Source organism: Pseudophryne corroboree, chromosome 3 (genome assembly GCF_028390025.1).
Source record: "Pseudophryne corroboree isolate aPseCor3 chromosome 3, aPseCor3.hap2, whole genome shotgun sequence".
Taxonomy (NCBI): Eukaryota; Metazoa; Chordata; class Amphibia; order Anura; family Myobatrachidae; genus Pseudophryne; species Pseudophryne corroboree.
In genome coordinates this window covers 411,368,904-411,576,912 of record NC_086446.1, presented here as the reverse complement: position 1 = coordinate 411,576,912, position 208,009 = coordinate 411,368,904, and the positions used below count along the sequence as shown (strand labels likewise).

The 208,009-nt window shown below is 45.0% G+C and overlaps 2 protein-coding genes across 2 annotated transcripts; one reads left to right on the top strand and one right to left on the bottom strand.

Moving 5' to 3' along the window:
* The first annotated feature begins 9,022 nt into the window (after positions 1-9,022).
* Positions 9,023-117,007, top strand: SNTA1 (syntrophin alpha 1). Its single transcript, XM_063960203.1, has 8 exons — positions 9,023-9,347; positions 40,554-40,739; positions 75,883-76,081; positions 98,405-98,591; positions 98,693-98,823; positions 101,260-101,456; positions 115,129-115,316; positions 115,424-117,007. Exons 1-8 carry the CDS (start codon positions 9,092-9,094, stop codon positions 115,514-115,516), a joined length of 1,437 nt encoding a protein of 478 aa, XP_063816273.1. The 5' UTR covers positions 9,023-9,091; the 3' UTR covers positions 115,517-117,007.
* Positions 117,008-151,162: 34,155 nt separating this feature from the next.
* Positions 151,163-157,759, bottom strand: LOC135055769 (tigger transposable element-derived protein 6-like). The gene is made up of 2 exons (XM_063960201.1): positions 157,569-157,759; positions 151,163-154,211 (listed from the first exon to the last, which is right to left on the bottom strand). The coding sequence occupies exons 1-2, from the start codon at positions 157,585-157,587 to the stop codon at positions 152,413-152,415; spliced, it is 1,818 nt and encodes a 605-aa protein (XP_063816271.1). The 5' UTR covers positions 157,588-157,759; the 3' UTR covers positions 151,163-152,412.
* Positions 157,760-208,009: the final 50,250 nt, after the last annotated feature.

The window sequence follows — 208,009 nt, the reverse complement described above, 5'->3', positions numbered from 1 at the left end:
TGAAGTGACAACATGAGTATTTTTATTATGTAAAGTACTGTAATAAAAATGGGGTTCGGTATACATTCATATTGTCAACATGGTGATAATGTTGATAGACAATATGTTGACATATTCAGCATGGCAGTACTGATGAAATGTCAACATGGTCACAATGTCTGCAAATTCATTTTTAATTTAACCGTAACGCTAATGTTGACATTTTCACTATGTCAGCATTTTCCAGATGTTGACATTTTAACCAAGTTGACATTTTTACCATGATATATAGAATGGAAGCTGCTCAGTCAATCTTGTAATACCCTCAGGTGCTGAAAGGGAGGGGTTATTCCAGAGAAAAAACAAGCAGATGGGTTTTCCCCAGAATGTTATCAGTAACAAGACAGTAACTCTATAGATGGTAATAGAAAATTCAGAGATCTTAGGGCCTAATTGAGCATGGATCGCTATTCAGAGACTTCGCAAATTGAGCGATTATTGAACGACTGCACATGCATAGAGTTTGCATTGCGCATGCGAGGGGGAATAGCAACAGAAATTGCGTACAGATCATAATTGCAATGTAGCCGCTGTTTGACAGGAAGCCAGTATTTCTGGGCGGAAACCTGCCGTCTTCTGGGTGTGTCAGAAAAATGCAGGCGTGCCGAGGCGTTTTTCGGGAGGGTCTCTGACGTCAGCGCAGACCACTTTCAGGCCCCCTCAGTCGCAGATTAAGGGCAGCCTCAGACCGACTTACATTTGCTCAGACAGCAAAAAAATCTTTGACGTTACGGAAATTGTGTATGCATCTGTCAGTGGATGGCGATCTTCGATGCATTCACAAACTTGCACGGGACGTTTTTTTTCTTCTTCCTATCGGGGTGGTGCCTTTCTACTCGCAGACAACTGCAATTTCTCAGAATAACGATCCATGCTGAATTAGGCCCTTAGTTACATGTTTTTGCAAAGATATTGGCCAACTTCACTGTGTCTCTGTTTCTGGAGGTTCCTACACTAAGTTTAGTTGAAATGTGTAGAGCAGCACAGAGTACGTCGGCATATTTGTGTGCTGAGCTTCATATGAGGCAATGAACTTTCAGTTATGTGACTTGGCTACGTAACAGCACAGAAATGGATACTGCAGCACATTCTCCAGCATCTGTTCCACTGTCACATACTGCTACAGATCCACGGGCTGGGAGGAGGGAGCGGATGGCGGGGGAGCCCTGGGGCTTTCTCTTCCTTGTCATGACTGTGGTTTTGTGAACCCGGTGTTAGTGAAGTCTGTGCGGGCAACTGGAGGACTATGTGAATATTAGGCTGGTCTGTAGAAATCAGTGAGAAGAAGGAGCAATCCCTGACCGGGGATCGAACCCGGGCCTCGGCAGAGGAAGCCGTATCCTGACCACTGGATCACCAGGGACTTTGATAGCAGGATGAATGTATAGGTGAGACTGTACTGCATATAGTGTCACAGGAGTAGATGCTTATGTACTCAAAGTTACTGGTAAGATAGTAAGACGGACTGGTTACTGGTGACACTGGGATGCAACTGTAATGCGTGCTGGTACCGGATATAACTGGAAACACAACTGAAAGTAGAACGATGACTGTGGCTATAACTCTAGTACGAGGCTGAAGAACCCTGCGGCTGTGACGGTAGAATACTGCAGCTGTGGTTTTCAGTTGAGACTGTGGAACACTGCACCGTGCCTTTAAGTGGAGACTGTGGAACACTGTACTGTGCCTTTAAGATGAAACACTGCAACTGTGCCTTTAAGTGGAGATGGTGGAATACTGTACTGTGCCTTTAAGATGAAACACTGCAACTGTGCCTTTAAGTGGAGATGGTGGAATACTGTACTGTGCCTTTAAGTTGAGACTTGTGGAAATACTGGATATCAATGGCAACACAAAAGTAATCCAAACTGGGTAACAAAGAAACAGAGTTTTTACAGGCACTAAAGTACAAGGGTTACCTTTAGGGAGCTCAGCTTCAAAGCTCATACAGAGCTGTGTGTGACACGAGGAACTGGCAGCGTTTCCAACTCCAGACTTCAGACTTATACTTGCTGGTCCTTGGTGATTGGTGAGCAGTGTCAGGTGATTCAAAGAGTCTCAGGCTGGCACAGGATTGGACAGCTCTGGGTCAGGTGAAACAGTCACTGTCATGTGAGTACTCTAGACTAGGCTGTGAATTGGAGCGAGGCCTAGCAGGCCGAGAGAACACTGAAGCCTGAACTTCTGCAAACACAGGATGCTGGCCTTTTAGGCCTAAACTTCAGATTGCTGAATTCAGACTCACACAGAAGATCACCACAGGTGGAGCTCGTTAACTATTACCTTCCAGGCAGAGAACTCAGGAAACTCATGGTGCTGACAAGCTGTTTATCTCAGTGAGCAAAAACGGCACAGGATCCAGGACAGATGGCAGGGGTAAGTCACCAAATACGAGAACTACAGTCAGGATCGTGACATTCCTAAGACATGAGCAGGTCAGTGGGGCCAAACCGGCCCCTGACAATATAATCTATGTGGGACTGGGGCAGCATCTCCGCCAGCACCGGTCTCTGCACTGGCCTCCTCTGTGCACTTCCCGGGTACCGTCGACACTGACACAGCTTGTTCATGTTATTATCACAGCTCTGTGGGCAGGGTCAGCTGGATACGGTGCTTGGAGGGGCGGCCTGGCGGGCAGTGAAGTGGGAGGTCCTAGGAGGCACCTGGATGGGGATTGGCTGAGCAGCGAGCGTGCCCTGCAGGACCCTCTCATTTTTAAAAAGTGAGTCCTTCACTGCCCATAGTGTGCTTTGGCGCGTATTTTGCGGTCACTGCTAACAACGATGTCCAGGCAAATTTATCTTTGGAGAATAAGCAATAATTATTTGCTTTATTCTAAGCATACTTACCTACATTTTATTTTATTTTTTTGTCTCATCTCTGAGAGAAGCCCAGAGGAGAGACGCTGCACAGCACTTTGTGGGTAGGGCTGAACTGTCACACCATTAAGCCCCACCCTCAACACTGGAAAAATGCCCACGATTTGCTGGTTTCCAGAGAGTGGTGCGACTAAATGATGGGATTTATGTGATTTAACCCTCCTCCCTCCACATCAGTGCTGCAATTCCTCTTATTATCTTTCTATCCTGCCCTCTTCACTAGGAAGCAGGACGGATGCGGGAGAGACATCTACTCTTCCGGAGCTGCGGGGAACGACCTGAAAAATCACAACTTCTTAAAGGGTTGGTAACGTAAGATATAGCTAAGGCATGCAGGTTTTTGTGAGCTTTTAATTTCAGCACTTTTCAGGAGGAATAAAGCTATAAGGGTACCAACAAATTCGTCCACATCTGTAAGCATTATAGAAGCAGACACAGAGTATGGAGGTCTCTATAGGTAACTGTACTCCAAAAATCCAGTACTTGAAGGATTATTTTACAAAAAGATCTAATTCTTAAAATGCACGGGATGTAGTTACCTCACAATCCCTATAGTCGGCATGCCGACTATAGGGACTATTCCCACGACACCCATAGAGTGGGAATAGATTTGTGTCTTGTTCAAGCTTACAGAATTCTCCGGTGATGCTTTTCAGCTTAGTTGTGGATGAAGCGTTTGACACAGTGTCCTTGGGCCTTTTTATTTTTTTGATTCTTATGTAATTCTCCAGCTACTACTGTAATAATTAATGGAGCCTTTTGTTCCCCGGTCACCATGACAAGAATCACTTGGCAGGGGTACTCCTTGTCACCTTTGTCATTTAATATTGTTACGAATTATGAAGTCTTCATTTAATGGGAACTCTGTGGGTTCCCGGGAACTTAAAGTTCAAGCGTTTGCTGATTTGTTACTGTATATTTCAGATCCTGAATACACTTTGCCCAGGATCTTAGATAAAGTTACAGATTACGCAAAAATTTCTGGATTTAAAATGTATCTGGATAAATCAGAGGCGTTTCATCTAGGACCGACAGTGAAACCTCCTTGGGATGATTCCTATTCTATTATAAGGGCCAATAAATTTCTCAAGTACGTGGGGATTGAACTACCACATCATATTGCTGATCTCTATGATCTTAATATGCAACAGTTGATTGGAGAGGTGGTTGGGGAATTGTCCCAATGGCCACAATTATTGTTATCTTTGTGGGATACATTTATTGAAGATCTTCTATTTTCCTAAACTTTTATACCCATTGCAATGTTACCCATTTTGTTAATAGTAGTGGATGAATGCTTTTTATATACAGTAAAACTTTGAGATTTTACATGGAAATCTAAACGTCCCCGGATCAGTTTACTGAAACTTCAACAGGCTAATGGGTAATGGGGGGGGGGGGGGGGTCAATTTGCCTAATCTGAAATTGCATAGTCATGCTGGAATTCTGCAACACATACGGGATTAGTTACATAAAATGGATCCTTATACGGATTCTCTATTAGATCAGTCATTTCTAGCTGTACAGCATCTCTTGGTGTTTCTCCACTATCATAAAGAGAAATTGTCTGACTATGTGGTTCGGAATCCCCAGTTAATGGCTGCGTGGCATCTCTGGCATTATATGCAGAGACAAAATTGTTAACTGTCATCATTCTCTTTGTTCCACTACTTTTTAATTCAGAATTTCAAAATGGATGTGCTTCTGTGCCCTTCATGGCCCTGCATCGGCGGTCACGTGACCCGGCAACCCGGAAGTGCATGACACAGCTCAGTCATAGGAGAAGGAACGCTGGATATGGACATTGGTAAGGAGACAGCAAACGATGACAGGAGAATTGTTGGGTGAGTCTCTGTGAGTGGAGGGGGTGTCCGGCGGACTGTTCCCAGGAGCCTAAGCCAACAAACATCCCTTCCCCAGACTGCGGTTGGCTCTCTGCATTACCTGAAATCCAAATAGTTCAATTTGTATCGGAATTCCATCTTTTTCCGGCAGTGTTTTGCTACTGTCGGCAGTGATTGAGAATACAAATCCTTAGTAAATTCCTGTGTTCTATGAAGTGTATGTGAAAATCCAACCATGTTTGGCCAATGGTCTGTTGATTCGTATTTGTGTGGACGGCTGTGTATCTCAATGCGAATTGTTAAAACTGCTGTGATTGCTGTTTAGTAAATTACTGATTTGCATTTTCGTATGACAATGCAAACTCGAATTAAATCAAGAGCTTAGTAAATTTACCCCTAAGTGCGAAACTTATAAAGCTCCTAGAGAGAATGAGAGCTCTGGGTCCAGGGTTTCTTCAGGTTTCTCTTTTATGCAGATTTCTCAATTTCTCCTGGGGAACTTCCTCAGAAGATTTCTCTAGGTTGGACAAAATCCACCTGACCTCTCCTGTTAGCAAAGAAACGGAGACATGGACGACTTTATGGACCCTCCAATAGACATCATAATCTCCTTGGATTCTTCCCTCAAGAGCTGGGGAGCCTTCAAACAAGACAGAGCAAGCAGAGGTAAATGGTCCACCCAGTAATCCAGCTGCCACAAAATCCTCCTGGAGTTGAGGATTACCAATCTGGCCCTGCAATCTCTAATATCCTCTCCATCTCAGAGGATTTTCTGTACACATTTGCCTGGACAACAAGACGGGTGTTTCATATCTAAACAGAATGGAAGGCACTGGGCCTCTCTTTGCTTAGAAGCAATTTGGAATTGGGCTGTCCAGATGAACAGCCATTTAATACCAGGAGAGCTAAACAAGCTAGCAGTCTCCTGTCCCAGAAGCGCCTCACTCTACACAATGTGAGACTCAACTCTGAAGTTTTCCTGACCATAGTAAGAACATTTGGCCTTGCAGGGTTGGACCTTTTTTTTTTTTTTTAACCCCGTCCAGTGCCCAGATGCCAACTTTAATTTCCAGAGTTTGGTCCAATGTACCTTCCGCATGGATGCCATATCATTCCCATGGACAGATCTTCCCCTCCCTTATGTATTTCCCCCTCCAGGTATACTGTTGAGGTTCCTTCACAAGTTGAAGGCTAAACAATGTTTCTTGCCTCATTTCAGTTTACCCATTTTAACCCTTGATTGGTAACCCTTGATAAACCAGCTACAAAAGAGGCCCAGGCTCCCCTAGGCTTGTCCAATGACTGTTTTCCGTTGACGCCAGACCTTATTCAGGCTCTCCCACAGTCCATGTGGATGGTGATATTACTTGTTAGTTAACAGACTCGACCCTGTCACCTACTTCAATTACACTGATGTCTCTCTGAGAACAAAATCCTGATACTGTGTCATCATTAATGAATCTAAGGCCTGTTTCTTCTGCGATTTGTGTGAAAATATACTAATGCAACAGCCATCAGAACTTTTATTGAGACGCCCACTGGAGCCATTGCAACTGCATATACATCTAATGCAGATCGTGCAAACATCAACTCCCTGTGTCTATGGTTATTTAGAATGACTGACACTAAGACGCCATAAATTTCTATAGCCTTTATGGGTCCATGCCTTACTGAGAATAAACTTTACCTCTGCCTACTTAAAGGTGTTTTCTTGTCCAAACTCTAGTCTACCATATGGGGCATCAAACACTTCTTGGGTTTTTTGGCTACTATAAATTCCACGTCTGATGTTTTCTGGGTGTCAAAAAAGTTAATGTCCCTATTAGCCTTTGCTGCAAGGGGTGCCAAACTTGGCTTTATTAGCTCTTTGAATGACCCAGACTCTCATGAGATTCCATGTTATTCTCAAAGGTCACGCAAACACCAGTTCTCTTAACAACTCAATCATTGAATTTGACTTGGTTATGGATCAGTCAGATACTGTTCTTTGCTTAGTTGCATGCCTGTTTGCTTACCTGGTTCTCACAGCTTCCATGCAGGATGACATCTCCCAGCTATTCATCACCTGCCCTGCTAGACCTTCTACTGTCAGAGGATGGATGGATAGTTACTGCCATGAAGCACTCAGGAATAGATACCTCCATTTTTAAGGGTCAATCCATTCATGGCACTGCCTTCACCACTGCTGCAAAAAAGGGGTTGCCCCTACAATCTATAATAGCTGCCCATTGGTCTTTTAGCTGTACCTTTGTCGGGTATTACTGGAGACACTCCGATCCTCACAGGATTGATTTTATTAGAGCAAGTACCAGGTACTGTATGTAGTAGTCTGTCCACCAGATGTTGCTAGATGTCAAGCCTACTTGCGAACAAACAGCAGTTCGCAGGGATCTAAAACCTGCAAACTTTCTTTGTTTCAAGGGCAGGATTGCTTAACATGCGGCTCTTCTGCTGTTGTGGAACTACATATCCCAGCATGCCCTGCCACCGTTTTGCTATTCGAATTTCTATATTATGGAAGGTTTTTATTTAAAAAAAACCTAATGGTGAATGTGTTTTTTTGCTATTCCAATGTTTAAAGACATTAAGCTGGTTGTGTGTATAAATGATTATGCTTTACATATTCCTGGGGCATATTCTGCTTGTGGAGAGCTGGACACCCAACTTCTACATAGAAATATATTATCCTCATATATTCTCATGGATAATAAGAACATAGATCTCTGTGGTACATCTGTGTCTTCATACATCTTTGCTGCAGTCACGCCAAACAGTCCCTCTCGGCATGCCAGGTTGAGTGTGAATCTTCTAGCATTGGTCGTATGCACTGCTTTTTTTTTTTTTTTTGCCGAAAATGCATTTGATTTGCAACGCGACTAAGACGCACGAGGAGACTGTGCTGATTACTTTAACATGACACTTGTATATCTGTGTGCGACTGAGTCTCTGAATCTGTACTTACATGCTACAATGTAGCAGCTGTATAATTTTTCCAATGCCAGTTCTGTGCTGCACCGTATACAAACTCAGTCACACACTATTTACTGTACAAGTGTCATACTGTATATCAAATTAATCAGCACAGTCTCTTCGTGCGTTCTAGCCGCAATGCATTGCGAATAAGATGAATTTTCAGCGATTTAAGAGGCACCCAACGTTATCAGAGTTGCACAGGGCCTGGCGGTTTACTCACGCCAGGCATCTATCGGTGCATGGTGTATTGAGGATGGATGTATGCGGACACATCTGTAGTTGTGTGTTTAAAAATATATTTATCACAACAGTTTAGTGTTAAAGACATTTATATAAGTAGTACAATATAATAAAATAATATACAAATATTTTGACACTATGCTACACTATACAGGTTGAGTATCCGTTATCCAAAATACTTGGGACCAGAAGTATTTTGGATATCGGATTTTTCCGTATTTTGGAATAATTGCATACCATAATGAGATATCATGGCGATGGGACCTAAGTCTAAGCACAGAATGCATTTATGTTACATATACAGCCGGAAGGTAATTTTAGGCAATATTTTTAATAACTTTGTGTATTAAACAAAGTTTGTGTACATTGAGCCATCAGGAAACAAAGGTTTCGCTATCTCACTCTCGCTCAAAAAATTCTGTATTTCGGAATATTTGGATATGGGATACTCAACCTGTAATGGCTTTAACATTAAACTATTATGATAACGGTTTATATTTTTCCACTATATTATTAATAATATGCATTACATTAACCAATGACAGTCAGTAGTACTAAATTCTGCTTGTTTTTATATTCACTTCATTACCACACTTCAAGAAAGGGTCTGAGTATTTATCACAGATTAAACTACAGCAGGTTTGCATGCTGTTATCTTATCCACAGTAAGGGCTGGCAAAGAGTAAGGGGAGGGAATGGGAGAGGACAGGGGAGGGGGGATGGAGTTGCAGAATGCATGCAGCAGTCTCTCTCTAGCTTACATGCAGACTGAAAGAACAAAGGAAATAACACAGGAACTTAGTTTTTGTTAGCTTTCATGTTAGATTTATTTATGTATGTACCTTGGCATTTGAGGACATATTTTGATAGAATTTGGAGATTTTGACCTGGATATTCCAGGAAAAGTTCAAAACCAGGAAATCTGGAATTTGAAAGTGGCAGCACTGCTCGCAGTGTAGGTAGCAATATTTGGGTATGGGAGGATAGCAGGGCGGTACTAACCATGTGTAGCCACAGCCCAGGGAGGGTTTCCTCCTATACCACTCCCTATCCAGCTCGGAGAGGTTTTCCTCCTGCTGCCCCCCTTGCATCAATCCCTCTGAGGGCACACTAGCCATGGCTTCTCCTGCCAGGGCTCAGAGGAGCGGATTACTGGAGCTGCGATGTCCAGGAGAACGCTGGATCCGGATACTTCTCCTTCTTGGGGAAGAGACTCTGAGCTTCACCCCAGAGCCAGAGCCTGGGGCTCCTGAAGAGAGAGCAGTGAATGGGGGGGAGATTACAGGGGGTGTCCCGGACTCAATTATCAACCTGCGGAGGACAGTCAGAGTGGTCAAGCAAGAGGCAGGGGGTCTGGGGGTCAGCATCAAGGGTAAGACACAAACTATTTGTAATGTACTGCCCTAACCTTTTTCATGTTAACATTCTATTTATAAACTACATACAGTAACAATGTAATTATTAATGTCAAGTAGATAGTAGAGTGGGAAGGTATGTGCAATAGCTGGAATAGGAACTATTGGAAAGTATTGCTATTTGCTTCAATATTTACATTTTTATTAAAAGTCAGAATAGTTTCGTACTGTGAATACCTCTGTTGTAGGTGATTATTTGCTATATTGCTGCCAATTGTGAGACCGAATACAGAGAAACCATGCAGACATGTGTATCTGTTAGCTGACAGAAGTTCTTAGGAAATCCAGATTTATAGAGGACTTAACTTTATAGCAGGCTTGTTTCATGTAAAGACGGTGGTATATGCAGAAAGCGGAACATTAAGGCAACATTTCTGCACTGTGCGAAATCGTCCAGTCACAATCACAAGGCTGCTGTTTATCAGGCATCCCATGGGGGAGGGTGGAGAAAGGGGAATGTATCTTGATAAATCTGATGCAGTTTTTGGAGTGGAGGGGGGCAATGCAAACTTTGGTAAACAGGCGCTATTAGAAGTTATTAACTGTAGTACACATTGAACAACTCTCTGGCTGACTATATGACAACTGAGGACATTCACTGTCCTCTGTGACAGTCATAATCAGTGTCACTGTTATGTGCACTATACATAAGGTGTATCAGGACAGACTGCAGTCACCCTGCAAGTTACAGTCAGTTAGGGGACATGAGAGGTCGCATTCAGCGTCTCTCCTTTCAGATCACCCTGTGCCTTGAAGTGTCTGTCTCTCTCTCCCTCTCTCTCTGTCACTGGCTAGGGGACGTCCCACACTGTGATATTGGGTATCCAGGGAGGTGTGGCACTTTTCTACTAAAAAAAACTGGTCTTTCAACATGTTGAACAGCACTCCCTCCCTTCTTTGCTCATCCTCCTCCACTTCTTGGCAGGCAGAGCCCTTGTGGGTAGTTCTTTTGTGGTACCATTGATCTATGATGCCACCATTATGTTCAGACACTTGCACTGTGTGCTGATTAGTAACTTACAGTAAACCTGTTTCCCTAAAAGACAGACCTGCAATTCACTCCAAAAGAAGGGCTGACATTTTATTTCGTTAACCTTTTATTTATTGAATCAGATTTTTAATATACTTTCACCAATACTTTTTTCCACATTCCCCCTTAGTTGTGATTATAAGGCTCTGTTTGGACCCATCTTGTAAAAATAAACACAAAACAAGCATTTTATTTACTTGCCTATTATGATTTGTGTTATTGCATGATGGTATTTTTGATGCTGGAAATCCGCTTTGAAACACAAAAGCTTCAATTCAGGTAGGTGCAAGTTGGGTCCTATAAGCCATTCTCATGTAAAATCGCAGTGGGAATTTCATTTGCAATTCAATTCCAAACTCACATTGCTTTTTCGGATGAAATGCAAAATTTTTTATGAGCACCCCACCCCCATGCGGGTGAAAAGGTAGGTAAAATCGGGTGTGAACCATAGGATTGACAGTCACTAGGTCAACCACTATTGGTAGACAGTGAGTACGTCGACACTTGAAATAGGTCGGCATGAGTTTTTTTAATGGGGTTTTTTGTGTAGTTTTCTTCGTAAAGTAACCGGGATCTCCAATGAATGCACCATGTCCCCAATTGTAGTCCACGTGGATTGTAAAGTATGAAAAAGTTTTTTTTTTTTAATGATTTTTTTTAAAAAAACTCACGTCAACCTTGTCCATGTCGACCTATAGTCAATGTCGACATATTGAGTGTCGACCTAAAGACCGGCTACCGGTAAAATCTTTATCTTAAGGTAAAACTGTCAGGACAGTGCAGAACCTTTGGTACACCCTTCTCAATGAATAATCACACATTTGGGGCCAAATGTAATAGAGTGAGAGTTTCAAAAAGTGGGAGATTTGGTAAGGTTTTGCAGTTTTTCTTAAAGTGCCAATCATTTACACAGCAAAATCAACCTGGTTTTGCAGTGTAAATGATTGCCACTTTAAAAAAACTGTAAAATCTTACCATGGTGTGAGTGGCATTTTAAATAATATAAAGGGGTGGAGAGGACATATTTTGGGGACCATTCCTTGCTTTTCAGAATGGAGCACTACCATTGCTTAGTCCACAAAAACACTTGAATCTTGCCTACACTCCTGGAACCTGCATGAAAATCATGATTTTCAGGGTAGTTCATCCCCCCCATTCACCCCTCCTGCATCCCACCCACTTCTCAGTGTAGTAGGAATAATGGGGAGATTACTGTCAATACCATGAAAGCAAAAACTGGGACTTATCATCAACCTGTACCTTTTCAAACTGCATTATCGATGAAAACCATAATATGTATTTGTTGAACTGACCCGGGGGGATGATGATTTTGCTAGAAACTGATATTATTGAGTCACTTTGCTCAAGAAAAAAAAAAAGTATTTTGGTGGATGATGAGACGGTATCTGGATGATAGATCTACACCAGGCATATCCAAACTGCGGCCCTCCAGCTGTTGAGAAACTACACATCCCAGCATGCCCTGACACAGCTTTAGCATTCTCTGACCGCAAAACTGTGTCAGGGCATGCTGGGATATGTAGTTTCACAACAGCTGGAGGGCCGCAGTTTGGACATGCCTGATCTACACTATCTAGGGAGACAATCGATAGGTCGACATGCATTGGGCTGATAGGTACAAAAGGTTTACTGGTTCAAAAGTTGACATGACTATGGTCAACGCGCAATTTGTCGACACATGTTTTTTGGGTTTTCACAAGTTTGTTTAATTTACTATCTACATGGACACCAATTGGGAATAGTAATGTGTGGTAAACTAAGCAGGGCAAGCCACCTTGCAAATCGAGCCTGTGAGGGTACACGTTTGTACTGATGGTGGTCACATAACATGATATATACAAGATTTGGCCTAAAAAAAACACAAAAATCTCAGGTCTGTTATTTTTGTATAGACCATTGTCATGTCGACCTTTTGTACCTGTCTGCTTACTGCATGTCGACCATATGCTGTCAACCTATTTACTGTCTACCTGGATAATGTATGTCTATTATACCACACCTGGTGGTGCAGACTCCAGTTTCCTATCTCCCCCATCTTAGCATCTGTTGATGGATGAGCACTTGTTTGAAAAAGGAGAATCTTCACTTTCAAACTAGGTGCCGCCATAAAAAGAAAAGACTCTGGCACTGCGCCAGGGCCTTGGCTCTCATGTGTGAATGTGCCATATTTCAGAATGTTAATGGGAAGATGGCACCACGTAGGAGGAACCCACTTGCTGGCTCATGGTAAGATGTGGGGCAACAAGGGGGTGGCAGTCGCTGCTCAGAGGAGTGGGTACACAGCTCACATGTTTCCTCCCATGGTCTTTAATATGCCCATGCGTGGGGTACCCACATTTCAAAGAGGGACTCTAATTTTAAAATGATGCAATCCCTTAGCAGCTATTTTTTGGTGATAATGTCCTGCACTATGGAAAAATTCCGTTTTCCATAGATGGGAAGGGCACTAATGAGGAAGCATTAAAAATATATATATTTTGGTTACATTTCAATTGTCTAATTTTTTTCCTGAAAACTCCAAGTCTTATGAAGAAACAAGGTAGGCTATTACTGGTGTGGGTACTGCATACAAAAAATTACCAATATTGATGTTGGAATGTGACAAGTAATTAAATAGGCTCAGCACAGGGCTGAGAAAACCCTCAGCAACGAAGGGGTTAAAACGTTAGGTTGAATTTTGCCACTTACATTTTTTATGTGATTTATTGTTCTGCTCCCTGGAAACCTACAGTATGCGCACTTACCTGCAGGGTTGTCTACTGTGAACAGAAAGCTTTCCTCACTCATTTACAGTATGCCATCAACTCCTCCCCACTGCCAACAACCGCTCCGAACCTTGGAGTGTAGCTGGAGCTGCTTCTGTGGGTACTATGATTGCATATGCAGGAATGTTTATCCAGCTTGTAGTCCGCGTACATTGCTGCAAACCACTTGTGGCACCTTTTATAAATGTAATAATAATAATGCTCTGCAATGTTTTGTACTGGAAGTCTCTTGAACTGCCTTGTTATTTTTCCTCTGTCCCTGTATATGTACTTTGTGAGGCTTTGAAACCCATGTGGCAACATATAAATAAAAGATAAGAATAGTGTACTTAGAAGTATATTTACAGCATGCAGTGAGGATACCTGCCTCCACTGTATGCATCAGGGTAAATACCTTCCAACCGCTCACAAATCTGGATAATTATGTCCATTGCAGGATAGTTCCCTCAAATTATGACTGTCCTGCAGGTTGGGAGATATGCACAAATACTATACATGCTAAATAGATGTACACTGCTAGTAGTCTCCATTCAAGTCAAAACGGGTATGGGTCGTTGGATAGACACAACTTAGGTCGACAGGGACAATAGGTCGACATGGTAATTAGGTTGACATGTACTAGGTCGACATGAGTTTTTTGACTGTTTTTGGTGTCATTTTCTCCGTAAAGTAACGGAGAACCCAAATTAGTGCACTGTGTCCTCTTGCATGGCGAGCGACGGGCATGGTGCCTCGCTTCGCTTGACACAGATTACCGTTCCAATCGTAGTCCACGTGGTTTAAGTATGAAAAATTCCCAAAAATTTTAAAAACTCATGTCAACCTTTTGACCTGACGACCTAGTACATTTCGACCTAATGCATTTCGACTTAATGGCATGATCGACCTAACGACCGTAACCCGTCAAAACAGATACATTGAAGGTTTGTAATTAGCTTCAGTACAGTAATAAAAATCATTGTGTTTTTTTGGTGTGTTTTTTTTCAAAAACATTATTGCACAGAACAAGTAAACTTTTTACAATCATCATAATACCTATCTATATACAAAGGTGTGACTGTGTTTGGTTTCATATTTGTAATATGATATAAAATGACAATGTTGCTGTCAGTCTAGCGGCCACTCTGTTCAGATCGTAAGAGAACTGCTGTGCCCAAAATAGCACAAGCTTGCATGTCGAATTTAGATGAAGCCTGTCGCTGTCCTTCTAAATAGTTCACTTCTATGACATGCTTTAAGAGGGAATGGTCCCTCCCAGGACACCACAGCCTGAGACATGTTTAATATATTATCTTATCAAGACTTTAGAGCACTGGCTTAGCCCAAGGGAGACACCAGTGAGATTGCTGTTAAAATATCCAAGACTGGTCTCATGTGTCATGAAGTAGGAATTAAAATACACACTGACCCATATCTACTCCAGCAGAAAATCAGCCTTGTTAGTGCTTCCAGTGGCGTAACTACTGTCCCCGCAGCCCTCGCGGTGGCTTGGGGGCGAGGGGCTGCGGGGGCGCCACTGATTTACAGCAGACTGACATGCGGACGAGCGTCCGCATGTCAGTCTGCGGTCTGCTTCCCTCCGCCGCTTTTTGGAGGGACACGGAGGGACAGCTCGCCTCTCCTGTGTCCCTCCTGCATCATCTCCGGCGGCCGCGGGTCTAATAGGGGGAAGTGCCGTCCGTGAGCTCTAATTGGCTCACGAACCGGCACTTCCCCCTATTAGACCCGCGGCCGCCGGAGATGATGCAGCAGGAGGGACACAGGAGAGGCGAGCTGTCCCTCCAAAAAGCGGCGCGGGGGGGGGGGGGGGGGGCGGAAGAAATATCTGGCACTGGGGGCATATATGGCACTGGGGGGAATATCTGGCACTGGGGCATATATGGCACTGGGGGAATATCTGGCACTGGGGCATATATGGCACTGGGGGGGAATATCTGGCACTGGGGGCATATATGGCACTGGGGGGGCATATATGGCACTGGGGGCATATATGGCACGGGGGGAATATCTGGCACTGGGGGCATATATGGCACTGGGGGGGAATATCTGGCACTGGGGGGGAATATCTGGCACAGGGGGCATATATGGCACGGGGGGAATATCTGTCACTGGGGGCATATATGATCTGTCACTGGGGGCATATATGGCACTGGGGGGGAATATCTGTCACTGGGGGCATATATGGCACTGGGGGGGAATATCTGGCACTGGGGGCATATATGGCACGGGGGGGGGGAATATCTGGCACTGGGGGCATATATGGCACGGGGGGGAATATCTGGCACTGGGGGCATATATGGCACTGGGGGGAATATCTGGCACTGGGGGCATATATGGCACTGAGGGGGAATATCTGGCACTGGGGGCATATATGGCACTGGGGGGGAATATCTGGCACTGGGGGCATATATGGCACGGGGGGAATATCTGGCACTGGGGGCATATATGGCACTGGGGGGGAATATCTGGCACGGGGGGAATATATGGCACTGGGGGCATATCTGGCACTGGGGGCATATGTGGCACTGGGGGGGGAATATCTGGCACTGGGGGCATATGTGGCACTGGGGGGGTATATGTGTACCTGGCACATGGGGGGGGGGCTATATTTGGCACTGGGGCATGTGAGTACCTGGCACCGTAGGGGAATATCTGGCACTGGGAGCACAGCCCTAGCAACGAGGACTAGCAACGAGCATGACACCCAGTGCATGAAACACCTGGCAACGAGCATGACACCCAGTGCATGAAACACCTGGCAACGAGCATGACACCCAGTGCATGAAACCCCTGGCAACGAGCATGACACCCTGAGCATGAAAACCCCTGGCACCGTGCATGGAACCAAGAGCATGAAACCCCTGGCAACGAGCATGACACCCAGTGCATGAAACCCCTGACAACGAGCAGGTAATTGAAAAGTAATTAGAAGCCTTACTGTAGGACTTAATGTGTAATGGGCATTACGGTGTGTGGCATAATGTATCACGGACATTGCGGTGTGTGTCATAATGTGTCACAGGCATTACGGTGTATGGTATACTATATCGCGGGCATTGTGATATGTGGTATAATGTCTCAGGGTCATTGCAGTGTGTGGCATAATGTATCACGGACATTGTGGTGTGTGTCATAATGTGTCAGGCATTACGGTGTGTGGTATACTATATCACGGGCATTGTGGTATAATGTCTCAGGGTCATTGCAGTGTGGCATAATACATAACGGGCATTGCGGTGTGTGGCATAGGGTATAACGGGCAGGGCATTGCGGTATGTGTCACAGGCATTACGGTGTATGGTATACTATATCACGGGCATTGTGGTATAATGTCTCAAGGTCATTGCAGTGTGTGGCATAATGTGTCACAGGCATTGTATGTGCTATAATGTATCGGGCATTGCAGTGTGTGGCATAATGTATCACGGACATTGCGGTGTGTGTCATAATGTGTCACAGACATTGTATGTGCTATAATGTATCAGGGGCATTGCAGTGTGTAGCATAATGTATAACGGGCATTGCGATTCCTGTCATAATGTGTCACAGGCATTACGGTGTGTGGCATAATGTGTCACAGGCATTACGGTGTGTGGCATAATGTGTCACAGGCATTACGGTGTGTGGCATAATGTGTCACAGGCATTACGGTGTGTGGCATAATGTGTCGGGGGCATTACAGTGTGTGCATATTGTGTCATGTGCATTATTGTGTGCGGCATAATGTCTAAGGGCCATTGCAGTATGTGGCATAATGTATACTGGGCATCACTATAAGGAGGAAAAATGACAAATAATGTAAGGGGCAAGAATCAGGATTATTTTTCTTTCCTGTGGTGGCCAACGTCTGGGCGTGCAGGTTGCAAAACTGGGGTATAAGGTAGTCTTTTCCTGCAATGCCACGCCCCTTTATGAGAAACCACGCCCATTCCAACGAACCACGCCCCTTTTTTTGCTGCGCGCGTCGAAGGCGCGCGCATATTTATCCCTTTCTTGCGCCCAATTATGGAGCATGAAGGGGGTGGGGGGGGCGCCGAAGAATTTTTCGGCTTGGGGGAGAAAAATTTCTAGTTACGCCTCTGAGTGCTTCTCTATATAATTTGAGGCTTTGGGCCTGATTCTGTATCGCACACAGCTCTGTATTTGTACGCATCTAGTGAATTGTAGCAAACTGCACACATGCTTTAAAACATTTTTTACACATCTTCCTCTGTTTCTGAGCTGGATGTATCGCACCCATTTCTCAGCGTTTCAGGGTGTCAGCTGGGCGTTCATATGGAAGAAAACTGTCCTGTGGGAGTGTCGTGTATGTAGCCAGAGTTGCATCCTATTCCGAGTCATGCAGAGGGGGCAACTATTTAAGTTTGACCTTTTGCACCCAACATAGGGTCCTGATATCAGTATTGATGACTTTATCATGGAATAGAAAACCGTGGGACAGCACTATGTGTTCTGCATGAAGACGTGCACATTAGTGTTCCATCACCAAAATATGTGCGGCAGCATATGTGACTGCTTGCAACTCGCGCTGGACATCTGCTTTTCTCTGACGTCCTAGTGGATGCTGGGAACTCCGTAAGGACCATGGGGAATAGCGGCTCCGCAGGAGACTGGGCACAAAAGTAAAAGCTTTAGGACTACCTGGTGTGCACTGGCTCCTCCCCCTATGACCCTCCTCCAAGCCTCAGTTAGATTTTTGTGCCCGGCCGAGAAGGGTGCACACTAGGGGCTCTCCTGAGCTTCTTAGTGAAAAGTTTAGTTTTAGGTTTTTTTATTTTCAGTGAGACCTGCTGGCAACAGGCTCACTGCATCGAGGGACTAAGGGGAGAAGAAGCGAACTCACCTGCGTGCAGAGTGGATTGGGCTTCTTAGGCTACTGGACACCATTAGCTCCAGAGGGACCGAACACAGGCCCAGTCTCGGAGCTCGGTCCCGGAGCCGCGCCGCCGGCCCCCTTACAGAGCCAGAAGCAAGAAAAGGTCCGGAAAAATCGGCGGCAGAAGACATCAGTCTTCAACAAGGTAGCGCACAGCACTGCAGCTGTGCGCCATTGTTACTCAGGCACACTTCACACTTCGGTCACTGAGGGTGCAGGGCGCTAGGGGGGGGCGCCCTGAGCAGCAATGTAAAACACCTTGGCTGGCATAAATACACCACATATAACCCCCAGGGCTATATGGGTGTATTTTAACCCCTGCCAGATTCCACAGAAAAACGGGAGAAAAGGCCGCCGAGAAGGGGGCGGAGCCTATCTCCTCAGCACACTGGCGCCATTTTCTCTCACAGCTCCGTTGGAGGGAAGCTCCCTGGCTCTCCCCTGCAGTTACTACACTACAGAAAGGGGTTAAAAAAGAGAGGGGGGCACTAATTAGGCGCAGTATAACAATACAGCAGCTATAAGGGGAAAAACACTTATATAAGGTTATCCCTGTATATATATATAGCGCTCTGGTGTGTGCTGGCATACTCTCCCTCTGTCTCCCCAAAGGGGCTAGTGGGGTCCTGTCCTCTATCAGAGCATTCCCTGTGTGTGTGCTGTGTGTCGGTACGTTGTGTCGACATGTATGAGGAGGAAATTGAGGTGGAGGCGGAGCAATTGCCTGTAACAGATGTCACCCCCTAGGGAGTCGACACCTGAGTGGATGAGCTTATGGAAGGAATTATGTGACAGTGTCAGCTCTTTACAAAAGATTGATGACATGAGACGGCCGGTGACTCAGTCTGTGCCTGTCCAGGTGTCTCAAAAGCCATCTGGGGCTCTAAAACGCCCGTTACCGCAGATGGCAGATACAGACGCCGACACGGATACTGACTCCAGTGTCGACGATTAAGAGACGAATGTGACTTCCAGTAGGGCCACACGTTACATGATTGAGGCTATGGAAAATGTTTTTACACATTTCTGATAATACCAGTACCACTAAAAAGGGTATTATGTTGGGTGAGAAAAAACTGCCTGTAGTTTTTCCTGCATCTGAGGAATTAAATGAAGTGTGTGATGATGCGTGGGTTTCCCCCGATAAAAAAGTTATTGGCATCATACCCCTTCCCGCCAGAGGATAGGGCACGTTGGGAAACACCCTTTAGGGTGAATAAAGCGCTCACACGCTTGTCTAAACAGGTGGCACTACCGTCCCCGGATACGGCCGCCCTTAAGGAACCTACTGACAGAAAGCAGTAAAATATCCTAAAATGTATATACACTCACACGGGTGTGATACTGCGACCAGCAATCGCCTCAGCCTGGATGTGCAGTGCTGGGGTGGCTTGGTCGGATTCCCTGACTGACAATATTGATACCCTAGATAGGGACAGTATATTACTAACTATAGAGCATTTAAAAGATGCATTTCTATATATGCGTGATGCACAGAGGGATATTTGCCGACTGGCATCAAGAGTAAGTGCGCTGTCCATTTCTGCCAGAAGAAGGTTATGGACAAGACAGTGGTCATGTGATGCTGATCCCAAAAGGCATATGGAAGTATCGCCTTATAAAAGGGAAGAGTTATTTGGGGTAGGTCTAACAGACCTGGTGGCCACGGCAACGGCTGGAAAATCCAAATTTTTACCCCAGGTAGCTTCTCAACCTAAGAAGACGCCGTATTATCAGGCGCAGTCCTTTCGGCCCCATAAAGCGGGCAAAAGGCGCCTCATTTCTGCCCCGTGGCAGAGGGAGAGGAAAAAGGCTGCAGCAAACAGCCAATTCCCACAAAAGCCCTCTCCCGCCTCCGCAAAGTCCTCAACATGACGCTGGGGCTTTACAAGCGGTCTCAGGCACGGTGGGGGCCCGTCTCAAGAAATTTGAGACGTCTTCCCCTCGCCGTTTCATAAAGTCTGCTTTACCGACGTCTCCCTCAGACAGGGAGACAGTATTGCAAGCCATTCACAGGCTGTATTCCCAGCAGGTGATAATCAAGGTACCCCTCCTGCAACAGGGAAAGGGGTACTATTCCACACTATTGGTGGTACCGAAGCCGGACGGCTCGGTGAGACCAATTTTAAATCTAAAATCCTTGAACACTTACATACAAAGGTTCAAATTCAAGATGGAGTCACTCAGAGCAGTGATTGCAAACCTGGAAGAAGGGGACTATATGGTCTCTCTGGACATCAAAGATGCTTACCTACATGTCCCAATTTACCCTTCTCCAAGGGTACCTCAGGTTTGTGGTACAGAACTGTCACTATCAGTTTCAGACGCTGCCGTTTGGATTGTCCACGGCACCACGGGTCTTTACCAAGGTAATGGCCGAAATGATGATACTCCTTCGAAAGAAGGGAGTTTTTAGTTATCCCTTACTTGGACGATCTCCTGATAAGGGCAAGATCCAGGGAACAGTTGGAAGTCGGGGTAGCACTATCTCAGATAGTGCTGCGGTAGCACGGTTGGATTCTCAATATTCCAAAATCGCAGCTGATCCTGACGACACGCCTTCTATTCCTAGGGATGATCCTGGACACAGTCCAGAAAAAGGTGTTTTCTCCCGGAGGAGAAAGCCAGGGAGTTATCCGAACTAGTCAGAAACCTCCTAAAACCAGGCCAAGTGTCAGTGCATCAGTGCACAAGGGTCCTGGGAAAAATGGTGGCATCGTACGAAGCAATTCCATTCGGCAGATTCCACGCAAGAACTTTCCAGTGGGACCTGCTGGACAAATGGTCCGGATCGCATCTTCAGATGCATCAGCGGATAACCCTGTCACCAAAGACAAGGGTGTCTCTCCTGTGGTGGTTGCAGAGTGCTCATCTTCTAGAGGGCCGCAGATTCGGCATTCAGGACTGGGTCCTGGTGACCACGGATGCCAGCCTGCGAGGCTGGAGAGCAGTCACACAGGGAAGAAATTTCCAGGGCTTGTGGTCAAGCCTGGAGACATCACTTCACATAAATATTTTGGAGCTAAGGGCCATTTACAATGCCCTAAGCCAAGCAAGACCTCTGCTTCAAGGTCAGCCGGTGCTGATCCAGTCGGACAACATCACGGCAGTCGCCCACGTAAACAGACAGGGCGGCACAAGAAGCAGGAGGGCAATGGCAGAAGCTGCAAGGATTTTTCGCTGGGCGGAAAATCATGTGATAGCACTGTCAGCAGTGTTCATTCCGGGAGTGGATAACTGGGAAGCAGACTTCCTCAGCAGGCACGACCTCCACCCGGGAGAGTGGGGACTTCACCCAGAAGTCTTCCACATGATTGTAAACCATTGGGAAAAACCAAAGGTGGACATGATGGCGTCCCGCCTAAACAAAAAAATTGGACAGGTATTGCGCCAGGTCAAGGGACCCTCAGGCAATAGCTGTGGACGCTCTGGTAACACCGTGGGTGTACCAGTCAGTGTATGTGTTCCCTCCTCTTCCTCTCATACCAAAAGTACTGAGAATTATAAGACGGAGGGGAGTAAGAACTATACTCGTGGCTCCGGATTGGCCAAGAAGGACTTGGTACCCGGAACTTCAAGAGATGCTCACGGAGGACCCGTGGCCTCTACTTCTAAGAAGGGACCTGCTCCAGCAAGGACCCTGTCTATTCCAAGACTTACCGCGGCTGCGTTTGACGGCAGGGCGGTTGAACGCCGGATCCTGAAGGAAAAAGGCATTCCGGATGAAGTCATCCCTACCCTGATCAAGCCAGGAAGGATGTAACCGCAAAGCATTATCACCGCATTTGGCGAAAATATGTTAAGGCCCCGATGGAGGAATTTCAACTAGGTCGATTCCTGCATTTCCTGTAAACAGGAGTGTCTATGGGCCTAAAATTGGGGTCCATTAAGGTTCAAATTTCGGCCCTGTCAATTTTCTTCCAGAAAGAACTAGCTTCAGTTCCTGAAGTTCAGACGTTTGTAAAAGGGGTACTGCATATACAGCCTCCTTTTGTGCCTCCAGTGGCACCTTGGGATCTCAATGTAGTTTGGGGTTCCTAAAGTCACATTGGTTTGAACCACTTGAATCTGTGGAGTTAAAATATCTCACATGGAAAGTGGTCATGTTGTTGGCCCTGGCCTCGGCCAGGCGCGTGTCAGAATTGGGGGGCTTTATCCTGTAAAAGCCCTTATCTGATCTTCCATTCAGACAGGGCGGAATTGAGGACTCTTCCTCAATTTCTCCCTAAGGTGGTTTCAGCGTTTCACTTGAACCAGCCTATTGTGGTACCTGCGGCTACTAGGGACTTGGAGGACTCCAAGTTGCTGGACGTAGTCAGGGCCCTGAAAATATATGTTTCCAGGACGGCTGGAGTCAGAAAATCTGACTCGCTGTTTATCCTGTATGCACCCAACAAGCTGGGTGCTCCTGCTTCTAAGCAGACTATTGCTCGTTGGATTTGTAGTACAATTCAGCTTGCACATTCTGTGGCAGGCCTGCCACAGCCAAAATCTGTAAAAGCCCATTCCACAAGGAAGGTGGGCTCATCTTGGGCGGCTGCCCGAGGGATCTCGTCTTTACAACTTTGCCGAGCAGCTACTTGGTCAGGGGCAAACGCGTTTGCTAAATTCTACAAATTTGATACCCTGGCTGAGGAGGACCTGGAGTTCTCTCATTCGGTGCTGCAGAGTCATCCGCACTCTCCCGCCCGTTTGGGAGCTTTGGTATAATCCCCATGGTCCTTACGGAGTCCCCAGCATCCACTTAGGACGTTAGAGAAAATAAGAATTTACTTACCGATAATTCTATTTCTCATAGTCCGTAGTGGATGCTGGGCGCCCATCCCAAGTGCGGATTGTCTGCATTACTTGTACATAGTTATTGTTACAAAAATCGGGTTATTATTGTTGTGAGCCATCTTTTCAGAGGCTCCTCTGTTATCATGCTGTTAACTGGGTTCAGATCACAGGTTATACGGTGTGATTGGTGTGGCTGGTATGAGTCTTACCCGGGATTCAAAATCCTTCCTTATTGTGTACGCTCGTCCGGGCACAGTATCCTAACTGAGGCTTGGAGGAGGGTCATAGGGGGAGGAGCCAGTGCACACCAGGTAGTCCTAAAGCTTTTACTTTTGTGCCCAGTCTCCTGCGGAGCCGCTATTCCCCATGGTCCTTACGGAGTTCCCAGCATCCACTACGGACTACGAGAAATAGAATTATCGGTAAGTAAATTCTTATTTATAATGGTTAAAAATGTATTTGCTCCTTGGATTATAGGACAGACTTAAATCGTGGCTCTGAGGGATACATAAAGTTGGTTTGTAATGCTGAAGGCAGAAGACGGATACATTTTTCATGCTACAGTATACAGAGTTTTGGGAAACGTGATACAGGTTGAGTATCCCATATCCAAATATTCCGAAATACGGATTTTTTTGAGTGAGAGTGAAATAGCGAAACCTTTGATTTCTGATGGCTCAATGTACACAAACTTTGTTTAATACACAAAGTTATTAAAAATATTGTATTAAATGACCTTCAGGCTGTGTGTATAAAGTGTGTATGAAACATAAATGAATTGTGTGAATATACACACACTTTGTTTAATGCACAAAGTTATTAAAATATTGGCTAAAATGACCTTCAGGCTGTGTGTATAAGATGTATATAACACATAAATGTATTCTGTGCTTAGACTTAGGTCCCATCACCATGATATCTCATTATGGTATGCAATTATTCCAAAATATGGAAAAATCCGATATCCAAAATACTTCCGGTCCCAAGCATTTTGGATATGGGATACTCAACCTGTACTGTGGTAAACCGTCACTACATTTTTCTAACGTACAGCAGAAATAGGTCAAATGTTTCCGAGAAAAAAATGCAGTTGGAATAGCTGTGACATAGACTTGACGCTTCTAAACGGACATGACATATTGTCCTTTTAAATAGCACATATAGCCAATTTATTTATTTAATTGTTGTAAAGAAACGTGTATAATTTAGAATAGTGGCCACCAAAATGTACCGGTTTGTAGTTACCATGTTGACATTCAGAATTATTATTATTATCCTTTATTTATATGGCACCACATGGGATCCACAGCGCCCAATTACAGAGTTAACAAATAAGCAAAACATGAAGACAGTGATGTACAGTTCAATACAATATAGGACAAGTACAGGGAATATAAACATAGCTGTGTCAGTAAACAGCACTGAAATAAGTATCAGGGTGGCAGAAAACCGAAGGATTTGGTGCCATCAAAGGGAGTATTGAAAAGAAGATAAGTAAGAGACGTAAAAGCACATGAGGGAAAAGGACCCTGCTCGTGAGAGCTTACATTCTAAAGGATGTCAGTATATCTGCTCTGAATGCCGACGTTCAACATATCATCATTGAAAAATATCAACATTATACATGTCTACATTATGAACATATGAGTGTTGGGGTCATGCTGGGTACACACTGGAGCAATGTGAGAACGGTTTACTGTGACAAATCAGCTACATCGCTCAGTGTGTACAGGTGATTTGCGTGCACCCATGGTCTGTTGGCTTTGCTGCACGGTCAACCAGACATCCGTCGCTAGCGACCTATGTTATGCAAATGAAGGACGGAACAGTTTGTAAGCAAAGCAAAAAAGTACACAACTGGACAAAACCATCTTGCAGTGCAGGTGGGGCAGTGTTCATTTTGACTTAAATTTGTAGTTGGTTTAAAGTCACATTTTAGTAATTTTCTTTTCCTTTGTTTTGGTCAAGATTTAGTTGTTGGATCTTCGTTTTCATTTTAGTCTAATTTTAGTCAATGTTTTAGTCAATAGCTTTTGCAAACAGTTTAATGATACTGTAATAGATTTTGCTGAAGAGCATTTCTCTAAAATTCCCTTGAGAAGTTTACATACTCTGTCTTTAACTATGTGTTTAGTAACCTAGGCTCAGTAGGCTGTGAATGTGTTACATACTGAGTCTGACTTACTGTAGTGCTCCCATATATCATTTACAAATGAATGCCTTAAGTTTGTTAGAACAAACAAGTGCAATGCTATTTTCCTTCACAGCAGGTCATATTTATTTTCTGCAAATATCTAGAACACATAATTGTTGATTACAAATTTTAAACCCAACTTCCAGCGTTCATTTTGACAAGGATTTTAAATTTAGTATTAGTCAATGGGGGATATCCTATTGCCAGAGATACATTACCGCAGGTAATGATTTCGGCCAGGGCTATCCTATTTGCCCCGATAAGCTGGCACTAGGGTTTTTGTGTCACTACATCGGGTGTCGGTTCCTGACAGCTCCAGGTGCAGACAGGGTAGCGCTGCACCTCTGGCTCCACGGTTACATGACCGCTCTCCCGTCAAGTGACCGGAGCAGGGGTAAGAGGAGGGATGCGGGTCATGGTGCTGCTTCAGCTTCCCCGCCTGGGGTCACAGCGCTGAGTGCCGGCTCCTGGGCGCCTTCACAGCAGTCCCAGCCAGCTGCGGTGGGCATGCAACACTGACTGGTCACCACGCCTTTCCTGGGATTTTGTTTCATCTGCCTCGGGCAGGCGAAAGCAGATCCCTAGAAACAGACCCGTTTTCACTGAACGTGTGTGTTTTCAGGAGGAAAGCTGTTTTTTTAACGGGTGATCTTAATCGGGGGGGAAAGGATACCGGCTTCAAACGCTTTTTTTTGCTTAGTTTTAGTTTAGATTTAGTTAGTAGATCTTTCATTTTAGTCTAATTTTAGTCCTGAAATAAACTGTAGTCAATTAATTCTTTTAGTCAAAATTAACACTGGGGTGGGGCAAATGTAACATGTGCAGAGAGATTTAGATTTGGGTGGCGTTTGTTCAAACTGATATCTAAATTGCAGTTTAAAAATAAAGCTGTATACCATTTGTAGTCTACATGCAAAAGCAGCCAGTGTTTACCCTGCACAGAAACAATATACAGTTGTGCTCATAAGTTTACATACCCTAGCAGAATTTGTGATTTTATGGCCATTTGTCAGAAAATATGAATGATAACTCACAAGCTTTTCTTTCACTCATGGTTAGTGGTTGGGTGAAGCCATTTCTTGTCAAACAACTGTGTTTACTCTGTTTAAATCATAATGACAACAGAAACTACCCAAATGACCCTGATCAAAAGTTTACATACCCCAGTTCTTAATACCGTGTATTGCCCCCTTTAACATCAATGACAGCTTGAATTCTTTTGTGGTAGTTGTGGATGAGGCTCTTTATTTTCTGAGATGGTAAAGCTGCCCATTCTTCTTGGCAAAAAGCCTCCAGTTCCTGTAAATTCTTGGGCTGTCTTGCATGAACTGCACGTTTGAGATCTCCCCAGAGTGGCTCAATGATATTGAGGTCAGGAGACAGATCGCCACTCCAGTACCTTCACTTTATTCTGCTGTAGCCAATGACAGGTCGACTTGGCCTTGTGTTTTGGATCATTGTCATGTTGGAACATCCAAGTACGTCCCATGCGCAGCTTCCGGGCTGATGAGTGCAAATTTTCCTCCAGTATTTTCTGATAACATGCTGCCTTCATCTTGCATCAATTTTGACCAAGTTTCCAGTGCCGTTGTAGCCCACACATCCCCAAAACATCAGCGATCCACCTCCGTGTTTCACAGTAGGAATGGTGTACCTTTCAACATAGGCCTTGTTGACTCCTCTCCAAATGTAACGTTTATGGTTGTGGCCAAAAAGTTCAATTTTGGTCTCATCACTCCAAATGACTTTGTTCCAGAAGCTTTGAGGCTTGTCTCTGTGCTGTTTGGAGTATTGTAAGCGGGATGCTTTGTGGCATTTGCGTAGTAATGGCTTTCTTCTGGCGACTCAACCATGCAGCCCATTTTTCTTCAAATGCCTCCTTATTGTGCATCTTGAAACAACCACACCACTTTTTTTCAGAGAGTCCTGTATTTCAGCTGAAGTTATCTGTGGATTTTTCTTTGCATCCCGAACAATTTTCCTGGCAGTTGTGGCTGAAATTTTTGTTGGTCTACCTGACCGTGATTTGGTTTCCACAGAATCCCTCATTTTCCACTTCTTAATTAGAGTTTGAACACTGCTGATTGGCATTCTCAATTGCTTGGATATCTTTTTATATCCCTTTCCTGTTTTATACAGTTCAGTTACCTTTTTTCGCAGATCCTTTGGCAATTCTTTTGCTTTCCCCATGACTCAGAATCCAGACACGTCAGTGCAGCACTGGATGAAAGATGCAAGGGTCTTTCAGGAGTCCAGAAACTCGCTGACCTTTTATACACACACACACTGAGTACAAGCAAACAGATCACAGGTGAGGATGGTTACCTTTAGTAGGCATTCAAACCCGTTTGTGTCAACTTGTGTGCATGTTATCAAGCCAAAATCTCCAGGGTATGTAAACTTTTGATCAGGGTCATTTGGGTAGTGTCTGTTGTCATTATGATTTAAAAAGAGTAAAAACAGTTGTTTGACATTAAATGGCTTCACCCAACCACTAACCATGAGTGAAAGAAAAGTTTGTGAGTTATCATTCATATTCTCTGACAAATGGCCAGAAAATCACAAATTCTGCTATGAGCACAACTGTAACCCACCCAAATCTAAATATTTCTGCACGTTACATCTGCCCCACCTTCTGTGCAACATAGTTTTGCCCAGTTGAGTGTTCTTTTTGCTTTGCTTACAAACCTGAATCAGGCCCAGTGATCTGTTATGTCCTTCAACAAATCTTTCCAGTATGTATGGGCAATTGGGCACAAGGGAACTCGTCCCTTACATTGGCCCAATTGCCCGTTGCTTCAGTGTTTCCCTGGCTTTAGATTAGGGTTAAGCTTAGGCTGCAGTTAGGGTAAAATAGTATCATCCACATGCATACTGTCACCATGTGGCACATGTTAACATTACAGTAGGTTGTTAATATTGTGAATATCAACTTGTCACATGTCAATATCGGGACCCTGTTGAACATATCGGCATTCAGACCACGTCTACTTATATATTACACACAAATTTACCGTTTGCTGATATTTCTATGGAATTGTAATGAAACCTGGAACGACTCTTAACGGGCTCTTTGGGTTTTGTTTTGCCTTCTTTTTTATCATCATTTAGAAAAGTTTTTTCATGGATTTGATATTTTATTTTTCAATCTCAATAGTATAACTATAATAAAAAAAGTATATCATCCTGGTGGGATAGCAATGGGTGGCTTATGAATGTTAATGACTAATTCCACCCAAAACTAAAAATATTTTTGGTGAAACAAATAAAAAATATATTAACAGAATATTTTACTTAGAGGCCTTCTAACAAAGTTAAATGCAAAGTGTAGCTGTTTTATAGGTATGCGGTTAACATACCGCCCGTTGGGATCCCGGCTGTCTCAATATAGACGCCGGGATCCTGACGGGCGGTGCTATACCGCCGCTGGAATACCGGTGAGGTAGGTGCTTCCCCCTCTATGGGTGTCCATGAGGAAGAATAGAACCTGTGGCGAGCAAAGCTCTCCACCGAGCCCGCAAGGGTCTTCGTTACCCTCTCCCCCCTACCGGCATTCTAGTTCCTGGGATGCCGATGTCAGTATACTGAGATTCGGCCTTCCGTGCGGTGGGATCACATACTGATCCCGTTTTATATTTCCGGCTTAAATATGGCAAGAAGAGTAAGTTAAATTTACCCCCCAGAGTTTCACCTGACACAAATTGGATAGGAAATGGAGGTACAATAAAGGTATGGCCAAAATTAAAACATTTTATGGAAAAATAATAATACATTGTACACTACTACAAGTAATTAAAGAAAGTAAAGAACTGAACACTGGGGTGCTAGAGCGGAGCGACCATATTATGTAAACAAATATTGGATCCTTTGAACTCACCAAAGACATTGTGAATGCTATTCCAGGTACTTCACGCATTAGAAACATGTTCATTTCAATGTCCTCTTCCCAAAATCTGGCCAAGGAACAGATTACCCACTCAGAGATATGTTTATGCTCATCTGATATTGCATTTCTGATCATCTGAACATGGGGAAAATTCGGTGAGTGGAGAATGTGAATGAAGCCAACATAGCAAGCAAGGTGAGTATGATATGGGGGATGAGGGGGCATATAAATGAAAATATTAGCTTTACTTAGTCTTGCAATTTTTGCTTCATATGACTGGGAGCTAGACTCTAATGGTGATGCCTGTCAAAGTAAATGGTGCTGTTCCTTATATACTTAAGAGTAAAGATGATCACATTAAAGTGGAAATGCGTTGCTCTGTAAATGTATGCTAGATAAACTAGCAGAGGAAGCAAAAAAAAAAAAAAAAAAGTTTGAACATTTTCTGCTGCAGCCTCCATTATTGCTAACAACTGCAATGTACTCATTGATTAAAATCAGTGACTTGGGATGTGGGATGGGCATTCACAGCAATGACAGTATGCAGCAAGTAAAATCTTGTTCATTTTCTGTTTAACCACAGTTGTTCTAACATTGAATGGAATTCACTTCTATAGCTTACCCTCCCCTTCAACATCATAGTAAAAATGTTTTTCGGGGGGGTAGTTTCACTGTAGGAGGTCAGACCATTGCAGAACGTAAGTGTGCTGGCCATACACACACTTCTAAGATGTCATCTTTTCCTAAATTGCAGTGATATGCTTAAGAGTCAGTCACTGTCCAGACTAGCATGTTATATTGAACGTGACTGAGAACCGCATTGTGTGAGGCTTGCCCATGTAAGAGCCAATGTGTACTGATAGCTGTGATATGTTTAACAAGTGACTGCTAAAATCAAGGCTATTTTAAATCTGGGTATAGAATCTTACTTTGCCCATTTTAAATATTCATTTAGAATAAAATGCTTTCATATCAAGTATCTAATTTACTATGCGCTGTTCAGAAAAATGTTTAGGCTCTTTTAACGGTCTCCACATATAGGGCTATATTTAGTGTGTTCCCACTGCTTCAGGTCTACAAATTTGCCTATATTTCTCTTAACGAAAATAGTTGTGAAATATGGTGATAAAATTCTGCCCAAATCTGATTCAGGTGTGACAGTGCCGTAACTAGACATTTAAGCGCTGTGTGCAAGAAACAGATTTGGCGCACCCCCCCCCCCCCCATCAAATATAGGGGCATGGCTTTATGGGGAAGGGGCGTGGCCACATGGCTTCCTTTTACACATTACGGCAGGCAGAGCTCCCTTTTACACGTTATGGCAGGCAGAGTGCCTTTTACACATTATGGCAGGCAAGAGCTCCCTTTTACACATTACAGCATGTTGAGTCCCCCTTTTTACACACTACAGCAGGCAGAGCTCCCCTTTACACATTAAGGCAGGTAGAGTCCCTCTTTTTACACATTACAACAGGCAGAGTCCCCTTTAAACATATTATGGAAGCAGAGGGGGGGGGGGGATGTCTGTGAGTGTCTATGTCTGTGTTTTCCCTCACCCCGAAGCGCAATACTTTACTTGACATAGTACACGCTGCAAGATCGGGAAGCCAAAAGGACCACACAGTGCGTCCTCCAAGCTGCATCACTGTCTGTCTGTAACAAGTAGCCGCCTGCAACACCCAACTACTGTGGCACGGAACTGCAGGTGTCACCGGCGGTTATGCGCCCACAGCGCATCTGCCACACACATAGTTACGGACTAAAATAAAGATATATAGGTAGTCACGATCAATAGGTTTTTATGTAAGGACTATGGTAATAGTACATGTCTATCAGCTGTAGGTTGTCAACCAACTTTTTGAATACGGCAATGGGGAGTTTTTTGTGTGAGTTACCTCCCTTTACATTAGTTGCTCCCAGAGCCGGCCCTGACTATTTTGATGCCCTAGGCAATATTCTGGCAGGTGCACCCCCCCCCCTTCCCTGGAGATAGTCGATGACAGGAAGAGGGTGACAGAGAGATAGTGGTTGACATGTTAAGAGAGTGAAAGGGAGATAGTGGGTGACATGGACAAAGTAGGTGACAGACAGGTAGTGGGTGACTGGGCAGGCAGGGGTAACAGAGAGGGACATAGTGAGGGTGACGGATATAGTGGGTGACAGTGAGACAATGTGTGACATAGTGAGGGTGACAGAGAGATAATGGGTGACTGGGCCGGCATGAGTTTCAGGGAGGGACATAGTGAGGGTGATGGAGACAGTGGGTGACGGAGACATTGGATGACAAGCAGACAATGACGGGGACACTGGGTGGCAGGGAGTGGGTGACTGGGAGATAGTGGATGACAGGGAGACATTGCGTGACATAGTGAGAGTGACAGGGAGATAGTGGGTGACTGGGCAGGCAGGGGTAACAGGGAGTGACATAGGGTGACATAGTGGGTGACAGGGAGACAATGACGGGGACATTGGGTGGCAGGGAGAAGGTGGGTGACAGGGAGATAGTATGTGATATGGTGAGAGTGACAGGGAGATAGTGGGTGATGGAGATAGTGGATGACAGAGAGACATTGGTTTACAGGGAGAGAATGACTGGGAGACATTGGGTGACGGAGATAGAGGGTGTCAGGGAACGGAACCTGTGGGGGAGATGGGGGGATTGGAGCTGTGAGGGAACAGAGAGGAGAGGGGAGTCTGCTGGGGAGGGGGTGCCACAGATGGGGGAGTTTGGAGCTGTGAGGGAACAGAGAGGAGAGGGGAGTCTTTGCGGGAAAGGGGGTGCCATGGATGGGGGAATTTGAAGCTGTGAGGGAGCATGGAGGACTGGGGAGGGGAGTCTGTGTGGGGGAGGGGGGACCTTTGATGAGGAAGTGGGGCTGCGGATGTGGGGTGGGTCGGAGCAGTGAGGGAGCACGCAGTGAAGGAACATGGAGAACTGGAGAGAGAAGCCTGTGAGGGGGGAAGGGGGGTAGTCAGGGGTGCCACAGATGGGGGGTTAGAGCAGTAAGGGACCATGAAGGACTGGAAACAGGAGCCTGTGGCGGGGGGGGGGGGGTGGCGGGGGTACCACGAAATGGGGGGGTGGGGGGGCTGGAGCAGTAAGGGAACATGGAGGACAGGAGAAAGGAGCCTGTGTGGTGAGGGTTCTTTTGGGGTGCACGGTTGGTGGCGTGGAGCAGTAGGGGAACATGGAGGACTGGAGACAGGAGCCTGTGTGGGGGAGGGGGGATTCGGGGGTGCCACGGATAGGGGGGGTGGGGCAGTAAGGGAACATGGAGGATTGCAGACAGGAGCCTGTGCGGGGGAGAGAGGGGGTGTCAGGGGTGACGCGGATGGGGGGGGTAAGGAGCCGTTCGGAAACACGGAGCACTGAAGAGAGGAGGGTACTCAAACCACTCACCACTGTCAGTGTCTATTAAAGCTGTCCGGGACCACTGCGTCTCTGCTGCACGGGCGGAGGGGGGGAGGTAATAGCAGTGAGGGAATGTAGCGGGCTGGAGCCTGTTCAGGGGGCACGCAGATGGAACCTGGAGGATTGCACACAGGAGCCTGTGAAGGGGAGGGGGTGAGTCAGGGGTGCCGCGGATGGGGGGGGGGGGGAATGGATAAGTTAGGGAACACTGAGCATTGAAGAGAGAAGTTTTTACGGAGGGAGAAGTTTGTACGGGGGGGGGGGCGCGTATGGAGGCTGAGTAAGAGCGGTGAGGGAACACAGAGAACTGATGAGAGGCACCTGTGCAAGCACTAACCCAGGGCCGGTGCAAGGTTTCTCAGCACCCTAGGCAAATAGTCAGCAAACCTCCCCCCCCCCCCCTCCTGCCAAAACACACACACACACACACACACACACACACACACAGTGGTCGAAGTGGAAATTTTGAAGTGGAGGTATGGAAAAGGGCGCTTCTTTGAAAAAGGGTGCGTGGCCACTCAATAGGGGGCAGGCCTTCAGTGCAGTTTACCACCCCTTATACACATTTTGCACCACAATAGTAGGACCCCTTATACTTTCTAGTACTGGTGCCCCTTTCACATTATACCACACACTTTGAGCCGAAAATCACATTATACCACACAGTATGAGCTGAAAATCACATTATAGCACACGGTATGAGCCGAAATTCACATTATAGCACACGGTATGAGGCAAAATTCACATTATAGCACATGGTATGAGGCGAAATTCACATTATAGCACATAGAATGAGCCGATATTCACACTATAGCGCATGGTATGAGCCGAAATTCACATTATACCACACAGCAATCAGCATGAGCTGAAAATCACATTATAGCACATGGTATGAGCCGAAATTCACATTAGAACACACGGTATGAGCCAAAATTCACATTAGAGCACACAGTATGAGCCGAAATTCACATTATGCCACATGGAATGAGCCGAAATTCACATTATGCCACACATAGTTGGAGTTGTTATCAAAGAAAGAGAAAGCCGGGCAGCAGAGCTGTCAGGGGGCAGAAGCCGGAGCCTTGGTGTAATCATGCTGCATGCAGGAGCCGAACCTTGCTGCCGCACTTGTCAGGGCTCAGGGACGGGTGCCGGGCACTGTACTATTTCAAATCTGCCGCGGACCGGCAGCCAATCAGGAGCTGCTGCTACTGATTGGCTGCCGGCCTGCGGCAGATTTGAAATAGTAGCGCTTGCTGCGGCGGGGGACAGTGCTCGAAGAAGTGCCGGTATACCATACCATAGTATACCGGCCCACTTCAGGCACTGTAATAAATATATATATATATATATAATTATATATATATAACAGAATTGATACTGCAGCACTCGGAGTCGTTTAAAATTAGCAAAGTGTAGTCATAAAAATGTACATCACATAGTCCAACGTTTTGGGGTGCCTAACCCCTTTGTCAAACCTTGACAAAGGGGTTAGGCACCCCGAAATGTTGGACTATGTGATGTACATTTTTTTGACTACACTTTGCTAGTTTTAAACGACTCCGAGTGCCGCGGTATCAATTCTATATACTATCCTCAGCACTGAGGGGCATCCCAGAGATTAAAATCCTGACATTTACTAATTAAGTAAACTAACCCTGATCCCTACCCCCCCCCCCAAACCCTAATACACCTTTCCCGCAGCCTGACCCTAATTGTCCCCACTCCCCCCCAGCTTACTCCTAACCCTAACCACCCCCTTCCTGCAACCTAAACCTCCCCAGCTGTGCCTAACCCTCCCCCCACAGCCTACACCTAAATGTCCCACACGGCGGTCACGGTGTAGGAGTATGGGTCCATCCCGGCTGCACGGAGGACACAGGTGCAGGCCATGGAGAGCAGACGCCGGACGCTGCCAGGGAGCAATGTATGGCGTGGCGATTGCCCGTCCCTCCCTGCACTGCTACTCACTTCTCGGCAGCATGACCATGAGTTGCGAGGTGAGGACAGGCGGAGGGTGGGGGACAGGCTGAGCTCCCGGTGAAGATAACCACGACTTTCCCCATACTGCAAATTAAAGAAAAGTGTCATAAATGGTATGGGGATCCAGCAGTGGTTGGGGAAGCCCTCTCTGCGTCGGGTGAATGTACCGCCGCACGCCCCCCCCCCCCCTCTCGGCTCGAGCAGCTTTGTTGCCTCCGGCGCAAGAGGGGGAGGTGGGAATAGCTTATCACACACCGGGGTAGCGGGCACCTGACATCCCAAATGGCGAGCGCAGGGCAGTCACTTCCTTTTTTTTTTTTATTGCTGCACTCAGCGCCGCCTTTCAAGTGCTGCCGCCCATAGGCAGCTGCCTAATGGTGGCGCCGGCCCTGTACTAACCACTATCAGTGTCTCTATTGAAGCAGTCTCCAACCTTTTGGGACCGCTGCGTCTTTGCTGCATATGTTTCTTCTGCCTGCGTACCGGGACACAGAGCCGCCGCTCCCGCTGTCTCCATAGAGTTTCTCCAGTCCCTCAACTATGCTGTGTATGTAAACGGCACACTGTCACTGCCGCGACAGAGCGGGTAACTTCTATGGGGCTTACGTCACCGCTGGCACACACCTAGTTACGGCCCTGAGGTGTGATGTAGACCATATTTCAGAGGTGCAAAGTTCAGATTATATAGGGGTATGTTTAGTTAAGTATGAGTAAACAACATTATTGGTGCTTTTTGCCATCTGATTATCAGAATACCTACAGGGACAGACCTCGCGTTAAAGCACAAACCGGATGAGGGGATAACTACTATTATAGTAATGCTTATCGCTTTTGTCTGTATGTTGTCACAGCCCATGCATAGGCTTGCATATGCACAGAGTATTTGTCAAGGAGGTCCTCAGTGCGTCGGTGGGAGGGAGAGAGAGGTTGGTGCAAGAGAAAGGTTGTTGGTAGGGAGAGGGTGGGAAAGATTGGAGTAGTAATGAGGAGTAACAAAGAGCAAATAATAGTAACCAGGATTTCTTAACAGTTATTATTGTGCTTCATTTACTTATGTACATGTGCTGAGTGTGGGGAGGAGCCGAGGGAGGGAGAAAGCAGGAAGTGAATTGCTACTTGCTTGTTATTCTCCATTTATCATTGCTAAATGGGCCCCTATGTTTTCAACAAAAGATGAGAGAAGCTCATAAATATTATTCCTGCAGAGCCCCCATTACTGGCTATGTGGGCTGCAGGATTGTGCATGGAGCAGTGTTGGAAAAAAAACCAGGTTTAAAACAAAAAAAACTAAAATAACCCACTTTTTTTATTTAAACCTTTTTTTTGTTTATACCAAATTTTTTTTGCATTAATGTTTTAATGGAGAAAAAAATGAATCATGTATTAAAAACCTCGATCAACCATGTTTTAATGCTTTCTAATATTAATAATGTTATTAGGCTTTCATTTGATTTATTTTACATATTTCAATAAAACCAATTTTTTTACAGCTTATTCCTATTGCATTTTGAATATATGTAGATAGACTAAACATATTAATACATACAAAGTACACTCATAGATTAAATTGAAAATAGGAACAACAAGTTAATGTTAAACATTAGTCTTACTTCTTAAAATTAAATAAATCTGAATAGTAATACAAAATGCAAAAGCACCTTTCAGAGAAACACACAAAAAGGAGACGTTAGGCCAGTGGTTCCCAAACTTTTTTGAATCACGGCGCCCTAAAGTATCAGAATGATTTTCACAGCACACCCTAGGCCAGCCGTGGCCAACCTGTGGCTCTTGAGCCGCATGCGGCTCTTTCTTTATTCAAATGTGGCTCCCGACACTCAGTCACCTGACCACAACAGATCCTGGAACTGGTGCACTCCAACCCGACACACAGCAGCACCACGGCGACTGAAAACTGGGGAGCCAGATACTGGGCTGTAGTGACATATGAGGGTGGGCTGGAGTGACACAGAAGGATCCTGGCAGGATAGACATAATGGGGGAGCTGGCTGGAGTGATACAGTAGGGTGCTGGCTAGAGTGTCACAGGAGGGTGCTGGCAGGAGAGACACAATGGGGAGCTGGCTGGAGTGACAAAGGAGAATCCTGGCAGGAGAGACACAGTGGGGAGCTGACTGGAGTGACACAGGAGGGTGCTGGCTGGAGTGACACAGGAGGGTGCTGGCTAGAGTGACACAGGAGGGTGCTGGCTGGAGTGATACAGTAGGGTGCTGGCTGGAGTGACACAGGAGGATGCTGGCAGGAGAGACACAATGGGGAGCTGGCTGGGGTGACAAAGGAGAATCCTGGCAGGAGAGAGACAGTGGGGAGCTGACTGGAATGACACAGGAGGGTGCTGGCTGGAGTGACACATTGACACATGGGGGAGCTGAAGTGTATTATGTGAATATGGCTTTTTCAGTATATTTTATGTGGATCTGGATTTTTTTATTATTTTATGTGGAAGTGTCTTTTTCAATGTACTTTATGTTGATTCTGGCTTTAAAATGTATTTTATGTGGATCTGGCATTTTCATTGTATTTTATACCATGGGGTGTGGCCTAGCAGGCACAAGGTCACACCCCATTTTTGCACACGCGCCTTCGGCTTGATGTCGGCTCTTTGACGTACCTAACAAGATTTTTTGGCTCTTTGTCTCTGACTGGTTGGCCACCCCTGCCCTAGGCCAAATGTTTCTTATTGAGAAATTTAGAAAGAAATATTAAATTAAGTAAATGGTAAATGTCATCTTTAGGGTCAGTTCTGTGGGGAGGGACAGGATTTGCTTCTGTTTGTCACATATTTTATGAATGGCATCCACCAGTTCTGGGTTTGTCTGTTACACTCACCCTAAATAATTTAAATTGGTCCTGGACCACCAATCCAAGACACCCCTGCAAAGTGTCCCACGGCACACAGTTTGAGAACCACTGCGTTAGGCATTAGCACCGGGCATGTCACTGGCATTAAACATTTTGAATAAAAACACCATTGTTTTTATAGTATAATGGGCTTATTTTAATAAGCATTAAAAAAACAACAACACTTTGGTTTAAAACAGCCAACCCTGGCATGCAGTAACAAAAATGCAGAGTGATCAGTGATTTCTCCGAACTTTTCAGAGTACAAAATATGCAGCTTTTTACATCTATACTGACGAAAAGTCAGTTTTGAGCTTTACTAAATACACCTCATAATCCTCAAGCTCCACCTTTTTTTTTAGACAAATTCCCTTTCTGCACTATAGGCCTGATTCAGTGTTACATGCAAGTTGTCCACCGGTGTCTGCTTAGAAGAACGATGGGTCTTTGCCTTTATTGAATGCGGGTATGCCTCCACCTAACATCACCTTTTGGAAGTAGCTGTCATCATTATCAGCCCTATTCCGGGAGCAAGAGGTCTGTCGAAATCTATCTCTGCATACGACTCTGAATAGCCCATAGTTACTCATAGTTGTGTGTGCTTATCATGGAAGCATGCTTAGTATAAAAATTGCAAGTTCCATTTGCAAAACAGACTTGTATGCTGCACTGATTTAGTCCTTTAGTCCCTTTATCTGTAATTATGCAGCATTTACATTCTATGAATAGAGGTTCAGTGATCAATTCTTTAAGTTGTTTGTGAACACTGACACAATTCTGGTAAAAACTGCAAAATTTTGTGCTAGAATGCATAATGGGGCCAATATTTGTCGGAACATTTTTGGCGGTTCCACTCATTTCTATAGAAGAAACTAACAGATCAATCCACAGAAAATGCAAATTAAACTACCAGGAGAAAAAGTAATTTCATGCTTGATAGTTCTAACACAGACCAGCCCTGTATTCAATACCATGCAATGTGCGTACATCATGTTTAGCCACGTACATTGCCGTACTGTACCCAACATACCAAATTTTCCTCTATGGGTTGCGAGAGCAAATTAGCAAGGTTAGTGGTGGCCATCACCAACAATTGAATTGCCCACTCAGGAGATGTATGAAGCAGTGAAAAGGTTGGAAAAGTAATCCAGTTGAGAAGTTGCCAGTGGCAACCAGTCAACTTTGAAGCATTCTGTAAAATTATATGTAGCAGCTGATTGGTTGCCATGGGCAACTTCTCCACTGGCTCACTTCTCCACTCATCACTGCTTCATACATCTATCCCTTTTTTATGATTATGCCATTTTTCATGACACATGGGGCACTGAAGGACGAGCTTTGTTCCAACCAAGACCCGCTCTCATTTGCCAAAACACAGCATTATTTCATAGATGCTATGTTGATCGTGGGATATTAGTCCAGAAATCTGGATTGACCCAATAAAATGGGGCTCTTGAGGTTAAACCTGGATACTTTAATTTTACCTTGATGAGCAGTAACACAATATCATTTTTAATTTCACCTAATACACAAAGGATTACCGTCGGCAACACTGCTATTGTTCATGATAAACCTGCCAATGGGATGCGGTCATAATACTGACAGCAGGATTCCGACGGACAGAATCCCGACACATCCCAGAGATAGGGCTTGGGGGTAAGGGCTAGGCACTAGAGGGAGGGTTAGACTGCAGATGTGAGGGAGGTTAGGGTTAGGTTGTGGGAGGGGAAGGTTAGGATTAGGCTGAGGAAGGGAGAGGGGTAGGCTGCGAGAGGGAAAGGATAGTGTTAGGCTGTGGGAGGGAATGGTTAGGCTGCAAGGAGGGGAAGGTTAGGATGCAGAAGGCGGCTAGGTTTAGGCTGCAATAGGGGGAGGTTAGGGTCAGGCTGCAGGAGGGGAGGGTTAGACTGGAAGGAGGGGAAGGTTAGGGTTAGGCTGCAGGATGGGGAGGATAGGGTTAGGCTGCAGAAGGGTGAGGTGAGGGTTAGGCTGCAATAGGGGGAGGTTAGGGTTAGGCTGAGGAAGGGATAGGGTTAGGCTGCAGTAGGGGGAGGTTAGGGTTAGGATGCAGAAGACAAAGGTTAGGGTTAGGCTGAGGAAGGGATAGGGTTTGGCTGCAGGAGGGGGAGGTTAGGGTTAGGATGCAGAAGGGGGAGATGAGGGTTAGGCTGCAGGAGGGGGAAGGTTAGGCTGCAATAGGAGAAGGTTAGGATTAGGCTGCAGGAGGTCTAGGGTAGGGTAATATACAGGGATGTGTCAGGATTCTGACCTTTGGGATCCTGTTGTCGGGTATTTTGTACCCAGCCCCTGCTAATATATAACTGACAAGATTTGTATGGAGAAGTCTATCTAATTATGCTGCATTCACACCGCAAATGCCGGGTCCTACCCGGTAAGACAAACGTGTACTTACCGGGTGGGATCCGGCATTTGCGCTCCGTTGCAGGCTTCCCGACCCGGCAATATACCGGGTCGGTTGCCATGACAACGGAGGCCGCAGCAGCAGCAGGGGCGGGGGTGGAGGCGGCGTCGGGAGATGAGCTCATCTCCAGCGCCGCCTCTCCCTATCTTGTGAATGGGAACCGTGTCGCATCGACACGGCTCCCATTCACACCGCACCTGACCCGGTAATCAACCCGGGTAAAGCCCTTCTTTTTTACCGGGTTGATTTACCGGGTCAGGCGACCCGCTAAATCGCCCAGTGTGCTTTCACATCGCACACTGACCCGGTTCGACGCGGCAATATGCCGTGTCGGTACCGGGTTATTTGTGCGATGTGAAAGGGGTATTTTACAAGCATTTTAGTGTTACCTGATCTGCTACCAGCATCTGAGGAATCATCCTAATCATTGAAGTTGGGACTCTTTATTATACTAACCTGAGTTTGCATTTTTTTAACAATTAACTTGTGAAATTTGCTGCATACAAAAATCACTGAGCCCAGGGCGGGATCAGACTTTGAGTGGGGCAAGATGAAGTGTTGTTGCTGGCATTCCATGCTGTTGCAATGGCAACTCGCCCCTGATGTTCAGTTCTTTGTGTTGTGTGGTATGGATAGGGTAGAGTTGGGAACACTTTTTGTGGTAAAATGAGTAACAAGGCCAAAATGTAGCAGAACAGTTTGTAAATTTGTAATAAATAATAAATAAATTCTGTTCATCTAAAAATAAATGAGCAATCGAGAAAAAAATAAAAATTAATGTGTCTTTAAATAAGTTTGTTTAAAAAATATTATGATTTGTTTGTTATAATGTATTAGCCTTATTATATTATTATTATTATTATTATTATTATTATTATTATATTTAACATCTAATATGTATTACGCATGTATTTATTTCTTGTTATATATTTTACAGGTGGCAGGGAAAACAAGATGCCTATCCTCATCTCCAAGATTTTCAAGGGTTTAGCTGCTGACTTGACAGGTGCTCTTTATGTGGGGGACGCCATCTTGTCTGTGAATGGGGCCGACTTGTCTGATGCCACGCACGATGATGCAGTGCAGGCTCTGAAGAAGACTGGTAAAGAGGTGGTGCTGGAAGGTAAGCCTATCTACTGTACTTACTACCTTTTCTAGAGAAGCCAAATACTGTACATTTGGAATAAGTCAAATTGACCTATGGAAGTTGTGCTATTGGGTAAGGAAGTGACAATGTGGATGTACATGGAAAAGTAGAAAGTATGGCAATTGATTACTATATGAAGCAGAATAAGAATTGGTGCTGCAGGAAATTTGTTTGTAGTTTAACTCTCCCACACTGTTACACTGTGGCCAGGAATTCCTCCTGACTGATGATTCTCTCACAGCTGTTAAGAGGAACTTGCACATTCCAGGGATGTTGGGAGGGGAATGTGGGAGCCAGCTTAGAACACAAACTCACTGCTTCATATTAAATAATTCATAGGGAAATCTACTGGTAATGTCTGAAACAGCCGAAGGTGTAGTCTATATGCAGACCAGAGATAAAACACTAAAAGTGTTGCTATATTGTATTGTTCTATGTAAAGTAACCTCTATTGTTGTTACACAATTCTATGTCTTGACGGGTGTGGTATGCAAAGTCGACCAACAGTAAGTAGGTCGACATGGTTTCTAGGTCGACAGGGACTTTATGTTGACATGTATTAGGTCGACATGAAGGAAGGTCGATATGAGTTTTTGCAGTGGGTGTCGTTTTCTCCGCACAATGACCGGAATCCCAATTAGTGCACTGTGTCCCCTCGCATGGCTTGCGAGCGTCGGGCAAGGTGCCTCGCTCTGCTACTGCTGCGCTCAGTACAGGTTACCATTCCCAATTGTAGTCCACGTGGATCGTAAAGTATGAAAAAGTTCAACAAATGGAAAAAAAATTGTGAAAAACTCATGTCGACCTTTTGTCATGTCGACCTAGAATATGTCGACCTAGAGTCCCTGTTGACCTAGAAACCATGTTGTGTGTAGTGTGGTCAACCTAGAGACCGGATACCGTCTTGACACCCTATAATAGGCTGAATGCTTTAAGATTAATTGCAAGTGTATGAGTCAGTGATTAGGTTACTTTGATTACAATACTTGCGATTAATTTCAGAATGGAAAATTATCTGTTCTGCAACTGACTTTTAAGATTTTGAGCTGTGAAGTCCTAATTTTCTGATATTGGTCGGCTAGTCAAACGTTTGAAACTGAACTCATGTTATAGCATGAGATATAAAGGCGGCCTCATGAGGCCAGCCACTAGAGGTAAAGCTCCAACTCTTTAAAACCAACCTGACTTAAAAAAAATTGCTGCTTTAAATCTCATGGCTGCCTGCAACATGCAGGCTACTACGTACAGTCTATTCCATTGAAACGTGTGATGGCAGCAGTACAAGTTACTGAATGGCATATTCCTGTATAGTAAAAGATCTAGTCATGGACTATGAGGTTGATGCACAACTGCGGAGAAAATTGACATAAATAACAGTAAAAATAATAAGTGCATGGAAAATTAGCTTGCTGCCACCCAAATGCCTCTGCATGGGATGTGGGTAGGATCCTGGCCCTCAGAATACAGACAGCGGAATCCAGACGGTAAATACGAGGGTTAGAGTTAGGCAAAAGGGGAGGGTTATGCTGCCTAGACTGTGGGGGGTGGCGGTTAAGCTTAGGCTGTGGGAGCGGATGGTTAGGGTTAGGCTGAGGGCGGGGTGGGTTTTTGGTGTAGGGTTAAAATACGTACCAGGGTCTGTCAGGATTTTGACCATCGGGGATGCCGCTCTCTGCATCCTGACCATTGCGATTGTGACTTCACAAGCAAATATATGTTGATGATGACATGTGCCCTTGTTCAGATGCAAAGATTTGCTGCCTGACAGATGTAACTACTGCAGGTCTGCCCAAGCCATATTTGTGTAGACACACCTTTTAAGACCCTTTCCTCCCCAATCCCACTTCTGCAGGCACAGGTGAGCGTCCCTAGCAAAATTGTGCAAATCTGCATAGGTTTCCTGAGCATACACAGAGCAGTTTAACACTGGTGTATGCAGAGTCGGAATGGCCCACAGGGGAACAGGGGAAACCACCGTTAGGCCCCACTGCCTGTGGGCCCTCCTCCTCCTCTAGGGATCAGGTTCCAGTCTCTATCCTAGTGCACATGAATTATGCATTATACATATGTTACATTATACTTGATAATTTACCAAGGGGCACAGAACATGTACTCTGTAATGGTTAGCCAAACCTCTGTGGTGGCTGGCTACACCCTTAAGCATGGGCACCTACAACAGCATTCCCCCTGTGGGCCCTTCATTCCCCAGTCCGACACTGGGTGTATATACCACACTGCATAAGGCCCAATGGTGGAGACTTACTAGGTTGGGAGTTTGACGTCAAACACTTTGATGGTGGGCAGCAATTGGCTGTTGGTTTGAGAGGCCAAACTTGACAATAACAACAAATCAAAAATCACAGAAAAACTGCGGTTTCACCAAACTACGTGCTGATAAATTCCCTCCAAATCAGGTATCCGGATGTAACGGGTTGACTTGGCATCCCTATAATAGAATGGGTGTGCTATGAAAAGTTAACATTCAAAATGTCGACATGTTCACAATGTTGACACCAGAATGCTGACATACATTTTTTTGTATATTTTAGCCAAACCCTAAAAGTTACACAAAAATGTAATGTCAACATTCTGGTGTTGACATTATGTACATGTCGACATTTTGTAAATGTTGATATTTTTTTTGTCCATCATATGTTCATGATGACATTCAGAACCTGTCGACATTCCACATTCTTACCCTGTAGCGTATCCATAATGGGTTCAAGGCGTGCGGAGCACATGGGTCCCTGGGCCCAGGGTGGCCCGCACGCTGCAGCCTCTGCACCCATATCATTTTACTTACCAATCCGTCGGCGCTGGCTGCAGAAATTGCCGGGGCCCCAATCACAGCCTGCACACGGGCCCTCTCCTCTCTTAAATCGCCCCTGCCGGATCCCCAGAAACGCAACTTGGCGGTGATGTCCTGTATGTGCGAACTTCAATCGGAGAAACACTGGATCAATTTTACTCGGCTTATTTGTCTGTTAAAACTTGGGTGAGGTAAAAATAAAAATCACACTAAAGGTCATATATATTTTATACATTGTAAGTTCTTATTCATGTTGGCCCGATTTAATTTACTGCCTATTGTCACAAGAGATTTCACTCAGTAATGGCTACAGTACATTAGCTGCATCTAGGAAGTGTGTACTTTTAAAGCTTGGAATAGAGACAATTATGATTGCCTTGATTACATACTGTATTAATGTCCCACCTACTCTGTGATTATTATTATTAACATTTATTTATTTACCGCCAGCTTATTCCATCGCACTTTATAATTGGATGCGATGAATACTTTTGGCTTGAACTTTTGAAATATTGGTACATAAGTATTATTATTATTGTAATTTTAATAGTTCACGTCCTGCTGAGTACATTTCATGCTGGGATGCCACCTGTTAGTTTCGTCACTGGAGATCTAGCAACTGGTCCTAGTACTCCGGACCTCAATCCAAAAATAGGGAGCTTGGCATTGTACATTTTATTCGTTAGCGAATGGAGGCACACTTGCCCACAGAGACATTGGTCAGTTTAGTTATTATCATAGATGTTTTATTATGATATTGCTTATTTACACTTGTGATAAAATCTATGTAATAATATTGCTACTGTACTGTATGTCTTCCTATGTATACTATTCAATACCAGCATTAATGTACAGACAGGCACTGTTTACTTGAAATGTTCATTACAGATGTCATCTATTTGGCTACTATTGTGTTAGCGTTTTAGGTATTGTTATATGTGTTTGTGGTCTCCAGGGCAAATAACTTGGTAGCCCATATTTTATTTTACATATGACCGCATATATTCTGTTTATAGCTAGTGATACAGCAACAACCTGGCTGAATGTGCAGGTGGCAGGTATATAATGTGGATATAAGTGCAGATTTGAGCAACATAAGGAAGGTGTAGGTGAAGTCTCTGATGTCAGATTAAGAATAACATGAACTCTATGGGACAGTTCATTTACCCATAAAGTGCTTAATTCAAACCTGATAGCAGCAGCAAATATGTTAGCTAATGGGCAAAACCATGTGCACTGCAGGGGGGGCAGATATAACGGGTGTGGCATGGAAGGTCAACAGTAACTAGGTTGACAATGTCTAGGTTGACCACTATTGGTCGACAGTAACTAGGTCGACATGGTGTCTAGGTCGACATGGTGTCTAGGTCGACAGGTTCTTTAGGTCGACATGTTCTAGGTCGACAGGTCAAAAGGTCGACATGAGTTTTTTATGTTATTTTGGTATCGTTTTCTTCGTAGAGTGACCGGGAACCCCAATTAGTGCACCTTGCTTTGGGCATGGTGCCTTCGCTCCGCTGCCGCTTCGCTCGGCACAGATTACCGTTCCAATCGTAGTCCACGTGGATCGTTAAGTATGAAAAGGTTAAAAAAAAGAAAAAAATTGTGAAAAACTCATGTCGACCTTTTGACCTGTCGACCTAGAACATGTCGACCTAGTTACTGTCGACCAATAGTGGTCGACCTAGGCATTGTCGACCTAGTTACTGTCGACTTAGAGACCGGATCCCGATATAACATGTGCAGAGAGAGTTAGATTTGGGTGGGCTGTGTTCAAACGGAAATCTAAATTACAGTGTAAAAATAAAGCAGCCAGTATTTACCCTGCACAGAAACAATATGACCCACCCAAATCTAACTCTGCAAATGTTACATCTGCCCCACCTGCAGTGCACATGGTTTTGCCCAATAGCTAACAAATTTGCTGCTGCGATCAGGTCTGAATTAGGCCCAATGTGCAGCCGTGAAGCGCAGCTGCACCCATCATGGATAATTACGTTAGAGCCATATCGCTTCTTTTACTGTGCGCCAATAAGGGGGTGCATGATACAATGAGTGATGAAGTCACTATGGACAAAATTCAGTTAGCTCTGTTAAAATAATAAGGGGGGGTAAAAAAGGGTAGGATCCACGAGCTTTACCGCCTGGGGCTATTCCAGTAGAGCTCCTTTTTTTTATCACCTGTTTAATGAATCTGTTTTCAGGCATTAACACACAGAGTCCAGGATAAGTACCCGGACCTATGTGTTAACACTGGCCCTCATTCCGAGTTGTTCGCTCGCAAGCTGCTTTTAGCAGCTTTGCACACGCTAAGCCGCCGCCTACTGGGAGTGAATCTTAGCATAGTAAAATTGCGAACGAAAGATTAGCAGAATTGCGAATAGACACTTCTTAGCAGTTTCTGAGTAGCTCCACACTTACTCGGCAACTGCGATCAGTTCAGTCAGTTTCGTTCCTGGTTTGACGTCACAAACACACCCAGCGTTCGCCCAGACACTCCTCCGTTTCTCCAGCCACTCCCGCGTTTTTCCCAGAAACGGTAACGTTTTTTCACACACTCCCATAAAACGGCCTGTTTCCGCCCAGAAACATCCACTTCCTGTCAATCACATTACGATCAACAGAACGAAGAAAAAAACTTGTAATGCCGTGAGTAAAATACCTAACTGCATAGCAAATTTACTTGGCGCAGTCGCACTGCGGACATTGCGCATTAGCGACTAATCGCTCCATTGCGAAAAAAAAATAACGAGCGATCAACTCGGAATGACCACCACTGTGCGGCGCCTGAAAACAGGCTATTCATCTGGGTTTCTTTTTTTGCAAATAGAAATCCCTGTTAAGTGCTGCCTGCGAGCTGACTTTGGTGACTAACTGAATAGCCTCAGGAGATCAGTTGCACCACAGTAGAGTACGCGCTAATTGAATTCCCCCTTATGTGCCATTGTTATGAGCATTCCCATGACGCTGCGGTATCATCACAACCAATCAGCTGTTACTTATAATTTTATAAAATGCACTTGATAAATGTTACCTCAATGCTAATTGGTTGCCGTGGGCAACTCTCCACTGGTTCACTTATCCACTACTTTCACTGCTTCATACATCTCCCCCTGTGTGACTACATGTGGATGCCTATCCCGCCCACTGTTCTTATGTCTGCAGGGGTTCAGTATGAATTACCGGAGGCCGGGATGCCGGCCATCAATATACCGACAACTGCATCCCAGTCGTCAGTATACCGACAGCGTAGGGTTACCACCTCATACCTTTATTTCTGGACACATATTAATTACACAGGTTCTGTGGCTGGCTGACTTCAAGACTCCATTTCACCTGGTTATATAATCAGCCACAGAACCTGTGTAATTACTATGTGACCAGAATTAAAGGTATGAGGTGGTAACCCTACGACAGCGGCATCCAGGCCACCAGTATGCCGGCAGCAGGGCTCGCCACGTGGACACCCACAGAGGGAGAATAGCCTGTGGCACCGGTTTCCGGCGGCAGGATTTCACCGCTAGTCGGGATTATGGCATCGGCTTGTGAGCGCCGTGATCTTGACTAGCGGTATTTAAACAGCTTCCCATCTGCAGCTGCACCTGTCATAATTACTATCTGGATTTACACCAGCCCACTGCTGGGTGTAAGTGATCCATTTGAAACAGACGTTCCAGCTCCATCCACACATTGCTAATGAGCACGGAAGTGGGCTGACAAGCCTATGACACTATCATGAGACTGATCCGTTCCGTGCAATCGAATGGCCGCTGCCCAGTAACTGACCAGATACAGCCATTTCACTGGTTTTGTGGCCCGCTGACAGATTGATCTGGCGCATACGTCGTCGCCAATCGTTGTCTTTGGTGCCTACTCAGTCACCGATTCATGCGCAGTAAGCTGAAGTCTGCGAGAATGTTCTGCACTTGGGTCCCTGTTAACCCCACTCATGAGCATCCTGACATAAGAGACCCACAGTTAGTAAACGCTTTTTAAAATGCTGAGGCAAGTGTGAGTATGAGTCTCTTTTGATATTTGCAGAACTGCAACCCCCACATTCCCCAGGCAGTAATTAAATCTTGGTTATGAATGATACCCAATCATGGTTATGATACACTTACAGTAGGGGCATATTTATCAAATTGTGTAGAGCCGTAATACTGGTGACAATTAACGTTTGTGCTGGCAATCAGGCTCTTTTATTACTTCACATAATACAAGGATGCTGAGATTCCTGTGCACTAGGAAGCCTATTAATATGAAATTACAGTGCGCAAGTTGATCATGCATGTATTACCAGTGTTTGCAAATAGCAACACCTGCTCACACATTATTGCCGAATTATATGGGCACAGACCAGGAGATTACTCAAACTATGAACAGCCCAGATACTTAACCAGTGGTGATGTTTTTTTGAATTATAACAGGTACAGCCGTACTCACTGTTGTATACACACTGGTTCTCATTGATCAAAGCTTCAGCATAGTGGTGTTGTATGCAGCTCATGAGCCGGTGAGTAATGGTGCAGGGTGCTGGAACAGCTTCATACAGGTGATCACTAGGGTATCTCCCAGTACTACAGAATGATCTACAGTTGGAGCCCTGCACATTTATGCCTTTAATAAGATTAAGTGAGCCAGGGTAGTCGGATTTAACCCCCTGCTGTAATTACTTAATCCCCTACTGTATTGTTATCTCTGTATTGTATTGCAGCTGAGAACAATAGATGAAATAATAATAAACCTTGGTGCACCTAGGCGCAGCAAAGAATCCTAGATGAGCGTGGCTCCAGCTGTACAAGATGGTTGCAGCACATGTGCAGTAGCCCATCAGATTGGAGGAGAGTCCTCCATATGTCCTAGTGCCCAGCATGTATGAACAGTGGGGTGCGCGCTGCTATCTAATAACCAGAGCAGCTGAGCTGACTAAAACAATCCTAATAATCAGGAAGACACAGTATTTAGAAATATGCCATGATCTTGTAAAGGATGGAAGCTTAAATTTGCCAGCTGCAAGCTTTTGTGTTATGTGTGCAAAATGAGAGTCGTCCTTTTTTTAACACAGCAAAATGTCTCCCGCGTGACATTCTGCCCTTGGCTGAGCATGTTCCTAGTCCACTACTTGTTGTTTTTGTAATTCAATCAGGAATTTGTTTGTACTTTGGATTGTGAAAGGTAGAATTATGTTACATGGAGAGATGTAGGCCCACATCCCAAAATGTGTATGCCCCATACAGCTAGGAGCAGATTGGGATATTAAAATGGCCCTGAAAAAAAGCTATAAGTAGCCTCGCATTTTTCGGACCATAAGACGCGCCTGACCATAAGACGCACCTAGTTTTTAGAGTAGGAAAACTGGAAAAAAAATATTCTGACCTCTAAGAGATATTTCTGTGATTTCTCAGACTCAAGAATACAGTGCAGCCTTCTGTCAGAGCCAGCATACACAGTCACAGACACACATCAGAGCCAGCATACACACACACACACACACACACACACACTGACAGTACCAGTGGTTCCCTGCGTCTCCTGAGGAGGGAGGAGGTGGGGGGGAGCGGGGGAGTCACATGACACCTGCTCTGCTGCTGAGATGTGGCCGCTCTGCGCTCTGCTGATGACGGCGCAGCAGCAGCAGCATCCAGGACCCGCCGCTACCCGCCGGCCGCCGCTACCCGACAGTACCAGTGGTTCCCAGCGTCTCCTGAGGAGGTGGGGGGGAGCGGGGGAGTTTACATGACGCCGGCTCTGCTGCTGAGATGTGGCCGCAGCAGCATCCAGGACCCGCCGCTACCCGCCGGCCGCCGCTACCCGCAAATGTCATATTCGCTCCATAAGACGCACATACTTTTCCCCCCACATTTTTGGGGAGAAAAAGTGCGTCTTATGGTCCGAAAAATACGGTATATAATCTATATCTATCTCACGATACAAACCATACTGCCAGTAATCGACATACAGTAGAGTGAGCATCCCAGTAGCCATTATACAGTAGAGACTGCATCACAGTGATCGATAAACAGTCCAGACAGCATCCAGTGATCACCTTACAGCACAGACAGCTTACCAGTGATCACCATACACTACAGAGAGAATCCTACTGACCACCATACAGTACATGGAGCACTCCAGTGACTGGAAAACAGTACTTTGAGCATTCTAGTGACAAAATGCAAATTGTCACATCCTATGATGGCAGTGCATTTGACTTGTCAGGGTCTCCCCAGCTGTAGTGGCACTACAGATCCCAGCACATATATCTGACATAATGTGTTGAATCTTGTAGTGTAGAGTTAAGGCCTTGGCTGATCCCAGCAACTTGAGCAGTAATGTGACTGCTCCCTGGGTAAGTGCTAGCCACCAGGGAGCTGATTTATGACAGGGCTGTCCACACCAGGTTCAGGACAAATATAAACAAATAAGCAGCACCCTGAGCCACCAGCCCACCAAGAAAACTCCCAACTCCCAGCCTATGGCCACTTGGCTTCTGTATACACACTAAAAGACTGCTTATGTGCCAGTGAGTATTGAGTGAGGCTTTCCTCTCTTCAGGTAGTTGGAGTCAAAGAGGTTTTAGATTAATTTCACTGGAACCTGGGGTTCACCTTTTCAGTGGATATGCACTAGGTTTTGTGATGTTATTTATTTGCTTTACTACATGGTGTGTTAAATAAAATGCTCCTTTGTTTGGCTAGGGAGAAAGCTTTTTATTAAGCATGCTGCCCTTTCTTCCGATCAGGCCTCTTCCAGTGTGCACAGCAGTAGAGCTGGCCTGGGTGAAATCACACCACAGGCTGAAAGCTGGAAAGTCCGGCAGTGCCTCACAGCTCTCCTGCTTTGTAGTCTGAAGAAAGCTTGCCACAGGAAGAGAACTGAGGATAAATAGAGCCTCTACCAAATAAATGGGGTTCTGGGGGCACACCATTCTATTCCGCAGAACAAGGCACTATGGGAACTACATACCGTAAGTCCTGCTAGCTACTTTTTTATACCTTAATATTGCAAAAATAATAAATTACTTTTCAGGGCAATATATGATGGTTCTTTTGCCGGTACACTGGCTTTGATAAGGGGCCCATCTATGTGTCCGGAACCAGTTTTCAGTACAGTAGAGTAATACAAAATTGTCAAAATCTTGCCTATAGGCTACAATGGCTAAAGCCATATAAAGATGATATTAGATAACAGCGCCAAGCAGGCTTGGACTGGCCCACAGGGGTACAGGGGAATCCATCGGTGGGCACCACTGCCTGGGGCCCCACCTCCTGCTCTAAGGATAAGGTTCCAGACTCTGCACTTGAATTTTGCATTATACATATGTTACCTTATACAGGACTATGGTGTATTTTCTACAGTGCATTGCTGTTATTAATTTGTTATTAATCTGACCCATTATCATGAATGCAGCATCTGAATTACTGTATATATTTATGAAGGGGCCCAGACATTGCACTCTCTAATGGTTAGCCAACCAATGAGGTGGCAGGCCACACCCTCTCTGCAGACTGGGCACACCCCTAACATGGGCCCCTACCACTGCATTCTCCCGGTGGGCCCTTTATGCCCCAGTCCGACACTAGCGCCAAGCTCAATAAATTGGTCCTTTTTGCAGTCCCCATAGAAAGCTATTTGGATTGCTTTTGCAAAAGGAAACAGATCGACAGCTGCAGATATCTATTATATCTGCTGCTGTACCCCTTGTTTTATAGCCAGCACAATAAAAGATTGCAGAAATCTTGCAAAAATGTCAGTTTTGGAAGGATGTATACCAAAAATATAAATACGCCCCTAGGTAGTCACACAGAGATATCAGCGGTCATCTTTAAGTTTATTATAAGCGATCGTGGACAGCAAGCTACACCCAAGCCTTAAAAAAAAGTGCATAAAAAGTTTGGTCACTACTAGCTTTGCACACTGTACTTCACATTGTAGGAAGTTTATTTTTATCTTTGTAATTTATATGCAATGCACATTATTTCTTAAAGGTTGTCTAATCCCATTGTCTGTTTTACGATGTACTTTTTGCAATGTTATGACAAAATTATAATAAGGTCGCTACTGACTGGTCTCCAATTTGCTTTTGTAACCGCTTAAGGGCCCTACACATTAAGCGATCCGCCGCCAAGATGCCCGACGGCGGATACGGCCGACCTGGCGGCCGGGGGGGGGGGGGGGGGCAGTGACGGGGGGAGTGAAGTTTCTCCATAGAAGTGCAGGCACATATGGACGAGATCGTCCATATTGGCCTGCATGCACAGGCGACAGGGCACCAGCGATGAACGAGCGCGGGGCCGCGCATCATTCATCGCTGGAGCCTCCACACTCAAAGATATGAACGGTATCTCGTTCATTAATGAACGAGATCGTTCATATCTTTCAGTCAGATCGCCCAGTGTGTAGGGCCTATTACTTCACCCACAGAGGAGACACAGGTGCCCTATATACAAACTTTGCAAAAGGCAATTTTGGTGGAGGGGCGGGGGGGGGGAAGGGTGGCCTAGCACTTTAGTAGCTATTGCTTAGCCTTAAAAAGGGACACAGAAGGGGGGTCAGGGTGCAACCATCTTTGTAGAATGGCCTTACACATCGCTGCACTCACTGCCAGCAACAGCCTCCTGTAGCCCATAGTTATATGAAGGCCTTGTGGGAAAATTCCAAAAAGTGCCCATTCCGGTATTTCCATATACACTGCAGAAGATAATGACCAGCACTTCTTAGTGTTTATGTGATGCAAGTCAGGCAGTCTAGAAAATACTAGACGGCAGCATAGTTGGCAGAAAATTGTTGTTGCAGCACATTTGCCCATTCTGGGGTTCTTGTTTTGAGCTGATTGATACCATGACAGTCAGTGTGAATCTGCAAGATATGCTGCTTCCAATTGGCAGTTGTTCATCAATCACTTCATAGAATCAATACCTTTCAAATCCATCACTACACAGCTGGTTAATGATTCAGGGTACCTGGGATCTGATGCCTGCCATAGATACACACTAGTTCTATAACTTCTTTCCCCAGGATAACAATATTCACCTTTGTCAGTAAATATACATCCCAGTATTGGAATATAGGTAATCCGGACAGTAACGCTGCTCCTGATGTGCATTGTCATGTCAAGATAGGGGTGTTCTTACGTCATGCAGAGGGGTATTCTCACATCTCACAGGGCAGTGCCTAACATTTATCACATTATACCCTGTACCTAACAACCATGCCCTGTCCTATACACTCTCCTGCATTGCCACAGTACCTGCCACGGTAAGCAGGACAGAGCTCCCAACTGTTCCATAAATCAGGGTGGCGACACAGTTGGGGGGTATAAACATGTATGATATACAGTACCATTAATGTATAGAAGTCCATTTGTTTGGAAGATTAAACACAAAATAACAATGTGACATGAAGTGTGTGTTTACCTCTTACTTCCTGTCAAGTGCTAAATGTAGAAGAAGTTATAATTCCACATAGTTCTATTTATCTAGGTGTGGGAGTAGCCTGGATGCTATGAAATACATCAGAGTTGATGGATCAAGCAGTGAACAGCGTGGGTCCGTTGGCTGTAATTCGCTTTGAGGTAGCATTTATTAAGTACATTCTATAAAATTATAGGTAGAAGCTGCAAAACAAACACACCCGAACTTAGGGGTTCCGAGTGGAGTCCTCAGATCTGTTGTCAGTTCGGAATTCTGATTTAAAAACTGAACTCGGGCTTTGTATTTAATGTACATCGGTCCAAATTACATGGACTGGTTTTTTAGCTGTGTTTTTTTTTTTTTTTTTAAATCTGTTTTATAAATAGGCCCCACTGTTTAATCAGAATTTAGAAGCTACTTTCTACTGATATGAAGTGACCAACAGATATCCAGTTATCTATGTGGCCAATTCACCACAACATTGCTAATTTTATCTTGCATCCTCATAGGATAATGAGTTGCTCTGCTGTTGTACGGCGTTGGGTATGGGATCCCGTCGGTCAGCATACTGACGCCGGGATCCCAGCAGCCAGAATACTGGCAGCAGTGCGAGCGCTAGCAAGCCCCTTGTGGATTTGCTGCACCCAGCACTGGTTATATTCCCATTCTATGGGTGTGGTGGATAGCCCCTGTCAGCCGGGATTCCGGCTGTCGGCATTGTCAGCAGTCGGGATTCCAGCAGTCGGTATCCTGACAGCCGGGATACCGACTGCCGGCAATGTAACTGTATCCCGTTGTACGGAGTGATGTGCACAGCTGCACATCGCAACCACATATCACTCCAAATAGAATGTGATGAGGAATGTGCGGTCTTAAGTTGCTTGGCAATTGGTAAGTCACTGCTGCTCTGGATAGCAACAAATAGGTACTATGTACACTCACCACTGTTGCGCACGGCAGTGTGAGGGTGATTGTTGGGGTTCGCGGGGGAATAAGGGACAGCACCCCCCTGTAACATAGCTACACCCACTCCGTAATGCAGACACGACCCTCTGTCCTGATCCTTGCATTTACAATTTTGGTATTCTTTACGGTTACACTAATAAATAAAATACACTTTTTAACAGTCCTCTTTCCCTCCTGGCATTTTAAAGAAACAGTTCTTATTAATGTGTAAGAGGTCCAAGTTCTTTTAATGATAGTAAATGTTGAAGGTGATAGGTTATCCACACTATACTATAACAGTGACCCATTTAAAGGTCAGTGCCCCGAGGGACCAAAGTGTGCTAAACATAGTACTATACTTTAAAGGTAATTTCTTCTAGATCCAAACACAAATCATTAAAGACTAGTGAGGTCTAAATTTATTTTCTTAAAACAAATTGAATGATGTGAATATTTCACAAAAAAAGTATTGAAATTGTAATTTATCTCTAATTGCTAATGCCTTATTGCGTAAATAATATGAAGAATGTGTTGGCTGGCAAATATTGTAATGTGTCCTTGAAGGGTCAAAATATCGCTCTTTCTTGTTTTGCTAAAACTTTTGGCAATTAAATGGTATAGCTGATTACAGTTATTTCAGCCTTACTTCATTTTAACCTTAAACCCAAAGCAGGTTGTGTGTGTGTGGGAGACTGGAAGTCTTGACACTCATGCCCAGTCAGCCGTGAACGCCTTTAATGATCTGACTGTATTTGGAAGAGCCTAGAGAATTCCATGACTGGCATAGACCAAGATTTAACTGTTCAACGGCTTATACTGTCTATTCTGCTCCTACTATGTCTTATATGGCCTTTCTAAAGTCCATTCTGTTACACTATGTCCCCTTAATGTAATACCTTTATTTCTCCATGTCCTATTATTATTATTATCCTTTATTTATATGGTGCCACAAGGGTTCCGCAGCGCCCAGTTACAGAGTACATAAACAAAATAATCAAAACGGGAAAATAGTGACTCACAGTTGAAGACATTATAGGACAAGTACAGGGTAAATAAACATAGCTACAGCAGCAAGTGACACTGACATAAGTATCAGGGTGGCAGAAAACCGCTGGATTTGGTGCCGATGAAGACAGTTTAAGTAAGCAAAGGATAAGCATATGAGGGTTGAGGACCCTGCTCGTGAGAGCTTACATTCTAACTGAGTATACACTCTCTGTATTGCTTCTTCTAATTTAAATATTTGCCCTTGCACGCAAACCTTCCAAACATGACCTAATTTAACCAGTTTCGATATATATATATTATACAGAGAGAGAAAGAGAGAGAGAGAGAGAAGAAGGAGGAGGACCGGCACTCTTGTCATCCACTGCAATACACGTGCCCAGGTGCCTTTCAGTGAAAATTCACAATGTAAGGGAGAGGAGGAATGGCACTCACGGGTCTTCAAGACACTGGTAAGTATAGTCAGCACGATTGTGAAGTAATCTGTCAATGTTTCATTTTATTCAAAATTTCATCATGTCCTAACAAAATTTTGTATTACATGAAACGTTGATAGATTACTTCACAGTCGTGCTGACTATACTTATTACTTACCAGTGTCTTGAAGACCCGTGAGTGCCATTCCTCCTCTCATATATATATATATATATATATATATATAATATACGGTGGTCGAAGTGGAAATTATGAAGTGGGGGTATGGAAAAGTCAAGGATGCAATTATGCGCGCGCTGCTCCAGAAAAGGGTGCGTGGTCACCCAAAAGGGGGCGTGTCCAGTGTAGTAGAACCCCTTATACTATCTAGTACTGTTGCCCCTTTCACCTTATAGCACACGGTACGAGCTGAAATTCACATTATAGCACACGGTACGAGCCGAAATTCACATTATAGCACAATGAATAAGCTGAAATTCACATTATAGCACACTGAATAAGACAATTTCACATTATAGCACACTGAATGAGCTGAAATTCACATTATAGCACACTGAATGAGCTGAAATTCACATTGTAGCACACTGAATGAGCTGAAATTCACATTATAGCACACTGAATGAGCTGAAATTCACATTATAGTACACTGAGCTGAAATTCACATTATAGCACATGGTATAATCCACAATTCAGGGACAGGGACAGACAGAGTGACAACAGGGACAGCAGAGTGACAGCAGGGACAGGGAGAGAGAGAGAGAGAGTGACAGCAGGGAGAGAAAGAGTGACGACAGTGACAGCAGGGAGAGAGAGAGAGACATTAGGGACAGTAACGACAGGGAGAGAGGGTGACAGCAGGGGAACATTACCTGACTGTGGTCGGCGGAGGCACCCATGGGAAGTGGCGGTGATAAGGAGGCCTTTGGTGCGGTGAGGTCCCCCTGACCGCCATTTGTTGCGGGTGCTGTGAGCGGGTGAGTGGCTGGTGGTGGTGAGCGGCTAGCGGCGGTGGGTGGCTAGCGGTGGTGAGCGGCTGGCAGCGGTGAGCGGCTGGGCGGCTGTGAGCTAGTCCAGCGCTCTACACAGCCGCCGAGCAGGGATGGGAGCACCATGTGCAGCAGGATGGCCACTTCCTTCGTCTCCTGCTGCACAATTTTTCATTTAATAAAATAAAACAAACAAACTTCCAGGTCAGTGGAAGAGGTGGCGGTATACCATACCGCCGTATACCGCCCCACTTCGACCACTGTGTGTGTGTGTGTGTATATATATATATATATATATATATATATATATATATATATAAACTGGAGGGTATAGGCGGCACTCAGAGTCTGACACACAGAGTTTAAAGACAAGCCATGTGTGTTTAATATCGACGTTTCGGGGGTCGAACCCCCTTCTTCAGGACACAGCAAACAAGTGAATAAAACAAATAAAACAACTTAAATACCTTACCAGCCTGGGCCCCGTCATCCCCCGCCTCGTCCGCGTTGTCCGGCACCTGGAGTTCGCGCTTCCGGTCACGTGTAGCGCCCGTCTGCCGGAAGTCGCGTCATCCCGCGACACGGACCCGCTTCTGACGTGGCTGTGGACAGCAGGGAGCAGGTTGCCATGGGAACGGCACCTAACCACGGCTGTACGCCGTGCTCCGTCACCTGGCAACAATAAACAAATGTATAATGACAAAAAACCTCTATTGCCCAGTGTTATAAAAGCACAAACATTTAAGACACACTAGAAATATAGTGTGATAAACTTCTAAGTGAATCTAAAAATCTAAAAATCATGTGTTAAAATTTCACATACAAGTTAAACATTACAACCTAGTGAACAGTGCAATCAATACAAAGCATACATCGACTCTCGCCTAATGTGTTAAAAGATCATTATTAATCAATGATATAAATCATTATTGTGATTTATTATACTTATATTGGGAGGGCCATATGTCAATGAAATTTTTTTTCTAAATATCCTATATTTATGGCTGATGCAGCCCTAATGCTGGGTCATAGAATTGAAATCTCAATGAATATGTATGCCCAGGTATTAGATATAGCTAGCTTTGGGGATCATACTTAGACCAATATTATCTACTTAGTGAGAGTGATGGGTACATGGACCTCTGTTCCTGTGTTAAATTTACAAAAAACATTGTAAGTTTAGCTGTTCATTTAGGCCTCTGGGATGGATAGTATCTAGTTTATAAATCCATCTAGCCTCTAATTGTAATAATCTGGATGCTCGATCTCCTCCTCTAGGTGTTTCCTGGATTTGATCGACTATTTTGTACCTAACCGATGCCAAACTGTGTTTTTTTTGCACGAAGTGTCGTGCAACTGGTTGGTCACTTTTACCAGTGTTCAGGGCAGCCCGGATTGCTGATCTATGCTGGGCCATCCTTTCCTTAAAATTACATTGGGTCTTACCTACATAATATAGGCTACATGGGCAGATTAACACATAGATGACAAAAGAAGAACTACAGGTAAGGGGCCATGCGATCTTGATTTTTTTACCTGTGTGTGGGTGCGTGATGAACTCTCCTGTAAGCATATAACTACAGGTGGTGCACCCTAAACATTTAAAGCATCCGGCTCTGCGACTCAAAAAATGGGTAGCCACCGGTCTGGTGTTAAAGCTAGTGACATCATTTTTGACGACAAGGTCCTTAATATTAGCGCTTCGTGTATAGCACGGCATAATGCTGCTAAGTTTAAGGGAAGGCAAATTAGGGTCAGTGGTGATGATAGGCCACATTTGTTTAATGCGTTTGCTGTTTTTTTCACTGGTGGTGTTAAATTCATTAACCCATGTGACCTTCTCTTTTGTGGGTTTAATCCTGTCGTTAAAGAGTAATTCAGTTCTGTCTAAGGCCATGACCTTATCACGGGCCTGTTGCAGAATATTCTTGGGATATCCCCTCTGGGAGAACTTTTCTGACATTTTATCTAACTGACCAATCAAGTCACTGGGGTCGCTGGTAATTCTCCGCACCCGAAGAAATTGAGAGAATGGGAGACCTCTAACCAGAGATTTAGGGTGAAAGCTGTCGTACCGCAACAGAGTGTTGCGGTCCGTGGGTTTGCTATATAGCGAGGTTTGTATCTCACCCTGTTGGAAATTAATCTTAATATCTAAGAAACAGATTTCATGAGGATGTACAGTGAGGGTGAGCTTAACAGGGCTGTCTGTGTGGTTGTGTTCTTCAATAAGGGTAATGAGAGCCTGGGGTTCATGGGTCCAGAACAACAATAGATCGTCTATATAACGATAATATAGCAGAATGTGTTCTGTAATGGATACTTTTGTAAAAAATAAATTCCGTTCAATCTCCCACATATAGGCATTAGCTAATGATGGAGCTACAGCCGACCCCATCGCACACCCTATTCTTTGGTTAAAAAACCGGCCATTAAACACGTTAACGCACAATTATTTTTTGTTTAATGGCCGTTTTTTTAACCAAAGAATAGGGTGTGCGATGGGGTCGGCTGTAGCTCCATCATTAGCTAATGCCTATATGTGGGAGATTGAACGGAATTTATTTTTTACAAAAGTATCCATTACAGAACACATTCTGCTATATTATCGTTATATAGACGATCTATTGTTGTTCTGGACCCATGAACCCCAGGCTCTCATTACCCTTATTGAAGAACACAACCACACAGACAGCCCTGTTAAGCTCACCCTCACTGTACATCCTCATGAAATCTGTTTCTTAGATATTAAGATTAATTTCCAACAGGGTGAGATACAAACCTCGCTATATAGCAAACCCACGGACCGCAACACTCTGTTGCGGTACGACAGCTTTCACCCTAAATCTCTGGTTAGAGGTCTCCCATTCTCTCAATTTCTTCGGGTGCGGAGAATTACCAGCGACCCCAGTGACTTGATTGGTCAGTTAGATAAAATGTCAGAAAAGTTCTCCCAGAGGGGATATCCCAAGAATATTCTGCAACAGGCCCGTGATAAGGTCATGGCCTTAGACAGAACTGAATTACTCTTTAACGACAGGATTAAACCCACAAAAGAGAAGGTCACATGGGTTAATGAATTTAACACCACCAGTGAAAAAAACAGCAAACGCATTAAACAAATGTGGCCTATCATCACCACTGACCCTAATTTGCCTTCCCTTAAACTTAGCAGCATTATGCCGTGCTATACACGAAGCGCTAATATTAAGGACCTTGTCGTCAAAAATGATGTCACTAGCTTTAACACCAGACCGGTGGCTACCCATTTTTTGAGTCGCAGAGCCAGATGCTTTAAATGTTTAGGGTGCACCACCTGTAGTTATATGCTTACAGGAGAGTTCATCACGCACCCACACACAGGTAAAAAAATCAAGATCGCATGGCCCCTTACCTGTAGTTCTTCTTTTGTCATCTATGTGTTAATCTGCCCATGTAGCCTATATTATGTAGGTAAGACCCAATGTCATTTTAAGGAAAGGATGGCCCAGCATAGATCAGCAATCCGAGCTGCCCTGAACACTGGTAAAAGTGACCAACCAGTTGCACGACACTTCGTGCAAAAAAAACACAGTTTGGAATCGGTTAGGTACAAAATAGTCGATCAAATCCAGGAAACACCTAGAGGAGGAGATCGAGCATCCAGATTATTACATTTAGAGGCTAGATGGATTTATAAACTAGATACTATCCATCCCAGAGGCCTAAATGAACAGCTAAACTTACAATGTTTTTTGTAAATTTAACACAGGAACAGAGGTCCATGTACCCATCACTCTCACTAAGTAGATAATATTGGTCTAAGTATGATCCCCAAAGCTAGCTATATCTAATACCTGGGCATACATATTCATTGAGATTTCAATTCTATGACCCAGCATTAGGGCTGCATCAGCCATAAATATAGGATATTTAGAAAAAAAATTTCATTGACATATGGCCCTCCCAATATAAGTATAATAAATCACAATAATGATTTATATCATTGATTAATAATGATCTTTTAACACATTAGGCGAGAGTCGATGTATGCTTTGTATTGATTGCACTGTTCACTAGGTTGTAATGTTTAACTTGTATGTGAAATTTTAACACATGATTTTTAGATTTTTAGATTCACTTAGAAGTTTATCACACTATATTTCTAGTGTGTCTTAAATATTTGTGCTTTTATAACACTGGGTAATAGAGGTTTTTTGTCATTATACATTTGTTTATTGTTGCCAGGTGACGGAGCACGGCGTACAGCCGTGGTTAGGTGCCGTTCCCATGGCAACCTGCTCCCTGCTGTCCACAGCCACGTCAGAAGCGGGTCCGTGTCGCGGGATGACGCGACTTCCGGCAGACGGGCGCTACACGTGACCGGAAGCGCGAACTCCAGGTGCCGGACAACGCGGACGAGGCGGGGGATGACGGGGCCCAGGCTGGTAAGGTATTTAAGTTGTTTTATTTGTTTTATTCACTTGTTTGCTGTGTCCTGAAGAAGGGGGTTCGACCCCCGAAACGTCGATATTAAACACACATGGCTTGTCTTTAAACTCTGTGTGTCAGACTCTGAGTGCCGCCTATACCCTCCAGTTTGTATTGGGGCTGCACACCCCGAGGAGGGCACCGGAGCGAATACCCCAACGGGGATAGCAGAGTGCCGGGTTGCATCCATGGAATATATATATATATATATATATATATATATATATATATAATATATGTGTGTGTGTATATATATATATATATATATATATATAATGGTATATTGAGACAGATTTCACAGACATGATTGGACACATTAGATCACATGGTTGTGCATTATTACTCAACAACTGCACACCTCAGGCCTAATCTACTGTACTTCCATTTTCCCAAAATGTCATATTGACCACATAAATCAACGACAATGACCATTTTAGAAGATAGATATACCTCTCTTGGATGTGCGGTCGCACTCTGATATACGCACACCTTGGGTGGTTGAACGCACTCTGCCTTCAGCCTCATGCATATATCAGAGCGCGACTGCACACGCAAGAGTGGTACTAAATATCTATTACACATATATACATACACACACATACAGTATATATACAGTGTATATACATTCTGTATGTGTGGATAGATAGATATATAATATGAAAATATATATAGTTAAATGCATGTAATCGGCACTCTCCTTTCCACATACATCGCGCCGGGTGCCTTCCAAATTAATGAATACAGCAACAAGGAGAGAGACGGCACTCACAGGCACAGCATATCATATAAATGAAAAACTCAGGAGACTTCCTTTATCTCAACGTCTCAATTTCTAATGTAACATTTTTCATCAGGAGTCCAACAGACATGAATAACAGGCTTACCTTTATAACCCTTCACCGGACACCACGAGTGCACAATCACCTCCCACCCGCACAGCATTTATTCACCGCAGAGCAGAGAGTGACAGGGATCCTCCCAACTGTCCCACCCCCACTATGGGACACTGCGGCCCCCGGGTGGGACAGCAGGACAGTCCCAAAAAAAGGTTCTGCACAGCGTGACCAGGTAATGAGTTAGAGTGTCAGCTCTTATCTGTAGGTAACTGGTATTCAGGTAGAAAATACTTTGTGCGGAAACACGGCAAGAGCTTTAGGAATAATTATGAATATTGCTCATAGCTCTTCAAGGGCTGTCACCCACAAAAATACATTAAGGTAGTGAATATGTTACACACGAACAGTCTCTCCCCTGCTATGAATTCAGATAAGGGGCGGCGTGTAATGATGCCCGAGTTTGGCAGCCGTGCTGCATGCCAACTAAACTTGGACCATGCCTTGTAATTGATTGCTCTTTTTAAAAAAGTCTAAGTTATTCCGGCATCCCGCACGGCTGCCGAACTCGGGCGGCATTAAATTCCACACATGGACTTAAAATCCTGAACCAATCCTAAATGGTGATTTCAGCAGGTTGGTCAATCTGGGAGAGTGGGTCATCATTTGCAGCATTTGTTCTCAAATCAGGTGAGAGTACAAAACAATTGTATTAAAGTTTTCCCGCTCCAATAACAGTGACATAATATATCTAGAATGGTATTTAAGTACAGATTAAGCATTCTATGATTCATCAATAACTGTATATGCCTGCACAGTTCAGTTCATTTTTCCCCAATGTGCCAACCCCTCCTACACAAATTGTAAGTTCTGTTTTGGCCTGTGAATGACATGTGTATACCTACTCTCACTTCATGTGCAAAGGGCAAATAATTGATGTCACATCCTATATAAACAATGCTGAAACCTAGCAAAATGTAACACGGACATATTTATACTAGTGATGGGATATTGTACATACAGAAGGTAATTAGTTTGGTTCAAGCACAGTTAAGCCTACTGAAATAGCCAGGAGAACGCTTGTCCTTTAAAATGAAATCTAGTATGCTACAGTATACCCTTGTTAAGTAGACAATCTGCCAGTTGTTGCAGCCTGAGTACAGAGACTGAGAAATGTATCTGTCTCTGTAAACTGTGAGGTCTATGTACTAAGCTTTATAAAGAGATAAAGTGGACGGAGTTAAAGTACCAGCCAACCAGTTCCTCACTGTCATTTTTCAAATACAGCCTGTAACCTGACAGTCAGGAGCTAATTGGCTGGCGCTTTACCTCTGCCCACTTTATCTCTCTCCAAAGCTTAGTACATAGACCCCTGTGTTTTTTTGTTTTTTAGGAGTATGTGCTGGCTATTATTTATTACTAGTATTTTGGACCAATCATTCCCCTAGTCGCCAGCTATTGTGGTGGACATTGCTGAGTTTCCCCCCCCCCACTCTTTTGTACCCCATCTTCTTTCTTTCATCTGTACTGTCTCTCTCTTTCTCCTTTCTGTTACAACTGGCACACGCAAACATAGACTAACCACCCCCTGGGACATTCATTACCCAGCCTACCCCTACGAGCACCACCACTACCCCAGGACATGGACTACCCTCCTGGGGCATAGATTACTCACCTAGGTAACTGCTTTGTTTTCTCTATTCCAACGTATTGTGAGACCAGGGGCATAGGGAGGACGGCTCCGGTGGAGCACGAGCTACGGGTGCCAAAAGGTTAGAGGGCGCTCCGCAGTGTACTGCTTGCTCTCGCCTGCCACCATGTTTTAATTACTGGTATCAGCACAGAGCTGGCTACTCCTGCTGGTTATCCTGTGTTTCCAAACCTCCCACTTTCCCATAATGCTGGTGGAGCCATGCTGGGTGCAGTCTGGGAGTGGTCACGAGGGGGAGGACAGATGGAGCAGCTGCAGCACATCAACATGCGCCTGGCCGGTCCCTGCAGCTGTAGAGCATCCATGAATCAGAGCTGCCCAGCTGGAGTGTGTGGAGTTCAAGGCAGAGCATCAAACAGAGTTATGGCTGCAAAGGGGGAAAGCAGGAGGTACTACATTTACAGTGAGGGAAGGGGTGGGTTTGGGGTGGTAGGTATGAGGTGGTTAGGCTGTACGTGGCATAATATGTATAATGGTCTGTACCTGGCGTAATATGTATAATGGGCACTACCTGGTGTAACTTGTATAAGCAGCTCAACATGGCGTAACGTGTATAAGGGGCTCTCCTGAGTGGCGTAATGTGTATAAGGGTACTTTTGTGTGGTGTAATGTGAATAACGGACACTACTGTGTGGTGTAATGTGAATAACGGACACTACTGTGTGGTGTAATGTGAATAACGGACACTACTGTGTGGTGTAATATGAATTGGTACTATTCTGTGGCTACGCCCCTTTGCCATGAAGCCACATGGCTATATTTTTGACGCATGCCTTCTGAGCGCACTGTCCCTATTTTCAGCATGGCAGGCGCCAAAGGAAACTGCCCTGAGCTCCACAAGGTCTAGAACCGGTCCTGTCACCAATTTAGGATTTTTTACTAAATGTTTGTCTTCAAATGTAACACACCCAAAATTTAGTACAGAGGGGAGCTAAAACATACCATTGCTCCTGGCACCATGGCACCTAGCTACTCCTCTGACCGAGACTGAGTAGCGAGCTCATGCTTCTCTATATATAACTCTACCTACAATCTAGAAGTGGCTGTCAAACGGCAAGATTTTATTTGTGCAAGGAAAATGTGAATACTTCTGAGACGTACAGTATCTATATGACTTGGAGGATATCTACTTGAAATTAAAAATAGTAAAGCCCGGGAAAACGGTAACTGCTGGGACCCAGCAATGACCTTGTTAGATCAAGCATCAAATAGAGTGCTGCAATAGACATGGAATCACGGGACCCAGTAATCGTTATGAAACTTCCATGTTCCAGCGTTGGTTCATGACTCATGACCCACCCTTGTAAATATTTGTAAGAGCTGGGTAAAAGTAAATGGGCCAGTGGAGTACAGATAAGTGATACTGTAAGGTCCATACTATTTTAGTAGTTTGTAAATACTAGAGTTGTGCTGAGAGGCACACTGACACAGGTGTGAGGGCCATATTGGGGAGGAAAAACCACACACATGCATTTTTTCAGATGTTCTTTTGGCCAGGTCATGGTGTATATATGGGGGTTCAGTATTATTGCAGCACGGCTGGCATACCAGGCACCCTCTGCTAATCCCTATTCAGGGCATCACTTATGCTACTATCTACAGTGGACGCGCCCCCATAAGAATACACAAGTGGTGATTGTGAGATAACCGTTTCATCATTAGTTGTGGCTGTGCAGTGTCAGAGGGCATAATTCATGTCTGTACACACTTGCCTACGCAACTGTGGTTTTCTTTTATAGGCTACAGAATTCCTAATCATCGCAAGTGAAGCAGCCGATGCAATAACGAGGAAAATCAACTCCTCGACTAAGTCTAGGGTCACGCAGACTGGCCACGGCATTAGTGATGCTGGCGTCATGTTTCTCTGTGTACATGATCGCAGCTGAAGGCAGATACATTCCCTGAAAATAGGCTTGACACGTCTGCGATTTTGCCGCCACTCCGTTTCCTACCTCAAATGGTCCCTTCCTGTCAATCACTGTACAAAATCTCGGCATTGCAGAGGTACCTTGGAGCGTGCGCATTGTGATCACATTGTATGCATAGTCTACTGATAATTGCTCAGTTGCGCAAACATCAGCATTGTGAACAAACATAAATTAGGCCCAGAGCATACCTGCCTTCTCTACCACAAGTTGCAGAAAACTCATGAATTTTCAGGTAGTCCCCCACACCCACGGAAGACCACGCTCAAGGCAATATATATACGGCAGCAGGCGCAGCACAACGCCCCACAATTGTTTGTGGGTGGATTTCCAGGGTGGTAGTCAAGTGGTCAGATAATGTTATTGATGGTTTGATCTCTCTGCCCCGGGATGAGGTCATTACTCTGCTGCATACAGGATGCTGCAAATTTTATGAGTGAGGCTATTAAAGAGTTGTGCAAGATAAATGGCCGCACTACTGCTATGGCTGTTTCAGCGCGCAGAGCTCTGTGGTTACGTCGGTGGTTAGCTGATGCCGATTCCAAAAAGGGTGTAGAAAATCTTCCCTTTACAGGTGATGCCTTGTTTGGAGACAAATTGTATAAATGGATCTCTCAAGCAGCGGCAGGTAAGTCTACTTATCTGCCATCGGCTGCGCCACCTGCTAGATGTTCTTACACCGTACCCTCCTTGCTGTCCTTTCATGTGGCATGGTTCAGAGGCAGGGGCCGAGGGGTCTCCACCACTCCCAGAGGATCTCGTGGTAAGTCCCGTAAACCTGCAGCTGCTGCCTCCCTGGACCAGACAACCGGATCCCCTGCCGCTAAGCCTTCCGCATGATGGTTGGCCCCAGCAGCAAGGCGAATTTCAGGTAGGTGCTCGCCTTCAACACTTCACCCACATGTGGGCGGCATCCTGCCGGGATCCTTGGGTGAGGGACCTAATTTCCCAAGGATACCAGCTGGAATTTCAAACACTTCCACCTCACAGATTTTTCAACTCAGGCTTACCAGGTTTATCCGCAGCAAAAGTTTCCTTGTAAGAGGCTATTCAAAGACTTTTACAGACAGGGGTGGTGGTTCCTGTACCTCCTTCGTGACGCAACAGGGGTTTTTACTCCAGTCCTTTTGTCATTCCCAAACCGGACAGTTCAGTGCGCCCCATCTTGAACCTAAAGTCTCTAAACCCTTATCTGCGGGTGTTCAAGTTTTAGTTGGAATCTCTGCGGGCGGTGTTGTCCGCTCTGGAGGATGGGGAGTTTCTGATGTCTCTGAATGTCAAGGATTCTTACCTACACATTCCCATGTGGTCTCCTCATTAGGCTTATCTAAGGTTCGCCATATTGGATGACCATTTCCAGTTTCAGGCCTTACCCTTTGAATTATCCACAGCTCCGAGGGTCTTCACAAGGTCATGGCTTTGATGATGCTGCAACTGCGCATGATGGGAGTCAACATAGTCCCCTACTTGGACAATCTCATAAAGACTGTGTCCAGGGAGCGTCTGCTGCACTGCATCGATCTGACAACTCGCCTACTTACGGATCATGAGTGGATCCTAAATTTTTAGAAATCTCACCTGGAACCGACCCAATGTCTTCAGTTCCTGGGAATGAAAATGGACACAGTGTCTCAAAAGGTGTTTCTTCCAAAGGACAAGGCCTTGGCTATCCAAGCTATGGTCCGCTCGGTCCTCAGTCCTCGCAAGGTGTCTATACATCTTTGCATCCGCACACTGGGCAAGATAATGGCTGCTTACGAGGCAATCCAATACGGCAGATTCCATGCCCGGCCATTTCAACTGGATCTACTGGACAAATGGTCGGTTCTCACCTTCACATGCATCGAGAAGTGACCTTATCTCCGAAAGCCCGGATTTCTCTATTATGGTAGCTACAAATGCCTCACCTGGTAGAGGGCAGGAGTTTCAATATCCACTCGTGGATTCTGCTGACAATGGATGCCAGCCTCCGGGGTTGGGGGCTGTGACCCAAGATGTCCAGTTCCAGGGGATATGGTCGAGACAGGAATCGGCCGATAAACATCCTGGTACTCAGGGCAATTTACAATGCCCTTCTGCAGGCTTCTCATCTCCTGAAGGATCAGGGGATCCAGGCTCAATCGGATAACGCCACGACAGTGGCGTACATAAACCGACGAATGGGAACAAGAAGCAGAGCAGCGACACAAGAGGTGTCAAGAATCTTCCTCTGGGCGGAGGCCAATGCAAGGGCCATTTCCGCCATATTAATTCCAGGCGTGGACAACTGGGAAGCGGACTTCCTCAGCAGACACGACCTCCATCCGGGGGAATGGGGCCTACATCCCCAGGTGTTTCAACAGTTAATTCACCGGTGGGGTTGTCCACAGATAGATCTGATGGCTTCTCATCTCAACAAGAAGCTATGCCGTTACTATTTCAGAACGAGGGATCCGCAGGCTGTAGCAGTGGACGCGCTGACACCGTGGATGTACCAGTTTGTGTACCTGTTCCCTCCTCTGCCGCTGATCACAAGGGTGCTAAAAAGGCTACGAAGGGAAAGCGTTTAGGCAATTCTAACTGCCCTGGATTGGCCTCGACGTGCGTGGTATTCGGACCTCCTGACCATGTCTCTGGAGGATCCCTGGCCTCTGCCGCTCTAAGACGATCTTCTTCAGCAAGACCCGTTCGTCTATCCAGACTTACAGTGGCTATGTTTGACGGCTTAGAAGTTGAGAGGGAGATTCTAGCAAGAAAGGGTCTTCCCTCCAGGGTTATTTTCTACCATGGTCCAGGCCAGGAAGATGGCGACGTCAAAGCATTATCATCGTATCTGGAAAAAGTATGTTTCCTGGTGTGAAAGTAGAAATGTTTCTCCCTTGGAATTTAGTATTGGTCGTTTTCTACTTTTCCTGCAAGTGGAGATGGATATGGGCGTACGTTTAAGCTCCATCAAAGTCAAGATTTCGGCGCTCTCTATTTTCTTCCAAAAACAACTTGCTCTGTTGCCAGAAGTACAGACTTTCCTGAAGGGAGTTCTTCATATACAACCTCCCTTTGTACCTCCCGCGGCTCTGTGGGACCTCAATGTGGTTCTGTCCTTTCTCCAATCGGACTGGTTTGAACCCTTACATAGGGTGGAGTTTAAATTTCTCACCTGGAAGACTGTGATATTATTGGCTTGGCGTCTGCCAGGTGTGTCTCGGAATTAGGGGCCTTATCCTTTAAGAGCCCTTATTTGATTTTTCATGAAGACAGGGCGGAACTGAGGACCCATCCTCAATTTTTGCCTAAAGTGGTGTCAGCTTTTCATGTGAATCAGCCTATTGTGGTTCCGGTGTTGTCTGATGCTTCCGTTGGCCCTGAGTCCTTGGATGTGGTCAGGGCTCTGAAGATTTATGTCAAAAGGATGGCCCGTCATCGGAAATCTGACTTGCTGTTTGTCCTTTATGATGCCTCCAAGATTGCTTAGAAGCAGGCCGACCAATCTATTGCTCGTTGGCTCAGGTGGACCATTCAACAGGCCTATACGTCGGCGGCTCTGCACTTGCCAACGTCTATTCAGGCCCACTCGATAAGGTCGGTGGGGTCCTCCTGGGCGGCTGCCCGCGGTGACTCGGCCCTACAATTGTGCCGAGCTGCTACTTGGTCTGGTTCGAACACTTGTGAAATTCTATAGGTTCGATACTTTGGCCAAGGATGACCTTCAGTTTGGACTTCCCCATGGTACAAGACCCCAGTATCCACTAGGACGTAAGAGAAAATAGGAATTTAATACCTACTGGTAATTCCTTTTCTCCTAGTCCTTAGTGGATACTGGGTGCCCGCCTCAGTGCTTCGTTCCTGCTTACCTATGTAAGTGTTTGATTGGACCGACGTTGCGGTCCCATTCTGTTGTTGGTATAGCTGCGCTATCCAGGTTAGGTTGGTGTTGCTGTCCTCTTTTCTGGTTACCACCCTCCTTTCGTTTATGGTTGTGTGTTTGCTTGTTGCCTCACCGCTGTTGTATTGTTCTTCTCTTGTGTTATGTCCATCTCCTTGGGCACATTTTTCCTAGACTGAGTCTGGTAGGAGGGGCATAGAGGGGAGGAGCCAGCACACACATACACACACTAAAAGTTTTAAAGTGCCAGGCTCCAGTGGACCCGATCTATACCTCATGGTTCTAAAGTACAAGAACCCAGTATCCACTACGGACTAGGAGAAAAGGAATTACCGGTAGGTATTAAATTCCTATTTTTACCAGCGGACGGGATGCCTGGCTGACAATATCCCGACACCGGCATCCCGCCCGCCAGAATGCTGCGGGCTCGGTGGCTCGTTATGCTCGCCACAGGATCTATTCCTACCCAGTATTGTGGACATCCACGAGTGAGAATAGCCCTGGTGCGCCGGGATCCCGTCTGTCGGCATTGTCGGCTGTTGGGATTTTGGTGTCTGTATCCTGAACGCCGGGATCCCAACAGCCGGCATTTTAACTGCAACCACTTCATACACTCGATAAGGAGACTCATTTACCACTGGGTCAAACTGCCTGCTGCCCTGCTTTTTCCACTTTGCCCCGTACAATGTTTGCACACTGAATATAAAACTGCTAGACTATGCATTTTGTAAATGTCTGCTACATTGCTAGGGAAAATATTTTGGGAAAAATATAAAGCGCAGTCATATTATACTTTGATCTTACCAGGGAGAGTAACTCAAAATAAAATAGTTTTGTGATGAGTAAGCACAGTTATTACATCCAGATTGTGTTTTCCATAGAGATTTAGCTCTCCGCTGTTTGGAATAAAAATCATGCTACGCCCTAAGCAGTCTTTACTTCCCAAAATTCCATTTTAGACCCTTACTTCAAGCATTTATAACAGCACACAAGATTTTCATTAGGGAATTTCCCCTTTCACAATTCCCTAGATCAAAAAAAAAAAGAACGGTCTTCGTGTGATGAATACAGAAGTAGGCTACAATGTACAGTATATTACAATTAAATAAGGTTTTTTTTCTTAACGTAAAGCAAAAGTAAAAAATCTGCACTAAAACCTTATGCATCCAGACATTTCTTTTGTTTCACCTTGCAGATCAGACATGCTTCACAATAGTTTAGATCAGAGGTTCTCAAACTCGGTCCTCGGGAGCCCACACAGTGCATGTTTTGCAGGTAACCCAGCAGGTGCACAGGTGTATTAATTACTCACTGACACATTTTAAAAGGTCCACAGGTGGAGCTAATTATTTCACTTGCGATTCTGTGAGGAGACCTGCAAAACATGCACTGTGTGGGCCCCCGAGGACCGAGTTTGAGAACCTCTGGTTAAGATACTGTATGTGAATCAACAAATGGGGTGTGGTTGATCAGGAAGTAGATGCAGCCTCTAAAAACTGTGTGGATCAGGATTGGATGGATTGGTGATGGAGCTTGTGGAGGGGGGCTTGAAGAAAAGGCTTAAGGTCGGTACACACTAGGGGATGGGGAATTGCCGGCGATGGACGACTATATCGTTGAACGATATAGCGTTCAGTGATATAGTGTGTACACGCTGAACGTTATCGTTCAGCGATAACATTCAGTGACGTCACCGCCGTCCCGACCAGGCAGCTCAGCCCAACATTGACGGGTTGAGCCGCATGCCAGCTCAATATTGGTGATCGCTGAATGGCATGCGGGAGCGCGCATCGTTGATTGGTCACCAATGTTGACCCCATACACACTGGACGATATAAACCTAAAAATAAACATTAACAACATTTATGTCATTATCGTTTATTTTTTAGGCTAAAATCGCCTAGTGTGTGTCCCTCGTAATACTATCAAGTTTTATATCTCTTAACTATTTGCAAGTATGAATAAAGCTGACAACATTGGGTGATTGCTGTGATCTTCAGGCTCTTTTGCACACCATCACTTTTACACAGTGATGAACCAGTACTCACTAGGAACAAAGGGCCTAATTCAGACCTGATCGCTAGCTGCGATCAGATAGTCGCCGCCTACAGGGGGAGGGTATATTAGCTGTGCAAGTGCGCGACTGCATGTGTAATAGAGCTGCACAAACTGATTTTGGGCAGTCTCTACGCAGCCCAGAACTTACTCAGACGCTGCAATCACTTCAGCCTGTTCGGGACCGGAACTGACGTCAGACACCCGCCCTGCAAACGATTGGACACGCCTGCGTTTTTCCAAACACTCCCAGAAAACGGTCAGTTGCCACCCACAAACGCCTTATTCCTGTCAATCTCCTTGCGATCGCCTGTGCGCACAAACCCATCGCTGAGCGGCAATCCGCTTTGTACCCATGCGACGCGCATGCACAGTTTAGACCTGATTGCCCGCTGTGCGAAAATGTAGCCTCTTGATCAGGTCTGAATTACCCCCAGAGTCTCTGTCACAAAGTTTTAGGATGCAGTAAAATTAAAGAAACTCATTTTATTTGGAATCAATAGTTCAATATAATGTATTGAAAGTGCATAAAACTCAAAAGCAAATGGTTATGGCACTTTTTTTGGAGGGATTATCAAATTTAGTTGCATTTACATTACATTTACAGTAGGCATCAAAATATCTTCAGGAGCAAAAAGAGGATTTGTAGGGGGAGGTTTCCAAATAAAAATCTCCTGGGTGTGAAAAACTGGAGCAATCGGGGAGAGCTATAGAAGAACCTATGTGCATGGAATACAGTATTAATAATTAACACTATATGGTATATAGATGCTATAAGCCAGTGTTTCCCAACCTCAGTCGCCCAAGGCACACTAGCACTGCAGTCCAGCATATTTAACTATTATAAACATAGTTGGTCAGGAAAAGGTTAAACTTACATAATTAATAAACAAACAAACAAACAAACAAACAAACAGACAAACATAATAGAACCAGTAGGAGACAGAACTGCACTTTATAAGCACACATTCTCCCACCTCATGGTAAGGCACCTGTCTCTTCCTGGCAGCTACTTTCTGGTCTCGTGCACTGATTGAGCATTCAGATCCACACATACAGCAAACATGGTAGAAGAAGCTGCTATACTGGACATGTGCAGCAGCTCCGCTCTATCCCTTAAACTGCATTTTGTGACGGCAGCTGTAGTATTCTTATTATATACTATTGCTATCGTGATCATAATTTGAGCCACTGTCTAAGAGGACGTTTTTGCTCCCAAATCACTTTTGTGCCCCTTTACTTCCAAATTGTTTAATTCTGGGTTACTCTGATGCATAATTCCCCCACATTTTCATGCGGGAAAGCTCATTGTTCAGAGGCAAGAATTGGCAATCAAATTAATATGAGGAGCTGGTATCTATATACCGGCGTCCGTCATCCCGACGGTCAGAATGCCGACCGCCGGAATGAAAGCAGCAGGCTGATCGCAAAAGAGCCCCTTGCGGGCATGGTGGCGCGCTACATGCATTACGCTATTTATTCTCCCTCCAGGGGTGTCATGGACACCCCAAAAGGGGGAATAGGTGTCGGTATCCCGGCGCCGATGTGCTGAGCAGCCGGGATATTGAATGCATTCCCTTCATGAGAACTGGGAATAACTAGGGCTAACCTTGGTTTGGCTTGTGGCCTAACTTTTCCAGTGGTAAATGTTGTAAGGTATGTCACGTATCAAGATTTGTTTGTCTTACTACCATTTTAAAACATATTAACCCTGTGCACTTGTATGTGTTTAAAATTTTTTTTTTTTTATTACATTGTATTTTCGGTAGTGGGTAATGGTTTGGAAGCATAATGACAAGGAAGCCTATAGTGGGTTATGATCCAGGAGCCTATAGAAGCCACAGCCATTTCAGTTCAGGCCATACCCTTTTCCCGCTGAATTTGGGACGGTCATTTGGAAATTGGGATTTTGGTCGGGTACGGTTTTATTTAATTCCCATTGACAGCACAGAGCAGTTTGTTATTGTAAATGCAGAACTTTATTAATGTACTGGCATTTGTGATGTAGAGCATGTTTGTGTCATCCTGTGACACGGTATGGCATGTGACTGGAGTATTTGGTTTAACTTTAGCCCAAGTAGCGGAATGATGTTACAAGTACATTCTTTTTGTGTAAGGGGAGGCTAGTAGTGGAAATTATCCTGATGGTTTACCAACCCTGTATTATATTATAGGCTGTTATTCGAAATCAGAGAATATTATGTATTGTATTTAAAATTCCAGTTTTACACGCTCCATTATTCCCTCTGCAAAGATCTATGGGCCTAATTCAGACCTGATTACAGCAGCAAACCTTTTCTCTAATGGGCAAAACCATGTGCACTGCAGGGGGGGGGGGCAGATATAACATGTGCAGAGAACACGTGGTGTGTGTGTTTTGGTCACTACTTTTCTGGGGTGTCTAACCGCTTTTTTAAGAACTACTATATTATTGAGAGATAATCACTACTATCCTTAAAGGTCTTACACTATTCCTGTAAGACTGCATGTACTGTGCTTTACAGATACTGTAAGAGCTAATACTCTTCTACGTCCTCTGAATGTCATTTGATGAACTCCATCCCCTGAGTCAATGTTCTGCTTGCTAACCAGCAGCTCTGATCCAAAGTAAGACATATAGTCCGCTACCGTTACCAGCAAAGAGGTGCTGCAGCATCTACACACAGAAAGCTGTATCTGGTGCTGAAGGAGGAGCCTGGTGGCTGCAGTAGCTATTCTACTACAACAGTGGGCACCATGGTTGCAATGTATTGTCACAACAGGGTGGCAGAGTGTACCCATTCAACCACCTATTTATTAATAATCCAGATAGTGGCACACAATTTAAGGATCTGTCCCACTGTGATTTGTGGTGGCCGACCTAAATCTATCACAGCAATTCATTATTGCTCCAGTACTGAGACCGTTGCTCTGAGGAGCAGCTGACGTGCAGTCCCTAACAGTCACACTTTCTCTGCTAATAGAGGCAGCGGCATACGTTTTACATTGCTGGGTTCCATTCATTCGTTACGGGAGAGATGAATTGGGACAAAACTTGAGCAGCTCAACCTGGACGGCTCACATAATCCTCATGGGTGTAAGGAGGACACTATTATCCGGATACCTGAGTTTAATTCTATGAACAATGAGCTCCTGAGGTCATATTTCCTTACCGTGTACCCATTACCATTGGAGGAGGACTTTGGTTGTCATCATTTTACCTTCATATATATTGAGCTAGATCTACTGTTTGTGATTATTATACTTACATGAGGATCACATCAATATGGACATGATTGATACAATTTTCCATTATAATATTTCCATATCGTCAAGGAAGTTATATATTTGTGTGTTGTAATAATTTTTTCCTGTATGTTTGTCATTTATTACATTTATTTATTTTTTCCTGTATGTTTGTCATTTATTACTGAAAATATCTTTATATGTGTCTTTGGAATTATTTACCATCACTGCTTCTGCACCAGTATTGTTAGCGCACCACACATAGCCTTTACTTTTCATTTTTCACTTCTTTAGGAAAAAATTCTTCCACTTTTCCAAGTGGGGTTGAGAAACTCAAATGATCCTGTATGTACAGTACATATTGATTGTCAGAGCCAGAACACTGATTGGAGGAAATTGGGGTCTAATTCAGCATGGGTTGTAGATGTGCGAAAAATCGTACACCTACAACCCTTTACTCTGACTTGCGGGGGACACTCAGCACAGGGCAAGTCCGCTTTGCTTGCCGGGTCCTGTAACTCCCCCTCCCCAATGAGGCAGAGGTATTCGCAGATGTGAGGTGCCATTGCATCTCACTGTGTGCACATGTGCAGTGCGGCTTTTTCACGTGCACACTCTAGAAAGATTCAGCATGCGAACGCATTCGTAGCTGCGTTCCATGCTGAATTAGGCCCTTAGTACTATAACCTGACCTGTATGTTACTTTGGTATGAACTAGTTAAGTGATGGCGTCACTGGTGATATACAGACTATGTGACATTAATGTGTGGTGAGGTAATTTGCTCAGGAGGCACTGGCTTGTACCAGAACCAGATTTACACACAATATATGAGCCAAAGAGTTCATGTGGGCATTATACACAGATGTGCAGTATATACTGCTGGAAGTTTGGTGAGTTTTGATCAGAGATGTGTGGTAAAAAAAAGGCAGAGGAGGCACTGTCTCACCTGTAATAGACTTTTTGCTCCAGAGGTTTGACTATAAAAATTATTAGAATAATACAAAGAAGATATTTCTAATATATTCTTTATATTTTTCATGTACTTTATATCAGAGATGGGGAACCCTTGGCCCTCCAGCTGTTGTTGAACTACACATACCAGCATGCCTTGCTACAGTTTTGCTATTTGACCATGCTAAAACTGTTGCAGTGCATGCTGGGATGTGTAATTTAACAACAGCTGGAGGGCTGAATTTTCCCCATCCCTGCTTTATATAGTCAAAACTCTGGCATAAACGTTAGTATGACAGGAAAGGCTCTGCCTCACCTCATGTCACTGCTATGTGACACTTATTAGATACTAGAACATTCCAAGAGACTTCATACTCCTCTGAATTAATCCATATCTACGTACCTGGACACTTCTGTATTGCTCAGAGTAGTTCTATTTTGAAGCGTCTTGTATGATCCATGTCCTACTCATTCACACATTGTTTTACTTCCACAGTAAAGTACATGAAGGAGATATCCCCCTTCTTCAAAGGTTCTAACAGCGGATCAGTGAACTGGGATTCCATTCCACCAGCCCTTCCACAAAAGAGGGGCTCCCCTGCTCTACCACCTCGGGACATAAAGGATGGTAAAAGCATACCACTGAAGATGTGCTACGTGTCCCGCACATTCTTACCTGCTGATCCAGAGCCCAGGTGAGGGGAATGGTGTAGAGCTCACAGGACTATTTATTACTTGATTAACATTTTAAACAACAGTAAAGTAAATGAAAGAGTTTGTCCAATCCCACCCTTTCTGACCTGTCCACCAGAAGCATGCAGCTAGTGTTTTTACTTGCATTTGGGAGGTCACTGTAGGTTTAACATGCAATAAACACTTTAGATCGAACAAGATGCATTTGTAAAACTTGAAAATGCTATAGACAATTTAATGGCAGTGGATACGAAGCCTAAAACTGGTGGCAATAATATGAGAATTAAAGTAAAGTATTTTGGAACGTAAAACATCCTTTCCACTACATTCGGCATCTGCGACTATATGCTATTGCTTAGGCCAGTCCTGTCCCTGGTGTACAAACATGGGTCTGAATGTGCAAGGACACATTCACATGTTCTAATACCACTTGGTACCCCACCATCAGTTAAACCATCAAAACTTGCATTAGCCCTCTGCTAGGTGCAGATTTTCTTTTTAAGTATGGCCTTCATTGTGAGCAATTATGTGTATGCAACGCCTTCAGTGACATGCCTGTAACACAGACCATCTTCATGCATATGAATAGCCACCTCCCAGTCACCGCCCAGCACATTTCCAGTACATTTCTGATACCATGCATCTTGATTGCAGCTGCTTCTCTGTGCATACACATTGTGGGATGTATGCATTATATGAAGTTTTTAGGGAGGGAGGGGGACCCAACTCCATGAACATCGGCATGTGAAAATCCCAATCCGACCCTAATATGATTCCTCCAATTGACTATATAGCTTAAACCCAGAGCTAGATTAACAATAGGACGGTGGAGCTGCAGATCCAGGCCGCCCCATGAAAATAGGCCCACACCACTAAGGAGGATCCACTGGAGACAGGAAAAAATATTTCCCTGTCACCACCAGCCATCCAAGTCTCCGCTCTGCCCATTCAAACCCCACCTCCACCAACAACGTGCATACTCCAGACATACGTTCAAATGGCGGCGCAGTGGCAGGCTTCACAAGCCCTCCCTGCGCCGCATAGTGTGCCTCAGACTCCCCCTTCTTTGCACTATGTGACGTCACATAGATGCCACCACGCAGGGCTTTGCGCAGGTACCTCCGATGACCATGGAGACTGAGGACAGGAGCCACTACTGTGGATCCTCCTGACTGCCGGATGCTGCATATTGCTCTACGCTGAGAGCACCTGACCTTCCTGTCAGTGCCGAGAAGACCTGTGGATGGTGTAAACCTGGAGGAGGACGGAGGAGCCGAGTCAGGGGAACAGAGAAGAGAGAAGGTAAGTAAAGTTCAGGATGGAGACCAAAACACTAAATGTACAAAGGGGGAGGGGAGGAACAGCATAATGGGCACAGTGGTGTGGCAGACCATAATAATGGCACAGAGGGGTGGGGGGCATAATAATGGATACAGGGTGGTGCATAATGGACACAGAAGGGGAACAAATAGCAATGGACACAGGAGGGCATGACATAATAATGGCACCGGGGGAAGCGGGACACACACATAATAAAGGCACCGGGGGGGGGGGGGGGGGCATAATAATGGACAGAGGAGGGACACATATTGGCCACAGGAAGGGATAACACAATAATGGACACAGGGGGGCATAATAATGGACAGAGGGGGACATATAGTAGTGGACACGGGGGGGGGGGGGGGGGGGGCGACATAATAATGGACATGGGGGGACACACTGCTAAATATTATTGCTACATAGCTGCTATTTATAAAAAATTGATAGGAGGCTTCTCTTTATACAAATAAAACAATATTTATTATCCTAAGCACATATAAAACCTATACAAAAACACAAATAGCAAAGCCCTTTTTAACTAAATTAGCTTATTCATATAGGGTGTAAATGATTTCATCCGTTGTAGGAAAAATATATTATAACAACAGTTCATACAAAAAATCCACTTATATATATATATATATATTGCAGATGACTAATATAGGATAAGTTACCAGACCAAGTTTAATTCATTAGTAGGAGACTCTTAGATGGAAATCGTCTCTTAAAGTTTGCATGTTTAGGTACCGGCCGGCCACACCAGCACCCGACACACTTTTGGATTGTTGCCTCGCCGAGCAAATATGGTACTGTAGGTTAATGAGCCGGAGAGGAAGGTATCACCACAGATACGTATCTGGAGATCTCTATATCTGCTTAATCTTTCCGAGCACTACCATACCTGCTTGAAGTGGTGCGCTACTACGGGCGGAGGTTTGTTCAAGACAACAATACATTGGGGATATCCTCATTCTGCACTATCCGGCACACTAACTGATTTCAACAATACACAAGTGTGTTGGGTGCCGCTGTGGCCGGCCGGAACCTGAACTTGCTAATTAAAGAGACAATTTACAGCTATGCGTCTCCTAATAATGAACTAAACGTGGTCTGGTAACTTATCCTATATTATTCATCTGCAATATATATAAGTGGATTTTTTATATGAACTGTTATTATAATATATTTTTCCTACAGCGGGTGAAACCATTTAAACCCTATATGATTAAGCTAATTTAGCTAAAAAGGGCTTTGATATTTGTGTTTTTATATACAGTATGTCTGCGTGATTTTTGTGTAGGTTTTATATGTGTTCAGGATAATAAATATTGTTTATTTGTATAAAAAGAAGATTCCTATCAATTTTATCGATAGTCAGATATATACCAACAATATTTTGCTTTGGGGTTTTTATTTTTTTGTCAGATCTTTGAAAGGGTATTTATTTATGTGTCTGCTATGTGGTCAGGGCATGATGGCGAGTGAGGGGTATTTGTGTGTCTGTTGTGTGGTCAGGGCATGATGACAAGTGAGCGGTATTTCTGTATCTGCTGGGTGGTCAGGGCATGATGGCGAATGAGGTGTGTATCATTGTGTCTATGCATAGTCAGGGTATGATGGCAAGTGAGGGGTATTTGTGTGTCTGTTGTGTGGTCAGGGCATGATGACGAGTGAGCGGTATTTCTGTATCTGTTGTGTGGTCATGGCATGATGGCGAATGAGGTGTGTATCGGTGTGTCTATGCATAGTCGGGGCATGATGGCAAGTGAGGGATATTTGTGTGTCTGTTGTGTGGTCAGGACATGATGACGAGTGAGGGGTATTTGTGTTTCTGTTGTGTGGTCAGGGCATGATGGCAAATTAGGGTTATATCAGTGTGTCTGTTGTGTGATCAGGGCATGATGGCAAGGGAGTGGTGGTGAGAGGAATTACAGATGCTTTTGGGTTAGGGAGTGTTGGTGAATGAGGGATATTTCAGCATTTGAGGGATGGTATCTATGAGCATTGATTGTTGTGCGACAGGTATTAAAATGGGTGGTGGGTAAGGTAGTGTAGCACAAGCAGCAATACTTACAACTGTGCCTGCACAAAGGTGGTGCAATATGTGCCTATTACCAAAGGTGACTACTATCAAGCTACCAAAATGTGTTTGTAGGGGCGGGGGGTATATATATATATATATATATAATGTGAAGAGGGGAGGGACATTGAGGTGGCCGAAGGTAGTCAGTACCAAGCCCATCATGGTGATAGACATACCTCCTTTACAGATCATTCCCCAAAGCACTGGTTATGCCCTCCACATCATTAGTCACATCCCCGTGGTGCTGGTCACACCCCTTTTGGTGGCACGCAATAGGCCCTTCATATATTTCAGCTCCAGGCCCATGTGGACCTTAATCTGGTACTACTTAAACCACATGCCTTTTGAGCTATCTTGCCTGTAACAACCACCTAATTTTTATCAGTGGAGTTTGCAGCATTTTTTAAACTTGCTACTTCGTAAATCTGGGGTTTCTAGACAGTACTCGTAATGGTAAAAACAATGAGGGTCATTGGATGATCTGTTATATTCTAAAGTGTGGTTTCCCAGTGGCTTTGCCTTGGGTTTGAGCTTAGTAAACAGCATCCTGCCAAGCATCCAGTACCTCTGTCATCCTCTCCCTGTCACCCTCTACCTCTCCCCTACATCAATCACTGCCTCCCCCTGGTGACACCTACTGCCTTCCTGTCACCCATTCCCTGGTGTCACCCCCTGCCTCTCCCTGGCATCACCCTTGCCTCTCCCTGTCTTCTTCAGAAAAGCAGTCTGGGATTGAGATGAGGAGCTGACCAGTGCTGTGTACGGGAAGAGGGGCCAGGAGGTGGTAGAGAGGACTGTCACTCGGAGGCCAGAGACTAGGAAGAGTAGCTCACTGTGACTGCTGAGGGGAGTGGGTGAGGACTGAGGGTAGAGGGTGAGGACTGAGGAGGCAAAGGTTGGCATGAGCTGGGGAGTGGGTGAGGAGGCTAGCATAAGAGTGAGGAAACGTGATGAATATGTAATTCCCTTTGAGGCCACGCCCTTTGCTGTGAGACCACACACACTTTTTCAGAAACACCAAAGAGAACCCCCCTTTCATTTTGTTATGGATCCGCCTCTGGTTAAGACGTACAGTATTAGATAATTCTTAAAAAATGCACACATATCTGTATTTTTGTATATTTTTTTAATGTGTTCATACAGCACACCAAATGTAGACATTTCCAAAAATATACATTTTTAATTAATGTACTACAATTTATAACAGGATTTGAAAATTAATGTTTGTTCTGGCTTTGGGTGGAACATAATCCAGTTTAAACTGTTCTGAACAGCCTGTGTGCTGTAGATTTCAGAGACTAAAGGTAGGTACACACTAGGCGACGTGCTCTGGAAGCGACATCGCCTAGTGTTTCCCCTCCCGGGCCGATTGGCGTCCGGGCATACACACTGAGCAATATGACGTTCATATCGCTCAGCGACGTCACGCAGCTGCCGGGCTGTGCAGGCAGCTCTTGGACGACAGTCCAAATTGAGCTGCCTGCACAGCCGAAAGCACCGCGAAGGCGTTCATCGCTGGTCGGTTGCTGCATACACACTTGCTGAGAAAGTGAGCAACGCTGCTCAGGAAGGGAGAAAATGAGCGACGCCGCTCATTTTCTCGGCAAGTCTGCATGCACCTTTACAAAGTGTGCTATGCAAAGCCACTGCGTCTTTAGTTGTTTAGTTGCTGGATTTAAAGGTTAAATACAAAACCTGTATTTATTATCAATGCTGTTTTGGATCCAGTGTGCGAAACCGCATTCGGAAATTTCGGGCAGGGAGTCTTTTTAACTAGAAAATACTGAAACCATAGCACCTACCTTCAATGTAAGCTCATCCCTCATAATTAACTATGACATATTTGCATATATTCACCAATCCTGATAGTGTGTTACCTTGTTACAGAAATTAACCTGTAGGGCGCATACTACACAAAGGCATTGTAACCAGGCATATATACGAAACATCAATAAAGCCTAGTGACTGTTCAGTTAGGGCTCCTATGCACATGTTTTGAGACCAAAGTGTACTTTGTATTGCATGAATCTTGAAGTTGTCTGTGCTCACACTCAGGGGCAGATGTATTAACCTGGAGAAGGCATAAGGAAGTGATAAACCAGTGATACGTGCAAGGTGATAAAGGCACCAGCCAATCAGATCCTAACTGTTAATTTACATATTGGAGCTGATTGGCTGGTGCCTTTATCACCTTGCACATATCACTGGTTTATCACTTCCTTATGCCTTCTCCAGGTTAATACATCTGCCCCTCAGTAACAAGTGGTAAAATAAGTTGCCGTTCTATCAACACCAATAAAGTACGCCATATACTATGCTGCAGTGCAGCTATGACATGTTCGTAAATGCTTCTCAAAGCCCCCCTGTAGAGAGGTCAAATTACCTACGCTCAACTGAGTGTTGTTTACCCAGGCCTGTGTGTACTTAGCTCCCATGCTGCAGAACGGCAGATGCTTCATGTGTTTTAGCCACAGTAAAGCATATAATAACAGTATTTGCAGAAATCAATTGGGGAATATAGATTAAAAAAAATACATAAATAAAAAACAGTCCACATCTATTCTAAGAGAATATAAATAGCACATCTGCATTTCTGCTTATGTTCTTCTCAGTCCAATATTAGGTGAACATAACAATGGTGTACCAGTTGTTCCAAATTTGGAACACCTGGCCACATCTCTACTGGGGTCCTGCTACCACCTGGAGCTGCAACACAGCAGGGATGCCCTGACGGAGCATCTTAGTCACCATCAAGCCAACTTGAGTCCTGCCACCACCTGTAGCCCCGCCCCTGACGTCAGTAAGGACCTCATTCTGCCACTGTTCTGCAAGGAATGCTGAGGGGTGGGGTGTGTGAAGTCATCGCCCCTCCCAGCAGGCAGAGAGAACACTGGGGGTGCTGCTGGACACAGCTGGAGACGGCAGGAAGCGGGGCTGCTGGGAAATGTGTTATGACCATCCCTCCCAGCATGCAGGGTCTAGGAATCACATCTGCGGTGTAAGGCAGTGATGAGCGGACAAGATAGGCAGGTGAGGCAGAGCCTCTCCTGTCATACTCCAGTATACTCCAGAGTTTTGACTATAAAAATGATCTGAAAATATAAAGACTATATAAATATCTTCTTTGTATTATTCTAATCATTTTGAAGTCAAAACTCTGGAGTATTACGGGTGAGGCCCTGCCTCTATTGTCCGCACATCACTGATCAAAACTCAACAAATCTCCAGCAGTAAATACTGCTGCACCTGTGGATAATGCCCACATGAACCATCGGGTTCATATATATGTGTGTAAATCTGGCTCTGATACTAGCCAGTACCTCCCCAGCCATTCACCTGGTGCAGAGGAGGCAGGTCCAGGGGAGCGGCCTGAGCGGCAGGCCCTATAGAGACCACACTGACTGCAACTACACCTTTGACTGTAATTATATATTTCTGAAAAGTCAAGCAAAGAGTTAACACTAGGCCTCCCCCTCAACCATCTCCCGCTTTAAATCTTTAAAGTCTTGACGAAGTAGTAACTAAACACTCCTTAATTAGTCACAGCAGTACAGTAGTGTTTCAGCAGTAACAAGGCAATGTTGAAACATCAGATTAGCAGTATTGCAACATAGAAGGAACATAGCAAGGTAGCATCAGCATAGTATTATCATAGTTTAGAAGTGTAACAGCATACCACATAGAGATTCACAGGTACAGATCCTACCTGCATCACAGAACAAACACACTTGAATTAACCAGGGGTAAGGGAGAGGTGGAGTCACCACCTGAATCCTAGGAGGTTAACCCCTTACTCACATGGGGCGGTGTGTCACTCTACCACAAGCCCAAATACAATACTGACATCTTTCAAATAAACACACAATGGGGTCATTCAGGTGAGGTTGCAACTGCGATATCATGCGCAAAGTACCAATGCTCGGTTCGTGAAAACAGAGGCATGTCGCCACCGTTTAGGGGGTGGGAAGAGGTCAGGGATCTGTTGTAGGGTGCCATAAGCCGCCCGATGGTGATTGAGAGATCCGATGCTGCGTCCTAGGATGCAGGTGAGATCACTACTGCAGCAGGAAGCATCTGCTTGTAATAGGTGCCTCCTGCTGCATCACCATACAGCACCATCACTGCTGCTTCCATGGAAGCAGTGATAGCTACTCCAACCACATCTGAATGACCCTTTAACGATGGAAATAAATGAATACCCCACATTAAATAGAGATCCCTCATTGCATTCATATGCGGTGCATACGCATGTGCAGTACAGACCCGATTGCTCGCTGTGCAAAAACGCACAGCAGCGATCGGGTCTGAATTAGTCCCATAGTTAATTACTCCAATCAGTCCACACCTTTTAATAAAGGGCCACCAGATAACATTGACACTACCCACCAGAAACTATATGTCATAAAAAGCCGCAACATAACATTAATAACCCCCACCAGTCCCCCTCTATAATAATCACCCCAAAACACTTGCACATTTTTATATGCTGTGATAGCTACATTGCTATGGGAGCCAAAGCTCCTCTGTGTGCCTCACTTGCAATATTTGCACCAGCCTTGTGTGCAGAAGGGTCAAGAGGGAATGAGGAGCAATATGAGGGAAGAGGAGTATACTAAGAGAAAGGGGATACCAGGTAAAAAGAAAGAGAGGAAATGGATCACTGACCTGTGGCAACACAACAGTCAGCGGCTCCTATTAGGATAGGTGCTAGCCACAAAAATGTAGTCAGTGGCGGGGAAGTCCTTGGTCCTCTACACGCAGTGACGTCAAGAGGGGTGTGCGGGGGATGAGGCCCGCACCCAGGTGTCACCCTTCAATGGGGTGATACCAAAATGAGCCGAACCCCTGCACCCCCAGTGGCGGAACGTCAGCTGGTGCATTGCACCGGGGCCCAGTGTTATTAAGGGACCCTCAGCCACCAGCTATTATAATGAGTCAATCAGACATATTATGCTGATGCACCGCTCTGTCAGCCGCCCGTGAGAGGAATGGTCCCTGGGTCAAGAGGACGGAGTCACGGAGGTCAGGAGGAGAGGCAATGGGGACTTCCCCTGTTTTCACTCGCTGTCTCCTCCTGTCTGCCTCCTGAGTGCCGGCCAGGGACTGGGACTGGGTGTGCGCTGAGGGGGAGGTGGCGTTACGATCACAGCTAAGTGAAGAACAGCCCTGCCTGCCTGCCAGGGCCGGTATAACAATGGGGCAGGTGCCATTGAAAACTAAGCAAAATGTCACCTCAGTCTTCCCTGCCATTCTGCCCTGTCCTGCATCAATGCTGCTCTGCCTCACCCCCACCACCCCTGATCTAATATCTTCTCAGCAATGCTATTATCAAAACGGTAAGATTTTTATATATAGCTAAATATATATATATATATATATATATATATATATATATTTCTATTACATCCTTGAGGATGTTGGGGACACCAAAAGAACCATGGGATATAGACGGATCCGCAGGAGACATGGGCACTTTAAGACTTTCAAAGGGGGCGTGACCTGGCTCCTCCCTCTATATCCTTCCCCAGACTCAGTTTAGAAAATGTGCCCTGCGAGATGGAGGCACTCGGGGGAGCTCTTAGAGTTTCTCTGAAAAGACTTAATGTTAGGTTTTTTATTTTGGGGAGATCTGCTGGCTACAGACTCTCTGCTTCGTGGGAAAGAGGGGAGAGCAGTCTAGACCCACTTCTAATGAGTTTCAGGGCTCTGCTGCTGCTGACAGGATGCCTTCAGCTCTTGAGGGGAGATGAATGCCGGGCTCTCCTGGATGCTCTCTCCCACAGCTTGCCGTCCCCCTCTTCAAGCCAGAAGTCAGAAGATCGGTGAGTATGTGAGGAAAAGACATCTTCTCTTCAACAAAGACGTCATATAGAGGTACCGCGCAGCATGATTTGCTCAGTGCGCGCCAGGCTCCCGGACTGTACACACCGTTGGGTGCAGAGCGCTGGGGGGGGGCCCTGGGGAGCTAAAAATACCTCATAAATAAGGCTGGCATATCTGTACAGTGCCCTGGCACTGCCCGCAAACCCCCGCCAGGATAAACATGTAAAGATAAGCGGGAAGAAGCGCGCCATGTTGGGGGCGGGGCTTCTTCCTCCAGGCTCACTTGGCGCCATTTCCTCCTCCAAGCAGCAGCGCTGGTCCTTCCTCACAGCAGACAAGTACCAGGGGCTATAAAAACGAGGGGGGGCAGATTATTTCTATACAAATATATAGCGCTGCAGCTCTGTGACACTTGAGGGTGTTTTCAGACCTGCACTTTGGCGCTGGTGTGTGAGCTGGCTCCTTTCCTTTTGTTCCCTCACAGGCTTTTCTTTGGGTGCTGTTAGGGAGACAACATGTCTGAGGCAGAATTTTCCTCTCAGGGGGATAATTTATTGGGGACACCAAATGTTTTGGGGGTCCTGTTGGCACCGCCGACGGCTGATTGGTTAACTGCTTTAAATGCTTTAAATGCTAATGTTACAATGTTAAATCAAAAGTTTACTGAATCTGACTCTTAACTGCAGATTTGGAAGAAATCAGTAGATGACACTGTATTACAAGGGTCACTGAAACGTGGTGTTGACCAATTAGATGACACAGATACCGACACGGACTCTGATACCGGTGCCGATTATGCTGATTCTAGATTAGATCCTAAATTGGCTAAGAGTATTCAATATATGATTGTGGCTGTCAAAGACATATTACGTATTGATGAGGACCCCTTTACACCAGAAACGAGGTTCCTTATTTACAAGGAAAAGAGACGCTCGGTTTCTTTTCCTCCTTGTTTTGAACTAAATGATCTTTTTGATGGCATTTGGAATACACCTGATAAGAAATTTCTCATCCCTAATAGGATCAAGGTGGCATACCCCTTTCCCGCAGCTGATAGGGATAAGTGGGAAACACCACCCACAGTAGACAAAGCCCTAGCACGCTTGTCAAAACAGGTAGCGCTCCCTGCAGCTCAGTCGACGACTCTTAAGGAGCCGGCTGATCGTAAGCAGGAGGCTACTTTAAAAGCTATATTTATTACCACGGGGACGCAGCTTAGACCGCTTATTGCGTCAGCGTGGGTTAGTAGCGCCATTGAAAAATGGGCTGAAAGTTTATCTGCTGATTTGGATACTCTGGATAGGGATAGCATCCTAGTGACGCTTGGTTATATCAGGAACGCGGCTGCGTACTTGAAAGAGGCTGCAAGAGATGCTGGCCTCCTGAGGGCTAAGGCTAATGCTATGTCTATTGCGGCTAGGCGTACGCTATGGACGCAACAATGGAATGCTGATGCGGATTCCAATAAAAACATGGAGTCCCTTCCCTTTAAGGGTGGGGAACTGTTTGGTGACGGCCTTACTGATTTAGTATCAGCGGCCACTGCGGGTAAGTCTACTTATTTACCTAATGCTCCTGCGCAACAGAAGAAACCGCACTATCAAATGCAGTCCTTTCGGCCCAACAAATATAGAAAAGGCCGAGGTAACTTCTTCCTCGCTACCAGAGGTAGAGGAAGGGGCAAGAGAACTCCCGCTTCCTCGAGTTCACAAGAGCAGAAGTCCTCCCCGGCTTCCGCCAAATCCACCGCATCACGCCGGGTCTCCCCTACAGGAGACCGCACCGGTGGGGGCACGTCTAAGGCTTTTCAGTCAGGTTTGGGTTCGCTCGGACCTGGACCCTTGGGTGTTACAAATTGTGACCCAAGTTTACAAACTGGAATTTCAAGACGTTCCCCCTCGCCGTTTTTTCAAATCACCCTTACCAGTTTCGCTTCCAGACAGAGCTCTAGTCTGTGGAGCAATACAAAAATTATTTCAAAATCAGGTTGTGATCCCAGTCCCCCGGGCGCAACAGGGGGAAGGGTTTTATTCAAGCCTATTTGTAGTGCCGAAGCCGGATGGCTCGGTACAACCAATCCTCAACCTAAAATCTCTAAATTTTTTCCTGAAGAAATTCAAATTCAAGATGGAGTCTCTCCGAGCGGTGATCTCCAGCCTGGAGGAGGGGGAATTCATGGTGTCTTTGGACATAAAGGATGCCTACCTTCATGTTCCCATTTATCCCCCTCATCAGAGTTATCTCCGGTTTGCAATCCAGGATACTTATTACCAAATTCAGACGTTGCCATTTGGCCTGGCCACGGCTCCGAGGATTTTCACAAAAGTCATGGTAGAAATGATGGTTCTCCTCAGAAAAAGAGGAGTTACAATTATCCCGTACTTGGATGATCGCCTGATAAAGGCGAGGTCCAAGGAAAAACTGGTACAGGACATTGCACTGTCTCTGTCGCTTCTACAACAGCACGGCTGGCTCTTGAACCTGCCGAAATCACACTTTATTCCAACAACCCGGTTGGCATTTTTGGGTATGATTCTGGACACGGTCCAGCTGAGAGTGTTCCTCCCTCCGGAGAAGGCACTGGAAATTCAGAGTTTGGTAAAACTCATTCTGAAACCACCAACTGTCTCCAATCATCAATGCATTCGATTGCTGGGGAAGATGGTGGCGGCATACGAGGCCCTCCAATTCGGGAGGTTCCATGCCAGAGTGTTTCAGTGGGACCTGTTGGACAAATGGTCCGGATCCCACCTTCATATGCACCGGAGGATAGTTCTATCCCCCAACACCAGAATTTCACTCCTGTGGTGGCTACACAGCTCTCACCTCTTAGAAGGACGCAGATTCGGGATCCAAGACTGGATCCTAGTGACCACGGATGCAAGTCTCCGGGGTTGGGGAGCCAGTCACACAAGGGGTGACCTTCCAAGGAAGATGGTCAAGTCAGGAAACTCTTCTTCATATAAACGTGCTGGAGTTGAGGGCCATTTACAACGGCCTTCTACAAGCGGAGCATCTTCTTCGAAACCGGCCTGTCCTGATCCAATCGTACAATGCGACAGCAGTAGCGTACATAAACCACCAAGGCGGCACAAAGAGCAGAACAGCAATGGCAGAAGCCACAAAGATTCTTCGCTGGGCAGAGACTCGGGTAAGCGCTCTGTCGGCAATTTTCCTTCCGGGAGTGGACAACTGGGTAGCAGACTTCCTCAGCAGACACGATCTACATCCAGGAGAGTGGAGCCTCCATCAGGAGGGCTTCTCCCTACTAATGAATCTATGGGGGGTTCCCCACATAGACATGATGGCGTCCCGCCACAACAAAAAACGATTAAAGTATTGTTCCCGGTCCAGGGACCCTCAGGCGGCGGCAGTGGATGCACTGACGTCACCTTGGGTGTATCCGTCGGTGTACGTTTTCCCTCCACTTCCTCTCATTCCAAAGGTTCTGAGAATCCTAAGAAAATCACAGATTCCAGCGCTCCTTGTAGTTCCAGACTGGCCAAGGAGAATTTGGTACCCGGATCTTCAGGAGTTGTTAGTCGAAGATCCATGGCCTCTTCCTCTTCGCAAGGATCTGCTGCGGCAGGGGCCGTTCGTCTATCAAGACTTACAGCGGCTACGGTTGACGGCATGGCGGTTGAACGCCAGATTTTAGGCCGTAAGGGTATTCCCGATGAAGTCATCCCCACTCTTATCCTTGCTAGTGTTTTACTATTCACTCCCGTAAAACACTGCCAAAAAATACGAATGACATCGACATCGGAAAACACGAAAATGCAGAATACGACAGCTTAGTAAATTAGTTGTAATAATTCAAAAAGTTGCACATTTACACTTGCGATGTCATTCGTGTTTGAACTTTAACCTCATTCTGAAAAATACGAATTTTAGTAAATATACCCCCTTGTTGGCAGAGTAGAAACATCATCTCTGCCATCACTTTGGTGAACACCCTTGGTGCCGTGGAGAGACCAAATGGCAGGGCCTGGAACTGGTAGTGACAGTCCTGGAGTGCAAACCGTAGATAAGCCTGGTTAGGTGGCCAGATCGGAATATGAAGGTACGCATCCTTGATATCCAGAGACACTTGGAATTCCCCCTCCTCCAGACCTGAGATCACGGCCCTCAGAGACTCCATCTTGAATTTGAACACTCGTAAGTACCCAGTCTGGGTACTGTGGCCGCTGTTCAGCGTCCGTGTCCATACACAGTCACTAGACGCAGTTCGTCCTGTTTAGAAGCCGTGCGTCTCCGTATAATCATGCCGCCATAATGTCCGGTGACCCGCTAGCTGGGACGCCGGCTGAGGACTCACCACTCTTCTTTCTTCTGGCTCTGTTAGGGGTGGCGGCGTGCCGTGGGAATGTACGCTCGCCGTGGTGGGGCTTGAGAATAGTTCCCTCAGGAGCTAACATCCTGTCAGCGGAGAACAGGACCATTAACCCTGAGAGAGGTTGGGCCATTCCACCCCCCCTTCCTCCTAAGTCCCACGAAGCAGGCAGGCTGGTGCCATCCGGTCCTGCCTGAAAATAACAAACTTAAAAAAATAAATGCAGAAAACTCTTCAGGAGCTTCCAGAAACGTGACAGGCTCCTCCAGGGCACATTTTCTAAACTGAGTCTGGTAGTCTGGGCATAGAGGTAGGAGCCAGCACACCTAATCAAACTTCTATAGTGCCCATGGCTCCTAGAGGACCTGTCTTTACCCCATGGTACTAAATGGATTCCCAGTATCCCCTAGGACGTAAGAGAAAATATAGAAGTTCTATGTTGTGTACTCTGCCTGTATGACAGGTGCTTCAAAAAAACATTATCAAGGGCTAGGTTGTCTGACTAGTTAGCCAGCCCTGAGCCAGGTGCATCTGTAAGGATGGCTATATACTCTGTACTTCTGTCAGAAAAATAGGACCTGTTTAGGCTAATTAGATACCAATTGCTGCCTGTATGAACCTAAACAGGCTGTCTATCCATATTAACATCTGATCTAATCTTTCAGATTTGATCAGGATCTGGATAGTATAACCCTATCTGACTGTGTGCTGTCATCATGAGAATGCAGTCACTGTGCCCTGCAGGATGAGCACGTAGGCTGCAAAGACAGAGCTTTGGGATCTGGCCATATCTATGCATGTATAGTTTAAGTGTCTGTATATGCCATTAGGTCTCAGATAAAGCACTACGCAGTGATGCTTGTGACACAAAAGTCGGAGACTTAAAAACATTAATGTTAGTGGCCCAAGAATTGTACTAAGTCTTACACATTTCAGTCTCATTATACCTCCCAACATGGGGGGTTATTCCGAGTTGATTGCCAGCTGCATTTGTTCGCTGTGCAGCAATAAGGCAAAAAAAGGCACTTCTGCGCATGTGGCACAATGTGCACGCTCGACGTACTATTACAGGAAGCTTTTCAGTCGCACTGCTGACCGCAGAGTGATTGACATGAAGTGGGCGTTTCTGGGTGTCAACTGACCGTTTTCCTGGAGTGTTCGAAAAAATGCAGGCGTGCCAGGAAAAATGCAGGCGTGGCTGGGCGAACGCAGGGCATGTTTGTGACGTCAAAACAGGAACTGAACAGTCTGAAGTAGGTATTGAGCTACTCTAAAATTGAACAAAAAAACTTTGCCGCCGCTCTGCGATCCTTTCGTTCGCACTTCTGCTAAGCTAAAATACACTCCCAGTGGGAGGCGGCATAGCGTTTGCACGGCTGCTAAAAACTGCTAGCGAGCGATCAACTCGGAATGACCACCATGATCCTCTCCAGGAGGGACACAGTGCTTCTGAACTTTTCTCTTAATGTATGATTACCAGGCCATGGGTTGAACAGGTTAATGGATTAGAAAGGTGTTTCACCACAGGTGAAGGCAATCATACATTAAGAGGGAAGTCCAGGAGCAGAGCATTCTGTCCCTCCTGGAGAGGGTCATGTTGGGAGGTATGGTCTTATCTCTATTCAGAAATCAATTGGAGATCCAGGCTTGATATACAATATAAATAAGTACACATTTGCTTTTTATTTGCTTGAAGACCAGCCTCCTAGTATGTATGTATGTATTTATGTATGTGTTTATATATATATATATATATATATATATATATATATACAAATAGCTGTCCTGGCAAGCGGCGGCACTCAGAGTCTGATCTCCGTAGATTAAGGTGCAATAGTGCTTTAATAAATCACGGTGTACAACGTTTCAGGGTCACAACACCCCTTCTTCAAGGTGATACAAACAATAACTGTAAAACAACATACCTTTAAACTATTAAACCATCAATTGTACAAACTCAAAAGACGGGAGACAGACTATCTAATGCACGGCATCTCACTTTCAGATTATTTTCTGGACAAAATGATCCCACAAGGTTTCAGAATCCGCAATGTCCCGACTATTGGCCGTTTTAATTCTGAGTTTTGCACTAAGTGGATGGGTATTTTAAATAAATGCAGCTTCGATTTGGTTTTATTGGTTATAGAGGAAGCAGGGAGGGAACTGAAGATTTCCAGGGACAGGATCCAAGAGATGGAAGCGGAATATAAGGATATACTACTGTTGGAAAACAATCAACATCTTGTTCTTAAGTTACAGAGCCAGTGTGAGAAGTATAAGAAAGAACTTATAAAGTTCAAACGTAACAAGCATCTAACGGTCAAAGATGACTACGAGAATAACAGAGTGTACCGGTGGGTTTTTGGAGGGGAGCCCGGAAACCACAGGCCATACAACCAAAGGTCTAAGCACAGTTGGCGCAATCGACGAGAGATGCGCCATAAAGATTCCACCACATCCAATAGCGACAATGAATTCGCAGTAGTAGAATCAGAAGGTCCGTCCGATAACACCAGTATCCCTTTAGGGACCTCTCTAGAAACCACAAGAACAAGAGGACGCCCACCCGCAGGGGCCGTCAAAGCGAAAGAAACCAAAAGAGCGACTTACAAAAGGAAGACTTACCGTAATCTACAATCTGTCTGACCGGCCTCTCCGTAGTCTGGAGATTAAGGTGTTAAATCACGGTTTATCTTTTACACCTACCAATAAATTTGATAGTTTCAAGTGGCAGATGGAACTACATACCTTTTCACGAAAAATGCATCTGCAGGAGTTTTTCCAAAACCGTGAAGGCAACATTAGCACAGACCTACATCAACACTTTATCCGACAGAGGCACAAGTCCACTTTTGACCCACAGTCAAGCAATGCATCAATTAAATCTGTGACGCATCTCTTGGACAATTCAATGACCAAATATTCAGCTGCATCTTCCAAAATCAACTATAACCTATCCAAATCTGAGATGAGAGCACTCAAACAGCTGGGGTCGTACCAGGACATAATAATCCGCCCCGCCGATAAGGAGGGCGGGATTGTGATCCAGAATTTATCAGATTAGAAGAGTGAGGTTTATAACCAGCTGGCGAATACAACAGTATACCAATCATTATCCACGGATCCAACAGCACAATACAAGGCTGAGATTGAATGCTTCTTGAATCAAGCACAGTTCTCCAGATGGATTTCGGAGAAACTATGCCAGGCATTAAAGCAGGAGCATCGAAGGGTACCGATTTTGTTCACGGTACCCAAAATTCATAAAAGCCTTACTAGGCCTCCAGGTAGGCCTATAATCTCGGCCCAGCAGTCGTTGTATCAACCGGTTTCCATCTTTCTGGATGACATCCTCCAGCCCTTAGTTGTTAAACAGCACAATTTCATGAAGGACACTACCTCCTTTCTGACATGGTTGAATTCACTGGGGAAGATTCCGGATGACATGTTGTTGTGTACGATCGACATCTGCAGTCTCTATACTGCCATTCCGCACTCGCAGGGCCTACTGGCAATGAGGTCCTTCCTGATCCAAGAAGGAGTGACTTCCATTGATGTGGACCTATTCTTACAATTGTTAGAATTGACGCTAATTAGAAATTCTTTTATGTTCGACGAAAAGTTTTTCTGCCAAATTAGCGGGTGTGCGATGGGGAGCAATGTCTCCCCATCGTTCGCCAACATTTTTATGTTTAAGGAGGAACAGGAAATGTTTTTCAATTTCACAGATGTCAGTCAATATATCTTACACTATTCTAGATATATTGACGACATCTTTATTCTTTGGACAGGGGGCCAGGAGAGGTTTGACGCACTGGTAACTAGTATTACTAGTCGACAATCTCCTATTAAGATTACGGCATCAAGTGACTTTAGGTGTGTCAACTATTTAGATGTTAAGGTGTGCCTGGGTAACAATAAGATCAGTACAGAGGTTTATTACAAACCCACTGAAAAAAACACCCTACTGCGTCATAACAGTCACCACCCTAGGGCCCTAAAAATGGGTCTTCCTCATTCCCAACTTATAAGGGCAGCTAGAATTACCAGTGACAGCGAGAAGTTAGACGGGGTCCTCACTATAGTGGTAGACCGGTTTGTAGCACGAGGGTATAAGTGTTCAGATTTACTACGATACAAACAAGAAGTCTTGTCTATGCCTAAAGCAGACATGCTGAAACCCAAGGAAAGGATCGACAAATTGTCCCGTTTGTCACCAACTATAACGTCTCCAGTCCAGTAGTCCCAAGAGCTTTGAGGGCCCTGTGGCCCATAGTATCATCCAATAAGAGCTTACCCACATTTAAAAACAAGCACCCGCTCACGTGTTTTACACGAGGTAAGAATATTAGGGACCATGTAGTACATGCGGATGTGACAGGAATGGGTTCAACTGTAACCACTAACTTCCTGTCCAAAGCCCCAGGCTGCTATCGGTGCCTGGGCTGTAAAACATGTACATATTTACAAACCGGGTCTTCATTTATTTCCAGTAATACAGGCAGAACACATATGATTCACCATGTTCTTTCGTGCACCACGTCTCATATCATTTATGTGATTACCTGCCCGTGCAAGCTGCAATATGTGGGTAAAACCATTCCCACGGCCAGGGAAAGACTCGCCTTACACAGATCTGCTGCCAAGAGTGCCTTGGGTGGCAAGGTGTCGGACCAACCTGTGGCCAGGCACTATGCAGAGCTAGGGCACTCTTTGCGCGATCTAAGATTTCAAATCATCGACCATGTCCCCAAGTCTTTAAGAGGAGGGGATAGGGGAGGCCAGCTTTTGAGGATGGAGGCAAGATGGATACATGTCTTGAACACCATTAAGCCAGCAGGGCTTAACGATAAGATCCAGTGGAATACCATTTAGGGGGTGCTCAGTTCATGTATACTTTGCCTCTATTATACATTTTAGAAGGAATTGTTTAGAATCTATCTTTATGATTAGGAGATAGATACTGGAATTGATTGCTTATAGATGATATACCATATGGCTATTATGGATCATGTAATTAGACATGTTGTTCTGATGGTTGCTGTTTTTAGATAGTGACTATTTGTATATAGTATTGATCTATATATGTACACCCTTATTATCACATTGTCAGTATTTGAGAAGTTACTATATGTCATACTATGTTTTATCCCAGCCCCTTGTATCATGCCAGCGTTAGGCTCCCGGCGTCTGGTTTGCACGGGTTGCCACGGCTGCCTTACTGTTCCCAGCGCCGGGTTTTCGGCGTCTGGGTTACATGGGTTGCCATGGCTACCTCACTGCTCCCAGGTCTCCAGGAAGTCGCGGTTGACAGGTCCGAGGGGCGGAAGTGTGTCACATCAGTGGTGAGCCGGCCAGCTCGTCCCGTTCGCGGGTCTTCTAATGGTTTAAAGGTATGTTGTTTTACAGTTATTGTTTGTATCACCTTGAAGAAGGGGCGTTGTGGCCCCGAAACGTCGTACACCATGATTTATTAAAGCACTATTGCACCTTAATCTACGGAGATCAGACTCTGAGTGCTGCCGCTTGCCAGGACAGCTATATGTATGTATTCTTTTTCGGAGGGCACCGGAGCAACTATTCACGACAGTGAGTGCCGATTCAGTACATTGTTTGTTTATATATCTATATATATATCTATATCTATATACAGATTGAGTATCCCTTATCCAAAATGCTTGGGACCAGAACTATTTTGGATATCGGATTTTTCCGTATTTTGGAATAATTGCATACCATAATGAGATATCATGGTGATGGGACCTAAATCTAAGCACAGAATGCATTTATGTTTCATATACACCTTATACACACAGCCTGAAGGTAATTTTAGCCAATATTTTTTTATAACTTTGTGCATTAAACAAAGCGTGTCTACAGTCACACAATTCATTTATGATTCATACACACCTTATACACACAGCCTGAAGGTCATTTAATACAATATTGTTAATAACTTTGTGTATTAAACAAAGTTTGTGTACATTGAACCATCAAAAAACAAAGGTTTCACTATTTCAGTCTCACTCAAAAAAGTCCGTATTTCGGAATATTCCGTATTTCGGAATATTTGGATATGGGATACTCAACCTGTGTATATATATCTATATATATCTATATATACTGTATATATGCTGTGTATATATATATATATATATATATATATATAGAGGCAAAAAAGGGGTTTGACTCACAGATTGACTCATCACAATATCTCTTAAGCCACAAGGCCTACAATCTTGAAACTTGGCAGGTAGCTTCTCTTTAGGTCCCAGGTGCTTGCTAAGAACTAGTTTTACAAATGTCACTGTCCATCAACTGTAATCGCCAAAAATGGATGTGTGTGTGTGTATGTATGTATTTATGTATGTATGTATGTATGTATGTATGTATGTATGTATGTGTATAAGTATTTTCCAGAATAACTCCGGAATGCCTGCAGCAATTTACACCAAGCTCGGTACACATATGACTTACAATATGGGAACAAACACTGTGGGGGTAAGACATTCCTAGCACCTCTAGGGGTGGGACAGCAGCACAGAGTATATCAGGAGACAGCATAACTCCGGAATGCTTGCACCAATTTACACCAAACTTGGTACACATATGACTTAGAATCTGGGAACAAACACTGTGGGGGTAAGACACCCCTAGCACTCCTAGGGGTGAGGTAGCAGCACAGAGTATTTCTTCAGACAGCGTAACTCTGCAATGCCTGGAGCAATTTACACCAAACTTGGTACACAGGTGACTTACAATCCTGGAACAAACACTGTGGGGGTAAGACCCCCCTAGCACTCCTAGGGGTGAGTTAGCAGCACAGAGTATTTCAGCAGACAGCGTAACTCTGCAATGCCTGGAGCAATTTACACCAAACTTGGTACACAGGTGACTTACAATCTGGGAACAAACACTGTGGGGGTAACACACCGCTAGCACCCCTGGGGGTGGGACAGCAGCACAGAGTATTTCAGGAGACAGCATAACTCCGGAATGGCTGGACAAATTTACACCAAACTTGGTACACATATGACTTACAATATGAGAACAAACACTGTGGGGGTTAGACACCCTAGCACCCCTAAGGGTGAGGCATCAGCACAGAGTATTTCAGCAGACAGCATAACTCTGGAATGCCTGGAGCAATTTACAACAAAATTGGTACACATATGACTTACAATCTGGGAACAAACACTGTGGGGGTAACACACCCCTAGCACCCCTAGGGGTGGCCCAGCTGCACAGACTATACCAGGACATGCATGATATGTCAGTGACAACAGGGCTGCATGTGACAGTGGTTGCAACATGATGTGAGGAGGGGAATGGAGGTAGCAGGAAGCCACACACTGACAGTTATATAGTGGGAGGTGCAGGGTCCCCAGCAGCATACAGTATATTAGGAGATGATTAATATGTCAGGCAGGACAGGGCTGCATGTGATGGGGAAGTGACATGATGTGAGGAGGGGAATGGAGGTAGCACGAACCCACACACTGAGAGTTATATAGTGGAAGTAGCAGGGTCCCCCAGCAGCACAGAGTATATCAGGAGATGCATAATGTATAATGCATATAATGCTTAATGTATAATGTGCTGTGCTATATAAGGAACTGTAAATAAATCGATAATTTCACAGGGGCACTGACATGATGTGGGGAGGTGAATGGAGGCAGAAACAAGCCACAGACTGAGAGTCCTATAGTGAGAACAGCAGGGTCCCTTGGGGGACCAAAAAGGGGTCCGGCCACTACACTCAGTGGGCCAAGGAAGCAAGATATTCCTATATACTAAATCTCCAACCAATGTAAATTAACAAACAACTATAATTCTAATTTACCATCTTCATCCCGTAGCGAAGCACGGGTATTCAGCTAATATATATATATATATATATATATATATATATATATACAGGTTGAGTATCCCTTATCCAAAATGCTTGGGACCAGAGGTATTTTGGATATCGGATTTTTCCGTATTTTGGAATAATTGCATCCCATAATGCGATATCATGGTGATGGGACCTAAGTCTAAGCACAGAATGCATTTATGTTTCATATACACATTATACACACAGCCTGAAGGTCATTTTAGCCAATATTTTTTATAATTTTGTGCATTAAACAAAGTGTGTCTACATTCACACAATTCATTTATGTTTCATATACACCTTATACACACAGCCTGAAGGTCATTTAATACAATATTTTTAATAACTTTGTGTATTAAACAAAGTTTGTGTACATTGAGCCATCAAAAAACAAAGGTTTCACTATCTCGCTCTCACTCAAAAAAGTCAGTATTTCGGAATATTCCGTATTTCGGAATATTTGGATATGGGATACTCAACCTGTATATGTGTGTGTATATATATATATATATATATATATATATATATATTTTTTTTTTTTTTTTTAAAAGGCTGCAGCACACCAAGTCTAATAATCAAATATGTGTATTGTACACATCAAAGTGGTCACATAAGTGTCCAACGTTTCGGGACTTAGCGTCCCTTTGTCAAGTTTGTTCACACCTTGACAAAGGGACGCTAAGTCCCGAAACGTTGGACATTTATGTGACCACTTTGTTGTGTACAATACACATATTTGATTATTAGACCTGGAGTGCTGCAGCATTTTTTCTTTGATTGCATTGCGTACATGCTGAAGGCACCTGGGCACATATCATAGAGGTAAGCGGAGTGCCAGACTAACAACCATTATACATATGTATATATTTATATTTATTCTTCTTTTGTAGGTACATAGAGCTATGTTCAGCAGATGGAAGAGATGTCCTTTTTCTCAGAGCAAAGGATGAGGGTACAGCCCAGTCCTGGTTCAAAGCCATTCATACCAATGTCATTGCTCTGACATCACGGCTCCAGGAGGAGGTCAAACAACTCCTGGGTAAGGAGGTCAAGCAGATGGGCTGGCTGACGGAACAGGTATTGTATAGTTTCTGGGAAAAAAGGCGGGTTAGTGATTATTGCAACAATTACTTTTGTCTCCATTCTGGAAGTATAAATGTATTGATTTTTTTTTCCAGCTTACACAGGATGGGAAGAGGCACTACCTGGCTGTTCTAACAGAGAAAGATCTTCTGCTTTACAACAGTCTCCCGCACACCAGGGACGGATTCAGTAAACCTGCATTCTGCCACCCACTCATTGCCACCAGGTAAGGGGCAAGCAATGAAATTAACAGATCTAAAAAATGGTTGTTTCACGAGCAGACCAATCGTCCCAGTCATAAAACACTGGAGTATGTTGGCTATATAAAGAAATTAATATAGTATACAAGTGAGTTTCAGGACTGTCTTGTCCTTGGACTTTTTAACTATTTAGAATAAGCAATTCTCTTCCAAATACATAAACTTGGGAGAACTAGTGAGTGGGTGTGAGCTAATTGCTTCACCTGTGACATCTTTAAACCAATTACTTGAGTTTGGGAAAGCAGCATTTTTACAGCTGAACTGCTTGAGTAACAGGGGAACTTTTGGCTGGAGAATGTAAACATTAATGCCGAGAGCATTAGCCTAAGAATCGGAACAGCTTACTAAATTATATGTCTGACATGCTTCCTGGTAGATTTGCGCTGAATGATTATACTACCATCTATTGGCAGAAAGTAATTACTGCAACCACTGATGTTCCATATGATAACAATGTTAAGCACATACACCTCTTCACATTCCTAGAACACTTTAAATTGCCAACCTACCCCAGACATTTGGGAGTAGCCTCCTAAAATTGAATGTACCTCATTGTGCAGAGGGTAGAAAACATTTAGAAGCACATGGTTTAAAAGCGTAAAGTTTACATGAAAGTCTGACCTCCTGCCACTTTACTTGCCATTTCATAGAAACATAGAATTTGACGGCAGATAAGAACCACTTGGCCCATCTAGTCTGTCCCTTTTTTTTTATCCTTTAGGCAATCTCAACCCTTTTTGAACCTTAATTCTTTGTAAGGATATTCATATGCCTATCCCAAGCATGTTTAAATTGCTCTACAGGTTTAGCTTACTCCCTTATCGAATTTAATTAATGTCACTACTGAAATTACATTTCTACATTACTCCATAATGAGACACACTGGTTCTCCATACTCTTGTACTTCGCCAGGAATGCTCTCCCTCTGGCCATATGATCCCCTCTCAGTGGCAAACGCAGGATTCTAGAGGTTTCCAAATGCAATCCACTATCTCCCACTCTGCAGACCATTGGAGCAAGTACAGGAGTCTGGGGAAGTGGTAGAAGAACCTAGTAATGACCCTAGACATAATGTAAACATTGTTGTTGTTTTTTTATTATACACTGGATGCTGTATGGAATACAGTATTAATTTTTAATACTATAGATGATCAATGGTATAGGTTGTATCAAACATATTTAAAAACTGTAATATAAATAAAATAAGTGGTCAGGAAAAGGTTAAACATACCATAATGAATGAATAAATACACAAACATAATAGAACCAGTACTGCGCTTTCTAAGCACACATTCTCCCACCTCGTAGTAAGGCTCCTGTCTCTTCTTCCTGGTAGCTTCTCTCTGGTCTAGTGCATTGATTTAGCACTCAAATCCACACACACAGCAAACGTGGTAGAAGACGCTGCTACAACTGGGCATGTGCAGCAGCTCTGCTCTATGTCTGAAACTGCATGATGTGGCGGCAGCTCTAGCAATCATACTATATACCACTACTGCTGTTGTCATAATTTGAGACACTTGCCAAGAGGATGGTGGTTTCTAGGCAACCGGAACCCCCCTCCCCCCTGCGTTTGCCTATGCCTGGAAACTACTTCTCTACAACTATAGCCATAAAGTTCTGTAAACCTTTGTACGCCATACCTCCCAACTATATGCTGTTTTTAGGGTACATATTACAAAGGTGATGAAGTAATGGCTTATTCCCGAGCTGTAGGCTTTTCGAGTGCATGTAGCAATAAAATGTTTAATTTCTTTTTGCAACTAGGATGCATATTTTTCATATTATTTCTGTCATATGGATTAAAAGCCGTAGAATGGAAAAATGCATTTAATCATGGTTCTTCCTTTTTTTTTTTCAGTTACCTGTAGTAAGTGCTCGTAATGTATGACTTTAGGTAGCAATGATAGATTCATATAATTTTGAAAATAATATTTCCCTTTATGATGTATTTAGGGGCAGGTGTTCTAAGGCTTGGAGACAGAGAAAGTGGACTGAGATACCAGCCAATCAGCTCCTAACTGTCATGTTACAGGTGGAGTTTGAAAAATGACAGGAGCTGATAGGTTTGTCATTAATCTCTTTCCACGTTATCACCCTGCCCCCCAGACTTTATGCACCACATTCCAAACTGCCATACTTGTTCAAGTATATCTTACTGCTTCCACTGCAGGTCTGTGCTGTAGAGCTATTTTTCCTGATTAAAACCTGGTGATACCATCACTTTGTGGGGCCAGTTTAAAAGTACAATGAAAAAACATTCATTGTATGGCACAAAGCCACCCCATTAGCTCATTTTCATTTACCCTTCTCACATTTATGGTCTATGGGAATTAGAAGGTGCTATCATGGCTAGCCTACCTGGTGCTAACATATATTTTGCTTTTTTTTCTCTCTCACAGACTTGTACACTCTGGACCCCCTAAAAGTTCCCCATTATATGACACAGAGTTGGCTTTCGCCCTCCGCTCTGGCACCCAAAAGGGGGTAGAGACACACTTGTTTAGTGTACAGACACACCAAGAGTTGGCAGATTGGACACGGGCATTGGTAGATGGGTGCCACAATGCAGCTGAACTCATACAAGAGGTGACCACAGGTAAGATATGGGCAGATGAGAAATGCCATAGAGAATGGCCGAACAAATCAAATGTTATAACATAACATTGTGGCTTTTTCATACGATTAAGGGGTATATAATTGTTTAATGACACGTTTAATGTATGGATATGGTAACTTAGTAAAGGTGACTGTGGGCCTAATTCATGTTTGTACGCCAAGCCGATATTTTCACATTGGAGCGATTATCAGCATTTTGCGCATGTGCTGTGATCGCATTGCACACGCTCCAATGTGCCAGTGAGATATTTACCACAGTGATTGACAGGAAGGGACCATTTGGGGGAGGTAACAAGGTGTGGCGGCAAAACCACAGTTGTGTCATGACCATTTTCAGGGGGCGTGTATCTGCCTTCAGTCGTGATCATGGAGGTGATTCCGAGTTGATCGTAGCCCTGGAAATTTTTGCAGGGCTACAATCATGACCATAGACATGCGGGGGGGACGCCCAGCTCAGAGCTATCCCGCCCCGCATGTCAGTGCCGCCCCCCCCTCCCCCGCAGAAGTGCAAAAGCATCGCACAGTGGCGATACTTTTGCACTTTAGAAGTAGCTCCCAGCCAGTGCAGCTTTAGCGTGCTGGCCGGGAGCTACTCGTCGGCCGCGTTGGCTGGACCGCGCCCACAAAACGGCAGCCAAATGCCGCCGGTCCGCCCCCGCCCAGCGACCGCCTCTGCCTGTCAGGCAGGGGCGATCGTAGCGCAGCGACGGCCTTTGGCCATCTGGCATGCGCCGGTGCATGCGCAGTTCCATGTACGTACAAAAATGAGGCACCAACATCACTACTGTCATGTCCAGTCTGCATAGCTATAGGGCTACCCTAGCAGTTGATGTTCCTTGTCATTGCGTAAAGGCTGCGTATGGGTTTACGATGGCTCCGGTGGACGTCTATCTTTCCTGGCCAGCAGCTTCTCTTGTGGTGATTAGCAATTTTGTAGCCTAAAAATGTGCAGCTGCGTAGGCGAGTGTGTACAAACGTGAGTTAGGCCCTATTTCTGTTCTAGCTGAGGTTCAGGAGTGCTGTCTTGTTTCTGTTCTAGCTGAGGTTCAGGAGTGCTGTCTTGTTTCTGTTCTAGCTGAGGTTCAGGAGTGCTGTCTTGTTTCTGTTCTAGCTGAGGTTCAGGAGTGCTGTCTTGTTTCTGTTCTAGCTGAGGTTCAGGAGTGCTGTCTTGTTTCTGTTCTAGCTGAGGTTCAGGAGTGCTGTCTTGTTTCTGTTCTAGCTGAGGTTCAGGAGTGCTGTCTTGTTTCTGTTTATGGTGTTGAGTCACGCCAAGAAAAATGAGCAAAGATTGTAGATTAACATGATGCGGAAATGTTCTATTCTAATGGAAGCTCCTGCCATCTTTATAGAATGTTAGAATATCAGTTAGGTACCCCAGTACTTAGGAGAATATCTACTTAAGGCCCATACACACTAGGAGATTTTGAGCTCAAAGCAGCTCACTATTGGCGTTTTGAGCAGCTTTGAGCTCAAAATCTACTGGTGTGTATGGGCGGGCGTTGAGCTCCCGCATCATCGACAGTGAGGTTGGCAATCGTGTGTTTTGCACACAGTGTTTTGCCCATCTCGCTGCTTGTTCATCCATCATCGCTCAGTGTGTACGGCGCCGAGCAATGATGGATGAAACTGTCCTCGGCTGTCCGGACCCGCCCCGTTCCCTCCCTGCTCCCTCCACAAGCCCCAACTCACCTAGTGTGCCCCCCCCCCCCCCGTGCAGTGACTCTCCCAGTAACTTCTACAGTTGCTACTCACTTTTGCTATTGGCGGTGTCCCACCACTGCGCATTACAGTGAAGAAGCACAAAATAAACTACAGTTCCCAGAAGCTCTTCCTGCCGGGAGCTCCCGCCGTTAGGGCTGCTGGGAGCTGTAGTTTATTTATTGCTTCTTCACTGCAATGCGCCGTGGTGGGACACCGCCAATAGCAAAAGTGAGTATCAACTGTACAAGTCTCTGGGAGAGTCACTGCCCGGGAGGGGGGCACACTAGGTAATGCCTCAGAGATACAGTGGGGCAAAAAAGTATTTGGACAGCCACCGATTGTGCAAGTTGACCCACTTAAAAAGATGAGAGAGGTCTGTAATTTCCATCATAGGTACACTTCAACTGTGAGAGACAGAATCTGAAAAAAAAAAACCCTAGGAAATCACATTGTATGATTTTTAAACAATTTATTTGTATATTCTTGAGGAAAATAAATGTTTGGACAGTCAAAAAGTTTAACTCAATACTTTGTAATATAACCTCGGTTGGCAATTACAGAGGTCAAACGTTTCCTGTAGTTCTTGACCAGATTTGCACACACTGTAGCAGGTATTTTGGCCCACTCTTCCATGCAGATCTTCTCTAGATCTGTCATGTTTTGGGGCTGTCGCCGGGCAACACGGTCTTTCAACTCCCCCTACAGATTTTCTATTGGGTTGAGGTCTGGAGACTGGCTAGGCCACTCCAGGACCTTGAAATGCTTCTTACGGAGCCACTCCTTAGTTGCCCGGGCGGTGTGTTTGGGATCATTGTCATGCTGAAGACCCAGCCACGTTCCATCTTCAATGGTCTTCCTGAGGGAAGGAGGTTTTTGTCCAAAATCTCACGATACATGGTCCCATTCATCCTCTCCTTAATATGGATCAGTCGTACTGTCTCCTTTGCAGAAAAGCAGCCCCAAAGCATGACGTTTCCACCCCCATGCTTCACAGTGGGTATAGTGTTCTTGGGATGCCATTCATCATTCTTCTCCCTCCAAACACGGCGAGTGGAGTTTAAACCAAAAAGTTCGATTTTGCTCTCATCTGACCACATTACATTCTTCCAATCCTCCTCTGGATCATCCAGATGGTCACTGGCAAACTTTAGACGGGCCTGGACATGTGCTGGCATAAGCAGGGGGACCTTTTGGGTTGCTGCAGGATTTCAATCCATGACGACATAGTGTGTTACTAATGGTAACCTTTATGACTGTGGTCCCAGCTCTCTTGAGGTCATTGACCAGATCCCCCCGTGTAGTTCTGGGCTGATTCCTCACCATTCTCAAGATCATTGATACCCCACGAGGTGAGATCTTGCATGGAGCCCCAGGTCGAGGGAAATTGTCAGTGATCTTGTATTTCTTCCATTTTTTAAGAATTGCGCCAACAGTTGATCTCTTCTCACCAAGCTGCTTGCCTGTTGTCGAGTAGCTCACCCCAGCCTTGTGCAGCTCTACAATTTTGTCCCTGGTGTCCTTAGACAGCTCACTGGTCTTGGCCATGGTAGAGAGGTAGCAGTCTGACTGCTAGAGGGTGTGGACATGTGTCTTTTATACAGATAACCAGTTCAAACAGGTGCCATTAATACAGGTAATGAGTGGAGGATAGAAGAGCTTCTTGAAGAAGAAGTAACAGGTCTGTGAGAGCGAGAAATCTTGCTGCTTGGTAGGTGTCCAAATATTTATTTTCCACAAGAATATACAAGTAGATTGTTTAAAAATCATACAATGTGATTGCCTGTTTTTTTTTTCCAGATTCTGTCTCTCACAGTTGAAGTGTACCTATGATGGAAATTACAGACCTCTCTCATCTCTTTAAGTGGGTCAACTTGCACAATCGGTGGCTGTCCAAATACTTTTTTGCCCCACTGTGTATATGTATGTATATATATATATATATATATATATATTTATTACTGCCACCAATGATTATTTATGCTGATAATATATACATTGCTGGCAGAGGCCAGCAATGTATATGTTCTGGTACCACTGACCACCAATGTTTATGTATAATATATACTTAATATATAAATTGCAGGCAGAGTCCTCATTTATGCACATTATGGCAGCAGTGTCCCCCCTTTTTACACATTACGTCAGCAGTCCCCTTTTTTACACATTACAGCTGCAGTGTCCCCCTTTTTACACATTATGTCAGCAGTCCCCCTTTTTACACATTACAGCAGCAGTGTCGCCCTTTTTACACATTACGGCAGCAGTGTCCCCCTTCTTACACATTACGGCAGCAGTGTCCCCTTTTTACACATTATGGCAGCAGTGTCCCCCTTTTTACACATTATGGCAGTAGTCCCCCTTTTTACACATTATGGCAGTAGTCCCCCTTTTTACACATTACGGCAGTAGTCCCCCTTTTTACACATTACGGCAGGAGAGTCATAAAATGACCTCTACTCCCACCCTTTAGCGATGATGGCTGAAAGATGAACTACTTTCAGCCCGGCGGACCCGCCCTGCCCCCTCCACAAGCCCCTCCGGCTACGGTACCACGGTCCCGCCCTGCTCCCACCCCAAGCCCGTCCGGCTACGGTGCCGCGGTCCCGACCTGCTCCCTCCCCAAGCCCCTCCGGCTACGGTGCCGCAGGCCCACCCTGCTCCCTCCCCAAGCCCCTCAAGCTACGGTGCTGCGGTCCCGCCCTGCTCCCTCCAGCGCACTTGGAGATGTGCGTTTGAGGAGCATCTTGCAGCGGCAGCAGCACATTGTGAAGTGAGTCGCTGCCAACAAGTGTTTGTCTCTGGGTTATATACATTGCTGGCCTGTGCCAGCAATGTATATATTGCTGGCTTAATGAAATGTCATTGGTGGGCACTGGTGCCAGTAATATATACATTGCTGACATGTGCCAGCAATGTATATATTACTGGCTTAAAGAAATGTCATTGGTGGGCAGTGGTGCCAGTAATATATACATTGCTGACATGTGCCAGTAATGTATATATTACTGGCTTAAATAAAAGTAAATTAAATAAACATTGGTGGCCAGCTTCATGCAGCGACTCACTTCACTGCTATAGGATCGGTGCCGCAGCCGCTGCGTCTCTGCATCTCTGAGCTGGAGGGAGCAAGCTGAGCAGGAGGGAGCTGGCGGAACTGTGGCGTCGGAGCAGGTGGGGCTTCAGGTGAGTGCAGGGCGGCTCCGCCGGGCAGATGATGGTTCCTCTTCCAGCCATCATTGCTCGCGGCCGTATACACTGAGCGATGATGGCTGGAAAATGAACCATCATCTGCAAACATGCTGGTAAATCCAGCTGACGGCACACCTTGCTGGCAATGATGCGGAGGTGCGCATCATCACCAGTCGTTCGTCGCTAGCCCATACACACTGGGAGACTTTGACCTCAAAATCGTTCAAAATGGCCAAAATGAACGATTTTGAGGTCAAAGTCTCCCAGTGTCTATGGGCCTTAGGTCTTGGAGAGAGATAAAGTACCAGCCAACCTGCTCCTGTAACTTTTCAAACACAGCCTGTAACATGGCAGTTAGGAGCTGTTGTATTTCTTTTCACTTTATCACCTTCTAAAGCTTAGTACATATGCTTCTTAGGACCGAATTCAGATAGCCGCAAAAATAAAAATGCTAATTTAACGCAAATTGCGGTAAATTCGCAAAAAGGCCTATTCAGTTGTCTGCGAAAACAGATTAATGGTAATTTTCCTGCAAATTTCAATTCACCAACCTTGAGCAGGTGATAAACTTGGTAAGAATCCCTATTTTGAGTAAAAAATGTTGGGACACCCCCCTGAATGACTAATTAGACACTTAGAAGTTTTTAATTATTTTTATTTGGCCAATAATGATTTCTCAATTTTGGGAGAAATGATGGAAATTGGGGTACAAGGTATGGGACAGGTATATTGAGGTGCTTTGTGAGTGGGACAAGTGTTTTTAGACTTGCAGGTGGGAGCAATCGGTCTGTTTCAACTTTCTTTTTTTCAAAAGTGCCCTAAAATGACCCAAATATATATTTATGTACTTTATGTACCCGGAATTAAATGTTATCTCTTATATTGCTGAAAAAAAATAGCTTTCTATAATTTATTTACATATAAAAAAAATGCATATAACAGTCATTTAACCCAATTTACTGTAAGTACCAGAAATACTTTTATTATAACCAGTAATAAACCCTTATATTGTTATCCGATGTTAGTTTAGCTATTTTGGGGGTACTGGTAGATTTAACCATTTTTCTGCAGCAGGTTACATTGGTTTCCACAAGGACACATGAGGGTGTAGAGTGGATCTTGATCCAGAGGCACCAACAGGCCAAAGCTGTAGGCTGTCCCAGGATGCATTGGGGCCTCCTCTATAAGCCCGCCTCCAGGCACTGTGAGCTCAGTTTCAGTTGGTGTCTGTAGTAGCAGGTCACTTAACATCTTTATCTGACAGAAAATGTTTTCAAAACTGGGCTGTCAGCGCTGTATGTCATGGTGACACTTCAGCGCTGCAGCTCCATCACCTCCCAAGCGGCGTTGCATACTCCCGCGGCCTGTTCCCGGGTATTTGCGGCGGAGACGCTTCGGCTTTAGGCACATGGTCGCAGTCACTCTCCTGGTTCGCGTGGCTGCTACGGGGAGGAGGTAAGAGGGTCCCCCAAGCGGGACCCACCATTAAATCGCATTCTGTCCGCGACCTAGGGAGATGGGTTGCGGCGCTGGCGTGGACACCGTCACCGAGCAGGGACCCCATTAAACCACCAGGGCGATAGAGCACAGGTCGGGTGTACTAACGCCCCATTTAACCACTTGTCTGGCATGGTCGCATCAGATGCGACCATGCCTACAAGTGCTTTATCTGACCTGGTCGCACAGGATACGACCAGTCAGATAAACTGTGTTACTAGCGGCAGAGAAGGGAAACTTCCCTCCGCTGTTGCTGTCAGAGGGACCAGAAGGTCCCTCTGCCTCCCTGCACCTCCCGCTGTGTCTGCTGTGCTGCCGATCATTGCTGATCGGTCAGCATGGCAGGATCCCACACCCTCAGCGGCTGCAGGCAATGGCAGACGCTGGGGAGTGTATATTGGCCCTCATTCCGAGTTGTTCGCTCGCTAGCTGCTTTTAGCAGCAGTGCACACGCAAGGCCGCCACCCTCTGGGAGTGTATCTTAGCTTAGCAAAAGTGCGAACGAAAGATTAGCAGAATTGCGCGTGAAAAATGTCATGCCGTTTCTGAGTAGCTCCAGACCTACTCCTATCTTGCGATGACTGCAGTCTGTTTAGTTCCTGGTTTGACGTCACAAACACACCCTGCGTTCGGCCAGCCACTCCCCCGTTTCTCCAGCCACTCGTTTTTGCCTGGCTTGCCTGCGTTTTTTAGCACACTCCCTGAAAATGCAGAGTTGCCACCCAGAAACACCCACTTCCTGTCAATCATACTACGATCACTCGAGCGACTGAAAAACGTAATTCGAGCTTGGGTACAACTATAAAGTTTTGTGTGAAAGTACTTAGCGCATGCGCGCTGTGTACCATGCGCATGCGCAGAATTGCAGTTTTTTCACTTGATCGCTGCGCTGCGAAAATCGGCAGCGAGCGATCAACTCGAAATGACCACCATTGTCTGTCTAAACGGGCCTTGGCTCGCTATCCTCTCCCTGCAGAGTTATGTAACGAGTGGAAAAATTCACCACCGGTGGATTCTCATAATATCCGCCTAGTGGTGTCGTCCACTCTGCCTGTCACCACTGTCTCCTCACCGTAGGAACCGACACATAAACGTGTGGAGGGATGCCTGAAATCTATTTACTCCCTTACAGGTGCTATACATAGACCCACTAACGCGGCCTCTTGGGCTGCAAATGGAATTGAAGCATGGGTTCAGGCATTAGGTGAAGAGCTGCCCGACTGTCAGATAATACCTGTCTCACAATACCAGCGCCGCCTATTACATTCAGGAGGCATCCTCTGAGACGGGTGTGTTGGCAGCCAAGGCATCGACTGCATCTGTCCTGGCTTGCCGTATTCTGTGGTTGAGGTCATGGAAGGTGGACCTAGACTCCAAAAATACCTTGGAGGTACTCCCCTTTAAGGGGGACATTTTGTTTCGGGTAGACCTAAATAAAATTGTGTCTGAATTGGTGGCTGCTAAGACTGCCTTTCTCCCAAATACTAATCCTTCTGCACAGAAGGCTAAAGGTACCACTTTTTGTTCATTTCGGCCTCAAGGGAAATCAAAATGTCAGGCATACCTCTGGCCCAGAGAGGCAGAGGTTACTACTCAACCCTGTTTCTAGTACCGAAAACCCAATAGGTCTTTCCGGCCTATACTCAACCTTAAATCACTAAATAAGTTTGTGAGAGTGTCCAAGTTCTGTATGGAAACAAGGCGCTTAATAATACTGGCTATGGAAACCGGAGAGTATATGGTATCCCTGGATATACAGGATGCATACCTGTATATATGTCGTATCAGCAGTATCTGCGGTTTGCTATTGTCATCCTCCACTGTCAGTTCCAGGCTCTGCCATTTGGACTGGCTACGGCTCCTCAGATCTTCACCAACGTCATGGCCGTAATGACGGCCCATCTCCGTCGCCAGGGAGTCAGGTTCCTGCTCTTTTTGAACGACATGCTGATTCTGGCAAACTCCCACGATGTCCTCCTCAGTCATCTACAACTGACGGTAAGTTTCCTACAAGCCCACGGGTGGCTCATCAATTGGAAGAAATCCTCGCTGGTCCCAGCTCAGAGCATGGTGCACCTGGGTGCACTCCTGGACACACACAGTCAACGACTGTTTCTGTCTCCAGAAAAAGTCCTGAGACTTCAAGACAGGATAAGATGCTTCCTTTGTCACCCCAGAGTGTTGATGCACTCGGCGATGGATGCAAGTACTTGGCCTGATGGTGTCGGCATTCAACATGGTAGAGTAGCTCAATTTCATTCTCGCCCTATGCAGAGGTTTATCCTTTCCAAGTGGGACGGCCTACCTCATCGGATCAGATCTCACATGATTATTTTGACTCTGGAGGTTCATCTGTCGCTGACCTGGTGGCTGGCTACAGGACCAGCAATTGAGCAGGGGCCGTCCCTTCTGGATCCCCGACTGGGTCCTGCTGACAACGAACGCCAGTCTGAGGTGATGGGGTGCGATGTTGGAGCAACACTCTTTTCAGGGTCACTGGACCAAGGAGGAGTCACTCCTCCCAATAAACATTCTGGAGTCGCGGGCGGTGTTCAGTGCATTGACTCTCGCCCTGCCTCTGGTACAGAACAGGCCGGTTCATGTACGGTCAGACAATGCCACTACAGTGACATACATAAACCATCAAGGTGGCACGCGACGCCGCATGGCTATGATGGAAGCGTCCTTTGTTGGGCGGAATGCCATCTGCCAGCAATATCGGCAGTGTTCATTCTGGGCATCCTAAACTGGAGCGGACTTCCTCAGTAGCCAGGACGTGCACGCCAGAGAGTGGAGTTTTCATCCAGAAGTCTTTCAACTCCTAGTGGACAAGTGGGGCCTACCAGACATAGACCTGATGGTGTCACGACACAATCACAAGGTTCCGGTCTTGGGATCAAGGACCAGGGATCCTCAAGCAGCGTTCGTGGATGCACTGGCTATTCCACAGAACTTTCGGCTGCCCTACGTGTTCCCTCCAGTGTCACTCTTGCCCAGGGTCCTGCGGAAGTTCAAACAAGAAAGAGGAATCTACTTCTAGTCACTCCAGCGTGGCCCAGACGGCATTGGTTCTCAGAACTGCAGCGTCTATCGACAGAGCGTCCTCTTCTACTTCCTCAGCGCCCAGACCTCCTCGTACAGGGCCCTTGTCTTTATCCGGACCTGGCCAGGCTGGCTTTGACGGCGTGGCTCTTGAGGCATCACTCCTGAGAGCCAAAGGATTCTCTGAGGTGGTCATCCAAACTATGTTAAAAGCCTGCAAACCGGCATCTGCTTGGATTTATTACAGGGTCTGGAATTCTTACTTCACCTGGTGTGTTGATAAGAATTATGATGTATACAGATTCAGAACTTCCAGAATTCTGGCTTTTCTGCAAAGAGGCCTGGACTTAGGCTTTCGTCTGGCCACCCTCAAGGTTCACATATCTGCCTTGTCGGTATGGTTTCAGAGAAAAATTGCGTCTATACCTGACGTTCATACATTCACTTAGGTTGTCTTACGGATTCAGCCTCCTTATGTCCCTCCTGTGGCTCCATGGGATCTGTCTGTTGTCCTGAATGCAAGAGTCTCCATTTGAACATCTTGAGACGGTGGACCTTAAATGGCTCATGGCCAAGGACTTGTTTTTACTGGCTATTGCCTCTGCAAGAAGGGTGTCGGACTTAGGCACATTGTCCTGTCATCCACCCTTTCAAATATTTCACCGTGACTGGGCAGTACTTAGAACTCGCCCAGGTTATTTACCTGAGGTGGTGTCATCTTTTCACCTTAACCAAGAGATTGTGGTTCCAGCCATTGGTGGTCATTCCGAGTTGATTGCTCGCTAGCAACTTTTTGCAGCGCTGCGATCAGGTTACATCTCGGCAAAACTGCACCGCAATGCGCAGGCGCGTCGTACGGGTACAAAGAGGATCAGTGCTGGGCGATGGATTTAACGTAGAATCCATTCGCACAGCCGATAGCAAGGTGATTGACAGAAAGAGTGCGTTTATGGGTGTCAACTGGCCGTTTTCTGGGAGTGTTTGGAAAAACGCAGGCATGTCCAAACGTTTGCAGGGTGGGTGACTGACGTCAATTCCGGGACCAAAAAGACTGAAGTGATCGCAGCGGCTGAGTTAGTCCAGAGCTACTCAGAAACTGCAAAAAACTTTTTTGTGTCGTCGGCTGCAAAAGCGTTCACACACTTGCAAAGTGAAAATACACTCCCCCATAGGCAGCGACTATCTGATCAAAAAGTTGCAAGCGAGCGATCAACTCTGAATGAGGGCCATTATCTCTTCTGATTTGTCCTCCGAAGAGCAGTCTTTGGATGTGGTAAGGGCTCTCCGTATATATGTGGAGAGGACTGCCTCTATCAGGAGGTCAGATTTCTTTTTTGTTTTGTTTGGTTTTTACAAACGTGGCTGGCCTGTGAATAAGCAAACCTTGGCCAGATGGATTAGAATGGTGATTGCACAAGCTTATGCGCAGGCTGGTCTCCCAGTTCCTGCTGCTTTTAATGCCCATTCTACTCGGTCTGTTGGACCTTCTTGGGCGGCCCGCCGTGGCACGTCCATAGAACAATTGTGCAAGGGGGCTACATGGTTCTCTGTGAACACGTTTATTAGGTTCTATACCTTTGATACTTCCGCCTCCCAGGATGCTTCCTTTGGACGCCGGGTTCTCATACCCGCTAAGGCGCATGTAACCTGCTGCAGAAAAGGAGCATTATGGTAGACTTACCATTGTTAACTCTCTTTCTGCAAGGTACATTGGGTTCCACAGGGCGCCCACCCTGACGCACCTAGCTTCTATGGGTTTGTATGACATTAGCCGCTGGTCCCTTCTCCTGTCGTGAGAACGTAGTTCTATGTGACTAACCTTCTCTCTTACCTGCTCCTGCATTGGACTGGTTAACGAAACTGAGCTCACAGTGCCTGGAGGGGTTATAGAGAAGGCCCCAATGCATCCTTGGACAGCCTAAAGCTTTGACCTGTTGGTGCCTCTGGATCAAGATCCACTCTACACCCTGATGTTTCCCTGTGGAACCCAATCTACCTCGCAGAAAGAGAGTTAACAATGGGAAGTCTACCATAACGCCCAGCAACAATTTTTGCGGTAATCCCATTTTCGTGAATTTGCAATTGAATAGGCGAATCGCGGATGCGCATATACCCGCGAAAATTACTATGATTTTACGGCTAATTGAATTCAGCTCATACGACCTGATTCAGGATCCAACCACAAAAAATACGATGATGTCGGAACATGCGCAGGGCCCGTCTTGCGCATGTGCCTGTACTACTTCAGGAGGGGGGCGGCAGTGCTCCATTTCCTTGGCGGAGACGGAGCCTTGCGGGGGCGGTGTCAGGGCAAACAGAGGCGTGGTGGGGCAAACGGGGTGTGTGGCGTGGGCGTGATTGGGGCGGTTGTGTGATGTCACACGCAGCTGCTCCGATCACAGAGATGGCGGCTCTCCTGCCATTGCACCCATGCTGCGCCAGCAGGAGGCATCCACAATTTCTGCGAGCCGCCAGCATGCAAATAAAAAGGATTGCAATCCTTACTGTACAGGGTCCATAATCTGTTCTCCAGGCAAATTTTGCAGGTAACGGTATGATCTGTGGCGTTCAGTAGGTTGTGTAATTAGCAGGGTGTCAACAAACTCTGGGAGGGTGGAGAGGGGTTCTTAAGAATTGTACCAGTATTTTCCTTTAATAACATTAAGGGGGTGATTCAATTGTTTTGGGCATCTGTTTTTCTCATCTGTTGCACCCAAACAGGGTTTAATCGCATAAAATGTCTAAACCCAACTAGTCCTGGTTTGGGCGTCCAAAGTCCCGATTGGAAGCCGAAAGTGCCGGCGTAGCACACATTTCTTCTCGCACCTCAAGAGGCTGCCAGAAGAAATGTCACCCCCGCAGCTACCGGGCCTCTAAACGGAGCAACAATTGAATTGCTCCATTTATTGTCATTGATTTCTAAGGCACCACAGTGCTCAGCAGCAAAAGACAGTGGTGAAAACAGAGCATACTGTACATAAAATAGGGCATACAAGGCAGACAAAATAAATACAGAAATGAAAATAATGGTTAGTTAGGGCACAGCTTGGTAGAGATGATACAGTGTAGCGGGGATAGGAGGGGAGTGTGGCGCAGTGCTGAGACATAGATATACATATAGTCAGAGCAGCATTAGCAAGAGGGCAGCTGGGGTAATGCCCAGGAGCCCCCACACACATAGCTATATCACGAGCATGGGGGCTGCTGTGGCATATGTGAAGTGCGGTTTCTATATGGCATACTGTGAACTGGGCGCATTTCAGTGTGTTTAACACATTTGTGGTGCTGAGCTACACATTATATTTCAATAACTTTGCCAGCATATCTTATTCACAATTCTATTGGCAGGACTCCACACGTTATTTTCCCAGGGCCCCCCTCCCAAACTTTAATTTGAGCCGGTATAGGGTCATTCAAATTGGCTAATAGGAATGGAGACTGGATTTATTGGATGGCATGTGGGACTTTATGGGTTGCCGCAGAGATTTTCAAGGCCCCAAAAATCCACCACTAGAATGTTGCATAAGTCATGATTTTCCAGGGGAAGACAAAATAGAACTCCAGCATGACCGTGGCAAATTTGTCCCCACAATGGAGAAAGTAATTAATTTCTGATTCTATAATGGCAATCAGATTAATTCCCTAAATCAATTACCTTGAATAATCTCATTTAATGATAATAGAGATATTCTTGTAAGAATGTAATCCAACCCACTTGTACATTGTGTTAATACATTAACCTTCACTACCTCCCTTTGGGGAGAATTCCATAGTCTGACCACCCTTACAGTTGAGATCTTTTTTAGTGGTGACAATGAAAGCTTCTTACCTCCAGTCCAGTGGATTGCTCCCTCTTACCTGTACAGTCCTGGGTAGACTAGTGCATGATACAGCTCTGTGTATCAACCTGTAATGTAAACTGCATGGCAAGTATGTAGTGCTATTTAGCTATTCCTAAATCAGTTTTAATCTCCCGTTTCCCAAATTAATCCAGAGCAGTTCTGCATGTTTTTGTGAGGGTGCAGTAGAAACCATTGTGACAATTTTAAGTGCTGGGCCATCTAACTTTTTTATTTGGTAAAGCTAGTAACGCTAACAGAAAGATAAACATGCAGTAGATAAGAGGATGTCTGTGCTGTGTAGGTGACGCACTGTTTGCGTACCTTAGTGTCATATGAGTTGTCATGCTGAATAGTAATTATTGTGAATTTCTCTCTGCCCAGCATGTACGTGGGGTGGGAAAGAGTGCGCACTCTCCATACACATTGATCAAGGGTTCACACTGTTCACGGAAGAGCCTGGACTTAGCAAGGTTGTCCACCTCCATAAACCTTTTGAGAAGCTCCGGATGTCTTCTGACGATGGCAGCAGGATGCTGTATCTGGACTTTGGAAACCCTGAGGGAGAACTTGTACGTAAACCAAGGATTTAACATTATCTTTTATTATAATTTCTTTATGACATTATTCAGTATTATCCACCTATTCTAGCGTTAACGTGTTTTCTTTTTCTTTCCAGCAACTGGATCTTCATTCTTGCCCAAAAACCATTGTCTTTATCATTCACTCTTTCTTGTCAGCTAAGGTGTCTCGTCTTGGTCTTCTACCATAAAGAGATTGGAGAAGTTTCTGTGGGAACCTATGTGATCCATGCACTAACCAGACATGGAAATGAGAAGTTCTGCTGACGGATAGCATAAGAAACTCCAACTGTTGGAATAGCTGCAGATTGCCACCCTAACCTCTCTGGTGTAAAAAAAAAAAACAACCCCACTTAAAATACAAGTGGTAGCTGGTGCTTAATCTTCTCTCTCTTTCAACAATATAGTGCCTTATAAGTAGATTTAGGTTGGTACCCAGATTTATATAGAGAGAGTTATATTCCCATTTGGCAGAGACAGAGTTATTGGGTGCCTTCAGCTGATTTCTACTGTCGGACATCATCAATATAGCTGCAAAATGACATCATATTCTATGCTGAATTCGTACTTCCATGTTTCACCTTAAATTTGTGCATTTTATTATAATTATATATAAATATATATATATGTATATTCATAAGACGTGTTCAAAGCAGATATATATTTAGTTTTATTACAGTTCAAACAAATACATTTGACAAAATAGTGTCCCTTTTCTTATGTGACTCTGGATCATACTTACCTACTTTCTTAATTTTCCTTTTAGTGATGAGGGTTGGACTGGACTATTATTTTCATTTCATTAGGCACCACTCTCACAATAAAATGCAGCAAAACATGCAAATATGAAGAGGGGGTGGTGCTAAAATGATGAGATTGTTATAGAATCATCTCACTGAACGCCGGTCCCTCCTCACGGACTATTATTCTTTGTACTATTCTCTACAACCTACACACGTCACTAGGAAGTGGGCAGGATGTGGGAGGAGCACTCACTCTTCTGGGAGACCGGGGGACTACCCGAAAAATCAGTCTCCTAGAGGTTCCAGGAGAGTAGGTAAGTATGATCTGAATGGTCCAAAAGCCCTTTGTTTTTGACAATATGGCAGCTTTGTACTGGCTTTCCAGATGTGGTTGCCATTTTAATAATTTTGGTTATTAGTGTTGTAAATGGTGGTCCTGGAACTAATCTAATGACATTATTGTCACCTATAAACAGTGGGGGGAACCATTTTGTGGGCTGAACTAATGATCATTGATGTCATTAGTTCCTTTACAGTTGGTACTCTGCATTCTCAGAATTATTGTACCAGCCTATGAAATGGTCGCCTCCATTGTATGTAGCCAACACTTTCAAAAGCGATAGAAAATCCATCTTGCACTCTACAGCTATGGAGAAAACAGTCTTGTACTGCATGTATATCCAGGTGTTCAGAATTCAGAAGGCTGCTGTTACATTCTAATCTGAGTGGCATTAATAGGGCTAGTTTGTTACCCAAATGTGCAGTGTAGAAGTGAGGATAAAGAGAACCTTAGGCAATTTATTCTAAATTTACATATACTTGACCTTGGTCCTAATCTGTCATTAATTCAGAAGCGAATGATGACTGCACAATGATTTTACTTTTTTCTGGTTTGTTGGAGGTAAAAATAAACCAGTAATAAAAAATACACTAGAATCACTTCTGAGATGGCATTTTTTATTCTACATACATTCCGTGTCTTACTACTAAGGGACAAAAAGTCCAATATCTGCAGTCAGTAGGGAGCTCTCTGGAATGTGGAAAGGCATTTAATGTCTCAGAATGTCGTGTTTGCTTGCTCTAAAATGGAATTGTGCTTAGAGAGAAAAGAACTCTGGGGAGCTTTTCCTCTCAAAGCAGCAAGTCTTGACCAGCATGGAGTGGAGGAGTCTGGCTGGCCTGGCAAGGTAAGTGAAAAGAGGGTGTCACTGTCTAGAGACTTCTCGGAAATTAAATAAAATCATGTTTAAGATTATGTTAAACTAAATATTCTATTACAAAAAATAAAATAGTGTAGTGCCAGATACGTTTGCATGCATTTTAGTAAAGTACTTGTTGGTTACATAATTCAAGTTCATGAGTGACATCACACAGGCTGTCTATGATGTTAGCCAGTTACATAACTAAACAGAAAGACTTTTGTTATACTGCAAATCTGTGCGTATGTTTCTAGCAAATAAAAGCATGGGGATTTTGTTCATATTTTAATCAAAACATTTAAGCTTGCAGCCCTTTGTCAAGGGACTGCAATTATCTGCAAGTCCATACTATAGCGAATATGCCCAAGACATAATTAAATTTCAGTTAAGTGCACTCAACTCTCAGGTACAGGGGGGAACATCTATCCAGGGGCTGCCCTGTGAGCCATACCCAAATAGGCTTTTTATACTCTTGATTGAGAGCAGCCATGATAGCACTAGGCAAAATCTTGAAACAGAAAATACATATACCAGCAATTGGTGGTACCCATATTGTACATGGTACCAGCTACATGGCAATATTAATGCCATATATGTATACAAAACAGAAAAAGAATTGCCATCAGTGCTAATAATATACTGCAAATCTGTGTGGTTCTAGAAAATAAAATCATGGGGATTTTTTCAAAACATTTACGCTTGTAGCCGTAGTCCCTACACTAGCATATATGCCCACACACCATTACATTGCTGTTAACTGCACTCAACTCTCAGGTAAAGAGGGGGGCAGCTATAAAAGGGCTGGCTTGTGAGACACACCCAACTAGACCTTGATTGAAAGCAGCCATGAAAGCACTAGGCAAAATGAAACAAAACAGAAAAGAAATATGCCCGCACTCGGTTTTACCATATTTCTTTTATGTTTTGTTTCAAATGTGCGAAATCTCACCTGCAGGCATTTCACCACTGCTATCTATCATTATATTTGTATGACTATTAGGGTAAAATAAGATGAATTTATGGTGAGAGATGTCATCTGAGACAGCTGACTACTGAGTTTTATTCCAAGAAGTGACATTTATAACAATACTGAGTGACATCATAAAAGCTTTCTGATTCAAACCAGTCCTATAATCAGCATACTGAAGTGATAAATCTCAACCTGCAGACATTTCATTAATTTCATCAGAGATGAGCCTGGAATCCGAGGCGGGAATTGAGTGCAGCTTGGGACTTCCCACCTTACTTGGATCCCTAATCAAGGCCAAACGTCATCATCCCGCTGTCAGATTCTCACCGTTTTTGGATACTATAAAGGTTCCCGATGATTGGTGCCTTCTTCACTCCAGCTGTGGAGAGTATACTGGATGGATGTTTCCGTCTCAGTACTGTGTTGTATGGCGTGGGGCGGGTGCTCTGTCTGCTGTAATAGTCCAGGGGTGCTAAGTCTCCTGTATCAGTCCAGGCGGGGTGCCCTGTCTGCTGTATCAGTCCAGGCAGGGTGCTCTGTCTGCTGTATTAGTACAGATGGGGTGCCCTGTCCGCTTTATCAGTCCAGGGGTACTCGTTCTGCTGTATCTGAAAGGTGGGTGAAGGTGGTACCACAGTAATCTATTTTATTTCCTACTCATACACATATTGTGTGACACTGTTGGTGTATTTAAACTGCAGTGTTTGATTACTATCTCTGACTCATACACATATTGTGCCACACTGTTGGTGATATTAAACCACAGTGTTTGATTACTATCTCTGACTCATACACATATTGTGCCACACTGTTGGTGATATTAAACCACAGTGTTTGATTACTATCTCTGACTCATACACATATTGTGCCATACTGTTGGTGATTACTATTTCTGACTCATACACGTATTGTGCCACACTGAAGGTGTTACATTTTTTGTACAAATTGTGTGTGCTGAACCGCACTTCATTCGTGTTTGTGGATAGATATGGAGGATGAACAATTGAGAGGAGAGCAGGAAGCACATGCTAGTGGTGCAGGTACTGCCAGCAGTCATGACAATACAAGTTCATCAACGTCATTTATTAAGGCCGATGCCCAGGGACATAGAGGGCTTAACTCAGGGCATGTAAAATCATTTAATTTTAGAGTGGTAAAGAAAAAAAAAGACAAACTGCATTCATAATTAGAACCATCAGACATTCTTGAGGAGTGTTTAGGGGTGTCTACGTGAGCTATGTGTGAGTCTGACATTTCTCACACTTTCCTCATAGAGAAGCCTCTTTCACCTCCTTCCACCATTTTTGAACCATCTGCACATGGGAGCAGTACAAGTAAAGATGGTGATGATGAAGAGGACATAATAGAAATTGAGGAATTGTGTGTGGAAGTGGAACAGGATGAGGGGGATATGTGTGTACTAATACTATCTGACACTGAGGATGTTGATGATGTTGTTTGTGTAAGTCAGCCACCAGTTGCTGCAGATGTTGACGGTGATAAAAATAAAGCCATTGCGATGCCTTGCAGAAGATCAAAAAAGCCACCTCTTGGGTGTGGCATTCTTTTTACCCTAATCCTGACAATGTTTGTGAAAGCATCTGCTCCATTTGTGAGGCCAAAGTTAGTTTTTTTTACAAGATTATAATGTAATTAACACCCTCATCATCAACATCCTCATTACTGATCAGAGATAATCTTTCTAAAAAATTGTTTTGTGAGGAACCAAACAAACCAATCATTTCAGCCACAAGTGACAGTCCCTGTCACTGAAATGATTAATTTGTTAAACTGTGTATGTCCTGTTCAATATATACAACACAAGGGAGGGTGGGAGGGCCCAAGGACAATTCCATCTTGCAACTCTTTGCATTATGTACTGTTTGGAGCATTGCTGACTGTGACAACACACATTTGTATAGTTTATTAAACTGCCACCCTGTCTCAGTGCAGTGCCATTCTGTTTCCTAGATGTGCTATGTTGGAGGTTTAAGTGCCACATGTTTAGTCATCCAGCTACCTCTGTGCAACCTTTTGGCCTAAACTGGATGAAAAAAATATTGTGAGCTGTGAGGTGGCAAAAATGTAATGAAAATGAGTGGAAATTAATGTTATTGATTTAAAAAAATAAAATACAGATTCAGACTAAATACAGATCCAACACTCACAAGGGAATTAGAGGCAAAACAAATACAGATCCAAAACATGAAGGAGATACAGACCCAAAACCCGAGGTTTGGGCAGGCACACATTCTAATTTTCTCAATTAGGTTAAAATAAGATTACCTTACGCTGGCAGTAATCAGCAGAAATAGCTGAATGCTGCTAGATTTATTCAAAGCATTGACATTTATACCAAAGCTGAATGGTATCACAAAGGATGTCTATGATGTAAACCAGTCACATAATGCCTACTGACAGGATAAATCACAACCTGTCTGCACTTCTCCGCTGCTATCTATCTATCTATCTATCTATCTATCTATCTATCTATCTATCTATCTATCTATCTGATATAAAATTAAGATAAGCTTACCTTTGCTGTGAGAGGTCATGTTAGCAGATTACTGACAGCTTTATTAAACATTTACGTACAGTATATCATTAATGTATAACATTTAGGTTAAAATACACTTGGTTTACATTAGGGCATATTCATTATGCAAGTAAGGCCTCCCGATACTTTGACATCCAACGTGCAGTGTTGGATATTATATGTGTAGAGCAACTGAAGGTTGCTCTGAAAAGCAGCTGTCTCTGCGATCCTTACCACAGACAGTTGCACTGCTAATGTTAGGCGCCGCGGTCCGGGACGTCCTCCCGGCCCGGCGCCTAGCAACTAGGGACGCCGAGCGCACTTAGCCGCCGGCTCCCTAGCAACGCTAGGACGCCGGGCGCGCCGAGCCGCCGGGACCCTAGCAACGGGGACGCCACGGGCGGACCGCGTTCCCCGTTGCAGGGTGGGTTAATCACTATGCACACATGTTTCTGGTCGTGCAGCAGGGCAGCTGCACGACATTGGTGGTAATCAGGCTCTGGACTCTGATTGGGGAATTCCCTGTTAAATGCCTTCTCAGTGTCTCACACAGACGCCGGTGATAGCTTCCTGCATGCTGCTCATGTTTGGTTTAGATCTGTTCCTGGTCTGCTGTGTCCGGTCGTTCCAGTCTTCTGAGTTCCTGAGTCTTGGTGTTTGTCATCTCATCCCAAGGAATTCTCCCGGTCCTCATTTACCTGTGACACTCTATTGAGGATCTTGCTTGGTTTCGTGAGTGACGGCTCTGCCGTGTGCTGCGGCCTAGGCCGCTTAATATTGTTTGCTGGTTTTGGAGCATTTGCGGAGGTATCCGCTTCCACAGTCCTCTCCGGTACTCGGCGGTGCCGTGTAGGAGAGTGGACAAGTGGAGTATTTTGGTTGTCCTTTTCCCTGGCGGAAATCCGCACATACTTTAGTTTTAGGTTTGTTAGTAGCCCCTGGCCTTGTTGTTTAGTTAGAGGGCCCCTTGTTATCTCCCTGTCTCGGTTCACTCTTTGTCTCCCATTAAGACCTGAGGGGGCATCGAAGTTGGGCAGACGTAATCCGCCCTTCAAACGCGGCTGCCATGGGCTCAAGAAACCATAGTCTCGCAAGAGTGTACTGACAGCACGGGCGAGACAACGGAGATAGGGTGCCAGGGGCTTATCCCATTCCTTTCCCCTTTCCCAGCATTACGTTCCGGTATTCAGGTCTCTTCACATAAGATCACCCCAGACCTGAGTACTAGAATCATAACATTATCACCGGCCCAAAAACGTAAAAAAAAAAAAAAAGGAGTTTTGAATTTTTTCCCATTCTGTTTTGGTGAGAATAAAATCCGGCTTCATGAATCCGGCAGGGTTAGGACCAAATCCCGGTCAGCTTTTTGCTAATCAAATTCAAGAACTAACTCAGATGGTTCAGGACCTTTCTCTTCGGGTGAGATCGCAGGAAGATCTTTTGCGAGCCTCCCCGAGTGTGGTCCCGGAACCAAAGATGCATTTACCTGACTGTTTTTTCGGGTAACCGAAAATATTTTTTTAATTTTAAAGAAGCTTGTAAGCTATATTTTCGTTTAAGGCCTCGTTCCTCTGGTACTGAATCTCAGCGGGTTAGGATTATTATGTCATTGCTCCAGGGGGATCCACAGACCTGGGCGTTTGGGTTAAAAACTGAAGATCCTGCTTTGTTATCGGTAGACGCCTTTTTTAAATCATTAGGTCTGTTGTATGATGACCCAGATAGAGAGGCGTCAGCTGAGAGTCACCTACGTGCTCTTAAACAAGGGAAAAATCCAGCAGAGGTGTATTGTACCGAATTTCGCCGTTGGTCGAACGACTGGCTGGAATGACCCGGCCCTGCGCAGTCAGTTTCGCCTCGGTTTATCTGAACTTATTAAAGACCGTCTCCTTCAGTATCCCGCTCCTGAGACTCTCGATAAACTCATGGAGCTCGCTATTAAAATAGATCGTCGTCTCCGAGAGCGGAGGGCTGAAAGAGGAACAACTTTTAGGCCTAGTCCTTGTGTTTTATACCTGTCCAGAGGACGTCGAGGAGCCCATGCAAATGGGTTTATCCCGGCTGTCCCCAGAGGAAAGAACCAGAAGATTAAGTTCTGGTCTCTGTTTGTACTGTGGTGGTAAGGGACATATTGCTCGCAACTGCCCGAACAAGTCGGGAAACGCTCTGACCAAGTGAATTGTGAGGGGGTTCACTTAGGTCTGCAGCTTATCTCCTCAAACGACTCTCTCCTAGTTCCGGTTAAGATTTCCTTTGGCAGCCTCAGTTCATTGGTGTCGGCCTTTGTCGACAGTGGAGCTGCAGGAAATTTTATGGATTTAACTTGGGCTAAGGCCTTAGGCATTCCTCAGATACCATTGAATAAACGAATCACCATGCACGGGTTAGATGGGGGTCCGCTTTCCAATGGGATAATTACTCACCGCACACCTCCAGTATTACTTACAGTAGGAGCTTTACATTCTGAAGAGATAGAATTCTACCTTACACATTGTCCGGCAGTTCCTGTAGTTTTGGGTCACCCTTGGCTTGCCTTTCATAATCCCACCATTGATTGGCGGTCCGGGGAGATTTCCCAATGGGGTCCTTTTTGTGGTAAGGAATGTATTTCCCATCCAGTCCGGGTTGCGGCAGTAGTCCCAGAACTTATTCCTGTGGAATATCAGGATTTTGCCGATGTGTTCTACAAAGGCAATGCGGACATTCTGCCTCCCCATCGGTCCTACGACTGTGCAATAGAGTTAGTTCCAGGTGCCACTTTGCCTAAGGGGAGATTATATGCCCTGTCCGGGCCAGAAACCACGGCCATGAATAATTATATTCAGGAAAGCCTTAAGAAAGGTTTTATTAGACCTTCTAAATCTCCATTGAGTGCAGGATTTTCTTTGTTGAGAAAAAAGATGGGTCGCTTAGACCATGTATTGATTTTAGGGCCTTGAATAAGATCTCTGTGAAAAACACCTATCCTTAGCCCTTAATTTCAGTGCTTTTTGATCAGTTACGCTCCGCCGTGATCTTTTCGAAAATTGATCTTAGGGGAGCTTACAACCTCATCCGAATAAAATCTGGGGATGAGTGGAAGACGGCTTTCAGCACTCAGTCGGGTCACTATGAATACCTGGTGATGCCGTTCGGCCTGTCAAATGCTCCGGCGGTTTTTCAAGACCTCATTAACGATGTTCTCCGTGACTTCCTTGGGAAGTTCGTGGTCGTTTATCTAGACGACATTTTGATATACTCTGAGTCTATGGAACAACATGTTACCCAGGTGCGTCTGGTTCTTCAAAAGTTATGAGAGAATCATTTATATGCTAAGCTTGAGAAGTGTGATTTTCACATCACAGAGGTGTCTTTCTTGGGGTATATTATTTCTCCCCAGGGATTTTTCATGGAACCAAAAAAGCTCCAGGCCATCCTTAATTGGGCGCAACCCACAAATTTAAAAGCAATTCAGCGCTTTTTAGGGTTTGCTAATTATTATAGGCGGTTCATTCATACTTTTTCTGACCTAGTCGCTCCCATAGTAGCTCTGACTAAGAAAGGAGCGGATCCCTCCAATTGGTCGCATGAAGCTGAGTTAGCCTTCCGGGCCTTGAAACAGGCCTTTGTCTCGGCTCCTGTCCTTAGACATCCTAATCCGGAGCTTCCCTTTATTGTGGAGGTTGATGTCTCAGAGGTTGGAGTGGGAGCAATCCTTTCTCAGGAAGATCCGGAGTCTCAGGAGTTACATCCTTGTGCTTTCATGTCCAGGAAATTCTCCTCCGCTGAATCCAACTATGACGTTGGTAATCGGGAATTACTGGCAGTAAAATGGTCTTTCGAGGAATGGAGGCATTGGTTGGAGGGAGCTAGGCATACTATTACTGTTTTTACTGACCATAAGAACCTGCAATATATTGAATCAGCCAAACGACTTAATGCTTGGCAGGCACGTTGGGCATTGTTTTTTTACTTGTTTCAGGTTTATAATTACCTTCAGACCTGGTTCCAAGAATACGAAAGCTGATGCCCTGTCACGTTGCTTTCTTCCAGTTCACAATAGCAATCCTGTCACTACCCCCATAGTTCCATCTTCAGTCATCCGGGCAGGCCTCACACAGGATTTATTTACTCAGTTAAACCAGCTTCAACACCAAGCTCCTAGACTTACTCCTGCTGGTTGTCTTTTTGTCCCCGAATTTTTGAGAGGCACTGTTTAAACTGAGTTTCATGACAACAAAGTCTCAGGGCATCCGGGTATCACTAAGACCTTGGAGTTAGTCTCTCGCTCTGTGTGGTGGCCGAGTCTTTCTAAAGACATTAAGGAATTCGTCCATTCCTGTCAGGTTTGTGCACAGCATAAGGTTCCTCGTTCATTGCCTATCGGGCAACTCATTGCTTTATCCGTTCCTCTCAGGCAATGGTCTCATATTTCCATGGATTTCGTGGTGGACCTTCCCCTTTCAGCCGGATTGCGAGTCATTTGGGTGGTAGTGGACCGTTTTAGTAAAATTGCTCATTTCATTGCTCTTCCCCGATTACCCTCTGCTCAAGGGTTGGCAGTTTTGTTCCTCCGTCATGTGTTCAGGCTCCATGGTTTGCCCACTGATGTTGTCTCTGATCGGGGTCCGCAATTCATCGCACGATTCTGGAAACGTTTTTGTGCCTCATTGAAGATGAAACTGTCTTTAACATCTGGTTACCATCCACAGTCTAACGGGCAAACCGAACGAGTCAACCAGTCATTAAAACAGTACTTACGCTTGTATTCGCCCAAATTCCAGAATGATTGGTCCGAGTTTCTTCCTTTGGCCGAATTTGCTTATAATAACTCTTGTCATTCCTCCACCAAGGAGTCCCCATTCTTTTCAGTCTTTGGTTTTCATCCTAGAGCCAATTCTTTTTTCCATCATTCTCCAGTTTCCCCGTTGACCTTAACCTCCCATCTCAGAGCAATTTGGAGAAAAGTGCACCTTGCCCTCAGAAAAGCGGCCTTCCAAGAAAAGAAATTTTCTGATAGACTCCGACGTCCTTGCACTTTTAAGGTGGGAGATAAGGTATGGTTGTCAACTCGTAACATCAAGCTCCGACAACCCTCGGCTAGACTGGGACCTAAATTTATTGGACCATTTCTTATTATTAAGAAGGTCAACCCAGTTGCTTTTCGGTTACGCTTGCCAAGATCTCTCAGAATTGGAAATACTTTCCACTGTTCCCTGTTGAAACAATGTGTTTCTTCCAGGAGATTTCCTCGGAGGACCCTCCAGGATAGATCTCCAGTGGATGTGCAGGGACAACAGGAGTTCTTGGTAGAGAAGATTTTAGATTCTAAAGTGTCCCGATGCCGGCTTTACTTTTTGGTTCACTGGAAAGGCTATGGTCCGGAGGAAAGATCTTGGGTCCTGGATAAGGATCTGCATGCCCCTAGACTCAAGAAGTTGTTCTTTCAGGAATTTCCTCAGAAGCCTGGCTTTAGGGGTTCGTTGACCCCTCCTCAAGGGGGGGTACTGTTAGGCGCCACGGTCCGGGACGTCCTCCCGGCCCGGCGCCTAGCAACTAGGGACGCCGAGCGCACTTAGCCGCCGGGTCCCTAGCAACGCTGGGACGCCGTGCGCGCTGAGCCGCCGGGACCCTAGCAACGGGGACGCCACGGGCGGACCGCGTTCCCCGTTGCAGGGTGGGTTAATCACTATGCACACATGTTTCTGGTCGTGCAGCAGGGCAGCTGCACGACATTGGTGGTAATCAGGCTCTGGACTCTGATTGGGGAATTCCCTGTTAAATGCCTTCTCAGTGTCTCACACAGACGCCGGTGATAGCTTCCTGCATGCTGCTCATGTTTGGTTTAGATCTGTTCCTGGTCTGCTGTGTCCGGTCGTTCCAGTCTTCTGAGTTCCTGAGTCTTGGTGTTTGTCATCTCATCCCAAGGAATTCTCCCGGTCCTCATTTACCTGTGACACTCTATTGAGGATCTCGCTTGGTTTCGTGAGTGACGGCTCTGCCGTGTGCTGCGGCCTAGGCCGCTTAATATTGTTTGCTGGTTTTGGAGCATTTGCGGAGGTATCCGCTTCCACAGTCCTCTCCGGTACTCGGCGGTGCCGTGTAGGAGAGTGGACAAGTGGAGTATTTTGGTTGTCCTTTTCCCTGGCGGAAATCCGCACATACTTTAGTTTTAGGTTTGTTAGTAGCCCCTGGCCTTGTTGTTTAGTTAGAGGGCCCCTTGTTATCTCCCTGTCTCGGTTCACTCTTTGTCTCCCATTAAGACCTGAGGGGGCATCGAAGTTGGGCAGACGTAATCCGCGCTTCAAACGCGGCTGCCATGGGCTCAAGAAACCATAGTCTCGCAAGAGTGTACTGACAGCACGGGCGAGACAACGGAGATAGGGTGCCAGGGGCTAATCCCATTCCTTTCCCCTTTCCCAGCATTATGTTCCGGTATTCAGGTCTCTTCACATAAGATCACCCCAGACCTGAGTACTAGAATCATAACAGCTAATTAGTAGCGGCGTAACGTAACACTGACTCAGCAGAGTTCATCCACGCATACAGAGGGCAGCAGCACAAGCGGTGTGGTGGGTAGGGGGACCATGAACAGTATTGAGGCTGCCAGGTAGGCAGGTGATTTCTTCTGCATTACCTGTATAATGAATATCCTCAATACTTACATTTTACAAACTTAAATAAAAATGTGTATTGTCACGTACATTAAGGGAATATGAATGGTCCGATAAGTACTGGCCACACACTTTTTAGTATGGCATTATCCAGAGCCACAGAGTGGTTGTATTCAGATCATTGTTAATTCCATATTCCTTAGCTGCCAAAATAGCGACCTTACAATGTTCGTAAATATTCAGAGGTACACACCACACACAGCGCTTCCAATCCGAGGATGGAAATTATGAGCACACATTTCTACGTAGTATAGTAAACTCTCTGCACACTTAATAACAGAGGAGTCAAGCTAGTAATTGGAACATCTGTACAGTACCTCTTTAGAACTCCGGTGGCCAATAGTCTTTCATAGAAGCAGGTTTCAAGGAATTAATTGGTAGGCCAGCTGGAACCGTCCGAATGGTGGTTAGGAGTGACCCGTCCCAAGAAGAGTGAAGATCTCTATTCCATCCCGTAAGTAGCAGACTTTCTCATATTCTGGTGGTTCCATGGACCTCAATTTTCTAGAATTCTAGCATAGTGCACAGATTGCCATGGGAAGACAGCAACATTTGTAGAGGAGCAGAAGCTTTCCAGGACAATGAGACATCCTTGCAAAGTATAGATTAGACCTTTTGGTGGATTACCAAACATCATGTAGAATGCATGTCTCTTGCTAATCCATTACAGTATGCTGGGAGAATTTGTGTTCTGTTTTTGTCTTGTCCAGATTAATCCCATCCTTAAACACACTTGTGATGGGTAAAATTATTAACAGTTTGCATTATGTGTTACAATGGTATTCAAAAGAGCACCTCTGGACACACAGTATATCAAACCTTGAACCGGTACAGTCGCCAAAGACCAAGGGTAGGTTTACTCCTGTAAACTAAGAACAGGAAGCTGAAAGTACAGAGGGCACACGTTCACCAAAAGTGGACAGCCGAAGACTGGAAAAATGTCACCTGCTATAATGAATCCTGAATTATGTTGTGACATGTAGAACTTGGTATACAATGATATAAAAAAGAAATAATTTGGGTATCCGGATGATAGATCTACAGTGCCTCGGTAGACAGTCAATAGGTCGACACCATATGGCAACATGCATTAGGTTGACCGGCACTAAAGGTCAAAATGTTCAAAAGGTTGACATATGTTTTTTTTTTTTTTTCCCAACATATGCTTGATTTACTATCCATTTGGACTACAGTTGGGAATAGTAACCTGTGGAGTGCAGTGGTAGCAGAGCAAGCCACCTTGCCTGAATCGTGGTGAGCATATAAGTTTCTGCTGATGGTGGCTATACATTACCAAACGTACATTGACCCAAAGAATGCAATAACCTTTTATCAACCATTGTCATGTCAACCTTAACCTCTGTCGACCCAATGCATGTTGACCATTTGTCGATCTCTTGACTGTCTACCTAGACACTGTAGATCTTGTATACCACACCCAAGAAATTCGCTACGCTCAGCTGGTATAGTTAAAATCCATTCTGTGATCTCTTCTCTGGCTCTGCTCACAGTGGGGACTCGGAGAGAACATGGCACGCCAACCAGCCAGAATCCATGATGGCGCAGGCCTCTGTGCACCTGCACAGAGTGGAGACTGAGCTGCAAACCCATCCAGGAATAGGAGTGCTGCGGCCTGGGGGAGCGGAGCTGGAGCAGGTAGAGAGGGTAGCTGCAGACCACAATGGTGGCTGGTGGGAGCGGGACAATGTGCTCTTGGTCCAGGATCCAGAACAATATGTTAAATCCTTGGACAATCCCACCAAATTCTGTACGGGTGGTAACCCTAGCATGTATACTGTGTGTGACAGTGTGTAATAAAGGGTTAAACATTAGGTATGTATGTACTGTTTCATTTAATTTCTTTTACAGGGGGACTATAGGTACCAATAGTATTAGAGAGAGAAAAGACAAAAATACTCTTTTCGGGAGTACTCTTCAAAATAAATCTCACCAAAATAAATTTAAATAATAATGTGCTGGTGAGTTACTTAAAACGTAACTTTTATTCTGTTTATATATTAAAATAAAGATTAATTGTCCACCAATTGTTTAATTATCCAACAATACTTTAAATATTATTTAATCTTTATTTTAATAAAGATAAATGCGGAACTAACAACCCTATAGGTACCAGCAGGCCCCACATGCTCGGATGTGTAGTTCTCCAAATACTAGCATGTGGGGGAGGCTTGCTGGTACCTGCCATCCCCCTGTAAAGGACAATATTATTTCAATCTGACTTTTACTGAAAGCTATCAACTCCACACACACCACCCAGGGGTGCAGGGGATAGCCCCAGACTTCAGACCGGGGGAGGGTCAGAGGCTTTTTTGGGGTGTCACATGTCCCCACAAATCCCTGGCCTGGGCTGACTAGTTGGGGGGGGGGGGGGGTAATTCTTTTGCCAGGGTGACCTCTTTATGTGTGTTTCCTGGTAGTGGCATTACATCCTTATGGAGCCCGGTGCTTTTTCTAAAAATACAGGGACGCCTAATTTTTTCTCCGTATTTTTTGAACCAGGGCCGGCTCCAGAGCCCGATGCTGGTTCATTAAATACAGGGGACCCCTACATATTTTTTCAATATTTTTTGAACCAGGGCCAGCTCAAAGAGCCCAGTGCTGGTTATGCTTGGTGATACATTTACAGAGATAGCACCCACAGGCAGGACTATAAAATTCAGGCACAAACACGACTGAACACTCACACTATTTAAACATGATTCTGTAAAACACATTTCTTAGTAAATTGGACTGTATGATCTTGAAAAACTCTTAACGTATCCCTGTGATGCCAAACATGTTTAAACTGACCAAACACAATTCTTAGTAAATTTACCCCTATAGGGGGTCATTCCGAGTTGATCGCTAGCTGAATTTTTTCACAGCGCAGCGATCAGGCTGAAAATCGGCAGTTCTGCACATGCGTATGCGACACAATGCGCACGCGTGACGTACGGGCACAACGAATGATGTCGTTTTGCACAGGGTCTAGCGATGCATTTCAGTCGCACTGCTTGCCGCAGAGTGATTGACATGAAGTGGATGTTTCTGGGTGGCAACTGACTGTTTTCAGGGAGTGTGCGGAAAAATGCAGGTGTGCCAGGAAAAACGCAGGCAAGGCTGGCCGAACGCTGGGCAGGTGTGTGACGTCAAATCCGGAACTGAATAGTCTGAAGTGATCGCAAGTGCTGAGTAGGTTTTGAGCTACTCTGAAACTACACAAAATATTTTTGCAGGTGATCTGCGATACAACGCGTTTCTGCTCATAAAGAGCCTTTCTCAAGGTGACACCTTGAGAAACGCGTTGGTGTTTTGGGGACAGACTGCAGCAGAACAAGGAATTTGTGGAAGTATCCAGGATTGCCATAGCCAGAGGTGAAACAGTGCTGTATTCCCAGGGAGGTACCTGTTTACATATCTCACAAGCAGTTTAGGGTAACCATCACTGGTGACCCCACTTATTCTGGTATGCATATTTGCCCCATCAATGTTGGTGGAATTGTTTTTAGTGCAATTTTAAGTTGTTTGCATGTGCCAATAAAACTGTACTTCACTATATACCCCCTTATTTTCTGTTTATTTGAGGGAAAGAAGCTGATTTTTAAGGAAGGGTTGAAAGTAATTGACTATTCTCCACAAAGTTATTATTCAAGTACTGACCCCGTATGTCCTCAGGGGGTGCGCACATCTGCAATTTGTGTATAAATATGAAAGATAACTTTACAAATTAGTTTCCCCCCTCAAAATATTTGTAAGCATTTTTCCTCAGTTAGAACTAGAGATGTGCGGCGGGCACTTTTCATGTTGTGCGTTTTGGATCTGGATTGGTTTTGCCAAAACCACCCTTTCGTGTTTTGGTTTTGGTTCTGGATTGATTTAAAAAAACAAACATAAAAACAGCTAAAATCACAGAATTTGGGGGTAATTTTGATCCTACAGTATTATTAACCTCAATAACATTCATTTCCACTCATTTCCAGTCTATTCTGAACACCTCACACCTCACAATATTGTTTTTAGGCCAAATGGTTGCACCGAGGTGGCTGTATGACTAAGCTAAGCGACACAAGTGGGCGGCACAAACACCTGGCCCATCTAGGAGTGACACTGCAGTGGCAGACAGCATGGCAGATTTAAAAAATAGGCCCCAAACAGCACATGATGCAAAGAAGAAAAAACGAGATTTATGGTAAGAACTTACCTTTGTTAACTCTCTTTCTGCGAGGTACACTGGGCTCCACAAGGATAGACATTGGGGTGTAGAGTAGGATCTTGATCCGAGGCACCAACAGGCTCAAAGCTTTGACTGTTCCCAGAATGCACAGCGCCGCCTCCTCTATAACCCCACCTCCCTGCACAGGAGCTCAGTTTTTAGTTAACCAGCCCAATGCAGTAGCAGGAAAAGAGACAGCAACGGTTAGTAGCCACATACACCACACTCTCACGACAAGAGAAGTGTCAGCGGCTAATGCCATACCAACCCAAAGAAGCTAAGTGCGTCAGGGTGGGCGCTTTGTGGAGCCCAGTGTACCTCGCAGAAAGAGCTTTAACAAAGGTAAGTTCTTACCATAAATCTCGTTTTCTGCTGCGGGGTACACTGGGCTCCACAAGGATAGACATTGGGGATGTCCTAAAGCAGTTCCTTATGGGAGGGGGTGCCCTGTAGAGGGCACAAGAACCCGGCGTCCAAAGGAAGCATCCTGGGAAGCGGCAGTATCGAAGGCATAGAACCTTATGAACGTGTTCACTGAGGACCACGTAGCCGCCCTGCACAATTGTTCAAGGGTCGCACCGCGGCCGGCCGCCCAAGAAGGTCCAACTGACCGAGTAGAATGGGCCGTAATGTGAGCAGGAGCTGACAGACCAGCCTTCACATAAGCATGTGCAATCACCATTCTAATCTATCTGGCCAAAGTCTGCTTGTGAGCAGGCCAGCCACGTTTGTGAAATCCAAACAGTACAAAGGGAGAATCAGCTTTCCTAATAGAAGCAGTTCACTTCACATAGATACGGAGAGCCCGTACCACATCCAAAGACCTCTCTTTGGGAGACAGATCAGGAGAAACAAGTGCCGGAACCACAATCTCCTGGTTAAGGTGGAACGAGGAAACCACCTTAGGTAAATTTCCGTGACGAGTCCTAAGAACCGTCCGGTCACGGTGAAATATCAGATATGGGGAACTACAGGACAAGGCACCCAAATCCGACACTCTTCTAGCTGAAGCAATATCCAGCAGAAACACCACCTTAAGGGAAAGTCACTTAAGTTCAACTGAACCAAGAGGTTCAAACGGAGACTCTTGTAACGCCTCCAAAACCACCAACAAGTCCCAAGGAGCCACAGGTGGGACATAGGGAGGTTGGATATGCAACACACCCTGAGTAAAGGTATGCACATCAGGTAAGGTCACAATTTTTCCCTGAAACCACACCGACAAGGCAGAAATATGAACCTTGTGGGAGGCCAGACTCGGGCATAAGTCCAGCCCCTGCTGAAGAAAGGCCAACAACTTGGCCGTACTAAACTTGGAAGCGTCATAATTGTTAGATGTGCACCAAACAAGAATGCCAGACCCTATAGTAAATCTGAGCCGAAGCCGGTTTCTGGGCCCGCAACATAGTTTGAATGACTGCCTCAGAAAACCCTTTAGCCCTTAAGACGGAAGCTTCAAGAGCCACGCCGTCAATGACAGCCGGGCTAGGTCCTGGTAGACACAGGGTCCCTGAACGAGGAGGTCTGGGCATTGTGGAAGTAGAATTGGACGCTCTGACGATAGGCCTTGCAGGTCTGAGAACCAGTGCTGTCTGGGCCACGCTGGAGCTATGAGAAGCAGAATTCCTTTTTCTTGCTTGAACTTCCAAATTACCCTGGGCAGGAGTGACACTGGAGGGAACACGTACAGCAGCCGAAACCTCCACGGCACCGCCAGCGCATCCACGAATGCTGCTTGAGGATCCCTTGTCCTTGCTCCGAAGACCGGAACATTGTGATTGTGTCGAGACGCCATCAGATCTACGTCTGGAAGGCCCCACCTTTCCACTAGGAGTTGAAACACTTCTGGATGGAGGCCCCACTCGCCGGCATGTACGTCCTGACGACTGAGAAAGTCCGCTTCCCAATTCAGGACTCCCAGAATGAAGATTGCCGATATGGCCGGTAGATGGCGTTACGCCCAATGTAGAATCCGTGAGACTTCCTTCATTGCCAGATGGCTTCGAGTACCGAGGACGGCCCCTGCACAATTGTTGGTCCTGGAGCCACCAGAGCAGACACAGACGGACCTCCGGAGTCAATGAGATCATTTGAGACCTGATCCGGTGAGGCAGGCCGTTCCACTTGGCTAGAATCAGCCTCTGGAGTATCCTGACCCCTTGACGGCGGAGTACCACCGTCATCACCGCCATGACTTTGGTGAAGACTCGAGGAGCCGTTGTTAAACCAAAAGGTAACGCCCGAAACTGGTAATGGAGGTTGCCAATAGCAAACCTCAGGTATTGCTGATGTGACGCTGCTATAGGAATATGCAGGTAAGCATCCTGTATATCCAGGGAGACCATGTAGTCCCCAGGTTCCAAGGCCAGAATTATAGAACGAAGGGTTTCCATACGGAACTTGTAAACCTTCACAAACCTGTTCAATGCCTTGAGGTTGAGAATGGGCCGGGAGGACCCATTTGGTTTCGGGACTAGAAACAGCGGAGAATAGAACCCCCGGCCCCTCTGTGCAAGAGGCACCTGTACTACGACTCCTGTATCCAGGAGGGTCTGTACCACCGAATGTAGAGTGTTTGCCTTTGTCTGGTCCAACGGGACGTCTGTCCGGCAAAATCGATGATGGGGTCGGTTTTTGAAGGCTATGGCGTAACCTCGAGTGATGACTTCCCGTACCCAGGCATCTGAAGTGGTCTTCAACCATTCCTGGGTATACCCTAGACGCCGGCCCCCCACCCTGGGATCCCCCAGGGGGAGGCACGCCCCGTCATGCGGCAGGCTTATCGGCCTTGGAAACTGGCTGACCGGCCGCCAAGGCTCTTTTGGGCTTTGGCTTACAGGGTTTGGAAGTGCGGGCCTGCTTGTTGTACGCCTGACCTTTTGCTTTACCTGAAGGGCGAAAGGAAGTACCTTTAGCCTTCGACACAGAAGGAGCGGTACTTGGCAGACAGGCAGTTTTGGCAGTAGCCAAGTCAGCCACTATCTTATTTAAGTCCTCCCCAAACAGAATATCTCCCTTGAAAGGGAGTACCTCCAGGGTTATCTAGAGATCAGATCCACAGACCAGGATCTCAGCCACAATATCCGGCGAGCCAGGTCTGACGTAGTAGAGGCCTTGGCTGCTAGGATACCGGCATCAGAAGCCGCCTCTTTAATATAGCGAGAAGCTGTGACAATATATGACAAGCATTGTCTAGCATGGTCAGACGAGATTTCAGCTTCTAACTCTAAGGCCCATGCTTCAATAGCCTCTGCAGCCCATGTCGCTGCAATAGTGGGCCTTTGTGCAGCACCCGTGAGGGTGTAAATCGCTTTCAGACAACCCTCCACACGTTTATCCATAGGTTCTTTTAGAGACGTGACGGTAGTGACAGGTAGAGCTGAGGAAACCACCATCCTAGCCACATGTGAGTCTACTGGAGGAGGCGTTTCCCAATTTTTAGACAGCTCTGGTGCGAGGGGATAGTGAGCCAGCATCTTCTTTTGAGGCACAAACTTCGTACCTCGGGTTTTCCCAGGGTTCCTGACGTATATCCACTAGGTGGTCAGAATGAGGTAAAACTTGTTTAATCACCTTCTGACGCTTGAACCTATCTGGTTTCTTAGGAGGGACGGATGGCTCGGGATCATCCGTAATCTGTAGAATTAACTTAATAGCCTCCAAAAGATCAGGAACATCCACATGTGAATTACCCTCCCCATCAGCAGTATCTGAGTCAGAACCTGTGGGGTCAGTGTAAGTGCCGTCTTCATCAGACGAGGTGTCAGTGACAGCAGTGGATTGTGAGGAGACCAGAGCTCGCTTAGAGGACCCCTTGGACTTAGGCGAGCGATGGTCAGACTTTTTAGTAGTCAGGGACTGGTTCAACTTCTTCAATTGAGCAGATAAATCGTCCGCCCCCGGCGGGTTAGCTGCAGGGACTACATTCGGTTGTACCGACATAGGGGGTCCCATAGGGGGTGTTAGTTTATTAACTAGCGTATGTAGAAGCGTGGAAAAAGTGGCCCACGGTGGGTCATTATGTACCTCCGTTGCCACAGTCCCACTGGCGTCAAGGAGCCCCCAGAACCAGAGCCCACAGCTGCTATATTTTCCTCATAGGGATCTGTGGCTTCAGCAACACCGGCAGTGTGTTCAGCCCCAGAACCGTTACCCTCAGAAGCAGACATGATATAACTTGCAGTATCAGGTAACACAGTACAATTGGCAGCAGCACAATACCTTTTACCCAAACCCCTGTGCAGTGTAGTCAGCACTAGCAGAGATAAAGGAGAGATATGGTGACTAAATCACAGAGAAAAATACGTATTAAAGTATATCTTTGTGAAAATCCTATATCAATATAAAACCTGACGCACCAAGCCCCCTCGGGTTATAGAATATAGGGATAGCAAGTTGAGTGAAAGACATGAAATGGACACCACTCAGCTAGCTAATGCACACACAGATAGTCACAGTTTGTACAATGCAGAGGTTATTACTAACAATAATACTGCACTGGACCAACTTATATATATATATATATATATATATATAGCTATGTAGTCAATAGATATAACACTGCACAGTAAGAACTGGATGTATATCACAGGGTGATTGTACTAGAAAACCCTGACTAAATGCACTCTTTCTTAACTAGCACTGTCTAAAAAGGCAGGTAGAATACTTAAGTGTCATGTAAAGTCACAGCACTGACAACCAGGCGGCTTTACACAGGAGGATTTGCCCAAGCAGTCCCAGGAACAGTGAAGCTGAGAGATAATGGCGCCCAGACACTGACAGGGAGTGAGGGAGAGACAGATATGCAGCTCCAGGGTGGGAACATTGGCGGGAAATGGCGCCCTGGGGCTGGGGGAGGGGCTTCAGGTCTAAGCCTTATCCCCCTGCTGGCAAAACCACCGGGTACTGTGGGCTACTGAAAATGGTTTAGAGAGAAAACCTAACCTGCACCCATGCCCTGGTGATCTAGTGGGATCGCCTGTACTGCCACAGTGTCCACCGCCACCGCACGCGGCCCGCCTCACACTGGCCGCGCAGGATCGTGATAAAGACCGGGTCCCGCAAGCGGGACCCACTCACCACCTCTCGAAGCGCGGCCACGCGATCCCGGAGAGCCCCCGTCGTGTGTGCCTGACTGAGAAGAAAACCGGAGCCTCCTGCTGTAGTTACCCGGCAACCAGGGCTCGGGAGTGTACAGCGCCGCTGGGGAGAGCTGGAGCTGCAGCAGTGAATGTCTCCTGACATTTACCACCGCTGCTGCCCTTGTAGTCTTCACTTTTTTCTTCAAAAAAAGCTGCTCTTAGGGCTGCCTGGAGCAGCCCCTCTGTTAAGTGCCTGCTGACTGCAGCACCAACTACAAAACTGAGCTCCTGTGCAGGGAGACGGAGTTATAGAGGAGGCAGCGCTGTGCATTCTGGGAACAGTCAAAGCTTTGAGCCTGTTGGTGCCTCGGATCAAGATCCTACTTTACAACCCAATGTCTATCCTTGTGGAGCTCAGTGTACCCCGCAGCAGAAAGAGGTGCAATGAGGTAGCTGGATGGCTAAGCTAAGCGACACAAGTGTGCGGGACAAACACGTGACCCATCTAGGAGTGGCACTGCAGTGACAGACAGGATGGCACTTACAAAAAACTAGTCCCCTAACAGCACATCATGCAAAGAAGTAAAAGAGGTGCACCAAGGTCGCTGGATGACTAAGCTAAGTGACACAAGTGTGCGGCACAAACACCTGGCCCATCTAGGAGTGGCACTGCCCTGGCAGACAGGATGGCACTTTAAAAAAAAAATAGTCCCCAAACAGCACATAATGCAAAGAAGTAAAAGAAGTGCAATGAGATATGACTAAGCTATGCGACACAAGTGTGCGGCACAAACACCTGGCCCATCTAGGGTTGGCACTGCAGTCCCACTGCACTAATGGCATATACTAGACGCACATCTAACATCAACATAGCCGTCAAGACCTCAGCAGGGGTGTATCTTCCTATTGGCCAGGATGGCACTTGCCAGGGGCGCTGACCAAGAGGGGGGCGCCGCCCGGCAGTGCCACCCGCGGCAGGGGGTAGAATGACATAGTAGTTCTCACTGAGTACATCCCTTAGCAGTGCTCATCCACTGCCGGACTCTCAGAAGCGTATTGCACTACAGTCACAATGATGGTGAATATAGCCGGGGAGCGGTGCACTTCCAGGTATGGGGAGGGGCGAGGCACCTCCTCTTCCTCATCCGCTCCCCTTCTCATTGGTCCCACACGGTCTGTCACCAGACACCAGGCACTACAATCAGCACCAGTCAGCAGTGCAGCATGAGCAGACCTGTACATTTTCTGCGGTACCGTAGCTGCTCTGCATGGTCTATCCTGGCAGTGTGGATCACAGGTTACAAAGAGCTCTGTGTGGAGAGGTATCTAGACCAGTGACTGCCTGTCCAGCTATGTTGAGACTACAAGTCCCAGCACACCTTGTCAATTGGATTTGCTGGGACATGCAGTGCAATCACACCTAGAGGGGTTTTTAACTATATGTATGTGTGCATATATCCCCATCCGTGTCCCTGTCCGCACCCTCCTTGTAATTCCCTCTTAGTGTCACTGCCCGCACCATCCCTGTAACTGCCCCCTCAGTGACCCTGCCCATACACTCCTGTAATCCCCCCTCAGTGTCCCTGCCCGCACCCTCCCTATAATTCGTAAATCCCCCTCAGTGTCCCTGCCTGCACACTCCTCATAATTCCCCCTCATTCTCCCTGCCTGCACTCGCCCCGTAATTCCATCTCAGTGTCCCTGCCCGCAGTAATTCCCCCTGTGTCCCTGCCCGCACCCTCCTTGTAATTCCCCCTCAGTCTCCCTGCCTGCACCCGCCTCGTAATTCCCCCTCAGTGCCCCTTCCTGCACCCTCCTCGTAATTCCATCTCAGTGCCCCTGCCTGCACCCTCCTCGTAATTCCTCCTTAGTGTCCCTGCCTGCACCCTCCTCGTAATTCCTCCTCAGTGTCCCTGCCTGCACCCTCCTCGTAATTCCTCCTCAGTGTCCCTGCCTGCACCCTCCTCGTAATTCCTCCTCAGTGTCCCTGCCCGCAGTAATTCACCCTCAGTGTCCTTGCCCACACCCTCCTCGTAATTCCCCCTCAGTCTCCCTGCCTGCACCCTCCTCGTAATTCCCGCTCAGTGCCCCTTCCCACACCCTCCCTGAAATTCCCCCTCAGTGCCCCTTCCCACACCCTCCTCGTAATTCCCCTCAGTGCCCCTGCCTGCACCCTCCTCGTAATTCCTCCTCAGTGTCCCTGCCTGTACCCTCCCCGTAATTCCATCTCAGTGCCCCTGCCTGCACCCTCCTCGTAATTCCCCCTCAGTGCCCCTTCCCGCACCCTCCCCGTAATTCCATCTCAGTGTCCCTGCCCGCACCCTCCTCGTAATTGCTCCTCAGCAGGGCCGTAACTAGGTGTGTGTCACACAGCGCACATGCACTGTGGGCGCAGTACCGCTGGTAACACCCGTAGTTCTGCAATACAATGTGAGGCTGTGGTAGTTAAAGTGCAGCCGCGGGCAGTAAAGCCCTGCCCTCACCCTCGTAAACCAGAGCTTATAGTACAGCCAGGCCACTCGCCCCCCTCCACCAGAGGTTATAATGAGCCGCGGCGATACTGCCCGATCCCCTCTGCCGCCAGCGTAGGTTAAAGTGAGCTGCGGGTTGCTGTAGTGCCCGATGGAGAGCAGACATTGCCTACCTCTGAGTTCTCATGATTTTTGTGCAGGGCTGTAGCTAGGTGTGTGCCGAGTGTTCTCGGCCCACAGTACATAGGCACTGAGGACAGAGAACCGGCACGTAATGTGTAAAAGGGAGCTCTGCCTGCCGTAATGTGTAAAAGGGAGCTCTGCCTGCCGTAGCTCTGCCTGACGTAATGTGTAAAAGGGAGGTCAGCCTGGCGTAATGTGTAAAAGGGAGCTCAGCCTGGCGTAATGTGTAAAAGGGAGCTCTGCCTGCCGTAATGTTTAATAGGGGCTCTACCTGGAGTAATGTGTAAAATGGGGCTCTGCCTGGCGTAATGTAAAAAATGGGGCTCTGCCTGGCGTAATGTGTGTAAGTGGCGTCATTTGATTAATGGAGACCACTGTGCAGCGTAGAATGAATTGGTATTATTTTGTGGCCACGCCCCTTCCACATAAAGCCACACCCCTATAGTTTTGGCGCACACCTACAGCGTGCACTGGCCCTATTTTAAATATGTTGGGGGCCTGTTTCTTGCACAAAGCGCTAAAATGTCTAATTACGGCACTGCTCCTCAGTGTCCCTGCCTGCACCCTCCCCATAATTCCATCTCAGTGCCCCTGCCTGCACCCTCCCTGTAATTCTCCCTCAGTGTTCCTGACCTCAGCTTCCCTGTGACTCCCCCCTCAGTGTCCCTGCCCGCACACTCCTGTAATTCCCTCTCAGTGTCCCTTCCCGCACCCTCCCTATAATTGCCCCTCAGTGTCCCTAACCTCAGCCTCCCTGTAGCCCCTCCCTCTCATTTTCCCTACCCAAACCCTCCCTGTAATTCCCCCTTAGTGTCCCTGACCTCCGTCTCCCTGTGACTCCCCACTCAGTGTCCCTGCCCACACCCTCCTGTAATTCCACCTCAGTGTCCCTGCTTGTACCCTCCCCTTAACTCCCCCTCAGTGGCCCTGCCCACACCCTCCCTGTAATTGCCTCTGTGTCCCTGCCCACACCCTCCCTGTAATTCTCCCTCAGTGTCCCTGACCTCAGCCTATCTGTAACTCCCCCCGCTGGGTGGGGGAGGTGGGGGGCACCAGTTCCTTACTTTGCCAGGGGCGCTCAGACCCCTAGATACACCCCTGGACCTCAGTTATCCGCTTTGCAACAGGATGACTGCTGTCATATTTCATCTTCCTCGCAAAGGACTGTTGGACAGTCGTTTACTTAGCTGAAGTAGTAGAAGTGGTCTTCTGACTTCCCCTCTGGGGTGACGATCGACTCCCAGCAGCACCAACAGCAGCAGCAGCAGTAGGAGGAAGTGGTTCTTGATCTTTCCCTATTTTATCCTCCAAATTTTTGTTCTCCATTATTTTTCTGGAGTTACTGTTTATAACAAAATGCAGCAAAGGAGAGCGTACCTCTACACCACACAGGGCAAACCCTGTAAAAATGATTTGGATTAAATATTAATAACCCCTTTATTTGGAGTATATAATATACCGCACAGGACAGCACAACTGAACTTATATGGCAGCACCACTCGACAGGACTTATACGGCAGTACCACTGGACAGGATTTATACGCCAGTACCACTAGACATATATGGCAGTATCACTGGAATTATATGGCAGTACCACTGGACATATACGGCAGTATCACTGGACATATACGGCAGTATCACTGGACATATATGGCAATATCACTGGATTTATACAGCAGTACCACTGCACATATACGGCAGTATCACTGGTTTTATGCGACAGTACCACTGGATTTACACGGCAGTACCACTGGACATATACAGCAGTATCGCTGGACTTATACGGCAGTATCACTGGACTGGATGTATACACCAGTACCACTCGATTTAAAAAGCAGTACCACTGGGCATATAAAGCAGTATCACTAGAATTATATGGCAGTACCACTGGACATATACGGCAGTATCACTTTATACGGCAGTACCACTGGACATATACGGCAGAACCACTGGACATATACGGCAGTATCACTGGACATATATGGCAATATCACTGGATTTATACAGCAGTACCACTGCACATATATGGCAGTATCACTGGTTTTATATGGCAGTACCACTGGACAAATACGGCAGTATCACTGGAATTATATGGCAGTACCACTGGACTGGATTTATACGCCAGTACCACTGGATTTATATGGCAGTTCCACTGGACATATACGGCAGTATCACTGGACTGGATTTATATGGCAGTACCACTGGACATATACGGCAGTATCGCTGGATTTATATGGCAGTACCACTGGACATATACGGCAGTATCACTGGACATATACGACAATATCACTAGACTGGATTTATACGCAGTACCACTGGATTTATACGGCTGATGCAGCACAAGACACTACCACTGTACTGATGCAGGACAACACAGCACCACTGCACTGGACTTATACAGCTACACTGGACATATGGCAGCAGAGGACACCACCACTGTGACTGGACTGATGTAGCATAAGACACTACACTGGACTGAGCAGCACGAGACAGCACTGGAACCGCCACCCCACTTTCCCTCCCACACAGACACTGAGGACGGAGACACGTCCTCTTGCTACACTCTCCAATTCCAGAGCGAAAATGGCGGCGACGCGTGGCTCCTTATACGGAATCCAAAACCCGCGAGAATCTGACAGCGGGATGATGACGTTTTGCCTCATTCTGGTTTCCGAGTCAGGAGGGAAAACCTGAGCCGGGCTCGGATCCGGGCTCGGGTAGTGAAGTCCGGTAGGGTTCGGTTCTCAGGGAACCGAACCCGCTCATCTCTAGTTTGAACCATGAGGAAGATTAGCATATACCTGTATTTGTTAGCATATATTTGTTTAACAAAGGGTTACTTTCTTACAATACAATATATGTATTTTCTTGTATTACATAACTTACCCCATGGGGAGATTCAATTGGGAGATTTAGTGAGGTAAAAAACCTCACTTACCTCGCACCTAATTTTGGATTCCACGGCTATGTACACTCCAAATACCCATGGTATCCAGTAAAAATAAAATGGTTACAGGATTTTCAGCACTGAAAACCCAGCGGCGCGTTAAAAAAAAAGGTACTCCCCTCCCTGGGGATTTCCGGTGGTCTCCTGTCCATCTTTTGCAAATGTGGAGGGGGCTGCTGTAAGTACTGGGGACTGTTGGGAGGCTCTAGGGCTGATGGGAGATGTATTTGTCCCAGTGGACGGCTCCCGAGGCGTGCTGGGTGGTGGTCACACACTTATGCATACACAAACTTACACACTCACAACACTCACACACCTTACATACTCACCGCTCCTGCAGAAGACCCAGCTTCCAACACTGGAGGAGAAGACACCTCTTCGGAAGGTGGGTAATTGCAGACTAATTAAGCTAATTGGAAACTTCCAATTGATTAATTACTCATCAAGGGGGATGGCTGCCAAGGTGCCAGAACAAGCCCCACTGAATTTTCTTAAAAATAACGATTTTAGGAAAAATCAGACTCGCTCTAGAGGTGCAAATTAAAAGACGCAGTAATTTCTATTTCTATAGAAATCACTGCGTCTCAATTTCAGTCCCCTAGTTAAATACCAGAACTCCGTGGCTGCGGGAAAAAACCCAGTGCTGCAGGGGTTTTTACATTTTCCGCCATGTTTTGTAGCCTGCAGGAAACAGAACGGATACAGGTAGATTAGAGACCTTAGCCACCCTTGTCTGTCCTGCAATGTATTGGTTCTTGCTGTAGCTAAGCAGTTTCCCAGGCAGGGGCGTTTCTAGAGAGGAGGAGGCCCGTGTGCCGGCTCCATCTTGGCCCCCTCCTCTCTAGCCGGCAGCGCTGTATTTCTGGGTACTAGGGCCACTAGCTCTGTCCCAGATTCTACAGCGTATGTGCAGATCACTGGGAAAATTGCACCGCGGCCATTTTCCAAGTTATTTTCCTACTGCGCATGAGCAAAAGGCCGGGAAAATGGCGCCATGCCACTTTCCCAGTGAGTTCTGCAGCGCTCCTGCTGTGTCGCGGGACTCCGGAGGGTGCATTTTAAAAAAATATTGGTGTAGGCTGTGTGGTGTGGTCACACTGCACCCATTATAAATACGCCAGTGCTACCAGGCCCTACTGCATCAGCAAAACTCGCCATTCATTACTGAGATTAGTCTGGCAGCTAATAAGAATGAATGAGCATCAATGTAATTCACTGTCAGACTCTTCCTGTACAACTGTCTGGACACCTGTTGGACAGGTTAATAAATGGCAGTAAAATTAGTTGGAAAAGGGGCCAAATATGTTAATATGCTGCTACAGTAGAGACAAAGGAGGGGGTAGAGAGTACTGTTTCAGAGGGGAGAATGTGTGACTACAGCATGTGGTGCTGTTACTTACATTACTAAAGGGAGGGACGAAATGTGTTATAGGAGAGTATTATGGCTTGCACCCTCAGTGACATGACCTCCCATAGCAGGGCCGCTATCGAGGGGGTGCTGGGGGCACAGCTGTCCTGGGAGAGCAGCAGAACAGCGGGATGGAGGCGGGCAGGCAGCGGCATCAGCATCCCGGGCCCTCCTGACAGCCGCACATGTATGCACACATATATATATATATATATATATATAGGAATAGTCCGGCGGCACTCACGGCAATAAAGACAAAAGGCAGCTCCAATCAGCCAACGTTTCAATGTTATTTGTTCAACATTTTCCTCAGGGCATAATACAATAACAGACATCACATACCTTTATACCTCCACTGATCCGTCCATTCCTCCCGCCGTCCGCGCGCCACGCTCGATAAAATGACGTCATCACGGTGCGCCCGGACACCGAGTGGTACGGAGGGACCAGAGCACCATAATTATACAAAGTGCAAAGTGCTGAATGAAAAAACACAAACAAGACAAACAGTAATATTACACATATTCACCAAGTTACACTGTAGCAGCCTGCCTGTGGTATATTATAACACTGACATAATATGTGCATACTATCAAAAGAGCTTTCATACATAATTGCACAATCGAGATTGTGTCATAAAAACGATGTCCAATTAATACAAATAACGCCAAAATACATATCCCATAGCATCATAGACATGATCCTAATTTTTTATAGAAAGCATGATAATCCTAACTGTTCGTTTAACCCACGGGGGGACAGTGTATCCAGTAGAAAAATCGACTTGGATTCTGCTTGTAATAAACGAAGACCCCGGTCACCCCCCCGTTTTAGCGGGGGGACGTGATCTATTATACGGTGGCGTAAAGTCGCTAGAGAATGGCGGGCTTCAACAAAGTGTCTGGGGACCGGTAGATCACTTTTCCCTGACAATAATGCGGCCCTTATCGATGAACGGTGGTTCGCCATGCGTTCCTTAAATGTACTCTCAGTTTTGCCCACGTAGTGCAAACCACACGGGCAACTGAGAAGGTAAATGACAAACTTCGTACTACAAGTGACTCTATGTCGAATGTTAAACTTTTTTCCGGTATAAGGGTGATGGAATGAATCGCCTGCTATCATATGGCTGCACGTAGTGCAGCCCAGGCATTTGAAGCAGCCTTTACGCTGCTGATTCAAAAATGACTTGTTTTGTGTATCTACAGGAGATGGAAATTGAATGTCCGATTTTACCACATAATCACGAATATTTCTACCCCTCTTGTAGGCTGGCATTATTCTTTGATCACGTAAATTGGAAAGAGCGGGGTCAGATTGAATGACCGGCCAGAATGCTTTAGTCACCCTATTGATTTTGGTACTTGCAGTGTTAAATTTGTTAACCCAAACAAACTTCGAATGACTTTCCCTAGCCACAGGCATCAGAGAATCAGATCTAGAAATTTTAAGGACCCGATTCTTGGTGCGTGCCAACTCTCTAGGACAGTATCCCCTGTTCTTAAACTTGTTGACCATCTCATCCAGAGCCCTTTCAAGCTGTGTCTCATCATTGATAATTCTACGAACTCGGAGCATCTGGGAAAAAGGGAGACCTCTCTTTAGGGGTTCTGGATGATGACTACTGGCTAACAGTATATTATTCCTATCTGCAGGTTTACAAAATAGCTGAGTTTGAATTTTATTATCAATGAGGCTGATATTAACATCTAAAAAATTCACACTAGATGTACTCATGGTATAAGTGAATTTCACTGGCGAATCAGTTTCATTATGTGTTTTAATCAAAGACTCTAGTTGCTCCCCTGGACCCGTCCACAAGAGCAACAAGTCATCAATGTATCTAAGATACAGCAATACATTCGACTTAACCTCATCATTTGAAAAAAATAGTTCTTCCTCTACGCCAAACATAAAACAGTTGGCCAGAGATGGAGACACATTACTCCCCATGGCGCAGCCCTGACGCTGCACATAATACGCATTGTTGAACATGAAGTAATTGCGTTCTAACGTGAGACGCAATAACCGAATAAACAGTTAAACACAAGGCCCTTTATATAGGGGATGATTGGCAATCACTTTTTGTACAGCAGTCAGGCCAGCACCATGGGGAATACACGTGTAGAGGCTCTTAACATCTATGGTCACTAAAAAACAACCCAGAGGAACTGTCTGAATCTCTGCCAATCTAGTCAAGAGTGAAGTAGTATCCTTTAAGTAGTAATCATGAGTCTGAACACATGGTTGTAGGAAAAAGTCAAGATACATAGAGATTTTTTGAAATAATGATCCCCTCGCAGATATGATGGGACGTGCTGGAGGAGCATATCTATCTTTATGTATCTTGGGAATTGAGTACAATAGTGGTACAATCGGATAAGTAACCATTAGAGCATCACACACATCAACCGAAATATCACCATCAAGAACAGCTTTATGCAGAATAGTATCTAACTTCTTCTTATATGATGACGTGGGATCAGACTTCAAGACAACATAGGTGGAGCGGTCACTAAGTTGACGATTCAGTCCAGATACATAGTCTGCTGTATTTTGCACGACTATGGCTCCGCCCTTGTCCGCCGGTCTGAACACCACGTCATCATATTTGCTGAGAGACATTAATACCTGCCATTCCTCCTTGGATAAATTACTAAACTGAAGTCGACATGCTATCAATACTCATGTCAATCGTGCGACAGAAGGACTTAATGGCTGCATTCGTTGAACATGGATCAAAGACTGATTTCTTATGCAAGAAGCTGGGTAATGGGTCACTAGTCACAGTCACTTTTTCAGGTGAATTGAAATATTCTTTGAGATGCAATTGTCTACTTAATTTGTAACGTTCAATCTTCCATTCAAACGGTTCAAACCGCTGTGTAGGGACAAAGTTCAAACCTCTAGACAGTACCTTGTTTTCATTAGGAGTGAGAACTCGATCCGAAATGTTGATGATCAGCTCCTCTTCTGTACTGGAGGACGTCCTCCGCCACGACCTTTGGTTTTGGCCCCCCCTCCTCGTGTACCTCCGTTTGGGTCGGAACATTGGGCTCTTGTCCGAACCCCTAAAGGGTGACGACCAGAGGTATTGCCACGCTCATTTTCACTGGCCGAAGCTGTGCCATCTGTAGATGTATCTGTATCAAATTGGCCCCTATTATACCGATTAGACATCCGTTTCCTTGGGGCTCTTGAATAAGGGGTGGTGCCTGATATCCAGGGATATACCTGTTTCTTGGCATAATCTTGATTGACTTTCGCCAATTTTAGGCGTTTGTATTGCACTAGGTCTTTACGATATTTGTCGACCTGTGTCGATAACTGTTCTAGCCAATTGGAGGTAGTATCAGCCAATAACGTTGGTTTATGGGTGGTTTCAAACTCATCTATTTGGGACCTGATAGTCAATAACTCCTTCGTAACCTCCTCTATCACCAACAAGATGAGATCATAGGAACACTTATTTAAAATGGCTATCCATTTCTTACAGAAAGTGGCATTAAGCCTGCCAATAGTTGGAATGTTCCTTATCCTGAAACCACGTGGTATTTTACCCTCCCGGTGGTAATCAGACAATGTCACCCCATGATAATAATAATCTTGTTCACGCTTTTTGAGCTTCAATAGCTCTCTGTATAAATTAATATTCTCAATGTTACCTCCAGTTGCTGATAGATTATCTTTAAAACGAATATTGATAGCATCATTATCCGAATAGCTGAAAGTCTCTCCAGGGGTCAAGTCAAACCCTGCCAATAGTGCATCTGCATCGGTGTTGGCAGCTGTCGACATTCCTGACAGGAGCAAGGCAAACCGACGGATCAGTGGAGGTATAAAGGTATGTGATGTCTGTTATTGTATTATGCCCTGAGGAAAATGTTGAACAAATAACATTGAAACGTTGGCTGATTGGAGCTGCCTTTTGTCTTTATTGCCGTGAGTGCCGCCGGACTATTCCTATACATGTGTGGGGAACCGTGCAGGTTCTTTATGGAAGGCACCGGCTGTTAATGCTTGTTTTACTTGGGAAGGAGTGGCGCTTGACTGCTTTACTATATATATATATATATATACACACACACACACACACACCTCCCAATGATATCCGGCACTTGGGGACAAATAACTCCAAAAGCAGCAAGTAGCTTCAACGTTTCGGGGTATTTTGTCCCTTTATCTTTATCCTAAAAAGTTCAACAAAAAAAAAAGAAAAAAGAAAATATTCCTACCTTAAATACACAGGTTGAGACTTGAGAGGGTGGCTTCGTGTCTGCATAAAAATTTAATTTTTGATTTTTTAAAATATATATTTATTTTTATTTAACTTTTTTCCTGGGGAGGGGGGGGCATGGGGGCCATGTTAATGGTGAGGGAGTATCTAAATAAATGCGAAAGCCCTCACTCACTGACTGACTCATCACTAAGGGGGTCATTCAGACCTGATCGCTCGCTAGGGGTTTTCTACACTGCTGCGAGCAGATAGTCGCCACCCATAGCTGAGTGTATTTTCACTTTGCAAGTGTGCGATCGCATATGCAGCAGGCCGGTACAAAAAAGTTTTGTGCAGTTTCTGAGTAGCCCAGAACTTACTCAGCCGCTGCGATCACTTCAGCCTGTCAGACACCCGCTCTGCAAACGCTTGGACACGCCTGCGTTTTTCCAAACACTCCCAGAAAACTGTCAGTTGACACCCATAAACACCTTCTTCCTGTCAATCTCCTTGCGATCGGCTGTGCTAACGGATTCTTCGTACAATCCATCGCTGGCCAACGATCCGGTTTATACTTGTACAACGCACCTGCGCATTGCAGTGCATACGCATGCACAGTTCTGACCTGATCGCAGCCCAGCGAAAAAACCTAGCGTGCGATCAGAGCTGAATGACCCCCTACTTCTCGATATGTTAGGAAGCTGAAATTTAACATAGGTATTCTGCAGGTGGGAAATAGGAAAACAACATAATTAGAATTTTTGTAAACCTCCACTAAGAAGATAAAAAGGGGGTTGACATAATTACATCATTACTGATGCGTGGCTTTGCGTGAACAATGGATTGCACCTCCAGTGTGTATAATTTAATAAATTACAAAAATGGACCTGTCACTTTTCCCCATAACTGCTAGGGGTGTTCCTAGGGTAACGCCAAGAACCATGGATTATTATTTACTTACATTAAGACGTCTCAGATTTACATCTCTATTTATTTACCAAATTTTTAACACTCATTTATATTTACAACCGTGAAAATCAGAAATTCCTGTGCGCAGAACAGGTTGAACAGCTAATTTCAATTATTCTTACTATAAGTGTTCTTAGTGCTACTAGTGCATCAGCATTTCTCTTCCTCCACCAATAGGGACTTTTCAATAATATTGAGACGTATGGCATAACTGCCATTTTTTTCCACCAGTAAACTGTATGTACTGTATGTTACATATTTAGCAAAATAAGCAGCCCATTCAAGCGATCCTACCTCCCTCCAAGTGCAGCTCTTGGACAAAATAAATAAATAACCCAAAACGGTTGTGCTGTACTTATGTCAACAGCACTGAGCTACTAAATAATATCTTCTCAATAAAAATAAAACTTACACAAAACTGCGCTATGAGTCCTCTCAACCAAGGCATGCAATCATGGCCTTGGCCTGCATTTGTTAAGGATGCATTTGTTGAATGTCATTTCAAGGATGCAATTAGAACCAGAATTTGAACTGGATTTAAACGGTGGACTACTCTAGAACCTCAAATGAAACACGTTTCACAAACACAGCAGCTCAGGATCATTATGTGGCCTCTCCTCACCGCTGCTATGAGAACATCAGGACCAGGCCTACTACTCCTCCAGCTGAGAACATCAGGACTGCCCCCGGAAGTAACCCTCAAGCGTACTTCCGCTACATCATGTGCTATTCCTGTAATGTGTACCTTCACTGATTGCACACCGTGCCAGCAGCAAGCTATGCAGTGCACCCCAGATGGTTGCCTTCTAGGAGTAGACTATTCCACTCAGGGTAATCCTACACAACACGTGGGTTATATAATCCTGTACAACCCACGGGTTGTATATTCTGGAATATACAATCCATAAAAGCTATTACCCAAAATGCCTACATCAATCCTGCATTATCCTTACTGTGCACTCAAGGTTTTCTTTTTTTATGTTTGTGTGGCTTGTCTATTGCTGTATTATTTAAATATTTTGTATTATGTGCATTGATGTCTGTAAAGCATCTTGAGTCTTGGAGAAAGAATACTATATAAATAAAAGTATTATTATTTTGACTTTGGCACAACACTCCCAGTTTTCAGGCACATTCACACCCCAGAGCCGCATTGACTTGCATTGGGGAAAGGTTGGGAGGTCACTTTCTCAGGTGCTACGTGCAGTATCTAAATAGTTAAGAGGAAAGCTTGTAGCAGCTTGGGAATGCTAGGCAAGTCCCACGTGTGACATGCACTATGCCCCAACATGATGTGCAAAGGGTGGTGAGAACATACATGAAATCACAACCCCCCATTTAGGTGCACACTAAAGGCACGCACATAGAGTCCCATCTTCCCCCTCTCCGTGGCATGACTGAGAATAGTGTCATCCTTCACAGCTATGTAACACAAGTTTGATTATGTTTAGAAGACAGTTTATTACCATTGGTGGCATATATGGTATATAAAATCAACATAAAAGTCAAGCAACAATGCATGTAGATTATTAAATACGAGTAATAAAATTACAACCTAACAGGAAGAAATGTGATATGAAAATTTAAGAAGGCAAAATTTGTTAGCATTTGTAAATGAAAAGAAAGGTAAGCATGTATGACCTTTATTGCTACAGACTTAAATAGTTAATATTCTTATCTTTCACTTATATGCCACTACATGGGTTCCGCAGCGCTGTACACAGAACAAACAGCCGTTGTACATGAACTAATATATGACATTTATTTGTCAAGTAACTTATAGTTTCTCTACAATTGCAGATGTTTCATATCAAAGGCCTAAACTATTTGTGTTACCCTTGGTACCCGTGAATGGAGACACCCTACATTAGAAGCTCAGCAAACATCTACCCAAAGTCTTCTATTGTGCAGTTTGCACAATACAGGAAGCTAGCACAAATCACCCAACTAAACAAAAAAAGACACAAGTGTAGAAAATTCCAATAATTCTTCTGCTGACCACTTGAAAAATGTTATCTTCGGTAAGTAGCATATATATACAGCCTGTACATGATACATGTTCTATATCAATCCACAATCTATGTATTTCTTAAACAGGTATTTTTTTAACATTACCATTCACTCTGAAAATATGCTTCAGAATGGCCTGCATTATGAAAATGAGGGAACACCTAGAAATGAGGCCTCATATGTAGGAAACACACCAAGTGGTCACATAAATAAATCAGATACCACAGCGATAATATAAAATTACAGAAAGTTGCAGATTGTGTACATACTGTACACGTTATTTTTTCACTGAGGAATCAGTTTACACTTGTTTTGTTTTTAACACTTGTAGTTATTGTATTGCTTTAAGGCTGTATTGAAAGCACATCTCCATTTTGATGAAGGATATAGATCACTCAGGACAAATAATCCTACCTAACCCTGCCTTTCCCCAGGGTAGTAGAAAATGGAGGGTACTTACATGGGACAACCTACTGTTACCTATATACTATAATTCACGTTCTATTTCTCACATTCTTCCATCCTCTCTGCTGATGACCACTATTAGTCCAAATAGTGTGAACAGAACTATTGAAGGGCCAAGTGAATTTTCAAGTCACCCAATCTGTCTAATCAATGACTTCATTTTTTTTCTTTAAAATTGCTTCATTTTTAAAAAAAATTGCCACCATTTGGTTAGCGCTATGGTTTCCCTATGATGAAGGGTCCATGTAGCTCTAAGTCTGACATATGTTTACAACAGGGACATGTGGCATAAAAGTAACAGTGGGAGCCCCAAGTGAGAGAATACAAATTTTGTATTATCTGGGGCACTGGGTTCCAATCTTGTTCTTCAGGGCACCATAACGGTCCAGAATTTAGGGGTTTCCATGTTTAAGCACTAGTGACTTAATTAGTACCTCAGTTTCAGTATACCATCTGTAGACAACATGGATATCCCAAAAACCCTGGACTGTTAGGGTGCCTTGAGGACCGGGTTTTGAAACCCTGATCTAGGGGAATGACTCTGGGGTATTCCAGATGGGTAGAGCTGATCTATTGTAGGTTGAATTTCCACTTTATTAATAAGGTACACCTATTGTTTTGTAACACGTTCCTCATTGTAAATGTGGTGCAGCTCTACTGTGATAGAAGAGTAAAGATATTCTTTATTAACGTGAAAGTTTGCTCTAATTAGTAAGAAGCAACTCTGTATTAAATGTATCACATCTTCCCCCAAATACCTACTTTAGTTTAACACAGATGAAAGTCCCATATCAAACAAAAACAGCTTTTAATAATCTACATATCCATTAGAAGACAGTAGGTGTAGTAGTTCCTGCTCTCAACACAAGAATTGTTGCACCTTGTCTGAAACTTATTACTTTAGTTTGAGATGTGCAGAATCTATTAGTTCTTTTGCTGAACCAGTCTGCCCAAGAAGTCTACTCTGATAAAGAAGAGAAATTGTGATAAATGTGACATTAGCAGCCCTCCACAGTATCTTGTTCATGGTCTCACCACATAACTACAAGGATTCTTCATTTTTGGGCTGGTCAAGCATTTCTGTATTTGACTCTGTAGTGCACAGAAAATACTCATGTCTTGGTTTTCACTAGACAAAAAATGGTGGATCACATCACAAGCCTGTTTGAGCCCCTGAACATTAATACACTCTTCTGAGTCTTCAGATTTAACTACAACTGTAGAGATTTCCTCACTATTTTTCATTTGTGTATAGGACTTTATGTCACTGAGTTCTGCTTGATCTTTCTTGGATGAAAAGCCAACTTTTATTTTCTCAGTTGGACAAGATAGTTTTTTACATGTAGTTTGCATTTCAAGGTTTTCATGCTCAATATCATGCTCTTCTTTAATAGTGATAGTTCTGTAAGATACCTGCCCTGCAGAGGTATCGTTTGCAGCATTACTGTTGCTCCCCTGATAAATAGGTAACAATATGTTCTCATGAGTTCTTGCCTCTGGTAAGTCATGTTTGGCAGAAGAGAGAATTCGGATGCCTTCTTGCTTCTGTAAACAGGATTTTATAGTATAAGGTGTAACTCTCAACCATGCTTTATTCATGGTATAACTTGCCTCTACGAGTGATATCTCACGCATTTTCTGAAGTAGGAATATCTCAGCCCTTCTGCTAATGTTTGTATCTTCTTGCAATCTCTCAAAAAGAAGTTGCCTGTAGAACAAACTGAATTCACTTACCAGCTCTTGACCAAAGAGATTTTTGGAAGTAACATGCTCTTTTGGGAAAATACACAATGAGATGTTTCGGAGTTTGACTTTTGGTCCAGCATTATATGCAGTAAACACCAGTAAAACTTTCCTTTCCTGTCTGCCAAGTTTTGCATCCCAATTCAAAAGCCAGTCTATTAACAAACTGTCAGTCAATTCCCCATTATCACTAGCTTTCAAGGACACAGGAGAAAGGCAATTATTTCCCAGAGCTCTTGGAAGAAGATTGTGAGTTACCAGCAGTTTCAGTTTTTCTGTCCCATTCATGTTACAACAGAACCAGATGTTGACCAGTTCCTTTGACTCACTTACTATTCCTTGTCTTGCTATTATTCTAAAATGAAAGGGAGAGCCTGTAGCACAAAAAATGTCTTCTACACGATAGTTCTTAGCAATTCGAGAAAGCATCACAGATCTACTTAAAGGATCTCCGTGAGCAGCTTGATCACGGAGTTCTGATAACATGTGGACATCTCTTTCTCGTCTGATCCATCTACTAGTGGTCAAGTGGCTGTCAGCAAATCTTTCATCAGTAACACTATTTAGCTCCATTCTGACCACCTGTGTAGCTTTTGGAAGGATTTTAACATATTTACTTTGACCACCATGTCTCTTCTCCCCTGGTAATAATTCAGCTCTATAGAAGAGTCGATAACGCTCTTTCCATCTCCATAACCATCCATTTGAAGGTTTAAATTGTGGGCATCCAATCTCGTTTGCAATTGCCTCTGCCTGTCTCATCAGAATAGGTCCAGAAATGGGCAACTTATTAGCCTTGGCAAAGAGAAGCCACTCCAGTAGTGCCTCATCTACCTTAGCATGTTTAAAAGGTCGGTTCCGTTTACGGCTTGGGTTCTCATTATGGTTCCAACGTTCTAAGATCTCATCTCTTTTCTTCATTACACGGCTAATTGTTGACTGTGACAGGCCCATGTTCCTAGCCACTGATGATTGAGATGCTTTGGGTTGCTGCAAAAGTTCTAAGATCTTCACCTTTTCTGCCAGAGTTGAGTCCCGCCTTTTTTTGTAAGTCTGTACACGACTAGTGCTATCCATCTCTAAAATACAAAGTTAAAATAACAAATATCATCAGAGGTAATATCATATTTCTAATAGGTCAAACAACCAAAACAGCCATGTATTAAAAACAGACGCTCTCAACCTGTAGCTCCTTGCAAAGGTTATTGCAGGTTATGACAGTTGGTTAGAGATAGGACTGCACTAGTGATTTCTGTGCATGAGCCAGTGTCTGGAGGACTATCATCCTACATAAAAAGGCTAACGCTGCTCCTCACATCTATGAATGGAATTCAATTGTTTTGCATGCCGGCGGCCACTAGATGGAGCCCAAAGGAGCAATTCAAGTGTTGCTCCGCTTGGGCATGCACAGTCGCCAGCACTGACACTACTGTTATGTTGTTCCGTCATTTTGACTGGCTGCTAACTAGTATCACAAAAAAACTCTTTTTCTATTGTACCAATTGCGTGTCTTTGTAAATCACATGAAAAGGAAATATAGTTGTATACAAGACAAAAGACTTAATAGTATGGCACGGATAGCATATACAGTAGATGCATGTGATTAACCAATGATAAGTCATGGAATTTTGTCACAAAACTCCCCATAATATAAATCATTAGTGCAGACTTAACCATAAGCTGGGTACACACCATGCAACAGTGTGTACATGCTAAAGGATCCACTGTATGACGGTGCAATGTAGCGTTACATGTTGCATGTAATAACAACGTGCCAGCCATGGAATCATCCCATTCAATGTATAGCACATCCAATGGAACAATTCAATGAACGATTGCCGGGGATACACACTATAGGATGTGTATGATGTATATCGTTCTGATCCGCGCCATAGAGATATATTGTACAATATATCTTATAGTGTGTACCCAGCTTTAAGTTTCACTGGTGCCTTATGTCATGTGACTAGTGCTACCTGCATTTTTGATAGCATTCTTTGACAGCATTCAATTTGGCTAAATATGAGCCATGGGTCACATATAACATATATAAAATGTGAATGCACTGGGCACATTTTTTACAGGTACATTCATTCAGTTTTACGTAGTGGATTCATAGGCGTATCTATAATGGGTACAGAACGCAGAGGAAGAACTAGCGGTGGTACAACCAGTACAATGCACCGGGCCCGCCACAGTGAAGGAACCTGCAGCTGCCAGCATTACAATTAGTCACTGCACTGCCTGCCGCCAGTGCCCCAGAGTAGACTCAATACAGCTGCTGCCATCGGTGATTGTCAGTGATCCGGGGCCAGCCAGGGGTAAGGAGGATCCACTCTAGCCCTTCTTCACTCAGCTCCTCCCCCCAGAATGACACAGTAATTCTGGCTGCAGTGCAGCCTGTGTTTACATGAGTGACAGGGAGGAGGGGCCACTCTCTCCCTACTCCAGTCCCCTCTCCTCTCAACACTGATGCCACTGATAAAAGGTTAAAGAATGCGCAACTTACAAACAAAACATGTGTGTAGCTTTATAAGGAAGTGATAAAGCAGTGATAAGCGCAATATGATAACGCACCAGCCAGTCAGCTCCTAACGGTCATTTTTCAAATGCGTAATGACCGGCTGGTGCGTTATCACCTTGCATTTATCACGGCTTTATCACTTCTTTATCCCTTCTCCAGGTTAATACATCTGCCCCAAATTGTGGCAATAGAAATTACTGTTACCCTATACATATCTCTACATTTATAATGTGACTTCTTACATTTTAGATCTAGCTAATATCTAATGAAGATTTTGTGCAGGGCCTTAATACCATATCTACTTTAAAACTGTTCACTTCGGGAGATCTAGATGGGCAGATTGAGATGGAAGATGTGGGGGCCATAGCGGAGACAATCTAGGCACTGCCCTCGACTAAAGAATGCTGTGATTTTTACAGCAAGGCCTGATGATGTGATTCATCACGAATCATATCATCAAGTCCCAGAGTCATCACTGGGGAAGTGGGTGGCATGTAGAAGGCCGGTCTGATGCTCCCAGAAATTCAAGAGACTCCCACAATTTGGGAGTAGGCAAGTGTGTATTTTTCTAAATGTAAAGTAGTTTGAGTCTTATTGGGAGAAAGTGGTCATATAAATAATTAAGCTGGCACAAACACAGTGATATAGATGCATGATGTCACATAAAAAGAATTAATGGCATGTGTATTTTGCCCACTTACGATTATTGCAAAATAAAACTATGGGCCATTGTATCTGCAAATAGATCTATACAGTCTTATGTGGGGTACACACGGAGCGACTTTTGCCTTTTTTTTAAGCGATCTATCGCCGGCTCAGCTCATTCAAGCATGCAGTATAAATCTAGTAAGATCGCTTAGCAAGTGAGTTCAAATCGCCCGTGTGTACAGAAACCAGCGATGAGCAATAGCGATCTACATCACCCGAACCACTCCCTGCCTCTTTTTTTTTGTTGCTTAGCACAGATCGCCTACACTAAGGTGGTCATTCCGAGTTGTTAGCTCGCTAGCATTTTTTAGCAGCCGTGCAAACGCTATGCCGCCTCCCACTGGGAGTGTATTTTAGCTTAGCAGAAGTGCGAACAAAAGGATTGCACAGCGGCTACAAAATAATTATGTGCAGCTTCAGAGTAGAGTCAGACCTACTCAGCGCTTGCGATGACTTCAGACTGTTCAGTTCCTGTTTTGACGTCACGAACAAGCCCTGCGTTCGCCCAGCCACGCCTGCATTTTTTCGAACACTCCCTGGAAACGGTCAGTTGACACCCAGAAACGCCCTCTTCCTGTCAATCACTCTGCGGCCAGCAGTGCGACTGAAAAGCTTCGCTAGACCTTGTGTGAAACTACATCGTTCGTTGTAATAGTATGACGCGCGTGCGCATTGCGCCGCATACGCATGCGCAGAAGTGCCTTTTTTTGCCAGATCGCTGCGCTGCGAACAAAATCTGCTAGCGAACAACTCAGAATAACCACCTAAATCCCTTAGCATAAATCGCTGGCGCAAATCGCTATGTGTGTACCCCCATAACACATGGGGCACCACACTGCTGAATAGCTCCTTTGCCCTTACAGATACCCTGTAACTATGCAGAATTTTATTCGTTTACCGCAGAGACATTTAAGTTACCATTTTTACCTTTATCTGGGTGTTACAGGCTGCATTGTGTATTTCATTTACATGTGATCTTCAAGTCATAGTTCCTTTAGAAACATAACATTTCACACATACAGTATGAATAATACTTGCTAAATAAGTCACACTTTCTGTAGATGACCCAACACGTGCAGACATCTGCAGTGATTATGTGACATTACCAATGTACATAGAAAGCTTGCTACAAGAATTCTTCAGTTTCTGATACAGATGTCATTCCCAAGTACATGTCTTTGTGTGGAGACTAGCCTGCACCTACCTGTCTGGCCTGAGGACATGACTCCTGCACTCCTTCCTGCTGGAGAAAGAAATCCCTTTTGTTATGAAAGGCTCTCAGCCGCTCAGAGCCCTGCTCTGGTTTTGGCAAGGAATTGAATGAACCTTTCCAAACAAGCATGGACCCGGAAGAGATTCCTCTGCAAGGACTTGTGGGAGAATTAAAGGACAGCTGTAATGCTTTGGTCGGTTTGTGTCTTGTGAGACGGATGCTGAATAATTTAGGAGGATTCTGGAAACCCCCTTAAGTTACCCCCAACTCCTCCTTCCAGATCTTATTGCATGCTGTGTTTAACATGGCTTTAGCCTGATTATATATTATTTAGGGTAAATGTGATCCATATACATGGAATATCCCACTGCAGTAGTGTAGCTCCAAACACAGATCTTTATTAAGACGAACAATGCATTCTGTGCAAACTAAAATGCTTACATATAAATATATATATATATATATATATATGTACATGCACACACATATACCTGCCAATACTGGGAGTGCCGAGCAAGCTTGCTTTCTATATATATATATATATATATATATATATATATAATTTTTAGGGTGGTGTTGAAAAATACTGCAAAGAGTGCTTTAAAAAATAACAGTGCTATTAGTTTATTTTTACCAATTAACTAAATGAAAAGTGTAAGAAAATACAATTTGTGTTCCCTAATGCACACTGAGTGAAAAATAATAATACTACATAATAATCAGATAATACGGAGATCTTAGTTGTGCATATCTGCAGATATAGGGTTAAGCCCTAATACTAGGTATGGGTCCGGGGTGCAGGACCCCATCACGTCGGCACAGGTCGGCTACCCCAGGTTAGCACACAGGTGAAAATTAATAAGGGTCAATAAGAAGCACATAAGTGCTATGTAAGTGAGGTGTTTTTAAAATAATACAAAAATATATACAAAGTAATAGGGAAAATCATAAGTGTTAATAAAGTGTTAGGGTGTGCTCATATGTCTGGGTCTAAATTCCCAGTGTAAGGCCCCATGATAATGGCTCCTACAGTATCTGAGAGCCAGCTTACCTGGAGACACCCCTGACTTCTCCAATAGCACTCTGGAGTCAGCAATCCCTCCTAATGCTGACCCATCCATGCCTCTCTAAGGGGGTAATTGCAAGTTGATCGCAGAGAGAGTTAGATTTGGGTGGGTTATTTTGTTTCTGTGCAGGGTAAATACTGGCTGCTTTATTTTTACACTGCAATTTAGATTGCAGATTGAACACACCCCACCCAAATCTATCTCTCTCCTATCTCTCTCTCTGCACATGTTAAATCTGCCTCCCCTGCAGTGCGCATGGTTTTGCCCAACTGCTAACAGAATTCCTGCTGCGATCAACTTGGAATTACCCCCTAAATACAATGCACATATGATGGTAAACTGCTCAATCAGATTGTGATTTCACCCAGACATATGTGTAATTATTTATGGGGTGGGTTTGGGGCATACTTGCCAACACTCCCGCATTCTGCAGGAGGCTCCCGACCCTGCAAACATTCTCCCGCTGCCCCGAACAACCCTCCCAATCCCCCGGAATCCCCTAGCCCCGCAAGAAATCTGAACAGCGCATGCGCAAGTCCGGCCGCCAGAGGAGCACAGTTTGGAGTGAGCATGCAGAATAGGTTAGGAATGCACGGGAGGCATGAACAGAATCACGGAGTGACGGCCCTGCAGAGCCTACGAGCAGCCAGTCACTATGGACACCTTACTGCGCAGTGTCCATCTCCATTGGCCGTGGCAGGCCCGGCGACAGGGGGGGGTCAAAGGGGACACCCATCCCGGGCCCCCCAAGGTCCTGCTGCGGCAGTGCGGCAGCTGCATCATAGTTCAGCATTGCTTGTAAAGGCTATGGCCCCCCTGTGGTAACCCCCACTGCTCCATCCCCCTATGTCAGCTGTCCGGAACTGTTGATGTGCAATGATGTCGCGATTGGCTACGCACAACGCCACTGTGTCCTTCCTTTCTCTCCTCCCGCCCGCCCTGTGTCTCTGGCATCTCTGCTCTGTGAGGAGAGGCTGAGCAGGAGCGGGTGTGTAGTTCGGCTATTGAGACCTCAATGCCGCAACGGCGCGCAGACAGACTGCGGAATAAAACAGCCTCAGGCAGGCTGTCATCTTGTGGGTACTCGGAGCCTGGTCTGAATTGTGGAGGGTGGCTGTGTATATTGGTAAGTGTGCGCTCCTACATAACACACCCTGGATAAGTAGTGTCGTATGCAATTTTCAGACAGCATTAGTAGAGGAGTGTCCATTCCTATGATTGCCACTTATTAGAAAGGAGGTTTAGCAGTTCATAGAAATGTATTCCTGTATCAACAGCACAAGTCCAGTTGCCTATGGCAATCATAGGGATGGACACCCCTCTACTAATGCTGTTTGCATAAGACTGCTTATCCAGGGTGTGTTATGTGGGATTTATTTTATTGATTAATGCCATTGATGTTTTTACAATGTTTTGTATATAAAACATACCTGTATAATTCTTTTAATATTATTCTATCCAGTCAAGAAATCATTTATCAGCGCCACCATCTCTTTGTTTTTATATATTGTGTCACAACTGAGGGTTTTGGCTGACAGGAGAAAGCCTCAGTTGTAGGGGCTGAGAGGAACTTAAACCGGGAAGGTTTAATCAGACCCCTGGACATGTAAGCGTTAAAAGGAAACCCGAAGGTGTGACCATGACAACCAGGTAAAAGTCAAAATAAAAGTTTATTAACAGACTCCTTGTAAACAAACAGCATTCAAGGTAAATAATGGCAATGATAAATAATATGATTCCTGGAGCACTCTGACCATGAAATGGTTACACAGGACACTGGTAGGTAAGAACAGCTGTTACAGTCCTTAGATGGAATAACCTTACCAGGCCTGGCTGTAGTAGTGAAGATATCCAAGGAACATGCCAGTAGATGGAACAGATGAAGTTGGTAACGTGAATCAGCTGTTGTAATTGCTGGATGGAACCAGCCAGGTGGTAAGACACGGAGTGGATGCAGAATGGAATCAGCCAGATGATAAAGTCACTGAATGAATGCTGGGTGGAACCAGCCAGGTGATGAAACACGGAGTGAATATAGTAAGATGCTAGGGAGCGTGGAAACAGAGGAATTGAAGGATGATTACCGGTAGTAGTGGATACTGCTGGAAGCAGATGAAATAGCTGGAAGCTGGAAACTGGATCAGCCACGGAGGACTGCAGAGTCAGGCTGCACCGCAGGATGGTAGGCAGTTGCGGGTCTCTTTGGTGGATGCTGGAGACAGGAGCTGGAACCTGGAAACACAACCACAGGAGAGAGACTGGAACAAGGTATGACAAACAAAGCACTGACCATTTCCTGGCCCAGGCACAGGATACTTATACCTGCAGCAATGCAGGTATTGGCTGGGCAATTATGCAGATTTCCAGGCAGTGGATTGGAGGAACTGAAGCATGTGATTAGATCCAACATGGCTGCGCCCATGTTAGAACTTGGAGGGAAAACTAGCTTGGGAAACCATGTGGAAACATAACTGTAATGGCGGCGCCGGCCACAGAGGACAGGAGACGCCAGACTGACAAATGTATGCTGAGACTCGTGGATGACAACGGAGGCCGCGGCAGGCATGGAACACCACACTGACAACCTGCACCTATAACACAGGAGCGGCGGCGGAGGCGCGCAGAACGGGAGACGCCATGCATTGATTCAAACATGGCGCCTCTGTGACAGCATCTCGGCGTGACAGGAGGAATGTGCAGTATGTGGACACAGAGGAGATCCCGCCTTGGAACGCTGAGCGAGCCTCAGGAGACATCTGAAAGGCAGGTAATGGCGTCCAGATACCCGGATCGTGACAGCACCTTCCCTTTAGGAGTGGCCCCAGGACACTTCTTAGGCTTTAGAGGAAACTTCGAGTGGAAATTCCGGACCAAGGCAGGAGCATGGACATCAGACGCATTGGTCCAAGAGCGTTCTTCAGGACCATAGCCCTTCCAGTCAATAAGATACTGCAACTGACCGTAACGGAAACGTGAGTCCAGAATCTTGGCCACCTCATACTCGATTCCCCGTTGAGTCTGAACTTTAGGAGTTGGAGGAAGTGCAGAATGAAACCGATTCAGGATCAGCGGTTTCAACAGGGAAACATGGAATGTCCTGGGTATTTTCAAGAAGGGAGGTAACTGGAGTCTGTAAGCAACAGGATTGATGACTTGTTCAATTTTAAAAGGACCGATGTAACGAGGAGCAAATTTCATGCTGGGAACTCTCAACCTCAAATTCTTCGTGGACAACCATACTCGATCACCCACCTTGAGAGCAGAAACCGCTCTACGCTTCCTATCGGCAAACTTCTTGTACCTAAATGAGGCTTTAAGCAGGGCTGCGCGGACATTCTTCCAGTTGTTTGAAAACTGACGCAAGGTGATATCCACTGCTGGAACAGAAGTTGCTGGAAGCGGTTGGAATTCTGGAACCTTAGGGTGAAATCCATAGTTGATGAAGAATGGTGTTGAGGAGGATGAGGAATGGTATTGATTGTTGTGGCTAAACTCGGCCCAAGGAAGGAGTTGAACCCAGTCATCTTGGGAGGAAGACACATAAATGTGGAGGAAGGCCTCCAAGTCCTGATTCCCCCTCTCGGTTTGACCATTGGTCTGAGGATGGTAAGCTGTAGAAAACCTTAACTTGACTTGGAGGGCTTGACACAAACTTCGCCAAAATTTGGCTACAAATTGTACTCCACGATCGGAGATGATCTCTTCAGGAAGACCGTGAAGTCGGAAGATCTCTTGGATAAACACTTGGGCCAACTTGGAAGCTGACGGGAGACCGGTGAGGGGTATGAAATGTGCCATCTTGGTGAACCAGTCAACTACCACCCAGATGGTATTAAACTTATTGCATATAGGCAGATCTGTAACAAAGTCCATCGACAAATGGGTCCACGGTCGACTGGGAACAGATAATGGAACCAGTTGCCCCGCAGGAGACTGGCGGGGAACTTTGTGTTGGGCACACTTTGGGCAAGAGGCAATAAACTCCTTGACGTCCTTCTTCAGAGTTGGCCACCAGTAGGACCTAGAGATAAACTCGAGGGTTTTCTGAATGCCTGTATGTCCGGCAAAACGGGAAGCATGGGCCCAATGCATGAGCTTCTTCCTTAACACCGGCTTTACAAAAATTTTCCCTGGTGGGGGCGTAGAGTCCATCCCTACCGTGGAGAATGCAAACGGATTAATAATAGGATGCTTTTCTGAAGGCTCTGACTCGTTTTCTTGCTCCCAAGAGCGGGAAAGGGCATCGGCCTTGCGATTCTGAGAGCCCGGACTGAACTCGAGTTTAAAGTCGAACCTGGAAAAGAAAAGTGCCCATCTGGCCTGACGGGGGTTAAGACATTGTGCGCCTTTCAGGTATAAAAGATTCTTGTGGTCGGTAAGTATCGTGATTGAATGAGAAGCTCCCTCCAACAGATATCTCCACTCCTCAAGAGCGAGCTTGATGGCTAGCAACTCCTGGTCGCCAATGGCATAGTTGCGCTCAGCTGGGGAGAACTTCCGGGAGAAGAAACTGCAGGGATGTAGACGGCCATCTTTAGCCCTCTGGGATAACACCGCTCCTACTCCAACAGAGGAGGCATCCACCTCTAAGATGAAAGGAGAGTCGGTGTCGGGCTGTTTCAGAACTGGTGCAGAGATGAAACGTTGTTTTAGAAGATGAAAAGCTTGCGTAGCTTCTTCAGACCACTTGGACGGGTTAGCACCCTTCTTGGTTAATGCAGTGATAGGCGCCACAATGGTGGAAAAGTCTCGTATGAACTTTCTGTAATAATTGGCGAACCCTAAGAACCTCGACCCCTTTGAGGGTTAAGGGTATCGGCCAATTCTGGATTGCTTGTAGTTTCTCAGGATCCATCTCTAGTCCGGAACCAGACACAATGTAACCTAGGAACGGAATGGATTTAACTTCAAAGACACATTTCTCCAATTTGCAATAGAGATGATTGACACGGAGACGGGACAGAACCTCCTTTACCCAGAAACGATGTTCCTCTAGATTATTGGCAAAGATGAGGATATCATCTAGATAAACCACGACATGGCGGTATAAGATGTCTCTGAAGATCTCATTCACGAAATGCTGGAAGACAGCTGGAGCATTGCTCAATCCGAAGGGCATGACGAGGTACTCATAATGTCCATCACGGGTGTTAAAAGCGGTCTTCCACTCGTCACCCTCACGGATCCGGATGAGATTGTAGGCACCCCTCAAATCCAACTTTGTAAAGATGGTTGCTCCGCTGACTCTATCGAAGAGCTCTGTAATCAAAGGTAAAGGATACCGGTTCTTGACGGTAATGTCGTTCAGACCTCTGTAATCGATGCACGGTCGCAGACCACCGTCCTTCTTCTTAACGAAGAAGAAGCCTGCGCCAGCTGGAGAAGAAGAAGGTCGGATAAAACCTTTCGCCAGGTTCTCTTTGATGTACTCCTCCATGGAGTGCATCTCAGGCAGAGACAATGGGTAAGTTCGGCCTCGAGGTGGAACCTTCCATGGAATGAGATCAATTGGGCAGTCCCATTCTCTATGAGGAGGAAGGATATCAGCAGAAGCCTTACTGAACACGTCCGTGTAGTCTTTATATGGAGGAGGTGGAACATCAGACGACCTGGGGAAAGAAGAACAAACAGGAAGCACTTTGGACAAACAAGTCTTAGCACAGGAGGGACCCCATGCTAGTATTTGCGTAGTCGTCCAGTCAATCGACGGATTGTGGAGACGGAGCCATGGAAGGCCCAAAACCACTGGCCCTTGGAATCACTAGGAAGGAAATAAATTCTGCATGAAGAACTCCCACTCTCAGACGAACTGGTAGAGTCCTTAGAGAAATAACTGCGTCAAAAATGTTGCTGCCATCTACTGCAGTTAAGGAGATGGACGAAGGAAGTCTCTCGGTGGGTAGGGACCACCGTTTAACATAAGCTTCGGTTATGAAATTCCCAGCTGCTCCGGAATCAAGGAGGGCAATGACGTTCCTGTAACGTTGAGCAATTTGGAGCGAGACTGGGAGATTACAATCATGAGGAGATGGAGAGGAGATCATTACTCCTAGCTGGCCCTCTCCTTGGCGAGCTAGGATTTGGAGTTTCCCGGACGTTTGGGACAGGCATTGATAATGTGAGACGGAGATGCACAATAGAGACATAGAGACTCAGAGAGACGTCTTCGGCGCTCAGCGGGAGATAGACGGGAACAACCAATTTGCATGGTCTCATCCTTGGATGGAGACGGTTGACGAAGAGGAGGAGCAGAAGATTTTGGAGCAGACGATCTTCCTCGCTCGGTTGCTCTCTCTCTGAAACGTAGATCAACCTTCGTGCAAAGAGAAATTAGCTCATCCAACTTAGAGGGCAAGTCTCTGGTAGCTAACTCATCCTTGATGCGTTCTGATAAGCCATGCCAGAATGCAGCATACAGGGCCTCGTCGTTCCATGCCAGTTCGGATGTCAGGATTTTGAACTGTATGAGATACTGTCCCACAGTACGTGTTCCCTGGCGTAAACGGAGAATCTCAGATGAAGCAGAGGTTACCCGGCCTGGCTCGTCGAAGATGCGCCTGAATGTTGCCACAAAGTCCGTATAGGAGGACAGCAGGGGATCAGACTTCTCCCATAAAGGTGATGCCCAGTCAAGGGCTGAGCCGCTATGAAGGGAAATGATATAGGCAATTTTAGTACGGTCGCTGGGGAAATTGCCAGGCTGAAGCTCAAAGTGGATTTCGCAAATTGGTTAAGAAATCCCCTGCAGAACCTTGGAGATCCATCAAACTTTGCTGGCATTGGGAGATGAAGACGTGGAATGGAAATGGGTAAGGTGGGTGGGGTTACAGCTGGTGTCACTGTAGTGGACGCACCGGACGTGCCAGGTCCACGGAGGGTCGTTTGAATCCCATCCAGCCGCGTAGAGAGATCCTGGAGACAGCAGATGATGTGGCCTTGTGCAGCCTCCTGATGTTCGAGTCTGGCTGCCAGTTCTTGCATCGGCCTAGCCGCTTGATCCTGGTCTCCGGCTGGATTCATATGGTCAGTGCTTACTGTCACAACTGAGGGTTTTGGCTGACAGGAGAAAGCCTCAGTTGTAGGGGCTGAGAGGAACTTAAACCGGGGAGGTTTAATCAGACCCCTGGACATGTAAGTGTTAAAAGGAAACCCGAAGGTGTGACCATGACAACCAGGTAAAAGTCAAAATAAAAGTTTATTAACAGACTCCGTGTAAACAAACAGCATTCAAGGTAAATAATGGCAATGATAAATAATATGATTCCTGGAGCACTCTGACCATGAAATGGTTACACAGGACACTGGTAGGTAAGAACAGCTGTTACATTCCTTAGATGGAATAACCTTACCAGGCCTGGCTGTAGTAGTGAAGATATCCAAGGAACATGCCAGTAGATGGAACAGATGAAGTTGTTAACTTGAATCAGCTGTTGTAATTGCTGGATGGAACCAGCCAGGTGGTAAGACACGGAGTGGATGCGGAATGGAATCAGCCAGATGATAAAGTCACTGAATGAATGCTGGGTGGAACCAGCCAGGTGATGAAACACGGAGTGAATATAGTAAGATGCTAGGGAGCGTGGAAACAGAGGAATTGAAGGATGATTACCGGTAGTAGTGGATACTGCTGGAAGCAGATGAAATAGCTGGAAGCTGGAAACTGGATCAGCCACGGAGGACTGCAGAGTCAGGCTGCACCGCAGGATGGTAGGCATGTGCGGGTCTCTTTGGTGGATGCTGGAGACAGGAACTGGAACCTGGAAACACAACCACAGGAGAGAGACTGGAACAAGGTATGACAAACAAAGCACTGACCATTTCCTGGCCCAGGCACAGGATACTTATACCTGCAGCAATGCAGGTATTGGCTGGGCAATTATGCAGATTTCCAGGCAGTGGATTGGAGGAACTGAAGCATGTGATTAGATCCAACATGGCTGCACCCATGTTAGAACTTGAAGGGAAAACTGGCTTGGGAAACCATGTGGAAACATAACTGTAATGGCGGCGCCGGCCACAGAGGACAGGAGACGCCAGACTGACAAATGTATGCTGAGACTCGTGGATGACAACGGAGGCCGCGGCAGGCATGGAACACCACACTGACAACCTGCACCTATAACACAGGAGCGACGGCGGAGGCCGCGGAGAACGGGAGACGCCATGCAGGATTCAAACATGGCGCCGTTGTAACAGCATCTCAGCGTGACAGGAGGAATGTGCAGTATGTGGACACAGATGAGATCCGGCCTTGGAACGCTGAGCGAGCCTCAGGAGACATCTGAAAGGCAGGTGATGGCGTCCAGATACCCGGATCGTGACATATTATTTATTGTGGGTCTGACTACCCCCTTTTTTTATGGTGGCAGCTTTCAAGCGCCTTGGTTGTATTTATTTTCCATTTTGGCTTCTAAAAGGAGCTGTATAAATATGGGCTGATTCCCACGGAATGTAGTCGTGATCCCGGCGTTTGGGATCCCAGCAGTCAGAATGCCGGTGCTGGAATTCAGACACCTGTCAGAATGCCAACGCTGGCATCCCAGCTGTCAGAATCCTGAACATAAGTATGCAGGGGAGGGTTAGGGTTATGCTGTGGGGGGAGGGTTAGGTTTGCAGGGAGAGATGTGTGGGTCTGAGGTCAAGGGGCGTAGGGGGCCCCGCAGAGATATCAGTGTACCGGGCCCCACAATTTCTGTTGCCGGCCCTGGGGGTGAGTGATGGATGAACTTGCTTGGTGGGACGATTGACAGTCCGGGGGCGGCAGGGGAATACTCTTGCAGGTATCAGATGTGACCTCTGGCCTCCAACTGCAGATTGGCAGGGCACACGCTGCTGCATGTTATTCAGTAAACTTACATGACCTTCCCTATCTCTGCCTTCCGTGCTGGGATATTAAACAGTCCCTCCTATTCCTTACCCTTGTGTGTAACTCTCTTACAGTTTAGGGTTAGTGGTTATTATTTCATCCAAGGACTGGCACTTTACATTAGCAACATAATATTCACCAAGAACTACAAGATTTGTAATTATTAACGTTTACTAAATGCACTGATCTGATTGGTACACATCTACCATGGCAATTAGCAGATTCTTATATTGCCAATCACAGTCTCTATTCAATACTGCAAAATATATGTTCTAGGCGTACTTTACACTACCAGAGGCTAATAAACAACTGAACAATTGAACCTGTATTTACCCTGTACTCTATAATATTAATCACCTATATAATGCAGTATACAGTATATATAAAACATACCCATAGCGTGTGATACCAATCCAGACACACACTGTCCTATGCTCTACGGTGGCAATATATTAGCAGTCTATACAGTGAATAATAAAATAAATATATATATATATATATATATATATATCTCCTTTTAGCTGCACAGTGAAGTGTATTTGAGGCATTGCAACATAATAACCATACATTAATTCTTTAACACCTGTATAACTGTTACTATCACTGTGTTAGGTAAAAAAATGTGTATTTAACAGTAGCGCTCTCCAACCACCATATTTAGACCTTCACCACCATAGTGAAACAAAAGAATTGCAAATGATTCATCATGAGGATATGAGAGTAATCTGTCCTCCCTTTGCTTAAATCAGGACAGGCAGTTCCACCTGCTCCTCTCTTTGGATCACAAAACAAATAGAGAATACTCCAGAGGCCCAGAGGAAATCCACATTGGGATGAGGTGTTTTTACTTCTCACTGGACACCCTAGACAGTGGCGTCACAAGGCGGGTGCGGGGGGTGCGGCCCGCACCCGGGTGTGACACCTGGAGGGGGTGACACCAAATGTCAGCTCCTCCGTAGTGACAGGAGCCAGGTGCTGCAGTGTGAAATTCCGCTACAGCACCCGGCTCCTGTCATAGCAGAGGAGCCGACAGCACACTGAGACCGTCTCTGGGGGAAGCCCAGCATCTCCGGAGATGCTGTGCACGCCCCCAGAGTGACGATACCAGTATCCCCGCTAAGCCACGCCCCTAGCTGTAAAGGCCACGCCCCTTTTTTGCCGCGATCGCGGCAGTACATCAGGGGTGCGCACCGGGTGTCACCACACCTGGTGACGCCTCTGACCCTAGACAACACTTTAAAAAGAGAGGGACATAGTGTAGCAATCCTTAAAAATTGACACAATTTTATTCCACAGATCGCACTTACAAGACAAAAAGTTAAAATGGGCATATAAAAACAACTCCACTCGACATATCACCAAGATGGCATCTCTCCTCCTAGGGAATTCCTGTGACACCAGATAGACACGGTGAGTGGGGGTGCCGGGCTCCGGATCCACAGCTCCACAAGAACCAGAAAAAAACCCTCAGAGCGGATGGAGAAAGTCCGGGAGAACACAGTAGCAAGCAGCGCTATCACTGTGTTGCCAATTTACTATTGAACAATCTAATAGACACTTCTGAGATTCGGGCTGCACTGTGTTACCAAGGATATCTAACACAAATATTCATTCTTTCCATAAGGATGATAAACTGATTGAGATGCAATGTATTTTTGGCTATCGGTAATGGCAATATCTGCCACAGTCCAAAAATATACTGGTAGGTTAATTGCCTCCCGAAAAAATCTATGTTTCTATGAGGAGTGCCCAATCCCAAAGTGAGTGTATGCGGTTCTACCTCAGTGGCCTCATACGCCGGTACTGTGTGTAGGTTAATATTGTCCGGTTTGGTGTGTGTGTGAGTGTGTAGGCTGGCACTGATTCCTGTTTGTATACTGGCACTGACCCATGTGTATATGTGTAGGAATGGCACTGACCTCTGTGTGTGTAGGCTGGCACTGACCCCTGTGTGTGTGTGTGTGTGTGTGTGTAGGCTGGCACTGACCCGTGTGTGTGTGTGTGTGTGTAGGCTGGCACTGACTACCGTGTGTGTGTAGGCTAGCACTGACCCCTGTGTGTGTGTAGGCTGGCACCGACTCCTGTGTGTAGGCTGGCACTGACTCCTGTGTATAGGCTGGCACTGACTCCTGTATGTGCAACTTCATATGCCACCCATACACACGCACCCCCTGGCAGCATGCTGCTCTAAGTAATTTAGTTTCTACCTGCAGGACATCCCCCTGAATGGCAGTAGACACACCCACAGGTGGAACTAGACACACCCTTTAGGTGGAGCATGACACGCCCCTTCAGTGGCGTGACATGCAAGCCCTCATACCATCTTGAATCTCCCTGAAACTAGTTTCCAAAAGTAGGCAAGTATGGTTTGGGGTGCGGTGGCCCCTGTGTTGGTATGGCTGGGCGGCTTCAGGTCGGCACACCCTAACACTTTATTAGCACTTATGATTTCCCTATCACTTTGTATATATTTTTGTATTATTTTAATCACACCACTTACATAGCACTTCTGTGCTTCTTATTAACTCTTCTTAATTTTCACCTGTGTGCTGACCTGGGGTAGCCGACCTGTGCCGACGTGATGGGGTCCTGCACCCTGGACCGATACCTAGTATTAGGGAACCCAGTGACGGAGAAGCCTTGTCAGATATACGCAACTAAGATCTCCGTATTATCTGTTTATTATGTAGTATTATTATTTTTCACTCAGTGTGCATTAGGGAACACAAATTGTTTTTTCTTACACAGAATTACCCCTCCCTTTTAGCACCTGAGTGACATCACAATCTGAGCAGTTTATCATCATATGTAAATGAAAAGTGAATGAACAGAAGAGAAATCTGAATCAAATCAATATTCGGTGTGACCACCCTTTGCCTTCAAAACCAGGAACGGCAACAGGGGTAAAAAGGGAGACCTGTACCAGGTCCCAAGGATCAGAGGGGCCCCAAGGATACGCCGCTTAGTGCCTGGCAGGGATGTGAACAGTCTTGTCCAAATAGGCAGTGTGGGTGCACCCTCACAGTGACAGGAGCCTCTCACACACAGTGACTGTGCGTCACTAGTGTGTGCCCACTCTTCCGGGTACAGCTCCATTGCAGGCAGTTACGGGACATGGCAGCAGCTCTGCTCTGCAGATTCCTGTGCCCTACGCTGGCCCTACGCGCGGCCCCCGGGTGTGCAGTCCCGTTGGACTTCGCGGCATTCGCGCCACGCTGGGTGATATTGTCTATTTAAGGTAAGCTGTTCTCATTGTTTGTATTATACCTGACGAAAATGCCATCTGATTAAACGGGCATTGAAACGTTGTATTCAAATACCTCTGCCTTTGTGAATCATTGGAGTGCCGCACCACCATGTGTCCACTATCTGCTTTTTTGTGAGGGCACCCAATGTATTACCTTTACAAGTGGCTGTGCCGGACCCTCTCCGTTTTCTATATATATATATATATATATATAGTCAGTCCCAGGAATGAACCCGCACTCGGATGCTGATAATCTGAATACAAAGAGGGTGCCCTCAGCAAATATAATTGCACAAAAAAAGGAAGAAGGCTGCGGCACTCCGTAAGCAGAAGATGAATATATTGGTTTTTAAAAAATCATAACAGCAGTGTATATGTCAGCAACGTTTCGGTACACGCAGGTACCGTTCTCAAGCTGTGTGCTGCTGCAAGATGAAATCAGAATAAACAAGAATCACTAAAATATACTTACTTAAATAGCCCCCCGCTGCTGAGAGAAGCCGGTGTACGGCGGCGTCCCGCATGGAGTCCGTCCATGACGGGCGCTTGCCGATGACGTCACTCCACACAGCGCCGGGAGGTTCCAGGGGAGCGTGATGCGTTGCCTGGAAACCAGACGCTGGGGATTGAGTTCTCTCGCCGGCCTCCCGCAGCAGCTAAAGGAGACACAAAACTGGACATGTTAATTGAAAAAGTAATGTATGTATAAACAGTAAATGGATATGAGAAAATATAAGAAAATAGGAGTCACATGTACAATACCGTGAGGGCACAGGCAATATGTCTGAACACTCACTGCTGAAAGCAGCAGATAGCCATAATGGTAATGGTAACAAAAACGGCATGGCCTGGAAAAAATTAAATAAAACTACAACAAAACAATGGGGAAACAGAAGCCATAATTACGGGGCCTGGATGTTCTAATACTATCATAGGCCTCACGTAATGAATAAAAAAGGGGAGGGCAAACTAATGGCCCATAATTCGTCATTAATTGTAAATAAGCTGCATGTAAGCGCAGCATATCACAAGTATCAAATATGCTAAATGTTACTATATAATAGGATGCCCTGTTACAAAAAGGTGTTCCAATTGTAGCGTTCGTTCAATCCAGCTGGTGATACTGTATTAAGACGGTGTATCCACGACATCTCACACTTCAAGAGCTTTCCATTGCGATCACCACCACGAAGTGATGGCGGAATGTGATCAATTAACATGTGTTTCAGCGAGGATAACGGATGCCCAAACTGTTGGAAATGTCGGGCAACAGGTTGATCAGAGCTTCCACTGGCAATGGCTTTTCCAATGGAAGATCTGTGGAGTGCCATACGTTCTCGTGCTGTACGAATTGTTTTGCCCACATAATACAAATTGCATGGGCAAATAATAATGTAGATCACATGGGTGGAAAGACATGACAGGGTATGCTTCAAGAATATATTTTTTGAAGTGTGAGGATGTTGAAATGATGGACCAGTAAGCATATGGGAGCAGGTGGTGCATCGCGGGCATCTGTAGCAGCCTGGTAACTTTGTCATGAAGTGAGGCACCGGAGGCGGTCTATCAAAGCCAGTGATGTCCGTGTGGACAACCATGTCCTTAATATTTCGTCCTCTTGTGAAACACGCCATGGGTCTTTTTGACTTGAAACAGGGTAAAGCTTCATCGGATGCTACAATGGGCCACAGGGCACGACTCGCTCTCTGTACCACTTGACTGGATGTGGAATATTCCATCTTCCAAGGAATTGTTGCTTGGGTGTCCTTCACTTTGGGAATTAGCAATTGGGACCGGTCCAATGCTAAAATTTCCATTTTTAGTTTCTTTAACTCAGTGAAGTTGTATCCTCTGGCCACAAATTTATCGATAATGGCATCGATGCTATTGGCTGCTATTGTTTTATCACTTGCTATCCTTGCTACCCGCATCATTTGTGATTTGGGCAGGCCTCGTTTGAGGGGTTTGGGATGAAAACTGGAGGCTGATAGCAAAGTGTTCCGGTCGGTGGATTTGGAAAACACCTCTGTCCGTAATTTGTGGTCTATGATGGACACTTGGACATCCAAATAGTGGATTGAAACTGTGCTATAATTAGCCGTGATCCTGATGGTGGATGGTCGGGAATTGATGGTTTCTATAAGATTCAGCAAGGTTTTTTCATCACCCAGCCATAACATGAATAGATCATCGATGTAGCGCATGTATATTGAAATATAACATGCACTTTCTGGGGCAGTGAAGAACATGGATTCTTCTTCAGCAAACATAAATATGTTGGCGTAGCTGGGTGCTACGTTACTGCCCATGGCACATCCTGCCAGTTGTCGATAGAATGTGCCGTTGTAAATAAAATAATTGCGTGTTAATGTAAGTTCAAGCAACTGCATGAATACATCGATGTCAAGATCTGAAATGTTTTCTTCTATATAGAACGCTCTAACTGCTGCAAGACCCTGTGCATGGGGAATCGAAGTGTAAAGACTATTGATATCCATGGTGACTAAGAAAGTGTTTGTTGGGATATCGGTGATGACTTCCAATCGGTTGAGAAAGCTTGTGGTATCCTTGATTAATCTTGCATGTCGAATCACATGAGGTTGTAGAATCTGATCAAGATACATCGCTATAGGCTGGTACAAGGAGTCGCGAGCCGAGATGATTGGGCGCCCTGGAGGAGACACGGGGTCCTTGTGAATCTTAGGGACAGTGTAGATTATCGGACTCACTGGGAATGGTTGTTGTAAAGCCTGTAAAAGAGAATCATCCAGCTGGCCATTGGCTTTGGCCTGCTGTAGGATACCTGTAAGTTCAACTTGATACTGGTAAGTCGGATCACCATCGAGCTTCTGATATACAGCTGGATCAGCTAGTTGTCGTTCGATTTCCGCCATGTAGGCCCCCAGGTCCTGGACCACAATGGCGCCCCCCTTATCTGCTGGGCGAATTACAATGTCTCTGTAGTCGGACAGATTTTTGAGGGCAAGATGTTCATCCCTACTTAAATTCTGATGTGGTCGAGGTTGAGCGTTCACAAATTTTTGTACCGAAGCATCCATCAATCGGGAAAACGTTTGTATGGAAGCGTTCTGTGAAACAGGGTCAAACTTAGAGCGGCTTCTCTTCCTTAGGAATTGTTGTGTAGGTGTTGTGGTGGAGACTTCCGGGGAATTTTGGAAGTGCTCCTTTAATCGGAGCGATCTGGAAAATCTGTAAAGATCGATGTTCCAGGTGAGGTCGTGATGTTTGTTGGTCGGCACAAAGGAGAGGCCCTTGTTAAGGACTTTCTCCTCTGTCTCGGTGAGCACGCGGGAGGAAAGGTTGTAAATCATTTTTTCTTTAGGGAGGGAACTTCTTTTTTGCCTCGAGTTTTGACCCCCGCGGCGGGTGGCTTTGACTTTACAGCCTGGTCTTTTGTTGTTTTCTTGATCTGACCGCTTGGGGGCAGAGAGATCCCTTCTAAAGGGTCATCAGAGTCCCGTATTTGGAAGTCACTGTCGCTATTGGAAGTGGCAGTGCCTCGTGCCCTGTCCTCACGGCGTTGCCGCCAACCTTGGCGAGATCCTCCCTTATGTGATCGCATGGGGGGACGATCGCCACCCATTAGCCAATGGTAGACTCTGTTGGTCTCATAGTCTTGTACAACTGTGTCATATTTTTTAAGCTTAAATTTGGACAATTCCTTCTGATAGGTCTCAATAGTTGATTTAATTTTGGAAAGCCAATCGGTGCCCATGTCAGCAGATAGAATAGGGGCATTGGTCGTTTGAAATTTGTTAATCTTCTCTCTCACCAAGTGGAGTTCTTTATCTGATTCTTTAATCACAAGTAACATGAGATCAAGTCCACATTTGTTGACAATCCCTATCCACTGCTGACAAAATTCCGGGCTGTATCGACCGATGGTTGGTGCATTGCGGCAACGGAAGCCGCGTGGTATCATCTTCTCCTTGTAGTATTTGGTCAAAGTGACTCCATGCATAAGGTAGTCGGTTTCACGTTTTTTTAGTTTAACTAACTGTTGAAACACTTCTTCAGCTGAAAGCTCTGATGCAAAGGAGGGCCATGGTTCTTTAGATAGGATACCTTCTGCTTCCTTGTCGGTGAAACTGCATAATAATCCTTTGGTTCGGGGCATACTACGGCAACCTGCCGCAAAACCACCACCATCGTCTGACTGGGTTTCCATGATGGAATGTGTCAATGTTCCAAAAGGGGTGAAAACAATACAGCTGGTGGTGCAGGGTTCCGTGCGGAGTCAAATGACTCACAGAAAGACAGTCCCAGGAATGAACCCGCACTCGGATGCTGATAATCTGAATACAAAGAGGGTGCCCTCAGCAAATATAATTGCACAAAAAAAGGAAGAAGGCTGCGGCACACAGCTTGAGAACGGTACCTGCGTGTACCGAAACGTTGCTGACATATACACTGCTGTTATGATTTTTTAAAAACCAATATATTCATCTTCTGCTTACGGAGTGCCGCAGCCTTCTTCCTTTTTTTGTGCAATTATATTTGCTGAGGGCACCCTCTTTGTATTCAGATTATCAGCATCCGAGTGCGGGTTCATTCCTGGGACTGTCTTTCTGTGAGTCATTTGACTCCGCACGGAACCCTGCACCACCAGCTGTATTGTTTTCACCCCTTTTGGAACATTGACACATTCCATCATGGAAACCCAGTCAGACGATGGTGGTGGTTTTGCGGCAGGTTGCCGTAGTATGCCCCGAACCAAAGGATTATTATGCAGTTTCACCGACGAGGAAGCAGAAGGTATCCTATCTAAAGAACCATGGCCCTCCTTTGCATCAGAGCTTTCAGCTGAAGAAGTGTTTCAACAGTTAGTTAAACTAAAAAAACGTGAAACCGACTACCTTATGCATGGAGTCACTTTGACCAAATACTACAAGGAGAAGATGATACCACGCGGCTTCCGTTGCCGCAATGCACCAACCATCGGTCGATACAGCCCGGAATTTTGTCAGCAGTGGATAGGGATTGTCAACAAATGTGGACTTGATCTCATGTTACTTGTGATTAAAGAATCAGATAAAGAACTCCACTTGGTGAGAGAGAAGATTAACAAATTTCAAACGACCAATGCCCCTATTCTATCTGCTGACATGGGCACCGATTGGCTTTCCAAAATTAAATCAACTATTGAGACCTATCAGAAGGAATTGTCCAAATTTAAGCTTAAAAAATATGACACAGTTGTACAAGACTATGAGACCAACAGAGTCTACCATTGGCTAATGGGTGGCGATCGTCCCCCCATGCGATCACATAAGGGAGGATCTCGCCAAGGTTGGCGGCAACGCCGTGAGGACAGGGCACGAGGCACTGCCACTTCCAATAGCGACAGTGACTTCCAAATACGGGACTCTGATGACCCTTTAGAAGGGATCTCTCTGCCCCCAAGCGGTCAGATCAAGAAAACAACAAAAGACCAGGCTGTAAAGTCAAAGCCACCCGCCGCGGGGGTCAAAACTCGAGGCAAAAAAGAAGTTCCCTCCCTAAAGAAAAAATGATTTACAACCTTTCCTCCCGCGTGCTCACCGAGACAGAGGAGAAAGTCCTTAACAAGGGCCTCTCCTTTGTGCCGACCAACAAACATCACGACCTCACCTGGAACATCGATCTTTACAGATTTTCCAGATCGCTCCGATTAAAGGAGCACTTCCAAAATTCCCCGGAAGTCTCCACCACAACACCTACACAACAATTCCTAAGGAAGAGAAGCCGCTCTAAGGATGACCCTGTTTCACAGAACGCTTCCATACAAACGTTTTCCCGATTGATGGATGCTTCGGTACAAAAATTTGTGAACGCTCAACCTCGACCACATCAGAATTTAAGTAGGGATGAACATCTTGCCCTCAAAAATCTGTCCGACTACAGAGACATTGTAATTCGCCCAGCAGATAAGGGGGGCGCCATTGTGGTCCAGGACCTGGGGGCCTACATGGCGGAAATCGAACGACAACTAGCTGATCCAGCTGTATATCAGAAGCTCGATGGTGATCCGACTTACCAGTATCAAGTTGAACTTACAGGTATCCTACAGCAGGCCAAAGCCAATGGCCAGCTGGATGATTCTCTTTTACAGGCTTTACAACAACCATTCCCAGTGAGTCCGATAATCTACACTGTCCCTAAGATTCACAAGGACCCCGTGTCTCCTCCAGGGCGCCCAATCATCTCGGCTCGCGACTCCTTGTACCAGCCTATAGCGATGTATCTTGATCAGATTCTACAACCTCATGTGATTCGACATGCAAGATTAATCAAGGATACCACAAGCTTTCTCAACCGATTGGAAGTCATCACCGATATCCCAACAAACACTTTCTTAGTCACCATGGATATCAATAGTCTTTACACTTCGATTCCCCATGCACAGGGTCTTGCAGCAGTTAGAGCGTTCTATATAGAAGAAAACATTTCAGATCTTGACATCGATGTATTCATGCAGTTGCTTGAACTTACATTAACACGCAATTATTTTATTTACAACGGCACATTCTATCGACAACTGGCAGGATGTGCCATGGGCAGTAACGTAGCACCCAGCTACGCCAACATATTTATGTTTGCTGAAGAAGAATCCATGTTCTTCACTGCCCCAGAAAGTGCATGTTATATTTCAATATACATGCGCTACATCGATGATCTATTCATGTTATGGCTGGGTGATGAAAAAACCTTGCTGAATCTTATAGAAACCATCAATTCCCGACCATCCACCATCAGGATCACGGCTAATTATAGCACAGTTTCAATCCACTATTTGGATGTCCAAGTGTCCATCATAGACCACAAATTACGGACAGAGGTGTTTTCCAAATCCACCGACCGGAACACTTTGCTATCAGCCTCCAGTTTTCATCCCAAACCCCTCAAACGAGGCCTGCCCAAATCACAAATGATGCGGGTAGCAAGGATAGCAAGTGATAAAACAATAGCAGCCAATAGCATCGATGCCATTATCGATAAATTTGTGGCCAGAGGATACAACTTCACTGAGTTAAAGAAACTAAAAATGGAAATTTTAGCATTGGACCGGTCCCAATTGCTAATTCCCAAAGTGAAGGACACCCAAGCAACAATTCCTTGGAAGATGGAATATTCCACATCCAGTCAAGTGGTACAGAGAGCGAGTCGTGCCCTGTGGCCCATTGTAGCATCCGATGAAGCTTTACCCTGTTTCAAGTCAAAAAGACCCATGGCGTGTTTCACAAGAGGACGAAATATTAAGGACATGGTTGTCCACACGGACATCACTGGCTTTGATAGACCGCCTCCGGTGCCTCACTTCATGACAAAGTTACCAGGCTGCTACAGATGCCCGCGATGCACCACCTGCTCCCATATGCTTACTGGTCCATCATTTCAACATCCTCACACTTCAAAAAATATATTCTTGAAGCATACCCTGTCATGTCTTTCCACCCATGTGATCTACATTATTATTTGCCCATGCAATTTGTATTATGTGGGCAAAACAATTCGTACAGCACGAGAACGTATGGCACTCCACAGATCTTCCATTGGAAAAGCCATTGCCAGTGGAAGCTCTGATCAACCTGTTGCCCGACATTTCCAACAGTTTGGGCATCCGTTATCCTCGCTGAAACACATGTTAATTGATCACATTCCGCCATCACTTCGTGGTGGTGATCGCAATGGAAAGCTCTTGAAGTGTGAGATGTCGTGGATACACCGTCTTAATACAGTATCACCAGCTGGATTGAACGAACGCTACAATTGGAACACCTTTTTGTAACAGGGCATCCTATTATATAGTAACATTTAGCATATTTGATACTTGTGATATGCTGCGCTTACATGCAGCTTATTTACAATTAATGACGAATTATGGGCCATTAGTTTGCCCTCCCCTTTTTTATTCATTACGTGAGGCCTATGATAGTATTAGAACATCCAGGCCCCGTAATTATGGCTTCTGTTTCCCCATTGTTTTGTTGTAGTTTTATTTAATTTTTTCCAGGCCATGCCGTTTTTGTTACCATTACCATTATGGCTATCTGCTGCTTTCAGCAGTGAGTGTTCAGACATATTGCCTGTGCCCTCACGGTATTGTACATGTGACTCCTATTTTCTTATATTTTCTCATATCCATTTACTGTTTATACATACATTACTTTTTCAATTAACATGTCCAGTTTTGTGTCTCCTTTAGCTGCTGCGGGAGGCCGGCGAGAGAACTCAATCCCCAGCGTCTGGTTTCCAGGCAACGCATCACGCTCCCCTGGAACCTCCCGGCGCTGTGTGGAGTGACGTCATCGGCAAGCGCCCGTCATGGACGGACTCCATGCGGGACGCCGCCGTACACCGGCTTCTCTCAGCAGCGGGGGGCTATTTAAGTAAGTATATTTTAGTGATTCTTGTTTATTCTGATTTCATCTTGCAGCAGCACACAGCTTGAGAACGGTACCTGCGTGTACCGAAACGTTGCTGACATATACACTGCTGTTATGATTTTTTAAAAACCAATATATTCATCTTCTGCTTACGGAGTGCCGCAGCCTTCTTCCTTTTTTTGTATATATATATATATATATATATATATACATACATACACACACATACTCCTGTTATTACAATTTGTTAGGAATTATATATATATATATATATATATATATATATATATACACATACATCTTCAAGAGTTTAGACTATGAATGTTAATATCTCAGATTTCTAAATGTCTGGTTTGTATTTTTGTTAGCTATTGCTAATTAAGTTTCACTCAGCCTGGGTTTCTGGGTATTGTCTCTTTATTTGTTTTGTCTTCAGGTAAGACAATGACAATCCAGTTCTTATTGCTTTCAATAGAAACTCTGCTACCCTAGTAAACAAAGGTGTTTGCCTTCTTCATAGAATTTCAAAGCTTAGTGTAAATAAGGCCATTGTATTTTAGTCTCTGGGAGTTTAATTTATGTGTGACCGATCTTCATGCTATTTAGAAGAGGAAGCAGACAGTGTGGGATTTATGCAATATATAGATTAGATCCATGATATGCCTTTGTGGCTTTTCCATGCGAGTACAATTTCCACTGTAATTACTCATACCACGCTCTAATGCACAGGACCGCGGGAGAGACCATACGCAATTTGCGAATATGTGCACGCACAGCCGAATACGTACGCACACGGAAGCCATCTATGTGGTGTTTGCACGTAATGTGTGTGTTGTAATATTTTCTGACTTCGACAATGATATCATCAGACTGCGTCGCCACCGGGGGGGAATCCAGGAGTAAGGGCGCCTTCACGATGCGCCAGCACAGCGGCCGCCCGGTGCCAGGTGAAGGGAGGAGTTCATCGGGCACATTGGTGAACGGGACGTGTTGACGTCATCGGATGGCGCCGCCCACTGGACGAAGACCCGCGTCGAGCGGCGTTCACTTGGTGCTGGGATGCTTTAAAAGGTAAGAACATTCACTGTTTGTATTGTAACCTGATGAAAATCTGAATAGATTGAAACGTTGTTTGCTGACATGGTGGTCGCCTATTTCATTTGCTTATCCTGAGCCATGAGTGCTGTACCTTTGCCTGTCTACATTGATCCATACAGTAAGGGCACCGGGTCAAGGTAATACATCACATGGGAGTGCCGGACATACTGCAAAACCATATTAAAAGTCAGTCTCACCAACTGTCTTTGGTCAAGGCACCCAGAACTGTTTTATATTGAGCATTTTTTTCTTCATCAAGTTTGAGTCTGTATGTTGTTTTGCACGGAGCACTGAGCACTTTGAACACGTGACACTTATATTTTTATCTATGGTGGAGTGTCCAGTGTTGATTACTGGATCCCTATGAATTGTATTTTTATCCATACATCAGTAGCACTTTATGACTGAAGGTTCCTCAAGTTTTCTTGAGATAATTTGCACTAATTGCCGACATTGACATTGACACCCCGTGTGGAGGAGTACCATTGCTTTACTGGTCTAGTCTGCGTATTTGTGTGGAGCAAGATGGCTGAATCAGTGGGAGAAGATATGAGTTTTAATCCGCTGTTGTTTCCTTTGGATCACATGTTCAGCTATTCTGAAACAGAAGCAGACATGATTTTAGTGAATGAAGAGATGGATGATCAAATTGAAGCATTGCCTTTAGAGATCATCTTCAGAGATCTATTAAGGTTAAAAAGAAAAGAAGTGGATTACCACCTACATGGTGTTTCTTTAAGCGATTATTTTAGGAAGAAAAAAATTCCCCGAGGGTTAAGGGTGCGCAATTGTCTGACCATAGGACGTAACGACCCAGCCTTTTGTAAAAGATGGATTTCCATCTTAAATAAGTGCTCCTTCGATTTAATATTATTAATCATTGAACAAACTAAAAAAGAATTGGCTATTCTGAAAGAAAAAATTGCCTCATGTGAACAAACACATTTAAGCAATTTACAGGCAGATAAGGAGGTGGATTGGATGAGCAAAATGGCTAGCCAATTAGCTACATATAGGAGAGACCTGGTGAAGTTTAAGAGAGAAAAACTACTAAAAGTGGAGGGTGATTATGAAAATCACCAAGTATACCAGTGGCTCACTGGGGGCACACAAAATGAACGCAAAAAGCCTTTTTTCAGACGGGGTCGTTACCCAAAAACAACAGTAGACACTGAATCATCATATGAGACACAGAATGAGAGCAGTGGTTCTGAAAAAAGTGGCGCTCGACGCAAAACCAACAGCAATAAGAATAAGAGTGCCAAAGTATCGGCTGTCCCTTTAGGGCGACTCACCCGGATGCAAGCACGCGGCAGCTCAGAGGACGTACTCGGAGAGGCGGGCAGAATAAAAGATCAGCAAACCACCAAAAAGCCACCGTCCAGGACCAAGTAATTTATAATTTATCAACACATGAATTAACCAACAGTTAGAAGAGTCTACTATGCAAAGGACTCTCTTTTGTGCCGACGAAGGGCTTTGACCAGATTAGTTGGCAAATAGAGAAACACCGTCTAACAAGACAATTGAAATTAAAAGAGTTTTTTGCGAAAAACACTCCCATGTGCAAACCTAACAATCAACATCCAATTCCACCTAAATTACTATCTTTAAAAAAACCCTCTACCTTTGAACCACCATCTTCAAATGCGACCATAAAAACCTTCTCCAGAATGTTGGATGAGGAGGTTATGGAGATCGTTAAACACACCACTACAATACATCCCAATTTAAGTCAAGCTGAGAGATCTGCACTCAAGAATTTATCACAGAACCGTAATCTCATCATACGTGCGGCTGAAAAAGGAGGTGGTGTTGTATTACAAGATCGCGCAGATTATAAAGCGGAAATCATGAGGCAATTAAGTGATGAAACCGTTTATAGATGCTTAAAGAAAGATCCAACGACTGAATACCGTACGAGATTGAAAGAGGTCTTAATGGAAGCATTACAAGTTAAGCTTATTGATGAAGAATTATACACACTGCTGTTACCTGAGTTCCCCAAAGTTCCAATATTGTACACCCTACCTAAGGTTCACAAGGGGGTGAATCCCCCGCCAGGACGACCTGTGGTGTCTGCCAGGGAGTCATTGTTGCAGCCTACTGCAATTTTTCTTGATTCAATTCTCCAACCGATTGTGCAGAGTCAAAAAAAAATAATTTTTTTTTATTGGATACCACCATGTTACTAAATAAATGTAAAAATATTCCATCAATTCCGGATAAATCTTGGCTAGTATCCTTGGATGTTACCAGTCTATATACCATAATTCCGCATGAGGAGGGTATCAGGATTGTAGATGGGTTTTTAAGTACTGAGAGTGAGTTTGACAATGAACAAAGGAATGTGCTATGCAAATTATTACGATTAATATTGGAATTGAATTATTTCTTATTTGACAATAAATTTTACTTACAGATAAGCGGGTGTGCAATGGGGTCATCTGTGGCCCCAGCACTAGCTAATCTGTATATGTTCAAATGTGAGGAACAGGTGTTTTTCACAAAGTCTGAAATTGCTTCCAAAATTATATTTTACACCCGTTTTATCGACGATCTGTTTATGATCTGGACGGGGAGTGAGGAAGAATTGGTGGGGATCATTAATAAGCATAATTCCTCAGGATCAGTTGTAAAATTCACTCTCAACACGAGTCAAACTTCGTTACCATTTTTAGATGTGTTGATTACGTTACAGGAGGGAAACCTGAGCACGTTGGTATATACTAAACCGACGGATAGAAACACTCTATTACATTACAATAGTTGCCATTCAAGAAGTTTGAAATTGGGACTTCCGTATTCCCAAATGTTGAGGATTTGGAGGATCAACAGTAATAAAGAGACGGCCATTCTTCAATTGGATCAACTGATTGACAAGTTTCTGGTTCGGGGTTATAATAATGATAATCTTCAGTCTACCAAGCAGCAGATGCTAGCATTAGATCGGGACACTCTCTTACTGAAATCCAATAGAAAGAGTACTGAAAAGAGAATACCGTGGGTTAACAATTTTAATGTACACTCGCCCAATATCAACAGGATCTCCAAAAATTTGTGGAAAATGGTACAATCTGATAAAGAACTTACATTAACTGATACGAGCCTCATGCCATGTTATACTAGATCAAAGAATTTAAAAGATATTCTTCCCAAAAATGATATTTCAACACCTAGACCTATGGTCAAAGATGTTTTTTCCAGGACGATAAGAGGATGCACGCGGTGTGCATGTACCACCTGCAAATATCTTTTAGTGGGAGACACGTTTTGTCATCCACATAGTGGCAAGAAATATGTCATAAAAGATCATTTAACGTGCGAGAGCAGTTTTGTGGTTTATCAGATTATTTGCCCCTGTGGACTCACGTATGTGGGAAAAACACAACGGAAGTTCAAAGAACGCATGACGGTACATCGATCCTCCATTAAATTGGCACTAGAAAGCGGAGAGAGTGATCAACCGGTCGCCAAACACTTTTTGGTCGCTAGACATACATTAGCTAGCTTAAGATATCGCATGATAGACCATGTTCCACTATCTAGGAGAGGGGGCGACAGAGGGACACTCCTACTGAAAAAGGAAGCGGAATGGATTATTCGATTGGGAGCAATGGCACCCCGGGGTCTTAACGATAAGCTGTCGTTTGGGGCATTATTATGAATTTACAGTTATATAAGGTTATTGATGAATAATGATTGTGGCCTAAAATTCTCTCTCTTTTTTCTTTTTTATTATTCCTTTGTTTGTTTGGGAGGTTATAACCGACCGTCCCATTTTGGGCACACCTTCCATCATTTGAAATTATCTCCGTAGATTCTTGGTTGATGGACATGGTGCATTAAATTATAACCAGGTCGCTCCCATCAATATGCTATTATCAGAGAGTATGGCCTCACTCATTATTCTATAGTGATCATGTGTCATGGTAGATGGCTATGTATCTGTTTGTTTTGTTTTTCTTCTTCGGTTTACACAGTAATGTCTCCAGGTTGTCATGGAGACATTGTGGGTGGACGTGCATCACGCGGAAGCATGATGACGTCATCAGACTGCGTCGCCGCCGGGGGGAATCCAGGAGTGAGGGCGCCTTCACGATGCGCCAGCACAGCGGCCGCCTGGTGCCAGGTGAAGGGAGGAGTTCATCGGGCACATTGGTGAACGGGACGTGTTGACGTCATCGGATGGCGCTGCCCACTGGACGAAGACCCGCGTCGAGCAGCGTTCACTTGGTGCTGGGATGCTTTAAAAGGTAAGAACATTCACTGTTTGTATTGTAACCTGATGAAAATCTGAATAGATTGAAACGTTGTTTGCTGACATGGTGGTCGCCTATTTCATTTGCTTATCCTGAGCCATGAGTGCCGTACCTTTGCCTGTCTATATATATATACATACATATCATACCCTCCAACATTTTACACATATAAATCGGTAAAAATTAGAAAAGGGGGCGTGGTCAAAGGGAAAGGGGGCCACTTCCCTTTTCCTATACTTTCAATGGAAGTAACCAAAGATGAGTACAGACCATAAAATAAGGTACTGTACCTGCTATAAAGGTACAGTTGGAGGGTATGTATATATATATGCATATCTCCAAACTGTCCCGATTTTCCCGGTACAGTCCCGATTTTTGGGGACTGTCCCGCTGTCCCACCCGTGGGCCACAGTGTCCCACGGCGGGGGGGCAGTTGGGAGGCTCTGTCTCTCGCTGCCCTGCTTGCTGGAGTCAGAGGGAGAGAGGGCATGCCAGCGGCTCACAGAGCGCTGGGCATGCACCCTCAGTGACGAAAACAGGTTCGTGGCTTGCGATCGCGGGTCCTCCCGCGAAGCCATGTCCCCTTTTCATTGGCCATGCCCCCTTTTTGGGAGCGCGTGTGTCCCACTTCAAGACAGGTCAAAGTTGGGAGGTATGTATATGTATATATATTTAACAGATTTTTATGTAATGCAGCATATTCCATTATACAATCTGAAGGGGCCCCAGAGATATCACTTTATGGGGCCCCAAGATTTTTGTTGCTGACCCTGTTCAAATCAGCATAAATTGTTCTAGGCACTGGCGAATTTATAATGGGTGCAGTCCAGGGGGGCCCTCACAAGACATCCTGCACCCATTTTTTTCAATATTTACCCTCCAGCGACCCACGTTGGCAGTAGCAGCGCTGCAGAAATCACCAGGAAAAGGGCGCAATGGCCAATTTCCCATCTTTTTCCGCATTCACATGCCGGAAATCACTGGGAAATTTATCAATCCATTTCCCAGGGGATCTGCGCATGAGCGCTAGACTTTGGGACAGCACTAGGGTCCCTGAGTGACCCTAATGTCCAGAGTCTACTGCGCTGCCGGTAAGAGAGGAGTCTGCACACAGGCCTCCTCCTCTCTAGATGCACCCCTGCTTCTAGGTACACTTGCACACAGTTTTATTAAGGAACTCGGTAGGGAGGTTGTTCCAAACATCTTGGAGAACTAACCACAGATCTTCTGTGGATGTAGGCTTGCTCAAATCCTTCTGTCTCTTCATGTTATCACAGGCAGACTCGATGATGTTGAGATCAAGGAAGTGTCTCTGAGTAACTTCCTGTAACCCTTGTGTGGGCATAATGTGTAAGGAGTACTACTACCGACCGTATGGGTATAGTGTGTAAAGGGCACTACTACCATGTGGATATAATGTTTAAAGGACACTACTGTGTGGGCATAATGTTTAAGGGGCACTACTGTCATGTGGGCACAATGTGTAAGGGGTACTACTACCATGTGGATATAATGTTTAAAGGACACTACTGTGTGGGCATAATGTTTAAGGGGCACTACTGTCATGTGGGCACAATGTGTAAGGGGTACTACTACCATGTGGGCATAATGTGTAAGGGGTACTACTAATGCACTGCTAGTGTAATGTGTAAGGGGCACTACTACTGTTTGGCATAATGTGTATAAGGAGTACTACTGTGTGGAGTAATGTGAATTAGTTTGCACTACTGTGTGGCATAATTTAAATTGGGGTTACTATTGTGTAGCCATGCGCCTTCTCAGTGACATCGGCGCATGCATGTCCTACTTCAAATAAAGGGGGTCATTCAGACCCAATCGCTGCTGTGCATTTTCGCACAGCAGCGATCGGGTCTGAACTGCGCATGCGCCAGCACCACTGTGCACCGGCGCATGCCAAACAGCCAATGGCTGTCTTTAGCTAGTGATCACCTCTGCCTGATTGGCAGGCAGAGGCGGTCGCTGGGTGGGAGGGGGCGGGTTGGCGGCCCCTGAGAAGATCTATAAAGACAGTTTATATGTCCATTTGCAGTATTGTGGTTTAGCTTCAGAACACATAATAATATGTTGGTAGAAGTTAACACATAATTCAAATTGCTGCCTGGTGTCACTTTTGCACCACTCTGTATTCATTAAACTTATATTTTTTCCACCTAAAATAATGTTTGTTAGACTCTCATTTATGTATAAAATCCAGTCATGAGAGTAGCGATATTGGGATTATTTCATGGAACCCATACAGTAAGTGATTACATCTTCTCTGTTATGAATGCTTCTTAATGAAACAAAGTCTCCTTTGAATGTAATGGTTGTAACATCCAAAAATGTCTACTAACAGAAAAAGTTAAAGATTGCGCAACTTACAAACAAAACGTGTCTCCCTTTATAAGAGTCTGTGCTTGTAACACATTGTGGCAGTAGAAATTACTGTTACCCTAGATATATATCTCTATATTTATAATGTGACTTCTTACAATTTAGATCTAGCTAATTTCTAATGGAGATCTTGTGGTGGGCCATAATACCCAGAGCCGGATTAAGGGGGGTCACAGGGGGTACATTACCCTGGGCCCCCCTGCTGCTAGGGGCCCCACAGTTCAGTGTGCAGCTGCAGTGCAAAGTGCACCGCAAGCTGCATAAATTAAAGAAGAGGGAGAGGGCATAGGGGTGGAATCCGAGCCAGGGGACGGGGCTACACGGCACTGCTTTCAGTTTCACTGCAGGCAGCATGTGAGAGGAGGGAGGAGAGAAGGCAGTAGGAGCAGCTACAGACATGTGCCCACGGCCCACCCAGTCAGTGTGTGATAGTGAGGTAAGAGGGAGGAGAGGAGCACTCTACAGTATATGTATAATATGGGTATAAGACAAGTGTGTGATTGATTGATTGATTGTGGTAGGTGTATATGTTTCTGACTGCGTGTGACAAATGTAAATATGTGTATAAGTGTGTGACTATGTTTGTGAATATGTGTGACTGTGTGAATGTAGGTGTATGTGTGTAACTGTGTGTGTAACAGTATATATGCATGTGTATACGTGTGAGACTGTATGTATGTTTTTGTGTGTGTATATATATATATATATATATTAGTGTGTATGAGTATGAATGCATGCATTTCCTGCCAACCATCACGTTTTGGTGGGACTGTCCTGTTTTTCGGGTACTGTCCCACATGTGATCTGGAGAAAATGTACAGAGGGAAACGCTCCCACCTGCTGTGTGAATGATGCTGGGGGCAGCACAGAGGCTGGGGAAGTGATGTGCGCAGTACGGGTCTGTGGTGCCGGAGATAAGACGGCATCAGACTGTCAGTGATTGACAGTCTAATCCCGTTTGGGGCAGCGACGGCCTCCATTTCTCCAAACAGAGGCGTGTCTCCGGGGACACAGTAGGCCAGGATCTCTGTCAGAGGATGGATATTTCCTGGCCTCTTGGTAGGTATTGTGGCGGCCAGCTTACGCAACCCCTTGGGTCACACAGCCAGCCAATGCTTGTCGGGATTTAGGGGGTTCGGGATGTAACCGTCAGTATTGTGACCAACTAAGCCCCATCCTTGGACATAGTTCATATCAGTAATGCAGCTGGAGGCATTACACCTACTGCTACATTACCACATTAGTGCTATCGCTGCTGCTTTTATGTAAGCAGCAGCGATAGCTACTCTGTCCATATCTGAATGAGGGCCCCCCAGTCTTAAATACCCCGGGCCCCCCAAAGCCTTAATCCAGCTCTGATAATACCATATATACATAGTTATCTATAGTTGTTCACTTCGGGAGATCTAGATGGGCAGATTGAGATGGAAGATGTGGGGGTCATAGTGGAGAGAATCTTGGCACTGCCCTCCACTATGGAATGCCGTGATTTTCACAGAAGGTCTGATGATGTAATTCATCACAAATCATATCATCAAGTCCCAGAGGCTTGATGATATGAAGTCCCAGTTAGACTCAATGGGAGTAATTCAGAGTTGATCACAGCAGCAAATTTGTTAGCAGTTGGGCAAAACCAGGGTGGTCATTCCCAGTTGTTCGCTCGTTGCCGATTTTCGCTATGCTGCGATTTGTTGCTAAATGCACATGCGCATGGTACGCAGAGCGCATGCGCTAAGTTATTTAACACAAAACTTAGTAGATTTGCTGGTGTTCGTGCGGCGCTTTTCAGAGGCACTGCTGATCGTGAATGATTGACAGGAAAGGGGCGTTTCTGGGTGGTAACTGAGCGTTTTCCGGGAGTGTGCTAAAAAACGCAGGCGTGTCAGGAAAAAACGCGGGAGTGGCTGGAGAAACGGGGGAGTGGCTGGCTGAACGCAGGGCGTGTTTGTGACGTCAAACCAGGAACTAAACAGACTGAGCTGATCGCAATCTAGGAGTAGGTCTGGAGCTACTCAGAAACTGCAAGAAAATATTTAGTAGCAGTTCTGCTAATCTTTCGTTCGCTATTCTGCTAAGCTAAGATACACTCCCAGAGGGCGGCGGCCTAGCGTTTGCAATGCTGCTAAAAGCAGATATAACATTTGCAGAGAGAGTTAGATTTGGGTTGGTTATTTTGTTTCTGTGCAAGGTAAATACTGGCTGCTTTATTTTTACACTGCAATGTAGATTTCAGTTTGAATACACCCCACCCAAATCTAACTCTCTCTGCACATGTTATATCTGCCCCCTCACCCCCTGCAGTGCACATGGTTTTACTAAACTGCTAACAAATTTGCTGCTGCGATCAACTCTGAATTAGATCTAATGATGTTCAGACCAGGGCTCTGTGGGGGGCCATTACATCACTTCAAGGACTCCTTGTTCTTCTTTACGCTGAAGATAGTTCTTAATTACATTGGCTGTATGTTTGGGGTTGTTATCCTGTGGCAGAATAAATTTGGGACCAATCAGATGCCTCCCTGATTGTAATGCATGATGGATAAGTGCCTGCCTGTACTTCTATTATTGACAGCAATCTTATTTTGCAGCATTTTTTCCACAGCTGCCTAAAACTTTTGCACACTATTGTTTTATATATATGATCCAGTTGGCGAGCACTGAGGTGTTGACAAAGGTCCTTAGTGGACCGTAACATCGACCATGCACCATGACCTGGTTGGTATGTAATTAATAAAAGAAAACACCTTCAAATAAGTCTTGTGAGTGTACTTATGTCTTGAGTGATTTTATATATATATATATATATATATATATATCCAGGGGTGTAGGGAGGGCGGTTCCGATGGAGCTCGACTCCGCTGGAACCTCCGCCTGGCCACACGCAGCTCAAAGACGCAGCTGTCAGTCACTGACGGCTGAGAGCTTGAGCTGCGCCTGCAACAACATTCTCCCTCCCCTCCGCTCACCTCCCCTCCCCGACTTGCGTGTGACATCACACGCATGGGCGTCGCGGCTGACGTCATGAAGTCAGACGGGCGGGGACGCGGCGCCGACTAAACTCAGAGGTAAGGAGTCCATCCTGCCTGACTGAGTGTATAGAGTGGGGCTGCGGGCGCCGGACCACGGGCACTCACTGTTTAATTGATATATAGCTGGGTGGTGCGTGCATTATTCATTTATGATTATTGCTGTGAGGCTATGCTAGCCATATATATATATATATATATATACACTGCTCAAAAAAATAAAGGGAACACTAAAATAACACATCCTAGATCTGAATGAATGAAATATTCTTATTAAATACTTTGTTCTTTACATAGTTGAATGTGCTGACAACAAAATCACACAAAAATTATCAATGGAAATCAAATTCATTAACCCATGGAGGTCTGGATTTGGAGTCACACTCAAAATTAAAGTGGAAAAACACACTACAGGCTGATCCAACTTTGATGTAATATCCTTAAAACAAGTCAAAATGAGGCTCAGTAGTGTGTGTGGCCTCCACGTGCTTGTATGACCTCCCTACAATGCCTGGGCATGCTCCTGATGAGGTGGCGGATGGTCTCCTGAGGGATCTCCTCCCAGACCTGGACTAAAGCATCCGCCAACTCCTGGACAGTCTGTGGTGCAACGTGGCGTTGGTGGATGGAGCGAGACATGATGTACCAGATGTGCTCAATTGAATTCAGGTCTGGGGAACGGGCGGGCCAGTCCATAGCATCAATGCCTTCGTCTTGCAGGAACTGCTGACACACTACAGCCACATGAGGTCTAGCATTGTCTTGCATTAGGAGAAACCCAGGGCCAACCGCACCAGCATATGGTCTCACAAGGGGTCTGAGGATCTCATCTCGGTACCTAATGGCAGTCAGGCTACCTGCTGTAAGCACAACCCCCACCTATGGACGTCGGGCCCTCATACCACCCTCATGGAGTCTGTTTCTGATCGTTTGAGTAGACCACAGGTTCTCAAACTCGGTCCTCAGGACCCCACACAGTGCATGTTTTGCAGGTCTCCTCACAGAATCGCAAGTGACATAATTAGCTCCACCTGTCGACCTTTCAAAATATGTCAGTGAGTAATTAATACACCTGTGCACCTGCTAGGTTACCTAAAAAACATGCACTGTGTGGGGTCCTGAGGACCGAGTTTGAGAACCACTGGAGTAGACACATGCACATTTGTGGCTTGCTGGAGGTCATTTTGCAGGGCTCTGGCAGTGCTCCTCCTGTTCCTCCTTGCACAAAGGAGGAGGTAGCAGTCCTGCTGCTGGGTTGTTGCCCTCCTACGGCCTCCTCCACGTCTCCTGATGTACTGGCCTGTCTCCTGGTAGCGCCTCCATGCTCTGGACACTACGCTGACAGACACAGCAAACCTTCTTGCCACAGCTCGCATTGATGTGCCATCCTGGATTAGCTGCACTACCTGAGCCACTTGTGTGGGTTGTAGACTCCGTCTCATGCTACCACTAGAGTGAAAGCGCCGCCAGCTTTCAAAAGTGACCAAAACATCAGCCAGAAAGCATAGGAGCTGAGAAGTGGTCTGTGGTCACTACCTGCAGAACAACTCCTTTATTGGGGGTGTCTTGCTAAATGCCTATAATTTCCACCTGTTGTCTATTCCATTTGCACAACAGCATGTGAAATTGATTGTCAATCAGTGTTGCTTCCTAAGTGGACAGTCTGATTTCACAGAAGTGTGATTGACTTGGAGTTACATTGTGTTGTCATCCACTGAGCAACAGAGCTGGCCTGGCGGTTAACTCTGTGAAAAGGACACTAATGTCGGACAATTCTGTACTGAAGTGGTGACTAAAACGGTACACTCAGCCAATTCCTCCGATAAATTTACATGTATGTGGATATTTTATTACAAGTAAAGTGTTTTTGATATATTATTCACAAGTGCGCTCTCCTTATTCTGACGTTTTTAGAAATTCACATCTCCTGGCCGGAGTGGATGAGCCGGCACTACATGTAATATTACAAATCTGGGAACAATCAGTGTGTGCACGGACCTGACTTTATATATATATATATATATATATATATATATATATATATAAAGGAGAAGCGGCACTCACGGCTGGATTCAAATAAAGACGATACCACAGCAGTACGTATCAACGTTTCAATTCAGTAGAATTTTCGTCAGGATACAAATAAACATTGCAAAATTAAAGCAAGATAAAGGGATCATGTCATTAAGACCGTGAGGGCTGACAGTGTCCAGACGCAAAATCCAACGAGATTCGCATCTTAACAGTGCAGCCCCCCGGTCACCACCCCTAATCGAAAGGGGAATGTGATCTATCATCCTATATTTTAGGCTAACAAGATTGTGTCTAGCAGTCAAAAAATGGCGGGCGACGGGTTGGTCACTGAAGCCGTTAGTAAGAGCTAGTCTGATTGAGGAACGGTGAGCCATCATGCGTTCCTTAAATTTACGGGTAGTTTTCCCAATATACGAGAGACCGCAGGGGCAGAAAATCTGATATACAACAAAAGTTGAATCACAGGTCAAGTGATGTTTGATGGAAAACTTGGCACCAGATCGGGGATGAAAAAAAAGTGTCACCAGTGATCATAAACTTGCATGTGGTACATGCACACTTAAAACACCCATTCTGTTTATGCTGTAAAAAGCCCGCAGGGGGTTTACCCTTATTAGATATATCGGTTTTAACGAGTATATCACGTAAATTCCTCGCCCGCTTGTAGCAGGGCATGAGTTTGGTGCCAGTCAATCCAAGATCCCTGTCAGACTGGACCAAAGGCCAATGTTTTTTCGAGATCCGATTAATTCACTAGACAGGGTATTAAATTGACTGACCCAAGGCAACGCTGATTGTGAAGGGGCATCCTGCTTCTTACAGAGCAGGTCATTCCTATCCATGGCTAAAGCCTTGTTCTTAGATTCCTTCAGATTTTTTAAGCTGTACCCTCTGGCTAGAAATTTTTTGATTAACTCATCTATTTGTAGTGAAGCAATATTAATATCACTATTGATGCGCATAATGCGAATCATTTGTGAGTAAGGTAATCCACATTTAAGACTTTTGGGGTGACAGCTAGTATTGTGCAAAAAAGTATTGCGGTCAGTACTTTTGGAAAAAACTGAGGTAAGGATTCTGGAATGTTCAACTTTAATCATGACATCTAAAAATTCGATGTTATTTTGACTCATTTTGTATGTTAATTTTACTGGACTAGCAGTACTATTATTGCTTTCTAACATCTCAATCAGTTTTTCACTAGGGCCGTTCCAGAAAAGTAAAAGGTCGTCTATATATCGGGTGTAAAAAAACACCATAGACGATATGGACGGATCCGTGAAAAAAATATCAAATTCAACCCCGAACATATATATGTTTGCATATGTCGGGGCAACAGCAGAACCCATCGCACACCCCCGGTTTTGCAAAAAGAACTTGTTATCATAAAGAAAATTTTTTTTGTTAAGAATTAATTCTAACAATATCAAAATCAGATCAATATGTGATAATAGTATGTCACTCTGTAAACGTAAGAATTTTTTTAACAGATTCTAAGCCTTCTTGGTGGGGGATCACAGTGTAGAGACTGGTTACATCAATGGTAACCAGCCATATGTCAGCAGGTAAATCACCCAAACTAGCTAATTTGTTTAGTAACATGGTAGTGTCCCTTAAAAAGAAATGTTGTTCATATAGCATCGGCTGTAGAATTGAGTCCAGCAAAATGGCAGTGGGTTGAAATAACGAGCCTCGAGCAGAAATGATCGGGCGTCCAGGTGGAGGGTTAATACCCTTGTGAATCTTTGGTAATGTATATAACAAAGGAACCAACGGAAACTCAGGGATAAGAAGCTCAAAGACCTCCTCAGAGATAAATCCCACGTCTAACGCCATGGTCAGGGCCTCCCGTAGATCCTTTGTAAAAATAGTAGATGGATTTCCTCGTAATCTACTGTAAACACCCGGTTCATCTAGTTGTCGTTGGATCTCATTTTTATAAACGGGTAAGTCCTGTAAAACGACGGCTCCGCCTTTATCTGCTGGATGTATGATCAATAGATAATTTCGAGACAGGGAATTCAGTGCTGATCGTTCAGATTTGGTCAAATTGGGACAGATCATGTCACCAGAGGTAGATAATACGCCAACTTCTTGGTCAAGCATTCTAATAAAAGTTTTGATGCTTGAATTGTTGGAAAGAGGATCGAAAGATGATTTTTTTCTTGAACTGACATAATTTGGGAGGTATTGTACAGGGTGTAGAAACTGGTTTATCCAGAAAGAACTCTTTTAATTTCAATTTACGGTTTAATTGGTTCTTCTCAACCTGCCAGCGCAATGGATCAAATTGGCTGCTTGGGACAAAAGAAAGTCCTTTGGACAACACTTTCTTCTCACTGGCTGAAAGTTTATAGCTGGATAAGTTATGATCATTGGCTTATAGCTCTGACTCTATGTTTTCTTAGGCTTTCTAAATACACTCCTTTCTTATACTAATTTGTTTACCTTATGATAGATTAATATGTAGTGCATTATGTATAACGTTATGAGCTTTACATTGTGTGGTTAGGCGCTGCTTTTTACTCTCCCCAGCTCCCCGTGTATACACTCCCAGGTTAACATGGTGATGGGACGTACGGACGTCAGCCGCACTTGCGGTGACGTCATTTTTGGGTGCCGCTTCCGGACCGCCGGGCCGATTAGCGTGCACACCTGGACACAATTGGTGAGGGTAATAAGGTGAGTCTTTTGCAATGTTTATTTGTATCCTGACGAAAATTCTACTGAATTGAAACGTTGATACGTACTGCTGTGGTATCGTCTTTATTTGAATCCAGCCGTGAGTGCCGCTTCTCCTTTGCATATGTGTCTGAGATTTCAGCTGCTGAGGGCACCGGGCCAAATGTTTTCTATCATGTGAGTGCCGGTCCATGACTTCATATATATATATTTATATATATAGGAAATCACGACAGCACTCAAAGCCTATGTATATAAAGCAAAAAATGGTGGTGCAAGGCAGCAATAAATATAAAACACTCACTTCTCCAGCGATGCAGAAAAAGTAGACAAGCCAGCACTCACGTGTAGATGAAAGAAAAGCAGGATTTATTCCTTAACCAAACGGCATGGTGAAGTACAGCAAATACAGCAAACACATTTCCTTTAGTGTAATTTATTACACCGTTACTGTCAGTCCGCATATGCCAGCTATTTTAAATATATATATTTATTTATTTTTCCAAGTGTAGCACGCCCCCAATTCAGTACAGGCCTTGGGCAAAACATACCTTGCTCCAGGCACCATGACACCTTGCTACACCTCTGTATATATCTATATCTAGTAGAAAGATGTTTGGCACTCCAAATATATAGATGCAGCATGTCCAGATGCCGTGCCTCGCTGGAGCATATATGTGCAGGTAAGCAGATGGCTGGCACTCAGGATATCAAAAACGACAGGGACTACAGTATCAAGTCGACGTTTCAGGGATTTTAACCCTTTTATCAAGACTTCAATGCAGAATGAATAAACATGACAAACATTTATACATACTCACCTACTGTGATTATCCGCTTCCCCGCCACGCTTGCCCGCCAGGAGTGCCGGTGATGTCATCTCCCTGCAACAGAGTGAAACACTTAGCTGCCTCCAGGGGGAGTGGTTCTGGGAGTAGAGGCCATATATATATATATATATATATATATATACACAGCAGAGGTCGCTATCACGTCGCTCGGTAGCTCGTCACCGCTTACTAGGTAGCTCGCCTCACGCGGCGGTGGGTGCATATTAATATATAGTTTAAATGGCCGGAGATGTCACCGGTGGGACTTCAGTGAGGAGTGGACGGAGTAGGAGACTGAGGCACACGCTGTGCTAGTGCGCCCTGCTCCCCTTATCTCCTCCCGCCACACACAAGCGAGCGTCGGCTGCGGGGGCAGACTCCAAAAACTGTGAGCACTACTTGTATCTGGCACTGCTGGGGGGCATTATTTGTGTATCTGGCACTGCTGGGGGCATTATTTGTGAATCTGGCACTGCTGGGGGGTATTATTTGTGTATCTGGCACTGCTGGGGGCATTATTTGTGTATCTGGCACTGCTGGGGGGCATTATTTGTGTATCTGGCACTGCTGGGGGGCATTATTTGTGTATCTGGCACTTCTTGGGGGAATTATTTGTGTATCTGGCACCGCTGGGGCGTATTATTTGTGTATCTGGCACCACTGGGGGTATTATTTGTGTATCTGGCACTGCTGGGGGGTATTATTTGTGTATTTGGCACCACTGGGGGGTATTATTTGTGTATTTGACACCGCTGGGGGGGCATTATTTGTGTATCTGGCACCGCTGGGGGGGGGGCATTATTTGTGGATCTAGCACCGCTGGGGGGGGGGGCATTATTTGCGTATCTGGCACCGCTGGGGGGGGCATTATTTGTGTATCTGGCACTGCTGGGGGGCATTATTTGTGTATCTGGCACTGATGGGGGGCATTATTTGTGTATCTGGCACTGATGGGGGGCATTATTTGTGTATCTGGCACTGCTGGGTGGCATTACTTGTGTATCTTGCACTATGATGGGGGGCATTACTTGTGTATCTGGCACTATGCTGGGAGGTATTACTTGTGTATCTGGCACTATGCTGGGGGCCATTACTTGTGTATCTGGCACTATGTGGGAGGTATTACTTGTGTATACGGCACTACGCGGGGGGCATTACTTGTAATTGCGAGGCCACACCCACTTTGTGATACCACACCCACTTTTGTGAGGTCGCACCCACTATCGCAGTACCGCACATGCATTGGGGGGAGGGGGTAGCTTTTACAGAGGTTTTATTTTCCAAAAGTAGCTCACACCCCAAATAAGGTTGGAGACCACTGATATACAGTGTATATATATATAAAAGAAATATTTTTATAGATCAGTGCGCTTATCCACCATTCGGAATTCCCCTCTAAGGGTCAGTAAATAACAGTCTTACAAGAATGTCTCAAAACGTCACTGTCCCCAGTGACCTTATCAGGACATCTAGGTCTTATGGGCACACTCCAAAATTCCTGGCGGCAGCTCAGTTCTTCTGAAAATTACCTGGGTATGTTCAGTCATGGAATTTCTACGAGATCTCGTGAAGAAAGATCTGATTGAAGATAATGGAACTTAGATAAAGAAATATAATCTCAGTAACTCTGAGAAACAAGCATTAAAGGAATTATGGGAAAATGAGAACATCATCCTGAGGTCAGCAGACAAAGGAGGAGGACTCGTCATACAAAATAGAGAGGATTATGTGAAAGAGGCACAAAGACTACTGAGCGATGCAGAATCTTATAAGAAACAACCTAAGGAGACTTCCGGTGGGTGGCACATCCCAGATGGCCACGTTTTAAAGGAGCTCTGCTCATCCTGGCCCCATCCACGGCCATCTACCCGCTTATATGCTGCCTTGCTTGGCATCCTACATGGGGTTTCCCCCCTAACTACTTGCTGAACCCGACGATATCTTGCCTGAACGGGTGGCGTGGCTGGGAGCCCCAATCCCCGGAGTCTGGTCCGTGGTCGGGCTGCCGCATGGTGGAAGCCGGTGATTCCTCCCCTTATGCTTGTTTGGATCTCCCCCCACTGCTGACTTACCTCGGTGGTCGCTGCCTTCCCCCACCGCCTTGGGACCGTCTGGCTGTGCAGTCCCTGCCCTGGCCCGCTGCGTTGGGAGCAGAGACTGTGGCGCCCCGCTTCGGGGCCGCTGTGTAGTGGAGCTCTCAGACATCTCGGCTGAACCGGATCCCCTCCTGACGCTGCGGTGTGGAGGCATCCTCGCTGGAGTGGTGGAGCTGCCTTCTCCGTGCCCCTCCGGCTCCTACCCTTTCCGTCTCTGCCTGTCTGCTGTGCTGGTGCCGGGACTTCCTGGAGCGGCGCGGCCGCTCGGAGGCTGGGTGGCTGTATGATCGGCGCAGCTGCTGTGCCTGATCTATTGTGTTGGGGGATCTGGCGCCCCTGCCTGGGCGATACCAACCGCTGCCCTGTGTGACTCCTCTGGCTGGAGCTGCGGCCCTCCTCCCCCCCTGCTCCTCCCCGGCTGCCTGTCTCAGTGTACCCGCTGTGCTGTAACGGGGGGCTGCCCTGTGTGAAGCACTGTGCTTGGCTGATTGCACAGCTCAAAACTTTCATTGTGACTATGCGTTACCTGGGAGGACCTGGCTGACGGGGTTACTGCTACTAGGTGGAGCTGGAGACCCACATACCCCTTTACTCCCACCACGCACACGAGGGTCATATTTGGATCCTATTATCCCCGCTGCTGATATTTCTATAAGCCTGTTATCTTGACCCTGCAGCTTTCCTAGTCTTCCGCCTCTACTGTGATATTTCTGCATCCCCTACTGCTGTGTTGGACTTTTGGGCGGCTCATCATACTGCGTCTCTGGCCGTGCTGTGGTGCCCTGGACTTGTGGTGCTGCTGTTTGAGAGAAGATATCTTGGACCCCCTGCAGCTGCTGCCACAGACCTTGGACACTGTCGGGATACCCAGAACATTGCTGAATTGCCCTCAACTGGGGTCCTGCTTGGTACCTTTGTAGTATCCTCCCACCTCTGTCGTTTATATATATTTTTTTGTGTTGTTTTCCTGCTGCCCTCTTCCTTTTTCTGCTCCCCTCTATTGCATTGCCCTCTCCGCTTCAGTAGCTCTATCTCCCATCCCCATTCTCTTGTTCTCACCTATTCTCCCCTGTTTCTCCACACTGCCTCTGTCTAAATAGGCTGTAATCATATATCGGTGGTATCTATATTTTTTTATGTATATACATATATTTTTTTTTTCTCTCTCCTCATTTTTGTAGTGGCTGGTTAGGTACACGTGGCTGACCTGCGCCTGTTTCAGGTTATTGTTTTTCAAATCTGCTTTGATATTGTCATTTATATACTGCTGCCACAATTATTTAGTTCCTAATTGTTCCTTTGTTTGTGCTATTTGCCACTTCGGTGTCAACAATACCTCCCCTACACTATCCGAGTTTGTTACTCGTAGGTCTGTTACTCTATAGGTAGGGGGTGTGATACTCATATTTTGTAATGTGAAATTTAACTTATCCCTTTGGGGCGTTATACTTACGATTTCAGATGTATCTCATCTGATACTTCTATTTACTGGTGAACCATATCCGATCCTTCTGTATCTTCCCTTCTAGGCACTTAATAATTGATGGAGAGGTTTCTAAATAGGACTGTTTCTAACAATATGGTCAGAAAGAAGTCACAAAAGACCGGTGGTTTTCCCCCTTCTCATTCGCAACCTGTAATGAATATGGCTGGGAATCTTGACCCCACACCCCAACTTGACACAGCCACCCCAGTGTCTCAAACTGCTAAAGAGATTCTTTCGGTACTCATGCCCCATATTGCTAGGAAATTAGACAAATTTAGAGATTCGTTTCAGTCCACCCTACGAGAAGTGGCCTCATATACTTCGAGAATTTCAGAGGTGGAGCAGAGAGTTAGTGACTTAGAGGACATGGTCCACAATGTGGAGTCCTCGGCTGACTCGTCTATTAGCATGATTCGGGAGCTCCAAGAAAAACTGGATGATCTTGAGAATAGGAATCTGAGAAATAATCTTCGTTTTATTAGTATCCCGGAACTTGTCAAACCTTCCCTCCTGGGAGACTACCTAGCATCTCAATTGGTTCCTGCTCTTTGTATTTCTGACAGGATGGAGTTTCCCCAGGTTGAGAGAGTCCATAGGGTGGGGATTGAGAGAGATGGTCCTAATCCTCCTCCCAGACCGGTGGTAGCCCGCCATTTCGATTATAGAACGAAGGAAATAATATTACGAGCATATAAGAAATTGGGCAAATTGGTCATAGACGGTAACCGCATCTTGATCTTTCAGGATTTCTCAGTGGTGGTTACCCAAAAACGCAGGGCATTCTCACCAGTTTGTAAATTCCTAGTAGAATCACAAAAACGTTTTGCCCTTCTTTACCCTGCTAACTTGAGGGTCACTGATAATGGCCGTACCTTATTTTTTGATGACCCAGACGAGGCCCGTAGACACTTTTTGCCCTCTCCCTCCCCACTGAGTTCACCAGTGACACCATCCATGAGGTCTCCCAACCGCTGCAAGTTTGTGCTGCAATATGTGATATTCTTCTTTCTTGGTTTTATTATCCAATTGGCGGTGGGGGACGGGATTTTGCTTTTCATATGCCCCTCCTAGGATAATGGTTGTTATAATGTTAGCATTATGGAAACTGGCTTTCCTTTTTCTATTTACTGTTTGTTTTTTGTCGACTCTAATGGTCGGTCACAGTGCTGTAACTGTGAACCTCCAAGACACTTTTTGGTTTGAGAAAATTCAGAAAATGTTATTGAAGCATGATTCTATGTCTTTTGGTAATTGTGATATATTCGAATTGCTATACTACCAAATTTTTGTATTACGTTTCGGTGCGGTGGGGGTGGAGAGATGGGAACACGTAGGCGTGACTGTGTTTTGTGGGTTGCCCCCTGCTTGCTGGGACAGGGTACCCCACCATATATCAATGGGATTGTACTACAGACTTCGCGCAGCGAAAATTGGGATTAGATGATGGCAAATAATGACCACAATTTACCATACTCACCTCCTCACGACTCGATTAGATGTCTTTCATGAAATGTTGGAGGACTTAATTCTCCCATTAAGCGTCAAAGGGTTTTATCCCACCTTAAGAAATTTAGCCCAGACATCATTTTTCTACAAGAGACCCACTGGAGGGAGGGTGATGGTTCCTCTCTTTGAGCTGGTTGGTTGGGTGATTGCTTTTCAGCCCCGTATGTCAATAAGACTAGAGGGGTTACTATCCTCTTTGCGCGACACCTTCCTTGCACCATTTTAAACACTGTCCCGGACCCTAATGGTCAATATTTACTGATAGATGTTAAGATCGGAGATGCCACATACACACTTTTAAACATATACGCTCCCAATACTCAGATATCGGAATTTTTGACACAGACGACTTTCCTGATACAACAGCGGGAGGCTTTTCCACTGATAATTGGAGGTGACTTCAATACGGTGCATGACCCGGCCTTGGATAAAACGCCAGTACCGTCCAATCGACATTCCACAATTTGGTCTACACTTGTGAAATTTATGCTAGGACTCCAAGTGACTGATGTTTGGAGACTTTTTAATCCATCAGATAAGTCTTTTACTTTCCATTCAGGGGTTCATCACACGGTCTCCCGCATTGATTATTTTTTAGTAGCGGACTCTTTGATATCCGAGGTGACCTCCGCAAATATTGCTGAAATATTGGTCTCGGATCATGCACCGATTGAATTCTCGTTTAGACTACCACACACGGGTCCCACACACCGCACTTGAAAATTTCCTGCATATTTATTCCAATCAGAAAAATTTCGGGAATACTAAAAATGTAACTGGCTAGACTATGTAGATAATAACATTGCCCACTGGGATGACCCGGTCCTTTTCTGGGAAGCATCGAAATCTGTGATGCAAGGTAGTATCATCTCATATGTGTCCGGTCGTAATAAAATGCACAAAGACCAGTATCGTTACCTCTCCCATACGCTGCAGACTACGTTTGCTGAATATGTAGCAGACACCCTGGAGAAAAAATTTACTGTATACAATCAGGCTAAATCTGTACTGGCAAATTTCCTAATTTCCCAAGCACAATCGCGTCTAGACTTCACGAAAAATAGATATTATAGATGGGGTGCCAGGACGGGACGTTTATTGGCCTCACTAACCAAAGGATATAAACGGAGAAATCATATCGTCTCTGTTACAGTGACTGGGACTTCCTCTTGTCTGACAAGAATGTCTGATATATCAAGGGCCTTTCATGACTATTATTGTGATCTATACTCCGCCAGACCATCGACCCCAGAGTCCTTAGATGATATTATCAGAGAGGCCAATTTGCTTAGTCTGGACCCAGACCAAATAGCCCTTCTAGACTCGGAAATTACTGAAGAGGAAATAAGGTCGGCAATCTCTTCCCTTCATACCTGCAAAGCCCCGGGACCAGATGGTTTCTCGGGAGAATATTTTAAAATACTGTCTACTGACATTGTACCAACTTTATTAGAACTTTATCGCACTAGTCATAAAAAATGCCCATCATATCCCTCTTTTAATGCTGCTTTCACTACCCTTATTCCAAAACCCAACCGTGACCCTAAACTGTTGAGTTCCTATCGTCCCATTACTCTACTAAATGTGGACTTTAAAATTCTATCGAAAATTATGTCCTCTCGACTACAAATATTCTCCTCCTCTCTTTGTTCATCTCACCAACTAGGTTTCACCCGAGGCAGACAATTGGTTAAGGGTATTCGCACAGCTATTGCCTCTATAATTGCTTCTAACAATAATCCCACCGTTCCCAATATGCTTCTGAGCCTTGACACTCAGAAAGCTTTTGATACAGTGTCCTGGCCCTTCTTATTTAAAGTTTTAGTAACTCGAAATTTCAGCCCAGATTTCATTAATCTTATAAAGTTCTTCTATATTTCCCCCACGACTTTCCTTTTAATTAATGGCACAAAAGGTGATCCTATCATTATGTCTAGAGGCACCCGCCAAGGTTGCCTTATATCTCCCCTACTTTTTAATTTGTCCCTTGACCCCTTACTTCGTATAATTGACTCCTGGCCAACTTTAAAAGGTATATCGGTTGGTACGGTGGAAGTGAAACTCACTGCATTTGCGGATGATGTTTTGATATACATATCCAATCCTAAACACTCCCTTAAACTGCTGCTAGAATTGCTTGATAGGGTGGGATCTCTTTCTGGCTTTTTTATTAATTTTGAAAAATCTAGTGCACTTTATTTAAACCAAGGCTTTTATAGACCCTTGTGGGCGGCACAATTACCTTTGAACTGGGCGAAAAAGAAACTCCTGTATTTGGGTATTGCTCTTCCCAAAAACATTGCAAATCTCTATGATATCAATATCAAGAAAATGCTTTCTAAAATTACGGAGGATCTTGGAGCGATGGTCCATTTACAACTTTCCTTCTTAGGAAGGACAAATATAATTAAAATGATATATTTTCCAAAACTTCTTTACCCATTGCAAGTTCTCCCCCTTTTGCTCTCTAGACAAGACCTCTTACAGATAACATCGGCCTTTAGGAAATTTATTTGGAACAATAAGCACGCGAGAATTGGTCTATTTAAATTAGGTCAGCCTAAAACCAATAGGGGAGTTAACTTTCCAGACATTCTGACGTATAGCCACGCTTCCCATATTCGCTATATAAAAGACTGGTTGTCCAGTACCCAAACTTATATTGACTCACTTCTCGAACAAAATTTAATTCCTCATGTGTCCCTGATAGCTTTTCTACACTTAACCGATGCTGAGATTCCTACAGATTTAACTAATAATCCCCTTCTAATGACCACAAGGAAAGTTTGGCTATCCCTGAGACATAGATATAAATTACACAAACACCTGTCTATCCATTTACCTTGTCTATCCATTTACCTTTCCTACACAATCCGGGTTTTCAAAATGGAGAGGCCACTTATCCTTTTACTGAATGGAAGTTGTTAGGAATTTGCAGTATAGGACAACTAACCAACCTTGCATCCCATAAACCATTGTCTTACGCGGAGGTCCTATCTAAATACCCCTATACTGGCCCTGAGAACTTTGCCTTTTTTTCAAGCCCAACATTATGTTAGCACAGTCTCCAGACTATTACCTATGACTGATTGGGATAATCCATTGGACTGCATACTATTACGTTCAGAACAATCCAAAGGTGCTATTTCTTTCTACTATAAACAACTACATACCATATTAGACCATTCTACATATAAAACTGGAATAGCCCAATGGTTGGAAAATTTTCCTAACTTAGATGTGGATGGGTTACTGCACATGTTACATTTCTCAATGGCTATGTTCCCCGCTGCCAAATTCACGGAAATGTATCTAAATATATTTCACAGATCTTATATCTCTCCCCATAGAGGATTTTTAATAGGCCTTTTAAGCGATCCTTCTTGTCCCAAATGTGGCCATAAATCGGCAGACCTTTATCATTGTTTATGGGTCTGTCCACTTTTAAGGGTATCCGGACTCCAGGTCGACAGCACAAAGGTCGACACACCTTAGGTCGACGCCAATTGGTCGACACGCCTTAGGTCGACATGGACAAAAGGTCGACATGGACAAAAGGTCAACAGGAACAAGGTCGACATGGAAAAAGGTCGACATGAGTTTTTCACGATTTTTTTCTTTTTTTGAACCTTTTCATACTTAACGATCCACGTGGACTACGATTGGAACGGTAAAGTGTGCCGAGCGAAGCGGTAGCGGAGCGAAGGCACCATGCCCGAAGCATGGCGAGCGAAGCGAGCCATGCGAGGGGACGCGGTGCACTAATTGGGGTTCCCGGTCACTCTACGAAGAAAACGACACAAAAACCCCCATAAAAAACTCATGTCGACCTTTTTCCATGTCGACCTTGTTCCTGTCGACCTTTTGTCCATGGTGACCTAAGGTGTGTCGACCAATTGGCGTCGACCTAAGGTGTGTCGACCTTTGTGCTGTCAACCCTCAGTCCCAGACCCCTTTTAAGACGGTTCTGGTTAGCAGTTTGGCGCTTTGCCTCCCAACATTAAGTGACCTACATCCCCATTACACTGGAATGCACCCCCTGGTACCAGAGCTCCCAAAGCCGTTAAAAAGTTACTTTTAGCAATCTCATCGGCAGCTAGAAAAGCCGTTTTGCACATGTGGGTTCATAGTTCCGTCCCGACTCTAGAAATGTTTAAAGTCAAACTATTTTTTATTTGTCATATGGACTGGCTGGAGGCCTCCCTTCAAAAAGAATCTCACACCGAATTATTTTTTGCAACATGGGAAAGTTTTATTGAAACACTACCTACTCATACTAGAGAGGCCATTAGCCTATGTTTTCGTAATACACTCTGGTATGAAACCAGGAATTTTCTTAGAGACCCTCCCATCACTCTTGATAGCGCTCGCTAGTGGTCGTGGCGTGTTCCTGTCTCTCTAAAGGTCCAGAATGTACCTGTAGATGTTGTTTGTTGTTCCATAATATATTACATATTACCCTTTTTCGTAATCCTCCCTACATTATGCACTATATCTGGTATCTATTGTATTGTGTCTTTTCTATTATTCCCCACAATGTTCCTGTAACTATTGCTATTTTCTTTACGAAAATGTTCCAATACAGAAATGTTAAAAAAGAAACAACCTAAGGATCCCACAGATGAATACATTGAAGAACTCAGGGTGATATTGGTTGCAGGATTATATAAGAATATAATCACTAAAGATGAATACCAATATCTTATGAACAGTACACCTATCATTCCGATTATGTATCATCTTCCCAAAATACATAAAAGATTAGATTCCCCACCTGGGAGACCTATTATAGCAGGTATTGATTCGCTAACGGCACATCTTTCTGAATATGTTGTCTTTCTTAAACCATATGTACAGAGTCTCCCCTCCTTTTTAAAAGACACTACTAGTTTTTTAAATCTTTTACAGAATTTTAAATGGCAAGAAACCTACCTGTGGACTACTATCGATGTATAATCTTTGTACACGAGCATTACACACGAGAAGGGATTAAAAGCATGCCGGGAAAAATTAAAATCTGATCCAAATATTACTAGTGGTCACTGTGAATTTTTATGTACCCTTATTGAATTAATTTTAACCCACAACTATTTTAAATTTTTGGATTTGTTTTACCTGCAGACCTGCGGAACTGCCATAGGTACGGTTTTTGCGCCTAGTTATGACAATATTTTAATGAAGATGTGGGAACATCATTTTATCTATAATAATCCCTGTTTTAAAGACATTTGTTTTTATAAGTGATATATCGATGATATCATTTTGATTTGGGATGGAGATGAGGAGAGTTTTAACCGTTTTATGGAATTCATTGGTATTAACGATTTTAATTTGAAATTTACCAGCACTGTAAGCAAAAACCAAGTCGAGTTTTTAGATTTGATACTCAGTAGTGATGGAGAAGGAATCACCACGAAGAATTTCATTAAGACGGTGGATACTAACAGCTACCTGCACTATGGAAGTAGCCATACCGCAAGATGGAAAAACAATATCCCTTTTTCTCAGATGTATAGAATAAAGAGGAATTGTAGTGCTCCGGAAACCTTCACAGACCAATCTAAAATATTTGCGGAGAGGTTTAGGGAAAGAGGCTACCCTGAAAGGATCATTAAGGATGCGGTTGACCGCGGGGAGAAATTGGACCGAGAAAGCCTCATCCACCCAAAAAAGAAGGAGACCAAGAGGAATGGAGTAGCACCTTTTATTATGAAATATAGCTGTGAAGAATTGAAGATTAAAAAATCCTTCTCCAGACACTGGCACATCTTAAAAATGGATCCTGTTCTGAAGGAAATCCTCCCAGACCGTCCGGAAATTATTTTTAGAAAATCTCAAAACCTTAAGGAAATTTTGGCACCGAGTATGATTAGGAATACTGAAAATACTATCCAAAATTTACAGAAGTGTAAAGGGATGTATATATGTGGACATTGCAATATGTGTAGATTTGTCCACCCAAACAGAAAGTCCTACTTCAATAATGACCAGACAAAAGAATTTAAGATGAAGGACTTTGTTAACTGTAATACTATATCAGTAATTTATGTGATTGAATGCGGTTGTCATCTTAAATATGTGGGTAAGACGAAAAAAGTTTTGAAGTTACGTATCCAAGAACAGGTCCGGAATATCAAAAACAAGGTAGAAAGTCACCCTCTTTGAAGACATTTTGCTGAGGCTCATAATTCTAGCACAGAAACCTTAACTTTTAGAGCAATTGAACATGTTAAACTAGGCCCGAGAGAAGGGGACCTATTAAGAAAATTGTCTCAGCGGGAGATGTATTGGATTTTTACACTGAATACCCTTCACCCGCTTGGCCACAACGAAGGATATGAGATTGCACCATTTTTATGAAAAGATTATTCCTCTATTATTTTCCCGTTCAATTCTTGTTATGTGTATGAGTAGTTTTTTACTTTATTTACCATTACAATCTTCAGTACCTACAATATTTATATGTATATAAATCGTTGAATTTGATATTTATGTTGAATCCAAACTCTGCTCCCCCCCCTCCCCCCCAGCCCCATATAATGACATGGGAGGACGAATAGGGGGAACCAGTGTTATTGTTTACATCTATAGGCGTCTTATAATTATTCTAGAATTTTTTTACATTTGCTAGTGTTCAATGTTTTATATTTATTTTATATCTATATTTATAATTTGGGATGTTTTAAAAGGATTCCTTATACATATTTATCATCATAACAAGTTGCATTATTTATTTAATGGGTGTATTTTTTATCATATATGTACTGTATATTTATGGATTGTATTATCATACGCCAGAATCTGAAAGACTTTTCCGGGACTCACATGGGCCTGCCACCTTAAATCTTATCCTTACTGGGATGATATGTGTTTACATATGTAAATTAATGTGATCTCCGAGGTGATGGGATTAGAGTCACTTCCAGTAGTGAAGAGTCCAGGTTACTATGGCAACGTATAGACACAATCTGGTTTCTATGCTTGTGTTCAGTATTAGGGAAGTGACGTAGCAGGGACGCGTCACTTCCCCTAATGTAAGGGCAGACTCCGGCGGGTCTGCAGAGCGCGACCGGAAGTGACGCGGCCGTGACCGGGACGGACCGCGTCACTTCCGGAAATCGAGTACACACAAGCGGTGACTTAGTTCACTGCTTGTGTGCTGTGTATTAGGGATGTGTATCCCACTCATTTAACCACTGATCCACCAATGGTTTTCTATGTATATTTAATATATTGAGGATTATGTCCACTGAGCGCAACTTCCGAGCGAACCGTAAGTGATTACACCACTAGATTGAAACTAGCTGTAAATATGCACATACTGTTTGGCTCTGTATTCTCCTGAGGAAGCCTGAAGGGCGAAACGCATTGAGACTGACTGACCTACCTACCTGCCTACTTACCGACTACCTGTATCATTAAGCTAAGCTTTTTTATGTTTTATTTGCATG

Coding starts and splice junctions, on each gene's coding strand:
- SNTA1 (XM_063960203.1), top strand. CDS start 9,092: ATGGCTTCTCCTGCCAGGGCTCAGAGGAGCGGATTACTGGAGCTGCGA. Junction 40,740..75,882: donor TAAAGAGGTGGTGCTGGAAG/GTAAGCCTATCT, acceptor TTACTTCCACAG/TAAAGTACATGAAGGAGATA. Junction 115,317..115,423: donor GAAACCCTGAGGGAGAACTT/GTACGTAAACCA, acceptor TTTTCTTTCCAG/CAACTGGATCTTCATTCTTG.